The 271,713-nt window shown below is 39.4% G+C and overlaps 7 protein-coding genes, 1 long non-coding RNA gene, 2 other non-coding genes and 3 pseudogenes across 14 annotated transcripts; 6 read left to right on the top strand and 7 right to left on the bottom strand.

Moving 5' to 3' along the window:
* Positions 1–21,689: 21,689 nt before the first annotated feature.
* LOC127430911 (olfactory receptor 49-like) lies at positions 21,690–22,500 on the bottom strand (annotated as a pseudogene).
* Positions 22,501–54,866: 32,366 nt separating this feature from the next.
* Positions 54,867–55,844, bottom strand: LOC127430910 (olfactory receptor 6N1-like). Its single transcript, XM_051681052.1, has one exon. It carries the CDS (start codon positions 55,815–55,817, stop codon positions 54,867–54,869), a length of 951 nt encoding a protein of 316 aa, XP_051537012.1. The 5' UTR covers positions 55,818–55,844.
* Positions 55,845–61,999: 6,155 nt separating this feature from the next.
* Positions 62,000–62,974, bottom strand: LOC127430909 (olfactory receptor 6N1-like). Its single transcript, XM_051681051.1, has one exon. It carries the CDS (start codon positions 62,948–62,950, stop codon positions 62,000–62,002), a length of 951 nt encoding a protein of 316 aa, XP_051537011.1. The 5' UTR covers positions 62,951–62,974.
* Positions 62,975–86,740: 23,766 nt separating this feature from the next.
* LOC127430908 (neuronal acetylcholine receptor subunit alpha-9) lies at positions 86,741–117,553 on the bottom strand. The gene is made up of 6 exons (XM_051681050.1): positions 117,548–117,553; positions 117,171–117,321; positions 108,675–108,820; positions 107,175–107,329; positions 94,953–95,485; positions 86,741–87,482 (listed from the first exon to the last, which is right to left on the bottom strand). The coding sequence occupies exons 1-6, from the start codon at positions 117,551–117,553 to the stop codon at positions 86,779–86,781; spliced, it is 1,695 nt and encodes a 564-aa protein (XP_051537010.1). The 3' UTR covers positions 86,741–86,778.
* Positions 117,554–120,003: 2,450 nt separating this feature from the next.
* LOC127431348 (nuclear pore complex protein Nup98-Nup96-like) lies at positions 120,004–163,294 on the bottom strand. 4 transcript variants are annotated; one of them, XM_051681762.1, is made up of 34 exons: positions 163,120–163,294; positions 160,921–161,027; positions 160,719–160,817; positions 157,995–158,177; positions 157,733–157,872; positions 157,505–157,612; positions 157,144–157,327; positions 154,679–154,855; positions 154,057–154,232; positions 153,778–153,915; positions 153,522–153,654; positions 153,216–153,308; positions 152,986–153,129; positions 143,732–143,865; positions 143,393–143,583; positions 143,164–143,283; positions 142,539–142,819; positions 142,270–142,383; positions 140,887–141,025; positions 140,607–140,784; positions 140,249–140,401; positions 138,970–139,194; positions 138,744–138,870; positions 133,770–134,187; positions 133,303–133,535; positions 132,579–132,848; positions 130,765–130,922; positions 130,533–130,673; positions 128,470–128,624; positions 128,084–128,305; positions 123,164–123,405; positions 121,075–121,229; positions 120,857–120,968; positions 120,004–120,454 (listed from the first exon to the last, which is right to left on the bottom strand). In XM_051681762.1, exons 2-34 carry the CDS (start codon positions 160,997–160,999, stop codon positions 120,252–120,254), a joined length of 5,625 nt encoding a protein of 1,874 aa, XP_051537722.1. In that variant the 5' UTR covers positions 161,000–161,027; positions 163,120–163,294; the 3' UTR covers positions 120,004–120,251. The 4 variants fall into 4 exon arrangements, with proteins under 4 accessions (XP_051537722.1, XP_051537723.1, XP_051537724.1 ...); XM_051681763.1 differs by having other exon boundaries at positions 153,790–153,915; XM_051681764.1 differs by lacking the exon at positions 154,679–154,855.
* A 3,293-nt stretch (positions 163,295–166,587) lies between these two features.
* On the top strand, positions 166,588–167,778 carry LOC127431362 (uncharacterized). Its single transcript, XR_007895581.1, has 5 exons — positions 166,588–166,821; positions 166,954–167,008; positions 167,108–167,163; positions 167,362–167,394; positions 167,594–167,778. It is a non-coding gene; the product is annotated as an uncharacterized LOC127431362 (long non-coding RNA).
* LOC127431387 (small nucleolar RNA SNORD65) lies at positions 167,214–167,288 on the top strand. The gene has a single exon (XR_007895590.1). It is a non-coding gene; the product is annotated as a small nucleolar RNA SNORD65 (small nucleolar RNA).
* On the top strand, positions 167,446–167,520 carry LOC127431388 (small nucleolar RNA SNORD65). Its single transcript, XR_007895591.1, has one exon. It is a non-coding gene; the product is annotated as a small nucleolar RNA SNORD65 (small nucleolar RNA).
* A 513-nt stretch (positions 167,779–168,291) lies between the features above and the next one.
* Positions 168,292–174,335, bottom strand: LOC127431354 (nuclear speckle splicing regulatory protein 1-like; annotated as a pseudogene).
* A 2,283-nt stretch (positions 174,336–176,618) lies between these two features.
* LOC127431349 (protein phosphatase Slingshot homolog 2-like) lies at positions 176,619–219,721 on the top strand. The gene is made up of 15 exons (XM_051681766.1): positions 176,619–176,812; positions 184,088–184,131; positions 200,969–201,078; positions 201,187–201,251; positions 201,375–201,496; positions 201,604–201,669; positions 201,908–201,973; positions 202,076–202,270; positions 203,981–204,074; positions 204,172–204,300; positions 204,818–204,864; positions 205,034–205,180; positions 206,163–206,363; positions 209,472–210,375; positions 216,726–219,721. The coding sequence occupies exons 1-15, from the start codon at positions 176,750–176,752 to the stop codon at positions 217,992–217,994; spliced, it is 3,522 nt and encodes a 1,173-aa protein (XP_051537726.1). The 5' UTR covers positions 176,619–176,749; the 3' UTR covers positions 217,995–219,721.
* An 872-nt stretch (positions 219,722–220,593) lies between these two features.
* Positions 220,594–231,580, top strand: LOC127431355 (coronin-6-like). Its single transcript, XM_051681770.1, has 11 exons — positions 220,594–220,779; positions 222,718–222,917; positions 225,170–225,292; positions 227,801–227,930; positions 228,124–228,302; positions 228,744–228,863; positions 228,997–229,101; positions 229,183–229,328; positions 229,699–229,756; positions 229,987–230,214; positions 231,434–231,580. The coding sequence occupies exons 2-11, from the start codon at positions 222,720–222,722 to the stop codon at positions 231,554–231,556; spliced, it is 1,410 nt and encodes a 469-aa protein (XP_051537730.1). The 5' UTR covers positions 220,594–220,779; positions 222,718–222,719; the 3' UTR covers positions 231,557–231,580.
* A 4,241-nt stretch (positions 231,581–235,821) lies between these two features.
* LOC127431353 (protein ABHD15-like) lies at positions 235,822–238,874 on the top strand (annotated as a pseudogene).
* Positions 238,875–238,887: 13 nt separating this feature from the next.
* On the bottom strand, positions 238,888–271,404 carry LOC127431350 (serine/threonine-protein kinase TAO1-like). 2 transcript variants are annotated; one of them, XM_051681768.1, is made up of 21 exons: positions 270,878–271,404; positions 265,375–265,587; positions 262,089–262,336; positions 261,528–261,599; positions 260,822–260,923; positions 260,624–260,669; positions 259,953–260,049; positions 258,038–258,151; positions 257,858–257,949; positions 257,665–257,758; positions 257,490–257,571; positions 256,118–256,285; positions 255,720–255,920; positions 255,088–255,225; positions 252,207–252,443; positions 251,251–251,379; positions 247,659–247,862; positions 247,069–247,308; positions 246,572–246,784; positions 246,231–246,413; positions 238,888–244,439 (listed from the first exon to the last, which is right to left on the bottom strand). In XM_051681768.1, exons 3-21 carry the CDS (start codon positions 262,218–262,220, stop codon positions 243,900–243,902), a joined length of 3,084 nt encoding a protein of 1,027 aa, XP_051537728.1. In that variant the 5' UTR covers positions 262,221–262,336; positions 265,375–265,587; positions 270,878–271,404; the 3' UTR covers positions 238,888–243,899. The 2 variants fall into 2 exon arrangements, with proteins under 2 accessions (XP_051537728.1, XP_051537727.1); XM_051681767.1 differs by lacking the exon at positions 265,375–265,587.
* Between the last annotated feature and the right edge of the window lie 309 nt (positions 271,405–271,713).

Here is a 271,713-nt window from a genome sequence, read left to right as displayed (position 1 = left end):
CTGTTTTTGCTACTCTCGTCTCCCCTTTACATTTTATTTTACAGGCACTACCACAGTAGGACTTATGCTTGTTTCAAGCGTATCTAAATGTGAAACAACTTATTCTTAAAGCTTGTGATTGTATGACATACATTTTCCTTAACATAACTGAGGTGTGTGCTGCCATAATCTATTTTAGGTCTAATCATTGCACAGTAGGCCTATATTCTCCTTAATAATTGTCTCCTTGCACCCCAATCAACCCTTGCCAAGCATCTTAAAATGTTTATTCCTTTACTGCATTTGTCTCATATTCTCTTTATGTTTGAGGCTAAATTCAGTTTCAAATCACTGAAACTTGGTCTACTGCTTACTGAAAAGTTGTAATGTAATTTGGGGAGTTTTCTTCTTTTAGAAACATCACTTGCAGGTTTTTATTTTTTCAACAAAGCAGGAGCGTATCTACTGGAGTGGCATGGGGTGGCAAATGCCACCCTAAGAAAACCTTTGCCACCCCAGCATAGGTATCCAAATGTATCAAATATAAATGTAAGTATATTATCTTTAATTTTGACATTGTGTAGAGTTTATTCATATCAAACTGCCTAAATTCTCACCGAATCCACAAATGACTACAGACCCATAGCATGATTTATTACAGCAGCAACCAATCACAGCATCGACCAATTGTCTACCTACTATTGCAGAGCGTGTACAGTGTTTGGGCTCTCGAGGGTTGATGAGCTTATTTCCTCAACAACAATGACCACATTGACAAATGCGTGGAAAAAAGAGGTAAAATATGAATTTCTCAGTTGTGTCCAAGTATTCACTGAATGGTTATTAGATACATCGCTGTCAGTTATGGGTTTAGACAGGTGAGATGTGTCCTCACCACTTTAAATAGCTATCGTCAGGTATGTGTATAATCCAGGTATGTGTATAGTCCAGATGAAACATCTTCAGTTTTTGAGTAAGAGTTTCTATTTCATCTGTATGTTTTGACTGGCGATTCGGTGCTGGAATGAGTTATTTTGGATGTTATGATAAGTGTTCGTTGTGGCTGTTATCAGTGTCGTTAAGCATCAGCAGTTTTGCCGCAGCTTGCGCTCTTTTCCGTGTCCTTCCATTGTGATGGCCTTCTCAGCCGTATTGTTTGTGTGTAAGTAGTGTGTGTGTTGTCTCTTTCTCTTTCTCTTCCTCTCTCTTAAACGCTCTCAGGTGTGTGGAAACCAGGTTAGCTGATTGATGATGGGGCACACCAGTGCGCAGTGTGTTTTCTCCCTATATAAACTGAGTGTTTCATGGCTGGGTTGTGCTATAGCAGAGGGTTGTTCGTGAGCTGTGTCATCTCGTTCACGGATGCTCAGGCGCATATTGATTTTTTTTCCGGGTTCCCACTGCTGGAGTAGAGAGTTTGTGGTTGTCGCTGTCTGAATTTCGGATTTGCTGTTTTTTCATATACAGAACTGTCAATAACTGTGTTGTTTCTGCTACTCTCGTCTGCCCTCTCGCATCTTTTATTGCATTTTATTTTTAAACACCCATCCACTGATGTACAGATGAAATCTTGTTTTATTAAAATAAACAGTTATATTCAAATAATAATCCAAAACCTCTAAAGGCAAAAAGTAGATTAGACAGTCATGTTTTTAATCAAAGTGCTGATCTATGTATTCATCTACTGACCAACAAAATCCCAAGACTGATACTGGCAGATACAGAAATAAAATTACCATATAATGTGAAATATTTATTTGGGTGCTTGAATCGCTGAATCACTGTTGATTAAAACAGGTAATTTAAAATAATATTTTACTGTGCATAACATAATTAATACTCATGAGTTTTGCAGCACTGCCCCCCACAGTACAATTTTCTTTATTTAGACCTAACTTTGTGTTAATCTTCACTTTCAAATTGATTATTCCAGCTGTAACAAAGGTGATAGGCCTTCAGGACTTTATTAGCAGAATAACATGGGATATGCATGCATTTTCCATCCATGGGTACACTTAACAAAGGTAGTGAAGTTTAGCTCAGATTGCCGGTTCTAAATGTCAAGCTAAGGAACATTTAGAATTTGTTGATGTGTTTAATAGTCTTGGTACTCTGGAAATATACATTTTTAATTAATTTTTATTATGCAAAAAAAACATTTTTTAATGTTGGCAAATCAGTAGCAAAAAAATGGTTACTATGTGTTTCCTGTGGAAAAGCAGTTGTATCGCAAATTCATTAACATTTGTAATTTGATAGTGACTCCAATCAATGAACTAGTACTTGTTGCAATGAAGCTTGGTACTTTAATCCATAAGAACTATGCATGGGCGCTTGTTTTGGTGTTGCCACCCCTCATAGTCTGCATGCCACCCCATAAAAAACATTCTAGATCCGCCCCTGCAATAAAGTCAGAAATCCCAAATATTTGCCCATTTTTCCACTTCTTTAATTGCAATCTGCTTGCTTTTCCCCTCATATGGAACATTCTGTTTTTTGTTTTTTGTTTCCACAAAGAACAATATTCTGTATTCAGAGATTTCCCTTCAACAGGATTCACTTTCATGTTTCTTGGGGGCGTTGACCAGAAGTAGCTCTTTGTCTGCCTGATCAATAATTCATTATTACAGCTACAAATTAATTTCTAAATAAAGGAAAAAATATACATCAGATTGGGTTATTATTAAAACGATAAACAAAAGATAGGTAAATGCAGTAATGTGATCAGACAACAAAGTTATTTTTTGCTCTGTGATGTCATTATAGAACATATGTGCTCTGTAGAATATTCAGTGCGAGCCCCCCTACCCTTAATAATGAGGGTTGTTATTGCTTTGTATAAATTAGATTCCTGCGACGAGTAAATAAACATACATAAGCACTACTGCTCTGTGCATGAGTGCAAGGTATTTTAGAATCTGGTTGAGAAACTAGACAGATGCAAATGTTTAAATGGCAAATTATTATTTTTTTATTATTGATTATATTTGATCTACACCACCCCATTCAATTGGATGGAAATTTTATTCAGATCCTACTCAATCAGATATTTTTTTCCAGAATGAGGTGTTTACATGAAGGCTTTTCAATCCGATTGAGCTATCAGTCGGATTATAAACAGATTATTTGGTTGCATGTAAACGTAGCTAATTAGACTCATATTACTGAATATTTGCTCCTTGGTTTCACAGATTTTTTTTTTTTTCTTTTGAAGAAAATAAGTTTTTCCATGTCATATTGTAATGTATATAGAAATGAGTGGGGACGCTGGCACACTGCTAAATTTTCCAGTTTATTGATAAGGTTTCGACCCAAATTGGTCTTCGTCAGGTCAAACACACTGATTATCTGATGACCCAATTTTGGTCGAAAGCTTATCAGTAAACTGGAACGTTTAGCAGTGTGCCAGCATCCCTACTCATTTCTATGAACTTCAACTTGTGGTTGTGCACCTGCATTCTTTTAGATGTGCATATACTACTTCTAAATATTGAAATGTTCAATCTCACTGTTCCTTGAATAGAAAGCAATGCAATACCGCCACTTTGTGGGCTACTGGCATAATGTCACTATATGAACAGGTACACGAGTGAAACAACACTGTTAAACACTGTATTGATTGTAAAAATGCCCTAATTTAAAGTATTGAACGTTGTTAAATGTTCGTTGTTAAAATGTTATTTGTAATAAACTAAAAATAAACCTTGTTAAATAAAACATTGGGATTTAATTGTACCTGTCCTGGACTACAAATTAAAATCCAAACTCTTGAAATAAAATGACACGTTTTATTGACAAATTTGCAAGAGCTATAAGTGCGTACTAGACTTTTAGATTGTTTCATAAGCTGTGTATTGAATGGTTAAAAATATATATAATTTTATATCACTAACTCTAGTTCTAGTTCAGATCAGACAGAATTAAAGTGGGTTGCTGATGGATTTTGTACAAACTTAGTTAATGTGAACCTACACCTAAAGTCTGTAAAATAGTTATGTACATTTTCATATTTTTTCAGCCCCCTAAAATATGTATTACTTTCATTTTTTAATGGGTGGTATTGGGGGATAAATGTTAATATAATATTTTGATCATGACGGGGATCAAATTGACAGAATGTCAATCAGGGCTTATGTTTTAAGATGAAAACATATTAATTAATATTCTTGGTCTTTTTATAGGTGTAATTAAAGTCCTATTACCACCCATGTTTCATACATTTTCACTTTTTTCCATCTTCAGTGGCCAGTTATGTAGGACTTTTATGACCTGATGAGATTGTGAAGCATTTGTACTTGAAGAGAACCGGTTTGTATTATATCTTGTCTATAAAATATTTCAGGGGGCTGAACAAAATGTGAACATGTTAGAATCTGCCAGAAATATTTTAGACTATTACTACTACTAGTAGTTTTAGGAGTTTGTACAGCAGCACACTTATCTGTTTTGACACAAACTGGCCATTATATTTCTAAGTTGCTTTAGGTAAAATCTAAACAAAGTTGCATGCATCAAACCAAATGACTGTCCATCTTTTTTTATAATAATATATTAGTATGTGGTGCAAATAAATAAATATATTTCAAATAAATGATAATAATTTTATTTATTTTCTGTCTTTGATCACATTTATATTTTGTTATTATCCATTTATTTATATTTTATATTTGGTAGAGTATTTAAATTTAAACATCTCTTCTCTTAATCTTGTAATGCATTATACAGAAAATATAACATAATTTAATCTTGCCATACAGTAAACAGACAAGAATACGATGCAATAATTTTTATTTTATTTTTTTCCTTATATTTATTAGTTCATTGCACAAGCTGGCCAAGAAAAACACATAACATATAGGGGATAACAGTTAGTTGTCATACTTGTTTTATATTTTTGTGCAATTTATTTTATGTGACAACATGCCCTGGCCTCTCCAACAAAGTATCTGAATACACATTTTGGCTGATATGAAAGAAACACAACACAGAATTTAATAATAGTAAATAAGACATGCAAAATGTTGTTGAAACTTAAACATTTATTGTACATTATATGTATATTATACTGTATTCTCTCAAAATGTTCAAAAATATTTACTCAAGAACTCGCTAATGTATAAATCTTTGTAAAATGAAAAGCAAAAAAAAAGTTCTAGTGGACTTTTTACTCAATATCTTCTCGTTTTGTCTGTAAAACAATCCACATCTTTTGAAACTCACAAAAATAAAATTAGTAAATAAATAAACTGAAAAGTTTTTTTTTTTAAATACACAAAATTTAAAACAGTACAGAGTGTAGTATAATTGGCACTCTACTTAATAGTTACAATTTAACAGTAGAAAGTAGTAAAGCATGAAGCAAAGTTGCTCTGCATTTTCTCCAGTGAGCCTGCTCCTCATCTTATAAATGGTCCCAACCTTTGTGAATACTCTCTTACTTGGAACAGTGCAGGGTAGAGGACAGAGATTTAGTCGGCTTGATTTTGTTTTCACCATTCCAGGGACAGAGCCGTCTTTTTATCAGTCATTCTCCTTGAGGTAACGGTTGAGAGATGCGTATCCTTTAATCAGCAAAAATTTCATGAGCTCCAAGAATGTCTGCATACATTTGATATACAAGTCCAGAGGGTTCCTCTACCTCTCTTTTTCTTTGTTTAGGACTTGTTGGTCCTTGGTTTACTTCATGTGCAGTGATATTTTGTGGTTGCTCTGAGGCAGAAGCATGTTCCTCCATTAACCATTGTTTGGCCTTATTTAGTGTGTTTGTTGCTGTGAAGACCCTTATAGAACATTTCAAGCATGTAAACAATATCAAGGAATTCAAACACATGTTTTCCTGCATCACTTCCGGTATCATTAACGGATCCTTTAAATAGGGCTTTGAGTTAACATATTTTCCTCAAATAACGTCAGACGTTTACCTGAAATGACTTATCCAGATGTGTTATTGATACTGAGTGTCTATGCGAAAGAGGCGATGGAAATGTATAGTAGTTTAGATAAGGGTGCGTTCTATTCAGAAGTAACCATCCCTATGCACTTCAAAGACTTTACCATCAACTGTGAGAGCTTTGAAAGGCTAAAAGGTCTGGGGCTAAAAAATAAGGGTAATTCTGAACTCACTTTTTACGTAATTATTGCTGGAAATTTTGTTTGTTTGAAGTGATCGGACTCAAGATGGCGCCGAGTATGGCTGCTGCGTTGCGAGCTCCGACACAACATAGCAATGGTTTGTTTGTTTTGTTTACAATTCTTATGTTTTTTGTCTTGGATGTTGTCTGCCTTATTGTCTACGACAGACAAACACTTTTGGACATTGGCTCAGCGATCTCACACCGTAAACCGGACTTCACATTCCTCAATGCCGACCCGCTGTTTACAAACACGCAAGCGGAGCCCTTTGTCTGGGCAGCACGGCCGCGGAAACGCAGGAGGAAAAGGGGAAACAGAGCCGGCGTTCTCATCAGAGTAAGACGCCGCGCAAATCGACCCCCGCTACCCACTATTCTACTGGCAAATGTTCAGTCTCTGGATAACAAGCTCTGCGAGCTGAAAGCGCGGATCTCTTTCCAATGAGAGACGAGGGACTGCTGCGTTATCTGCCTTAAAGAAACTTGGATGTCTGCTGAGATTCCAGACTCAGCCATTGAACCCACGGGGTTCTCCATGCTCCGAGCGGACAGAGCGAAAGACCTCTCAGGTAAAACTAGAGGAGGTGGTGTATGTTTTATGATCAACAAATCCTGGTGTGATCAGAGGAACGTACATTCCATCAAGTCTTTCTGTTCTCCTGATCTGGAATTTCTTATGCTTCTGTGTCGACCATTCTGGCTACCGAGGGAATTCACAGCGGTCATTATCACAGCTGTGTACATTCCCCCACAAGCCGACACAGACCGGGCACTCAAGGAACTGTATGGGAGTATAAGTGAGCAGGAAACCGCGCACCCTGAGGCCGCGTTCATTGTGACCGGGGACTTTAATAAAGCCAGTTTAAAATCAGTCGCACCAAAATATCACCAGCACATTAGTTTCAACACACGAGGGGACCGGGTTTTGGACCATTGCTACTCTCCGTTCCGGGATGGCTACAAATCCCTCCCCCGCCCACCATTTGGCAAATCGGACCACTCTTCCATTCTGCTTCTGCCCGCTTACAGGCAGAAACTGAAACAGGAAGCACCCACCCTCAGAGCGATCCAGTGCTGGTCGGACCAATCAGACTCTACGCTACAAGACTGTTTTGATCGCACGGACTGGGAGATGTTCCGGTCCGCCTCTGATGACGACATCGAGCTTTACGCTGATAGCGTAATGTGTTTCATCAGAACGTGTGTAGAGGAAGTGATTCCGACCAGAACTGTGCGAATCTATCCGAATCAGAAGCCGTGGATCAACAGCGATGTTCGCGCGGCACTTAATGTGCGGACCTCTGCTTTTAATTCCGGGAACGCGGAGGAGCATAAACAAGCCAGTTATGCCCTCCGAAAAACTATCAAAACAGCAAAACGCCAGTACAGGAGTAAGATTGAGGGACAGTTTAACACCACCAACTCTAGAAGCATGTGGCAGGGAATTAACATCACCACGGACTTTAAAGGGAATAAAAACTCCGCCATGAACACTGCTGCCTCTCTACCGGATGAGCTAAATACTTTTTATGCTCGTTTCGAGGGAAATAACACCGCCCTCGCGGAGAGAGCTCTCGCGGCCGAAGCTACAGAGGTTAGTTCACTCTCCGTCTCTGTAGCGGATGTAACCCGATCCTTCCGACGGGTGAATATCCGCAAAGCCGCGGGTCCAGACGGCATTCCGGGCCGCGTCATCAGAGCGTGCGCGAACCAGCTGGCTGGTGTTTTTACGGACATTTTCAACCTTTCCCTCTCTTTGTCTGTAGTCCCCACATGCTTTAAAACATCCGCCATTGTGCCTGTTCCAAAACAATCGAAAATAACTTGTTTAAATGACTGGTGTCCTGTTGCTCTGACCCCCATCATCAGCAAATGTTTTGAGAGACTAATCAGAGATTACATCTGCTCTGTATTACCACTCAATCTTGACCCGCTGCAGTTTGCTTACCGCAACAACCGCTCCACTGATGATGCCATTGCATCTACAATACACACTGCTCTCTCCCACCTGGAAAAAAAGAACACTTATGTGAGAATGCTGTTTGTAGACTACAGCTCAGCATTCAACACCATAGTGCCCTCCAAGCTAGATGAGAAACTCCGGGCTCTGGGCTTAAACAGCTCGCTGTGCAGCTGGATCCTGGACTTCCTGTCAAGCAGACGCCAGGTGGTTAGAATAGGCAGCAACATCTCCTCATCACTGACCCTCAACACTGGAGCCCCACAGGGCTGTGTTCTCAGCCCACTACTGTATTCCCTGTACACACATGACTGTGTGGCAACACATAACTCCAATGCCATCATTAAGTTTGCTGATGACACGACGGTGGTAGGTCTGATCACTGACAATGATGAAACAGCCTACAGAGAGGAGGTGCACACTCTGACACACTGGTGTCAGGAGCACAACCTCTCCCTCAACGTCAGTAAGACAAAGGAGCTTGTGGTGGACTTCAGGAGAAAAGACAGAGAACACAATCCAATCACCATCAATGGAGCACCAGTGGAGAGAGTCAGCAGCTTCAAGTTCCTGGGTGTCCACATCACTGAGGAACTCACATGGTCCGTCCACACTGAAGTCGTTGTGAAGAAGGCTCATCAGCGCCTTTTCTTCCTGAGACGGCTGAGGAAGTTTGGAATGAACCGCCACATCCTCACACGGTTCTACACCTGCACTGTGGAGAGCATCCTGACTGGCTGTATCTCCGCCTGGTACGGCAATAGCACTGCCCACAACCGCAAAGCACTGCAAAGGGTGGTGCGAACTGCCAAACACATCATCGGAGGTGAGCTTCCCTCCCTCCAGGAAATATATACAAGGCGGTGTGTGAAAAAAGCTCGGAGGATCATCAGAGACTCCAGCCACCCGAGCCATGGGCTGTTCTCACTGCTACCATCAGGTAGACGGTATCGCAGCATCAGGACCCGCACCAGCCGACTCCATGATAGCTTCTTCCCCCAAGCAATCGGACTTCTGAACTCTTGATCTCCCACGATCAAAATACATCAGCCCTGCACTTTATTACTCTTTTATCTCACACCGGACTGTCATAAATTATATTACTGTCATTATATTATGTCTCTCTTAACAACTGACTATCAACCGACAGCCTGAATGTCAATACAGTACAATACTGTACATTCTATATATATACTTTTTTCATATATATTTTAATTATTGAATAATGTGTATCTATATAGTATCTATATAGTAAAAAACAAACAAAAAAAAAAAAAAAAACAGCATATTGTATACTGTACAGTGTATGTTATTATTTGTATATTGTTGAGTGTAATTGTGTATAACAGATGTTTAAATTGTGTTGTGTTAATTTGATGTTTTAAGTTGTGTAATTATGTATAACAGATGTTTAAATTGTGTTGTGTTAATTTGATGTTTTAAGTTGTGTAATTATGTATAACAGATGTTTAAATTGTGTTGTGTTAATTTGATGTTATTGTAAATTGGTATATGTCTCATCACTGTCACGACTGCTATGTTGATCGGAACTGCACCCAAGAATTTCACACACCATTGCACTTGTGTATATGGCTGTGTGACAATAAAGTGATTTGATTTGATTTGATTTTTGATTTGATTTTTGATCTTACAACATGACTATCATGATTGTTCTCTCTTCAAAGTGCCCTTTGGAGGGTGATTTATCCCATTTGGAATGCACAACTAGCAGGAAGAAAGGAACAAAAGATGTCACTTCCTTAAACTGTCTTGATATAGTCTATAGCAAGGATCTGGCAGTGTTGCCAGCACCAAACATTTCCTGTGCTCAATTTTTGAAAATCTCTTTTCCAAGCTCTGCAACATTGTCTGTCAGTGTTTTGATTCCTCTGGATGTCGGACCCTCTACTTGAAGCAACATCTTTAGCACTGCAACACTTGGAATATTGCAAGAGGCAGGCCTCTGCTGTGCTAATTTCAAGAGTAACTTCTTCAATTAAACCCAGTTTCTCTATCAGATTTTAAATGATATCCCATTGATCCACAGATGGGCATGTTTTCCCATTTTCCCCTGAATACATATTCAGGGTATGCTTCTGCTCCAACATGCTTTGTAACATGTGCAAAGTGGAGTTCCAGGGTTTCGCTTGCACTGAGTAATTGAAGTGTGTTGCACATGTCCTCAACTTTGTAATAATGTCCCCAATTGCTCTTTGACTGGCAACAATACCATCACTGACTACAAGCTGTAGTGTATGACCACTGCAGTAGAAGTCTGGCATTTCTGCAAGTCTCATGCCTTTCACAATGTTTACACCACCATCCTTGAGCACTACTCTTTCAAATTTGGGCTCCACGGCAATCGCTCATCCCCCATTTATGCATCATTTGAATAGGGGAGGGGCTGGAAAAGGAAGAAACATTGAAGTAAAGGATAAACAAACTCCACTGATTAATCATAACGGTATTGTACTGTACGGCTCGAACAGTAGGTGTGGGTTACTGTTAAATACCACTGTTTTTAAGATTAAGTATAAACTCAGATCTTGATTCTCTGTGGTCATTAAAATCCTAGTGTTTCTCAAAATGACTAGGGGTGTAACCTTGATGTCTTGGCCAATCAGGTACACAGGTAGCTGTCTAAACATGCTGGGAATTATTGTCTGCCACACCTCTGCCAGTGCTTTCAGTCCTCCAGCTACAGTGCCATCAGCTGGGAACCACCCATCATAGATGTTTCACCCCATTAATCCTAGAACATCTCGTGATGGTGGGGCAGAGGTCAGGGATGTCTCCCAGCCACCCCCGCAGCTGGATGCCAGATTCTTTCCATTGCCATTCCAGCCTTCCCATGAAGATATTCCTCCTTTACAGATCAACTAGGGATCAATAAACCCTCTCATGAGTAGTCCTACTCTATGTCCCAGACCTCTTCTCTGTTAGAAAAGACAAGCGATCTTACACCTACACCTACATCCCCTCCAATGCCTATCTATAAACCAATCCTGCAAAAAATTAAGTATGAGAGCGATGTGAGAGGCGAGCCGTGAGACTGCGTTAGCCACCCCTTCAACAACTATCTTGGCCTAGTTCCTCCACTCAATCCCCCTCCAGAAAACCCTGGATAAGAACAGAATGGGTAAGCAGAAATTACCCGTATATTACCTAACCACACATAACAAATATTTCCTATTCCTACTTTCTCACTTCTGCACACCTCACTTTTTGTCCTTCCTTCTTAACCATCGCCAGAAGCTCCCTTTCTCAGTTTCTTCTGCCATTTTCTATAGAGACTTTTTCAACGCTGTTCCAACTATGCCAATGTCTCTCAAAATGTGGTGCATTGATGTTCCCTTAAATCTTCAACACCCGACCTCCACCTGGTAAGTGGCAGTCCTCCATCAATTTTTCCTTCTCTCGGCAGCCAGATAAGCATATTTTAACTTCTTCCTCTCATAGGCTGCCTCTATTCCCTCTTCCCATGGGATAGTAAGCTCAATAATTATGACTTTTTTAGCTGACACCAACCATAACACTGTGTCTGGCTTCAAGGAAGTGATGGCAAATGCAGAGGGAAATTTCTGCTGCTGGCCAAGGTTGACCACCATTTTCCACTCACTTACAGGCACCAGGATTAATCTGGCTTCCCTCCATACAGTGCCTTGTCTGGCACCTCCCTTTTTAACAAAATCAGTTACCTTCCTCTGAAGAGCATGATGGCATTTGTTTGCCTTTACACATCTCTAGGGTCTCCGCCAGCTTGCACAGGACTTTATCATGCCCTTTCCTGTACTGTCCTTGTGCCAAGGCGGACTTGCACCCAGCCAACATGTGCTGCAGATTTGCTCTTGGGGCCTCATAGAGGGGACAACTCTTCTCTTTGCCATACCACAGTGACAGATTTCCAGGGCTTGGAAGGCTGTCATAGGTGGATCTTATTTGAAAATGTAGCCTGGCATGGGGTACCTTTCACAGGTCAGCCCATCCTAAAACTCTATCGGATGTACCCCTACCATACTGTCCAGTGCCCTTGCTGCTGCTGGCTGACTTCTCTAATCATATACCCTTCCTCTTACATCCTAGATACTTCTGTCACTCCCATTGCTTTCCTCTGCTTTCTGGAGGCTGCTGACCACAGTTTGGGAACCATCCCCCTAAATTACCTCACTATGTTCTCCTGTCCACTGACAGCTGGTTTAATAATAAAAAACACATAAGCTTGTGTTTGTAAGCAGTTTGTGAGAGGAGCAGAAGTGATATGTTTTAGGAAATACATTAAATTGTGTCTTCTAATAACATAGCCTTTTTTATCTGCATCATGTTCTTCAGTTTACTGTCATGTCATTACTGTCCTCAAAATTCAGAGATCCCATAAAATAGGGGCCTGGGTAGCCCAGCAAGTAAAGACACTGACTACCACACCTGGAGTCACAAGTTCAAATCCAGGGCATGCTGAGTGACTCCAGTCAGGCTTCCTAAGCAACCAGTTGGCCCAGTTGCTAGGGTGGATAATGTCACATTGGGTTAACCTCCTCGTGGTCGCTATAATGTGATTCTCGCTCTCGGTGGGGCGCGTGGTGAGTTGTGCATGGATGCCGCAGAGAATAGTGTGAAGCAACCACATGCGCTAGGTCTCCGCTCAACAAGCCACGATATAAGATGCGTGGATTGACTGTCTCGGATTGAGGCGAGTCACTACACCACCACGAGGACTTAGAGTGCATTGGCATGCCAAATTGGGGAGGAAAAAAATAGATCCCTTAAAATAACATCAAAACTCAATCCTCAAAATTTATATTTCTTTATACATATTGTTTCTTTATATTTATTAAAATGACAAAGAAAAATAATATAATATTGCCTTTAATTGATTTCACATTAAATAAAAGACCTCATGATCAGTTGAATTAGGCATTTTCTGACTGAAATCTTGAACTGTTTCCACAGTATGAAGCAAGAAGCAGACATAACATATTTATACATTTAAACTGAAATTGCTTTAGTGTTCTAATGCATACAGTATATATTAAATTTTCATACTTTACAACTCCCTTTCCCCCTAACCTGATTGGAGTTTATGAATGGATTTAAATAAAATAACCTACTATTACTATATCTTACTATTACAAATAATAGTACATTTGATTTCTTACACTGATGAAAACAGTTTCAAATGTGACATGTCTTATATTATATATCTCTTCAATACAAATTTATTAGATAGTGGCATGGTTTGAGTATAATTCTCAACATTTCTGACAACATTTCTGGGAGTGATTAGGCCTGTTAAATTATTCTTTAAAAACATTAGAAAAAAATCTGATTCAGTCAAGTTTATAACATGTGAAATTTTTTACATTTAAGAACAGATGTGTTTATTTAATCTCTTTGCTTTCATAGTGATATAGTGGGCACTGTTTTCCTTGTTATTTTTGAGACAATAGTGAATCTGCAAAACGCTCTCATCATGGCATCTTGAAGCTCCTAATTCCTCAATAAATGATGGGGTTCAGCAGTGTTGTAATCATAGAGTACATCACAGCAATGATTATTCGAACACCTGGGTCAAATTTACCGATAGGAGATACATACTGTGACAATTTAGTGTGTACCAAAAGGGGTGCCAGTCTGGTATATTATCCAGACAAATTTCAAGTATTCATAAATTAAACCGTACCAAAGGAATCTAAAAAAGGTTCTTATCAATTTAAATAATCCCTATCATATCCTATTTCAACAAACCAGAGCAGGTAAAACAACATATATTCACATATTCATGAAGTGCAATACAAGTTCATAATACCCATACACAGATTCCACCAATACAATAAATCCAAACATATCAAATAGAGACAACAATTCCAAACATATAGAATTAGCACAAAAAATACAAATCATGTACAAATTCATAACTCCTCAGTCCGTTGCAAATACTTTTAGGAAAGCGCGTTGAACTTGCCCGTTCATAGCTTGAATCACCAAATACTTTTAGGAATGCCCATTGAGCTTGTGTATTGTTCATAGCTTGAATTGTATCCAGTTCAAAATAAAGAGAACCCACTCACTTTCCCTAGAATGACTGGTTTATCGTCAGGTTAGGTGCACAATTTCTCTCCAAACACGAGATTCAAACATTCCATACACGGCTTCAGTGGGAGATTCAAACATTCCATACACGGCTTCAGTGGGAGAGCAGGACATCGACGAGAGTAGATCGAACTGAGCCATGTGAAACGGGATCATGTCTCCTGACACCGGACATTTTTCTTTCCGCTATAGAAATTACGTCACAACCACTAGCTTGTTATTTAAAGGGATAACCCTCTTTTATTTCGGAGTTCATCACATGAAGTTCGCTACACTTCCCCTCCCTTGAAAAAAGTTTACATAAACTGTTCAATGATTATTAAAATCCAAGGAAGTCCTCCTACTCACTTTCTTCTGCAAAAATATTCAACACTCTTTGACATTCAATTTTATCAAGTTCTGTTTGTATTTCAACATCACTAAATCCCTTGAATTCCTCTTCTTCCATGAAAAGGTCTGAGATCTTTTGATTTTCCTTTTCCCCTTTCACTTTGATGTCAGCATCACTTAGTTCTTGCAGTTCTGCAGCTGAAGGCAGCAAGGTTTTATCCGTGACACATGCACAATATGACCATCTTCTCCAGTATCCTCCAATACAATTTCATAGTTAAGAGGACTCTTTTTTTCGTACAATTCGGTACGGACCTTGCCATTTGGGGGCAAGTTTAGCAGAAAATGATTTTTTCGCCTTGGAGTAAGGGTAGGTTCGTAACCAAACTCTGTCTTGCTCCTCATACTTACTTTCTCTTCTATCCTTGTCATAATTTCGTTTCTGACATCTTTTAGCTTTATATAGTTTTTTATTAACAAACTCCTGCATTCTACTCAGTTTCTCCACTTCAGCATAGACTGATGAATTGGGAGTACATTCCCTGGGCTGTAACAAGACATCAAGGGGACCTTGCAGTGGTCTATTCAAATTCAACTCAGCTGAGGTCACACCAATCGATTCATGAACAGCGGAATTCAAGGCAAATCGGAACTCAGGTAAGTCTTTATCCCACTGTTTATGATTATTGCCAATGTACATAGAGATCATTGTTTTCAATGTATGATTTATCCTCTCAGTCATATTGATCTGTGGATGATAGGCAGTCGTTCACTTTGGGGAAACATTCCACTGTTTACACGTCTCTTCAAAGAGAGCGGAAACAAACTGAGAACCTTGATCAGACAGAATAAAATCAGGTACTCGCATCTAGTGAAGATGTCCTTTGTCATTATTCTGACAACTGATTCTGCAGTGGCCTGTCGAAGAGGGAATAGCTCCACCCAATGTGTATAATAATCCACAAACACTAAAAGGTAAATATTCCGATTAGGACTTCGTGGAAATGGGCCCATAATGTCAGCTCCTAACATTTCCCATGGTCAGTGTACATCAGTCTGTTGTAACTTTCCTGCCAATCTTCTACCTTCAGGTTTGTACAGCTGACACTGCTGGCAACAACAAACATATTCTACAACATCAGGATTAATTTTGGGCCAATATACAAGAGTCTGCAGCCTTTCATAAGTTTTAAAACATCCTAGATGTCCAGCTAATGGATCTTCGTGGAAGTTCTGAAGAAGTTTAGAACGAAGAGAAGTTGGAATGTAAATCTGATAGATGGTTTTGTGTGGTGATTGCTGCACTCTTTAGACCTTGTCTTCCAAGATAGTAAATGTGGTGGTAGAATTTACAGTAATAGGTTGTCCAGTATCCATGATGGTCATATAGAGAGATTGGATATCTGGATCATTGTGTTGTGCCTTCCATATCTCCTCATCGGAGACTTGCAAGTCCTTAGATATTTCATTCTTGGTTGACGGCAAAGTAGCACAGCTTGGTAAGGATAATCCAGATTTCTCAACAGGGGCTTGGGATAGGGCATCTGGGACAGTATTATACTTCCCTTTTCTATATTCAACTACAAAATTTAATTATTGCAGTCTCAGTGCCCTTCTGTTGTGGAGTAGTTTCTCCCAGCTTTATTTAGACTACGACTGGCAAAGGCTAGGACTTCTTCTTTTCCAAATCCCACTTGTTGTACAAGTACTGCACCCAACATGACATCACTAGCATCAGTATACACAGTGAAAGGAAGATCTAACTTTGGATGTCCCAAGATTGGTGGAGATACAAGATGTTACTTCAGAGCTTCAAAAGATTCTTGGCACTTTTCACTCCACACGAACTTACTACCTTTCCATTTTAAGGCATTTAGAGGCTCAGTAAGCTGTGAAATTTGGGCACAAAATGATACCACCCTGCCATTCCGAGAAATCTTTGGAGATCTTTCAGATATTTGGGTGTAGGAAATTCCTGTACTGCCTTTATTTTTCCAGGATCAGCCTCCACTCCTACTGGTGAGACTACATTACCAAGAAATTTCAAATAGGTATGAAAAAATGACTCTTTTGCATGTTAACAGTGAGATGGGCTACTCGAAGCTTGTCCAAGATGGCTTGCACATCCTGAAAATGCTGTTCAATGGTGGGGGAATAAATAATGATGTCATCCATATATACAAAGCAGATTGTACCACAAAGTTCCCCCAAAACTCGTTCCATCAACCGGTGAAAGGTTGCAGGAGCATTTTTAAGTCCAAAAGGCATTACATTGAATTGAAATGGACACACGAAGACGGTCTTGTCTTTGCTTTTTTCATCCATAAGGACCTGCCAATATCCACTATTTAAGTCTAAAGTGGAAAAAATGCTGCTCCCGCCGGTGATTCCAGGATTTCCTGAATAGTAGGTAATGAGTAAACATCTGTTTGAGAGACAGCATATAATTTCTGATAATCCATGCAAAATCTAAGTCCTCCTGTTTTCTTAGGTATCATAACCACAGGAGCAGCCCAGGCTGAAGATAAGGGTTCAATTATTTTATTTTCCAGCATCTCACTAATGTGTTCTTTCATGATGCTCAATTTGGATGGGGAAACACAATAAGAATTTTGCTTAATGGGCATTTCTTGTGTCAGATAGATTTTGTGAGTAAGCACATTAGTGCATCCCAATTTTGTGGTACAAACATCAGCGTTTGCATCTATTTGTGCAAAAAAAACGTCGTTTTTCACACTCTTTTAAGTTGACATCATGGATGATGGGGTCAGGAGACTTAACAGATGCTTTCAGATCAGAAGACTCTGTTGGACAAGGAGCTATAGCAGAGAATAAGGCGACCTGTGAATCCATAGTCCACTCATGATGTTCTTTCTGGAAAACATGTTTTTCCTTATCATCCTGAAACCAATACATCCAATTCATAACATCAAGCTGCATTCCACTGGAAAAAAGGAAGTCAAGTCCAATAACAGCAGGAAAAGCGATAGTCTGTGAGGATAAAACAACAACAGGTAAGGTACAAGATCTGTTGTGAAGTATAATTTCTACCTCTGTCCATCCTAAAGGCTGTCTAGCACCACCATCAGCTAAGTATAAAGGTCCATCAGTCCATTGGTTCAATTCATCTGTAAGTGCTTTTAGTTTTTTCCAAAGACTGTCATTTAGCAATGTATACGAGGAACCCGTGTCAATGAAAGCACCACCTTTCCATGTACCAATGGATATCGAAACAACCAGCTGTTGGGGAATGGTCACATTGGAATTGGAAAATCTTGGATTAGATTTAGAGATTTTACCTTTGGAAGAACGAGAATGAGTAAGAGCACTCACAGTAGGATGTTCTGTTCTTTTCTGGTAATTCTGAACAGATGAGGAGTGAGGTGCTTTATTATATGATTTACTTTAGTTAGAAGATGTTAGTAGTGGACAAGTTGCAGGTGTAGGATATTAGATGCAGAAGAATTGCAGCAATATGACTTGGATCTAGAAAACCCAACCTTTTAATCCTGGAATTCCTCAACGTCATAAATTAAAGGACTAAGGCACCAACATATCTCACATCTGGCCAATAAAACTAACTTCATGCTTCTGAGGAAATACCCCCTTATTTAATGATTCTGGCCTGACACTGCTATCAAGACCATCTCTGCAAAGAGACTGAAACGGCATGATTTAAAGCAAAAAAGTTCATTGGTCAGAGAGGCCCCTCAGCATGACCTTCTGAACTTCCACACAGAGTTAAAAACAAGCTTCCCTTGTGGGATTCTCCTGAATTACAATGAAAAAACCACACCAATTCTATGACTCTTTGTTCTGGACGATAATTAGTCATAAGATCTTCATGAGATCCTCATTACTCTGCAAACAGCAGCTAAAAAGGAATCCATGAACATTGTATTTCGCTGAGTTAAACCTCTTAAATGTACAGAATGCATTTAAACCTACAATGTACACAATACCTAGACTTGCTAGATAATTTTGAAAATTACTTTGACCTGTGATTATTTTTATAACTGACAGATTAATGATTATAGCCTGATGTACCTATTAATATGTGTAGTGATTTGTAATCACTTATAACTAACAAATCGATGATTATAATCTTTAATCTGGCAATCTTAACCTGATAATATACCCCAACAATCAGGTTTCTCATAACGTGTAATGTGTTATCCGTGTTGTAAAACCAATGAATTAACCAGTATGATTGGTAATCGGGGATTTTCATGTGTTGTTACTTACACGTATAATATTTATGAAAGTGTCATATTTAGTATGTAAATGCTTGCTTGTTTATGTAGAGAATGTTGATGACAGCGAATGTCATGTCTCTTGCACCGTTTTCAAGATATAAAAGTTCATGATTAAACATTCACTATTTTTGAACGGGAATCCCACACAAAGGGTCGTAAATCAGCTGTGAAAAGGACAGACCAGTTGACTATGTGACTCTGAAAAGTCACTTCTGATTGGCTCAGTACGCCTTTGGGGTTTGGCCAATTTCAGTTCAAAAGTTCCTAAACAGGAAGAACTCTCCTCTTAGGCTTCTTCTCTTCTCTGCTCTTCTGCCCTCTTGAACTCCCTCATGGTCTCCTCTTCTTCGACTCTCTTGCTCTTCAGCTCCACAGTCTCCGTGCCATGTAGAGTCCAAGGAAAACTCGGGACTCGTCCTGAGGAAGCCTCTCACTCTCTGCTCTATGGGTCACACACCCAACGGGAGTCACAAGTCCTCCTTGTCGAAGGCCTCGCATCAAAGCCTACTTCATCATCCATTGAGACAACAACTATCAATGATCATTACAGTCCAAAACATCGACGGAACAAACTTTCTTCAAACGCCAAAGAACCAAGCAACACAAGGAAACACAACGCAAGGAAATGCAATGACACTCAAGTAAATCTCCAGACTTTTGCTCAAAGTGCTGGTGTATTAGTTAAATACTTTGGGTAATCCGATTGCAAATCGATGTAGACTCAAAGAAGGATAAATGGTTCTTAAGGCATTGTCAACAGACTCCATAACGTTCATTTTCTCTGTATTGATCATTCTGTCACCACTCACCAACCTGTTTCATGTTTTATGTTTTAGATTAGTTTTATGTTTAGAATAGCAATAAAGTTTGTCTGTATTCAAAGATAATATGACTGTAGTATATTCTGATAAATAATCTCATCTCTGTTTTTAAAAGATTTTGCTTCAAAGCTATACCTAAATATGTGTAATATTATTTTCAATAAGCCATGAAAATAATATTACTCCAATAAGTGAATTAATCAAAATTCCCTTATTAAAGCTAATTCCTTACAATAGAAATTGTGAGCGGATACAATGAGATGTTGTATTACGATTTTAATGGTGGAGAATTTTATTCAGACAAATAATCTAGTTATTTGTCATTTATCTAATTTATAATGGTTGTTGAATGCGACTAATTCCATTATAAATTTCCTTACATAATAATGTAGAATAAGGACAGTTTAATTTAATTCCTAGCTCACACATACTGTTTCCCTACATATAATGGTGAGGGTACGCAGGCACTTTAACCAATCCCATGTACATTTAAACTACCAAATTTCCTACACAGGAGAGTGAGCACTTTTACAACGCCAGCAAAGCACAGTGGGAGTGGAATTGTAAACAATTGGTTGCGAAATGCTATGATGACCCATAGAAGTATGTTGAGTTTTAGGTTGAGATTTTTAGACAAATTCTCTCCTCTGTTCGTAGTTCCGCTGATTTTCTCTATCCTTTTCAACTTGTTGGCCCAAACGAACAAGTCCATCCACTGTAACCACACTTCTACTTCTTAGTTGACTTGCCAGTTGAGGATTTATGTTTTTCAAAATCATCTTTATAATTTCCTCTTCCTCGATGTCAGGTTTCCAACGTTTACAAAGAGATCGATACATATAAGCAAAATCATGTATGCTCCCTCCTTCACCTTGTACTTGAGTTCTTATTCGCTCTGCCAATTCATCTTCGTAATCCTCAGACAAAAAAGCAGTTCGAAACTTCTGCTCAAGCTCATCCCAGGTGGTTATTTTCAATCGTGCCACATCCCACCAATCTCAAGTGGTCCCATGCAAAACATTTCTGAGAGTAACAAAAAGCTCTTCCTGAGTAAGGGGTTGTAGAGCTAGATAATCATTACACTTTTCCAAATACAGCAAAGGATCTGCTGTATCCTCCATCCTACCAAAGGAAGGAAACTCAAGTTTAATTGGACTTTTACCAAGAGATCTTGTTTTTGTATCTTCATGCATGAAAGAATCATTATGTGACATGAGATCTCTTTCAGTAACATTCTGCATCATGGATTGCAGTCTGTGAGGGTTAGGGGTAGCTCCTGACTGAAAATCTATAGGAGATGTAAAAGTAGTTTGAACAGAAGCATCACCAAGTGAAGTAACTGGAAGTGATTGATTTTTCATGGATTGAACTTCTTGAATGTTTTTATCCACCCGTTTCATGAGAACAGATATTTCAGTTTTCAACTGATTTACAGTCTGCACCATTGGAGTCATAACAGCATTAATATCTTTCAGCACTTCAGAATGTAGGTGCTTCACACATGTGGCAGGGTGAGCAAGAGGCAGACACAGTGGGTGTGGCGTCAAGCCTCGGAGAGGCATTTATTGGAAACAATAATAAACGTAAAATTGTCCAAAAGGGGTAATAAAGTGTTCAAGGGGGAATAGTGTTCATAATAAAAAGAGGAATCTGGCATCCTCGCAGTGAACGGGGCTCCATGAAAGGGACGGGGTAGTGTTCATAGGAAAGCCCAGGCACGGGCTGGGTCAGTCGGCCGCTCACGCTCCCCTCCAAAGTCCAAGGCACGTAGGGCAGCGGCGTCACTAGCGTCCTGTCTTCCCAGGCCCGCGGCAAGCGTGAGGGGAAGGCGGCTCGGCATCTAGCCCGTCGGCGGCAACGTGAGCGGGTCCGGCAGCGGGTCCGCTCGTCCGATCCCTCCCAGCTCTGGTCCTGGGCGTGCAAGGATGCCAGTGTGTGCACACATGGAGATTTGAAGCCGGCTCCCCGAGAAGAGGTGCGCACTGCGTTTTAAAGTCAGCGGTGATGAAGCATTATCCCCATCAGGTGTGCTTCATTCACCACTGACCAAACGAGGCTTATTAATTATGCACCTCTTCTCGCTCTCCTGCCCAACTCCCGTCGTGAGCCTGGCTGAAGGGCGGCCCTAAGAGGCGGGGTGACGATGACAAGCCAGAGGGGCGGAACATTCCGCCACACACGCCAGTTTATGGTGGAAGTTATTTGATTCTGCAAATGACACATAAGAGATACACACCACTATCAGGTAGGACACACAAGTGCCTAAAGCTTTAAGCTGCTCTGCAGTGCCCATTCTTCTGATAGCTTTGCCAATATAGATATAAGAATGTACTGAGAAGTGCAAAGGGAGCAGCTGATTGACCCACAAAGCCATTCCAGATGGTGTCAGCACAGGCAAGGATCACTACTGATGAGTGATCACAAAACATGTGCTTAATTATTTTAGGCCCACAATAAGGCAGCTGAGTAGCCCAGATAGCTGAAGGCAGTACTGTGACGGCCTCAAAACCCCAAGAAGCAAATATCAACAGAAGACAGACCCGCTTGGTCAGGATAGTTGCATATCGCAGGGGGTTGCAGATTGCTACATACCGGTCATAAGCCATAACAGTCAGTAAAGCACATCCTGCCACCCCAATTGAGAGGACGAAGTACATCTGTACAAAGCATCCTGTTTTAGAAATGGTCTTGACCTCAGTCAGGAAAATTGACAATGTGTACACATCAGTGACAATCTCAAACATAATGTCAGAGAAGGATAAATTATGAAGAAAGAAATACATAGGGGTGTTGAGCTTGGGGTCAGTTCTGACAAGGTAGATGATCATACTATTTCCACTCAGAATAGAGACATAGACAGTGAAGAAATTGGGAAGCATGTATCTGTCTTTCAGTCCTTCAATTATAAAATATTCCACTGGCCCGCTGGTGTTCATTGTAGGGATGTGTAAGCATGCCAATCCTGATCTAAGAAAACAAAAGCAAATAGCAGTAAAACTGAACATTATACAGTTTACATTACAGGTCATCGTTAAGATTAAATTATTTGCTCCCATGTTATAAATCAAATTGAGGTATTTTACACTGGTTCATGCAGACACCCAATGTTTACTAGTTCTACCATTAAGAAACACTATTAAGAGTCTAAACAATATAGGAATCTCTAACTCAGTTGAGAGTCAGTAGGCCAGTGTGTTCATGCTGGCGTCTTCCTATTTGTGGTTACCATTAAACATGGAAAGGGGCTTTAAATGCTTTCTGTCTCAACAAGAACAATGGACATTGTTTTTGTTTTTTGTTTTTCATACCAATTAAAAGTTTCCATTCAATGCCAAGGTGATGTGATGCATTCAATGGCTGTGTCTCGTTTGTAAGGATGCGTCCTCCGGAGGTCGCATTTGTCGGCCGCATATGTCATCGAGGCTGTCTCGTTTCATTTTTATTTTTTATTTTTATTGGAAATGCAAAAAAGGTTAACAATTGTATAAATGTAAGTGCATATACATAAAAGGCATTGACAATGGATAAAAAATAAGAAAAAGAAAGTGAAAAAAATTAAACGAGACAGCCTCGATGACGTATGCGGCCGACAATTGCGACCTCCGGAGGACGCAGCCTTCCAAACGAGACACAGCCAATGTCCTTGGCAACAGCTCTCATATAAATCATTAAAAGTATTAATTTAGATGAGGGTGTCTAAGTTGTTCAAAAGTCCACATTTAAAATCTGGGATTTAAAATCTAATTTAAACCTGCCAATAAACAGAAATTAACAGATGTTTTTATGATTCTGAAAAATTTAAAAAAAGAAAAGTTATGAGATAAAACATGTTTATACATAAATAGATTTTTATATGCATAGTGCTTTTCACAACACAGATCGTTTCAAAGCAGCTTTACAGAAAATGATCTTATCTTATCAAAAAAGAACATTTGCTACATTGACCATGTGAAGTCGTTAGTCAGATTTCCTTAGAAGCACACAAAATGCTCTTAGGAACATTTTCAAATCATGCTGGGATAACATGGATTGTACGTATTTGTGGTGTCCATGCCAGCTCGAGGATAAGCTGTCATTAAAACTAATGTGGATATACAAAAATTAAGAAATACTGAAATTCCTGTTTGTTTATTTTTTTATTCAACATTTCACACAAATTGTTAAGATAATAATATAAATTGTATACTGATCTGCAGAAATCATAGTTCTATAGGTCAACATAAAAATGTAAAAAAATATATGACATGGTGTACAGTACTGAAAAATGGTCAGTGCTGGGTGTATTACTTCAGAATTGTATTCCGGTACTGATTACAAATTACATGACAAAAATTGTTATTAGGTAAACTAATCTGATTACTTTTGGATTACCTCTGACATAACTTTTGTTTAACTGATGTCACATGCAATTAAGTAGAATAATCTTGTTCCATTTTGACAATGTTGTTTAAATCCATTTAAAATTAATCAAAATATGAAAACTGACACCATTTTTGTGTTTTACTCGCTATTTGTCTGTTCATGAGTAAAATAACAAAGACACTTACAGTACACAATGTCATGAAACACAAAAACACATTTTAATTTATAAGAATTCACACCTTCAACAAATATATTTAGAAGAAGATTGTGGAGAGCAGGCCAGGAAGATAAATGGTGAATGAGTTCCACCCGTGTGCCACACCAGTCTCACGTTCCAGTGAGGGGCGGAGGGAGTATTTAAGGAGAGGAGACATCGGCAGATGGGAGAGAGAGATGCAGGAAGCTGTCTGTGTGTGTGTGTGTGTGTGTGTGTGTGTGTGTGTGTGTGTGTGTGTGTGTGTGTCTTCGTGTAAGTGTGGTGTTGCTGAAAAGCAAACCTTTTGTGTTCTGCTGAAAAGCGGCCTTATTGTGTGCGCGCCTGAAAAGTGCAACAATAAATGTCTACGTGTTTTGTCAAGCCGGCCCAAGCTTCCTACTTACTGTCTAAAAGGTATAATGTCAAACATGAATTATAACTGAAAAGTTTATTTTAGCACTCTTTCTTTGTTTTGTCAGCAGTGTTAAAGCATGAGAGTCTCTAAGCGTGATCCTAATACATTTTCTTTAAATTTTGAAATGCTTTCTTTCATTTTGTACAATGCAGTTGACCCTTATTGCTATTTTTTAGAGTTATAAAATCTTACTTTTGGGTATGCCAATTAAACATGAAATGTGTTGTGTGTAATCTGATTACAAAGTTTTCAGCTACTTTTAAATAATTACTTTTAGTCCAAAAGTAATGTAAGGTTACATTTAAATTTTCTGAAATCAGATTACAGTTACTGACTTTCAGTTAAATTAATTAATTTGAAGTAAATAGTTACACATAGTTCTAAAATAGTATTAATAATGTAGAATCCATTTAAAACAAATTATGTTAATATATACTAGTGTTGTCGTGATACTAAAATGTCAGTAGTTAGTAATGACATCAGTGAAATTTCACAGTTTTTGATACCAATTTCAATATCACAGTAAAATATGCTAATATGGTAATGTGCTAATGAACATACTCCTTTAGCCTATTTAAAGTTAGATTTCAATTTAAATAATACATTAAAGAAATGCATGTTTATTTCAAGTAAGTATGCATTGCTTAAGTGTTTTTAGGGCCCTAAAACATTTTCACAAATCCTGTTTTCATTTCTTTCTTTTTTCCTAGAATTCCATGTTTTAAAGTTTAATTTAATTTCATCCACAAAATGGTGTCTAATAAATTTAACTATTGAAACTTTTAACAAGTGAAACATAACAATTACAATTCAATATACCATTGCATTTTCTTTTACACATTTTTATTCAGTACAACTGCACTGTCACGTTTTGTCTCCCTCATGTTTACCTTGGACTTTTATTTTGAAGTTTCCTCCCGGACTACAGCTCCCACAGTGCACTACCCTCATCACTACCAGCTGTTCTTCATCCTCACATGTCTTCCATCCCCTCATTAGTTCTGTGTATAAATGCCCTCCAGTTTTGTTAATTGTTTGTCAGTTCTCATCTATGTAAGGCTTGTGATAGTTTATGGCACTCCAGGTTGTTCTATATCCATCTTCATTAAAGTCTGCAAATAGATCCATCAACTCTTCACTACCACAACACGTGACACACTCTTGCTTGTGATATATTGCTTGATTATTATTATTTGTTGTGATTAAAATAACCACAGTGAAAATGTTTTACTATACAGTTGTAATATACTGTATTTCTGTTGCAGTTTCTTAAATTTCATTTTATTTTATTTTTTTAACATTCTATTTAAGTTTTCTACATTGGCACAAAAAAGTAAAAGAATTCCTTTAGTCCTCTGTAAATATATCTTCTTGATTCTGGGGGTTTTATTATTCCAAATATATTGGGTAACTATTCTATCCAAATTTCTAAAAAATTATTTATTAATGTAAGCTGGGATACACTGGAAAATAAATATTTGGGCAAAATACTCATTTTCACCATATTAATACGACCTGCTAAAGAAATAGGGAGATTGGACCACTTCTTAAAAATGTGTTGGGTGTATTCGTACAGCTTCAGAATAATTTCTTTAAAAAGTGTAGAAAAACATTTAGTTATGTGTCATGACGGCACCAGGCTCTCCCTCACCGTCAGTCCCTCGCTCTCACTCGCCTGCGTTTTAATCACTCACACCTGCAGCTCCTCTTCTACGGAATTCCAAGGTGGAAAAAAATTTAAAAAAATAAAATAAAATAAAAAAAAGTGTCTCAGTTCCTTCCTGAGCCTAAGTCTTACATTTTTTTTTTCTCTCTCTTCCTAAATTTTTTTTTCTCTCTTCAAAAAAATGCATGCGGTACCAATCTTGGCCACTAGGTGCCACTATCAGTAAACATGTTATCTTATGCTTTTAATGCTTTCTCTGTTGATATATAGCTGAATAATACATTTATTATTTATTTAAGGGTTTGCAAACCTTAATCAAGACAAAATCAGGTTACATATATTTGATATGGCATTCGTTGTCGTGTAACAACTGGAGTTGGTCTTTGTAAACCATCTATGCCGTTTGCTCAGCGTTACACGGTGGAAGCGAAGGAATGTATTGAGGAAAACGGGAAACATGGGGAAATTATTATTATGTCTGTCCTTTTGAAGTGTTAGGGGTACATCTGGTAATGTTAATATTGTTGTAAGTAATCTAATTTCTAAACGAAAAAATCATTTATAAATTAAATCCTCGCGACTGAACGGGGATGTCATGTGCAGACTTTCATGGTGGAATTTAATTATAATAATATATTTTAATATAAGCTGTCTGTACTTTTGAAACACACTGTCTACTGCAGAAGTGAAGAGCTCCAGATGAAGAATGTCAAATAAATATCCAAATATTAAAATAACAATACCTTTAACAATTATGAGCGCAAAACACATAATTTATAAATACATTGTAGCCTATATGCATCGTTGACATATGTAACACCTGGAGTTATTTTTTAGTTTGAAATTGTTGGTCTGTCTAAACATGAGCTAGACAGTTACGCCGATGTAAAATGCTCATCCCAAACAAGTTGGTGAGGGGTGAGGAATCACCTATAGTAGGCCTATCGCTCCCCGGGTTCCGCCGGGGGGAAGATTTTTATTAAAATATATATTTGATAAAATTATGGTCTAATTTGACATTCTGTGGTTTTAATTATTAGTAGTTTAGCAACTTGATTCATTCTGAGGTGTTAGGGGTTCATCTGGTAATGTTAATGCATGAGTCAGTAGTCTAAACGCACATTCAACCGGACGACTGCAATGGAGATATAACGGGAGATACTTTCAGGGATTGAAAGAGACTTTTAAGAAAATACGTTTTTAAATATAATTGTATCACATGAATACATTTTCCGCCCAGTTTATCAAAATGAAATGTTTAAGGTGAAATAATTAAGATGTTTACATATTGTATTGAGGTCACTTCTTGTGTGAAAGAAGAAGTTGCTAAACTACTAATAATTAAAACCACAAAATGTCAAATTAGACCATACGTTATTTATAGCGTGTATTTTACCTGTCGCCTATGATCACGCATAGAAGTTACGTCCTTTACTATAGTAACAGTAAGGGATGTGTGCGCACTTTCATGATCATACATTCATCGCTGAAATAGTAAGGAATCATTTTATTATCATTATCACATACTGAGATCATACTAAACAGTGGTATGTTGTTTTAAACATATTCTTCTTTTTTATACCATATCATTGTGTAAGAAACCCTTCACTACTCACGAATGTACTGTATTTGTTTCATGATCTGATTTATCCGTGTATAGTTTGTTACGGGACGTAGAAAGAATGGATCCAAGAGCAAAGTGCGAATAGAAGAATTTAATGATAATATAAATCAGACTACATGATAAACAAAAATATTTAAAATAACCATTAGGCTATAAGCGCAAAACACATAAATAATAAATACATAAATTGTTATTTACAATGAAGTGCCTTGTGAAAGGGACAATGGCTTTTATCTCAAGAAAAAAAAAATCGTGATCATGAAAAAATAAAATTTGAATTATGGCAAGATCATGACTAACAGGTCAGATAAATTGTTGGCCATGGCCAGTTAAGACTGAACGCGTTCGTATACGTTAAAAAAAAGTTAGACACAGCGCAACAAATAGAACAGAATACGTGTCTCGTGAGACGTTTTAAAAATCTTTTAAAAGTCATGATAACACGGCGATCCGAGACACTTAAAACAGTGAGACGCAAGCCCATAGAGCTTCCTAGTTTAACAGAGGAAGACGCTCATTATCTGATGTCGATTCGAACATGGATCTAAACATCATAGTATCTTTTTACTTTTATCTGGGCTTTCAACAGAATTAAATTCTGCAGGCGCTAACCTGCCAATATGGCATTACGGTTTGTCTTAGAACGTTACAAAATATACTTCGCCGGAATAAACTTTACAGGCGAAAACACTTTTCAGACTGGGTGGAGGAAGCCAGCTTTATATATCAAGAAACCGCGGCATCCGGCCAAATGATTGGATACAGAATGATGCATTTAAAATGTATCCAGGAAGGATTTACGGTTAAGAGAGAGACCGTACGGCTACTCTTAAGTGTTCTCGACCCTGATGGTGTCGCATATTGACGGGCACGAAGGCTTCGCCGGAGAGGATACCACAATCCCGGTCAAAACTTCATGTGGCCCCGCCTTTCTCTCTCTCCAACACGGAGTTTGCAAGTGCACAAGTTAGTTATGCATCAGAGATATCGCGAAAATAGTTGCAAAAGTCAAGGCGCTAAGATTTGAAATTGCAGTGACAGATTTGAGAAGTTGCAAGTGCCTAATTGACGTTGTACTGCGAATGTGAATGTAAGAATAAGTGCCATTTGTAAAATATCCATGAGGTAATTAAAGATGAGTGGAATCTTTTGTAACGAAAAATACTGTAAGGCAAAAGCTGGATGGCTACCATAAGTAAAATATTTTTCAATTGTGTAAATTATAACAGAACAATAATGTGAAATAAGTTTAAAACGCGATAATGCTCACTTCTGGCCGGAGATGCTGTGATGTATGGTTCCGCGGCTCGGCAGATGCAACCCCCCGAGCGCAGGGGCTCACCAACAGGTCCTCCACTGGACAATAATATTTATTTGGTCATCAAATAACCAAGGAAAACACTCAAGTACACAACTCAATATACTTATAAGTTTTATTTTTATTCAATAATTTAAGTTTAAGTTTATTCGGTTTATAGAGCACATTTAAAAACAGCGAGCGGGCTAACCAAAGTGCTGCACAGAAATAAAATGTAAAAAAAAAAGTATTTTATTTAAGTATTAAAGAGTTTAAGTATTAAAACCCCAGGGGGGGGGGAGCTGCAGGTTGATCTCATTAATACAAGTACAATTATCCTGGCAAACATTTGATATTGCTAACAATCCACAGTAGACTGACTTTGGGACATTTAGAGCATCAACAAACGAGTCTATTTATTCATTAGGGGAATTTAAAATTATTGTACAACACACCACATTAATTCATATGACCACCCGGTATACACAAACTCCTTATACAGCAAATCTCTAAAACACATAAATATCCACAGAATACATAAATAAATACCACACATCATAAATACACACCATCAATGATTAGTCAATACATGCCATTAATTACACTCAAGCTAAATACATAGCCGTGGTCAGTTACATTACAGAATGCATATGGAGAGAAACAACCTGCCCTCAAACCCCCACTCACACACATGCTCATGATAATAAACGCCGGGGGACGAATGAATAACATTACACATTCCTGTTATGGATCCCTGCCTACTACCATTGCCCTGTCTTTGACCTAAGTGTATTGTCAATGACTTTACTCCTATCCTGTGATTCCCTGTATACACAACTTACCTGTTTCTCCAGAGTTTCCTTTAAATAAACTCCTGCATTTGGGTTCATCACAACTCCCGCATCGGTGCCGTTACATTATGGTGATCCCTAGGTAGTTTGCTACTTTAAAAGGGAAAGAGGAAAGTGTTTCAAATTGGGTCTTAGTGTTAATCGGAAATATAACACTCTTAGAAAAATTAATCTTATATCCTGAGATTTTCCCAAATGTATCTAAAGTTGACATAATGGTTAGCACTGACTGTAAGGGGTTGGAAATGTAAACTAACCTGTCATCAGTGTATAATGATACTTTGTTCTTTTCCCCCTCTCATTATCCCACTATAGGCTGTAGATGCACATTGAGAAATTGCTAAGGGTTCTATTGCTAAAGCAAATAGTAGGGGTGAAAGAGGGCAACCCTGTCTCGTAGAGCGACCTAATCGAAAATAACTAGAGCTATTATTGTTTGTTTGTATATAAGCTTGGGGGTGGGCATATAGTAATTTAATAAATGAAACAAAATTAGAACCACATTTTTCCAGAGTGGCGAAGTAGTAATCCCGCTCAACCCTATCAAAGGCTTTTTCTGCATTCATAGAAATAAGTACCTTGGGCTGATTGGGATTTGGTGTGTAAATAATATTTAATCTTATGTTAAAAAATAGGAGGTGATTTCTGATGAATCCTGTTTGATCTGTGGAGATCACAGATGAAAGAATTTTTTCGAGACCAGAGGCCAAAACCTTGGCCAATATTGTGTTATCAACATCAAGAAGACTGATAGGTCTATATTAACTAGGATCTTGTGTATTAAGGAAATATTTGCCTGATAAATGTTGGCGGTAAACAGCCTTTCTCAAGTGATTTATTAAAAACCTCTAAAAGCAATGGTGAGATTTGGTCACTAAAGGATTTATAAAAATCTGTTGTGAAACCATCCGGACCTGGGAACTTTGAACATTGCATATTGGATATTGCTTGATTTATTTCATCAATAGTGGCTGTTCCAAGATATCCCTGTCTTCCATATTTAAGGACAGAATGTTAAGTGATTCAAAAAACTGCTCTATACATGATGGGTCATTAATAGATTCTGAGGAATATAATTTGATGTACATTTTGTTTTTAAAATATTGTTTTTGTTGTGGGTCAGATATAATTTGTCCTGTCTCTTTCCTAATTTCCGTTATCAGTCTTGATGCTGCCATCTCTTTAATTTGCCAAGCAAGGAGTTTACCTGCTCTGTCTCCATGTTCATAATATGTGGCTTTTGCCCGCATCAGACGATCAGTAGGTGGAGAGTAACTGAAATTCTGACTGGAAAGAGAGTCTCTTCTTATACAATTCTGGTGAGGGGGAGACTGCATACTCATGATCTATTTATAGCATTCTGTGAGTTAATTTATTTTCGTTCTTTACACTGTTTCTTAATCGAGGCATTATGAGAAATAATTTGTCCACGAATATACGCTTTAAATGGCTCCCAAATTGTGGATTTGGAAACGTCTGTCGTATCGTTTATCTCTAAATATAATCGTATTTGAGCTTTGGTTTGCTCTACAAATGTCTTGTCTGCCAATAAACTTATAAAATCTCCATTTAATAGTGTCATATTTGGTTTCAAATAATACCTGAAGAACTAAGGGGCTATGGTCCGATAATACCATTGCTTCATAATCTCAATGTGCGACCGCTGCCAAAAGTTTATAATCAATTAAAAAATAATCTATCCTAGAATAGGAGTGATGAACTGGTGAGAAAAAAGAATATTTTCGTTGGTTTGGGAAGGTAGATCTCCATAGATTTATTATTTTTAAAGGTTTTCATAAACATTTGTAGCAGTTTGGCTGATTTAGGTAGGGGTACTGTTCTATTTGTAGATCTAATACGAAGTTAAACTCACCCCCCATTATCAATTTATGAGTATCTAGGTTAGGCAAAATGTTCAAAATAGACTATAAATTGTTCATCTATATAAGGAGCATATATATATATATATCATCAGGATTCATATGACTTTTCTCTCTCATAATTATTTTCTCATATGGCTGAGAGCAGCAGCGCGCACTCTTTCAAAGTACTTTCTCTCACCTGCGCGCCTGTGCTGTATGTGTGTGCAGGAAAGAGTTCGCCAGACGTGCTCTGCCACTCTCATCCAGAAATATTAATAATATACACTTTTTAAAGTATGTTCCCCAACTCTGCAAATTATTAAATAGAACAAATGTTTTAGCAGACTTGCATTACTACGCAAAGCCATTTCTAACTGAAAATGTTGACTATATAGAGACAAAATAAAATATGCTACATATTAGGGATATTTAAACTAATATGATGAATGAAATAGACCATGGAAATTGTACAACTCGGTCCGTTACATATTTGAAGTGCAACCGCTGTTTGTTACCTGTAAAGCTGGCACTTGCGTTTCAATGGCAAAAAAGTCAGAAAATACAACGAAGAACACAAGTGAGGGGAGAAGTCTCAATTCACCTATTATCCATACTAAATATAATGTGAAAAGAAAAACACATCAGCTCAAGGAGAGTTTGTCATAAAAAATGTGATCTTAACTTTAGGGAAGTAAGCTGTGACTTGCACTGCACATAAATAAGTAAAATCGGCATTATATTCATGCTGTTAGCCAGAGGGGAACTGGTCCCCACAGTGAGCCTGGTTTCTCCCAAGGTTATTTTTCTCCATTAACCAACATCTTATGGAGTTTTGTGTTCCTTGCCAGCGTCACCTTCGGCTTGCTCACTGGGTTTCTAAATACAATTATTATTTAATTATTTTTATTCACACTTCATAATTGTATTTAATCAAACTACATAATGATGACTAAGGCGGGGGGGCTGGGTAGCTCAGCGAGTATTGACACTGACTACCACCACTGGAGTCACAAGTTCGAATCCAGGGCATGCTGAGTGACTCGAGCCAGGTCTCTTAAACAACCAAATTGGCTAGGTTGCTAGGGAGGGTAGGGTCACATGGGGTAACCTCCTCATGCTCACTGTAATGTGTGGTTCTCCCTCTCGGTGGGGCATGTGGTGAGTTGTACGTGGATGCCACGGAGAATAGCATGGGCCTCCACACACACTATGTCTCAGCGGTAAGATGCGCGGATTGACTGTCTCAAAAGCGGAGGCAACTGAGATTCGTCCTCTGCCACCCAGATTGAGGCGAGTCACTACGCCACTGTAACAAGGACTCAGAAGGACTGGGATTAAGATCCATGTGTGGTTAAACAGCAGAATAATCAGAGTACAAACAGGCGTGGGTCGAAATAGCAGGAACAACAACAGTAATGAAGACAGGGCAATAATCATGGTCAGTAACAGGCAAATGGTCAGGGTAGGCAGCAGACAGGTAATGACAATATCCAGATAGACAAACCAGGGTCAGAATGCAGGCAATAGACAGTGGAGAAACGCTCAGTAATGTAGCTGTGGCAAAACGACTTCACATTGATTCTAGTTTGCACAGCATTTAAATAGCCCTTGAAATGGGGATCAGGTGTATGTGCAATCAGACCAGGTATGTGGGTTCTGGGATTTGTAGTCCAATTGTTAGTGTTCAGGTGAGAGAGACCTCCGGTGGCAGACGAGAGGATTTTCAGAAGTGGCGTTCCTGACAGACTTTGGCCTTGTCCTTCAATCTACACTTTTTGGAATGAAGCCTCAGCTAAGATATCAGCACTATTAAAACACAATTTTTCAGCCATCCCATCCATATGTCTACTAAGTGACCTTTCACAAATAAACCCCCCATCTGAATACACGATTCCGATTCTGCTGTCTCTAGCCATTGACAAGAAATTAATTTTGATCAATTGGAAAAACGGAGACAAAATATCGGTCACTCAATGGATACACTTACTAAAGGACCATGTCATTAAGGAAAAACAAATAGCTGTGACTGACAAACAATTAAATAGATTTACTCAAATCTTTACTACACTCCTTGCGGGGTGGAGGAATTCTGGCGGGTCGTTTTGCGCCTTGTTCTGCGGGCCCCCTGGCCCTCGACGTGGTGTGTTGCTCAATCAGGACCAGTGAATACTGGTGGCCCTCCATGTGGTTGTGTATGTGCGCCTCAGTTGCCCTGAGTGCCGGAGCCAGGTCTTGGCAGTAGGGAATAATCAATAGTCCCTTATGTGCACTCAGTATTAAAGCTGAGTCTCAACACCAAGCAGCCTCTTATGGGAGGCACAAGGAAGTGCAGAGAATACTGGAAAACCAGAATGTAAATGTTCTCTACTTTAATGGAAAGGAGGAAGTGGGAGATGGCAAGATCCAACTCTTAAAGGTAATTTATTTTAACAAACAAACTCGCTTTTCGGCGCAATTTTAAGAATGGCACCATCTCCGTATGTGCGTGGCAGCTCTCTCCCTCTCACTGGTGTCCGGCTCGCTCTTAAAGCCCATCTCCACTCACACTGCAATGACAAACAGCTGTCAGAGACAATCATTGCCAGGTGATGATCCTTACCATTCTCATCTCCTGATCTCGTACTTCATTCACAAGCCGGCACTGAACCACGCCCCCACCACCACACAGAGATACTGCCGTGCTCCTTGGACCTGAGGGCAGGGTCCCTCGGCTCAGGCCGGGTACCTGAACAGGATTAATGTGGAGGTGGCTCCTAATCATCTGGGGGTGGCATACCACGTTGGGGGCCTGGGGTCTGGGAGCCTCAGGACAGGACTGGCTGGGTGGATTCTGCCGCTTTGCCCCGTGGAGTCTGCTTAGACATCTGCCTATCAGATCCTATTATTAAGAGAGGCAACCAATAATAAAGATTATTACTATTATTAAGCATATAATCAGTATAATTATTTATATATCATTATTGTCATTACTATTAGTAGGATAATTTTTTTTTATCAATAACGAATTAGTATTATTATTATTTTTATTTAATTTTTTTCTTATACAATTTCTTTCCAGTATTATAATTAACTGCTTTAAGGGAGCTGGTAACAGAAAAACAAAACTAAAGAATTCCATTGAAAAAATGTCATCAGGTATATCACAAATCGTTGATTTATTTACAATGCATCCCTTAAACACTCTTCTAATACTAAATGAACCCACTTACTATTGTCTGTCATGTGTATGCTTTACTCCACATATTGTTTGTTACACATTAAGCAGAAGCCATGTTATGAATCTCAGAGTATGCAGATGCCCTGGTATGAATCTCTTTTGTATGTTACTTGACATTGTGTTACATTGTCTATGCATATGGATGAATTAATGAAGCACTTCTCTAGGTCTAGCAGTTTTAAGAAATGTACTGCACCCTTATTGAAGTCAAGTTGTTTTTATTTTCTTATTTCTCTTTTCTTCTCCCCCCCCCCATTTTCCCCCAGTTTGGAATGCCCAATTCCCAATGCACTTTTTAAGTCCTTGTGGTCGCGTAGTGATTCGCCTCAATCCGGGTGGCAGAGGACGAATCCCAGCTGCTTCTGCGTCTGAGATCGTCAACCCGTGCATCTTATCACGTGGCTTGTTGAGCGCGTTTGCCATGGAGACATAGCGCATGTGGTGGCTTCACGCCACCCACCGCGGCATCCATGCTCAACTCACCACACGCCCCACCGAGAACGAACCACATTATAGCTCCTCCATGAGGAGGTTACCCCATGTAACTCCACCCTCCCTAGCAACTGGGCCAATTTGGTTGCTTAGGAGACCTGGCTGGAGTCACTCAGCACGCCCTGGGATTCGAACATAGCAAACTCCAGGGGTGGTAGCCAGCATCTTTACCACTGAGCTACCCAGGTCCCCCTTATTTCTCATTTTTATCTTGTAACAGAAAATGAAGATGTAAGTCATTATTGTGCAGATTGAAAGAAACATGATTGTAAATTATGCCTTAAAACACAAAAATCTGTAAGATGATAATTAATGGACAAAATAACCTTGGGGGAAACCAGGCTAACTGGGGATCCAGTTCCCCTCTGGCTAAACTGCATGAATTTAATACCAATAATAGTTATCTATGTGTAGTCCAAGTCTTGTGTTATGTAAGAACATTGTGTAGATGTTGTTTGCCATTGTTTAAACAAAAGGGTTTTTGTATGAACTGTAAGATTAATGACTAAATGTCTTTTAAATCCATCCTGAATTAACTGTAGAAGTGCACGTTGATGCAGTGTCCTTTGTTATTTGGCTGATCATGACTTTAGTTGGCATTCATTTTTTTCTGTTTTAAATTTTAAGAGAGTGTTGTCCATAGTATGACCAAGATTATTCTGGCGGAGGTCAGTAAGGTGCATCGCAGTCCAGCTGGAAGCTTGTGGCAGATCATTTCGGTGAAGTCAGTCCTAACTTTGAGGTTCAGACAGGTAGTCTTGTATTTCATAAGGCTTGTAGACTGAGGTTCAAGCTTGTGGCAGTTAATTTCAGTGAAGAATACCATCTTAAATCCAAGGTTCAGGAAGTGGCCAGTGGAGTATCCCGTGTCTTATGGTTAGAGTTGGCAGTAGTTCATCCTCTGTGAAGTCCATTGTTGTAGACTGAGGTGATGCACTCAGTGATGAAGTGCCCCTCACTGTCTGGTTGGTACAGGCTGCAATTAGTGGTCATCATTCAGTGACCCATAGCAGTGTGAGTGGACATCGGGCTGGACCGGAGCTGTATCTGACAACCTCAGGATATGTGTCCCGAGGATGAGACAGGAAAACAGATAGAATAAGATTAGCACAGATTCCATTCAATTTAAAAGCAGAGTAATAGAATATAAGTGTTTCCATTTCCGGCATAGTTTTTAGTCCTCAACTATGAGTTGAGGGATAAATTAGGTGTATGCCTGGCTGAACAGAAAAGTCTTTAGTCTAGGGTTAAACTTAGAGAGTGTGTCTGAGTCTTGAACAAGGCTAGGAAGACTATTCCATAGTTTAGGAGGCAGATAGGAAAAGGATCTACCTCCTTTTGTGGATTTTGATATTCTAGGTATTATTAACAGGCTGGAATTTTGTGATCATAGTGAACGTGTTGGATTATAGCATGATAGAAGGTTGCTTAAGGACTGAAGAGCTAGACCATTCAAAACTTTGTAAGTAATTAACAGAATTTTAAAGTTAATACAAAACTTAACAGGTAGCCAATGTAGCAACAATAAAATTGTGTTAATATGATCACAATTCTTGGTTTTGGTAAGCACTCTAGCTGCTGCATTTTGAACCAACTGAAGCTTATTTATTGAGCCTGCAGGACATCCACCCAGTAATGCTGCATTACAATAATCTAGTCTTGAGGTCATGAACACATGAATTCCTTTTTTGGCATCAGAAACAGAAAGCATATGTTGTAACTTAGCAATATTTTTTTGGTAGAAGAATGCTGTGCTAAAACATTGGAAATGTGATTTTCAAAGAACAGATTTCTATCAAATATAACACCAAATTTCTTTAATGTAGAAGACGACGCAACAGTACAACCAACGAGAGTCAAATTATATGGACCAAAAACCTCATTTTTAGAGCTTTTTGGTCCAATAATTAAAACCTCTGCTTTGTCGGAATTAAGTAGAAGGAAATTTCTAGCCATCCAGTCCCTGATATCATTAATAGATTTAGCTAAATTGGAGAACTGTGAAATTTCGTCGGGTTTCGAGGAAATATAAAGTTGGGTATCATCAGCATAACAGAAACTAATTCCATGGTTCCATATAATGTCTCCCAGGAGAAGCATAAGAAGAAAATCAAAGGCCCTAAAACTGAGCCCTGTGACACTCCGTATTTAACTTTCACTCGTTTACACAGACAAAGTGGTAATGGTCAGATAAATAGGACCTGCTTTATCATGAGGAAGGATTCATCAAGATGTAGATTGTAATGCAGGTGCGGAATTTATATGAATAAAATAGTCTACTCCTTTCTCGCCGTTGCTGGCATGCCAGTGATTACTCCATGTGCCAATGCTGGCATATGTGCTGTAGGTGGACTACCCCTGATCTGTGGTGCTGAAGACAGCACTAAGATCAAAAAGCACTACAAGAAAAATGCAGCTGCGATCAGATGATAAGAGCAAGTAATTTAGAACTCTGAGGGGATCTAAATCCTGATTGAAATTCTTTACAAATACCATTTCTCTGTAAAAATGAACATAGTTGGGATGACAGTACCACCTTTTTCTAGTATTTTCAACATAAATGAGAGATTTGAAATCGGTCTGTAATTTGCTAACTCTCCAGGATCAAGCTCTGGTTTCTTGATAAGTGGTTTGATAACTGCCAGTTTAAACTTTCTGGGGACATGCCCTAAGGATAGTTAGGAAATTAACTTTTATTTCAGTTTTCAGTCGGGATTCACCGGCCCATGCAGGAGCTCATCCACAGTGCTCCAACAGGTGAGAGAGAGAAAAAGAGGCAGAATCTGCTCCTCCAACAAATCTCCATCCATGTGCGTCCTCTCAGAACGACACGGAAAGAGAAAATGGGGGAAAAGGGGCCCTTCACTACTGTCTAATGACGAATTCTCTAATCCAGCGTTCCCTAATGGCAGTGGCCTGCAAAGCACGTGATTTTTATTTTGTGCGCAGATTTGCCAGAAAATGGCTGCCGAGCTGGGCCGAATGCCAGCTCTCGTGAGCATGTCCTACGGGCAAACAGTGCCGCTTTCACTCGGGGGATAGAGCGGCAAACACAAGGAAGAGTACGGTGTCCATCTTCACTCCATCTTCTCAAGCTCGGAGCCGAAATCCGCAATGGCTCCAAGCTCATGGAGCTCCATTCAGAGGCCGTAGAACTGGATCCGTGGGAGATAGGGCCTCATAGCAAGAAAATACAGAGCTTTCTATGAAGCGCCGTTGTTTCTGTTGGTCTGGTGCAATGCGGATAGGAATTTCCTTGTGTGTTGCCACTCAAAAGGGAGAATTTCATCCTCGCTTCGACATGTCGCTAGAACAAGCATGGGCTGAGAAGAAATGTGTGTGTGTGTTACACCCCTGAAGAAGGGGAAAAATAGACAGTAAAAGAACTGGAACACGGACACTGTGTTGTTTTCTTGGCGCATGGAAGTGTATTGATTACCACTTACAGCACAGTTCCCCCTCTACAGGACACTCCCAGAATTACACTGTAAACTTTCCAGCAAGAAGCGGGAAGTGGAGTGGCAGTCCGGGTAAGTTTTAGCTTCACAACAAACATACACTTCAGCTTCACAAATTCATGTTTTCTGTCGCTAACTCTCTCTGTCTCTCCGGCGTTCTCGGCAGCCTTTTCAAGCCCGTCTCCGTCGTCACTGTAATGAGACACAGGTGTTAAGCATCAGTAATCACCAGGTGATGGCCCTTACCGCTTCCTCTCTCCCCAATGACAGACACACGACCACGTCCCGCTCCACATACACCCACCTTTTTCTACTCAATTTCAAACTAAAAGCACTTAAATCTTGTATAGAGATGACTTCTTAACCCACTTTTATTCAATAAATGAATTGTTAATTCTCCACTCCTTGGTTAAATCATATTGACTTTCTAATTTATTCCATAAATTCCTTTGGTTATATAAATCATATTGATTTTATAACTTGTTCTATGAATTCTTTTGTGAATCATATTGAATTCATACTACTACATGTGCACTTGAAGTGAAGAAAATCTGAGTGATGACAGTGGAGCTACTGATAATAAGAAGCCAGTGACATATCTCTTTAGGACCATCACGTAAGCACATCAGCCAATACATTGGCATGATTATATAAGGGCTTCAGACCTCGTGACCACTTGTGTGTCCCCCGTTGCATCAGCCGATACAGCATTGAGTGATCTACAAAAGGGAACAACAACTCGCTCAAATTGCTGGATCAAAATCCTACTCACCACAATTTTTCTGGCAGTCTTTGTTAGGTAGCATTACACATTTTAGGTGGCCATATGCAAAATCCTTACAAAAACAGGTGGGTAGGGTAGTATGAGTACTGTAAATGGAGTACAGTTGTAACAGTGTGAATATTTCATATTTGAACGGCATAATCAACATTGATGTAAAAGTATTCTAAAAATGCTGTGGCTACGAACAACCGACTGACCATTTGTTGTTTGTGTGTGTGTGTGTGTGTGTGTGTGTGTCACAGGATGCCTCATATCCAAGAGAGAAGTTCCAACTGATGTGTTAGAATTAGTACATTTGCAAGCATTAGAAATAAATATTTGAAAACAATCACAGAATATAAAATTTACCAGTATATTTTAAAGGAATAGTTCACCCAAAAATGAAAATTCTCTCATTTACTTACCATAATGCCATACCAGATGTGTATGACTTTCTTTTCTCTGCTAAACACAAATTAAGGTTTTTAGAAGACTATCTCACCTCTGCAGGTCCTCACAAAGCAAGTGAATGGGTACCAAAATTTCAAAGTTCCTAAAGCATATAAATGCAGCATCAAAGTAATCTATATGGCTCCAGTGGTTAAATCCATGTCTTCAGAAGCAATATAATCAGAATCAGAGTGCGCTTTATTGCCAAGTATGCTTACACATGCAAGAAATTTGTCTTAGTGACAAGAGCTTCCAGTACACAACAATACAAAACCACAACAAATCTTTTAAAAAATCATTAAAAATTGAAGAAAAAAAATGTATTGAAAAGAAAATAAAGTATATATAGAATACACAATAGACTATATATATATATATATATATATATATATATATATATATATATATATATATTTACACACACACACAAACATACACATGCAAATCTAAATACAAATTGGTTATATACAGTGCAAGGGAATGTAATGGCAGAAGAGGTTGGATGTGTTGGATAATATAAAAAGACTAAGCTGTGTATTGCACATTAATTGTTGCTCAATGGTGCAGTTTTAACTGTTCATGGGATGGATAGCCTGAGGGGAAAAAACTGTTCCTGTGCCTGACAGTTCTGGTGCTCAGAGCTCTGAAGCGTCAGCCAGAAGGCAACAGTTCAAAAAGGTAGTGGGCAGGATGTGTGGGGTCCAGAGTGATTGAAGGGAGGGCAGGGGGCAACCAACAATCCTCTCAGCAGTCCGAATTATGGGTGAGAAACAGATCAATGTTTAAGTACTTTTTTTCTGTCAGTCTCAACTTTCACATTCTTTTGTTTTTGGCAATTCACAGTTTTCATGCGTATCGCCATCTACTGGGAAGGGAGGAGAATTTGTAGTAAAAAAAAAACTTAATATATAAATATTAATGTTTCTCACCCACACCTGTCATATCGCTTTAGAAGATATCAATTAAACCACTGGAGTAGAGCTGCAACTAATGATTATTTTGATAATCGACTAATCTAACTAGTATTAGAACGATTATTCGACTATTCGGGCGATTATTGCAACGATTAATAATTAGCTCTAAACCGACTATTCAGCTTGTGCCCCGACTTAAAAGGTTGTATTAAACATGCTTGCTAACAATAAAGAGGTCAAAATCATCTTTTAAAAATAACTCTAAATGACATTCACTGAATTAAAGGGAAAAAATACTTTTTATGTTTAATTCAGTAAATATTTCACTACAAACAAATTGTGTATTTGTCTTTTTTTCCAAGTGTATACAAGTGTAAGTGTAAATACAAGTGTATTTTTTCACTTGGTTATACTTCTGTGAGTGCAGTAAAGACAAAATATCTCTAAAAGCAAGTCTAAACATCTTATATTGCATCTCAGGTGTATGCATTTGTTTTTTTTTTGTTTTTCTTTTTTTTTAGATATTTTAAAGTATTTGTTTTTTTTATATTACATTCAACATTCTCAGATAAAAAAATTCTTCTGCAGTATAGCTGCTAAAGTAAATGTACGTTGTTTTAAAGTAGTTTTAGATATTTATATTGCAAAACAAGCCAAAACAAACACAAATAATGTTTTTTTTTTTTTTTTTTTTTTTGCAGTAGTTAATGGGGCGAAGACTACCCTCTCACACCTTTTTGTTCACTTCAATCCATCTTTAACTCACAAAAAAAAACTCTCTCTTATTAATAAAGCTGCGTTTTGCCAATTTTCTTCACGATAAGAAATGCACAGTGACACATATTATGATTCAATAAGTTGCCATCGCGTTATAATCTAGCTGCATTAAGCGCGCGCACTTGAGGGATGAGCGTCCCCGCAACAGAGTGTACCTCAGCCGGGTGCAGTTTCAATCTCTCCCCCTTAGATCGTGACACTTCATGCAACTCAGAGGCACTGACCGCACAGAGAAATGCCAGTTTCCTTATTATTTTAACTTTAATAAAGATATAACGCATTAAATAGAACTGCATTAAAGATGTAACGCCGGGTTGTTTCCTTTAAAGACGCTCGACACGCAAGTTTTGCTTAAGCTGAGCGTCAGCTCTGGCTCTGCCTTTTCCACAACAAGAGTGCTTCTGTATTTACTTATTTTGTATTTTTGCATTATAATTCCCTCATACTTTGCGTAAATCACCTGAAGCTGTTTGGAAAGTTTAGAGTGCGTCTGGACTGTGAGATGTGTTTTCTTCCTCTCCTCAGTCAGGCATGAGCTGCATTGCTTCTCTTGTGTGCAGTCATTAGAGTTTCATATGATCTTGTTACATGAAGATCAAACGACTATTCGACAACAAACATTTTTCTCGACAATTTTTATTGTCGACGTTGTCGATAACGTCGACTAATCGTTTCAGCCAGTGTCGATTTTAGGGGGTGGCCTGTGGTGGCCTGGGCCACCCCTGAAATCTCATTGGCCACCCTGTGGCCATCCCAGAACTGATTGGTAGTTCATCATGTTCATCAACACAAGAACGAAGAACCAATAGAAACACCTGTCAATCAAAGATGACATCTGAGGTCATTTGTAGATTTATAGCCACACTGACCCAGGGTCAGTTTTATATTTCTGACCATTAAAGTATTGGTGGGACTGAAGCTGTGTCAGCTGATCTTTGATCAGTGGGGGGAGGGGCAGGCCGCGGGTGGCCAGGCAGGTGCCGCAGGTCGCGGGCAGCGGGCTCCAGGTCTGGAGTATAATGGTCGGTTAGAAGCACGAAGCTGACACGAGCTAGCATCTACCTCCAACTTCCAATGAGTTGATGACGTCGATTTGTGGTCAAAAAGAAAGCTGTTATTTGAGAGGTATGTTCATCTAATCTAACGTTTAATTTATCCAGAATTTCCATGTGAATGTGAAAATATTTTTTCATTGTTACAGTAGCTAGGTGTAACGTACATTCCATCAAGTCTTTCTGTTCTCCTGATCTGGAATTTCTTATGCTTCTGTGTCGACCATTCTGGCTACCGAGGGAATTCACAGCGGTCATTATCACAGCTGTGTACATCCCGCCACAAGCCGACACAGACCGGGCACTCAAGGAACTGTACGGGATTATAAGTGAGCAGGAAACCGCGCACCCTGAGGCCGCGTTCATTGTGACCGGGGACTTTAATAAAGCCAGTTTAAAATCAGTCGCACCAAAATATCACCAGCACATTAGTTTCAACACACGAGGGGACCGGGTTTTGGATCATTGCTACTCTCCGTTCCGGGATGGCTACAAATCCCTCCCCCGCCCACCATTTGGCAAATCGGACCACTCTTCCATTCTGCTTCTGCCCGCTTACAGGCAGAAATTGAAACAGGAAGCACCCACCCTCAGAACGATCCAGTGCTGGTCGGACCAATCAGACTCTACGCTACAGGACTGTTTTGATCACACGGACTGGGAGATGTTCCGGTCCGCCTCTGATGACGACATCGAGCTTTACGCTGATAGCGTAATGTGTTTCATCAGAACGTGCGTAGAGGAAGTGATTCCGACCAGAACTGTGCGAATCTATCCGAATCAGAAGCCGTGGATCAATAGCGATGTTCGCGCGGCACTTAATGTGCGGACCTCTGCTTTTAATTCCGGGAACGCGGAGGAGCATAAACAAGCCAGTTATGCCCTCCGAAAACAGCAAAACGCCAGTACAGGAGCAAGATTGAAGGACAGTTTAACACCACCAACTCTAGAAGCATGTGGCAGGGAATTAACATCATCACGGACTTTAAAGGGAATAAAAACTCCGCCATTAACACCGCTGCCTCTCTACCGGATGAGCTAAATACTTTTTATGCTCGTTTCAAGGGAAATAACACCGCCCTCGTGGAGAGAGCTCTCGCGGCTGAAGCTACAGAGGTTAGTTCACTCTCCGTCTCTGTAGCGGATGTAACCCGATCCTTCCGACGGGTGAATATCCGCAAAGCCGCGGGTCCGGACGGCATTCCGGGCCGCGTCATCAGAGCGTGCGCGAACCAGCTGGCTGGTGTTTTTACGGACAACCTTGCTCTCTCTTTGTCTGTGGTCCCCACATGCTTTAAAACATCCACCATTGTGCCTGTTCCAAAACAATCAAAAATAACTTGTTTAAATGACTGGCGTCCTGTTGCTCTGACCCCCATCATCAGCAAATGTTTTGAGAGACTAATCAGAGATTACATCTGCTCTGTCTTGCCACTCAATCTTGACCCGCTGCAGTTTGCTTACCACAACAACCGCTCCACTGATGATGCCATTGCATCTACAATACACACTGCTCTCTCCCACCTGGAAAAAAAGAACACTTATGTGAGAATGCTGTTTGTAGACTACAGCTCAGCATTCAACACCATAGTGCCCTCCAAGCTAGATGAGAAACTCCGGGCTCTGGGCTTAAACAGCTCACTGTGCAGCTGGATCCTGGACTTCCTGTCAAGCAGACGCCAGGTGGTTAGAATAGGCAGCAACATCTCCTCATCACTGATCCTCAACACTGGAGCCCCACAGGGCTGTGTTCTCAGCCCACTACTGTATTCCTTGTACACACATGACTGTGTGGCAACACATAGCTCCAATGCCATCATTAAGTTTGCTGATGACACGACGGTGGTAGGTCTGATCACTGACAATGATGAAACAGCCTACAGAGAGGAGGTGCACACTCTGACACACTGGTGTCAGGAGCACAACCTCTCCCTCAACGTCAGTAAGACAAAGGAGCTTGTGGTGGACTTCAGAAGAAAAGACAGAGAACACAGTCCCATCACCATCAATGGAGCACCAGTGGAGAGAGTCAGCAGCTTCAAGTTCCTGGGTGTCCACACTGAAGTCGTTGTGAAGAAGGCTCATCAGCGCCTCTTCTTCCTGAGACGGCTGAGGAAGTTTGGAATGAACTGCCACAACCTCACACAGTTCTACACCTGCACTGTAGAGAGCATCCTGACTGGCTGTATCTCCGCCTGGTACGGCAATAGCACCGCCCACAACCGCAAAGCACTGCAAAGGGTGGTGCGAACTGCCAAACACATCATCGGAGGTGAGCTTCCCTCCCTCCAGGAAATATATACAAGGCGATGTGTGAAAAAAGCTCGGAGGATCATCAGAGACTCCAGCCACCCGAGCCATGGGCTGTTCTCACTGCTACCATCAGGTAGGCGTTATCGCAGCATCAGGACCCGCACCAGCCGACTCCATGATAGCTTCTTCCCCCAAGCAATCAGACTTCTGAACTCTTGATCTCTCATGATCAATTTACATCAGCACTGCACTTTATTACTCTTACTCTTATATCTCACACCGGACTGTCATAAATTATATTATTATTATATTATGTCTCTCTTAACAACTGACTATCAACCGACAGCCTGAATGTCAATACAGTACAATACTGTACATTCTATATATGTATATATATATATATATATATATATATATATATATATATATATATATATATATATATACTTTTTTTTATATATATATATATTTTAATTTTTAATTTTTATTGAATAATGTGTACCTATATAGTAAAAAACAAAAAAAACAAAAAACAAAAACAGCGTATTTTATACTGTACAGTGTATGTTATTACTTGTATATTGTTGAGTGTAATTATGTGTATAACAGATGTTTAAATTGTGTTGTGTTAATTTGATGTTATTGTAAATTGGTATATGTCTCATCACTGTCACGACTGCTATGTTGATTGGAACTGCACCCAAGAATTTCACACACCATTGCACTTGTGTATATGGCTGTGTGACAATAAAGTGATTTGATTGATTGAGGTTAAAGAGTAAGCTAGACCCTACACCACATTCAGCATGTTATCTTTATATTGACATGAAATATGAAATGCCATGTTTTCTGATTTAATGACGGAGGTGTGTAAAGCGTTTTACAGATGTATATGTTCAATAGCTAAAGTTATATATATGGCTAACCTGTGTGTGAAATGGAAGGGTTTGTACTGTGACTGTAATTTAAATCTTTACATGAGTTATTTATGAGCTCTTTATGTGTATTATTGGTCAGTCAGACCAATACAATCTTCAAAGTTTTTATACCTTATTTGACATTTTAAATATGCAGAGGCAGGGCAAATTGCACTTAAATGCTGCAAATGATTTGACTATTTTAATTAGTAATATTCAAAGTAATTGAAGCTATCAGAACATGTGGAAAATAAACCTGAGTAGACACTGTAAATAGAGTTTTGTTTTTTACTGTATACAGAGCTCAATCTGCAATTTTGGGGTTTCCAGACAGACACCTATAAGCCCTCGTAGCCAATTTCACACACTGATTTGTACCCAGTTTAACAATATTTCTGCTGGACAGTGCAGTTATAGCTAATAAATGAATGAATAATTGATTGAATGATTGATTGAATTGCGCCTCAATCAGTTATCACCTGTACTTGTATCTTTTTATGTTTATACACTATACCTGATGTTATACACAGATTAATTCTCTACAATGAGAATAGCTCTTAAAAATGTGTAACTGACTTTTCCTAAACAATTACTGATTTAAAACTGGATGTTATGTTAAAATAACCAGAGGTTCCCAGAAACTGTAATAGGTTGAAATAGAACAGGAATAGAAAACTGTCAAATGTCAAAACAACAGTCTGATATTGAATACAAACAATTCAGTGAATGCTAACATGAGTTTAAGAATTCATTTATTCTACATGTGTAGATGTTGAAGCAAAGCAATGCGATATTTACACATTTTGGTCATGTGCCATTCATAAAGGTTCTCCCGGTATCGCCACCCCACACTAGGTCTGTGCCACATCTTGGCCACCCCAGTAAAAGTGTCCTGGATACGCCACTGGTTTCAGCCCTACACTTGAGTCATATGGATTACTTTTATGCAGACTTAATGTACATTAAGGAGCTACAAAATGTTTGTACCCATTTACTTGCATTGTATTGACCTACAGAGCTGAGATATTCTTCTACAAATCTTTGTACTTGTTTGTGTTCTGCAGAAAAAAAGAAAGTCATACACACATGGGATGGCACGAGGGTGAGCAAATTATGAGAATTTTCATTTTTGTGTGAACTAACAAAACCCAGAACTTTAACTGGGTTTTTAACTTAATTTTACTACTGTCTCGGGTATGTTGCAGCAGTACCCAGCATGAGGACAGTTGTCTTCACACACTAATTGTGGAAAATATGTATGTAGTTTCCCTATCTGTCACTCACTCGACGTTGGTGTCGATGTAGTGACACTAGGGGTCACTCTTGGGAGCCCGAGACACCTCTGGTCTTTGATAAAAGGCCAATGAAAATTGGCGAGTGGTATTTGCATGCCACTCCCCCGAACATACGGGTATAAAAGGAGCTGGTATGCAACCACTCATTCAGATTTTCTCTTCGGAGCTGAACGGTCATGCTCACTGAGCTGAATACTACTGTTCATTCACCTCTGCTGGATCTGACAGCGCATTTCAGCGGCTTCTCCCTCCTCTGCACTGGTGCACTGCAGAGAATGCCCCTGGGCGCTTCGGCAGAAAAACTAGAGAGTATATTTTCTGAAAGAGCATTTTTCCCCTCTAAAAGAGTATATATTTCTCTAAAAGAGCGCACACACGGAACGTCTTTTTAAAGACGCGTCTTTTTAAAGATGCTTTTCCGATTGTGTGTTATTCCTGGTTGTGCTCGTTATCTCTCGCCTTCTAACGGTCACGATCACTGTCTTTCGTGTCTGGGCACTGCTCACGCGGAGACAGCATTCGTGGATGATCATGTTCTCATGGCGAGAATATATCCATGGCAACGTTGCGGTCGCGGCTCGCCTTCATAAGAAAGTGAGCCACCCCAGAGGCTCCCGCCTCGGTCCTTTTACCCACGGGTTTTAGGCCAGCGTGGCTAGCACTGGGGGCAATTTGAGGACCTCAATGGGACCGCCTCTGCCGGGTATCCCCCCGCGGACCTCCCATTCCCCAGCACGCTCGTCTGCCCCGATCGGGCTTCCGAGTGAGTCCGCCGGCTCGTCTTACGGCGAGTTCGACCTCTTATTCGGAGCCCGCGAAAGTGATGAGCTCTCGAGCACAGCATCAGAGAGCAGGCTCATCCAGTCGGAAGCCTCAGCTGGGCTCCTCCCTTCGGGGTCGATCACCCAGTCACAGGCTGACGCGGAGATGACAACATGCTTTCCCGGGCAGCCGCGAGCGTCGGTTAGTGTGGATTTCACCGCTCTTCCCTGAACCGCTCAAAGCCATGCCCTGCCCCCGTTCCTTTCTTCTCGGAAGTGCATGAAGAGCTGACAAGGTCGCGGGAGGCACTTTTTACTGCCCGGTCCTGATCTTTTCAGCTTCCCCACTCTCATTACCCTCGATGGTGGGGCGGCCAAGGGTTATTCGGCAATCCCCCGGTGGATAAAGGCGCTCGCGGTGCACCTATGCCCGCAGAGCGCCGCCACCTGGCGTGGGTGCCCAAAGCCCCCGTCCAAGGCCTTTAGGTTTACGTCGTCTCTGACGGCCAAGGCCTACGGTGCCGCTGGAAAAGCTGCCTCCACCCTGCACGCCATGGCTCTCCTGCAAGTCCGCCAAGGTGCTAAAGGAACTGCACAAGGGTAGTTCCGCCCCGGGATTGATGCAGGAACTGCGCTCGGCGACCGACCTCGCTCTCCGAGCGTCGGAGGTCACGGCGCGGTCTCTCGGGCAGACGATGGCCACACTAGTGGTCCAGGAGCGCCACCTTTGGCTCAACCTGGTCGAGATGGGTGAGGCCGACAAGACACGATTCCTTGCTGCCCCCATTTCCCAGGCGGGCCTATTTGGCGACACCGTCGAGGACTTTGCCCAGCAGTTCTCGATGGTAGAGCAGTAGATGGATGCTAGCCGGCATATCCTGCCCCAGTGCGACTCAAGATCCCGCACCCCATCTACTCATCACCAAGGGCGTCCCCCTGCGGTGACTGCACCGGCTCTGCCGCAGCCCGCCCCATCGGCCCAGCCCCGGTGTGGAGCCCACCGCAGGAAGCAGACGCCACCCGTCTCGCGGCCGCCCAGAACCCATGAAAGGCTTCAAAGCGCCCTTGAGACGGGCAACCCAGGGACAACGAAACCCGCTGCTCTGGAGCTGGTAAGCAGATCTTCATCTTTTTGTTACCTTTTGCATTTAATTGTGCTGCATGCCCAAGTGGCTGCAGTACTCAAGAGCTCAGCAAGAGTGGTTTCCTTGTTCCTTGGGTCACGTATCCGGTGTGTACGGCTGGCATCACGACCACCGTCCACCACTCCATTTGGCAGGTTGCGCTCCAGCGGCGGTCTCCCGCCCCTGAGCACCCAGCTGTGGCACAAATCCGCCCCCGATGTGACAGTCTCCACAGGTCACGAGGACAGCCCTCTTCCTCCCCCGTCCCAGGCTGTTCCGGGGGTGGTCACAAGGATCCAGGTAAGTGCTTCGATGTCCTCGGACTCAGCACGGCCATGACGTGGTGTGGCACCTCGAGCTCCGCCCCACCGCGAGGCCCCACCTGCCGGTACATCCGATGACATTGTCCCTTTGGTCCCCCTTGCCAGAACTTGGACGCATGGCTTGCGCCTTCCAATCTGTCACGAGGGCTGGTCCGGACCATCCGACTCGGCTGTGTGATTCACTTCGCCGGGCATCCGCCCAGGTTCAGCGGTGTCCACTTCACCTTGGTGAAAGACGAAAACGCTGTTACCTTGCGCGGAGATCGCTATCCTCCTACGGAAGGACACGATAGAACCTGTCCCTCCAGCCGAGATGAAGAAAGGGTTTTACAGCCCCTACTTCATTGTACCGAAAAAAGGCGGTGGGTTGCGGCCAATCTTGGACCTGTGAGTACTGAACCGGGCTTTACACAGACTCCCGTTCAAGATGCTGACGCAAAGACGCATTCTAGCGAGTGTCCAGCATCAAGACTGGTTCGCGGCGGTAGACCTGAAGGATGCGTACTTTCACGTCTCAATCCTTACTTGACACAGACCCTTCCTGCGGTTCATGTTCGAGGGTCAGGCGTATCAGTACAAAGTCTTCCCTTTCGGCCTGTCCCTGTCTCCTCGTGTCTTTACGAAGATCGCAGAGGCTGCCCTTGCCCCGTTAAGGGAGGTGGGCATTCGCATTCTCAACTATCTCGACAACTGGCTAATCTTAGCTCACTCTCAAGACGTGTTGTGTGCACACAGGGACCTGGTGCTCTCACACCTCAGCCGACTAGGGCTTCGGGTCAACTGGGAAAAGAGCAAGCTCCTCCCGGTTCAGAGCATTTCTTTTCTCGGTTTGGAATTGGACCCTTGACTGCGCGCCTTACAAACGATCGTGCCTAGTCGGTGCTGGCCTGTTTGAAGGCGTTCAAACAGAAAACAGCGGTTCCACTGAAACTTTTTCAGAGGTTCCTGGGGCATATGGCATCCTTGGCGGTGGCCAACCCACTCGGGTTGATGCATATGAGGCCGCTTCAGCACTGGCTCCAGACTCAAGTCCCGAGACGGGCATGGTGCTACGGGACCCACCGTGTGGCCATTACGTCGGGCTGTCACTGTCTTTCCAGCCCTTGGACCGACCTCTCATTTCTACGAGCAGGTGTTCCCCTAGAACTGGTCTCTAGGCACGTCGTGGTCATGACAGACGCCTCCAAAACGGGCTGGGGCACTGTTTGCAATGGGCACGCAGCCAACCGGCCTCTGGACGGGTCCGCGGCTGTGTTGGCACATCAACTGCCTCGAGTTACTGGCAATTCTGCTCGCCCTGCGGAGGTTCCGGCCGTTGATCCAGGGCAAACACATGCTAGTTCGGACGGACAGCACAGCAGCGGTAGCATATGTCAACCGCCAAGGCAGTCTGCGCTCTCGCTGTATGTCACAACTCACCCGCTGTCTCATCCAATGGAGTCAGCAGCACCTCAAGTCGCTGCAAGCCACTCACATCCCGGGCCACCTCAACACTACGGCGGACGCGCCGTCACAACAGGTTACCCTCAAGGGAGAGTGGAGACTCCACCTTCAGGTGGTCCAGCTGATTTGGAGTCAATTCAACAGGCACAGGTGCACCTGTTTGCCTCCCAAGAATCCTCCCCACTGCCCGCTCTGGTACGCCCTGACCGAGGCCTTCCCTGGCATAGACGCGCTGGCACACAGCTGGTCCCCTGGCATTCGCAAATATGCATTTTCCCCCAGTGAGCCTGCTTGCACAGACCCTGTGTAAGGTCAGGGAGGATGAGGAGAAGGTTGTCCTGGTAAGCACCCTACTGGCTCACCCAAACATGGTGCTCGGACCTCACGCTCCTCGCAACAGCTCCCCACGGGCAAATTCCCCTGAGGAAGGACCTTCCTTCTCAGGGAAGGGGCACCATCTGGCATCCGCGCCCAGACCTCTGGAATCTCCATGTCTGGCCCCTGGACGGGATGCGGAAGACCTAAGCTGTCTCCCACCTGCGATGGTAGACACGTTCACTCAGGCTAGGGCTCCCTCTACGAGGTGCCTGTATGCCTTTAAGTGGCGTCTGTTCGCTAAGTGGTGCTCTTCCCATCGGGAAGACCCCCAGAGATGCGCAGTCAGATCAATGCTTTCCTTCCTGCAAGAGAGGTTGGAAGGGAGGCTGTCCCCTTCCACCTTGAAGGTGTACATTGCTGCCATAGCAGCACACCACGACGCAGTCGACGGTAAGTCCTTAGGGAAGCATGATCTGATCATCAGGTTCCTAAGAGGCGCCAGGAGGTTGAATCCCTCCAGGCCACGCCTCGTTCCCTCATCGGACCTCTGTAGTTCTTCAGGGTCTACAGAGAGCCCCCTTTGAGCTTTGCAGTCAGCCGGGCTTAAGGCACTTTCCTTGAAGACTGCCCTCCTGACTGCGCTCACTTCCATCAAGAGGGTAGGTGACCTGCAAGCGTTCTCTGTCAGCGAAACGTGCCTGGAGTTCGGTCCAGGTTACTCTCACGTGATCCTGAGACCCTGACCGGGCTATGTACCCAAGGTTCCCACCACCCCTTTAGGGACTAGGTGGTGAACCTGCAAGTGCTGCCCCAGGAGGAGGCAGACCCAGCCCTGTCGTCGCTGTGTCCGGTGCGTGCTTTACGCATCTATTTGGATTGCACACAGAGCTTTAGAATCTCTGAGCAGCTCTTTGTCTGCTTTGGTGCACAGCAGAAAGGAAGCGCTGTCTCCAAGCAGAGGATCGCCCACTGGCTCGCTGACGCCATAACTATGGCATATCTCGCCCAAAACATGCCACCCCCGGTAGGGCTACAAGCCCATTCTACCCATGGTGTAGCAGCTTCTTGGGACTTGGCCAGGGGTGCCTCTCTAACAGACATTTGCAGAGCAGCGGGCTGGGCAACACCCAACACCTTTGCAAGGTTCTACAACCTCCGGGTGGAACCGGTTTCGTCCCAGGTAGTGGCACGCAACAAGCGGATAAGCCCGGGATAGCCGGCCGGGTGTATCGCTTGCACATAGCTGAAGACGTGCGCTGTTAATTCCCAGTAATGTTCACAAAATTGTTCCCTGGTTGACTTCCTCCGAGCCCTGTGGCAGTTGATTTTTTGGAGAGACTCGCTGCCAGCCCAGTACACGCGCTAACTAATAGCCCGGTTCTGGGGTAGGTGCTCCGCATGTGGCGGTTCCATGTAAGGCTAACCCCATGCGATCTATATCTTCCGCTAATTCGTTTCCCTGCTGGCAAACTGTGTCTTCCTTGGGCAGAGCCTCTCTGCCCCAGTCTCCATGTTTGTAGTAACTCCTCCCCCATTGGACAGGATCTACCTTGAAGGCTCTCCACATGGTTGGAAAGACCATGTGACATATTCTTCCACTTAAATATCCCCCCCTCTCTTGGGGCGAGGTGTGGTCTCCGTGGTGTCCTCCCCTTGGGAGGGACACCCCCGACTAGACCTGGCAGCCCAGTCGGATAATCCCCCTTCTTTTTTGGGAGTGGAAAAAGAGAAGGGGAAAAGAGGCCACGACTGGGTTAAGCCTGTCTCTATCTTTGGGTAGTCGACTTGTCCCCAAAAAGGGCCGTTCGACACTCATAACTGTGTTGGGGGAGGTTACGTGTCGACCTGGTGTGCTGGCTATGAGGCACACAGCAAGTCTGCCCACCACACACCGCCAGTTCACGTAACACAGTTCAGCCTTGTGGCATTTTGTATAGGGACCCCTAGTGTCACTACATCGACACCAACGTCTCGTTCCCTCCATCAGGGAACGGAGGTTACACCAGTAACCATGACGTTTTTGCACATCCTCCAGTTTAGTAAAACTTTACAATAAGGTTCCATTGGTAAACATTAATACATTAGTTATCATGAACTAATGAACAATATATTTTTACAGCATTTTTTTTATTCTGTTAATGTTAGTTAATAAAAATAAAATTGTTTATTGTTAGTCCATGTTAGTTCACTGTGCATTAACTAATGTAAACAAATGCTACTTTTGATTAAACAAATTGATTAGTATATGTTGAAATTAACAGTAACCAAGCTTAACAAATGCTGTAAAGGTATTGTTCATTGTTAGTTCATGTTAACTAATATTGTTAACAAATTCAACCGTAATTCAAAATTCTTCGTATTTCTTTAAGCACATTGCCCCTTTAAGAACTTCTCTGAGACTTATTCAGTGATGAGGCAAATTAACATAAGAGCACCTGGAGGCTGCAACTCAGTATATAAACCAATGTAGCTAGCCAACATGAACGAGGAGTTTACCCACAGAATGTAAATTCACATTCAGATTGAAGCACAATACATTTCACATTCGTCATTCTCAAAAACATTCTAAACATGGGAAATAGACATTATAAAATGACCAAGACATGAACACAGTGCTGCTTTTATTGCATGGAGTTGTATTGATAACATGTAGCACATGTGGCATTAATTACAACACACAGCACAAAGATAAAATTGTGTGTCTGCTAATAACAATAGCCTTTTTTATCTGTATCATATTCTTCAGTTTACTGTTCCTTGGTATGTAATTCAGAGATCCCTTCAAACAAAGATCAAATAACATACTCAAAAGCTATATTTTTATATGTACCTTTATATTTATTGAAACAATGCAGACAAATAATGTTAAATTGCCTTTACAATGTTTACATTGAATTTAACATTGTGAAGAAAGAACTCATGATTATTACGAATCAGACTTTTTCCCATTTAAAAAAAAAAAAGTTTACACAGCATAAAACAAAAAACAGGCATGATAGATACATCAATCTAAACTTAAATTGTTTTTAGTGTTCTATCGGTAAATAAAGACATTAGCTAAATATTATTTACCAAAGCAAAAAAAGAAAATAAAAACTAAAAAATCTAAATGGGGTGGGGGACAACATCTAGTCATATTTGATATTTCCATACTTTGTAACTTACTTTCCCCCTCACACTGATTGTAATTTATGAAAGGTTAAAAATAAAATAACAATAAATCTTGCTATTACAAATAATAGTTCATTTGATTTCTTACAATTATGACAATACCGTTTCAGAGTGACACGTTTTATATTGCTGTCTCTGCAATAAATATCATTAGATAGTGGCATGGTTTGAGTACAACATTTCTGGGAGAGATTGGGCCTGTTAAATTATTATTTAAAAAATACAAATCTGATTCAGTCAATTCTATAACATGTTAACTTTTTTACATTTAAGAACAAATGTTTATTTCATCTCTTTGCTTTCAAAATGATATAGTGGACACTGTTTTCCTTGTTTTTGAGGCAACAGTGAATCTGCTAAATGCTCTCTTCATGGCATCTTGAAGCTCCTTATTCCTCAAGCTGTAAATGATGGGGTTCAACAGGGGTGTAATCACAGAGTACACCACAGCAATGATTATACGAACATCTGGGTCAAATTTAGCTACTCGATAGGAGATATACACACACAAGGCTGACACATATGAGATACACACCACTATCAGGTGGGACACACAAGTGCCTAAAGCTTTAAGCTGCTCTACAGTGCCCATTCTTCTGATAGCTTTGCCAATGCAGATGTATGATGTAAGGATAAGGAGGAATGTGCTGAGAATTGCAAAGAGAGCAGCTGAGAGAGACACAATGCCATTCTTGCTGGTGTCAGCACAGGCAAGGATCACTACTGATGAGTGATCACAAAACATGTGCTTAACTATTTTAGGCCCACAATAAGGCAGCTGAGTAGCCCAGATAGCTGAAGGCAGTACTATTATGGCCCCAAAACCCCAAGAAGCAAATATCAACAGAAGACAAACCTGCTTGGTCATGATAGTTGTGTACCGCAGAGGGCTGCAGATTGCTACATATCGGTCATAAGCCATAACAGTCAGTAAAGCACGTCCCGTCACTCCAGCTGAGAGGAAGAAGTACATCTGTACAAAGCAACCTGTTTTAGAAATGGTCTTAACCTCAGTCAGAATAACTGATAACATGTTGGGGATTGTCACTGATGTGTACACAATGTCAGAGAAGGACAAATTATGAAGGAAGAAATACATAGGGGTGTTGAGCTTGGGGTCAGTTCTAACAAGGTAAATGATCAGACTGTTTCCACTAAGAACAAAAACATAGACAATGAAGAAAACGGGAAGCATGTAATTATCCTTCAGTCCTTCAAGGATAAAGTATTCCACCGGCCCGCTGGTGTTCATTGTAGTGATGTGTAAGCATGCAGATCCTGATCTAAGAAAACAAATGCAAATAGCAGTACAAACTGAACATTATGCAGTTTACATTACAGGTTAACATCTTTAAGATTAAATGATTTGCTCCCACATTAGAAATCACAGATGGGTACAGTGATTTTTCAGTGGTTTATGCAGACCCCAATGTTTACTTGTTCTACCATTAATAAATAACTTAGAATTTAGTCTTAATTTCTATGACTGTGCCATGAACATCCAGATAATTCACTGCATGAAAAAAATATTTTGATATTAAAAATGTCAGACAATATATGTATATTTTAACATTTTTTATGTAAAGAAATCCACTAACCTTACAACTGCAGTGAATATGGAGTAAAATCAGTTAAGTCAGCACTTTAAATTATTATCATTATTCATCACTCTATCATAGTTAAGAGTCTCTAACCCAGTTGAGAGTCAGTAGGCCAATGTGTTCATGCCTGTGTCTTCCTATGTGGTTAAAATTAAACATGGACAAGGCTTTAAATGCTGTCTGTCTCAAGAAGAACATTGAGGGTGGGGATTAATACCAATTAAACATTTTCATTTGATGATGATGTGATGTAATCTATAACCTTGGCAACGCCTCTCATGGTGCATCATTAAAAGTTGCAAGTGACAAGTTAGTTCAGTTAGGGTGTTTTAGTTGTTCAAAAGTCCTCATTGAAAATCTGGGATTTGAAATCTAATTTAAACCTGGCAATAAACAGTTATAAACAGAAATCAAAAGCACTTAAATCTTGTATAGAGATGACTTCTTAACCCATTTTTATTCAATAAATGAATTGTTAATTCTCCACTCCTTGGTTAAATCATATTGACTTTCTAATTTATTCCATAAATTCCTTTGGTTATGTAAATCATATTGATTTTATAACTTGTTCTATGAATTCTTTTGTGAATCATATTGATTTCATACCACTACATGTGCACTTGAAGTGAAGAAAATCTGAGTGATGACAGTGGAGCTACTGATAATAAGAAGCCAGTGACATATCTCATTAGGACCATCATGTAAGCACATCAGCCAGTAAATTGGCATGATTATATAAGGGCTTCAGACCTCGTGACCACTTGCATGTCCCCCGTTGCATCAGCCGATGCAGCGTTGAGTGATCTACAAAAGGGAACCACAACTCGCTCAAATTGCTGGATCAAAATCCTACTCACCACAATTTTTCTGGCAGTCTTTGTTAGGTAGCATTACACATTTTAGGTGGCCATACGCAAAATCCTTACAAAAACAGGTGGGTAGGGTAGTATGAGTACTGTAAATGGAGTACAGTTGTAACAGTGTGAATATTTCATATTTGAACGGAATAATCAACATTGATGCAAAAGTATTCTAAAAATGTTGTGGCTTCGAACAACCGACTGACCATTTGTTGTTTGTGTGTGTGTGTGTGTGTGTGTGTGTGTGTGTATGTGTGTGTGTGTCACAGGATGCCTCATATCCAAGAGAGGAGTTCCAACTGATGTGTTAGAGTTAGTACATTTGCAAGCATTAGAAATAAATATTTGAAAACAATCACAGAATATAAAATTTACCAGTATATTTTAAAGGAATAGTTCACCCAAAAATGAAAATTCTCTCATTTACTTACCATCATGCCATACCAGATGTGTATGACTTTCTTTTTTCTGTAAACACAAATTAAGGTTTTTAAAAGACTATCTCACCTCTGCAGGTCCTCACAAAGCAAGTGAATGGGTACCAAAATTTTAAAGTTCCTAAAGCATATAAATGCAGCATCAAAGTAATCCATACGGCTCCATTGGTTAAATCCATGTCTTCAGAAGCAATATAATCAGAATCAGAGTGCGCTTTATTGCCAAGTATGCTTACACATGCAAGAAATTTGTCTTGGTGACAAGAGCTTCCAGTACACAACAATACAAAACCACAACAAGACTTTTAAAAAATCATTAAAAATTGAAGAAACAAAATTTATTGAAAAGAAAATAAAGTATATATAGAATACAAAATAGACTATATATATATATATATATATATATATATATATATATATATATATATATATATATATATACATACACAAACATACACATACGTAGTGCAAATCTAAATACAAATCGGTTATATACAGTGCAAGGGAATGTAATGGCAGAAGAGCTTGGATGTGTTGGATAATATAAAAAGACTAAGCTGTGTATTGCACATTAATTGTTGCTCAATGGGGCAGTTTTAACTGTTCATAAGATGGATAGCCTGAGGGGAAAAAACTGTTCCTGAGCCTGACGGTTCTGGTGCTCAGAGCTCTGAAGCGACGGCCAGAAGGCAACAGTTCAAAAAGGTAGTGGGCAGGGTGAGTGGGGTCCAGGGTGATTTTTCCAGCCTTTTTCCTCACTCTGGAAGTGTATAGTTCTTGAAGGGAGGGCAGGGGGCAACCAATAATCCTCTCCGCAGTCTGAACTATGGGTGAGAAACAGATCAATATTTAAGTACTTTTTTTTCTGTCAGTCTCAACTTTCACATTCTTTTGTTTTTGCAAGTCACATTTTTAATGCGTATCGCCATCTACTGGGAAGGGAGGAGAATTTGTAGTAAAAAAAAACTTAATATATAAATATTAATGTTTCTCACCCACACCTGTCATATCACTTTAGAACATATCAATTAAACCACTGGAGTAGGGCTGCAACTAACGATTATTTTGATAATCGACTAATCTAACGATTCGGGCGATTATTGCAACGATTAATAATTAGCTCTAAACCGACTATTCAGCTTGTGCCCCGACTTAAAAGGTTGTATTAAACATGCTTGCTAACAATAAAGAGGTAAATATCATCTTTTAAAAATAACTCTAAATGACATTCACTGAATTAAAGGGAAAAAATACTTTTTATGTTTAATTCAGTAAAAATTTCACTACAAAAATGCTTTGTATTTGTCTTTTTTTCCACTTAAAATTGTCAAAATCCTTAAAACAAGATACATTTACTTGAAATAACCTAAGATATTTAGACTTGCTTTAAGAGAATGTATCTTAAATACAAGTGTATTTTTTCACTTGGTTATACTTCTGTGAGTGCAGTAAAGACAAAATATCTCTAAAAGCAAGTCTAAACATCTTATATTGCATCTCAGGTGTATGCATTTGTTTTTTTTGTTTTTTTTTGTTTTTTTAGATATTTTAAAGTATTTGTTTTTTTTATATTATATTCAACATTCTCAGATAAAAAAATTCTTCTGCAGTATAGCTGCTAAAGTAAATGTACATTGTTTTAAAGTAGTTTTAGATATTTATATTGGAAAACAAGCCAAAACAAAAACAAATAATTATTATTATTTTTTTTATTTATTTATTTATTTTATTTTTTATTTTTTTGCAGTAGATAATGGGGCGAAGACTACCCTCTCCCACCATTTTGTTCACTTCAATCCATTTAAAAAAAAACAAAACAAAAAAAAACTCTCTCTTATTAATAAAGCTGCGTTTTGCCAATTTTCTTCACGATAAGAAATGCACAGTGACACATATTATGATTCAATAAGTTGCCATCGCGTTATAATCTAGCTGCATTAAGCGCGCGCACTTGAGGGATGAGCGTCCCCGCAACAGAGTGTACCTCAGCCGGGTGCAGTTTCAATCTCTCCCCCTTAGATCGTGACACTTCATGCAACTCAGAGGCACTGACCGCACAGAGAAATGCCAGTTTCCTTATTATTTTAACTTTAATAAAGCTATAACGCATTAAATAGAACTGCATTAAAGATGTAACGCCGGGTTGTTTCCTTTAAAGACGCTCGACACGCAAGTTTTGCTTAAGCTGAGCGTCAGCTCCGGCTCTGCCTTTTCCACAACAAGAGTGCTTCTGTATTTACTTATTTTGTATTTTTGCATTATAATTCCCTCATACTTTGCAATCAACATCACCTGAAGCTGTTTGGAAAGTTTAGAGTGCGTCTGGACTGTGAGATGTGTTTTCTTCCTCTCCTCAGTCAGGCATGAGCTGCATTGCTTCTCTTGTGTGCAGTCATTAGAGTTTCATATGATCTTGTTACATTAAGATCAAACGACTATTCGACAACAAACATTTTTGTCGACAACTTTTATTGTCGACGTTGTCGATAACGTCGACTAATCGTTTCAGCCCTACACTTGAGTCATATGGATTACTTGTAGACTTAATGTACATTAAGGAGCTACAAAATGTTTGTACCCATTTACTTGCATTGTATTGACCTACAGAGCTGAGATATTCTTCTACAAATCTTTGTACTTGTTTGTGTTCTGCAGAATAAAGAAAGTCATACACACATGGGATGGCACGAGGGTGAGCAAATTATGAGAATGTTCATTTTTGTGTGAACTAACCCTTTAAAAAATGTTAACTGGGTTTGTAACTTAATTTTACTACTGTCTCAGGTATGTTGCAACAGTACCCAGCATGAGGACAGTTGTCTTCACACACTATTTGTGGAAAATATGTATGTAGGTTTTTGCACATCCTCCAGTTTAGTAAAACTTTACAATAAGGTTCCATTGGTAAACATTAATACATTAGTTATTATGAACTAATGAAAAATATATTTGTACAGGATTTTTTTATTCTGTTAATGTTAGTTAATAAAAATAAAAGTGTTCATTGTTAGTCCATGTTAGTTCACTGTGCATTAACTAATGTAAACAAATGCTACTTTTGATTAAACAACTTTATTAGTATATGTTGAAATTAACAGTAACCAAGCTTAACAAATGCTGTAAAGGTATCGTTCATTGTTAGTTCATGTTAACTAATATTGTTAACAAATTCATCCTTATTGTAAAGTGTTACAATATATTCCAAATCACCTTTTAACTATCAGCTCATGTCACACACTGGAAGAAGGGGGAAACAGACATAATAAAATGACCAAGACATGAACACAGTGCTGCTTTCGGTGCATGGAGTTGTATTGATAACCATTTAAATCATTCACAAATACATACTGTAACCTGGAGAAACAGGTAAGTGTGAATTTGAATGTCAACATTAAATAAATCATTAAAATTCTCTACTTCATATTTCTTTAAGCACATTGCCCCTTTAAGAACTTCTCTGAGACTTATTCAGTGATGAGGCAAATTAACATAAGAGCACCTGGAGGCTGCAACTCAGTATATAAACCAATGTAGCTAGCCAACATGAACGAGGAGTTTACCCACAGAATGTAAATTCACATTCAGATTGAAGCACAATACATTTCACATTCGTCATTCTCAAAAACATTCTAAACATGGGAAATAGACATTATAAAATGACCAAGACATGAACACAGTGCTGCTTTTATTGCATGGAGTTGTATTGATAACATGTAGCACATGTGGCATTAATTACAACACACAGCACAAAGATAAAATTGTGTGTCTGCTAATAACAATAGCCTTTTTTATCTGTATCATATTCTTCAGTTTACTGTTCCTTGGTATGTAATTCAGAGATCCCTTCAAACAAAGATCAAATAACATACTCAAAAGCTATATTTTTATATGTACCTTTATATTTATTGAAACAATGCAGACAAATAATGTTAAATTGCCTTTACAATGTTTACATTGAATTTAACATTGTGAAGAAAGAACTCATGATTATTACGAATCAGACTTTTTCCCATTTAAAAAAAAAAAGGTTTACACAGCATAAAACAAGAAACAGGCATGATAGATACATCAATCTAAACTTAAATTGTTTTTAGTGTTCTATCGGTAAATAAAGACATTAGCTAAATATTATTTACCAAAGCAAAAAAAGAAAATAAAAACTAAAAAATCTAAATGGGGGTTGGGGCAACATCTAGTCATATTTGATATTTCCATACTTTGTAACTTACTTTCCCCCTCACACTGATTGTAATTTATGAAAGGTTAAAAATAAAATAACAATAAATCTTGCTATTACAAATAATAGTTCATTTGATTTCTTACAATTATGACAATACCGTTTCAGAGTGACACGTTTTATATTGCTGTCTCTGCAATAAATATCATTAGATAGTGGCATGGTTTGAGTACAACATTTCTGGGAGAGATTGGGCCTGTTAAATTATTATTTAAAAAATACAAATCTGATTCAGTCAATTCTATAACATGTTAACTTTTTTACATTTAAGAACAAATGTTTATTTCATCTCTTTGCTTTCAAAATGATATAGTGGACACTGTTTTCCTTGTTTTTGAGGCAACAGTGAATCTGCTAAATGCTCTCTTCATGGCATCTTGAAGCTCCTTATTCCTCAAGCTGTAAATGATGGGGTTCAACAGGGGTGTAATCACAGAGTACACCACAGCAATGATTATACGAACATCTGGGTCAAATTTAGCTACTCGATAGGAGATATACACACACAAGGCTGACACATATGAGATACACACCACTATCAGGTGGGACACACAAGTGCCTAAAGCTTTAAGCTGCTCTGCAGTGCCCATTCTTCTGATAGCTTTGCCAATATAGATATATGATGTTAAAATAAGGAAGAATGTACTGAGAAGTGAAAAGAGAGCAGCTGAGAGAGACACAATGCCATTCTTGCTGGTGTCAGCACAGGCAAGGATCACTACTGATGAGTGATCACAAAGCATGTGCTTAACTATTTTAGGCCCACAGTAAGGCAGCTGAGTAGCCCAGATAGCTGAAGGCAGTACTGTGACAGCCCCAAAACCCCAAGAAGCAAATATCAACAGAAGACAAACCTGCTTGGTCATGATAGTTGTGTACCGCAGAGGGCTGCAGATTGCTACATATCGGTCATAAGCCATAACAGTCAGTAAAGCACGTCCCGTCACTCCAGCTGAGAGGAAGAAGTACATCTGTACAAAGCAACCTGTTTTAGAAATGGTCTTAACCTCAGTCAGAAAAACTGATAATATGTTGGGGATTGTCACTGATATGTACACAATGTCAGAGAAGGACAAATTATGAAGGAAGAAATACATAGGGGTGTTGAGCTTGGGGTCAGTTCTAACAAGGTAAATGATCAGACTGTTTCCACTAAAAACAAAAACATAGACAATGAAGAAAACGGGAAGCATGTAATTATCCTTCAGTCCTTCAAGGATAAAGTATTCCACCGGCCCGCTGGTGTTCATTGTAGTGATGTGTAAGCATGCAGATCCTGATCTAAGAAAACAAATGCAAATAGCAGTACAAACTGAACATTATGCAGTTTACATTACAGGTTAACATCTTTAAGATTAAATGATTTGCTCCCACATTAGAAATCACAGATGGGTACAGTGATTTTTCAGTGGTTTATGCAGACCCCAATGTTTACTTGTTCTACCATTAATAAATAACTTAGAATTTAGTCTTAATTTCTATGACTGTGCCATGAACATCCAGATAATTCACGGCATGAAAAAAATATTTTGATATTAAAAATGTCAGACAATATATGTATATTTTAAAATTTTTTATGTAAAGAAATCCACTAACCTTACAACTGCAGTGAATATGGAGTAAAATCAGTTAAGTCAGTTAAGTCAGTTAATCAGTTAAGTTAAATTATTATCATTATTCATCACTCTATCATAGTTAAGAGTCTCTAACCCAGTTGAGAGTCAGTAGGCCAATGTGTTCATGCCTGTGTCTTCCTATGTGGTTAAAATTAAACATGGACAAGGATTTAAATGCTGTCTGTCTCAAGAAGAACATTGGGGGTGGGGATTAATACCAATTAAACATTTTCATTCGATGATGATGTGATGTAATCTATAACCTTGGCAACGCCTCTCATGGTGCATCATTAAAAGTTGCAAGTGACAAGTTAGTTCAGTTAGGGTGTTTTAGTTGTTCAAAAGTCCTCATTGAAAATCTGGGATTTGAAATCTAATTTAAACCTGGCAATAAACAGTTATAAACAGAAATAAACAGTTTTAGGATTCTGAAATTTTTAAAACAAAGAAAAGTTATAAGTAAAATTAATAAGAAATATAGCAGCGAGCAGCAATTAACGGGGTTCAAGCGGTTTAAGGCCTTTAAGCACATGCGTAAAAAGGTAATATGTTTTATTTAGCAAGAATGTAACCACCTAGATCATAGATGGAATAGACCATTTACAGCCAATACAGGCAATTTACTAAGGAAATACATGGCTTTTAAAGCTTTTTAAAGCTTATAGCGCCACCTATGGTCCAATCTCCATTAAAGTCTGTATGCTTGTTTAGAATCATATGTCGCATGTGCTCACCTAATTTTGTGAAGTTCTGAGTTTGTTTAGGAATTATAGGCTTATTTGTACACTTGACCATGCCCATTTTCTAAATGACACTGTTATAGCTACCCAAAGGGTAAAGTTTTTTTTTTTTTTTGATAATTATTGACCTAGAGAGTCCAGAGAATTGTACTGCATTGGTTTTTTTGAGGTTGAGAGAAAAACCTAGGACTAGTTCACAAAAGTAGGTTTTTACATAATCGTGAATATTTAATGAACGATTTGATTGACAGCAGTGGTTCTTGAGACAAAGTTGTTCAGTATGAGGAGATCTAACAAATTATATGAATTATAGCTGCATCCCAATTCAGAGACTGCATCCTTTAAAGGTCGCATTTGAAGGCCGATTGCATCACTGCTGCGCAACAAAGGCTGTCCCAATTCGAAGGCTCCTTCAAATGCGGCCTCCAAGTGCGGCCTCCAAATGCGTCCTTCGTTTCCCGTGAAATGAAGGATACAACAGATGAATCCTTCGCGGCCTTGCCTACCCCAGAATTCATTGCGCGCCAGCGACGACAGGATTTTTTTGAGAGAAATTGCCGAATTACACTTTTAAACCTAAGTATTGGGTTTCAGCTTACTCAAATATCTAATGATATGTAAGGCTTGCACCAGGATGTCTACACCCAAAGGGCGACATTTCCGGTAAAAGTCAAAGAACTCTGTGAGAATCAACGTCATAGAACTCTCTCACAAAAGCTGAAATCTACACCTGAATATCACCACAGTGTGATAAACTGCAAATCACCTTGCTGCCCCCTCTTCTCTCTCCCCCTTCTCCCCTTCAACAGCTCAGGACCGATACAAAGACACAAGATTTATATGTAAAAAATATACCAAATACCATGAAAACAAAGAATGCAACTGTATGTGTTTGATATCATTTAAGAGGTCTCTGTGCGACTGGTATAGTGGTCTCTTACCTATGTTGATAAAACTAATGGAAAGTTATAAGGTCTTTGCCAAATACTGCATAATTCTGGAGGTCTATCCCCCTCCTTGACCTACAGTTTAAATGATCTCCTGTATGTTAACAAGGTTAAACCCCAGGAAGTCAAGAACCCATTCACCCCCAAATTCTCATTGTTCAAAGGATAATACCATTTGGTACACAATGTTTATTCTGTCTGGGTATTTAAGGAAAGTTGGCAAGAAGCTCAGGGAATCTGTAAGCCAGATCTCCCATGCTTTGCCGTTGCATGTAGTTTTGTCTGGTATGTTTCTTTGACTTGTCTTTTATTTTTAGAAATGTTTATTTATTCTCATCATGTGTGAAACTGGCTTTGATTGATTTTGTAACTTACGTTTTAAATCCTACCTGGCAAATAAATTGTTATTATTTGATTTATTCTGTATTCATCCAAAATCATTTATTACCGGTAGATTTGAGGGACACCTTTTGTTACCGCAAATTTATGTCCAGGATAATGATCATTACTGGAGCTTATGAATAGGAGAAAACCACATAAGACTACCAGTCACTGCTTATCACCATCTTAGCAAGTTGTATGAAACGTGACTAAATAAAACTATCATCTGGTTATGAGCAAGCAGTAGGCGGCCGAACCAGATGATATTAGTAAACCCTGCAACTGCTGACTATGAACGGGCTGGTGATTTTGTGTCCGTGAGATCTATGCAATTAATCAGCCGGCATATGACTCTAAGCGACAATCGGGACCTGGATGAAAGGATAATGAAAATTTAAGATGATTCAGAGTAATCAATAACTTAAAAAGATCAAATTAAAAGAATGATCAGAAGTTAATTAGAGCTGTAATCTAAATTAGAGGTCAACTTAAATTGGAGTCAGATTAATATAAAATTGGAGTCAGATAAAATTAATAATGGAATCAATTTGTAAAGTGTAAATTAACAATAATTGCTTTACTTCAGCGCTCAGAAAAGACAAAACAACGTAGAGACCTTCAAATAGCAATTTATTGAAGTTCCACTCCAAACCAATAGGTTGTGCCCCCTTTATACAGATACAAATGTAAAAAAAAAAAAAAAAAAAAAAACTTTAAAGTGGTTCAAATGTTGACTTATATTTTATTAAGATGTTATTATATATAGTTTATACTCTTTATTATATACAGAAATGGACCATGGTGAAAAAATTTAGACTGGATTTAATATTTAATTGTGAACCCTGTTTTGTTTTCAGACAGTTTAATATAACTTTCAAAAAAGTCCAGTCACTCGGCAGCTGTCACAGTTGTTAGGTGACAAGAACAGTCCTCCGTAGGCTAGACTGTCCCAATTAACAATGCTCAGTCCGACCTTCCCAGCCTTTGAAGGCGTGGCCTTTGAAGTCCGAGTCCTTCAAAGGATGCAGCCTTTGAATTGGGACACAGCCATTGTGTGTATATGTGAAACACCACCTGATTACTGAGGTGTAAATCTTGTTAGCACCATCCATTGGCCGATTTCTTTCAAATTTCTCACAGACATCTAGGGCCAGGAGTCGAACAGGCTCACTGAGTTTTGTGCCAATCGGCCTCCGTTAACCTTGTCTAATAGGTGCTCAAATTTCATTGGTCGATGGCAGCCATGTTTTTTGAGATACACCAATGTCCTCATAGACAGTCATGGCACCTTGGACAAAGACACTGCATGCCGATTTTCAACTCAATCAGACTAAAGGTTGCGTAGTTAGAGCTGTTTTCATGTTTTTTTTCTGTTATAGCGCCACTAAGTGGCCAATGCCCAGCTTGGGCCATTAAAAGGCACCAGGTTGGAAAGCTGTGGTGGGAAATATGCTGTCAGAGCAAGAGCTTCCAATTTAGACCAATTCACCCTGTATCCTGAAAATTTGGAGAAAGAATTAATTCTTTGGGTGTTAGTCATAGATCTTTTAGGGTCAGAGACAAATAATAATATACCATCAGAGAGGACTGCCTTGCAAGGTTCCCCTACCAAGAGAATATAATCGGGGCTGATCATTCGCTACATAATATTTACAAAATGTTTATGTGGCGAGCAGGGCAGGGCCAAGTGGTGTCTGGGCAGAGCAAGGCCAGGGAGATAAGTGGTGAATGAGTTCCACCTGTGTGCCACACCGGTCTCGCATTCCAGTGAGGGGCGGTGGGAGTATTTAAGGAGAGGAGACAGTGGCAGACGGGAGAGAGAGATGCACGAAGCCTGTCTGTGTGTTTTTATGTTCATACATAGCTGGCTGAAAAGCAGTGTGTGTTTTTGTTTTGTTATATATTGAAAAGTGTTTATTAAATGTCTACATGTTTTTCAAGCCAGTCCCAGCTTCCTCCTTTCCCATCCTTGAATTGTTACAGTCTAATATTATCAGAAGAACTACAACCACAAATAAACCCTATTTGATCTATATGTATAAGAGATGTAATTATTCTGTTTAATTGATTAGCCAGAAGTTTATACAATATTTTTACGTCTAACTGGATCAGCGAAATTGGATGATAACTTTTGCATTCATTTGGCTCTATCTTTAAGAATGAGACTGATCAGGGCTTGTGTCATGGTTGGTGGGAGTTTACCTTTTTTTAATGACTCTGTGTAAACTTCTAACAAAAGTGGAGCCAGTTCTGTGAGAAGATCTAAAAAATTCTGCGGCTAAACCATCTGGCCCCAGTGCCTTACCTGTTGGCTAGGCTTTAATTGCCTCAACAAGGGGAAGGTTAGGATGATTCTAAGGGCCCAGGGCGAACATGGGGCCCAGCAGAACTCCAGTCTTTTCCTGCATGATTTTCTAAAATGTGCTTCCCATCGAGCACAACTAAACGCTTTCAGCGAGAGATGCAATTGTCAACACAGAGCTGGTGCGGAACCATGAAAGGCATCCGTGTAGCGTATGTTCAACGTACAACGTTACGAGAACCAACCCAAGAACTTGACCATATCTTGACCTTTCTTTCCATCAGGGATTCCAATGAAATGAACATTATTTCATCCTCTATTTTTTCCCCACAACTGTTCCATATCAGCTTTGGTGGCATGTGGGTTAGTCTGCAGCTCTTTCTCGGCCACTTCCAGAAACTCGATTCGCTTTTCAACCTTGTCTATTCTTGTGATCAATGTGGAAATTTTCGCCTCCACAGAAGTGGTTGCTCGAAATACTGTATTTCCACGAGGCCCTGCATGTCGGTCAAGATTTCCTTTAGTGCTGCATAAATGTTCTAATATCTTGACCTACATCATGAGGCACGCTGTCATTCTCAACCGGACCCCAGCCATCTTGATCTTGCAAGGCGTCAGACATGTGCGACCGTAAATGCTTTTAAATGTCCCAACAGGCAGACAATTTCGAATTTTTCTACACTCCCAGCACAGTTTAACTATCAAACTATTTCAGTTCTCACCAAGTTATATTGAGTAAAAGGATAATTGTAGTAAAGTGAAGCAGAGCTCACCACTAGGCTGCCTCCACTCGTGTCATGTGACCTCTTTTTTCATTATTATTATTATTATTATTATTATTATTATTATTAGTTATCTATTCAACACCTAATAGTATAGTGGCTGGAACACACTGACACTGTCCTTTTAGATGAGATGTAAACTGAGGTCATGACTCTCTGTGTTCATTAAAAAGGTGGCCAGGGTATCTCTCAAAAAGATTAGAGTTGTAACCCTGATGTCCTGGACAGATTTTCCCTCTCTGTTTTCCTCTCCACAAATAGCTGGTGTGTGGTGAGTGTTTTGGCACACTATGGCTGTTTTTGCATTATCCAGGTGGATGCTGCACATTTGTGGCAGTTGGGGGAGTCCCCATTATCTGTAAAGCACAGTACATTATTATTATTTACTTATTATTACTATCTGAAATCACTGACAGTATCATGTAATGCATAAAAGCACCCACAACTACCCAAATTAGGCATAGGCACATACATTGGAATTTATTTTTGCCCTCAATTTAAAAAAAGTTCCCTTTCAAGGGTGATACAGAAAACCAGAAAATCTGTCATCTGTTGCAGGGTTCCCTGTTCTTCTATTCTATTTGCAAAAGAAATGTTTGGGAGTCTAAAATATATATTTCCTATTGACACACTGAAACTGAAAATATAAATAACCATCTTAAGACAAATGTTTTTGTAAAGCATCTTATGTGCCTAAGACTTTTGCACAGTACTGTATGTAACGTAATAATGTAATATGTTGCTTTTTTTCCCTTTTTTGAGAGCAGTGCTTTCCTCTGTATATTAACCAAAAAAAATGTTGTAATACACTCTCTCTCAGGAAGAGGAGCAATTGAGCTGAATTTCTTCCACTTGTAAAAACATTTCTCTGCCTGTGGACTGGCAGAAACCTGCATGTTTTCAAAAACTTTTGTAACCCTTTCCAGTCTTACAAGCTCTTTGTGCAAGGTTACATGAAAACCCTGGGGAAAAAAAATAGTTCTCTGTTTTAAAATGGTTAAATCATGGTTCTGCATAATATGCATAATATGTTATTAATATTCGCCTCGTGATCAAAATGAATGTTCACATTTGTAGACAGCTGAATTAGGCTACTGTTTTTTCAGTATTTCTTTGTATAAAAAGGTAACAAATATATAATGTTTTGATGTTTCACCCTTCATTCCACTGTATAACATTTTATTGGTGTCAATTAAATGATAATACAGATTATTTTTAGCCTGCCTAGTTTAACATGTTCTTCTGGAAGGCTGTTTAAAATGAGAAATTGTTTTCTAAAGAGATTTTAAAAAGCACAGAATTTTAAAAATAACTAATTAAAAGTGTATTAGTCTTGTATGTTATACTGACATACAAAAATATTTATATTCTTTAAAATAACCCGTGAAATTTGTTTTTATCATGTTTTCCCATAGTTTGTTTCATTTTCATTTTTTCTTTCCCCCATTTATCCTATTTTCTCACAACCAGATAAAAACATTGTGTAACACTCACAGTCACAGTGCTCTGAAAGCTGCACTTTTATTGTGCAGCTGTTTTGTTGTTCAGATATTGGCTGAAGGAGGCGATTTACCCAACAGGGATAGGCCTCTCACTCTGCATGGCAGCAGCACACATAAAAGATATAGGACAGAACAAATCAAAACTGATAAGGTCCTTAAATACAAACCAACTGTTTTTATGTTACTACAAAAACACATTCTGAAAGATTGGGAGCAGAGCTGAATCATTTGTTGTTACCGTACTATTTGATAACTATTATACATTTTCATAATGTTCTTACCTTGATTAGAATTTAAGATTTCTTATGTTTTCATTTTTCATTTTATTACCACAAACTAGTCCATAAAAGTCAGTCAAAAAGCCCAAATGATACATAAAATATTTTAATATACATATTTCTAGTCAAATAGAATTATTATATTTAGAGTGAAATTTTTTAATTATAATTTTTATACTAATATTTTTCACTATTCTTGAATTCAAGTTGCTATAATATGTTATAAAATTGATATTTTTGATATTTATTACCATATGAAGAGCAAAGTTTATTTTGTATGTGATATTCAGATAGGGACACTTAATTTTAGGCTTAATTTATACCTTGATCTAGTCCTAGATTAATTATGGTTTTGCAGATATAAAGGATAATGACCCATGTAAGGGAATGTAGTCGGTTCGTGGGATCAAGCCCTATTCATTTAAATTGCCATTGGACGCATAGTTGGTGCGATGGACCGTACCCCTTACGTGGACGTCCACTTGCCCACTAGCTTGTAGGCCAGGTGGCACTTTCCCATTACTTTGGGGTAATGTTTGGTTTGCCCCTTATCTCGCCGTATGGACACCTCTAGGGGCACTCTTGCGTTGTCATGGTCACTTTGGGGTGGGTCCACCGACCCCCTACTGCCCACGGGGCATTTAGTAATGTAAACAGCGTCCACCGAGCCTCTTTTTAACCACCTTACCCACTATTCTTGTAAAGGGGCTTCCTGTTGTCCACGAACTCACTTCCTTTGACCCCTTTCCCACTATTCTTGTAAAGGGGCTTCCTGTTGTCCACGAACTCACTTCCTGTGACCCCCTTACCCACTATTCTTGTAAAGGGGCTTCCTGTTGTCCACGAACTCACTTCCTGTGACCCCTTATCCACTATTCTTCTATATGGGCCTCCTGTTGTCCACAGAACCACTGTCTGTCCCCTTACCCACTAAATACCACTTTGGCATGCCTTTGCCCCCAGTGTGGCCCCTGATGCCATACATCGCCCTAATTCGTGCCGGGCGGCGCCCAGGCGTCCCACACGCCCCCTCTAAGTGTGTTTTTATGCGTTCCTGACACCAATTATTTTTTGTTACATTTTTTAACACATTTCATCATGGGGCACACCGTGGGGGCCTGCTGTGCCCGCCCAGAGTCCTTTAAAGCCGTTTTCTGACGTTCGACCAGTACTTCACCGAAATCCTTGGCACTCTTAGTATGTCTTCAAGAGTCCCACGAGGGGTCACTATGTGAAATTTGGGGTCTCTGGGACCTCTGGGCACATTGCCAGGGCACATCCCATGTGCAATTTATACCATCCATTCCTATAGGTGTTTCGTGGACACCCCTCAGAAAGCTCCAAATGACTCCAATTTGAAATCTATATCTTCTCAGGGGCCCCTTAGACAGTGTGCAAAGTTTGAAGTCTGAATGACTTCGTTAAGTGCTTAATTGGCTGACTTGTGAATGAAAAGTGACAGTTATTTTCCTTTAATACTTTTCTCGATTTTTTTTAAAGTACTTCCCAAACTCTGAGGGACACAGCTTTTTAATATGTTGTTTCTAAGGGCCCTACGATGAAGCATTCGAAGCCCCTAGGTCTTAGCACCTAATTTAAGGCGGTCCACGAAACACCTATGGACCTGCATTGGTTTAATGGTCAAGTGGGCCGTCTAGAAAAGGGGGTTCCAAAGGCCTCAGGACCTTGAAATTTGAGATCCTCGACCGCCTGGGGCCCCCAAATCAGGACCTAAAATTTGGGGTGTCGCAGGTGCTTCGCTGAGCGTACATTCAAACCCTACCCTAGATGACTCTAATCTGAGGCACGAAGGCTCTATCGGAGCTAGGCTGTCTCATTGAGGCCTATGACAAGTAGAGAGATCTGTTGCATAAACTAGTCAAAAATACTATTACTCTTCAGCCTAGAGCTTTAGTGCTCTTAGTATGTCGTTCGAGGGTCATCGCGACGTGTCAGCGTGTGACATTTGGGGTCTGCTGGGACCTCTGGGCACGCTGCCAAGGCGCATTCCACCAGCAATTTATTCCATTCATTTCTATAGGTGTATCGTGGACAACACTTCAGAAAGCTCCAAATGACTCCAATTTGAAATCTAGAGCTTCTCAGGGGCCCCTTAGACACTGTGCAAAGCTTGAAGTCTGAATGGCTCCGTTAAGCGCTTAATTGGACTGACTTGTGAATGAAAAGTGACAGTTATTTTTCTGTAATACATTTCTTGATTTTTTTTTAAAGTACTTCCTAAACTCTGAGGGACATGGCCTTTTAAATATGTTGTTTCTAAGGGCCCTACGATGAAGCACTCGAAGCCCCCAGGTCTTAGCACCTAATTTAAGGCGGTCCACGAAACACCTATGGACCTGCATTGGTTTAACGGTCAAGTGGGCCGTCTAGAAAAGGGGGTTCCGAAGGCCTCAGGACCTTGAAATTTGAGATCCTCGACCGCCTGCGGCCCCCTAATCAGGCCTTAAAATTTGGGGTGTCTAGATCCTTCCTGAGCGTACATCCAAACCCTACCCTAGTTGTCTCTAATCTAACTCAAAAGGCTCTGTCAAGCTATGAGTGCAAGAGGCCTGTGTGTGAGAATCTTGCATAAACTGTCAAAAATACTATTCCTCTTTATCTAGAGCCTCGTGCTCTCGATATGTCTTTCGTGGGTCATCGGGCTACCACCGTGTGAAATTTGGGGGCTGCAGGACTTTTCTAGAAAAGTTCCACCTGCAATTTATTCCATTCATTTCTATAGGTGTTTCGTGGACAACACCCAGAAAGCTCCAAATGACTCCAATTTGAAATCTAGAGCTTCTCAGGGGCCCCTTAGACAGTGTGCAAAGTTTGAAGTCTGAATGACTTCGTTAAGTGCTTAATTGGCTGACTTGTGCACCTAAAGTGACAGTTATTTTTCCTTTAATATTTTTCTTGATTTTTTTTAAAGTGCTTCCCAAACTCTGAGGGACACGGCTTTATAATATGTTGTTACTAAGGGCCCTACGATGAAGCTTTCGAAGCCCCCAGGTCTTAGCACCTAATTTAAGGCGGTCCACGAAACACCTATGGAACTGCATTGGTTTAATGGTCAAGTGGGCCGCCTAGAAAAGGGGGTTCCAAAGGCCACAGGATCTTGAAATTTGAGATCCTCGACCGTCAGGGGCCCCCAAATCAGGATCTAGAACTTGGAGTGCCGCAGGTGCTTGCTAAGTATTAAAACCTCTGATGAATGTACTGATGCACATGGGCCTACAGGGCAGGCTGTCTCATTGATTCCTATGACAAGCAGGGAGATCTATTGAAAACAATGAAAAATGTTGTTGTTCAGCCTAGGCTTTAGTCCCCTTAGTATGTCGATAAGGGGCACGCGACGTGTCAGCGTGTGACATTTGGGGTCTCTGGGACCTCTGGGCACGCTGCCAGGGTGCATCCCACGAGCAATTTATTCCATTCGTTTCTATAGGTGTTTCGTGGACACCCTCCAGAAAGTTCTCAATGACTCCAATTTGAAACCTATATCTTCTCAGGGGCTCCATAGACAGTGTGCAAAGTTTTAAGTTTGAATGACGTCGTTAAGCGCTTAATTGGACGACTTGTGAACGAAAAGTGACAGTTATTTTTCTTTAATATTTTTCTTGATATTTTTTTAATTACTTCCCAAACTCTGAGGGACGCTAAATTTAAATAAGTTGTTTATGAGAGCACAAAGATGAAGTACTCGAAGCCCCTAGTTCTTATCGTAAAATTGAAGGTTATTTTCACCAGGTCACACAGGAAGTGCCCACGTACAATTGAATTGAATGGTGGCAAATACATGCTTCGTGGACAGCCATTCTTTTGCTAATTATACATTTTAAAGAGTTGTAAGTTGCTTAAGTGGGTTCTATTGAGTATGTTGATTGTTATACAGGCTGATTATTGATAATGTTTCGTTTACATGCTACTAAAGTCATATAGAGACCAGTACCAATCGACTTGGTGCCGAGTCTCTAAGACGTAAATGGCACTTCTTACGAGGGCCAATCAGGTCGAGGCACTTGCCGACCTCGGAGAGACGCCATTGGAAAGAGCGCCCTCGAAAATGGGGGCGTAGGACTCGGTTTCGTGCCTCTGCCACCTTCCCGGCAAAGGTTATGTCTTTGTGCAATCCCACATGAGCGTGGTGGTTTTTATCCCTGTATCTCTAAGGCCTGACCCCAAGCCTGCCATGGGCCCCCCAAAAACCTCCCCACACACCTATACCAGTCGACTCCAAACGCTCCGAAACGCGCTCCTAGCACGGTCCCCCGGGGCGCCCCCTGGAAACCCACCCTCGCTGGACTTAGAATCCGGCTGTCAATTCTCGCTACGGCCCGCATCATATGTGGTGCGGGCCATAGCGGAGCCCCGTACAATTTATTTGCATTGCCTGAAATAGTCACTTGGTGGACATCTGTTTTTAATGTGTGGGATAGATTCATTCACTAAATATCATATTTAGGTGAGTGTTTGAACCCCCCTGAACAACATGCACCCTTCAAAACCTCAAAATTCGTCCGTCCACGAACCACCTAAAATTATGAATGGGATAAATTGTACGTGGGATTTGCATATCTCAGCTCTGAATTTGGCTAGGAAGTTGAAACTGGTACTTCGGTGCTCATCTCAGTCTCCTCTATCTATGGTATGAATTTCGAGGGGATCGGAGAAAGTCAAAAATTTCGTCCCAAAAAACTTTGGGTTTTTTCGGACGAAATTTTTGACATTCTCCAATCTTCTTGAAATTCATACCATAGATAGAGGAGACTGAGATGAGCATAGGAGTGCAGGTCTGAAGTGTTTAAGTCATCCCAGTCTGGAGTTATGGAGATCCCACGTACAATTTATCCCATTCAAAAATTTAGTTGGTTCGTGGATGGTCGAATTTTGAGGTTTCGAAGGGTGTATGTTGTTCAGGGGGGTTCAAACACTCACCTAAATATGATATTTAGTGAATGGTTCTATCCCACACATTAAAAACAGGTGTCCACCAAGTGACTATTTCAGACAATGCAAATAAATTGTACATGGGCACTTCTGTCTTTTTCCTTATTCTTGTAAGGAGGTGACCACGTACAATTTATTTGAATGGTGGCAAACACATGGTTCGTGGACAGCCAATTTTTAGCTAATTATACATTTTAAAGAGTTGTATGTTGCATAAGTGGGTTCCAATGAGTATGTTGAGTGCTATACAGGGTGTTTTATTGATAATATTTCATATGCTTGCTACTAAAGTCATATAAATACAAAGTGTGGCAATTTTTCCTCAAAAAATGTCAAAGTTCAAAAGTAAGGTCCCATCTGCAGCTAATTTAATGGAATTCAAATACAGGGTTCATGGACAATCACTTTAATGCAAATTACACAGTATTATGAGTTGTAACTTGCTCAAATGGGTTTCATTGAGTATGTGGAGTGCTATGCAGGGTGTTTGATGGATAATATTACATGCATATAGCAAGAAAAGCCATACAAATGACCGTCCACGAACCATGTATTTGCCACCATTCAAATAAATTGCATGTGGGCATTTTTATGCCGTCTTGTGGGAAGTGCCCACCTACAATTTATTTGAATGGTGGCAAATACATGGTTCGTGGACAGTCATTGTTAAGCAAAATATACAATATTTTGAGATGTAAGTTGCATAAATGGGTTCCATTGATGATTTTGAGAAATATTCTTGATGATTTATTGATCATTTTGCATGCAAAGAACTAGAAAAGCCATATAAATGATTGTCCACGAACCATGTATTTCTCACCATTCAAATAAATTGCACGTGGGCACTTTTGTGCATTCCTGTGGGAAGTGCCCACCTACAATTTATTTGAATGGTGGCAAATACATGCTTCGTGGACAATAATTTTTTAGCGAAATATACAATATTTTGAGATGTAAGTTGCATAAATGGGTTCCATTGATTATTTTGAGTGAAATACTTGATGATTTATTGAACATTTTGCATAAAAATAGCATGAAAAGCCATATAAATGATCGTCCATGAACCATGTATTTCTCACCATTCAAATAAATTGCACGTGGGCACTTTTGTGCCGTCTTGTGGGAAGTGCCCACCTACAATTTATTTGAATGGTGGAAAATACATGGTTCGTGGACAGTATTTTTTAGCAAAATATACAATATTTTGAGATGTAAGTTGCATAAATGGGTTCCATTGATGATTTTGAGTGATATTCTTGATGATTTATTGATCATTTTGCATGCAAAGAACTAGAAAAGCCATATAAATGATTGTCCACGAACCATGTATTTCTCACCATTCAAATAAATTGCACGTGGGCACTTTTGTGCATTCCTGTGGGAAGTGCCCACGTACAATTTATTTGAATGGTGGCAAATACATGCTTCGTGGACAATAATTTTTTAGCGAAATATACAATATTTTGAGATGTAAGTTGCATAAATGGGATCCATTGATTATTTTGAGTGAAATACTTGATGATTTATTGAACATTTTGCATAAAAATAGCATGAAAAGCCATATAAATGATCGTCCACGAACCATGTATTTCTCACCATTCAAATAAATTGAAAGTGGGCACTTTTGTGCCGTCTTGTGGGAAGTGCCCACCTACAATTTATTTGAATGGTGGCAAATACATGGTTCGTGGACAGTCATTTTTTAGCGAATTATACAATATTTTGAGATGTAAGTTGCATAAATGGGATCCATTGATGACTTTGAGTGATATTCTTGATGATTTATTGATAAATTTGCATGCAAATAGCAAGAAAAGCCATATAAATGATTGTCCATGAACCATGTATTTCTCACCATTCAAATAAATTGCACGTGGGCACTTTTGTGCCATCTTGTAGGAAGTGCCCACGTACAATTTATTTGAATGGTGGCAAATACATGGTTCGTGGACAGCCATTCTTTAGCTAATTATACATTTTAAAGAGTTGGAAGTTGCATAAGTGGGTTCCATGGAGTATGTTGAGTGCTATACAGGGTGTTTTATTGATAATATTTCATATACATGCTACTAAAGTCATATAAATAAAGAGTGTGGCAATTTTTCCTCAAAAAATGTCAAAGTCCAAAAGGAAGGTCCCATCTGCAGCTTATTTAATGGAATTCAAATACAGGGTTCGTGGACAGTCATTTTTTTCCGAAATATTCAATATTTTGAGATGTAAGTTGCATAAATGGGTTCCATTGTTGATTTTGAGTGATATTCTTGATGATTTATTGATAATTGTGCATGCAAATAGCTAGAAAAGCCATATAATTGACCGTCCACGAACCATGTATTTTCCACCATTCAAATAAATTGCACGTGGGCACTTTTGTGCCGTCTTGTAAAAAGTGCCCACGTACAATTTATTTGAATGGTGGCAAATACATGCTTCGTGGACAGTCATTTTTTAGCGAATTATACAATATTTTGAGATGTAAGTTGCATAAATGGGATCCATTGATGACTTTGAGTGATATTCTTGATGATTTATTGATAAATTTGCATGCAAATAGCAAGAAAACCCATATAAATGACCGTCCACGAAGCATGTATTTTCCACCATTCAAATAAATTGCTCGTGGGCACTTTTGTGCCGTCTTCTAGGAAGTGCCCAGGTACAATTTATTTGAATGGTGGCAAATACATGGTTCGTGGACAGTCATTTAATACAATAAATTGGAAATGGACCTTTAGTATGTTGGTGGACTTAGATTAAATACATCAATACAATAAATTGGAAATGGACATTTAATGTGTTGGTGGACACAGGGGTAATAGACCAGTATAATAAATTGGAAATGGACCTTTAATATGTTGATGGACTTAGATTAAATACATTAATACAATAAATTGGAAATGGACATTTAGTATGTTGGTTGACTTAGATTAAATACATCAATAGAATACATTGGAAATGGACATTTAGTATGTTGGTGGTCTTATTTTAAATACATCAATACAATACATTGGAAATGGACATTTAGTATGTTGATGGACTTAGATTAAATTCATTAATACAATGAATTGGAAATGGACATTTAGTATGTTGGTTGACTTAGATTAAATACATCAATAGAATACATTGGAAATGGACATTTAGTATGTTGGTGGTCTTATTTTAAATACATCAATACAATACATTGGAAATGGACATTTAGTATGTTGGTGGACTTAGATTAAATTCATTAATACAATGAATTGGAAATGGACATTTAGTATGTTGGTGGTCTTATTTTAAATACATCAATACAATACATTGGAAATGGACATTTAGTATGTTGGTGGACACAATAGACCAATACAATAAATTGGAACTGGACATTTAATGTGTTGGTGGACACAGGGGTAATAGACCAATATAATAAATTGGAAATGGACATTTAGTATGTTGGTGGACTAAGATTAAATACATTAATACAATAAATTGGAAATGGACATTTAGTATGTTGATTGACTTAGATTAAATACATCAATACAATACATGGGAAATGGACATTTAGTATGTTGGTGGACACAGGAGTAATAGACCAATATAATAAATTGGAAATAGACTTTTAGTATATTGATGGACTTAGAGTGAATACAACAATACAATGAATTTGAAATAGACATTTAGTATGTTAGTGGAAACAAGGGTAATAGACCAATACAATAAATTGGAAATGGACATTTAGTATGTTGGTGGACACAATAGACCAATACAATAAATTGGAACTGGACATTTAATGTGTTGGTGGACACAGGGGTAATAGACCAGTATAATAAATTGGAAATGGACCTTTAATATGTTGATGGACTTAGATTAAATACATTAATACAATAAATTGGAAATGGACATTTAGTATGTTGGTGGACACAATAGACCAATACAATAAATTGGAACTGGACATTTAATGTGTTGGTGGACACAGGGGTAATAGACCAATATAATAAATTGGAAATGGACATTTAGTATGTTGGTGGACTTAGATTAAATACATTAATACAATAAATTGGAAATGGACATTTAGTATGTTGGTTGACGTAGAGTGAATTCACCAATAAAATATATTGGAAATGGACATTTAGTATGTTGGTGGACACAATAGACCAATACAATAAATTGGAACTGGACATTTAATGTGTTGGTGGACACAGGGGTAATAGACCAATATAATAAATTGGAAATGGACATTTAGTATGTTGGTGGACTTAGATTAAATACATTAATACAATAAATTGGAAATGGACATTTAGTATGTTGGTTGACTTAGAGTGAATTCACCAATAAAATATATTGGAAATGGACATTTAGTATGTTGGTGGACACAATAGACCAATACAATAAATTGGAACTGGACATTTAATGTGTTGGTGGACACAGGGGTAATAGACCAATATAATAAATTGGAAATGGACATTTAGTATGTTGGTGGACTTAGATTAAATACATTATTACAATAAATTGGAAATGGACATTTAGTATGTTGGTTGACTTAGAGTGAATTCACCAATAAAATATATTGGAAATGGACCTTTAGTATGTTGGTGGACTTAGATTAAATACATCAATACAATAAATTGGAAATGGACATTTAATGTGTTGGTGGACACAGGGGTAATAGACCAATATAATAAATTGGAAATGGACATTTAGTATGTTGGTGGACTTAGATTAAATACATTAATACAATAAATTGGAAATGGACATTTAGTATGCTGGTTGACTTAGAGTGAATTCACCAATAAAATATATTGGAAATGGACCTTTAGTATGTTGGTGGACTTAGATTAAATACATCAATACAATGTTGGTTGACTTAGACTAAATACATCAATACAATAAATTGGAAATGGACATTTAATGTGTTGGTGGACACAGGGGTAATAGACCAGTATAATAAATTGGAAATGGACCTTTAATATGTTGATGGACTTAGATTAAATACATTAATACAATAAATTGGAAATGGACATTTAGTATGTGGGTTGACTTAGATTAAATACATCAATACAATACATTGGAAATGGACATTTAGTATGTTGGTGGACTTAGATTAAATACATCAATACAATACATTGGAAATGGACATTTAGTATGCTGGTGGACTTAGATTAAATTCATTAATACAATAAATTGGAAATGGACATTAAATATGTTGGTGGACACAATAGACCAATACAATACATTGGAAATGGACATTTAGTATGTTAGTGGACACAAGGGTAATAGACCTATACAATAAATTGGAAATGGACTTTTAGTATGTTGGTGAACACAGGAGCAATAGACCAATACAATAAATTGGAAATGGACATTTAGTATGTTGGTGGAAGGGTAATAGACCATTATAATAAATTGAAAATGGACATTTAGTATGTTGGTGGACACAATAGACCAATACAATAAATTTGAAATGGACATTTAATATGTTGGTGGACACAATAGACCAATACAATAAATTGAAAATGGACCTTTAGTATGTTGGTGGACACAGGGATAATAGACCATTATAATAAATTGAAAATGGACATTTAGTATGTTGGTGGACACAATAGACCATTATAATAAATTGAAAATGGACATTTAGTATGTTGGTGGACACAATAGACCAATACAATAAATTTGAAATGGACATTTAATATGTTGGTGGACACAATAGACCAATACAATAAATTGAAAATGGACCTTTAGTATGTTGGTGGACACAGGGATAATAGACCATTATTATAAATTGAAAATGGACATTTAGTATGTTGGTGGAAGGGTAATAGACCATTATAATAAATTGAAAATGGACATTTAATATGTTGGTGGACACAGTAGACCAATACAATAAATTGAAAATGGACCTTTAGTATGTTGGTGGACACAGGGATAATAGACCATTATAATAAATTGAAAATGGACATTTAGCATGTTGGTGGACACAGGGGTAATAGACCAATACTATAAATTGGACCCACTGCCTCCCAGACACACACAGAGGGTCCTCAGACAACAGTGAGAAAGTGGTTCAATTCAGTGGGTAAATGGACAAGTAGCTGTGGTCAGCCCCGTCCCCTACTGGACACACTCCAGGGGCCTGTGGTCCCCCAGGGACAAAGTCTTGTAATATAGCGGGAAGGTGGACAAATAGTGTGTTCATGGTCAGCCCCGCCCCCTCCGTGACACAACCCCGCGGTCCGTGCGCCCCCAGGGACAAACTCCTGTAATATAGTGGGAATGTGGACAAATAGTGTGTTCGTGGTCATCCCCGCCCCCTCCCGGACACGCCCCAGCTGTCGGCCAATCAAAGGCTCGCTTCCGTGGGCTTTTCCCCAAAATAGCTTGTAAGGGGCCGTTTAGAGGCTACGTGGGTCGTTGGGGCGGTCCTTGGCACCCCGAGGGGGAAGTGACGCAATAAAGTGGCCATTTGGCCCTATGGGGTTTTCGTGGTCAGCCCCCACCTTCCCCCAAAAAAGAGCCCACCTGCGGTTTATTTGACTGGGGAGGGAGCCCACTGCAATAAGCCTGAGTTGGGACGTGGTGGCGCCACCCAGCGGTCGGCTGCAGGACTGCATGTAAATGCTTTCCGTTTTTGAACGCTCGTAGCGCGGCCACCGTGGGGCGCAGACGCTCGGGGACGCCTCTGGTCGTCTTCGGGGGACCCGCCGGTCGATGCGGAGCAGCGCTGCGCGTCGGCAAAAATCATCTAGGGGGCGTCGCGCAGCGTCCACGAACCAGCGTCCACGGAGCTACCGAATAAGCGCTCCGAGGACCTCCCGTCCTTACTACTTCCCTACTGTATGGAATAATCACTGTGACTACAGCACCATCCTGTGTTGAAAAAGGTAATAAACCTAACTGCAAACACTTATGACACTAATGAGGTGAGGTACACCAAACATTTTGATCTTTTCAACATATTGAATGACTATGACTATGAATGACTCTGCAAAATTGTATGTAGGCTTTCTAAAACTTCAGGCCGAAATAAGATGCTCTATAGCCTATCATGCCGCACATGGGTGATTTTGAATTGAGGACCATTCTGAATCAAGGGCACTTTAATTAGCTTGATTAAACATCATCAGGTAATTAGCCAACTAATTATCTGTACCATAGAAGAATAAACTATAAACCTGTCCACTGCCATTTAAATTATAAGATTAGTTAAACTGAGAATGTCATGCAGAATGTTGTAAAGATTGCTGGACAAAAGTGCTTTCGTGCAATTGATGGTAGCAGTGATTTATACTTTTCACTTCTTGACTTTTTATTGGCATATCTTAAACAAACATGTCATTTTGACTGCTTTTTGGAGAAAAATCCTCTATCTGACATTCTTCAAAGCTATTCTGCCATAACATGCATGAACACAGTTGAATCACAACTCCTCCTGAGCCAGCAAGAACCGTGGCACCACAATCATGCCAGAACTCCAAAGCCATAGACCAGCTTCCCTAGCAAAGAAACAGATTTAAAGTGCAGTCTTAGTGGTGAGGAAACTCTCAATATGAATGGTCATATTTAGCATTTAAATGAAAATTTTAATTGACTGTAATTTCAATGCTTAAGGCTAATCTGGAAAGTTTCAGGGAAGCTCTGCCATCATAAGCAAAGCAACACATTCGATAAGCCTCAATTTGTGTGCTGTGCAATATCAATTTTGTTCTTATAGCTATACCATTCCTCCTGAGGTCTTTATTGAAGCAAAGAGCTAATTAACCTTACGATTGCTGTGAAAGCACACAGTGCAAAAGGTTAAATGGTAGGATGCAGAAAATAATTAATGTTTCATGTTGTGATTTGATGATTTATGGTAAAGATGGCCTCCACATCAAATCTATAATTTCTAACTGATTGAGTTATTAAACGTTCAGTAACTACCAACGTCAATTCCCTCCTGTTACCTGAGGTCAACTTAACAGAAGGGGATTAAAATGGAATGACAGAATTGAATTACATAAATCTCAGACCACCCTGTAATTATTGAAGGTGATGGGCATTTAGCATCCAGTACATTTTTTTGTGGGAATTTTGAGATAATGTATCAATGGATCACAGGGGTTATCTGCACTTTGATGAGGATTTTGATGGATGTACATGCTGGGTGAAAATGAAAATTGTCCCACTACACAACATCATAAAATGGAACACTGTAGAAAATTTAGTGTGAATTTATTATTTATTCCTGTCTAATAATGGCTGAATACTTTCTCAGAAATTTTTACAGTAGTAGTTGTACAATCTGTTACATTTACATGACAACTGTATACTGAGAATTTACAATGAACAGGACCAGAAAATAACTATTACATAGCAGCATTGTGCTGTAGAATCACAATGATTTGCTCTGTTGTTATTTACAGCTTAATTGTAATAATTGTCCACAGTACTATGTTGGTGTTTAGGATCCCAACATGTGACATGAATACATTTGAATTCAATGATAAAAACATGAAAAACAACTTTTAGTTTTTTATATATATAAATTATTTGTTGATTTCCATCAATGTCCTGTTTTGCATGGAGAGTGTTGATATCTGTGCATGCCTAGTTGACATCTCATACTAAAAGTTCATCAAATAGATAAAAACCACTCAACTCACCACTAATAATATTGTAAATACCCCAGTGCCTTTTAATTTTCAATAAAAGCATATATAATTTCTACACTATAAAATTTACACTAATGGACCTTTTTTAATAGCACTACGCCATATAAGCGCAAAGTCAGTGGGCATGGCCATGAAGTTTTGTATTTTCATACAAGCATGCACTAAGTCTAGGCGCAAATGGGTTTGGTAAAATCACGTGTGCAATACGCTAATGGACTGGGTCAAGTGCAATTTAATTTGGAGGTTCTCCGGTTATTGCACCGTCTGCGTCCTATGTAGTCCATTCTCTGTCAAGCACTAACAATATAAACAAAGACAGCACATTCATAAGAAATTGGTAGTGCAAATGGACTGTATGCAATGAATCAGAATAATAGAAATATGGACACGCTCCTTTTATATGCTTAGAAAATATTATTCTCATTAGGATTTGGATGTACGCTCTGTTAAATTATAGGGAATGTAAGTATTATTAAAAATGTTCACCTTCTGACACACAAATCATGGCTAGTATTAATAGTGATTGTACTGGCACACACTTCACTTCTACTGGACGGTTTTAATTTTGAACAATTAAATACATTTATTGAAACATGAAAAAATTAAACCAAACATATTTATAAATTCAAATTATACTTCAACAAAATAACAAAATGGTCAACAAATTATATATCAAATCCAAACATTTTATCCTCTTCCACTTATACACTATATGACAAGAGGTGGAAAAATACCAATACAAATTAGATCATAAGTACAACTGTAAATATAAACATAGTAATAATCATTGAAAAATAAACCATGACCTCTACAAACACACATCTCATAAAAACTTTATTTCATAAGATGGCTACAACTCTGATTGTCAGGAACATAATTTGATGTTCCACTATATTTTCAGAGTTTGGACATGGACTTTATTACCACCTGCTGGTGGAATCTCCAAACTGCAAATGCAGGAACTGAGTAAACTGCGCTGAAAACAGATCTGCTATTGAAATGTCTTAGTGCAATGACCTACAGTATTTCTCAGGAAAATAGCATAGTGCTTTGCGCCTCTTCATTTACTTAGAATAAATCAAGAAAATAGAAAAATAGCAATAGTGCTTTGTGCACTCTCGAAAATAGAGCCCAAATAGTGTAGAGCACAAGTTATGATCAGACTTAGGATTTTACTAAACCATTTGTGCCTAGACTTAGTACATGCTTGCATAAAAATACAAAAACTTCATGGCCATGCCCATTGACTGATGGCATAGTGCTGTGCTTAACACTAGAGCTCTTAAAATAGGGCCATTAGAGTCAATCATTAAATGTATCTAATTTTCTCCATGCAACACAGTGCAACCAATTGTGTTCTATTGTTACACTATTACACTGACTGTTTACAGTACAAATATTTTTAGGTTTATGATTCATTCAAAGCTTGCTAAACATAATCTAATACTGTAATTAAATTCTGTATCTAAACATTTAATGCATTGTACATACAGTATACAACACAACTATAAATATATATTTATACAAATCAAGTAGTAGTACTATGGCTCACATGCAGTAATGGGCGAAAAGGTTGTTGGATGTGTCTCAAACAGTCTGTGCTATAGAGGGCTCATACAGCAATACTGTGTATTTGACTCCATTTGTTAGTCTTCTCTGAAAATCCAGTTCAATTTCTCGATGTTTTATCAATACAAAGAAAAAAACTTATTGCTACAGATTTTATCTTCCTCCTCCAAAGCTTTTAATAAATGTATCTCTTTATTTATGCACTAAAAACAATCCTGTTGGCTAATTGTGAAAGTTTTGCTCATTCAGAGCAGTGACAAGACATTCCACAAAATCTGAGTATCTCACTGTCATTTAAAAATAAAAATAAAAAAAATGGTTGGCTGTTTGCTTGTTTTCCCTGTGGTCAATAAACTTATTGTGGAACATTAGTTTAATGTTGCTAATAATTGAAAAACAACTGACTTCTATAGGGCAGCAGTTTTCAAAGGACTTAACTTTTCTAATATAAAAACACAAAAAGTCTATGCCGAAAATGATACTATTAATGATTAATTAAAATAAATAAAATAAAAAAAGTATCTAAATAAATGAATAAAATGTCTGATTTTAAATTCCCTTCCTAACTATTCCAGGGGCCTCTTGTATAAATGTTGCATTCCAAAGAGACTTCCTAAGCACAAATCAAAATGTGTAAAATAATATTAATAATAATAATAATAATAATTTATTATTATTATTATTATTATTATTATTTGATTTAATCTGGTTGCCACTCAGAATTCTCATTTTACAATGTTTGCAAGGCAGACACTCTACTGATATTCCTTAAAAATTCTGGTTAGGGTTTTTTCTAAACCTATAACTTTAAGTATTAAACTTCTGCAATTAATTCAGCTCAAATTGCTTAACATAAAGACAAAATTCAAACTTTGTTTTGGAGATGATTTCAGGCATGCTGTCTATTTTTGATTTTTGTCAAATGCATACTTTTTAAGAAATTTAAGGTAAAAGTTTAAAAGCCTCCCTTTGACTTGCACTGACAAAATGCTGACTGAGATGACATCATTTAATATTTGCATTCTGAAATTTTTTAAAAATACTGAATTATGATTGGTCTTGTCTTCCTTGCACATATTTAATCATTTATAGCCACTTTTAGACTGCACAGTGACTTTGTGCTTATTTTTGTGTGCAGCCCACTAAAAACAGGACATTGTCACAACAACAGCAAAGCAGGTCTGATGAGGTATTTCATTAACACAGAACCAAAGGTTAAAATGTAATCTTACCAAAAACTTTAACACTATTGTTTTGCTGCCTTGTAAGCACCAGTATTTCCTTCAGCTAACAATTTGTCTGCATACACAAATCCTGCCATTTGTGTGGACTTTTCCATGAGGCCTTTATGCATGAGGCCCCTGATGCCTTTCATTTCAACCTTTCAGACAGCTTTCCCTATAATCAGCAAACTCATGAGAAAGACCATTATGAAGAATATCCACATAAAGAAACGATCCATGACTTTGGCAACTTTCCGCCACTCCCCGCTCCGTCTCTGTGTGGCCTTCTGGTCATGGTAACAGTTAGCGATGTACTCAACATTCCTCAGGAGTGTTTGATGATGGCAGATACACTGACCTTCAAGAAGTATCTCTCTCTTCTTCACTGATTCTTTTCCACCCTCTCCACCCTCCCTGAATCTCCCTCCACACCCTCCTGTAGCTCCTGCCATCTCTCCATGGTTAATGCCCACACTAGTACCATCTTTCCAGCCACTGGGCCAATCCTTTCCTGGGCCTGGAGATAACGTTGGACTGACATCTTCATTCAAATTGTCCTTTGTTTCAAATGGACACACATCACTGGTTGAAACACCTTGTACCGTCAGAGCAAAGTCTTCTCCCCTGGCCTGGCCATTAACAGTGCAGTTGGTTCCCTTCTGAGCAGGTTTGTCTGGATGGGCAGACAGGCAGCTCTGTCCCACGTCATAAACAAAGCAAATCCGAGCCAGGTAGTGCAGGATAAAGAGCCGTGCCCAGGCAGGAACAGGTTGGGCCTCTGGCCCACAATGGTGGATGTTCATAATAAAGATGGTCAAGGCAGTAGAGGCTGTGACCATGGTCATTGTGGCAATGTAATATTTCCCTGTGGAGGGTTAGAAACAGTAAGATTGCTGGACTATAGACAGAAGACTTAATTATAAAGCTATCAGCACTGAATAGATGGTTATACTGTAAATATGCACAATGTGACTTGAGAATCATTGATTATCTGACCTCAAGAGGAAAGTTTCTGTGAATTATCCCAATGGTTAACATCGACTACATTGCAACAACTCCAATCGCGACATTATTACAGTGTTGTTAACGAAAGGCACAGCTTCAGGCAGTCCCAGTTTCATTAGGAAGCCTCATTAAAACAGTGGCAGATTGTTTATTACTTCCTTTCTAAAGCTCCAGCAGCTTATGTGCATCTCATACAATCTCGTATTTATTGATTTCATGTCTTGGGGGTTAATTGCAAAATATCTCTTTGGTGGGCCAGTTAATTGCAAAGCAAAATATTAAGGAGGTGTTATGCTGAAGAAAGCAGATTAAACATTTAAACAGCTTGAACTTACTTTTATGGCTAGGAAATAAAAGTGCCAGGACATATTTATACCCAGCCAAAAGCAGTCACAGAGCACAGTTCAGTTGTGATGGCTAAATGATAGCTGTCACAAATCCTGCCTCTGTAGTTCCTTCCACTCACCACCAGAGGACGCCATCACCTGAGTATTGACTTTAATTCTCTGAACTCCATTTCCCATAATCCCTGTACCTGGCACTGATCACCTGCTCACCTGTTTTCCATTTACTCAGCTATTTAAGACTCACTCTCACTCTCTGTCATTGTGAAGTCTTGTTTTGCCCTGGTTGACATTTCTGAGCGTTATCTATTTACTACCTTACCTGTGTATGATCCTGGACTGTTTACCCTGTTTTGGTAAAACAACGGTATCCGTTGCTGTCTGCCTACTGTTACTGCTTTGTTTACCTGGATATAACCTGTGATTGTCTGCCGCCTGCCCTGACCTCTTGCCTGTTTATTGACTACCTCTCTGGATTGCCTTGGATATTACTATTGCTGGTGATTGACCCCGTATTACTATGTTTATTGTTATTAAAGCTGCACATCGATCTCAATTCCATTGACTCATCATTACAATGTCAGACTAATTGGCAGACATCACTGGTTTTTAAGTGAGATCACATTTCATAATGAATGCAGTAATGGATACAATACTTTTACAATGTAAATTTGGCTTGCGCCGCAACCCAGTGGGTCTGTATGGTCAAAGCCGGATGATTAAAACTGAATCGTGCCGGAGTCACGTGATGCCATGCGAGGTTTGGACGTGTGAACGGCGGGCTCTGCGCACTTTGCTAGTTTTAACACTATTATTGTCATAAACTGGTGAGATTCGATACACCCTGTTCCATAACTGTTCTAGGAAGACAATATGTCAAAGAATTCAAAATCTTCGGGCTCTGGAGACATTAAAAGACACTTACGTGCTCAAGCTGAGGCCCCTGACAAGACCGCGGACCAGGGAGCAGATTTGGCTGGTTAAGTGCGGGAAATTTGCGAGAATTGTTGAACTTGTCTGCAGTTCTGAATAAGGTCGTTGCTGACTTGGAGGATCTTGCTGTAATATGTCGATCAATCACTGCCATGGAGGAGAAATTCACTGATATGTTACAAGAGTGAGGGATGTCGAGAATCGGATCGATTATCTGGAGTCATCGGAGAGGGAATTAGCTGCTAATCTGCTAGCGACCAAGGCAGATTTGGAGCGCGTCTGGGAGAAGCTGGAGGATATGGAGAATCGTAGTCGGCGAAATAACGTCCGTATTGTTGGAATTCCTGAGGCAGCAGAGGGTCAGAATATGGTGGAATTCCTGGACGGGCTCTTTCCGAGTCTGCTCGACATACCAGGTTATAAGCTGGAAATCGAGCGACCTCACAGGGTTCTGACTCGGCGATCCGCTGAGAGAGACATGCCCCGATCAATTCTGGCCAAAATTCTGAGATCATCCAATAAAGATCTCGTGTTGCATGAGGCGAGGAGTAAAAGAAGGCTTTCTTGGAAAAAGCACAGCATTTTCATGTTCTCAGACTTTGCGAATTTGACGAGAGAAATGTGGTCGATTCAAGGAATGCAAGAAACTCTTATATCAACGGAAGGTCACTTTTGCACTGATGTTCCTGGCCAAATTGAGAATAGATGCTAAGGATGGCCGTAAAACATTCACATGCCCACACAAGCATTGTCCTTCATAAAGTCAATGGAGTAAGTTATTTTGTGGTACTCATGTTGCAGCCAAATAGGCCTGACTCACTGAACATTTACTTGACTGTTTGAGGAACTGAGCGCCTTTTTTGTTTCTTTTTGTGCTGGTTCCGCCCAGCTTATGCCACCTATTGGCTGGAGTTTGTTTTGTGGAGTATTTCTTGCAAGATATTGGAGTGATTAGGTCATTTGTTGCACTCATGTAGCAGTTGAATGGGCCAGCTCACTGAACATTCGTTTGACTCTCTGAGGAAAATGAGCGGCTTTTTTGTGCTGGTTCTGCCTAATGGCTGGAGTTTGTTTTGTGGAGGAGCACACCTTCGGGACAGTTATGTGGATGAATCTACACGTTCTTTGTGTTTATTCTGCCTATTGGCTGGAGTTTGTTTTATAGATTATCTTTTGTTGTGTAATTCTGTCTCACAAAATTTGTATAGAAATACTGAACTTGAGCATTCCGATGGCAAAAGTGTCACGGGGGCACTCGTAGGCGTACGTGGACTGTTTAATTTTAGAAGGATGGACGCCAGTTGGCGCTGTCGTGCGCGGGGTTAATGCGCATGTTTTTCTTTTTTCTGTTTGTTTGGTTCTGGGGGAAGTTCGGGGTTTGATTGTTGCTCTAATGTTGGAATGTGGTCTTTATAATTTTGTTATTGACACAGAATCTATTTTTTCTCATATGTCAAAATGTCAAATGTTTATATGAGTGGATTGTCTCTCTCCACGTGGAATGTGAATGGGTTGGGGCACCCCATAAAAAGAAGGAAGGTTATTTCTCTTCTTAAGTGTAAGAAATGTGATATAGTGTTTCTTCAAGAAACACATCTTTCCCCACAGGAAGCTGAAAAATTTGAGAAGATATTGGGTGGACAGGTTTTCTTTAGTGCTGGCTCAAGTAAGAGCAGGGGAGTCATTACACTGATAAGTAAACATCTACAATTCAAATGTCTCGAACAAATTAAAGATAAATTAGGAAGAGTCATTATTGTTTTAGCAGAAATTCAGGGGCAAAGTCTTATTTTGGCTAATATTTACGCAACTAACGTTGATGATCAGGGCTTTTTTATAGATCTTGAAGGGATGTTGCAAGCCACTGGCACCCCTCATGATATAATATTGGGGGGAGACTTTAATCTTTTGATGGACTCAGTCCTTGATCATAGTGAAGCAAAAGTGTGCAAGCCCCCTAGAGCAACACTGACGCTTCACAGGATGTGTAAATATCTTGGTCTTATAGATATTCGGAGACTTTTGAACCCATCTGGTAGGGACTATACATTTGTTTTTATCAGTCCATAAGATTTATTCTAGATTAGATTTTTTTTAATCTAAGTCCCTCATTTCATCTGTTGTTGATTGCACAATTGGAAAAATTTTAGTCTCAGATCATGCCCTGGTGAGTTTAGAGGTGCTGCCACATATGGAGAAAAGGAAATCATATAGTTGGTGCTTTAATGTATCCCTTTTTCAAAATCCTGAATTCCAACCAATGATAAAGGCTGAAATCTGTGTTTATATGGAGACTAACTGGTCCTCAGTATCCTCTGTGTGCGTGGCTTAGGAGGCACTTAAGGCGGTTCTTAGGGGTCGGATCATACAGTATGCCTCATTCACCAAAAAATCCAAAGCACAAGAACTCTTGGAGTTGGAAGAGAATATTAAAAGGGCCGAGGCAGAGCTGAAGCGCCGAAAGAATTCTGATGGCCTCAGAGAACTGATCGACTGAAATACAGATGTAACACTATTTTGTCATGGAAGGTGGAGTTTTGGCTATTCAGGGCAAGACAGTTGTACTTTGATTCAGGGGATAAGGCAGGGAAACTTCAGTCAAGATATATAAAACAGAGAGAGTCTTTTTCTACCATTCCCTCAGTGAAATCTGCTGGTGGTGAAATATTTACCTTAGCCATTGATATTAATGCTTTTAAAGAATTCTATCTTGATCTCTATAGTTTGTCTACTGATGAGGATATTAGGAACTTTGTGGAACCATTAGAACTTCCTAAACTGACGGCTGAGCAAAAAATTATCTTGATTCTGAGATAATCTTGGAGGAGCTTGGCGATGTAATTAAGGCCTTGCCTACTGGCAAGCCTCCAGGGCTAGATGGCTTTGCCGCTGAGTTTTTTAGATCTTATGCTACAGAACTGGCTCCACTTTTGCTAGAAGTTTATATGGATTCATTGAAGAATGGAAAGCTTAAAAAGGACAAAGATCCAAGTGAGTGCAAGAGTTACTGTCCAATTTCCCTGATCCAGCTAGATGTTCAAATATTGTCAAAAATTTTGGCTAACCAATTAAGTTATGACATCTCTTATACATATAGATCAGGTGGGGTTTATTCGGGGCCATAGCTCTTCTGATAACATTAGGCGTTTCATCAATATCATGTGGTCAGTGGCGAATGATCAGACTCCGGTCGCTGCCATCTCACTTGACGCCAAAAAGGCATTTGATATGGTAGAATGGAATTATCTTTTTAAGATTTTGGAAATGTATGGTTTCGGGAATACTTTTATTGGTTGAATTAAGTTACTTTATAGACACCCGGCAGCAGCAGTACAAACGAATGGATTAATTTCAGATTATTTTGCTCTGGATAGGGGCACCCGGCAGGGTTGCCCTCTTTCCCCATTATTGTTCTGTTTTGACCTGGAACCATTAGCAGCTGCGATAAGAAAGGAGGATGATTTTCCAGGGGTGGTGGCGGGAGGTGTGGCACATAAGCTTTTGCTTTATGCAGATGATATTTTATTATACATCTCTGACCCAAGTCTCCGACCCTACTAGATCTATGCCTTGACTCCACAGAATTATTCATTCCTTTTCTAAGTTCTCGGGATACAGGAAACTTTGGATCTGACAGCGTACTGCCCGGTAACGGCTTTTCAGCCGGGCGCCTTCCAGTGGCCCAAACAGGGCATTAAGTATTTGGGTAGTTTATTCCCAGCAAATTTGTGTGATTTAGTTAGTTAATTTTGAACCTTTAATTAAAAAAAAAATGTGTGCGACGTGGACATGTGGGCTTCATTACTTTTATCTATGACTGGGAAGGTTAATGTTATAAATATGAATTGTATTCCAAAATTCAACTACCTACTACAGTCTCTCCCCATTGAATTTCCCCTCTTTTATTTTAAACAATTTGATAGTATAGCTAAATCCTTTATCTGGAATGGTAAATGTCCTCGGATGCATTTTAATAAGTTACACAGGCCAGCTGACAAATGTGGGTTAGGTCTCCCCAAGATTTTGTTTTACTATTATGCTTTTGGTCTCAGACATCTGGCGCATTGGCCGCTTCCACCTGAGAGAGCCCCTCCCTGGCTCTTTATTGAACAGGAGGTCCTTGCCCCTATCTTGCCATTGCAAAGTCTTTCTACCAAGCTGCCCGGAGAAGTGAAGACACATCCCGTTATCTCACACATGCATTTAGTGTGGACAAAAGTTTCTCGTGTGTTCAATTCGGACATTTACCTGAATGTTGCCGCAAGTATCTGGTTAAACCCTAAACTGTGCATTAACAAGTTCCCTTTCTGCTGGACAGAATGGATTGAGAAGGGAGTTGCTACGCTGGGTGACCTGTAAGAAAATGGAGCATTGAGATCCTTTGAAAATATTATACAGCAGTTTGGGATTCCCAGATCTCAATTCTTCAGGTACTTACAGCTGCGCCATCTATTTTGTACCCCCTTTGGGTGTAGTACACAGCCCCCTAAAGTGGCAGACACTTGAGTTGGTGCTTGCTGCTTTTTTGCTTTTTGGTCATGAGGCTTAAGCGTACTATTTCTGGCTAATTCGGAGTCTAGGGGATGGAGTTTTAACATCTCTTAAGAAGTTATGGGAGAGAGACTTGAATTTAGTACTGGAGAATGGGGTAAGGTTTTTTAAAATGTCTATGTCTAGGGATGCAAGGGTGCGCCTCATTCAATTTAAGATTCTGTATTGTTTTTATTGGACTCACTTTAGATTGTATAGGCTTGGCCTTAAAGACACACCTACTTGCTGGCGATGCCAGTTGGACGATGGGGACATAGCCCACGACATATATGGATAAAAATTGATTCCGTGTTTTCATGTACTGTTTGTGTTAATTTGAATATGGAAGCAATAAAAATGGTTAATGACAAAAAAATATATACTGTATTAAAACGATGATCTTATTACTGTGTTGTCTGTGTGAACACTCTCTGAGTGTAACCAAGGACCAAAAATGTGAAGGTAAAAAGTTTTCTTTCCAGTTCAATTTTGAACATTCTGAATTGTGGCTATTTAGTGGAAATCTTGATATTTCCACCCTTTGTTGTAAATCCACCATGTTTTCATTTCTCTATGTGTGGGTACACTTGAACTCCTCTGCTCCACTGGCCAAAGTCTCAGTTTTGTAGTTGTGTGGAGTTACAGGAAAGACAGAAGCAGCTCTGTTTGACAAACCCTGCATCATGTTCAGTAGGGAGCATTGTCTGTCCTGTTTGGGGATCCAGGGGCCCTGATGTGAATGGAGAGCAATGGAGGCATTGCTGTGTGTTAATTCTGTCAAAAAGCTTAATACTTTCATCTGTAATATGTAATAAATGTCTGTTGAGTAGAGCAGCGCAGATTCGTCCTTTTGGGGGTTTGTTGCACTTCCCTTCAGCCGTTTACTGTACTGGACTGCGCCAGAGAATTATGGTAGCTTTGTGATTGGCCAAAAAGCTAATTTCAACAATTCTGATAACTTCTACCTTTCGCTGTGAAACACGGATGCTTGAGCTTTGGCCTATTTTGTTTACAATCTGAATTTCTGAGATCTGAATTTGAGAGATTTGTATTTGGAGTTCTGCTTTTCTTCTTAATCTCAAAATTTGAACTTGTTATTTTATCATGTGGATATATTCAGCTAATTCCACCTTTTTTAAAAATTCAAAACAAGTCTAATGTTTAAAAATACAAATTTATAAAATATGTCACAAAAATGTCTAAACTTCATATTTTACCATATTCAAATGTAAATACTTTGGCTATGGTTCATGGAGCTAGAACCACGACTAAACAGAACATAATACATTTTTATATTCAGTTATGTGGAAAAGGATTTTGGTCCAATGAGATTTCACAATGGGCGGGGCTACCCGGCATGAAACCACAGAAATAGGAAATAAGCAATGTCATCTTGTCAGAATCGCAGCTGGTGAACAAAGCTCTAATTCACATGGAAGAGACACCTTTCATCAATTTATCACATTGTGTCTGGATAGGATACAGAGTAACTGTATAACTAAACATGATAAATTACTTCTCACCAATGAGTGGCACATTTTCTGAAGGAGGCATGCTTTCGGCGACCAACAGCTGGAAGACAGTAAGGGCCAGTAACACTGTGACCCCTAAGGACACTTTCTCTCCAGAGTCAGCTGGCAGGTAGAAGCCCAATGGAGCCAGGAAGGAGATCATCATGCAGGGTATGAGCAGATTGAAGATATAAAAGGAAGCTCTTCTCTTCAGGTGAAGCGTGTAGGTGATATCTGGATAGGGGTCTGAGCAGCAGCCATAGAGAATAATGTTCTTCTTAGCTGGCATTCCCAGAACCTTCCACTCTACGTTCTCCACAAAGTCGGCCAGATCAGCACTGTCCAGAGCGTTATGAAGGTCCATCTGGTTGCCGTTGTGGGTCCAAGAACCAAAGGTGAGGCGGCACTGCTGTGCATCAAAGGGGAAAAAGGACACATCCACCTTGCAGGAGCTCTTGCTTATTGCTGGCTGGTCCCACATAATCTGGCCATCATTGCGGATTACCACATTGGTCTCCATGGAGCTGGAGAACTGATCATCTGCACTGGTGGACAGAAGGTGGAAATCAAGAAAGACTACATGATAGGCTAGTGCAGTGGTTACCAACACTGTTCCTGGAGGCCCCCCAGCACTGCAGATTTTGTATATCTCCCTTTTCTGACACACCCAATTCAGGTCTTGGAGTCTCCTCTAATGAGCTGATGAGTTGAATCAGGTGTGTTTGATTAGGGAGATATCCAAAATGTGTAGTGTTGGGGGGGCCTCCAGAAACAGGGTTGGGAACCACTGGGCTAGAGTTTAACACTATGTTTAGCTTATTCAAAACCTGCAACGATGTATTATTCATCAAACGTACCATTACTAAGTACCGCTACATGTTTAGTCTGCTGAAAAGAAGTAACAGTAAAGAGTGTCATGAAACAGTGTAGTGTAGTAGGACATAGTGTATACTTCTCAGAAGAGTACTACATCCCGCTAGTACTTTAATGTCAAAGTTACCAAATTTCTGCATTTTATAAGCTTAATTACCATGAAACTCTGCATGACTTGTCCTTGAGATTCATCCTTTTAATTTACAATATATGCAACTGAGGTTTCTTCTTGTTGGTTAGTCTCAAACAATAAAATAAATAAAACACAAACCTAATTAATTGGGGCTCAGTTTGTAAATACAGAGAGTCGAGAGAACAGTGTTGCCTAGTGTGGTCTAACTATTCCTAAACACCAAATGGGACCCATTAGGACTATTTTGAATTATTTTTGTATATAAACATGGACTACACAGACATCTTTGTTGTCATATCTCTGGTGCCGCTTTTAAAAGTTGCGGTGTCAAATTACAACTCAGTTTTAAGCCATTCGGTTACATTCAGCTGCTGCCACTTGCTGTTGTGTACACAAATTGCTCAACATACTGTTGTTTCGCCCATCTGCACTATTTTTTAATTGTTGGTGTATTTAAACACACACACTAAATGGACATCTTTAAAGGTGCTATATGTAAGATTGACAACAAGCGTTTGAAATGGGTACTGCAGTCCAAATTCAAAATATTGGAGAGTTGTCTGCCCCACCCCAGACTCAAAGCTCATGCGGATTGCCAGAATGTTGACATGCAAATTAGCCAATTTTAAAGGATTTCTGGGCTTTAAGCTGTCTCCATCTTCCAAAGGCATCTTCAGTATTTATCCTTGTTTTACTATGCCTCTGGTCATTTTGGATTTTGACGGATGGCGAGGCTTTTTAGGTCGGGTGGAATCTGTTATCTCTGATCCAGTTTGTTTGCTGGCTTCCATGGCTGCGGCAGTGTCGAAATACTATTGGTGAGTGGGCAGTGCGCGAGATCACACAGGTGAAAACATACTAAACAGAAATTCCAGCCCGGAATGGAAACTTCAAAGTAGAATATACTGGCTGTAGCATTGTTATTGGAGAAGCCAGTATTTCAACTTATCATGTTTCCTAATTTCTCTAATGACATATTATGGTCATTTTATGATTTAGTACAATACAAATATTACTTATAGCACCTTTATCCATTTTGATGCGTTTCTGGTGATGTGCACCTCAGTACAGGATGATACTGGAAACTGAATGTGTGCATCTTCATTGTGCTTTGGACTATGAATGTGTGTCATGTGGATGCGTCTTCAGCATATTTCAGCGTGGATTGCTTGTGAATCAGTCATAAAACGATTCAAGCTTTGCAAAGGAATTGCCATTGAAGAATGCGGCAGTTAAAAACACTATTGGGAAAAATTAAAAACAAAGTAAACAGTTCCATTCATAAATATTTGAAATGTCATGACTGTTTGATATTTTATGCTGCTGACACACTGTCTACACTGGGGGCGTCCATTTACGTGACGCAACAGCTTGAGGCTCTCTACACCGGGCACGTCGACATGAACTTTCTAAACCATTTATTTGTGTTGTTGTTGGCAGTAGTTGCGCCAGCACATGCATCACAGAATGGAACAAATGTTAGCCAATCAGAAGAGTGGACGTGTACATTGACGTTTAGAGGAACAGCTAAGGCCAAAACCGAGTGTTTAGACAGAGGGCCAGAAAAAGGGTGGAAAATTATCATATATTACTAAATTATGACTGTTTTGTTGAAAAAAAAAAAAACATATATTATTACATGTATTGTTGTTTTGCCTGTCATTTAAGCAATCTACTGTTGTGACTTAGTTAAGGATCGGATAAAAATTTTGGAACAGGTCTTGATCAGGTTCTTTGATTCTTTGAAGTGCAACTGCATATTTGTTCTGTGGTTCTTTTTAGAAAGAATATATAAACATAGAGTTGTGCTCAACAGTTTGCATACCCTTGGAGAATTGGTAATATATGTACCATTTTTAAAGAAAACATGAGTGAGCAGGCAAAACACATTTATTTCTTATGGGATCACATATCATCAAGCTGCTAGGTTATAACAGAATGGCACAATCATAAAACAAAACACGGCAACAAAGAAAAGAATGAATATGACCCACTGTGCAAGGTCTGCATGCCGATAAGTCGGCATACCCTGATGTTCTTAAGTCGGTGTATTGCGCTCTTTAGCATCAGTGCACAGCATGCAGTCTTTTGACAATAGTTGTCTAGATGAGTGCCCCAAATTCTTGCAGAAGGTACTAGCTGCCCATTTGCGTTCTTCGGCATGAAATGACTCCAGGTCATGCAGACGCTCTTTGGACTTTCCAGTCTTGACAATGACCCTGAACACAAGGTTGAGATGACTCCTCCAGAGTGGCTTAGATGCAGATTAAGGTCAGGAGATTGTGGAGTGGCCACTCCAGAACCTTCTGACCTTAATATCTGCTCTAAGCCACTCTGGAGGGTCAACTTGGCCTTGTGCTTAGGGTCATTGTCATGACTGGAAAGTCCAAAGAGCGTCCCATGTGCCTGCTTTCATTTGCAGAAGAATGCAAATTGGCTGCCAGTATTTCCTGCATAACATGCTGCATTCATCTTGACATCAATTGTCACAAGATTCCCTGCTGTCTTTAGATGCTAAAGGGGCAATACACAGCCTCAAGAACATCAGGGTATGCCGACTCAACGGCATGCAGACCTTGCACAGTGGGTCATAGTCATTCTTTTCTCTATTGCCGTGCCTTGTTTTATGATTGCGCCATTCTGTCATAACCTAGCAGCTTGATGATATGTGATCCCATAAGAACTACATATGTTTGGTCTTGCTCACTCATGTTTTATTTAACAGTGGTGCCAGATAGTTGTGAGGTGTCTCCAAGGTGTATGTCAGACTTATATTGTAACCGGGCTTTTTTGTGGCATTGGCACAGTAAAGGCTTCTTTCTGGCAACTTGACCATGCAGCGCATTTTTGTTCAAGTATTGTCATATTGTGCTCCTTGAAACAACCACACCGTCTTTTTCCAGAGCAGCCTGTATTTCTACTGAGGTTACCTGTGGGTTTTTCTTTGTATCGCAAACAATTCTTCTGGCAGTTGTGGCAGAAATCTTTCTTGGTCTACCTGACCTTGGCTTGGTATCAAGAGATCCCTGAATTTTCCACTTCTTAATAAGTGATTGAACAGTACTGACTGGCATTTTCAAGGCTTTGGATATCTTTTTATGTCCTTTTCCATCTTTCTAAATTTCTATTACCTTGTTTCGCAGGTCTTTTGACAGTTCTTTTCTGCTCCCCATGGCTCAGTATCTAGCCAGCTCAGTGCATCTACGTGAGAGCTAACAAACTCATTGACTATTTATACACACACTAATTACAATTTAAAAAGCCACAGGTGTGGGGAAATTAATTTTTAATTGCCATTTAAACCTGTGTGTGTCACCTTCTGTGTCTGTAACAAGGCCAAACATTCAAGGGTATGTAAACTTTTGATCAGGGCCATTTAGGTGATTTCTGTTATCATTATGATTTAAAAAGGAGCTAAACAACTATGTGATAATAAATGGCTTCATATGATCACTATCCTTAAATAAAAGACAGTTTGTTTTGCATGATCAGTCATATTTTCAAAATCAATGCCAAAATTTCACAATTTCTGCCAGGGTATGCAAACTTTTGAACACAACTGTATATAAAAAATATCACCAATAAAATCACCCTGTTTGTTTACAGGGAATTCAAGGGATAGTTTCCCAAAATTGAAAGTTCTGTCATATACAAATTTATCCTCATGTCATTTCAAAACCGTGTGCCTTTTTTTCTTCTGTGGACTACAAAAAGAGGTATTTTGGTAAATATCCTGGTCTGTCTTTTCAATACAGTGGCAGTTAATAGTAACTTACTTTAAAGCTTTAAAGAACCCAAAAGTATCATAAAAGTAGTCTGTCACTCTTACGTCATATTCCAAGTCTTCTGAAGGCATGCGTGTTAATGCGAGAACTTGTGTTGTTGTTTTTTCACCAAAACCTATTGGTCTCCATCACAGGATTTTAATATGTCTAAAGGACTTGTTTCTTGTTTCACTCACCCATTTACAATATTTATTGGGCTTTTATTGTGCAAATGTTTTATCCGTCCTATTTCTTGGTGATTATAACTCTCATTTTATCTCTCATTCTTATTTATTTATGGTGGCTTTTTGTACAAGTATGGGGAGGTGAGGTTTAATTTTAAAATAATGGTATGTTCCAATTGGAAATGGCAGGAAAATGTTGTATTTAAGCACGCTGCCACTAGGGGGAAAGACAAGATGGATGATAAGTGTTTGAGCACATGGGCAAGGTTATGCTAGCACTGCTTGAGTGCAAAGAAACTCTAGCCTCCATAGTTGAGGGAGGGGATTTGGTACTGCTTTAGTACCTAAAACAGGTCTAGTTTTTAGTCTGTTTTTTTTTTTTTTTAATGTAACCTTGTTTTTATGACTGCTTTTAAACACAATTTATTTGCACATTTTGCACCTCTGATGGAATAAGCATCTTTTTGGAATGCCATTCCTTCTCTTCGTTGTGATTCTCTTCCTGACCACTCTGGTCCCTATCTCACAGACAGGGCCATCCTTAGGTTGGTGCAACTGGTGCACTCGCACCAGGCCCCTCGCTTCGGGGGGGGTGGGCCCATGGCGATCAGTCCTACGCCCCCACCCCCCGATGCAACTGGTGCAGTCCCCCCAGAGATCGCTACCGACAGGGAGATAGCTATCGCGGGGGGCCTCGACACTATCGACGAGGACAGGAACGCTCTCAACCCCCCGCCCATACCCCCCGTCCGACGAGAAGACGCCTCAAGCATTTGACATCGCCATAGGCCCCACATTTACTAGCAACATCCCTGCTCACAGAAACCTTCTGAAGACTTGGAATATGACTGCATAGACTACTTTTATGATACTTTTGCATCCTTTTTGAAGCTTGAAAGTGAATCACTATCCACTATGGTTTTGAAACAAATCTAAATTTTTGGGTGAACTATTCTTTAATGATATTTTGATGACACCAATGCAGCAGATATTTCCATGTAGACATAAGATGGTGTGGGAAAATGTCATGGTTACTGGTGTAACCTCCGTTCCCTGATGGAGGGAACAAGACGTTGGTGTCGATGTAGTGACACTAGGGGTCACTCTTGGGAGCCCGAGACACCTCTGGTCTTTGATAAAAGGCCAATGAAAATTGGCGAGTGGTATTTGCATGCTACTCCCCTGGACATACAGGTATAAAAGGAGCTGGTATGCAACCACTCATTCAGGTTTTACGCTGAGGAGCCGATATAAGGTCTGGCCATTTCAGCGGGTAGTTCAGCGTTGTGGAAGGAGGGACCAACGTCTCGTCCCTCCATCAGGGAACGGAGGTTACACCAGTAACCATGACGTTCCCTATCTGTCACTCACTCAACGTTGGTGTCGATGTAGTGACACTAGGGGTCCCTATACAAAACACCACAAGGCTGAACGGTGTTACGTGAACTGGCAGTGTGTGGTGGGCAGATTTGCTGTGTGCCTCATAGCCAGCACACCAGGTCAACACGTAACCTCCCCCAACACAGTTATGAGTGTCGAACGGCCCTTTTTGGGGACAAGTCAACTACCCAAAGATAGAGACAGGCTTAACCCAGTCGTGGCCTCTTTTCCCCTTCTCTTTTTCCACTCCCTAAAAAAGAAGGGGGATTATCCGACTGGGCCTCCAGGTCTAGTTGGGGGGTGTCCCTCCCAAGGGGAGGACACCACAGAGACCACACATCGCCCCAAGAGAGGGGGGGATATTTTTATGTGGAAAAATATGTCACATGGTCTTTCCAACCAAGTGGAGAGCCTTCAAGGTAGATCCTGCCCAATGGGGGAGGAGTTACTACAAACATGGAGACTGGGACAGAGGGGCTCTGCCCAAGGAAGACGCAGTTTGCCAGCAGGGAAACGAATTAGCGGAAGATATAGATCGCATGGGGTTTAGCCTTACAGGGAACCACCACATGCGGAGCACCTACCCCAGAACAGGGCTCTTAGTTAGTGCGTGTACTGGGCCAGCAGTGAGTCTCTCCAAAAACTCGACTGCCACAGGGCTCGGAGGAAGTCAGCCAGGGAACAAATTTTTTGAACACTACTGGGAATTAACGGCGCACGTCTTCAGCTCAAAAGGAGGTGGAAGGCACTATGTGCAAGCGATACACCCGGCCGGCTATCCCGGGCTTATCCGCTTGTGTTGCGTGCCACTACCTGGGACGAAACCGGTTCCACCTGGAGGTTGTAGAACCTTGCAAATGTGTTGGGTGTTGCCCAGCCCGCTGCTCTGCAAATGTCTGTTAGAGAGGCACCTCTGGCCAGGTCCCAAGAAGCCGCTACACCATGGGTAGAATGGGCTCGTAGCCCTACCAGAGGCGGCATGTTTTGGGCGAGATATGCCATGGTTATGGCGTCAACGAGCCAGTGGGTGATCCTCTGCTTGGAGACAGTGCTTCCTTTCCGCTGTGCACCAAAGCAGACAAAGAGCTGCTCAGAGACTCTAAAGCTCTGCGTGTGATCCAAATAGATGCGTAAAGCGCGCACCGGACACAGCAACGACAGGGCTGGGTCTGCCTCCTCCTGGGGCAGCGCTTGCAGGTTCACCACCTGGTCCCTAAAAGGAGTGGTGGGAACCTTGGGCACATAGCCCGGTCGGGGTCTCAGGATCACGTGAGAATAGCCCGGACCGAACTCCAGGCACGTTTCGCTGACAGAGAACGCTTGCAGGTCACCTACCCTCTTGATGGAAGTGAGTGCAGTCAGGAGGGCAGTCTTCAAGGAGAGTGCCTTAAGCTCGGCTGACTGCAAAGGCTCAAAGGGGGCTCTCTGTAGACCCTGAAGAACTACAGAGAGATCTCATGAGGGAACGAGGGGCAGTCTGGAGGGATTCAGCCTCCTGGTGCCTCTTAGGAACCTGATGATCAGGTCGTGCTTCCCTAAGGACTTACCGTCAACTGTGTCGTGGTGTGCTGCTATGGCAGCAACGTAACTTTCAAGGTGGAAGGGGACAGCCTCCCTTCCAGCCTCTCCTGCAGGAAGGAAAGCACTGATCCGACTGCACATCTCTGGGGGTCTTCATGTCGAGAAGAACATCACTTAACGAATAGACGCCACTTAAAGGCATACAGGCGCCTCGTAGAGGGGGCCCTAGCCTGAGTGATCATGTCTACCATGGCGGGTGGTAGGCCAATTAGGTCTTCCGCGTCCCGTCCAGGGACCAGACATGGAGATTCCAGAGGTCTGGACACGGGTGCCAGAGGGTGCCCCATCCCTGAGAAAGAAGGTCCTTCCTCAGGGGAATTTGCCAGGGGGGAGCTGTCGCAAGGAGTGTGAGGTCCGAGAACCACATCTGGGTGGGCCAGTAGGGTGCTACCAGGATGACCTGCTCCTCGTCCTCCCTGACCTTGCAAAGGGTCTGTGCAAGCAGGCTCACTGGGGGAAATGCATATTTGTGAATGCCAGGGGGCCAGCTGTGTGCCAGCGCGTCTATGTTGAGGGGAGCCTCGGTGAGGGCGTACCAGAGCGGGCAGTGGGAGGATTCTTGGGAGGCGAACAGGTCCACCTGTGCCCAACTGAATCAACTCCAAATCAGCTGGACCACCTGAGGGTGGAGTCTCCACTCTCCCCTGAGGGAAACCTGCCGTGACAGCGCGTCCGCTGTAGTGTTGAGGTTGCCCGGGATGTGAGTGGCTCGCAGCGACTTGAGGTGCTGCCGACTCCGGAGGAGGAGACGGCGGGCGAGTTGTGACATACAGCGAGAGCGCAGACCGCCTTGGCGGTTGACATATGCTACTGCTGCCATGCTGTCCGTCCGAACTAGCACGTGCTTGCCCTGGATCAACGGTCGGAACCTCCACAGGACGAGCAGAATTGCCAGTAACTCGAGGCAGTTGATGTGCCAATGCAGTCGCAGACCCGTCCAGAGGCCGGCGGCTGCGTGCCCGTTGCAAACAGCGCCCCAGCCCGTTTTGGAGGCGTCTGTCGTGACCACAACGCGCCTGGAGACCAGTTCTAGGGGAACACCTGCTCGTAGAAACAAGAGGTAAGTCCAAGGGCTGAAAAGACAGTGACAGACCGACGTAATGGCCACACGGTGTGTCCCATGGTGCCATGCCCGTCTCGGGACTCGAGTCTGGAGCCAGTGCTGAAGCGGCCTCATATGCATCAACCCGAGCGGGATGGCCACCGCCGAGGATGCCATATGCCCCAGGAGCCTCTGAAAAAGTTTCAGTGGAACCACTGTTTTCTGTTTGAAGAGGAGACTGAGTCCAACTCCAAACCAAGAAAAGAGATGCTCTGAACCGGGAGGAGCTTGCTCTTTTCCCAGTTGACCCAGGTCCCTATGTCTCTAGAGTGAGCTAAGATTAGCCAGTCATCGAGATAGTTGAGAATGTGAATGCCCACCTCCCTTAACGGGGCAAGGGCAGCCTCTGCGATCTTCGTAAAGACGCGAGGAGACAGGGACAGGCTGAAAGGGAGGACTTTGTACTGATACGCCTGACCCTCGAACACGAACTGCAGGAAGGGTCTGTGTCGAGGAAGGATCGAGACGTGAAAGTACGCATCCTTCAGGTCTACCGCTGCGAACCAATCTTGATGCCGGACGAACTGAATCGAGTAGCTGAGTCGGACGGTCCAGACCAGCCACCGCGATGGATTGGGAAGCGCAAGCCATGCGTCCAAATTCCGCGCGAGGGGGACCAAGGGGACAACGTCGTCGGACGTACCGGCAGGTGGGGCCTCACGGCGGGGTGGAGCGTGAGGTGCCACAACACGTCGTGGCCGTGCTGAGTCTAGGGACATCGAAGCACTTACCTGGCTCCTTGTGACCACCCCTGGAACAGGCTGAGACGAGGGAGGAAGAGGCCTGTCCTTGTAACCCTTGGAGGCTGCCACATCGGGGGCGGCTGTGTGCCACAGCTGGGCGCTCAGGGGTGGAAAGGGCACTGCTAGAGCGCCAATCCTGCAAGAAAAAGCCCGTGGACAGTAGTCGTGGTGACGACCGTACACACCGGGTATGTGACCCAGGGAGGAAGGAAGCCGCTCTTTTGCTGAACTGTTGGGTACCGCAGCCACTTGGGCGTGCGGCGAAATCAAACAAAAAGGCAACTAAAGATTTTCCACCCGGCCCTCCACCGGGGGATGGAGTGGTCTTTCTACCAGCTCCACGTGAGTGGGTTCCCTCGTCCCTGGGTTGCCCATCTCAGGGGCACTTCGAGGAACTCTGTGGGTTCTTCGGTGCCGGCTGTGAGACGGGTGGCATCGGCTTCCTGCGGTGGGCTCCACGCCGGGGCCGGCCGGAGGGGCAGGCTGCGGCGGAGCCAGTGCAGTCACCCCAGGGGGACGCCCTTGGCGACGAGCAGACGGGGTGCGGGATCTTGAGCTGCGCCGGGGCAGGATGTGCCGGATTGCTTCCGTCTGCTGCTTTACTGTCGAGAACTGCTGGGCAAAGTCCTCAATGGTGTCGCCGAATAGGCCTGCCTGGGAAATGGGGGCAGCAAGGAACCGTGTCTTGTCGGCCTCGCCCATCTCGACCAGGTTGAGCCACAGGTGGCGCTCCTGGACCACTAGTGTGGCCATCGTCCGCCCAAGAGACCGCGCCGTGACCTTCGTCGCCCGGAGGGCGAGGTCGGTCACCGAGCGCAGTTCCTGCATCAAATCTGGGGCGGAACTACCCTCGTGCAATTCTTTCAGCGCCTTGGCTTGGTGGACCTGCAGGAGAGCCATGGCGTGCAGGGCAGAGGCGGCTTGTCCGGCCTTAGCCGTCAGGGACGACGTGAGCCTACAGGGCTTGGACGGGAGCTTAGGGTGTCCACGCCAGGTGGCGGCGCTCTGCGGGCATAAGTGCACCGCGAGCGCCTTATCCACCGGGGGAATCGCCGTATAGCCCCTGGCCGCCCCGCCATCGAGGGTAGTGAGAGCGGGGGAACTGCGGAGTCAGGGTCGGGCAGTAAAAGGTGCCTCCCACAACTTTGTCAGCTCCTCATGCACCTCCGGGAAGAATGGCACTGGAGCGGGGTGCGTTCAGGGGAGAGCGGAGGGTTCCACTCTAGCCCGACGCTCGCAGCCGCCCGGGAAAGCATGTCCATCATTTCAGTCCATGCGTACTGGGAATGGGAGGTCCGCGGGGGGATACCCGGCGGAGGCGATCCCATTGAAGTCCCCAAATCGCCCCCAGTGCTAGCCGCACTGACCTCATACCCGTAGGTAGGAGGACCGAGGCGGGGAGCCGCTGGGGTGGCTTGCTTTCTTATGAAAGCAAGCTGCGACCGCAACGTTGCCATGGTCATGTTCTCGCAGTGAGAACATGAACCATTCATAAACGTTGCCTCCGTGTGGGTCGTGCCCAGACACGAAAGACAGCGATCATGACCATCCGAAGTTGAGAGAAAACGACCGCAACCAGGAATAACACACGATCGGAAAGGCATCTTTAGAAAGACGTGTCTTTAAAAAGACGTTCTGTGTGTGCGCTCTTTTAGAGAAATATACTCTTTTAGAGGGGAAAAACGCTCTTTCAGAAGATATACTCTCTAGTTTTTCTGCCGAAGCGCCCAGGGGCGTTCTCTGCAGTGCACCAGTGCAGAGGAGGGAGAAGCCGCTGAAATGCGCCGTCAGATCCAGCAGAGGTGAATGAATAGTGCTATTCAGCTCAACGAGCATGACCGTTCGGCTCTGAAGAGAAAATCTGAATGAGTGGTTGCGGGCTCCTTTTATACCCGTATGTCCGGGGGAGTGGCATGCAAATACAACTCGCCAATTTTCATTGGCCTTTTATCAAAGACCAGAGGTGTCTCGGGCTCCCAAGAGTGACCCCTAGTGTCACTACATCGACACCAACGTCGAGTGAGTGACAGATAGGGAACCATAGTAGTTCTTATCTAGAAACTTGTTAGCAACATTCTGTTTCAAAAAAATACGGCGTCTTCAAAATTCATGTTTGGGCTACGACTTTGCCTCTGTGTGTAATTTATGTTGTAGAACAAAACGTCTAAGTATCTTCAAATGATTTTTACCACAGACCTTATTTTACTCAAAAAACTGCCATTATAAATATAAAAATAAAAACATAAAAATTCTCTATCGTGTTTTTGGAATTCAACATGAAAAGCTCTGTTAACCATACATTAACCTTGTAGTCCAGCTCGTATGAGAAGCAATAACAACCCAATTTAATGGACACACCGATGTACACACGGTTCATTTACAGACTATGTTTTTGGCAACACCAATGTGATAGACAGAACATGACATACTGGTGGTGGATGAATTGATGAAACTCAATACCAGACCGACCTACTTGTTATATAGGACAATATCAGGTCTCCATACATAACTACTAGGTATACGGATGGTATCAAGTCCATCGTAGTCTGTCTTATTCCAGGTGAGGTAGGCATCAAACCACACCTGACGAATCCACAGGTATGTTGTGAGGATCTGGTTTCTTTCATCCTAGAGAAAGAAAGAGTGGATTTCAGTATCAATATTAAGAAATATATGCCCATTGTAAAAAGGTGCCTAGATTTGTTCCTATCAGGTACCAGATACCCCAACCCAGTCTCTGCCCCAATCCCTTTTCCTAACCATAAGGCTGAGTAGCATGTCAGGAACAACCTCAGGCACCTTTCTTCCATTGTGGCATGTTAGTTAGACATTTTTAATAGCCCAACAAAACAAAACAAATATTTTAGAAGCAGAAATTGAAGATCATTGAAGATGAAGAACATGAAAAAACATGTTTGACCCAATAGCTTTACATAGAAAAACATTTAATTGATTTGTGATTTTGGTGTTTATTATAACTGACTGGAATATATTTCTGAGATGGAAGAAAGGTGCCATCCATTGTTCCTGGTAGGGTACTCAGCCTTACAGGCTCCATATGGTTAGGATTAGGGTGGGGGCTGGGTTAGGGTATCTGCTGCCTGCCAGGAACAAACAGTGGCCCCTATGTACAATGGGCACCCCGGCCAACATGCAGGAAGCCATTTTGTTGTCATGTGACAAGAAAACCATAAAACAGGAAATGATATCACTGGGTGCTTCTTATGTCTTAAATTGAGCATCCTTGTTTTCTTTCCTTGCTTCCTTTCCTTGTTTCCTTGCTCTACCTCTTAGAAAAGGATGGAAGGAAAGTAAACGAGGATGTAGGAATCCAAGCAGACTTTGTCTGGTTTCCGGATCACGGGCTTGAAGACAGAGGATCGAGGAAATGAGGATGCACGATTTAGGAAATGAGAAGCACCCACTGTGTCAAGCTCAGTAAGTTTTTGAAAAATATGAGATCATTTGACATTGCAAGGTTTCAGTTTAGTTTGTCAACTGGCATAACACCAAGAACACTTTTTACCTTCAAAAGTATGTTTTTAACAATTTTAATAATGATTAATATGTATACACTCATAGTCATAGTTTACCTTTTACTCTTAAATCACTTGAAATTGAGCCATTAAATAAAAAACAACTGTTGTCAGAAACTTCTGAAACCAACATGAATACAAATATTTAATTTCTAAACATGTACAAGAACTTGATACTTGTTTTAAACTACATTTTAAAAAGATTTTTCCTTTTCATCATCCTGGACATCCATATTTACTGGAAGTGTTTTTGCCTCACCAGGCAAAATATAAGAATATTCTTTACATTTAAAAGTAGATAAAATACAGTATTTGATTATGCTGTGCTCAGACAGCACTATTCAAAGATAATAATTAAAAAAAACTTGGGCAAAACAGCACTCTGAGCCCAGATAAAGAGAATAAGAATGAATGTGTTATTGACTTTGAGACATTACCATATCAATGATCTGGGAGAGAGTGATCTGCAAGGTGACATTAATGATGTTGTCCGTGTCCTCCACGGGCCTCAATGCATTGGTGTAATTCACAAATAAATCATTCAGCAGCTTGTATGCATATCTCCCCTGGGCACACAAACACACTGTCAGAAAGAAAGAAGAGAGTGAGAGAGAAGTTTAAGCTGATTTGTTTCAGGTTGATTAATCAATAAAGGTACTGTATATGGTCAAATGGTGGCAATCTGAGTGTAAGCACAGTTAACACACAGTGATTAAAAATGCCTATCCTCATATTCTTCACGAGCTTAGCAACAAGCGATGTAATAGCTGGGTGAGTGTTCAGGGCTGATAAAGAGGCATTTGAGTCATTTACTGTTTCATTTTACTGTAGCAAGAAGTCCATCAGAATGTCATCACGCTGCAGAATCAGGAAAGATTATTATTCTGCACAATTACCATCACACCACAAACTATTTAACAGGCTTAATTATCTTGGAGAAATTGAAAATATTTCCTGCAATAATTTCCCTAGTCCCCTGATTACTGTTGCTGACACTTGAACAAGCATAATGTGATCACCACAGCATTACTGCCCTGCTGAAAAGACCAGCTTGGACCAATATGAACTTCCATGTTGTTCGAGGCTGGTTAGTGCTGGTCTAGCTGGTAGATCAGCATAATTAGCCAGCAAAAATGCAGGTCAACCAGGATGGTCTTTCTGGTGAAGCTGGTTAAGCAAGGAAGTCTTAAGCTAGTTAAGAAGCTTGGTGGGAACACCAGCACACCAGCATTCATAAAACAACATACTGTATGCCATTAAAACTTTTTTTTAACAATAGTAATGCTCTTTAGGAAATCTTTGTGCTTGTGCATTATACAGAGCTCTGGACAGTTGTATTTAACTTTAATACTAGCAAATATTACAATAGCACTGTGTGCCCATTATCAGATGGGAAATCGTCATGTTGCATCCGAAAGTACATGTTCCCTGAAATCAACCCCATTTAGTCGAATTATTGACAAGTGCCATCCCCGTCAGACATTTTAGCATCAATTCAAGCATGAACAACCCCCAAGACATGGGTTCTTGTCCCACGGGAACCAGGAAGTAATCGTGTTCACGATTTGTAGGTTGAAAAATAACTAATTTACTCCACTGATGGTTAGGTTTAGGTGTGGGGTTTAAGTTAAGGTGTATGGTTAATAAAATATGCATTCCCGTTGACTGTATTACATCATTTAGAAACAAAAATACAACTCTCTTTTGGTGCCACTCTGTGGACATTTCCTGGAGCATACGTTCAACAACACTTCCAGCTTCGGTCAATGGGGCAGAGGTTAGAATTCTGTTAAGCACAGACCGATTTAAGCAGCAGAACTTTCAAACTTCTGTTGCCAAAATTCAGTCTGGTGTGCCATGCATTACAAGGTCAAGAGATTACTATCAATGTATTACAGTGAACCACTAAAATATGGGGACAGCCTTCAGTTCTTTATTTGCTTATTAGTAACCAGCTGGGTGTCAAACTGTAGTTCCAGGCTATTTACTCTATTGAACTTGGCTGCCTGCTCACTGCTCAGGGTAGCCTGATGCCACAGTTATGATGAATGGATTAGCTAACAGACTGCACCAGCAAGTGCCAAGAACAGGCATACTGCAATAACCTTTCAAAGAACAGTCCATATATTTGGCCTCCAGTCCACCCATGCATAAACTACTGCCACACCCACGTGCAGCAAGGAAACACTAGTGACCATGCAGGTTTACTCAATTACTCTTGACTGTTCCATGATGTGATGATGAGGATGTGTGGTCAGCGCTTTCCCCGCTGCATCGATTCACTCCAAGAGCCAGACAAAACAGGGCTCTAATCGAAGGGAAGAATGGAGGCTGTGGTGTGAAAAAGATGTGTGCGATCCAGCTGGTAAAGTTGCTGTCCTGCACCATGAACTGAGCAAGTATGCAGAAAGTATCAAATTCTTGTAAGTAAAGATACTGCTGTCTAAGGATTTCAAAGATGCTTGACACTGACTCAGAATTTCAAATGTTCAGAAAATTCTCAAATGCTTCACTAACTCTTTGGGTAAGATGTATATGGGTAATAACTGCCTCAGTTAAAAAGAATTTATGAAGAATTAATAAATTACTTACAATGAGAAAAGTAAATGTAATTACATTCAAAGGTGCACTCAGTAATTTATGTTTTAAACAGAAAGAAATTAACAGAATTTTAGAAAAACATGTTTAAATGATGTCCACTTACATGAGATGATTTTAGTCATAAACACACAAACTGCATTGTGCAACTGCCACTTTGATGAATAGGAATGATATTAGAAATAGCTTTTTCCAGATATTATAGACCTCCTTGGTTATTTTACTGTGAGATGGTTTGATTTGATTTCACTACAGCTAATTGAGAACATAAATCACAGTACACAATGCAGTCAGATTTGCAAAGAATACCCATCTTTAACAAAACATGTCCCAATCTAAAACAAGAAGCTCTTTAAAAGCATCCATATGGCATTGTTTCAGCATTATGAAGACTACTGTATGAATGAAAATGGTTGGATGTTTTGCCCAACTGCTGAAGAATGGATGATGATGTAGTGCCACTTTGGAGAGTTCAGAAAAGGACAAGTAAATGTGTTGCAACAACTCAAATGTACGGTATCTTGTTGCAGTCGCACAGCAGCAACTGGGATCATCTTCACAGACTGCTATCACAAGTAGCTTATCTATGGAGCTAAATAAATGACAAAAAGATCTGAATTAGAATTTTGTGACTTTGAATTTAAGACATGTGGCATATAACAAAATTGAATTTTCCATGGTGTATTTTATAGTTTTGAATTTGAATTTTCTAAATTTAAATACTAGACGTGGCATTTTGCAAAATTGAATTTCCAGTGGGGTATTTTATAGTCTTGAATTTTAATTTCATAAATTTAATTCTAGTCTAGTGGCATTTAACAAAACATATTTTATATATTTCTATTTTTAAATAGCAGATTTTGTGTTCGAATTTTTAGAGTTGATATTAGCTGTAAATATTCAGATTATAAAATTGACAGCAGAAGCAGCAATTCAATATTCTAAAATTCAAAATGCAGGAATTCAGATCTTACAGAATGTAGGCCAGAGGTCAAGCTTCCAGGTTCCACAGGGAAAAGTAGAGGGTTTCAGAAAAGTAGAATGGAGCATTTTGGCCAATCACAGAGCTAAAATGGCAATTCCAGCATTAAGGATGTGACATCTGCAGTGAAAACTTGTCGTTACGGATGTGACAGTTGTCACAAAATTACTTAAGGGGAAAATCAAAACGCTGAAACCTGTAGACTTTGATCACTGAGACTTCTGTATGATATAATCATCAAGGCTGCATGATGCATGATGGGATAGAACCCCATTATAATCAATTACACTGTCTACACTGAAAGCATCTGTTGTGGTGTGTCTGTGGCGCTGACTATCGAGTGTCCCTTTCCATTTTGCGCTGCACGCGCTGGGGCTATTACACAAATTAAATGGTTTAGAACATAGGTGTGCAGTGTAGACAGCCTCAAGCCGATGCGTCGCGTCAATGGACGCACCCGGTGTAGACAGGGTGTCAGACAGCGCTGCACAAGCGGCGTCAGTAAGCTGAACATGCAGAGTAGCGCAACAATTATTATCATATTACTGTTCAAATCGCAAAGTTTGTCAAAATGGTCCCTTCCCAAATGCTGGCTATAAATGCAGTAGCTTGAAACAAGTCACAGATCAAAGCAATAGTCAGTCATCTATATCAGTATAATCATAGTAAAAGAAGGAGCCCTGATGGTTGTGATTCTCTCATTGACACATATGATAATGCATTTTCATGAGTGTTAAAAGTATAGAAGGGAGACCATTTGTTTATCTAGCCTACTCAGCATCAACATATCAACATAAGTTAGCTTTGTACAGAAAGTATCAACTTATGTGAATGAATATTGTTTTAGTGATGTAATCTTAACCTCTAAAAAGTTGCAGACATGACAGCGCTGAAACACAACAATATCATGAATGTGGCTCTTATATATAAATATATATATAAGGTGCTTTTATGACAAAGTATGCATATTTTTCATATAATTCCTTATCTCTCTGGAAATTGATTTGGCTATTGTTAACATAAAGTGAAAATAAATAGTCCTCCAATCCCTCTTTTGCAATTATAAAATATAGCTGTTTGAAAATCTTGTTTTATAAATGGTGCGAACATTGTTGGTGTATTGTTATTTGTTTTTTTTTATCTATATCTTTTCAAATTGAATGTGATATGGGGTGGGCTGTTTTTTTTTTTTTTTTTAAACAGACAATTTTCTTTGTGGCGTTTGGAGTTTGATGGGGTGAAAGATTAAGTATTTTCCAATAATAAATGCTTTAACGATACCAAGCACGGCACAAAAACCAGCACCAAGCGAGCACAAACGATATGTAATGGCACTTTTCAACAGCACGTTATGGTTCGACTCGACTCTGCTTGCTTTACGTTTCTGAGCTTGCTTTTCCACTGCAATTTAGTGCAGCCTCAACGTGGGTGGGATTATAGGCTGATCGTCATAGTTGCGCCGCCTCTTCGCATCACCCCATCCAGCTCTCGTTGGATCCTCTCCTCGGCTACTAACGAGAGGAACGTCTGCACCTCGTTTATTGACCACGGCGTGGTTTTGCGCACAGCCATTTCTTTTTACAATTCGAAAATCGCGTGAACAAATGATACTGCTATCGCTGTTGCTAACTTTAAAACTAGCGGGTTGATGTCCCGTGTCGCAAATCCAGTGACACTGGTAGTGACAATTCCTCTGACCAGACAGTGATCTGCAGGGTTTTGACGTCACATTTAGTATCGGCTCAGCTCACTTGGAACCTCGACCGAGGTGGTACTAAAAAAAGTACCAGGTACCAGGTACTATCCACAGTGGAAAACCCCCAAAAAGCGAGCAGAGTCAAGTCGAGCCGTACCGTGCAGTGGAAAAGCCCCACACAGGGTGTACCCTGTGCTACCACACGGCTCCCAAAAGCTATCTTGTTAAATACAAATAAAGGAAAACATTATTTAGTTTATTTTAATGGCACAAACCAGCACAAATCGAGCACAAATTAATGGCACCAGTTCGGAGTGATTTGGACGACATGGGGTGGAGAGTGACATCTCTGCTCCCGAAAAATTTCTTGCTATAGCCTATAAGAAAGTGAAATAGTTACAGTGTTTCGTTTAACAGCACAAACCTGCACAAATTACCACAAACAAATTGTATAATTTTGGTAATTATTTAATTATATGGGGTGCCAACTTAACGGAGGTCAGAAACCTATAGTGAACAATTCCACGAAAATGTCAACCATGTAAAACTAAAGTTTTAAGCAAAGGAATAAAACCCCTTTTAAATTGTTCATTTAGCTTAACAGTATATTTTTACTGTATTATAGTGCTAGAATGCATTTGTTTTTAAAGGAAATGGCATTATCTACTTCATGAACGTTTTCAAACAGCTGTATTTTATAATAGCAAAAAAGGGATTGAAGGACTATTTATTTTCACTTATGTTAACAGTAATCTTTTTCCTGAGAGTAAAGGAATTATATGAAAAATATGCACACTTTGTCATAACAGCGCCTTTTTTGTACATTATATGAGCCACATTCGTGATATTGTTGTGTTTCAGCACCGTGTCATGTCTGTAAAGTTTTAGAGGTTAAGATTATATCACTAAAACAATATTCATTCAAATAAGTTGATACTTTCTGTACAAAGCTAAATTTATGTTGATATGTTGATGCTGAGTAGATGAACAAATGGTCTCCCTTCTATACTTTAAACACATGATGAAAATGCATTATGGATGTGACCGTTATGGATGCTTCATATCAAATCATATGTGTCAATGAGAGAATCACAACCATCAGGGCTCCTACTTTTACTATGATTATTCTGATATAGATGACTGACTATTGCTTTGATCTGTGACTTGTTTCAAGCTACTCCATTTATAGCCAGCATTTGGGACGGGACCATTTTGACAAACTTTGCAATTTGAACAGTAATATGATAATAGTTGCTGCACTACTCTGCGTGTTCCACTTTTACTCCCACCAGTGCGCCACTTGCTCGCGGAGCGCTGTCTGAAGCGGTCAATGCAGACTATATATTTAAAGACGCAGCCTTTAGCGGCTTAGTATTTGTACAAGGCCATATGCAATTTTAATCGCATTTAAATCCATCATCCAGCCTTGATGGTTATACCACACAGATGTCTCAGAGATCAAAGTCTACAAGTTTAGGGTTTTGATTTTCCCCTCATCAAGTAGTGCCTATTGTAGGGTTGCCGCCCGTCCCATAAAATACTGGATTGTCCTGTATTTAAAGATAAAATGATGTGTCCTGTATCTAATCAATATGGGATGCGAGAGTCACATGCGGCTGCTGTGTGTGTGTTTATGTTTAAGTTATTTTACGTCATTAAAGTTATGTTGACTGTTCAGCCGTTTCCCTCCTCCTTCTTGCCCACCTGAACCCCTTACATTGGTGCCGAAACCCAGAAAGGAGGAGGGATGCGCTGTAGCAGAGTCCTCGCCGCTGCCATCTGCCAGGGGAGTAGCCGTGGCCGTCTGCCTGGGGTCGGAGGACTCGTTGCCATCCGCCAGGTGAGGAGCGTCCGCCAGAGGTTGGAGGAGTGGCTGAGGAAAAGGCGACAGTGTGTCCGGGGACCAGCGAGCCAGTTTTCTCTCTCTCTCCTCTCTCTCTACTGTCGCTCTGCCTCGCTCTTTCCCTCTCCCCTTTCCCTCCCCTCATCTTTCCAAGGGCTCCAGAAAGGCGGGGAAGACCTGCCGGCAAGCACTGATGGAAGGGCAACACCCCCCCTCCAAGAAGGGAGGAAAGTACATCATGCTGGGGGTTTCCCCGGCTTGGGGATGGAGTGTGACCAGGAGGCGGGTGGGGCCGGGCCGTGAGGACACATGCCCAGCCCTGAATCAGGCTAATCAGCCAGGAGGGGGATAAAGAGGAGAGGCGCCAGTTCGAGAGCGAGAGAGAGCCACATGCGGCCGCTGTGTGTTTACGTTTGTTTAATTTATTTTACATCATTAAAGTTATGTTGACTGTTCAGCCGATTTCTGCCTCCACCTTGCCCACCTGAACCCGTTACAGTCTTGTGGCTATACTTTTGAAACGTTTATGGGTTGGCCCCATTCACTTCCATTGTAAGTGCCTCACTGTAACCCAGGTTGTTCTAAATAATTTTTTGTGGTAATCAACCTTGTGCCACAAATACTGTTGATTGAGCTTAACTTGTATTGGACCTGAAAAATTATTTTAATAACCTGTTCTTGCCACTTAATGGCCACTAGTCACTTTGTAAAGAATTGATGTCATGTCGTGAACATACGGTAATTGCACATGTAACAGAAAAGAATCACACTGCAACTGCATATTCACAAACCATTATTACAAAAATTTTGCTAAACTTATTTTGTGAAGCAAGCACACATACTGAATTTCTGACATATGCTGCACATTCAGTCACAAACATAGGTAAAGGAACTCCTAATTCCTCCCACACACACAAGACTAAAAGGTTAGCCACTTACAGTTAATAGACAGGAGACTCTTCCTGAATTATTAATAATAATAATTGAAAAAGTTAAGTAAATTCCAGGTGACACTGGGACTGCTGGTCTTATGCCCTATAGGGTATTGTAAGCACTAATTATTTATCAGTGGCCCAGCCTTCAGTGGGTCAGATACCTCTTCCTGCTCCTTGGCAATCCCACTTTGAACATTTATTATCCTGACAATCCATCATAAAGCAGCCAAACTGCCATAAACCATTTTTAAAAATGCTTCCAGTGCACTGTCCTCATGCTGACAAAACTGATTATGGTTGGAGATTAAGAATGCAAGAATAACCATTACACCATTTTTATAAAGGAAGAAGATGCCACATCTGAAGTGCATATATTGATCTTGTCATATGTGTTGTCATCTCTTTACTGCTGGTAGGGTTGAATACAAATGTGTTCCAGATTACTGTGGGGTTTATTAGGTATAAAGAGCATAAAATATCTTGCCATGGAGGGATACTCAGTTTTCAACTGGCAGATTCTCTTGAAGTGAGCAATGCAGAACAATTGAGAAAAGTATGAAGAATATAACAATGTTTTATATTTATAATTCATATTTACTGGAAAAAAAAAAAAAAAAAAAACACAACAAAACACGCAGACACCAAAACATTGCAAAACAAAATCTGCAATATAAACGGCAATTGAAACATATTTTGCAAATATTAATTATTATATGAATATTTAACAATAGTATTTAAGCTAGAAGCATTGATATGCTATATGATACGTTATCAAACACTGTAATTGTGACCTTGTTCAACATAAGACAAATAAAATAAAAAAAAAAAAATGTGTCGCATTCCTCAATAAACTCGTTCAAGAAATTGAGATAGTCTTACCTGGAATAAAATCAATTGTGATAATCAGATGAAGAGAAGCCAAAATGCTACGTGGATTCATTTTATGCCGTGAAAAATTGGGAATAAAAACTCTTACGGTCTCATGAAACAGGATGCAGCAGATGTTGTCGTTCAGTTCCCATAATCGATGCTGTGTAAAAAATAACGCGCAACACGAGAGGCAAGAGAGCAAAGTGTCGCGTGGTAGTTACAATCAGTAGCCTAGTGATGAGTACAGTGTGAGAAGCTCGAGTCTGGAGTATTGATACTCGAGCTTGAGAAAAAAAAAAAATGTGTAAGTGTGAAGCAGTGTGGTAGTTAAATAATATTAAAGGAGCGGCTCACCCAAAAAATTTAATTTCTCTTATCATACCTACCCTCATGCTATCCGAGAAGTGTATGACTTTCTTTCTTCTGCCGAACACAAATTAAAAATTTTAGAAGAATATCTCAGCTCTATTGGTCCTCACAATGCAAGTAAAAGGGTACCAAAATTTTGAAGCTTCAAAAAGCACATAAAGGCAGCATAAAAGTCACCCATACGGCTCCAGTGGTTAGGTCTTCAGAAGTGATATGATAGGTGTGGGAGAGAAACAGATCTATATTTATTTATAATATTTAAAATGTAATTTATTTTTTATATTTAAATTTTAAACTATCAATCTCCACTTTCACATACTTCTTACATTCTTTGTGCATACTGCCACCTACTGGTCATGGCTGGTCAAAAGTGGATAATTTATAGTAAAAAAGGACTTAAACATTGATCTGTTTCTCACCCACACCTATCATACGGCATCTGAAGAAATAAATTTAACCACTAGAGTCATATGGATTACTTTTATGCAGACTTTGTTCTTTTTGGAGCTTCAGAATTCTGGTACCCATTCACCAACAGAGCTGAAATATTCTTCTAAAAATCTTCGTTTGTGTTCAGCAGATGGAAGTAAGTCACAGACATCTGGGATGGCATGAGGGTGAGTAAATGATGAATTTTCATTTTGGGATGAACTATCCCTTTAAATAGAGTCTGTGAACTTCTAATTCTCAACACTATGTAGGAGGACAACTGTATAAAGAAACTTCTGAGGTAAATATTACTGCTGATAAAGCATAAAATTGCATAACCTAAAAGAACCAGAAATAATACAGGCTTATATGTAGCACCGAGGGTGGGATATTAATTTATTTTAATATTTTAAAAGAAATATTTTTATATTTATACAAAGAGAAACTTCTCTTGTAGGACATGAGAACTGAAATTAGAAATTACAATTATTTTATTCAGTTTTATAAAAAGGATTAGCACAGCCATGCAAATTCATTCAAAGAACAGAACCTTACTTATGAAGCACGATCTGTCACAAACTAGGGTTAATGTTCTTAAAAAATAAACAATTTAGGGAAATATGCTCACCACTGTAGAGGACTGCAACTGTAGCTATATATATATATATATATATATATATATATATATATATATATATACACATATATATACATATACACATATATATATACATATACACATATATATATATATACATATATATATATATATTATACATACACACACACGCACGCACTACCGGTCAAAAGTTTTGAAACACGACTGAAATGTTTCTCATGATCTTAAAAATCTTTTGATCTGAAGGCATATGCTTAAATGTTTGAAATAAGTTTTGTAGACAAAAATATAATTGTGCCACCATATTAATTTATTTCATTATAAAACTAAAATGTAATTTAAAAAAGTTTTTGAAATTGATGACTGACCAAATAATAAAGAAAAGCAGCCAATAAGTGCCCAACATAGATGGGAACTCCTTCAATACTGTTTAAAAAGCATCCCAGGGTGATACCTCAAGAAGTTGGTTGAGAAAATGTCAAGAGTACATGTCTGCAAATTCTAGGCAAAGGGTGACTACTTTGAAGATGCTAAAATAGAATGGTTTTGATTTATTTTGGATTTTGTTTAGTCACAACATAATTCCCATATTTCCATTTATGTTATTCCATAATTTTTATGATATTACTATTATTCTAAAATGTGAAAAAAAAAAAAAAAAAAAAAAAATTTTTATAAAGAATAAGTGTTTCAAAACTTTTGACTGGTAGTGTATATATAACAAAACAACCTGAGAGGATGAAGAGTTCACTTAATGTAATGTAATTACATACATCAGTGAAATTCTCTCAGTCACTTACATTAAAGTTTTATAAGAATTGCCAGTCACATATTGTTGAATATTTTAGAAACACCAAAATATATTTCAACTACTCTGTCATATCAATAGCATTTATTTAGTTTTATATTCTAGCAAACTTTTAACAATAATTTTTTTCAGATTAACATGTCAAAAACCCTACAAAAAAAAAAAAAAAAAATATGCTCACTTTACATTTTCAATATATGGCCACATATTTTTGGTGTCAGAAGATTTTAATTTTCGATATACCAAATGCTTACTCTCCAATCTCCAAAAAACAATGCTCATCCCAAATCAGGCTTAGTGACCTTTAACATTTACACCACAAAAATATGCTTCAACTTACAGACTAAGGCAACCCATGACAGAGTTCATTGGAACAATAAAATCCTTTCAAGGGTGTGCACATCGTAACAATAAGACTAAAAACACCATGATTGAGAAAAAAAAAAAAATCCAAATCCATTTTTATAGAATGTATGAATTATGGAGCCAGAGAACAAGTAGTCTCAACTAAACACATTTACACAATGCTATATTTCAATTTTAAATACACCAGATGTTAACTTTAAATCTGGCACTGTCCCTTCTAAAGTGGTAAGGAAAATATTAATCAACAGGAGTATTCAAAAGATACTTTAATTATCAAAGACACACTCACATAAATCACGTCTATGACTACAAAAACTGGATTTTAATGAAAAAATACACAAGGGAATGCTTTATTTACAAGTTTTGTGCCTAAATATGCATCAATCTTTCAACCATGGCCTGAAACAGCCATATAACTTGAGTTCAGAAAGACAATCAAACTCAAGACTCATAATAGCCCTGCAGAACTGATTAAGAAACTTTGTCCATGTCTTGATATTCAGTGACTGACAACAAACTCTTGCAGGTAAGACTGAGTAAGGCTGCGGAGTTCCTCTAAAGCGTAGTCCTCCGGCATGGGGAGACGTCCAATGTGTGGGGCGAGCTGGCAAAGAGGGATGTGGCGAGGGTCTGTGGTGCCTTCACCACCCTGCTGTAGACTCGATACCACCCGGAGGATGTTAGCCACACGTTTGGCCATCTCTATATAGCAACAGAGATCCAGGGTTAGAAATCCAGATCAACACATGGAGGTTTTAATGGAATGGTTCACCCAAAATTGAAAATGATGTCACTATTTAATCACCCTCATGTTTTCCCAAAACTGTATGACTTTGTTTCATAGAACACAAAAGGAAGATGTAAGGGACTGCCCCAATCACCATTAACTTTCATTGTGTTTTTTTTCTCTCCATACAATGAAAGTGAATGGTGACTGAGGCTGCCAGTTCTTATCATTTTGCCAAACATCTACCTTTTGTGCTAAATAAAGTCAGTCAGTCATACAGGTCATACTAAATAATGAAAATTTTCATTTTTGGGTGAACTATCTCTAAGCTTATGAGGCACTGGCAAAAAAAATAAAAAATAAAAAAAACATCTGACCTGACTGGGAAAGTCTGTCTTTTGCTTTGGAGCCAGGGAGGAGCTCTATCCTACCACACAGAGACGTCACCTCTGTATGTAATCGCTCCAGCTCATAACCTGGGCTCTCAGTCTATATAGTTAAACACAAAAAAGGGAAGACGTTCATATGATAGTGGTCTCCATTATCTTCTATTCTTGTAGAGCTGCAATAGTAGAGTTCCTGAGCAATGGGATACCTGTTGGATGTCTTGCAAAGTCTGGATGACATGGATGTAATCCAGGTAGACACGACCAGATGTGGCCCAGCCCTGAATCTGTACACTGCGCTCTGGCACTGCCAACCCCTCCAGGAACTCAAGGAGATACTTATGATTATCATTAATGATGCAATCTAAGAAAACAGGAAGGAGAAGAGTGTTAGCTTTTGAGAGGTATTAAAGGGATAGTTCACTCAAATATGAAAATTAGGGATGTCCTGATCCGATACCGAACTCATGTGCCAAAAAAAAACGATACCATCTGATGAACGAATGTCATTCAGCGCACAAATTAAAATCACATTATGTCCTAGTGCAGGGGGGTCCAAAGTCCAGCCCGCAGGCCATCTGTGGCCCTCCGACAGCTCTGATGCAACCCATGAGAGATATTAGAAATAGAACAGAATTAGGCCCGCTATTGAGAAATTATATATGAAATTCATATTCTGGACACTGGATGTCACCATCACGTACAGCCACAATTCACAGCACATCGTCTCCACTTGTGCGTTCCATGCTGTCACCATCAGCTTCATCCACTGGCAACGGGATTTCAACGGGAGTTTTGAATACTCCTTTCCAAGGATGAAGTGTCACGCAGAAAGAATGATGCATTTATTAAAGGACTGGCATCAGGTTAGATACTTTACTCATGTACTTGTTCTTGTTAAAATGAACCCAATACCTCACATCATACAACTGAGTAGAGCTGCTGTTGTGCGAGTGGCTGAACAGAGTTTGAGCACACACAGAGACGCATGCGCAAACGAACATACTCTTCAAGAACATCCTCTGTAGCACTGGGAAGTATAATTAATTGGTTCGTTCTGATATTTCGTTGATAGAAAAATTATTCACGGGCTTCCTAGCACAATTTGATTGAGGACACACTGTAGGAGAGAGCACTTAAAACACTTGCACATCTGTGCCTGATACGCGCACTCAGTTTGCACATGCACGTCTAAAAATATCAAATGAAGCGCAACAATTTTGATCAAATTATCGTATTTGTAACGCAAGGAACAACAGAACAGATGCTATAACTGAATAGCTATAAAGAGTAATTCCTTGAAAAATAAAGAGTAATTTGTTGCATCACTTCATAACAGGAAAATAATCAGATTCTGATTATTATGATGGATCACACCCAGCACTTAGTTGCAACTCTATATGTGCTTTGCAATGCCACTGAATGGATGTCAAAAAGATAAAAATGTGAATAAGAGAGTATAATATTTTGTATAAGACGCATCACTGTTCCATTATAAGTGTTCTTTGTGAGTGAAATGCCCTATCTTTTATTCACACGGGCCTACACAAGCATACCATAGAGCACAAATTATGATTAAAACTTGCATAATATTAAGTGTACAATATAAAGATTATGCACTGTGGCAATATAAGATCTCAATTTAAATGGAAAAAAAAGACAGAAATATATCACTACAGTATAGTTACGTAATATTCACAGTAATACTACTACAACTAATAATAATAATAATAAATATTAACTGTATTACATTTAAGCAATCTCTCACATCTGAGAAAGCTCTCTTATGCAGCACTTTGTTTGACAAAAATAACTCCAATGTTGTTTTTTTGGATTGTGCTGTGAGATTCTGTATAGAAGGACTTCATATGATACAAATACAATATTATGTAGAAAGTTAATTGTTCTATTTTCATTTGATTCCAGTTTCAATGACTTGTACTAAAAAAATAATAATAATAATTTATATATATATATATATATATATATATATATATATATATATATATATATACACACATACACACACACACACACACATAATTTTCCCTTATGTTGTTCCAAACCCCTTTGACTGACTGATTTCTGTGGAACATAAAACACCAGTCACCCTTTGGTTGCATCTTTTTTTTTTTTTAACCATACATCAAAAGTGAGGTTGTCAGTGCCTAACATCTCCTTTTGTGTTCCATGGAAGAAAGAAGGTCATATAGATTTGGAACAACACGTGGGTAAGTAACGTCAGAATTAATTTTTTTATGTGAACTAACACTTTAAATGTTTTTAACCCATACCAACCTGAGGCCAGGTGCTGGATGACTAGCTGATGGCAGTGATTCCAGTGGCCGGCCCTATAAAGATGCAAGGCTTCTCTGTGTTTGTCTCCCTCTCTGCAGGCACGGATGGCCTTGGCCTGATGGATCCACTGGATGGGGATGAGCAACTTTTCAGTAAGAAATCGCTCCTTCTCCATTGACTCTTCTGTCCCCTCCAGGGAACAATGTAAGTTGAGCATCTCTCGCACGGCACTTTCTCTACGTCTGTGTACAGTCACATAATAGGGATCATCTACATTTAAACTCTTCACTGTGTTCTGCAATAAAACACAACTGCTATTTGCAAACATCTCAATCATCAACTAAACATTAGTGATGCACCGAACTTTTGGCTGCCGAATAGAGAAAAAATAAGCTGAAAATCTTGGCATAAAATCTGAAAAACAGTTAATTTTAAAATCAAGTAACAAACACTAACATGAAGAAAATGCTTTTAGAATAAGAAGGTATGCTTTTGTCCTTTGTTGTGTATTCGTAAGTACTTTATTAGCACTTTGTAGGATAAATATTTGCTTATGTTAGACAAAAGTCAGTTAATAATAATATATATATATAAGGCGTATATATATATATATATATATATATACGCCTTAGCCCAGGTAAGACGCCTCTGACGTTGTCTGTGGTTCAGGAGTGGCTTAACAAGAGGAATACAACAACTGTAGCCAAATTCCTTGACACGTCTGTGTGTGGTGGCTCTTGATGCCTTGACCCCAGCCTCAGTCCATTCCTTGTGAAATTCACCCAAATTCTTGAATCGATTTTGCTTGACAATCATAAGGCTGCGGTTCTCTCGGTTGGTTGTGCATCTTTTTCTTCCACACTTTTTCCTTCCACTCAACTTTCTGTTAACATGCTTGGATACAGCACTCTGTGAACAGCCAGCTTCTTTGGCAATGAATGTTTGTGGCTTACCCTCCTTGTGAAGGGTGTCAATGATTGTGTTCTGGACAACTGTCAGATCAGCAGTCTTCCCCATGATTGTGTAGCCTAGTGAACCAAACTGAGAGACCATTTTGAAGGCTCAGGAAACCTTTGCAGGTGTTTTGAGTTGATTAGCTGATTGGCATGTCACCATATTCTAATTTTTTGAGATAGTGAATTGGTGGGTTTTTGTTAAATGTGAGCCAAAATCATCACAATTAAAAGAACCAAAGACTTAAACTACTTCAGTCTGTGTGCACTGAATTTATTTAATACACGAGTTTCACAATTTGAGTTGAATTACTGAAATAAATGAACTTTTCCACGACATTCTAATTTATTGAGATGCACCTGTATATATATATATATATATATATACACACACACACACACACACACACACACACACAGTTGTGCTCAAAAGTTTACATACCCTTGGAGAACTGGTAATATATGTACCATTTTTAAAGAAAACATGAGTGAGCAGGCAAAACACATTTCTTTTATTTCTTATGGGATTCATATCCAGCTGTAGGTTATAACAGAATGGCACAATCATAAAACAAAACATGGCAACAAAGAAAAAATTGAAAATGACCCTTGTTCAAAAGTCTGCATACCCTTAGTTCTTAATTCTGTGTATTGCCCCCTTTAGCATCAATGACAGCGTGCAGTCTTTTGTAATAGTTGTCTATGAGACCCCAAATTCTTGCAGGTGGTATAGCTGCCCATTCGTCTTGGCAAAATGCCTCCAGGTCATGCAAAGTCTTTGGTGGTCTTGCATGAACCGTACGTTTGAGATCTCCCCAGAGTGGCTTGATGATATTAAGTTCAGGGGACTGTGATGGCCACTCCAGAACCTACACCTTTTTCTGCTGTAACCATTGGAGGGTCAACTTGGCCTTGTGCTTAGGGTCATTGTCGTGCTGGAAAGTCCAAGACCGTCCCGTGTGCAGCTTTCATGTAGAAGAATGCAAATTGTCTGCCAGTATTTTCTGATAACATGCTGCATTCATCTTGCCATCAATTTTCACAAGATTCCCTGTGCCTTTATAGCTCACACACCCCCAAAACATCAGTGAGCCACCACCATGCTTCACAGTGGGGATGGTATTCTTTTCACTATAGGCCTTGTTGACCCCTCTCCAAACATAGCGCTTATGGTTGTGACCATAAAGCTCTATTTTGGTCTCGTCACTCCAAATTACAGTGTGCCAGAATATGTAAGGCGTGTCAAGGAGTTGTCGGGCATATTGTAACCGGGCTTTTTTGTGGCATTGGCGCAGTAAAGGCTTCTTTCTGGCAACTCGACCATGCAGCTCATTTTTGTTCAAGTATCGGCGTATTGTGCTCCTTGAAACAACCACACCATCTTTTTCCAGAGCAGCCTGTATTTCTCCTGAGGTTACCTGTGGGTTTTTCTTTGAATCCCGAACAATTCTTCTGGCAGTTGTGGCTGAAATCTTTCTTGGTCTACCTGACCTTGGCTTGGTATCAAGAGATCCCCAAATTTTCCACCTCTTAATAAGTGATTGAACAGTACTGACTGGCATTTTCAAGGCTTTGAATATCTTTTTATATCCTTTTCCATCTTTATAAAGTTCCATTACCTTGTTACGCAGGTCTTTTGACAGTTCTTTTCTGTTCCCCATGGCTCAGTATCTAGCCTTCTCAGTGTATCCACGTGAGAGCTAACAAACTCATTGACTATTTATACTCAGACACTAATTGCAATTTTAAAATCCACAGGTGTGGGAAATTAACCTTTAAGTGCCATTTAAACCTGTGTGTGTGTCACCATGTGTGTCTGTAACAAGGCCAAACATTCAAGGGTATGTAAACTTTTGATCAGGGCCATTCGGGTAATTTCTGTTATCTTTATGATTTAAAAAGGAGCCAAACAACTATGTGATAATAAATGGCTTGATATGATCACTATCCTTAAATAAAAGACAGTTTTTTTTGCATGATCAGTCATATTTTCAAAATCAATGCCAAAATTTCGCAATTTCTGCCAGGGTATGTAAACTTTTGAGCACAACTGTGTGTGTGTGTGTGTGTGTGATATATATATATATATCTATCTCTATCTATCTATCTATCTATCTATCTCTCACACACACACACACACACTTGAAGTCAGAAGTTTACATACACCATAGCCAAATACATTTAAACTCAGTTTTTCACAATTCCTGACATTTAATCATAGAAAACATTCCCTGTCTTAGGTCAGTTAGGATCACTATATTTTAAGAATGTGAAATGTCAGAATAACAGTAGAGAGAATTATTTATTTCAGCTTTTATTTCTTTCACCACATTCTCAGTGGGTCAGAAGTTTACATACAATGTGTTAGTATTTGGTAGAATTGCCTTTAAATTGTTTAACTTGGCTCAAATGTTTTGGGTAGACTTCCACAAGCTTCTCACAATAAGTTGCTGGAATTTTGGCCCATTCCTCCAGACAGAACTGGTGTAATGGAGTCAGGTTTGTAGGCCTCCTTGTTCGCACACACTTTTTCAGTTCTGCCCACAAATTTTCTATCGGATTGAGGTCAAGGCTTTGTGATGACCACTCCAATACCTTGACTTTGTTGTCCTTAAGCCATTTTGCAACAACTTTGGAGGTATACTTGGGGTCACTGTCCATTTGGAAGACCCATTTGCGACCAAGCTTTAACTTCCTGACTGATGTCTTGAGATGTTGCTTCAATATATCCATATAATTTTCCTTCCTCGTGATGCCATCTATTTGTGAAGTGCACCAGTCCCTCCTGCAGCAAAGCACTCCCACAATATGATGCTGCCACCCCCATGCTTCATGGTTGGGATGGTGTTCTTCGGCTTGCAAGCCTCACCCTTTTTTTCTCCAAACATAATGTTTGTTTCACCAGACCAGAGGACATTTCTCAAAAAGTAAGATCTTTGTCCCCATGTGCACTTGCAAACTGTTTTCTGGTGGTTTTGGAGCAGTGGCATCTATCTTGCTGAGCAGCCATTCGGGTTATGTCGATATATGATTTGTTTTACTGTGGATATAGATAGTTGTTTACCTGTTTCTTCCAGCATCTTCACAAGGCCCTTTGCTGTTGTTCTGGGATTGATTTGCACTTTTCGCACCAAACTACGTTCATCTCTAGGAGATAGAAAGCGTCTCCTTCCTAAACGTTATGATAGCTGAGTGGTGCCATGGTGTTTATATTTGCATACCATTGTTTGTACAGATGAACGTGGTACCTTCAGGTGTTTGGAAATTGCTCCCAAGGATGAACCAGAATTGTGGAGGTCAAAAAAAATTTTCTGAGGTCTTCATTGATTTCTTTTGATTTTCCCATGATGTCAAGCAAAGAGGCACTGAGTTTGAAGTTAGGCCTTAAAATACATCCACTGGTACACCTCCAATTCAGTACACCTCCTATCAGAAGCTAACTGACTAATTGTCTAAAGGCTTGACATCATTTTCTGGAATTTTCCATGCTGCTTTTAAGGCACAGTTAACTTAATGTAAACATCTGCCCCACTGAAATTGTGATATATTCAATTAAAAGTGAAACAATCTGTAAACAGTTGTTGGAAAAATTACTCGTGTCATTCACAAAGATGATGTCCTAAACAACTTGCCAAAACTATAGTTTGCTAATATGAAATGTGGAGTGGTTAAAAAATTAGTTTTAATGACTTCAACTGTATAGATAAATATAAAATATAATAAAAAAATAACTTTAAATACAGCATCATGTATTTACCTATTTCAACCTATTCAAAAGCTACAGAATAAAAATATGTTTTCAAAGTTTATACATACATATACAGTATACAGACAGATAGATAGATAGAAAGACAGACAAAACATTAAAAAAAATTTCTCCAGGATTTCTGCAAAACCAAATTATTTTCGGTGCATCACTACTAAACATGTACTCAGAAAAAAAAAAGAAAAAAAGAGACACACTAACCCAGAGTCAGGTATGTGTAGCAGCACAAATATAGCCATCTCCCATAGTCCAGCACTCTCCAGCTGGGCGGCATAGCTTGTGTGCAGCAAGCCCTGGCATGAGGTGGACAAGTGGTTGTAGTTCAGAGCCTGCAACACGTTCCACAGGTGCCAGCTTAGCCGGTAATCCAGACGATCGATCGTTACTGTGCTGGGATCTAGTAGCTGTTGTAGGCTGTAGTGCCTGATGAGTGGAAAATAGCACAGAACAGCAGAATTAGACCACTTACAGACAAATATTACCAAATTGGTTCTAAGGGGTGAGTATGGACCAGAATGGTAGTGATTCTAGAAATACATCATAAATTACTGAAAGACCAGAAACCAGAGAGGAGACTGATTACCAACCTATCGCTGTAAAGTTTGAGCAAGTGGAAGCAGATATTGTAGAGCTGCTTTTTGGATACGTTCTCCTCCATTTCTTCATCCAAACCCAACAACTCAATTTCATCTACATAGGGAGGTAAAGGATGGCAAGCATACTTTATCCCTTCCTCTGAGCCCTGCAACACAAAAATATTAATGATTTCATCAGACAATTCATTATATGAAGTGCAATGTTTGTGCCCTGTAAACAAGTTTAAACGATGAATAATTTCATCACCAAAAGTAAGCTACGTACTGTTTGCAGTGATAAAGGTAGCCAAGGCAAGTCATTTCATTACTCCATTTATTGGAATACATGTTTTTTTTATAGAAATGTATTATAGAAATACAGGTGCATCTCAATAAATTAGAATGTCGTGGAAAAGTTCATTTATTTCAGTAATTCAACTCAAATTGTGAAACTCGTGTATTAAATAAATTCAGTGCACACAGACTGAAGTAGTTTAAGTCTTTGGTTCTTTTAATTGTGATGATTTTGGCTCACATTTAACAAAAACCCACCAATTCACTATCTCAAAAAATTAGAATATGGTGACATGCCAATCAGCTAATCAACTCAAAACACCTGCAAAGGTTTCCTGAGCCTTCAAAATGGTCTCTCAGTTTGGTTCACTAGGCTACACAATCATGGGGAAGACTGCTGATCTGACAGTTGTCCAGAACACAATCATTGACACCCTTCACAAGGAGGGTAAGCCACAAACATTCATTGCCAAAGAAGCTGGCTGTTCACAGAGTGCTGTATCCAAGCATGTTAACAGAAAGTTGAGTGGAAGGAAAAAGTGTGGAAGAAAAAGATGCACAACCAACCGAGAGAACCGCAGCCTTATGATTGTCAAGCAAAATCGATTCAAGAATTTGGGTGAACTTCACAAGGAATGGACTGAGGCTGGGGTCAAGGCATCAAGAGCCACCACACACAGACCTGTCAAGGAATTTGGCTACAGTTGTCGTATTCCTCTTGTTAAGCCACTCCTGAACCACAGACAACGTCAGAGGCGTCTTACCTGGGCTAAGGAGAAGAAGAACTGGACTGTTGCCCAGTGTTCCAAAGTCCTCTTTTCAGATGAGAGCAAGTTTTGTATTTCATTTGGAAACCAAGGTCCTAGAGTCTGGAGGAAGGGTGGAGAAGCTCATAGCCCAAGTTGCTTGATGTCCAGTGTTAAGTTTCCACAGTCTGTGATGATTTGGGGTGCAATGTCATCTGCTGGTGTTGGTCCATTGTGTTTTTTGAAAACCAAAGTCACTGCACCCGTTTACCAAGAAATTTTGGAGCACTTCAGGCTTCCTTCTGCTGACCAGCTTTTTAAAGATGCTGATTTCATTTTCAGCAGGATTTGGCACCTGCCCACACTGCCAAAAGCATCAAAAGTTGGTTAAATGACCATGGTGTTGGTGTGCTTGACTGGCCAGTAAACTCACCAGACCTGAACCTTGTCAAGAGGAAAATGAGAAACAAGAGACCAAAAAATTCAGATGAGCTGAAGGCCACTGTCAAAGAAACCTGGGCTTCCATACCACCTCGGCAGTGCCACAAACTGATCACCTCCATGCCACGCCGAATTGAGGCAGTAATTAAAGCAAAAGGAGCCCCTACCAAGTATTGAGTACATATACAGTAAATGAACATACTTTCCAGAAGGCCAACAATTCACTAAAAATGTTTTTTTTATTGGTCTTATGATGTATTCTAATTTTTTGAGATAGTGAATTGGTGGGTTTTTGTTAAATGTGAGCCAAAATCGTCACAATTAAAAGAACCAAAGACTTAAACTACTTCAGTCTGTGTGCATTGAATTTATTTAATACACGAGTTTCACAATTTGAGTTGAATTACTGAAATAAATGAACTTTTCCACGACATTCTAATTTATTGAGATGCACCTGTATACTGTACATAGGCTACTAAGATAAAAAAAAAAAAAAAAAAACCTTAGTATAAAATTGTTATTTCATATGTAGAATACACACATCTAAAAGTAACTAATAGCTTCCAAAAAAAACTATTGTGTGTTGCGAGGTACCTGAAAGGCAGCTTCATATTTGGCTAGAGCATCGGCTACAGAAGCAGTGGGAGGCAGCATGTACCAAAGATGAACAGCAACACACCGCTTCCAATCGAGTTCAGAGCAAACGTTTACACAGCAGTCTGTTGACTGCCACACCTTAAAATAAAAACCATGAGGGTTAAGGTGGAAAGAACACCCAAAGCCCCAGCGCAATGATGTCCAGGTTTATGGCATTTTAGTTACTTACTGGCTTGCCTGCAAGCAGAGCGAAAATTCGTAATCTCTCTTCTTCTATGAAGGAGTCGGTCTGCATCCTGTTCCAGTCACTGAGCTGTAGAGCCAAAAGATCTCTACAATACTGAGAGCCCACAGCCTGAGACAGAATTAGAGAAAGCCGATGGTCCCCTACAGAGACATTTTATATCAGAACAACTCGCACTGCTGTACATAATGCAACTGAACATAAAGAATGTGTACATACTAAAAAGTAGGGGTGTGACCACGTGCCACGAGATCTCGCGATATTAAAACGTGATGATATTTCTCGTTGAGGTGAAAAGCTGTCGCACGATAGCAGCATGACGGAGTGTATGGGTGAAATTAGCATAGAAGATGCCCCCGCCACTTTTAAATCGTTTGTGTGGCAGCATTTTAGGTACCCGGTGGAAACAATAAACGGCAACAGAGTGACAGACAAGACACAAACAAAGGCTGTGTCTCGTTTGGAAGGCTGTGTCCTCTGGAGGTCACATTTATCGGCCGCATACTTCGAGGCTGTCTCGTTTCATTTTTTTTTTTTTTGTCTTTCTTTTTCTTATTTTTTTATCTATTGTCAATGCCTTTTATGTATATGCACTTACATTTATACAATTGTTAACCTTTTTTGCATTCCCAATAAAAAAAAAATAAAAAAAATAATGAAACGAGACAGCCTCGATGACGTATGTGGCCGACAAATGTGACCTCCGGAGGACGTGGTCTTCCGAACGAGACACAGCCAATATGTAAGCATTGTAAGAAAATAGTGGCGTACACCGCGGCTAACACAAGCACAATGAAAGACACCTACAGAACCACCGCAGCTCTCAACTAAAATCAACCAGGTCTGAAGAGACTCATGTGAAATCATACAGGAGAGAAGCCAGTCAGTTGAGTTTGGGGCAAAACCTTTTACAGTGCTACAGTCTTTTACTGCATATGATAATTCATACTCAAAGTAGAACTGAAGTGATTTTCATTACAAGATGATAGTTAAAACATTTCAAAATTCACCTGCATTGTTTTGCATTTTGTGACTTTCAGTCGAATAAAAGACTATTTTTCCAGTCATATACACTACCGGTCAAAAGTTTTGAAACACTTGCCTGAAATGTTTCTCATGATCTTAAAAATCTTTTGATCTGAAGGCATGTGCTCAAATGTTTGAAATTAGTTTTATAGACAAAAATATAATTGTGCCACCACATTAATTTATTTCATTCCAAAACTAACGTAAATTTTTAAAAACAGTTTTTGAAATGGATGACTTGGACCAAATAATAAAGAAAAGCAGCCAATAAGTGCCCAACTTAGATGGGAACACCTTCAATACTGTTTAAAAAGCATCCCAGGGTGATACCTCAAGAAGTTGGTTGAGAAAATGTCAGAAGTACATGTCTGCAAATTCTAGGCAAAGGGTGACTACTTTGAAGATGCTAAAATATAACACAGTTTTGATTTATTTTGGATTTTGTTTAGTCACAACATAATTCCCATAGTTCCATTTATGTTATTCCATAGTTTTGATGACTTCACTATTATTCTAAAATGTGAAGAAAAAAAATTATAATAAAGAAGTGTTTCAAAACTTTTGACCGGTAGTGTATATAGTGTTAAAATATCATCTCGTTCTCGTGAACCCAGTATCGTGTATCGTCTCGTGAGCTAAGTGTATCGTCACACCCCTACTAAAAAGTAAACACTAAAAATATGCAGCAACAAAGGTTTAAATTAGCATGATAAAATGAAACCAAGGAACAAAAAGGACTCATTATTGCTCAACAGGAAAAACTGTACACTCACCACTCTTCTGGGCCAGTTCGCAAGCCTTACTAATGCAGTGGCCAGTAAGGTAACTGAATACTGCCTTAGCATGGTTGCGCTGCAGTGCCAAGCCCACCTCCTCCTCAATGCACTCGGCTGCGCTCTCAGACAGCCAGTGCGAGAAGCTCCTACGCCGCTCAAGCTGCTGCTGGTAGTCTGAATTTTGCTCAGACTCCACCTCCTGGTCACTCAAACGACCCCACAAAGCAGTACACAGAGTCCAAACCTGCCGCCAGTGAGCTAAGACAGCTAATAGGAGTGATCAATTAGGTTTTTTTTCCAAGTCATTTTTTGAAATAAATACACTTGAAATCACTACCAATACTTTTAGATGTCAGCCATGTGCAGGGATTCTTGAATTCTCAAACAATTAGCTCTATAGGGAACCACATTCTATAAAATGTTATGGTGCACAAACCTCACACTAATTCAGTTCAGATTTTCAAAACACAACAGTTTTGAGTGCACGGATTTGATTTTTCAATACATTTTCCTGTTCTGGGAATTGTTTATTTCAAACAAATACATTAAATTGGGCAAATAAAGGATACATTTCTTTTTTCTTTTTTTTTTTAAAGCTAACAATGAGCTTAAAAAAAAAACTAATCAAACATCTTTATTTCCTCATAAAACTTATTCTAAACTAACACAAGCTAACAGAAGAAACTGGGAGGTATGAATTAAAACAAAAAAGACTGCATACCATCTCCTGCTCCTGTATCTTTGTTGACCTCCACAATCCACTCGGCATACTCATGCAAAGCATCCACTCCTCTTGCTGGCTGAATATAGGGACAAGGGTCATCAGTGTTGATTGTGCTATGCTTCAGACCGATCTCCAGTGGTCTGTGGTATAGAGCCAGGCTCTCTGCTGATTCCTTGAGTTCTAGGCCCACAGCCTGCTCCACAAGCACTTTAAATAGACTTTCAGTGATCCTGGTATGATGCAAAGATGGGAAAAATATTTTGAGAAAAGATTCTACCACACTTTGGATACTTGCAGACCAATCATGTAACCCTCATGAAGACAAATGATTACCTTGGGAACTATGGTTTCCTACAATAGGTAAGCTAACCCTATTATAAATGGTAAATCTTCTGGATGTTAAGGACAACCGGACAAAACTGCAAGTTTATATCATTCACAGAACTGGGAAATGTAAAACGTACGGTTTGCTCTTAGTTGGTTTGGGTAAGAAGCCAAGTCCCATGCTCTCCGCTGCCTGCTCCTTCATGGCTTCGGTGATGCTAATTTGATCTCCACAGTGCACCAATGTCCAATTGGGCCCCCAGCCCACTCTAAAAGACCGGCCTTTAAAGAGAGCAGCATCCATCAGCAGACGGCCTTTGCCCACAGTTATAGAGCTCTCCAGAGGGACAGGCCCCCCTAGCCTGCGGGCCCCCACAGTCCGTAGAGTAGGTTCTGGGGGAGGGGGCGGCAACAGGAAGGAGGGGCCCAATGATGGCCATGGGGCTTCAGACACTAGTGTTTTACCAAGCTTCTGAGGCATTACACCAAAAGGAGCCTCGGGCAATTGAGAAAAGAGTCCTCCTCCTGAGGTGAACTTGGCCTGTAGCAAGCCTCCAACTGTGAGGGCAAAGTCATTGAAGTTGTTTATCAGACATGAAGCTAGGGCTACATGATTTGGTTAAAATAAATAATGTGATTACTATAAAAAAAAAAATTTGATTGCAAGTTACATGAGATTACACAAACAAAAAAATTAAGCTGGAGTGCTTTGTGTTCTGAGTACATATTATAAGCAACTTTCACCACAGACATAAAGCGAATCAAACACAGACCAACCCACAAGTTAGTGTGGAGTGCACACATACAGTACTGCGAACAGCTGAAAGCACCGTATCATGAGCGTCACATGTGCATAGGAACATGTATGAACAGAGTGATGCCTCTTCAATTTGAAACATGCAGCAAAGCAGACTTTACATTAATTTAATTGACAGAATTGTGTGGTCAAAAATGTTCCAGGTTCAACAAGTTAATTCTAACTGACAGCTTATGTAGCATATTACCACATGCAAAAAAAGACTTCTCTTGTTAATAAAAAAAATTAAAAACAATTGCAGTTACAGTAAGTCACTTACAACGAAAATGAACGAGGCGAGTCCATAAACATTAAAATACACACGGTTTTGCGATAAGGAGGAGGATTTTCCAGGGGTGATGGCGGGACATGTGGCACATAAGCCTCTACTTTACACATTTGATATTTTATTATTCGTCTCTGACCCTTCTAGATCTATGCCTTGCCTCCACAGAATTATTCATTCCTTTTCTAAGTTCTCGGGATACAGCGTTAACTGGTCTAAATCCGAAGCTTTGGCTCTGACAGCGTACTGCCCGATAATGGCTTTTCAGCCGGGTGCCTTTCAGTGGCCCACACAGGGCATTAATATTTGGGTATTTTACTCTCAGCAAATTTGTGTGATTTAGTTAAGAGTTAATTTTGACCCTTTAATAAAAAGGTTTTCGAGCGATGTGGGCAGGTGGGCTTCATTACATTTATCAATGATTGGGAAGGTTAATGTTATTAAAATGAATTGTATTCCAAAATTCAACTACCTGCTACAGTCACTTCCTATACAGTGCATCCGGAAAGTATTCACAGCGCTTCATTTTTTTCCACATTTTGTTATGTTACAGCCTTATTCCAAAATGGATTAAATTCATTATTTTCCTCAAAATTCTACAAACAATACCCCATAATGACAACGTGAAAGAAGTTTGTTTGAAATCTTTGCAAATGATAAATAAAAAAATAAAAGAAAAAAAGAAAACACATGTACATAAGTATTCACAGCCTTTGCACAATACTTTGTTGAAGCACCTTTTGCACCAATTACAGCCTCAAGTCTTTTTGAGTATGATGCTACAAGCTTGGCACACCTATTTTTGGGCAGTTTCTCCCATTCTTCTTTGCAGGACCTCTCAAGCTCCATCATGTTGGATGGGGAGCGTCGGTGCACAGCCATTTTCAGATCTCTCCAGAGATGTTCAATCGGGTTCAAGTCTGGGCTCTGGCTGGGCCACTCAAGGACATTCACAGAGTTGTCCCAGAGCCACTCCTTTGTTATCTTGGCTGTGTGCTTAGGGTCATTGTCCTGTTGGAAGATGAACCTTCGCCCCAGTCTGAGGTCCAGAGCGCTCTGGAGCAGGTTTTCATCAAGGATGTCTCTGTACATTGCTGCATTCATCTTTCCCTCAATCCTGACTAGTCTCCCAGTTCCTGCCGCTGAAAAACATCCCCACAGCATGATGCTGCCACCACCATGCTTGACTGTAGGGATGGTATTGGCCAGGTGATGAGCGGTGACTGGTTTCCTCCAGACATGACGCTTGCCATTCAGGCCAAAGAGTTCAATCTTTGTTTCTCATGGTCTGAGAGTCCTTCAGGTGCCTTTTGGCAAACTCCAGGCGGGCTGTCTGTGCCTTTTACTGAGGAGTGGCTTCTGTCTGGCCACTCTACCATACAGGCCTGATTGGAGGAATGCTGCAGAGATGGTTGTTCTTCTGGAAGGTTCTTCTCTCTCCACAGAGAAACGCTGGAGCTCTGTCAGAGTGACCAACAGGTTCTTGGTCACCTCCCTGACTAAGGCCCTTCTCCCCCGATCGCTTCCATTTATGGATGATGGAGGCCACTGTGCTCATTGGGACCTTCAGTGCTTGCAGAAATTTTTCTGTACCCTTCCTCAGATCTGTGCCTCAATACAATCCTGTCTCGGAGGTCTACAGACAATTCCTTGGACTTCATGGCTTGGTTTGTGCTCTGACATGCACTGTTAACTGTGGGACCTTATATAGACAGGTGTGTGCCTTTCCAAATCATGTCCAATCAACTGAATTTACCACAGGTGGGCTCCAATCAAGTTGTAGAAACATCTCAAGGATGATCAGTGGAAACAGGATGCACCAGAGCTCAATTTTGAGTGTCATGGCAAAGGCTGTGAATACTTATGTACATGTGATTTTTTATTTTTTTTTTTTAATTTGCAAAGATTTCAAACAAACTTCTTTCACGTTGTCATTATGGGGTATTGTTTGTAGAATTTTGAGGAAAATAATGAATTTAATCCATTTTGGAATAAGGCTGTAACATAACAAAATGTGGAAAAAGTGAAGCACTGTCAATACTTTCTGGATGCACTGTAGATATCCCCCTCTCTTATTTCAAGCAATTTATTTAAAGTCCTTCATTTGGAATGGGAAACATCCCAGAATACATTTCAGTAAGCTGCATAGGCCGACTGATAAAGGTGGGCTAGACCTACCTAAGATTTTGTTTTATTATTATGCGTTCAGTCTCAGACATTTGGCTCATTGGTCGCTTCCACCTTAGAGAGTCCCTCCCTGGTTGTGTATTGAACAGGAAGTTCAATATCAGTCTAACCAAAGAAGTTAAATTACACCCCGTTATCTCGCATTTACACTTGGTGTGGACAAAAGTGTCCAGAGTGTTTAATTCGGACATTTATTTAAATGTTGCCTCGAGATTACGGCTTAACCCCAAACTATTGGTTAAAGTAAATAAATGGTTATTAAAGTCCCCTTTCTGCTGGTCAGAGTGTATTGTGAGGGAGGTTAACACACTCGGTGACCTATATGAGACCAGAGTATTGAGATATTTTGAAAATCTGGTTTAACATTTTGGGATTCCAAGATCCCAGTTCTTTAGATATTTACAGCTGCGCCACCTGCTCTGTATTATTTTTGGGAGTAGCATACACCCCCTAAAGCAGATACTCTGGGAGTGGTGATTACTGCTTTTGGAAAAGGTCATCAGTGTATTCCTCCCTGCTAATTCAGAGTCTGGAGCACAGAGCTACAACTTCTCTCAAGAGATTATGGGAGAAAGATTTAAACTTGGTATTGGAGGAGGGAGAGTGGGCTAGGATTCTAAAAAACATCAAGTCTGCATCTAGAGATGCAAGAGTGCGCCTTATGCAATTCAAGATTTTACATCAATTTTATTGGACCCCCTCTAGATTGTATAGGCTTGATCTTAAAGACACACCCACCTGCTGGCAATGCCAATCAGAGGATGGAGGCATAACCCATGTCTTTTGGGGGTGTGTTAAGATCCAGGAGTTTTGGTTCAGAGTCTTGTGTGTGACGTATTGGGCACTCGGTTTCATTTTGCCCCAGACTCTGTATTTTGAGCGATAGGGCGGTCATCGAAGTTGAGAATAGACACATAAAGAGTTGGGTCCTAACCAGCATCATGATTGCCAGAAAGATTCTTTTAAGGGGTTGGAGGTTGGCTGGAGCGCCTTCATTTCAGGAGTGGTGCTCGGAGATGGGGAAGGTGGCGGCCTTTGAAGAAGGGTCTTTTAGAAGACTAGGGAAATTGAATTTATGGAGAAATGGGGCAGATATCTGTCATTGCTGGATGTGTAATTATTATTATTATTTTTGTGTGTGTCTATAATCATGTGTATATACTCATATGTGACCACAGAGATGTTTGTTGGGGGTCAGGGCGGTTGTGGGGTTTAAATGTCGATTCCATGTATACATGTTTTGCTGTTCTTTAGGAATCAATAAAAAAAAATATATAATTACAAAAAAATACACACGGTTTTAAAAGTAAAGCCACATGACATAAACATTATAAGTGTTAACCTGATTTTAGTGTGATACCATCTCTGTTCATCATGATTTTTAGTGAGTTCACCGGTGTTACGTCGTCATTGAAATGAAGTTGTAATATTGGAAATACTGTAACTTTCAGAAAATGCTAGCAAGCGATTTTATCTCACTAAATTCATGCTAACACAATGTTTGCATCTTGTGGCTACACCTTTGAAACAATGTCCATTTTAACGTTTATTGTCTTGCCCCATTTACTTCCTTTGTAAGCGGCTACTGTAACAATGATTTTTGATTTTTTTTTTTTTAAATAAACAAGAGAAATCTAAAAATGGTAAAAATCAACATTATGCCACAAATGCTGTCAATTCAGCTTAACCTGTATTGAGCCCAGAACATTCCTTTAATAATCTCATGATTTTAATTGTACAGCTCAAAATGCAATTGTGCAGTTCACAGTTCAAGTATTCTTCCCACAAGTATGCCAAAAGTGCAGGTCTCAGACTAAATGAATTGCATCAATTATACTGGCGTACTTGATGCGCGGCCAATTCCAGAAAGCAGGACTTTCGGGGAGGCCACATCCTTTAAGAGCTTTGAGGAGCCATTTTCTTGAAACGGGTCACACTCATCATCCTCTGTAAACAGAGAGGCCTTCATGATCTGTGTGGAATAAAAACCACTATCATTAAAGCAGCAGATCATAGGATGTGAAGTTTTCACAACTGATGACTGATTTGATTGAGTTGATGTGTGCTCTACCTGTAGGGTATGAGGGTTGATGCCCATTGAAGAAGCGATTTGACTGGAGGCAGAAACCGGCTCGTGTTCAGCAGGAGTCTCAGCTCTCAGTTTGTTCTCATCGAATGAAGTTCTCTCTCCATCCTCCTCACCCAAAACACTGTCCACTGGGAGTTCTTGAGTAATGTCAGCCATGTCGCTGTCCAACTCCGACACATGGCTGAGCAGCTCAAGAACTGCAGTACTCTACACAAAAATATCAAGTCAGGTTTTCCATCTTGATTTGTGTGCAGAGTTCCATGATGTTTTAATTGTTCATGTATAATCCTTAATAGATGTAAATGTTTTGCTACATTTCTGGTTAAATTACAGCTCAAAAATACACAAATCAAACTTCACTTTGACAAATTTGTTGAAAAGGATTTGTCAGGCTTTGAATTTCCAGCTGTGGCATATTCAGAACATTGCTTTGAAAGCATTTCTGTGTACCCATGAATCTGATGGACACAAACATTTTAGCTTTATTGTACTTTTATTTATCAATGAAAAAAAAATGAAAAAAATAAATAAAAAAAAGCAAATTCACATACTGTCATTCATACATTTGTAATCACTACCAGTTGTAAAACTAAGACATTCATATATCACTGTATTTTAAGTTACTCTTGATAAATCACCAGGTATAAAGAAGAAATCTAAAATACATTTGTATTTGCAAATTCTTTGCATGTGTTTCACAAATCTCATTACATAGGAAAATTCTTAATATTTTTGGCAAAGATAAAAGAATCCAAGCATCATTAAATAAAAAAACTTATGCTTGGATGATTTACTCCACTCAAAATGTATTGAGAATTAATCTTGTATTATCATTGTTTAATAATAAAATAATAATAATAATAATAATAATAAAGAAACTGTTTTAACAAATACTTTCCTGAAATTATTGCAAGATTTCAAACTCAAGCCTTTATACCAGCCAAGCACCTGCTAATTTTTACTAGAGAACAAGAGAAAGGTGACCTTTCAGAGTATAAATATTATCATAGATAAAAGTTTCCTAATAAACACCATAATTCTCTTTTTAAACAACTCTTAGCATTTAAAATGTGTGCACAGCATAGCAATAACTTCCGAGCTCTAGGAGTCACAGTAGATTAGCATTTGAACCACTAAAACTCTTTGCTCTCTCCCTACTGTCAGTGTTGATCTGGACTGCAGGGGGCACAGCAGGTATGAGTGAACCTGAGTAGCCTTCAGAGACCAATGTGTGTCAGACTCAGTGCGTTCCTCAGTCTACCTGAGCCTTTGGCGGCATCTGCTGCTGGGTCAGTGGAAGCTGCTGGATCCCAGAGGGAATGCCCGTCTTCAACTTCTTCAGGTCGACCTTAGACGGGGGAACTTCCTCTTCTTCATCTGATTCCTGTAGGCCATACTTTGAAAAGTGGGCCACCTGTAGCGGAGAGAGACATCAGGTCCAAATGAAGATGATTTTAGTTTAATAAAAAGTTTATTCATCCATGAAAAACAGATTTTGGTAGCAGCAATCAGATAAAATGTGGTGATAAAGTGAGAGAAGATACAAGGTTGACCATTAAAAACAAAATTAAACAAAAAATACTTATTGATATAGACAGCTAAGGGAAAGGCGTGTATACCTCAAACACCCAAGAGCCAGTTTCGGGCCGGTACTCCAGGAAGCGAGCACCCTGTTTACGTGAGGCAGCCTCCAGTCGGCCCTCATAATTCATCTCAATCAACCTCTCGGGACTCTTGATCTGACAGCATGTTGTCTTGTCATTGGGCCACACACCGTCTAAAGTGACCTCTGCTCGTCTGTGTGTTACAAGCAACAACAAAAGTTAAACCAACAAGGAAAAATGCGATTTGAAAGAGATCGACTAAAGTGGTCGAGTAGGACACAAAACGCTCCATTACCTGTTGAGGCCTTCTCCCACAGGAGGCTTGTCTTTGTCATCGGGGTACACAATTATCTCCTTGCGTCTGAAGTACACAATGTCATCCAGGTTCATGTTGGTAAGGTTCACCTCACCAGGGAAGAAAACGGACCCGTAGCCTGCAAAACAAATAAATATCAAACAAGTCATGATTTACAGTATTAGGGTACGTTGACACGACAATGATGTACTAAAAACGGAAAAGCTTTTCCTTTGCATTTTTGAAAAGTTTCGTGTACAGACGACAACACTGTCAAAACTATCCCCGTTCACACGGATCCGCGAAAACGACTAAAAACGCTGTATTATGCATGCCAGGCCAGTAGTTGGCGATGTCACTTTGTAAAGAAACACTACGCGCCTGCGCATATAAGCATTCTTCCACAGAGCAGTGAATACAAACAATGAAGATGGCGAAAACATCGAGCAATTTTGTCTGGACGGATGATGAGGTTGCTTTATTACTACAATTACTTTGCTGGAGAAGCGTCAATAAACTCAAAAACTTGAGCAGCACAAACACAGTCCTGTAGTCCACCATTGTAGTTTTGAATGTCTTGCGATGTTTTGAAGTACTCGCATGCATGCTTATAAATTGAACTCTCAAGATCATTCAACAAACTGCTCATTTTTACCATCACTTCGTCAACTGCCTTCTTCTGTATTCCCCCTGCTGACTCTAGGGCTGGTAGGAGAGCAAGTTAACATAAGCTGTTGATGTTGGTTTTGGATATCAGACAGAACTCTGATATATGGATATCTTCTGACGGAGAGAGAGGTCTTATGTACACTGGATCTAACATGCATTTTCACTGCCTCATGTTTTCATATTCTAAGCATATAATTGAATACTGTACATGGCATCACATCTCTGTCTATAGGCTATATACATAAGCAGTGGGTGAATGAATTGCAGGGTAAAGGTACATCAAATAAAATGAAGTAAATAAATAAATAACATTTAAAATACAAATATATTTTTCCCATCTGAATCCATACATTAAGATTTTCGAATAGCAGGTTCTGCCTACTGTACAATGTTCACACTCCATACAAAACACTCCAAATGAATAAATTGTTGATTATTGTTATTTGCAAAGACACCAGTATTCATATTGATAATTATACAGCTCAAATTGATGCCTATCATTCCATAATTTTTTATATAACACATAATACGCGTGCGCATGTCGTCATCGTTTTCACAAATTTGTGTTTTTGTATGTTTACACAGAAACGATAACGGCATTGTTTTCAAAAACTTGCACTTTGAAACCCGTTTTCAAAAGTTTGCATTTTCAAGCCCCAAAACGGCGTTGTCGTGTAAACGAACAGCCGAAACGCATAAAAAGTTTAAATTTACCTTTCCTGCCAACTGTGAAGTTCTCCACAATACATTCTCCATTTTCATTCAACGTCTTTCCCAATTCTTCCATGGTTGGGATGGTATAATAGCCCACACGGCCAAGAACTATACCTGAGAGAGGACAGTAAACAACAGAAACACCACATCAAACTGGCAATTCTTTGACAGAAAGGCAAGAAACTTCAGTCCTAACTTGTGTTTGTAATTTTCAAAACCTACATTTGGAGGAACTAGCCTGCTGATTATATCAACCCAGGCAAACGTACCAGCAGGGTGAGGAGGTCTCCGAGCCTCCAGTTCCTCATCTCTCTCCTCTTGAATGGAATCCTCTACCAGAGAGATCTCCTCACTGTTGGCCTCCAGGCCACTGCGATACCTGGAAGCTCCCCGCATGTTAAACTCAGTGATGGTGTCCTGTAGTAAGAGGCTTGGCTGGGCATGTGGAACAGGTTTGGTGATTGGGTTGGTATAAAACTTTGAGACCTCCAGATCGTCCTTCACACTTCTATCCACTGTCACTTCTCTGGTCTCTCCATCCACACTCAAACTGAAGCATGACAATGGAAACTTTATTAATATGCTACGCAATCATTCAATGTATTGTTCCAAATAATTACAAGCATAACTGATTGCACCTTTAAAGTCAACATAAAACAGCATTTGCAAACTATTTTACTTCCATGACACATTTCAGAAGGAAACAGAACAAAAACGTTTTACAAAAGAATGGAGCCAGACCTGTATGCAACTTTCCTAAAAACGATGACTAAGTAATTCTTTGTCTATTGATAAACAATCAAATTGCTGTTAAGTAAATATTGATTTCATGTTGACTTTAAAATATAAAAAAAATGACTTGAAACCAAAGGTTGAGAACTAGAGTGAACAAACCAGAGTCCATTCTGTGGATACTCTGAAGGGGAAGCCAAGTCATCAGTCTCTCTATTTACAGAATTGTTATACAGACTGCTGTTGTTGAGATTCTTCAACACAAGCTTCTTTATGCTCTTCCTAAAACATAACAATATCGCAAACAACAGTAAGTGCAGTATAGTAGGGTCACTCATTTTGGACCATTTTTGTAATAAATGAAGGAATGTATGTGACATGCTGTTCTTACCTAGGCATGAAGGCCCCATTGTTGAAAGATGGTTCATCATCATCATCAAGTCCATCAAAAAGCTGAGATTTGGAGGAGCCCGAGGAGGAGAGAGCTTTGGGACACACACGTGTGGCAGGACGAGGGGTCAGTTTGTATTGGGTCGGGGTCGTCAGGGCTTTCTGAGCAGCTGGATTTGTGGGCTTCAGACGCTAATGAGGGAGATGATGTTTCAGCAATGCATGTACTGTGCCATATCAAATCAATATTTCAAATAACATGCAATCTCTTATCAGACCACTCACTGATCTAAATCAAACAACATTAGACAAATATGGACCTCATAAGTTTTATTCAAACCTCTTCTTTCTTCTTGGGGTCAGACAGTGGATTTCTGAATAGAGGCGAATCCCCAAAAGGCGAGTAGGCCAATGCACTGATCTGCTGTTGAAGGACAGCCTGTTGAGCAGCTGCTGCACTCTGGTCAGTCAGAGCTGAGAACAAAACAGAGTTCACCAATTATTTATTTGACAAAACTGTCAGTGTCAACTACAGTGGGGTGCAAAACTCCACTAGTGAAAATGCTTACATTTACCAACATTTTATACAAATATTTTCAATAGAAAAAATATTTCCTGAATAACAATTTGAATAGAAATTTGGAAAATGCTAGAAAAACAAAAAGGAGTGATTTGAAAATTCTATTCACCTTGTGCTATATTGAAAGCACTATAACAACACACTATATGATGTTTTACCGTGTGAATTTTATTTTTTTGAAAATATACATTCATTTAAAATCAGATGATTGCAAGAGACTCCAAAAAAGTTGGGAGAGTCGAGTGTTTACTACTGTGTGATATCATTTCTTCAAATAACACTTATAAAAGGGTTTGGGCACTGAAGACACAAGATTACGTTTAGCAAGCAGAATTTTCCCCTATTCATCCATTATGCAGGTCTTCAGCTATACAATTGTAAGGGGCCTTAGTTGCCGTATTGTGCACTTCATAATGCACCACACATTCTCAATTGGATACAGGTCAGGACTGCAGGCAGGCCAATCTAGCACCCTCACTGTCCGTTTACACAGCCATGCACTTGCAAATGACCCTTTGCTATAGGGCTGTCAACTGGATTGAGAAACTAAGTTTGAATTTTTACCTGAAATAACAAATTCAAATTACATTCTAATTTTAAAGTCAGCAGATTTTTAAATTGACGTTGTTTCCTTAGTCTACAAGAGGGTGCAATAATTACATATGAACCATACTGCACCGCATTCAATTATTGCAAAGAACATTCCTGGCTATAAGAAGAAAAAAAAAAAGCAGCATTCCATTTTAAACTAATGTGCACAAAATAAAAAACACATACATAAAACATTTTAGACCATATTCTCAAACGTTCAGTAAAAAGTAAAATGAGAGGGGTTCAACAGATGGTTCTATGCCTTGCTGCCTAATCAGTTAATGGCTTAACCGTCAGCATTTTTGAATGAATGGAACTCTTTAAGGAAACTGGTTTTAGAACAGTTTGAAAAGCTTTTTTATCCTACCTCCGTATACAGCCTCCGAAGGCATTATTTTTCAGTTGTTTAGTGGTACTACTCCAGAATCAGGCTTAACAATTTCGATACAGCAGTGTTTTTCATTCATTACAGTTGTATGTATAGTACTAATATTCCAAGATAGTACTGCTATTCGGCTGAACTCGGTGGTGAAGCAGCTCACACTATAAGCATAGTTGCTATTCAAATAGACGGAGCAGAACAGAACAGAACACAAGGATCTTGAGACAAACTGAACTTCTTTCCTGACAAAGCATTTTAACAAAATAAAAAATAAAAAATAGCTTAATCTGAGAAACACTGATAAGAGTGCAAGACGCCACGGCCAAAGACCTGCACTTAAGGGGCTGTTCATACCGAATGCTTTTGCAACCATCCAGTATACCATTTGTTTTTCTATGTAAACACACATAAAAGCATCTTTAGGTGTTTCGACATGTTTTTAGTTTATTCAGCATCTTAAGCAGGAGCGCAGTTTTTTTAGAGTCTGTGTCAAGTCAAAAAGAACTTCTTTGATCTTTAAAACGCATAGAGACACATGCTTTCTATTCAACTGTATTTGCTGTGCTAATTCTAGCCTTTTTCTAGAGCAAGAATGCAATCAGTCTTAAGTCTTGTCGGTGCATGACATCCAAAATTCGAATGCGCAGTTTTTGTATCAGAATGTGCGCTCTCTCTTAAATTCAACGAATATTCAAATTTTAATTTGACAGCACTACTAAGCTCCGCTCCCTCTGGCTACTGTTGCTTGCTCAGACAAGCTTTGCAGAACTTCCCAAAGAAATGAATGGGAGATTGCCATGAACAGCAATGACATTTTTTGGCAAAATATTCTTATAAACAGAATTGATAATATTCTTACGTGAACTGGAATGAAGTGATATTTTATAGCATATTTATCTGATATTTTTGTGAAAGAAAATTATAAATTATACAGTAATTTGATTAAAAACTGTGGAGACTGTGAATCAGAATTGAGGTAAATGATTATCACAGTCACTTGGTAAAGAAAAAAAGCATAATTTGATGGTGATTATACAACTCATTACATTAGTGTAAGTGAACAGAACTGCCCATAATGTCTCATATCACACTCACTATGATTCTGTGAACTCTTATTTTATAAATCGCCTTTACCAAGATTTGAATCAATACATAAATAATTGACGTTATTAGCATTCATTTACCTTGGAGCAAATGGAGGTGTCCTTTCTTATGTTATGCTTGTTTATTTACAGTTTAATCCATAGCATGCTCTTCTTGAGATTTAAAGTTTGTTAAGAAAGAGAAAACACTGCATGTATTCTATCTAGGTGCCTTGTGTCACTATTACAAGTGACCCAGCAACAATGTTTTAAAAATTTTTTTGGATAATTTCTATAAAATTTCTCTTAAAACTGCCAAACAAACATCACTCCCATGGACTCTCATTGGAAAAAGTAAACACTTGTCAGAGAAATGGTGGATGGCAACAGTTGCTAAGATAGGATTGGTCAGGAACACTTTTTGGCAGGGCTTAGCTAAGGGTCACTTTGGGCAGTATTTGGTTTGGTGTTGTCCTGCTGGAAAACCACTTCTAAATACATGTGATCAATGGTGAATTAGATTTAACCAGAGGGCGGAGGAGTGGCTGAGGACCAGGCGACGGCGGGTCTGGAGACCGGCGGGCAAGTTTTTCCCCTTTCCTCTCTGGAGTAGGCTAGTCCGGATGGCACCCCGGCCTGAATCGGACTGGGAAGGAGTGTGACGACGAGGAGGGTGTGGTCGGGCCTTGAGGGTGCACGGCCGGCGCTGAGTCAACTAATCAGCGGGAGAAATAATGGGGAGCCAGAGACACCAGTTTGAGAGAGAGAACCGCTGTGTGTGTGTCTGTGTGTTATGATATTCTTTCGATGATTTATGTCATTAAAAGTTTTACTGACTGTTCTGCCGGTTCCCCCCTCCTCCTTGCCCATCCCTTACCCATTACAGTGACGTACAAGGTTATCCGGGAAGAAACTTGCTTCCTTCTACTCTGACAATGTTCCCCAACTCTGAGAATTGTTTTTTCCAGCAGGACAATGCTCCATGCCACACAGCCAGGTCAATCAAGGTGTGGATGGAGGACCACCGGATCAAGACCCTGTCATGGCCAGCCCAATCTCCAGACCTGAACCCCATTGAAAACCACTGGAATGTGATCAAGAGGAAGATGGATGGCCACAAGCCATCAAACAAAGCCGAGCTGCTTGATTTTTTTTGCACCAGGAGTGGAATAAATTCACCCAACAGCAATGTGAAAAACTGGTAGAGCACATGCCATGACGCATTAAAGCTGTGATTGAAAATCAGGATTATTCCACCAAATATTGATTTATGAACTCTTCCTAATTTAAAACATTAGTATTGTGTTGTTTAAAAATATGAACTTGTTTTCTTTGCATTATTCAGGGTCTGAAAACACTGCATCTTTTTTGTTATTTTGACCAGTTGTCATTTTCTGCAAAAAAGTGTGACAATATATTTATTTGGAATTTGGGAAAATGTTGTCAGTACTTTATAGAATAAAACAAAATTTTCCATTTTACTCAAACACATACCTATAAATAGTAAATCCAGAGAAACTGATAATTTTGCAGTGGTCTCTTCATTTTTTCCAGAGCTGTATACAGTTGAAGTCAGAAGTTTACATACACTTAGGTTGAAGTCGTAAAAACTAATTTTTTAACCAGTGCACAGATTTCATATTAGCAAACTATAGTTTTGGCAAGTCGTTTAGGACATCTACTTTGTGCATGACATGAGTAATTTTTCCAACAATTGTTTACAGACAGAATGTTTCACTTTTAATTGACTATATCACAATTCCAGTGGGTCAGAATTTACATTCACTAAGTTAACTGTGTCTTGAAGCAGCTTGGAAAATTCCAGAAAATGATGTCAAGCCTTCAGGCAATTAGCCAGTTCACTTCTGATAGTCTAATTGGAGGTGTACCTGTGGATGTATTTTAAGGCCTATTTTGAAAGTGCCTCTTTGTTTGACATTATGGGAAAATCAAATTAAATCAGCCGAGACCTCAGAAAAAAAATTGTGGACCTCCGCAAGTCTGTAGACCCTTGGGAACAATTTCCAAACGCCTGAAAGGTACCACATTCATCTTTACAAACAATAGTACGCAAGTATAAACACCATGGGACCACGCAGCCATCATACCACTCAGGAAGGAGATGCATTCTGTCTCCTAGAGATTAAAATAGTTTGGTGCAAAAACTGCAAATCAATCCCAGAACAACAGCAAAGGACTTTGTGCTGGAGGAAACAGGTAGACAAGTAAATATCCACAGTAAAACGAGTCCTATATCGACATAAACTGAAAGGCTGCTCAGCAAGGAAGAAGCCACTGCTCCAAAACCGCCATAAAAAAAGCCAGACTGCAGTTTGCAAATGCACATGGGGACAAAGATCTTACTTTTTGGAGAAATGTTTTAACTGTTTGGCCATAATGACCACAGTTATGTTTGGAGGAAAAAGGGTGAGGCTTGCAAGCTGAAGAACACCAGCCCAACCATGAAGCATGGGGGTGGCAGCATCATGTTGTGGGGGTGCATTTCTGCAGGAGGGACTGGTGCACTTCACAAAATAGATGACGATCACGAGGAAGGAAAATTATGTGGATATATTGAAGCAACATCTCAAGACATCTGCCAGGAAGTTAAAGCTCAAATCACAAATGGGTCTTCCAAATGGACAAAGACCCCAAACATACCTCCAAAGTTGTGGCAAAATGGCTTAAGGACAACAAAGTCAAGGTACTGGAGTGGCCATAACAAAGCCCTGACCTCAATCCGATACAAAATTTGTGGGCAGAACTGAAAAAGCATGTGCAAGCAAAGAGGCCTACAAACCTGACTCAGTTACAACAGTTCTGTCAGGAGGAATGGGCCAAAATTCCAGCAACTTATTGTGAGAAGCTTGTGGAAGGCTACCCAAAAGTCTGAACCAAGTTAAACAATTTAAAGGCAATGCTACCAAATACTAACACATTGTATGTAAACTTCTGACCCACTGGGAATGTGATGAAAGAAATAAAAGCTGAAATAAATCATTCTCTCTACTATTATTCTGACATTTCACATACTTACAATAAAGTAACCCTGACCTAAGACAGGGAACGTTTTCTACGATTAAATGTCAGGAATTGTGAAAAACTGAGTTTAAATGTATTTGGCTAAGGTGTATGTAAACTTCTGACTTCAACTTATATATATATATATATATATATATATATATATATATATATATTTATTTATCTCCCCAATTTGGTATGCCAAATTCTCAATGCACTCAATGCACACCTCGTGGTGGCGTAGTGACTCGCCTCAATCCGGGTGGCGGAGGACAAATCTCAGTTGCCTCCGCATCTGAGACAGTCAACCCGCGCATCTTATCACATGACTTGTTGAGCATGTTACCGCGGAGAGACAGCACGTGTAGGTTTCACACTATTCTGCCATGTGAGGGGCGCATGCGCACGCAGCGTCCAGCAGTGAAAGTTTGGCGTCCTCGTGTTGATGTTTTTATATTAGTTTTAAAGGTTTCCACATGATTGAGTGCTCCTAGTTTTGCTAATTTAAGATGGATCTTTCCTATCTTGCCACTTTGTGGATTTTGTTTAATTTATTGCGTGCCTGCATTGTCAATGGAGCTGTCTACCTGGGTTGGACGCAGTAAACCAGAGATGAGCTGCTGCAATTGAACTTTGCGAGTTCAGCCCGCGTGACGAATACCACGCTACAGCTACCGGACTTAATTCTGAGAGATTCTCATTAAACCTCTAGAGGAGCAACGAGGGATAAGAAGAGGAAGTGGGGGTTGACTACGCTTAAGGAAACAACGGCTCACCCGGATTCCTCTGCCCTCGTTGATTATGGGGAACGTTCAGTTCCTGAGGAACAAATTGGATAAACTGCAGGGGTATGTCCGTTTTCAGAAGGACTTCAAAGGCTGCTGCGTCTTGGCTTTCACTGAGCACGATCAGGACACCGATCTGTTTATCGATGGTTTTGGAGCGCCATTTCGGCTGGATCGAAAAGCTGAAGTTACGAGGAAAAAACAAGGTGGTGGGGTATGTTTATATTTTAACATATGATACTGTACCTCTGTGACTGTCAGAGAATGCATTTGTACGTCAGATGTTGAACTTTTATCGGTATCGTCACGTCCTTTTTACCTGCCCCGAGAGTTTCCACAACTTATGACAATAGTGTACATCCACCCGAAGGCAAACGCCGCCTCTGCTTCCAGCACTATCTTCGATGTGGTGCAAAAACTGCAGTCGATTTCATCTGATGCACCAAACTTCAAACTGGGTGATATTAACCATGTGTCCCTGAAAAAAACACTTACAAATTTTTATCAGTACGTTTCCTGTCCAACTAGGCGGGATAAGACATTAGATCTTTGTTATGGGTCAGTAAAATAAGCTTATAAATCACTCCCACTACCTCCACTGGGCTCTGCGGATCATAACTGTGTGCATCTATTGCCCATATATAAAACAGTTTTAAGGAGAGAGAAAGTGCAGACAAAGGACAAAGATCTGGACTGATGAATCTGTGCTCTGTCTGCAGGAATGTTATGATTGCACGGACTGGAATATGTTTAAACAATCCTGCGGTGATGACTTGGACAAACTTGTTGATGTAACATGCTCATATGTTGCCTTCTGCAGGGACATGATCATTCCCTGTAAGCAAGTTAAAATTAACCCTAATAACAAACCATGGGTGACAAAATCCGTTAAGTCCAGCATACAGAAAAATAAACTTGTTTTTAAAGAGGGAACATCCTCTGATCTGCATATAGCTACTAAGGAGTTGAAAATAGAAATTTTAAAAGCAAAACAGAATTATAAATCTGAACTAGAGAACAAGATGGCTGCAAATAACCTTGGTCCAGCCTGGTCTAGCATGAAAACTATAACAGGCCTTCGGAATCCAAAGAATAGCAGACAGGTCACCCTGGATGGTTTCCAATTCGATCACTGAGCTTGCTAATGCTCTTAATTGTTTTTATAATCGTTTTACCACTTTTGATTTTTGTAATGAAATCCAGGAACTGAGGCACAAACTTGTGGATAATCAGCATTTTAATATAGACCAAAAGGATGTGGAAAAGGCTTTCATCTCAGTAAGAGTACATAAGAGCCATGGACCTGATAACATCAGTGGCTGTTTAATTAAGTCTTGTGCAAAAGAACTGAGCCCTGTATTCCACTACATTTTTAATACGTTTTTACAGGCACAGCATGTACCTAAGCTTTGGAAGGATGCTATGGTAGTCCCTGTTCCTAAATCAAGCTGCACTAAAACTCTTAATGATTTTAGACCAATTGCTCTGACATCAATTTTAATGAAAATCCTCGAAACACTAGTAAGGTCAGAAATCTTAAGGAAAACTGAGCATGCACTTGACCCCATGCAGTTTGCCTATAGGCCACACAGAGGAGTAGAGGATGCTACACTTACCTTGCTTGATTTATTTATGGGTCTTATGCTAGACTTCTATTTGTTGATTTTTCCTCTACTTTTAACTCAATTCAACCCCATATTTTAACCAGTAGGCTTTTAGAACAATTTGAATTGAGTAACAATATGGTGGGCTGGATTCTTGACTTTTTAACTAATAGGACACAAAGAGTGAAGGTAAATGGAACTCTTGTCTGACCAAATGTGCACTTCTACATATAACATGTATGTAGAGTAGGTGGGAAAATAGGACCATCTTAAAGTACGCGGATGACACTGTTATTGTCAGTCGGCTTCAGGACAATGAGACCAGTCATGGTCCGGTCATCGACAACTTTAAGTGGTGTGAGGAATCCTTACTTCAATTAAACTTAAAGACAAAATGATAATTGATTTTAGAAAACATGCTCACACACATGAAGTTACATCCATTAAGGGTCAGACAGTGGAATGTGTACAATCCTACAAATATCTTGGGACAATTATAGACTCAAAACTAAACTTTGAAGCAAATTGTGAAGCCATGTGTAAAAAGGGGCACCAGCATTTGTTTTGCTTAAGAAATTGTCCCATTTTCACACTGACAAAACTATGATGACCTTATTCTATCTTGCTTTTATTGAATCTATTTTATCCTTTTCTTTAGTGTCATGGTTCGGAAATCTATTCTTAAAGAACAAAATTTTTGAGTCAAATTGTCAAATGGTCTAGTAGGCTGATTGGGGAGTCACAGCTTAACCCGGCATCCCTGTATACCACACAGTTATGGGGGTTGGCTGGCTCGATATTAAATGATGACTCCCATCCCTTGCACAGTGAATTTCAGCTTCTTCCTTCTGGACGAAGATTTATAGTCCCAAAGTGCAGAACATAGCTGTATAAAAACAGCACTGTTCCGGCAGCTATTACTCAGTTGAATAAGTCCTAGCAACATTGCTAATATGATGATATAGATGCAATGTCTATTTTATTTTAACTATTTATATACTGTTTTTAAATGTTGATTGGAACATGGAGCACTTTTTATCATGTCATTTTTTATTTTTTATGTCGTACACTGTTTGTGTTGTTTTGTAAAAAAATGTGTCAAAATGTATGAACTCACCCACTGCAAACCAAATCTACCTACAGGTATAAATAAAGTAACCTGACCTGACTCTCTGCGGCATCCACACGCAACTCATCGCGCACCCCACCGAGAGCGAGAAACACATTATAGCGACCATGAGGAGGTTAGCCCATGTGACTCTACCCTATCTAGCAACCAGGCCAATTTGGTTGCTTAGAAGACCTGGCTGGAGTCACTCAGCACACCCTAGATTCGAAATCGTAACTCCAGGGGTGGCAATCAGCGTCTTTACTCGCTGAGCTACCCAGGCCCCCCATATATATTTAGTATTAAATTATTATAGACCAAAAGAGAAGCTTTTTCAATAATTGATTAATTTTTTACAACCCACAGTACCTAACATAAAGTAGTCACTTAGTAGCATGGGTCAAACAAATTCTAGGAATGAAATTCTTTATTTGCACTGACCCACAGGCTGTTGAGGAGCACCAAAATTCAGAGTGCTGGCTCCAGTGTTGAAACATCCAGTCCCAAATGTACTCACTGACCCCAGGGTGGAGCCTAGCTTGTTCTGATTGTTTCCAAACAATGACGTCTGCCCAGTTCCTACAGCTACATACATGGAAACATAATTGTAAGTTATGTTTTAATTATGACAAAACAAATGACAAAGAAATTCCACATTCTAAAACTTGTACCTCCCCCAAAGAATGTTCCCAATCCTGTTCCCAGGCCTGTTGCAGCAGTTTTGTTACCAAAAAGACTCCCACCAGTACCAGTTGCACCAAAGCCTTAAAAGACATGAACATGTACAGATGACAGTATATTTTAGGATGCTTAGAATGGAAAATATTAAAATTTCAAATCTGAGTGTAAAAGCTGTCCATCACCAACATCAAAGTTTTTAAATCATTTGACTACATCATATACTGGCAAGCTTTGACATCAAACAGGCAGAAGCAAATAAAGGGAGATAAGCTACATTTATTAATAGAAAGACTCACCAATGGTAGAGGTGTTTGTGTTAGTTCCTAGAGTGAGTGTAGGCTTATTTCCAAAGAGACCAGTGCCTGTGCCAAAGGGTGGTGCACTAGTGGTGGTGGTGCCAAAGCCAGCAGGCTTATTACCAAAAAGGTTCTGCAAAATAAAGAGGACAGGAGTCAAACCAAAGTAGGAAAAAAATGGTTCCTCATATTTGAATATGGTGAAATTGTCTCGCAATGGACTTCAAAAGAAAAATGTAGCTTCTCCAGAAATCACCTGTGTACCCACATTCCCAAAGCCGGCGTTAGGTTGACCAAAAAGTCCTGTGCCTGTGCCAAAGCCGGTGGCGGTACTTGTATTAGTGTTTCCAAAGAGTCCTCCAGCCTGTGAGGGAGCTGTGTTGCCAAACAGACCCTGAATAGTAAGAGATGATGGATTAAACACAGAATCGATAAGTTAACTGAACCTCGCTAGACAGAGCAGTTAAGAGGAACACTACAAGTTTGTAGTGTGCAGGATCCGATGTAGACATGTAGTACACCTGCTGGTACTCACCATGCTGCTGGTATTGGGCTGGCCCATGGTATTGGTGTTGCCAAAGGAGAAACCAGTGTTCTGGGTGGTGGTGGCAGAACCGAATGGTTTGAAGAGACTGGAACCTTGCTGCTGTTGTTGCTGCTGCGGCGGCTGGCCAAACAACCCTCCTGTGGTTGTGCTAAAGGCTCCTGTGCCTGTAGCGCAAACAGTTAACACAAAGCATAGGAAAAACAGTATACTTAAGTTTCATATCCTCCTAAGACCCAGCAATTCATTTTTGCCCTCTGTGAGGGACATGAGTCTGAGACTTCTAAGTCAAGCACAATTTATGCAATCTATTTGAGTCCTACAGTACTGTCAAGAGGACATCCTGGGCTTTCTAGTGATGCCACAGTTGTGGGGGTGTGGCTAACAGAGCACACAGACTTTTTCAAAATGGTGGCCATTGCAGCTTCCACATTTTATGGCAACAAGGGAGGTAAGTGATAAAAAAAATTCTCTCTTGCTAATAATCAAATTGTTTCTTCAATATGAGAATCCTGACTTCAATTTAGTAAGATTTCAGAAATGTACAGTAATTTTAACCCTTTCAAAACACAACTTTTATTCAATGTCCTTTGTAGTGGACACCAGAACTTACAAACTCCTGTTTTCCATTCTTGAGGAAGCAGAGGGCTGAGTGAGGCAGAAAGGATTTTACTCAGAATTGTGGAAGGGTATTCAGATTTAGAGCTGTCAAGTGATGAGGTAGAGGAGGGCCAGACAGTACAGCAGGAAGGTGAAAGCTCAGAGGCGGACATATCATCTTTTGAGGAGCCTAAGCAGGGACAAAGTGATGACACCCACCATCCATTATGGATGAGAAGCAATGTGTAAGCTAGGGCTCTTAAGTTTATTGGTATTACAATGTCTAGAAAGGGAAATGAGAGCCTTTTTAGTTGAATTTACACACACACACACACAGTACACAGTCAGTTAAAAGCTTGATTTGGCAAACTATTGACCTTGTTGATTTAAATCATTAATAATACACTTGCTAAAAGTGCATTAAACCATACCTCTCCTTCAATTAAGTTTCAAGCCTTTTGTGGAGGAGAACAACTTGCAAGTCAATGCTGGCCACAACCACCAAGACTGGAGGCCCTCTGATTACTTCAAACAGTACATAGACAGCCAGGTTTTTGAAAAAATGTCAGAGCACACAAACCAACAGGCGGTGCTCATCTCTGGAGGCAGCCTTAAAACCACTCCAGAGGAGCTGAAAACCTTCTTTGGCATATCTATGTACATGGCATGTCTCAGATACCCTAGGATCCGGATGTACTGGGCGGCAAAGACGAGGGTCCCAGTTATAGCCAATTCAATGAGTTGAGACAGATTCTTCAAGATTAGGCAGTCCATCAAAGTCACAAACGATCTTGATGTCTCTGATGAGGAGAAAAAGAATGATCCCCTCTGGAAGGTGAGACCTCTCTTAAACAGAGTGCAACACGGCTGCCTCAATCTGCCAAGACCGGGGAAGACCTGCGTTGATGAGCAGATGATTCCCTTCACAGGTCGGTGTACTGTATGACAGTTTGTGCCAAGGAAACCAATTCCCACAGGAATGAAAGTATTTGTGCTTGCCTGTCCCAATGGTTTGGTGCTGGATTTTGAAGTTTACAAGGGCCGGAATATGTTCACTGACCAGCAGCTGGGAACTGGAGGGAATGCAGTCACTCATATGGCACAGTTTCTTCCAAAAGGAACACATCTGTACTTGACAGGTATTTCACCTCTGTCAAAGTACTGGATATGCTGAAAGCAAATGGTCTCCTGGGAACAGGGACCATTATGAAAAATAGAATCCCTGCATTGTGCAAGTCAAAGATGTCAGATGACACCAAACTACAAAAACAAGAGGTGCATCCGAAATGGTTGTCAGAAACTCAGAGGTTGCAGTGACGAAGTGGCAGGACAATAAGGCAGTTCTGATGGCCTCCAGTGTCCAGGGAATAGAGCCCCAAAACAGCTGCCTGAGATGGTCAGTGAAAGAGAAGCACCATGTTACTGTGCCTAGACCTGCTGTTATGGCTGTGTACAACAAAAACATGGGTGGAGTTGATTTGTGCGACCGCATGATCAGATTTTACCCGATGTCAAGCCGCACAAGAAAATGGACCATCCGTACGGTCCTGCATTTCTTTGACCTGGCTGCCACAAACAGCTGGATCGAGTACAGGTCAGACCACCAGGTCTCTGGGAGACCAGAGAAGGAGAGACTGCAGTATTTTGACAACAAGCTGCTGCTGGCTGAAGAAATTATTGCTCAGGCACAGGGTGGTCGAGGTCAACAGGTTGACAAAGTGGCCAGTGATGATGATGAGATGAGCACTGATGATGAAGAATACATTCCAACAAAGAAGAGGAAGTCTGTTGAACCACAGCCCAATGACAATGTCAAAAAATATGGGGCGCTCCATTTGCCAAATGGTGGAGGCAGTACATGCATCACGGTGCAGGAGAGAAGGATGCAAATGGAAAACATACATAAAGTGTATTAAATATAACATGTTTTTGTGTGTTTCAAAAGACAAAAAACTGCTTCCTGTTGTACCATGCATGATCTGTTGTTAGGGCCATGTGTGACGTGACCTAACAACCCAGCTTTAGGTGACCATCAAATGTGCAGAATGCAATTTAATCAAAAAGCTCCACTATGAGATGTTATTTCTTAAAATGATGTTTTAGTGTTCAGATGTGTTTCCTTCATCTAACTGTTTTATGTTCATGAAAAGAAAATAAATTAACAGAAATCCACATGAAAATGAATACAATATCATTACATTCTGTGATCAAACAAGACCCGATGTCCACTACAAGGGACAGATGATAAAAAATAAATAACATTTTTGAATGATTTTTTTTTTTGCTGTAACAAGTTTAACCACAATACTTAAATTATCTAAATAAATTCTAAACATCGAAACCTTTTTTCTTCTGGGTCTCAGGGGGATATATTTTCTTGAAGTTCTACTTTCCATAAAAGATGACCTAAACAGCTGCTGTAAATCTAAACTGGGCGAGTTTTAAGGCTTTTATAGTTCAAAAGATGCAACAACTTACTGGTGCCAAAGGTGGTCTTGTTCTGGCCAAAGCTGAAGCCAGTGTTTGGAGCGGAAGAGCCAAAGAGTCCGGTACCAGTGCTGGGAGCGGCTGTGGCTGCCGCTCCAAAGAGACCACCTGTTCCAGCTGCCATGGGGTTGGAAGGCCCCTTCCTCCCTGCCTGGTAATCCTCAAATCTCAATTCCTTAGTGCAAGGAAAGAGTTATTGAGTTTTAAAAATATTTTCTCTAAAACTCATACACTAGCCTTATACATTTGTTGCACATTTTTGTCCTTGTTGTGACTGAGAACGTAACCTGTTTTGTTTGTGTTTGCCAGCTTAAGTAAATCAACAACTATCACAAAGTAAGAGTCCTTCTACCTCTAAGGATTTGTTCTCATATTCCTTCATGGCGGTGATGCACTGGTGTTTGGTGTTGATGCTTGCTGTCACACCAGACTTCACCATTGTGTCACTCCCAGTTGGTGGCTGTTTTGTACACAAAACAAAAGATTTTAATCAAACAGACCTTCTAAGAAAGACAGGTACCTCAGAAAAATGGAAGCCATTCATGCTGAAAACTTTAAGTATAAACATGTCTAAACCAACATTGAATTTGATTGTTGTGCCAGGTGGTGCAGCAGTGAAACTTGACGACCCAAACAAAGAGCCTGATGCTCCTCCAAAAGGGTTGGATGCTGTGTTGGTTGTCCCAAATAATCCACCACTACTGGTACTGGTACCAAAATCTGTAAAGAAATTCATACAGTAACTTAGGTCAGTTTTGTCCATGCTTATTTTTTTAATTCAAGATGCTTTTTTTTTTTTTTTTTTTTTTACAATAAATCAGTCAATTTATAACTACACTTACTGCCAAATGTGGCAGGTTTGTTGGCGCCAAATGCATTGTTCTGCTGGGAAAACAGTCCTCCACCTCCCGTGTTGGTGCTTCCAAAGAGGCTATTTGATGTACCACTGGTGGCACCAAACCCAAATCCACTACTGGTGGAAGATGTGACAGGCTGACTAAAAGTGTTTGAGCCAAAAAGGCCACCTAGAGAACAGACACAAACACATTCAAAGACAACTTACAACATTGAAGGCCAATAATTTCTTTAATTGGGTAGAATATCAGTGTTTATCATGAAACAGCACTTTCAAATCAATGATTCTAAATATAAAGTCTCCCCAGCAAGCCACTACATGCTCCAATCCACGATGATCTAATCCTTTGAGCGAATGTGATTCATTTGTCACCAGCTCAATGAATCTCAAGTTCAACTCCCTACTGAAATGACTCACTCAGCACAGCAGCAAACTTGAGTCACCGCCTATACAAATCAATCTTTTGTATACATGCGAGGAACAAACTATTCTTAGCTAATAAACCTGCAGTGCTGTAGATTTGCCCTGCTCAGTTCAATTCAGTGTTGTAACAATGTCAATGCGATCATGCATGTATATTTCGCTTCCAAAACTGAATAAGATGAACGCAACTACTAACGAGAGAATTTTCATTTTTGGGTGAACTATCCCTTTATCTAATGTTAACAAATGGAACCTTATTGTAAAGTGTTACCTTTACATCATATCTCTATCAAAATAGCTTCCTTTTTGTTCTGCAGAAGAAAGTCACACGAGTTTGTGACGGCATAAAGCTGAAGTATAATTTGGTCAGATGCACAGGCTAGGTGACCGTGTAAAGGATGCGTAACACAAATTTCATCATCAGCAGAGTGCTCGAGCACTGAACACATGCACCCTGCTTTTTCTAACCATGCGTACTCTGAAGGTGCAGAATGTGCATGTGCCTGAAATAAGTTGCACTAATTTGTGGGTCCACAAGGTGGCTTTGCTGTCATGAAAAAGCGTTAGTAGTAATCGCCACTAAACAACAGATGAAGGCGGAAAAAACAACAGTGAATGTGCACGTGAGGAGGTCAGGAGATACCTGCATTTCATAACTCAAGCCTGAAGGACTATAAAAACATCTTTAAGGGTCTAAACTCCTTAAGAGAAATAGTCCAGTCTCTCTTAGCAGTCATAGTGTGCATGCGGCAACCACCTGTGTACGCGTTCAGTCAAACGAAGTACACTTTAAAAGGTTAGCGTTCGACTGAATGCAGACGCTAAGCGTTCGCATAAATAAAGTATAATTTGGGCTTTACAGCTCAACTTGACTCTGCTCACTTTTTGGGGGTTTTCCACTGTGGATAGTACCTGGTACTTTTTTTATTACCACTTCGGTCGAGGTTCCAAGCAATCCGAGCCGATACTAAATGTGACGTCAAAACCCTGCAGATCACTGAATGGTCAGAGAGAATCGTCACTACCAACGTCACTGGATTTGCGACACGGGACATCAACCCGCTAGTTTTAAAGTTAGCAACAGCGACAGCTGTATCATTTGTTCACACGACTTTCAAATTGTAAAAAGAAATGGCTTTGCGCAAAACCACGCCGTGGTCAATAAACAAGGTGCAGACATTCCTCTCGTTAGCGATGAACGAAACGAAAATGTCTTTCAGGAAGTGTCTCAGCTTTTGGCCGCAAACGGCTACCACCGGACCTACCAACAGTGTAGGGAAAAGTTAAAAAAAAAAAAACTTAAGTGACTACAGAACCATCAAGGACCACAACAGCCGGAGTGGTTCAAACAGAAGAAAGTGGAAGTGGTTCGACCAAATGGACGCTGTGGCAATAGTCCGGCGAGCAATGGGAGGGAGAGTGCCCTGGACTCGGTGATGCTGGAGTCCACGATGGAGGATGGTATGTTTTGTTACGTTAACTCTATATTCTGCTTGAACGCTTCACTTTATTTAGCTGACCAGCTACTGGAAAGCTTGCTTCTAAAACAACCAGGCAAAATTACCATGCAACAACTGCTTTATACAGCACAATGTGCTAGTAGCTAACAACTAGCGGTTGTGTTATTGTTTATGGTCAGTAATGTTTGTGTCGCGTTGAAGATGAGGTCACGGCAGTAGAGTCGGCGCAACTATGACGATCAGCCTATAATCCCACCCACGTTGAGGCGGCACTAAACTGCAGTGGAAAAGTGCCATTAGCTAGATGTATTGCTGGCTTCTATGGCTGCAGGGCGCTGTTTGCCTGCTTATTTCAAATCTGGCAACCCGAGGTGTCGAAATATTATTGGGAAATGGCCAGTGGGCGGGATCATACAGGCCAAAACACAATCAGAAATTCCGGCCCAACATTTCAAATTAGAATATACTGGCTGTAGCATTGTTTTCGGAGAAGCCAGTATTTCAACTTAGCATGTTTCCTAAATCTCTGATAAAATATTATGATAATTTTATGCTTTAGTACAGTAAATATATTACATATTGCACCTTTAAGGGTGAGTAAATGAGCCATTTTGAACCAGAAATATAGAACAAGGTTTACTGCATAAGATACAGTCAGTAAACAATTTGTCTGGTGTTAAAATTATATTCTATACAAAGCATAATAAATTAAGACCAGTGTCTTAAAAAATAAAATCCTGAGGCGATAAATTCTATTAGATATTATTTGATATTCTTCATAAATCCAGCACTCAGAGTGACAGTATTTGCAGAAAACAACAGAATACCAGGTTTATTCTGAGTGGTGCCAAATAGTCCTCCTCCTGTGTTGTTTGTTGTACCAAATGCTGAAGAACCAAAGCCACCTGTTGTTCCAAACCCAGTATCTGAGGATGAAAGGTTGCACAAAATTTTCACTCCACTGTACACGATTAATTCTTGGTAATCTCATTCATATACACACAAAGCAGCTCGTCATATTTAACTTACTTTGCTGCCCAAATGTCGAAGAAGCCCCAAATCCTCCAGTCCCTCCCCCAAAGGGTGCTCCAAAAGATTTGTTGAACATCTTGCACTGCTAAAGAGCCTGCATGTGTCTACACATGAGAGAGCAAAATACACTTCAGTTAATGCTGTGCATCATTTGGGATCATTGCAAATCATAAATCCATTTATTGATACACTAGCGGCCAAAAGTTTGGATTAATGTACAGATTTTGCTGTTTCAAAAGGAAACTGGTACTTTAATTCACCAAGTGGCTTTCAACTGATCACAAAGTATAATCAGGGCATCTCTGATGTTAAAAACAGCACCATCACTATTTGAAAAAAAAGTCATTTTTGATCAAATCTAGACAGGCCCCATTTCCAGCAGCCATCACTCCAACACCTTATCCTTGATCATGCTAAATTGCTAATTTGGTACTAGAAAGTCACTTGCCATTATAACACAGTTAGAAAAAAAAAAAAAAAAAAAAAAGCTATTTGGTTCATTAAATGAAGCTTAACATTGTCTTTGTGTTTGTTTTTGAGTTGCCGCAGTATGCAATAGACTGGCATGTCTTAAGGTCAATATTAGGTCAAAAATGCCAAAAAAAGAAACAGCTTTGTCTAGAAACTCATCAGTCAATCATTGTTTTGAGGAATGAAGGCTATACAATGCTTGAAATTGAAAAAAAAAAAAAAAAAAAAACCTGAAGATTTAATACAAAAGGTGTACACTACAGTCTTCAAAGACAAAGGACAACTGGTTCTAACAAGTACAGAAAGAGATGTGGAAGGCCAAGATGTACAACTAAACAAGAGGATAAGTACATCAGAGTCTCTAGTTTGAGAAATAGATGCCTCACATGTCCTCAGCTGACAGCTTCATTGAATTCTACCCGCTCAACACCAGTTTCATGTACAACAGTAAAGAGAAGACTCAGGGGTGCAGGCCTTATGGGAAGAATTGCAAAGAAAAAGCCACTTTTGAAACAGAAAATCAAAAAGAAATGGTTAGAGTGGGCAAAGAAACAGACAATGGACAACAGATAATTGGAAAAGAGTGTTATGGATCTTAAATCTCTGGTGTTATGGTACATGAGAAGTGACCGACAACACAACCACAGTATCTGGACAAACTGACAGCTAGAATGCCAAGGATCTGCAAAGCTGTCATTGCTGTATGTGCAGGATTTTTTTATGAGAACTCTTTGAAGTAGTTTAAGTTTTTTTCAAATTGTAATAGTAATTTTTCACATTAATAATGTTCTGCTACACATTGTGGTCAGTTGAATGCCACTTTTGTGAATAAAAGTACCAATTTCTTTCCATAGGAGCAAAATCTGTACATTATTCCAAACTTTTGGCTGCCAGTGTACATTCAAAAATATTTGAGGAGTCAACCCATTTAATGTTCTCATTACTTTTTTTAACCTGAAATAGAAAGTTTATTTCCATACATTTCCTTAAAGCTACTGAAATTTGTCTTGTTATTTGTTACTATAGGCTTTATACAAGTTATTAAAATCCTCAAGAAAAATGTATCGTGTTATAGTGCCACAGTCTAGCTGGACACTATATCCAACTAAACAAAAACAATTTAACTAACGTGAGAAATCTAACCGCAACCGTAAACGGGTTCCAAAACAAAGTGAAACGTGACAGCACAAACTTGAACTTGTAGCATGACAGTTATATTCTCATGTTGTAGACACTGTCGAATAATTTACATATTGTTGTTCTGGATAATAATGACATGATGTTTGAAAGCAATGCTGGGCGCCAGAGCTGTGCAGTACCACGTATTGGATTTAAGGCCTGTGTGAAGGTGCTGTGGGGTTTGGCGTGTTTTTATTATTATTAACTGGTTGCTGCTTGCCAAGATGACTCATTACGTAAACATGTATTTTGGTGTGATCCGGATTAAATTTGAGAGAGCCAGCCTGAACAGGCAACTGGGAAGCAACACATGAAGGGCCACAAAATAACAAACGTAGCCATCATGTGCTAAAATCAAAGTTACTATTTTATAAACAAATACTTAACATTTAAAACACGTTTCATTTTTAAATGACCTATAGAGAAATATAAATAGCATATGACCCAAACTTTTGCTTTCAAATTCACATGGCTCGATAAAATGCTAACCAGATAGCAATCGGTTTCAACGCATTAAAGCTAACAAACTGTTTTACTTAATCTTACCGTTTATTCTGCAGCGTTTCCTTTCCCAAACGTCCGGTAAACAGTTCTTCACTCGAACGACTCGGTTTCTATGGCCAACTTGAGTCCGTTGCTGTCGGTTTTGGACATTAACTATCTGACTTTACGACTCTGCTCAATGTTGATGGAGGGAAACAACGTAGCTAGCTAACGGATGGCAACCTGCGTCATATTTAGACATTCTGATGTCATCACGTACGACGTGATAATTTTTTTTTTTTTTCCGCTTTGGCGCACGAGGCTGTGTCTCGTTTGGAAGGATGCGTCCTCCGGAGGTCGCATTTGTCGGCCGCATACGTCATCGAGGCTGTCTCATTTCGTTTATTTGTTTTGTTATTTTTTTATTGGGAATGCAAAAAAGGTTAACAATTGTATAAATGTAAGTGAATATACATAAAAGGCATTGAAAAATAGAAATAAATAAATAAATAAATAAATAAATAAATAAGAAAAAAAAATGAAAATGAAACGAGACAGCCTCGATGACGTATGCGGCCGACAAATGCGACCTCCGGAGGACGCATCCTTCCAAACGAGAGACAGCCTGAGGCACAGGGTAGGTAGCTGTGTTCGCAATGACATACTAGTACTACACTGACTTACTATTTCTGCCATATGGTAAAAATAGTATTAGTATGACAGTATGCGATTCCCAAATTAGTGTTGTTTTATATAAAAAACTGTTCAAACCTTCAAACGAAGGAAATTATTTGTTTTGGGGATCCCCAGTATTTTTTTATGATTTTATTTTGAATTTTGAAACAGGACAGGGTTTATAACGCAACATAATATAAACACGTGACTAACTGAAATTAAAAAAAAATAAAAAAAAGCACATGAATAAAGTTCCACATATAAAATAACAACACCACATAAAACACTCAGTTATCTTTCCAAAGAGTCAATAATTATTTTCAATAAAAGAGATGTTTTGATCGCTTTCTTGTTTGAAGTGGAACACAGGGAGTCATAAAATAATTCTAAATCAAAACAGAAAAGCCTAATTTTGGGTTTTGTAATGGTACCCTTGCATTTGTGTATATGAAAACACCTTTAAATCATCCATCTCATCTAATCCAGTATCCCAGCTTAAAAATAATAGCCTTAACTAATTGAGTGATGGCTATTATTTACACAAAATAACTTATATAAAAGTAATATTAATTTTATAAGGTTTATTTTTTATGGCTTGATTATAATAGCCAAAGTAAAAAAGCGTTTATATAAAGGCCTATATATAATTCTTTCCAGAAGTCCTTTACATAAGGATGTGTCCACTCGTGCTCTCCAGTAAAATAAAGTACTTGACCAAAGTTTAATGTGAATTTGGACCGCAGCTGTACATTGGCATTGTTCACAAAGCCATATGTTCTGGATCAACCTGGAAATCTTCAGTATATATCTACAAAATGTCCTTTTAGTTTGAAAGAGAGATGTTTTATATAGTGTTTCAAATTTATTTGAATAATAATGCTTATGAGATTTTATTACAGGACTATTAGTAGGCCTAACTACTGCTCCTCTTCAAAAGCTTTCTTGATGTGAATCTGTTAATTTAGTTTCTAAATGTTAACATTTGTGTGTCTTTAGTCTGATTTAATGTTTTAAAGAGCAAAACAGTGTGTGATGTTTGTATTGCTACACATATTCAAAAAATATATGAGTTCTTCAAATTTTTAAGAACTATGATGTCAGTTATTGTGTTTATGACACAGCCTTTAGAAAGAGAAGATATCCGAGATGCAGAAACAGCATTGTGTGTTTTGTGGTGAACAACAGAGAGATATGCAATGTTTGCTTGAATATATGAATGTAGAGAAATTATTGTAAAAAATTATAACATTCCATGGTCAGTTTTGAGGGACCAATACTGGATTAAAAGAACGTTCTGGGTTCAATACAATTAAGCTCAATTGATAGCATAATGTTGATTACCACAAAAAAAAATTTATTTAGACTTGTCCCTCATTTATTTAAAAGTGCAGTTATGCATGTTATCTTGGACTTACACCTAGGGTGCTGTATGAAGCATAATTAAAACACAAAAGTTTTCAGTTACTGTAGAAATTGTAGAAATTCGCAGTCAGCCATGATTAATTTAAGCCACATTTGAAGGTGTCCAATAACAGGGCAGCTACTGACATTAATCAAGCAGTATTTGGCTGGTCATGTGATCCTAATATGGCAGCCCCCATGAGGGGACCCTCTACATGTAGAATAAAACGTCTTTTATAAGGTCATTGAGATGACTGGATTCTTCATCTCATGTGAGTGCTCATGATTTATTGCATATAGGCTATGTTACAAAATTACAATTCATTTCTTAAGGTGTATAATTTTTTTAATGAGGGAAAAATGACCGAGTGCACCTTTAAAAAAGAAGAAGCTACAATTGTGGTTAAATGGACAGTTCACCCAAAATTGAAAATTGTCTCATCATTTACTCAACCTTATGCTATGTCAGATGTATTTGAATTTCTGTCTTTTGCAGAACACAAATGAAGATTTTTAGAAGAATATCTCAGCTCTGTATATCCTTACAATACAAGTAAATGGTGGCCAGAAATTTGAAGGTCCAAAGAAGGACATATGATATGTGTGGGTGAGAAACAGATATATAAGTCCTTTTTTACTGTAAATCTGCACTTTCACTTTCACTTCCACATTCTGGTGTGGAAGTGACTTTCACTTTCATATTCAGCCACCTACTAGTCAGGGCTGGTCAAAGGCGGTGATGTATAATAATAAAAAAGGACTTAAATATTGATCTGTTTCTCACCCTTGCCATCATTCACTTGCATTTTATGGACCTACAGAGCTGAGATATTCTTTTAAAAATCTTAATTTGTGTTCTGCAGAAGAAAGAAAGTCATACACATCTGGGATGGCATGTGGGTGATTAAATAATGCGAGAATTTTCATTTTTGCGTGAACTATCCCTTTCAGACACTTACAATGGAAGTGAACGGGGCCAGTTCATAAACTAGAATACACACAAAATATAAACATTATAGGTGTTATAATGATTTTAGTATGATAAAATTGCCTACTAACCTTATCTATGTGGAGTTATAGAGATTTTATCACACTCAAATCATGTTATCACGTATACTGTTCACATCTTGAGGCTATACTTTTGAAACAGTGTCTATTTTTATATATATGGAAAGGCAGCTTTCATTTCCATTGTAAGTGCATAGCTGTAACCATAATTTTATTTTATTTTATTTTTGTAGGGAGAAGTCGAAAATATTTTCTGTGATAACTACAATTATGCTACAAAGGCTTTTGATTATATTTAACCTGAAACATTACTTTACAATTTATGAATTGAGGATGTAAGTTCTATATTAGGCCTATAGAGTGCAGCAATGAGCGGATCCCGTTCAGCTGTCGAATACCAGAAGAAGAGGGAGAAATACGTCATAGCGCGATCCGTATATAAGCCACATGGCGAACGTGCGGACGTCCTTTCTGGTCTGCTCTCTGTGTTATGTAGTGGCGTAAAAAACAAAAAAATAATAATTTCGGGTGGAACAAAAACAGTTAAGATGGACGCTTTTGATAATGAAAGAAGCCGTTACTGGCTCATTGTTTGTTATTCTAGATGTCTTAAGGAGGGTATGTGTTCTGTAACTTGAATAAAGTGAAGTGTAACCACGTGGTCAGATGAACTACTCAAAGGTAAGCAACCAGCTAACTACTAAAAACTAATCTATTTGTGCGTTGTAACTTGTCTTCACGTTTTAATCCAGTGCATTTATTTGTCAATTATTTATGAACGATTTCAAAATGGGCCTATTAATCTTTTTAAAGGTGTTTCTGTGAAGGTGACTGTCTGCTCTTTGAGCAAATGTGATGTATTTGAAGGGTAAGTTCTTGCAATCTTCAGTGATCTAAATTATCCCATTGCTGTTCTGTGTCTCTGAAAAGTCGGTTATTTTAAAAGTACTTGAATTGTGCTCCACAGAGTCCACGTTGCATTTTGTCCCCTATTAAGTGACCGAATGCTGTCTAGAAATGCAGGTAATGGACCCAGTTTTCCTTCATCTAATAATAAGAATTTCCACAATGTGTTATGATGAAACTCAAACTGAAAATAGCTGGAATTACCGTCAGATGGTTCAGTGGTGATGATCGGTTTTCTGAGCACACTAAATTACCATAAAGTAACATGCTGCATTTTATGATCTGTTACTTAAACGAGTTTGTCTGTTTTCCCAGGTCTTTTTTTAAGGGCGTCACCCATTGAGTTTGGTGAGTTCTACAGGAATATTGGTTTATTTGAGAGATTGTCCAAGTTCATTACTATGATGAAACCTAAACTGATTATAGCTGGAATTACCGGCAGATTGAACAGTGGTGATTAACGGTTTTCTGACCTGAACAAGAACATCTTTAGGTTTGTTAATTATGGCCTGCAAATGACTAGTTTGTATACTTCCTTCCCCACCAGATTTATACCATGGAAACTGGTACCTAAACCATCCTCTTGAGCTGTGGAGTCATCTGCCTTTCAGATTTAACTTCCTCTCTGTGTCCTCTTAAGGATTTGGTACTTTTGTTTTTTGTTTTGGTGTATTTGTATGTGCATTTGTGAAACATTTCTCAAAACCCAATTAAAGTTCTAATTTAATTAAATGCTTGTCACATTTCTCTGTCCATGTTCTGTGTGGGATTTTTAAGTGATTGGTTTACATAACTTTAATTTACTCCCCTTTGTTTCTCCAAACCCCTATGACTGCTATGCAACACAATGTTGGGCAGCCATTTTGCCTCTCAGTATTTACTTTCATTTTGGGGGAGGTAAAAATTACACAATGAATGTAAGTGGTGACTGAGGCTGTCATTCTAGTTAATGGAAGTCACCGGTTTGGAACATGATGGTGACTAAATGGGGAGGCTCTACACCAACTCCGTTAACCAAATAAACGGTAATATCTGAAGTCATTGGAATATGGGTGATGGTAGTAAGCAATTGTAAAACTGAGACCAGTGGGAGTCACACCAGAGCAGTGTGTTCTGACCCTGTTCCTAGAGGACCCAAACATTGAAGATTCCATAAAATAAGAAAAATGGGTGTGTCAGAAGGGAGACATGTAGTGTTGGGGAAAAACTACTCTAAAGCAACGTAACCAAGAAGTTGTGCCATGATTGTCAACATTTTCATTTATTAACACAACATTCTGTACATTTAAATTTACAAGAAAATAACATGGTAAACAAATCTTTCCAAAAAATGTGCCCATAAGCCATTCATGTGTTCATAAACATTTAGGCACAAGCATTCCAATTAATTGCCTTGACTAAACCCTTACATCCTGTCTTAGGTCAACACAACGTGCATAAGGGGTGGCGAGATATCTATAGCTCAACTCCAAATTACTTTCCTAGTCTAACTCTTTTTCAACATACGGCTTTGCAGCAGAACGGGCAAGCTGCCGGGCCAGGTACCGGTCCCTGGCTGAATTTACAGTCTGTTCACTGCTGCGTTTTGCAAATTTATTGGGTTCCTGGTTTGTGTGACTTGTATCTTCAGCTTCCACAGCCTTTTCTTTCTCCTTATCACGGTCACTCTTCTCTCTTGTTTTTTCTTCATCCCTGTTTTTCCTTTTGTTGTCCATTTTATAGCTATCTCTGTCCTTGAGTCTGTCCCACTCCATCTTTTGTTCTCCTTTCTGATCCCGTTCCCTGTCTTTCGGGCTGTTTTCCTGTTTGTCTCCCATCTCTTGTTCTCCTTTCTGATCATGTTCCCTGTCTTTTGGGCTTTTTTCCTGACTGTCTCGCTCTTGTTCTCCTTTTCGGTCCTGTACTGTCTCTTTAGGACTGCTTTCTCTTCTGTCTCTTTTACCATGTCTATCTTCCTTATCTCTCTCCCTTTCCCTTCTGTCTCGGCCTCTGTCCTCTTCTCTCTCCCTATTTCGTTCCCTGTCTCTTCTGCAGTTCCTGTCCTCTTTTTGGTGACTGTGCTTGTCTTCTCTCTCTCTGTCTACTCATTCTCCCTGTCTCTTTACCTTTCCCGTGACTCCTTTCTTTGGCCTCTTTTCGTTCCCTGTCTCGCTCATCCTCGTTGTCTGAAAGGGGAGACTTTTGTCTATAGTGCCGTTTTGAGTGGTTGCTTTTTGTAGCGGCCTTGGTGAACTTTGCATTTTTGTCACTCTGGTCCTCATCACTGTGGGATTCAGCCTCATTCTCTCTTTGTTTTGTGGGGGATTCTGGAGTTGGTGACCTCTCTGCTGCTGCAGAGCCTGTATCTTTCTCCTCTCTAAAAAAACAAAAAGTTGATCATTAATCATTTTATCAGGTCTACATGAGTGTCTCAAAATTAAATGAATAAAAAGGCATATATGCAAACAAGAAAATGTCTCGCATTTATTTATTTTTTATTAATTTCCAGAAAAATCCCTTTAAGGTAAGTCAGTTCAGTTGGTCGTGCCTAAAAAGTAACCATCTGGATGCCAAAAGTTCCACGAGACTAGCATGCGACGTTCTCGCACTGTGTTTGTTTATTTATTTGGAGTCCCAGAGAAACTATAAACCTACCCCTAACCTTAGTAACAGCAAATGTGACTAGTGTGAGATTTTGGCACATGGATGGTTACGTTCTGGACACAGCCAGTTCAGTCTGTGGCCATCTTGGTAACGCCCCCATCTTTTTTTCTATGTAGGTAATAGGCATACAAGCAGGGTCTGAAATTAATGGGGGCTTGTGGTAAAAATGCTACTGAAACAGACAAAAATGTAACAGAAATTCAAAATGTAGAGCCAAAAACATGTCCCCATAATGAGCTTCCTCTAAACATAAATTGAAATTTTACATAAAAGGATGACATTGTTTATGCGTCATAAAGGCTTCAGACCCAGTGGGCAAATGTTAATAAAAACATAATAAAAATAATTTCTGACTCCGCATACAAATGCAGCTCCAAATCTATTTGCTATACAGTGTGTGTGTGTGTATATATATATATATATATATATATATATACACACACACACACACACACACAGATCAGCCACAACATTAAAACCACCTGCCTAATATTATGTAGGTCCCCTTTGTGCCACCAAAACAGCACCAACCTGCATCTCAGAATAGCATTCTGAGATACTATTCTTCTCACCACAATTCTACAGAGCGGTTATCTGAGTTACCATAGACTTTGTCAGTTCGAACCAGTCTGGCCATTCTCTTTTGACCTCTCTCATCAACAAGGCATTTCTGTCCACAGAACTGCTGCTCACTGGATTTTTTTTTTTTTTGTGGCACCATTCAGAGTAAATTCTAAAGATTGCTGGTGCCAGATGGGCTGGTTTGAGTATTTCTGTAACTGCTGATCTCCTGGGATTTTCACACACAGCAGTCACTAGAATTTACTTCGAATGGCGCAAAAGTTGCAAATGGTGGAGTTATGGGGCTTTTCCACTGCACGGTACAGCTCGACTTGACTCTGCTTGCTTTTTGAGGGTTTTCCACTGTGGATAGTACCTGGTACCTGGTACTTTTTTTATTACCACTTCGGTCGAGGTTCCAAGCGAGCCGAGTCGATACTAAATGTGATGTCAGATCACTGATTGGTCAGAGAGACTCGTCATTACCAGCGTCACTGGATTTGCGACGTATGACTTCAACCCTCTAGTTTTAAAGTTAGCAACAGCGACAGCAGTATCATTTGTTCACGCGACTTTCGAATTGTAAAAAGAAATGGCTGTGCGCAAAACCACGCCGTGGTCAATAAACGAGGTGCAGACGTTACTCTCGTTAGCGACAAACGAAACGACGCTAAATGAAAAAGTCTTTCAGTAAGTGTCTCAGCTGTTGGCCGCACATGGCTACCACCGGACCTACCAACAGTGTAGGGAAAAGTAAAAAAAACTTAAAAGTGACTACAGAATCATCAAGGACCACAACAGCCAGAGTGGTTCAAACAGAAGAAAGTGGAAGTGGTTCGACCAAATGGACGCTATCTATAACGGCGAGCAATGGGAGGGAGAGTGCCCTGGACTCTGCGTTGTTGGAGTCCACGATGGAGGATGGTACGTTTTGTTACATTAACTCTATATTCTGCTTGAAAGCTTCACTTTATTTAGCTGACCAGCTACTGGAAAGCTTGCTTCTAAAACAACCAGGCAAAATCACCATGCAACAACTGCTTTATGCAGCACAATGTGCTAGTAGCTAACAGCTAGCGGTCGTGTTATTGTTTATGGTCAGTAATGTTTGTGTCACGTTTAAGATGATGTCACGGCAGTAGAGGTGGCGCAACTATGACGATCAGCCTATAATCCCACCCATGTTGAGACAGCACTAAACTGCAGTGGAAAAGCAAGCTCAGAAAAGTAAAGCGAGCAGAGTCGAGTTGAACTGTAACGTGCAGTGGAAAAGTGCCTTTATATGAATATCTGAAGGCAAACATGGCCAGTTTGTTTCCTAATATCTAATATTATTCTAACAGAATTTAACTAAAAATGATAATGTTTAGTATAAAAACCCTATATTTTGCATATAACAGTGTTGTTGCTTTTGTCCTCGTAAGTGGTGGTTCGACTGTTGAGCTGTCTAGCTGTTTTTCTTCCATAGTGCTTTAAAGAGAAAAAAAAAATAACTCAAAGTGCAGCACAGTTTTATGCAGAATTCTAGTAGAATTCAAATGTGTAACTTAAGTTTTGTCGTCTTCGCCGCGAGTGATCCCACTCTGCGCTCTCTTGTCTCTGGAGCATAAATATCAGGAAGCCTGCTGCACTTGCGTGCGTTTATGTGCTCCAGAGCTAGTGACCGCAACACTCACATGAAACACAGATGCGTATGTCAGATGAAAAGCAAATTTAGCGCTTATGAAGTAATGTACATACGATGAATGTCATTGAATTTGCTGAATTTCACTGAAATGTTCAATGCCAGAAAACCCATCCATGTGTCTTCAATTCTCTCAGTCCCACGTGGAGCCCTGCCCACTGATAGATACGCACACGCTGTGCACATGGATATTTACATACTGCGATATACATGATATAGCAAAATCTCTATAGATTGACACTTTATATCATTGCAACACTATACATCGTCATATCGCTCAGCCCTACATCTAAATTGAATGTAGCCTCCAATGTATGCCTCACCTTAGTGCAGAACGATCAGGCACTGCCTCCTCTCCAACTGTCTGATTGAGAAGATGTCTATAAAATCCACTGAGATCCTTCTGCTTCTTCACATCCAAGGCAGCTAAAAGTAAAAAATACATTTATCAGTAATGTTCTGTTTAATATTAAAGGAATATTCCAGGTTCAATACAAGTTAAGCTCAATCAGCAGCACTTGTGGTGAAATATTGATTACCACAAAAATTTATTTTGACTTGCCCATCCTTTTCTTTAAAAAAAGCAAAAATCTGGGTTACAGTGAGGCACTTACAATGGAGGTGAAACGGGGGCCAATTTTTGAAGGTAAAAATACTCACTTTTCAAAAGTATAGCCACAAGACATAACTAATATGCATATAAACATGGTTTTAGTGTGATAAAATCACTTACTAACCTTTTCTGTAGAAATTTATAGCCAATTTTACAACTTGTCAACAAACCCTAAAATGACGATTTAAACAACTTTACAGCTCAAACAATACATGAGTTTTATCAAAAGAATTAATGCAGGTGCTTTTATAAAATTATAAGCTTCACATTTCTGTTTAAACCCTCCAAAAAGTGGCCACATTCACTTTCATTGTAAGTGCCTCGCAGTAACCTCGATGTTTTTAAATTCATGTTTGTGTTAATCAACATTATGCCACAAATGCTGTCGATTGAGCTTAACTTGTATTGAACCCAGAACATTCCTTTGATAACAACAATGCATTGCATTTCAAGACCTCACCTTCCAAATCTGCTTCTCTCCTTTCTCTTTCCAACTCCTCCTGTCTTTCTTTAAGCTTCTGTCGATATGCTGAAGTGACAAAAGCCTCTTTATCTGCAAACTTCTCGCCCTCCGCTTCTCTCTCCTTCTGGATCTTCCTCTCGTCTCGTCGCTCTTGTTCCTTTTTCCTCTCCTCCACTGCTCGGATCAGCTGGTTTATGTACTTGGGCTAAAAGAATAAGAAAATTGTTAATGTTAAAATTGTTGTAATGCCCAATAAACAATGAGAATAAAGATGCTCAAATGCTATTAAAAGAAAAATCTAAATATCTTGGCAAAGCACAGCACTCAAATATAATAGCTATATAAATACTAGACTTACACTGTAAATTATTCTAACATTTACACTGGTTTCTTTGTACTGAATGGATAAAGAATTTTCCTTCATTTTAAAGTACTTTGCGTTCTGTGCCACCAAGCATTTTCTTATTGCTCTCCAGTCTCTGCTTCTGTATATCATCGTATACACTGTCATAGTCATACACAGTGCTGTCCTCCTCAAGTGCTTTTTGCATCTCAAGACGGGTCTGAATAAAGAAACATACAAACAACATAGTTATCAACCCCATAAACCTTGTAACTGTGCATGTATGTTCTTTGCCTACCCCGTCTTCCATCCCCACCTGCTTCATCATCTTCTTTTTGACTGCCTCCTTCTGCAAGCTCTCCCCAACAGAGGTCTAGGATATAACCAACTGTATTATGTTACAATGTTGTGCAGGTTTGATTTAACTACAGACAAAGAGACAACCACATTAATAGATGTCACCTCATCATCAGAATCATCTCCAAACACAGAAGGACGGATGACAGGGGCTGATTTTGATGTTCTCTTCTGGGGCAAAATGAGCCCATACCTGAAATTAATATAGGAAAACACGAGTACTTCTAAGTATCATATTGTTACCATGAATTTTTTAATGCTGCTTCAGCTCAACATGCTGTGGGTTGTACAGTTAATCAAGACCTGGTTTCATATTTTTCTGTTTTTATCCAGGTAATACATGTAAAATGCAACATGTGTAGGCCTGTACAATGTTATTATTTGTTGCAGCTTATGCGTTTTGGGGATAGCAGCATTAGCCTGGGAGTTCGGACAATTTTTGACTAGACCAATTCTTATCAAGACACTATTTATCAATGTACAAACACGGCCATTACTTCATATCAGCCGTTAGGAGAAATATATTTATGCATTTTTAAACCATATATTGTCTATGTGTATGAATTACAGTATATTAGCATGAGACTACTTACTGTTTACCGGAGGTCGCCATCTTGTTTTGATGACTCGCAGATTCGATAATTTTACATCAAACAAAAGTAAGATTAAGAATAGAACTGAAAGGCAAAAAAAAAAAAAAAAATTGTATATATATCAATTGTATATATATCTTTTTTTTTTTTTTTGCCTTTCAGTTCTATTCTTAATCTTACTAATGTATATATTGTATTAACGTTTAAAATTGACCGCACTAATAATACATTGTTGTGAAAGTGTCGTATGTGAATCGGCAATTGTCCGGGAATAATAATAATTTACACCCGAAAATGGTAAGATTTCTGTTGAGAGTGTCTGTAAAGCGTTAATGAAGCTAAATGTATGAAAACTGTAAGTATACCTTTACGTGGATTAAATTAATTTTAACACAAATAAAAAGCAATTTATGAGTTTAAACTGGAGCGCCATAAGTGGAAATATATATATATATATTGAACAGTTATCGCATATTGTTAATAATTATAGTTGGAAATACCTTTTCATCACAATATGATACATTTTATGCATTTACATTTTTTAATACAATTTCATTTTATGATGATCATGAAGCATCAATGGTCATGGAATGAAACGACATGGCTGAAACGGGTCAACGCAAACGCTGATTGCACGTGCTGCAACTAGATGGCGACAAACCTTATAGTATTGCCACAAATCTGTAGTTTAAAAGCACCACACCCAGATCAAATGCAGTGTGTCATCCTTTTTGTAAAAAGGAGGCAAGCATTTTATTTATTTTATCTTGCAGAACAGACAAAACTATTAGAATTATAGGAATCTTATAGATATCATGTTTTGACACAGTTTTTTTTGCCCTGGTATGTGTGACAAATTATATGTGCCAAACAGTCTATTGCAAAGTTGCTCCACTTTCTAGTGGTTTGTTTTGTATGGCTTATGATGGGTTAGGCAAGTATGCACATTGATATTGATACAAGGAATTTTTTAAGAGGTCTTGGTCCAAGGCATTGTGGATTATGTGAATAAAAAAATTTAAAAAAATGATTTTATGCTTATTTTTTATGTAGTGTAAATGTTACACAGCTATGTAGGCTCTATCTGAAAACGTAGGCAGCTGGCTTGCTGCCTAATTAGTTAACGACTTATCCAACAGCATTTTTTAATGCATGGAAGGAATACTTAAAGAAACTGGTCTCAGAACAGTTTGAAAAGCACCATATTTTCATCCTACCTCTGTATACAGCCTCCAAAGGCAGCATTTTGCAGTTTTCAGATGCATACATCCTTTTCTTGTGCCTCAGAATTGAACCCAAACTTTGATATACGTGTCATAATCATAGTCTCATTTTCTCTACTCTCACTACTAAAACCATTCAGTGAGTTAATGCCAAGTTGAACAATAATGGATATATAGATGCGACTGAGAGGTCAGGGGCAGCTAGGTTAAAATAAGGTACTGTTGAAAGAAGCTTCCTCTGACATGAAATGCTGTGTGGGGTGGATTCACCCTGTAATTAACAGTGAAACAAAATCGAAGACTATCTATTCATCTTTGAGAGTAACGGCCCACATAGAACTGTGCTGCACTTGCTTTGGCACATGTGAAGCAGTAGTGTGGGAGTGGTGGTTAAAACCGAAAAGTCACAGCTTGTCTGTCAACCCATATCCTGTCTGCATAGTCTGAGAAAACATAGAGCTACTGTTTTTATTTTGAGAAACATTCTTAACTGATCGAGTTATTTATCTTGTTTTCATTTAATCTCAATTAATTTAAAGATATTATATATATATATATATATATATATATATATATATATATATATATATATATATATATATATAAATAATAAGAAGAAACAAGGAACCAGGGTTGATAGCTTTTATCATGATTTAATTTCTAAATGCATTTAATGGAATATTTTTATTCTCGATCATTTTTTCCTCTCATATTTACTCACTACCTGCATTCTTGTAAACTCTTTTTTTTTCTTCTTTTGTTTCACTTTTTTTTTCTTAGCCTGTACTTGAACTAATTGAAAATCAAATCTTCTTAATGGGCCCAGAAAACATTGTTTTTTACTCTTTTCCTTTGTTTTATTCCTGTATTAATAAATAAACTAAATCGAAGTGAACTCCAGCATTTTATTATTATTATTATTATTATTATATTTTTGTGGTAGCCTAAAGAGAGACACTGTAGTTTAAAAAAAACTGTATTCAAACACAAGAGAACCGATAATGTCAAGCTTGTTGTCCTGTACACACACACTTAACCAGTGGCTCGAGCGAAGCCACAGAATCTTGACAGCTGGCGGTTTCGGCGCATGCGCATATCGGACGCAGAGAGGAAGCGACAGAGAGCAGTAGTAAACGGACGAGCTGCAGCTGATATACCCTGACACAATAATGTCTGTCTCGCCACCGCCAGTTTCTCTCAGGTATCCGTTTACCGGAGCCTGAATGGCGTTGGTAACTGTGCAGCGGTCGCCTACTCCAAGCGCAACATCCAGCCCTTGCGTTTCGGTGAGTGACTCGCATCATTTTGCTTTTCTCCGACACCTTCCACCGCCTCGGCAGTTTTGGGTTCATTTCCGCTGTTTCCTATAGTCCGTTTGTCCTCAGACGCTATAGAAACACGCATGCGTGAAATATAGACTTGGAATTACATTGTTGTCCATATGACTTAGCAGAGATCAGGCGAGTGTACGACATATACTCAGGCTTGACTATATTACTGTAATAGACCTGTCGTTGAGATGTTGTTAAACTAAATGTACCGGTTATTAGCAATACCATGCCACAGTCAGGAAGTGTTTGGTGATTATTGCCCAAATGAATTAAAGCTTCATTTTTACGTTCAATCCAAATAGTTAATATTTATATGCAAATTTAAAAAGGGTGACGATTTGATTGGTCTTAAAACACAAGTCCTGTAGGAACCAGGAAGTAAACACAGCTGCCCCCTTCAAAAAGGAGTCAGGAAAAATAGTAAACAGACTTCTGTTTTATTCTGTGGGGTAGTGAAATGACCAGATCTTGACTGATAGCAGGGGACAGCTTTTTACTTAAAGGTATAGTTTTTATTAAAATGAAAATTCTCTCATCATTTACTCACTCTCATGCCATCCCAGATGTGTATGACTTTCAGATTTTGAAAGGAATATGTCAGCTCTGTAGTTTGATAAAATGCAAGTGAATGGTGACCAACTCCAGTAGTTTAATCCATGTCTTCTGAAGCGATCCAATTGGTTTTGGCTGAAAACAGATGAAAATGTAACTCATTTTTCACTGTGCCTTTATGTACTTTTTGGAGCTACAAAGTTCTGGCCACCATTCACTTGCATTGTATGGACCTACAGAGCTGAGATATACATCAACAAATCTTAATATGTGTTCTGCAGAAGAAAATCATACACATCTGGGATGGCATAAGGGTGAGTATATGAAGAGAGAATTTTCATTTTTTGGTGAACCATTCCTTTAAAATAACCTGATCTAGTCACATTTGTTGGTCAGTTTTGTTGATAATTTGCTGTTTGATTCAGGCCATGATATAAAAAACTTAGCTAGGATATTGGACTAGACCTGTAAGGAGGAAATCTGTTCTTACCATTATAAAATAAAATATTTAAGTATAATATATTCAGTGGCTGAAAAGTGAAAACTGCAGCCATTCTATATGGATGTGTCGTTGGTAAAATCCAGGTCAGTGTTACATAGGTTGCAGGTTCGATTTCAGGTAGGATCGACCCATGACCTGAGAGCCAAGATCACTTTCTCAGATTTTCCCCTTGAACAACACAATCCAATGAGACTTTCCAACCTGCTGTTAATGAAAATTGAATAAAAAGTGTCTGGTAAGTAACAGCAGACAAGTGTTTAGTATTATCTCCTAAAGGCAAGTTGGTTAAGTGTCTAATATCTAAGGTCTTGTATCATGGGACGTCTGCAAGAAGTCTCAAGTGAGACTGTCTTGCGAGTCTCTTTCAAGTTTGATTTCCAAGGAATACCAGGTTTGGATGCATACACCAAATCTGATCTCATACACTCAGGATTAGGGGTTAACCCAGACTTCGTTACAACCATTATGGTTCATTTGGTACTATATTGCATGTGACTGCTGAAACATTAACATTTATTAACATTAACACGACTAAGTCTTACTATTTTAGGAAAATGGTGTTTGAAGATAAGTATACATTGAATAAGCAATGGATAGTCAAATATTTTTTAGATCTGCATTGTGATGCACTTGCTGCTCAAAACGAAACGATTCTAACACAGATTTCATGTAGTGATGCATTTCCATAATGCAAAATACAGTGCTTTTATTTGTCTTTATGCAAAAACATGTTTATGTAGGGTTATGTTTGCCATGAGTTGCTTGACCTCAAATGGTTCTTTGATGGTTATATCCTTTTTGGTGCTGTCATTGTATTTCTGAACATGGCAAGTTTCAATCATACTGATGGCTCTGTTTCATATAACCAATAACCATTTTCCCTTGTTTTTAGAATAGAATCTTTATTGCAACATGACTGGGCTCATGGATACTTATAATGTTGGTTATGTCATGTGGTTACAAAGCACCAAGTTTCAGAATATTGTGTCAGCCCTCTTAAGAATCTGTCCGAATACGATGCCTCACTATGTCTGTCTCTGTGCCATCTGGAATAGTGATGCTTATATGTGAATTGTTCCTTTTTAAAACCTTAAAGCCTAAGAATGTAAGTTCAGTACAGGGCTGTTTATCTCATCTCCCACAACAATGATATACCTTATGGAAATCTGAAAAGAAAGGAAGGATGGATGGATAGATAGACTGATACTCAGATGAGCCAATACATTATGACCACTCACAGGTGACGCGAATAACATTGATCATCTTCTAACAATGGCACATGTCAAGGTCTGGGTAGATTATGTGGTAAGCTAACAATCAGTTCTTGTAGTCAACATGTGGAATGCAGGAGAAAAGACCTGAGCGACTTTGACAAGGGCCAAATTGTTATGGCCAGATGACTGGGTCAGAGCATCTCAGAAACGACAAGGGTGCTCCTGGTCAGTGGTGAGTACCTACTGACAGTGGTCCGATGAGAGACAAACTGGACCTTGGAGCAGTGGAAGAAAGTCGCCTGGTCCGATGAGTCCCATTTTCTTTTACATCACGTGGACGGCCGTGTACGTGTACGCTGTTAGCCTGAGGAAGTTATGGCACCAGGATGCACTGTGGGAAGACAACAAGCCAGTGGAGGGAGTGTGATGCTCTGGGCAATGTTCTGCTGGGATGTTCATGTGGACGTCAATTTGACACGTGCCACCTACCCAAACATAGTTACAGACCAGGTGCACCCCTTCATGGCAATGGTATTCCCTGATGGCAGTGACCTCTTTCAACAGGATAATGCGCCCTGCCACACTGCACACATTGTTTGGGAATGATTTAATAAACATGATGAAGTGTTCTAGGTGTTGCCCTGGCCTTCAAATTCCCCAGATCTCTGTTTGCGTTTGCTGATCAGGACTTACGAACGCGCTTCTCGCGTTTTCAGTCACAATTCCAAGTTTTATTTATGCTCCCGGAGTTTTCATTCACAGTTCTGGCACAATACTTTCGTCTGGGCGGGGCTAACAAAGAGGAAGTTCTCATTGGCTTGTGAGATTTTGAGTGACAGCTCTTTGACCTGGAAGTAGAGTTAACCTGTAAGAGGCTCTGGTTCAGGTTTTTCATGTAAAAGTGCGAGAATCTGTTAGCGGCTTCATAATTAATTAGTGTTTAGTGATGTATTTAGGCACTTGTTTTTGTACTTTATCTGTATTTTTTTCCCACGACTATTTTGTCGCGATTGTTTAACTTCATTAAAATTGTTATGGAAATCAAATCACTTTATTAGTGCAGTTCCACCAACATTGCATCTCATAGTAACAAGATTTACAGAATACAAAACACTTACTGAATAATATGTGCACATAATACACAATATCCATATTACATAATATACACATTGTACACAATATACAGACAACAAAACATAAAATAATACACATATTGCTTTTTAATGTGTTACACCTTTTAAAATTTTGCATTCACGAGGACACCAACGCATTAGAGGCTTGTTTCTTTTCATTTATTCAGTGTTCCTGTACTGTACATTTCACTTTCTAGTACAATTTAATTAATCGGGACTAACCATATATAATTTAATATGCCTTAACCTCAATCATCAGTAACAGACCACTGTTTTACAACTGAAATCATATACAGTAGCTAAAAAAGTGCAAAATCAAGCCAGAGAATTATCATTCATGTTAATGTTCGGATAATAAAAAGACGGTGTGGTTGTTTCAAGGAGCACAATAATTTTTGACCCCCCTCCAAACATAGCGCTTATGGTTGTGACCATAAAGCTCTATTTTGGTCTCGTCACTCCAAATTACAATGTGTCAGAAGCTGTGAGGCGTGTCAAGGTGTTGTCGGGCATATTGTAACCGGGCTTTTTTGTGGCATTTTCTTCTTTCTGGCAACTTGACCATGCAGCTCATTTTTGTTCAAGTATCATCGTATTGTGCTCCTTGAAACAACCACACCGTCTTTTTCTAGAGCAGCCTGTATTTCTCCAGAGGTTACCTGTGGGTTTTTCTTTGTATCCCGAACAATTCTTCTGGCAGTTGTGGCTGACATCTTTCTTGGTCTACCTGACCTTGGCTTGGTATCAAGAGATCCCCGAATTTTTCACTTCTTAGTAAGTGATTGAACAGTACTGACTGGCATTTTCAATGCTTTGGATATATTTTTATATCCTTTTCCATCTTTATAAAGTTCCATTACCTTGTTACGCAGGTCTTTTGACAGTTCTTTTCTGCTCCCCATGGCTCAGTATCTAGCCTATTCTGTGTATCCACGTGAGAGCTAACAAACTCATTGACTATTTATACACAGACACTAATTGCAATTTAAAAAGCCACAGGCGTGGGAAATTAACCTTTAATTGCCATTTAAACCTGTGTGTGTCACCTTGTATGTCTGTAACAAGGCCAAACATTCAAGGGTATGTAAACTTTTGATCAAGGCCATTTGGGTGTTCCACTGAGCCAAACAACTATGTGATAATAAATGACTTCATATGATCACTATCCTTAAATAAAAGACTTTTTTATTTTTTTGCAAGATCAGTCATATTTTCAAAATCAATGCCAAAATTTCACAATTTCTGCCAGGGTATGCAAACTTTTGAGCACAACTGTATCAGTTGACAATTATAATTTATCATCCTGAAAACTCACCTGTGTCTGGTCTAGAGATTAAGTTCCATATTCTTTCTTTTAAAACAACTGACAGATTAACAGATATTTCATTTTTTTTTTTTTTTTTTTTTTTAAGCCAACAAATACACTTATGATTTTTGTATATCTTCAAAGTGGTCTCAAGTATTTTTATAAGCATAAAGGATGTTAATATAAGAAATGCCAAGCAACTGTAGCCTGAATTTGAAATGGAATGTGCCTGATGCAAAGGTCCTTCCTAGTGATGTATCTGTGACATAAGCAGTTTCCTTTCCAAATATGCATTCTATAGTATGTGGTACTGAGTGCAATATCAGGCATTAACATTTATTTGATGGAATGCTATAGTCAGAGACTAGCGTATATAAAGAGTCCGGTGTAGACTAATAAAGTGTAACTGCTTGTGTACTTGTGAATTGTGTTTGTTACAATCTAGAACTCCAACCAAATTTAGTAGAACATAGTCTTTATAATATCACAGTATAATAGTGTCTGGAGCTCCAGGCCTTTCAAAGGTGATGTCAAGGAATTCATTAATCCGTGCAGAATAGCAAGATTCTTGTCTGAAAAGGGGCAATGGATCTCTGGTAGCACCGCTCCATCCTCTGGGTCATCAGAATTTTGTTCGTGAAAAACTGTTAAATGAAAAGGGAAAGAGATCATAGTAAAACTCTACAAACTGAACTGAACAATTTTCTAAAACAATTTTCTAGAATGTGGATGTGGCTACTCTCTCTCAAAAATAATTGGTTTATCCCCCAAAAATAAGAATTATGTCGTTTCTCATAGCCTCATTTAATTTCAAGCCTATATGTTTGACTTACTTTCTTTCATGGAACACAAAAGGAAATGATAGGCAGAATGTTTGAGACTGACTGCCCCGGTCCCTATTCACTTTCATTGTATGAAAAATAATGTACTGAAACAAACATTCTGTCTTTTGTGTTCCATGGAATAAAGAAAGTCGTATAAGTAAATAATGACAGAACTCTCATTTCATCTTTACATGCTCAATCCATACAAATATAATAATCTGGTTAAAATTATGTCCTGACAACTAATGAACAAGTAAACACAATATAATCATGAATGTAATAGTAAGGATAACCAGGTCAACTACTGGGCTAAATCAGGACCAAACTGCCTTATCCAGTTCTGCTCACTAAGGAGCCCATTTAAGACAGGGAGGGAATTTTTTATTTTCTGAAATAGCTTTGTGTTAACTTCCAATAAATTAACTGGTTTTGTTGTAACAGTAACCATTGTTGAACTTTGGTATTTGTAGTAAACCATAGTAACCACAGCATTTACCATGGTTTTACTATAATAACCATGTTTTAACCATGATATTCATAGTCAAACCCATAATATATGAAAATGAAAACCGTATGGTAATAAAATAATAATATTGTGGTTACTATGGTTTTACCACTAATACCATAGTTACTGTAGTAAAACCATGGTTAATTATATCTAAATCATATATATATATATATATATATATAAAACTTTGGAATTGTGACTGAAAATGTGAGAAGTGCATTCATAAGTCCTGATCAGCGAACTCCAGCTTTGTTAACAAAGTATGCTGTTTATTTAAAGACTAAGTGTACAGTTTGCCTTTTGAATAAATTTTTGTTCAGTTTCAGATTGTTTTTATTCATTCTCATTTTATATTTTTATTCGTTCTTGAATATTTATGTTCGAAACAGTTAGCACAAAAGTATTCCCATACACCTCGCAACTAACAGGACTTGAAGGATCTGCTGCTAATGTTTTGATGTCAGATATCACAGGACACCTTCAGGGGTCTTGTAGAGTCTCTCGGCGGGTCGGCGCTGTTTTGGTGACATGTGCAGGACCAACAGCGTATTAGGCAGGTGGTCATAATGTTTTGGCTCATCAGTGAATATCAATATGTTCATGTAATTTTTAGTGTGAAACCCTTAGACCTTTTTAATAACATTGCATTTAACAGTCCTAAATGTATAGTAAAATACATGCATGCTTAGAAAATGGTGCAGCATCTCAATGGTCTAATAAGCCAAGGCTAGAATTGATTGATCATTGACAACATCTTGTAGCTACTTGATTTATTTGACAGATCAATAGTGGGTGGACGGAACAGGATCTTACCCAAACAAAAATGTTTGAAACAATGAATGCACCTGTATAGTATCTGAGTAGTTTTTCAATTTGTGGTGTCCAGTGACATGAGAAAACACAGCGACTGTGCTGTTTAGATAGGACTATCGTGGCAGCCATCTGACATTGCTGTGCAAAAGAATTTGCATGAAAAAACACAACAAATTCCATTCGATCATACAGGGAGGTTTAACATCTATGCACGTGTTTATATGTCTATGACTGATTTTATGCTAATCATTACATTTACATTGCCGTTTCATTGAATGCATTTTCATTATTTGTTTAGCCTTAGAGTTACAACCAGATTTAATATTTTATGACACAGACCAATAACAATAAATCTTTTATGTTTGCTTTTTTCATAAGGAGTCTGGCAGTGGGGAAGATGACCACCGATCTCAGCCCAGAAGGTAAGACAGTCTGATTTTAAAATCATGTTTATTATTATTATTATTTTTTTTTTGCATGTTTCTCAAGCCTTTCTCAATGGAACCATGATGTCATAAAAATCAGTAGCAGGGCTCAACAATAAGGACTGCCCAATGGCCCGGGGCCAGTGTGAGAGAGATTTGGGCCAGTTGCTAGAACTGTCACTTGCCCGATCGGGCCAGTGCTGCATTTATAACATTAGTGCAAGAAAACAACAAGTGAGAGAGCACAACAATTACACTGAGCGAACCAAGTATTCTAACCGACGAGCGAGCGCGATTCTATTTAGCTCACAAAGGTGCGTGAGCGCATAATTTACAAGATGCACCAACGCACAGAGCAGACCGAGCAACACCGAGCGCACTCTCCTAGCACTGTCCTCGCTCTTTTCCAAGTGTCTTAGCAGCAGCTATTACCAACGTGTAGAAAATAGAAGCAAAAAAAAAACCCACGTAATTAATTTAGTTGCGGGATTGCACGTCTTGTGCAACATTTTAAGTATCCCCGCAAATTCCGTGTTCACAGTGCGTGAAATCCCCACATTTTTTGTTTTTTACATGTTGGTGAAAAGCAGTAATCCACACATTGGAACACAAAAAAATCAACAGTTTCATTCTACAGGACTGAAAATCCATATGATGTCTCATCATCATATCTCTCTGTGCAGCGTAGACTGTTTAATGTGCATGCGCTCTCATCAAGGCACAGAGTGCAAGTTTTATTCCCACTGTAAAAAAAAAAAGAAGCACATTTGCTCTATTAATTTGCCTTTAGAGATGAAGTGCCAAATGAAACGTAATAAACTTTGTTAAACCCCAGTTATACACGTGCCTGGAAATCACGAGCTGCTCAGTATACAAAATGTAAGTATAGACTTAATTAGGTTAGTTTCAAAATGTAATCGTTAATTCTACATTATAATGGAGTTTGATATGAAAAGAAGCAAAATCACTATGGCTATTATTATCAGAGCTGTTTAGCTGCAGAGTGAAGATGAATATTCAAAACAGTCTACTTCATATCATCCTCATGAAACACCAGTTACATTTCTCATTTCTGGACCGTACAGGTATTTTTGTTTTTGTGCTTTGTGCATCAGTCTGTGTTGGTCTTTAGGTTGTCTGATTTCATGTTATATTCACATTCTTAATTCACAGATTAGGCCTAATATCTCCCTAATGTATATTACACGTCACAACCGATTTGGTAGCAAGTCTCTTCTCAGGGATTCATATGTTTATTACATTCAGCCAATAATCACATCTTTAACACAGTGATTAAATCCTTGATCCTGTGTGTGAATACACTACACATGGCCAAAAGTTGCATGACAGCATGACTAAACGGGTGACCGAAAACCCATCATCTGCACAACAGAACTCTTCACTTAAAAACTCATGTGTAAATGGTAGGACGGCTAAGGTTAATATGATGTATTTATGAATGTATATATATAAAGCGCTTACATGGGATTACATAAGGCATAAATCATATCTTGCAAATTATAAATGTGATTCAGTTTGGTGGGACATTGTCTTAAAAACATAATATATGTAAAAAATAATTAACTTTGGACATATTTTTAAAGCCATGATGGTAAAAACAGCTATTTATCATTTTTGTGTTGGGCCAGTAAAAATTTTGGCAGGGCCAGTAAAAATCTGAAGCACTGGCCCGACCGGGCCAGTAGAAAAAATCCTTAGCGTTGAGCCCTGCAGTAGTCACGAAGTGATAGACAGCTGCAATCAACAAAGAACTGCACAGATACGCAACAATACATACTTTTAATGCAGTTAACAGTGGGCAGTGCACAACACGGAGTGCACAATTTTTATGCTCGTTTCGAGGGAAATAACACCGCTCTCTGTGGCCGAAGCTACAGAGGTTAGTTCACTCTCTGTCTCTGTAGCGGATGTAACCCGATCCTTCTGACGGGTGAATAACCGTAAAGCCGCGGGTCCAGACGGCATTCCGGGCCGTGTCATCAGAGCGTGTGCGAACCAACAGGCTGGTGTTTTTATGGACATTTTCAACCATTCCCTCTCCTTGTCTGTGGTCCCCACATGCTTTAAAACATCCACCATTGTGCCTGTACCAAAGCAATCCAAAATCACTTGCTTAAATGACTGGCGTCCTGTTGCTCTGACCCCCATCATCAGCAAATGCTTTGAGAGACTAATCAGAGATTACATCTGCTCTGTGCTGCCTCCCTCACTGGACTCACTGCAGTTTGCATACCGCAACAACCGCTCCACTGATGATGCCATTGCATCTACAATACACACTGCTCTCTCCCACCTGGAAAAAAAGAACACTTATGTGAGAATGTTGTTTGTAGACTACAGCTCAGCATTCAACACCATAGTGCCCTCCAAGCTTGATGAGAAACTCCGGGCTCTGGGCTTAAACAGTTTGCTGTGCAGCTGGATCCTGGACTTCCTGTCAAGCAGACACCAGGTGGTTAGAATGTGCAGCAATATCTCCTCATCACTGACCCTCAACACTGGAGCCCCGCAGGGCTGTGTTCTCAGCCCACTCCTGTATTCCCTGTACACACATGACTGTGTGGCAACACATAGTTCCAATGCCATCAAGTTTGCTGATGATATGACGGTGGTAGGTCTGATCACTGACAATGATGAATCAGCCTACAGAGAGAAAGTGCACACTCTGACACGCTGGTGTCAGGAGCACAATCTCTCCCTCAACGTCAGTAAGACCAAGGAGCTTGTGGTGGACTTCAGGAGAAAAGATAGAGAACACAGCCCCATCACCATCAATGGAGCACTGGTGGAGAGAGTCAGCAGCTTCAAGTTCCTCGGTGTCCACATCACTGAGGAACTCACATGGTCCGTCCACACTGACGCCATTGTGAAGAAGGCTCACCAGCGTCTCTTCTTCCTGAGACAGCTGAGGAAGTTTGGAATGAACCACCACATCCTCACACGGTTCTACACCAGCACTCTAGAGAGCATCCTGACTGGCTGCATCACTGCCTGGTATGGCAACAGCACCACCCTCAACCGCAAAGCCCTGCAAAGGATGGTGCAAACTGCCAGACACATCATTGGAGGTGAGCTTCCCTCCCTCCAGGACATATACACCAGGCGGTGTGTGAAAAAAGCTTGGAGGATCATCAGAGACTCCAGCCACCCGAGCCATGGGCTGTTCTCACTGTTATCATCAGGCAAGCGGTATCGCAGCATCAGGACCCGCACCAGCCGACTCCATGACCGCTTCTTCCCCCAAGCAATCAGACTTTTTGAACTCTTGATCTCTCACGATCAATATACATCAGCACTGCACTTTATTAATCTTATAATCTTATATCTCACACTGGACTGTTATAAATATATTCTTTCTTAACAACACACTGGCAACTGACTATCAACCGACAGCCTGAATGTCAGTTCAACACTATACAACCTTACTTATTTATGTATATTATTTTTATTGTGTATGTGTATTCTATATTGTGTATATTGTATACTGTACATTGTATATTATTATTTGTATATTGTGATGTGTAATTATGTGTATATTAGATATGTAAATTATGTTGTGTAAATCTGATGTTTATTGTAAATTGGTATATGTCTCATCACTGTCATGACTGCTATGTTGCTCGGAACTGCACCCAAGACTTTCACCCACTTTTGCACTTGTGTATATGGTTGTGTGACAATAAAGTGATTTGATTTGATTTGAAAACATAGAATGTGAGCATTAGTTCCTCAGCCAGTGATGTAACCGAATTCATGAGTGAGAATGAGAAACTGTAATTGTGCGATGGATGGATGCATACTTTATAGTACTGCAATGCAGTAATCTAAATAGACTTCCTGTAACAATTTTTAACTGGAATGATGGAGGGCCGCTGTGATCTGAGGCTATAGCAAAACATTGTAATGAACATAACTGCTACATCCTATTCATCATAATGTCATAAATCGCTTTACAATGTCAAGATGTTACAGAAGACTTCATTTCTGTGCTCGTCACAAAAACTAACCTTTACAAAGTTACTAGAGCAAGGATTTCCTCCATGTCAAAATGTCCATAAATTCTGATGTAATGGCAACATGTTGATGCTTTAATGGGTTAATATAGTAATGAAATCCCTTACATTCACAATGTCATAAAAGCTATCACGTATAAAATATAAAATTAAAATTGAAATTATGTAACAAAACATCTTTCCCTTATGGTAACAATGTTTCCAGATAAAATGATCAGCAGATGGTATCACAGATCTTTAATTATAGTTAATATGTTTTTATTTATTATGCTCTGTCCTAAAATAATTAATCGGGGTGTTACGTTGCGCTGGATTAAAAACACATAGTGAAGAGTTTAAAATATATGTTTTTTAGAATACCTGACCAATTAGAGACAATTATGTGTCACTAATCCCCACTCATTTTAGGATTCACGCAATGTGTTCATATGAATTAAATCTGAAATTAAATGTTTTCAGTTGAACTTTTATCAAACAATGGTTTGGTTGTGTTTTTACCAACTTGCTATTATGTAATTTCATTGCCATTTTCAGAATGAAAGGCTAAATGTTTGGGCATGGAAATTGGCTTTCAAGTCATGGAAAATCATTGGTTGAAAAGAGTGGGAACCCTGTCAGAGCTCTCAGTAGCTGTGTTAAAAATCTCTCCTAAAAAATGAAAAGGCTAAAATATTATCCTTAACATGTGATCGCACCAGCCCTTGTGCTGATGTCATGTAGTTTTCCTGTTAAAAACTTTGAGGTGAATCTCACGAAGCCTGTCAAGAACATGTCCCATTACTGTAATGTGAAAATCTCATTCTCAGTACTGTAATGTAAAATAATAGAATCACTGCACTCTACCAAGTGATTACTTTGGGTGTGACAATCTATAAAGAATTCACTGTCTATATCAAAGAAAAAAATTATCCACTACCTTGTTTTATTTTAATTTATTTTTGTAAGAAAAAAATATTTACTAAAAAAAGAAATAAAATAAGGTAGTGTGGATATTTTTTTCTTTATTACTATAAAGTAGAAAAATATCTATATTATTTTTATTGTAAATTCTTTATATTATGGTATTTGTTGTACTGCCTTTTAGTGTATGCTTATTTAAATAAAAAAATATTCATTCTATTGCAGTATAAATTACTGAACTACAATGAAGATGGTGTTAAAAGGCTTTATTTTCTTTTGGCAAAAAGTGTTTATTTTCTTATTTTTTATTTTTACTTGGGGTTGAAATGTGACCTGGAAATGTTTTAAACAGATATCCTTAAAATGAGGATTAGTCAGAGTAAACTTCCATTGTATTTCAGAGTATTGGTACTACAAATAATGGGAAGTTCTCATATGTCAGTGTCATTGAATAAGTCAACAAATATCAAACCTCTTTAAATGCACTGACATTCATGATGAAGATTGACAGATCATTGAGATACAGCTGTGATTTCTATGGGAACTAGTTCCATGAAGGCAGTGACATAATAAAAGGCCAGCTCTGAGAGGCAGTGATTTCATAAAGTAAAGTTTGACAGTCATTTTGTGACCACACAATGCAGCCTATCCTCATGTGTTGGCTCATAGACACACTGAACCAGCAAGTTTAACCAGTTTCGTCTTTACTCAGGTTTCCGTAAATGATTGTTGTTTTAGATCTTCCTGCAGTACTTCCCATTTCTTTCATAATCAACAGTAGAATATCAAAACATTGGCCCAGTTTGTTTTTACTAATGACATTTGACCATTTTAAATTGGTGTCTAACTAACACTTCCTTTTTGCAATTTAAAAATCTCAAGAGTGGCCCCTTGGCTTTAGTTTACATTATTGTAATTATGTTAATAAAACAGTTAATATAAAAATAGATTTCCATTGGGGAAAACCCCAGACCACTGGTATTACTATTTATGCTTAATTCTATTTGGTTTCTGTCTTGGTGGTCACTATTGGTCATGTTATTTCAAAAATATTAGTTGATTTCTTAAATGGCATGTAGAAATATTCTTGGAGTCTCGATGTACTTGGAACAGGCCAGTATATTCTATATATAAAGAATATGGCCACAACAAATCACAGATGTCTTTCTGTTTGGGTGGTTTATTAGTTTATAGCCCCCTTCACACATACAGCCATTTCCAGAAAATGTACTGCAATTTTCAGTTTGGAGGTGATGTGTGAATACGACCCTTTTGCAAATACTGGCAAAATTTGCTCTGGCAGTTTCCCTAAATGAGAAGTTGTATCATTACCTAATAATTTCCATATTGATGGTATGTGTAAACAGAGTCATAAGATTATCGGTTTCAGTTCATACAAGGTCAGGACACGCTGATGTTAAGTTCTGATGGAGATTACGTAATTACTCCGTGCTGTGACACCGGTGAATCGGAAGTAAGAAAAATGTCAACAAATTGGTCAGATAGTGAAACTAGAGTGCTTCTCTTCATCTGAGCGAAGGAAGAAAATTGCCAACAGCTTAAATGAATTCCAGTACCTATGATAAAATCACCTGCCTCCTTTGGGAACACGCAGACCTCTTTGTAGCAATAAACGTACAACTGCTTTTCGTCCACTATTAGAATCTCCTTTGTATTCTAGTGACAGCATTTTGTTCTCTGTAGTTCATTGGTCTTATTTGAAGTCGTCACATACGCTGTCGTTGAGTTTCGAGCAACTGCATAAATGTAAACATTTGCCAAAAAATGTTAAACATCATTAACATTATCAACTGCATACGTTCAGATACAAAATAATACCCCGTCATGTTTTAAAACAAGAATCAGAATCAGAATCAGCTTTATTGCCAAGTATGCTTGCACATACAAGGAATTTGTCTTGGTGACAGAAGCTTCCAGTGCACAACAATACAAAACAGCCTACTTTTCCAGCACAGCCTTGTAGATGTCATTTCTGGCAAACAACGTCACAGAGTTTAACGGCATTTGGTGCTGATGTGTGAATGCTACTAGCAAAACGGAAAAGATGGAAAGTCGTTGCATATGTGAATAGCACATATGGTACATTTACCAGTAAAGGCAACCCAAAGATTTTCCTGTAATTTACCTGGTTGCATGTGTGGCAGGGGCTAATGCCATAGGGCACCTGAAGGTTGAGTAGAGTATTGCATTTAAAGCAAGCAAAACAGAGATGGAGTATAGAGGGAGGGAGGGTGGATCAGAGAGGGATAGATTAAATATAATTGCGTTTGTGGTATTTCAGAGATTATGCATTGATGACTAATTTGCTTGCAAAGTTTTTGCAGAGGTATAAACCAGCATAGACTAATTGTGTTTTGAAAAATTACTTGACATCATGATTAATAAGTGCAGAAGAGGTCATTTTCTTGAGGATTTAATAAATGAATCTGGCAAGATTGAATATGTGATTGTCGAGTCACATGATTGTTGATTAGGTTTCTCTCCACTCATAGTCCTAAAAAGATCAGATTAGATTGTTTATCCCCTCCAGATGAGTAAAGAATTTACATTCAGTAAAAAAAAGACTGTTGTTTCTCTTCTTTCTGATTTCATTAGTCATTTTAGTGTAGGAGAAAAATTCCGGAAAAGACGCTTTGTGACAGAATCACTATGGATTACTATTGGTTTTGTGATGCTATGCAGCTGAGTGCAATGAAAACATTCATGTCAGCTTGACGGCTTGTCCATTCTTCAGTAAAAGAAGAAGCTCATCGGTCACGTGACGAGAACACAAGACCCTGCCCCAGCGACAGAACTATCTTTTTCAAGCAAGCCTGATGTGCTTTTTCAGTTTTTGAAGCCATTAAAGGAACTTTACTTTTGAAACTGAGTACTTTAACATTCAAAAATTGGCCCCCATTCACTTCCATTGTAAGTGCCTCACTGTAACCAAAAGTTTTCTTTTTTTTTTTTTTTTTTTTTTTTTAAAGAAAAGGAGGGATGAGTCAAAATACAATTTGTGTTAATCAACATTATGCCACAAATGCTGTCGATTGAGCTTAACTTGTATTGAACCCGGAACATTCCTTTAACTCAACAGGGAGTCCTGATGGTCAAGTGATTAACAACCTCCCGCTGGCAGACACTAATTCACGATTCGCCTCCCTTTGCCTGGCCTGTGATTATGTAAATGAAGCTCACCTGAAAATCACAAGAAAAATCTGCTAGAGTGGTGCGTGCTTTAGGCTAATGTAGATCCTTTTCAAGGGAAACTGTGTCCTCTTAGCATGTGCCAATTGATCTACAGGCTGTTGGATATTAACAAACAGTATTTTGCTTTTTATGTATTATTCCCACAATTTCTGAACAAACTCTTTCACACAACTATACAAATTATAGATTGCTATACCAATACCATAGTTGAAAGCACTTTAATATTGATCCATGCTCAAATTCAGGGACATTTTAGGGATGGGATTGGGAAGCTTTTATGTAACAATGAGGTGATCTAATCAAAATTCCTTTTCTTTACAAGAAAAAGATCTGAATTAGACAAAAAATGTAGGATTTACCCTACTGCGTGGATGCCAGGTAATGGGATTACCAGGTAATTGTATCCTATCAGTCCTCATTTTCTGTTCACCCATGTTAGCAATTTCAAACCACATATCACTCATGTACCTTTATCTATAGCAGACATGACCTAATAAAGCCAGTTTGTAAAACCCTTGTAAATTATGTCAAAAGAGACCTTGACCTACTTGGTCCTATATTGATTATTCTGTACAGATGAGGAAAGACTGATTTTGTAAATTGAAAGCTGTGTATTCAGGTTTGCATTTGTGTATGTGTGTGTACATATGAAAATTAGGCAATGGATTGCAGTCTGGCTTGTAATATAAATATGTCGACTTTTGCAATGTCACCCCAGCAACCTGGACTGTTTTACATACATTGGCATTTCGTAGCACATAGTCAGGTGACAGGCAACCTAAATGTTTACAAGGGCCTTGTGTTTCACTCTGGTTTAGGATTTCAGTAGCTCAATCACAACAGGGGAAGCTGGGTAGGATAAAGATCAAGTGTGACCCATGGGAAAGCCCCACCCTGTCCATGAGTAAAGGGGTCTCCTGATTAGGACTGAGCTATCTGGAAAGAGAAATTCCATTATCCGTGGTCTTTCCTTTCTTACCTGAAGATAGGGAGGTTTTTTTTAGCACTCCTATCAATCAAATTTTTTTGTAAGCACTTATTGCAATTTTCTCTCTTTGTAAACAGTTATTGCAGCTTTCCTCCCTTTGGACAGCTCATACTTTTATGTTTGAGAATTGAGATCATTACATGAAAGAGCATCATGGCCCCCAATCAATCACTAATTGTCACTAATCTTTTTAGCACATCTATTTATTTAGACAAATTAAAAGTCTGTTTATGTTGTGTAGACCAGGGCTCTTCAACTACTTTCTTGCAGGGGCCATATTATCCAGATGAAAACTTGGTGGGGGCCAAATGTTTTTCCGAATTGATCTTAGCTAGCACTTTCATCGCAAATAGTTAAAAAACACCCTTAATACTGTGTGTGTATATTTATATTAAATAGTCACAGGGTATATTGTGTTATAAATTAATTATAAATTAAAGTGAAGATTTAGAGCAAAAAAATGACTTAAAAATTGGTCTGTTTCTCACCCACACCTATTATATTGCTTCTGAAGATATGGATTTAACCACTGGAGTCATATGGGTTACTTCTATGTTTCCTTTATGTACTTGTTGGTGCTACAAAGATCTGATTACCGTTCACTTGCATTGAATGGAACTACAGAACTGAGATATTCTTCTAAAAATCTTTGTTTGTGTTCTGCTAAAGAAAGAAAGTCATACACATCTGGGATGGTGTGAGGGTGAGTAAATGATTGAATTTAAATATTTCGGTGAACTATCCATTTAATTCCTATGAAATTATGGGATAGTAAAGCGTCCTGTGGATGTGCACTTCTTGCCAGATGGGTATTTCTTGCCTTCTGTTTTATGAATACTAAGGATTTGGACACTCATTAAGCATACTCCTTTTGGCATACTATATAATAGGGAAGCATGCATATTCGAACATGGTGACTGACTACCAATCAGTTATTTCCTCAGCACACCCATTATTTCCACCAATTTATCATGGCAGGGCTGTATCAATCATTATTTTGACCATACACACACATTCTATCTACCCCCACATACTCACACTTTCTAGTACTATTCAAAGACTTTGAAATGTCAAATGCCTTTAGATGAACCCATCATTTCATTATATTTAGAATACATTTCCGATAGCTTTAAGTCCAGTTCATTTGTTTGTTTACTCTCTTGGTTGATAAGGGTTCTGATGTCCTCTGGAGCACATGTGTCCTGACTCCGCCCACTGTCCCAGTCTCTGCCTCTATTTACTTCTGGAGTAGATAGATACACCATAGATCTGAACTGATGAGTTTCTGTGCGAGGAAGTTTACATAAAATAACACTAGCATTTGCCAGCATGTGTATATTCATTACATTATTTTTAACAATGATTAACTGCTTGGGAAACCTGGGAAAGCTCTAAAGAGAGATATAATACTCCTGTCCAACATAAGGATGACTTTAGGCAGTGTGGCGACTGCTGTAAATCCTTCTCCGGACTGCATATGTGCACATGAGAGAATACAGTTACTACTGCAAAGTGGCTACATCTACCAGGAGAATATCAACCCATTGTAAGTTTGAAAAGGATCGGCATTCCTTCTTATTATTTGTGTTTTTACAGTGATTGTGTTTTTACATGAATGTATGCATGTGCAATTGTGTCATTTCAAATTTAATCTGCAAGCACGTCAACAATTATGTGCGTCGATGACGTCACAACCACATACCTGAGCTGGAATGTTTACAGATAAAAAAATACTCCTTATTAATTTATATAGATAACTTCTATTAAGTGGAAAGACCCTAAATTTGCCTTATTTTAGTCTTTAACCCTTTACTTTTATTAAAAATGCATATTATTTCTCTTTTTTTTTTTTCATAAGGTGTATCCGTTTTGTATCTAAAATCAGATGTACATCCTGTCATATTTTTATTTGCAACCATGCGGATATGTGTAATTGTTACTAATTGTTACTATACTACACTACCACTGTTATATTGTAGATGAAAAATGAGAGAATGCAACATTTATTCATAACGTTAAATCATTATGTGGATTGTACCCTCTTTCTGTCTTTCTTGCTTTCTCAGTGTGTCTCCTTTCTATCACACACACTCAGGCAGTCCAAAGTCCAGTTCTTTTGCTTTCTGATTGAACTTTTTATCACTGTGGTGACTGATAGTGTTGCTTCCTGTAAAGAAGGATGCTTAGCTTATTTAAGGAAGTAAACACACTATGCAAATGCTTTGTCGATTCAAAATCCAATAAAATTTGCAGCGGGAGCTGTTTTGTTAGAACTACTCAAAGTAGCAAAAGCAAATTGTTGGGCACCAGACAGGTTAAAACTATAAACCTGGTGTTGATGTCCCATCCTGTAGAGATTAAGGCAGTCAAAACAGAAAGTGTAGTTTTACACCTGCATCACTCCACCACCATGTCCTGGCTTCAGTAAACAGGAAGTCTATGCCACACACGTTTTTATCATTATGCAAAAGCAAAGCATTCATTCCGTTCAAGCATAGTGCAGACCACACAATATCGTTACACTCTGAAAAATGGTACACTATAAAGCAGAATCATCATTTGTAATTAATTTGTTTTTTATTGATTCCTTCAAAACATTTATACAAGAGAAACGCCTAATGTTATCAGAAGAGCTACAGTCCCAAATAATCCCCACCTGATCTGTATGTATAAGAGATGTCATAACTTTACTTATTTTTACATCTAGCTGGATCAGGGAAATTGGACGGTAACTTTTACACTCGCTTAGATCTTTGTCCTTTTTAATAATCAGACTGATCCGGGCTTGTGTCATGGTTGGCTTTCCATTCTTTAATGATTCCGTATAAATTTTTAACAAAAGTGAGGCCAGTTCTGTAGCATAAGATCTAAAAAATTCAGTGGCAAAGCCATCTGGCATCCGAGACTTGCCTGTAGGCAAGGCCTTAATTACCTCGTCAAGCTCCTCCAAGTTTATCTCGGAATCAAGAGAATTTTTTTGCAGTGTCATCAGCTTAGGGAGTTCTAATGGTTCCACAAAATTTCTAATATCTTCATCAGTAGATGAAGATGAGGAACTATAAAGATCAAGATAGAATTCTTTAAAAGCATTATTAATATCAATGGCTGTGGTAAATATTTCACCACCAGCAGATGAGTAGAAAAAGGCTCTCTCTGCTTTATATATCTAGCCAAAAGCTTCCCTGCTTTGTCCTCCGACTCATAGTAATATATCTGTATTTCAATTGTGTCAAAATTATCTGAGGCCATCAGACTACATTCGACGCTTCAGCTCTGCCTCGACACTTTTAACATTCCCTTCCAACTCCACGAGTTCTCGTGCTATGGATTTTTTGATGAATGAGGCCCCTAAGAACCTCCTTAAGTGCCTCCCAAGCCACGCCCACAGAGGATACTGAGGACCAGTTGGTCTCCATATAGGCATTGATTTCAGCCTTTAACATTTTAACATTGTTTCTTGCCTTCCTTGAATCGATCACGTTTCTCTCTTGTCGAATTCACAACATCTGGAGACAATAAAATGCTTCGGTTCTTCCAAGAATGTCTTCTTTTATTCTTTGCCTCGGGTAACACGAGATCTTTTTCGGATGATCTCAGAAATTTGACCAGAATTGATCGGGACCTGTTTACCTCAGCAGATCTACGAACTGGGACTCTGTGAGCTCGCTCAATTTCCATCTTATGGCCTGTTATGTCGAGCAGACCCAGGAAGAGCTTGTCTAGGAACTTCACCATATCTCTGCCTTCCTCATGCTCAGGAATTCCAACAATTCGAACGTTGTTTCACTGATTACAATTCTCAAGGTTTTCCAGCTTTTCCCAAACGCACTGCAAATCTGCTTTGGTCACTAGCGGATTAGCAGCTAATTCCCTCTCCGATGACTCCAGATAATCAATCCGTTTCTCGATGTCCCCAATTCTTGTAACCAACTCCTCAATCACCGTATCGATCAGTTGTATTACAGCCAGACCGTCCAGGTCCACTATGACTTTCACCAACATTACAGATATGTTGGACAGCTGCCGTTGAATTTCTCCCACCGCACCATCCAAACTGAGCCCATGGTCTGCAGCCTTGTCTGAGGTATCAGCTTGAGCACATAAGTGTCTCCAGAGCCTGAGGATTTTGAATTCTTAGACATGTTGACTTCCTAGAACAGTTATGTAGCAGGGTGTATCGAATCTCACCGGTTTATGACATAAAAAGAATTAAAAACTAACAAAGTGCTCAGAGCTCGACGTTCACGTGTCTGACCCCCGCACGGTGCCACGCGACTCAAGCAGAAGCATCATTACAATGGAGCATTGTTTTGCATGCTGGTGCTATGCATACACAGATTAGGATAGCATCCTTGCATAGTGTTATCTACACTTAGATATCTTTGAAGACAGACAGTGCTTGAAAACAGAAACAATGCAAGAGAGTTCCAAGAGACATGTAGATTCATTAAAGGAATGCTCCATGTTCAATACATGTTGAGCTCGATCGACAGAACGTGTGCCATGCTATCAATTGCCACAGACAATAATTTGAACTCCTCCTTCAGTTTTTGAAAACAAACTAAAATCATGTTTACAGTAATACACTTCCCATGGAAGTCGACGGAGCAAGGCAGTCTGGAGGGTTTAAAAGCAGAAGTGTGAAGCTCATATTTCCAGTAAAGTGCTTATTTAAAAATGTCCATACAAAAATGAGTATGATTTGAGCTTAAAGTTGTCTCTACGACCCTGTTAGTGGTGGGACTTCTGTTTTAGGCTGACTTCTGGTTATGTGATAAGATCCACCCCCAGGAATTGTCATTTCTCTGTATAACAATCTCTTTCTAGTGTTTTTACACGTATCATGCGAAAGTTACAGTGTTTACTGGCTTTGCATATTAATGACAGGAATTAAAATATTGGATAGTGCTATAACATTTTATAGTCTGATTATATTTTAGCGATGTTTAATGTAGTATTCATAGATATTACAGGTCGAATCGACAAACAACTTTTATTGAAACTGGAACATTTCTTAAAATCTGCAGACTGTGTTGGTTGATTAAGTCAGCAGATAAAAACCTGATGATGTCAATGTCAGATTCAACATTGATGAAGTGTATGGTTCACCAGTACACATGTCATCTCATCTTTCTATCTTCCTCCACCCTCTTCCTGCTGTTTTACATAAACCATTGCTTAACTGAAAACATCTGTGTTTGTATTTCTGTGTCCAGTGCGAGGAGATTCAAGTGTGGTTAGACAGTTCCTGACCCGTGTCAATTTGATGTTTATAATGGGTTTATTTGTGTGCAACTCTGAATGTTTTTGGGCAGTAGCTCTGTGTTTGGAGCATGTTTCAAGAGTTCGTCATTTACTGTGGTGGACATTCTGGCAATTGTTTTCACAATTTAAAGATTGTTTTTCCCAGAGTATCAAGACTTGAAGGAATTTTGGGAATTGACATGGAATGAGGGAGCTGTTGAGTGGAATGCACCTCTTATCTATTAGCCTAAACATTTTGTATGGGGAAACCACATGACCACAAATAAATGGTTGTTTTTATTTCATGCCTTTCGGTGGCCACAATCAGAATCATAAAACCAGGACTTAGAGCTTTAAATAGCTTTTAGCCTTTTTATAGATTACTTTATAGTAGTTATAAAAAAGAAAACATTGCCGGTTCATGATCAACAACAGAACCTTGAATAGATGCAAGAGACTTTGCACATACACGCACTCAGTCACATGTACACCCTCCCACAATAATTCATTCTCACGCTTTTAAGTCGTACTTCAAAAACACGCTCATAAAAAGACATATGGTTTTGCACATGATTCAGAACAGCAGGCACACACACAGGGTAAATGAATCCGTGCCTCTCTCACTTCTCTGGTCCTTCTGCTATTCATACTCGCCTCTCGTTTAACAGTGTGCATAATTTTAATGTCATTGATTTGAAGGGGATACGTTGCATAGGATTATTCAAAGAATAGAAACGCACACAGATCCCATAGCTGTCGCAGTGATGGGGAAACAGGGCCACATTGGAACAGAGTGTTCTTGTTTGCATCCTGCACAGAGTTGTCAGTGTGTGAGCTAATGCTCCTAAAAAGGAATCCTTCCATATTCCCAGTGTCTCAAGTTCCGCTCGGGATGTAAAACACATTGGAATGCATTGAAAAGTCCTCTCACATGATAGACATAGTTAGTCTGATTGTATTTTTCTGGCTTAATGAAAGATCATTTGCTTTCTCATTGCAAGGAAGTACAAATTAAGATAATTATCTTTCTTGCTCTGTCTAATGTGCTTTATTGACATGTAACAATCATATTAGTGGTGCTTGCTAAGGTAAACATCACTATTACTATTATTCATTTTAGAGTTAGGGATATTAACATACCCCCTAGCGCATAACTCGTTCCACACGTTCCATCAAATCATGTGGCTTGTTGAGAAATGTGCTAAATGTACACATTTACTTTTCTACATTACTGTATTATGCATTATTGCATTTTCAAAGCTTACACTTAACGATTTTTGCCTGGCAGACGATAAAATAAGCAAAAAAATCACTTTGACTTACATTGAAGGAGGGTCATATCTAGAGACCAGAATATCATAGAGACTTGGAGGTGGGCTCTTTTGACTTGGTCACCACCCAGAACACCCACCTAGCAACACCTTAGCAACTTAATAGCCATGAACACCCCAGTATTGTGGTGGCAAATTTTGCACAAACTAAGCACCACACTTGAACAAAATATAAAAAAACTAGTTGTTCAATTGAATTTCCAAAATGTTTACAGTTTTTTTTTTAATGTTTTTTATTAAAATAGTGCAAAACAAACAAGTGTAATGTAAATAGATTAAAGGAAGAAACTAGAGGTCTACTGATTGTGAATTTTGCCGATACCGATAACTAAGGTGATGGGAAACATTGATAACCGGTTAATCAGCAGATTGTTTTTATTTATAGAATGGTTAAAAAAATCTTAGTCTTTCCAGCACAAACATGAGTTAACAAGAGTCTTAAATGAATGGGTGAAGTTTGTTTTGCAACCAAAATCCCAATACTAAGCAGGAAAAAAGTAAGAGATTTGGTGCATAATATGGCACTTTTACTATAAATTAGCCCAAAACACATCGTGGACTCATATTTTGAAATGGAGACCTGGTGCTCTATATGTAAGTAATTACCAAATGAAGCTTTTTATAGCCCATATACTGTATTCAGCAGATGAAAAGTTTCATCAGATAAGGTTTAATGAGGAATAATGTTAATTATTATTCACATGAGATAAAGTTGTAGAGACTATGTATGTGCTGATGGGACAAGTTTCTGTATAATCATTTTTTTTTTTTTTTGCATGCTCACACTTCAGTTTAGAGCACTTGATTGTATATTCAAAATAGCAAAATATGCATTGAAGTGAAAATAAAAATATGGGAGAATATTGTCAATGATGAAAGATTTATATTCAGCAAATTCCCACGATGTTTGAGTGATTGTTTTTATTTCACCTCTAGAGTCCGCTTTTATACTGTGGAACCAAGATGTTCTAACTGTAGAATCCACCAGGATCGGCATAGATTCTTTTTAGATAAACAATTGTTCCAAATTCAGTAAAACCGATATATTAGTCTACCTCTAGAAGAAACTAATGCAATATGCAAAATATATATTCATATTCAAACTCTTTCTCTCCCCTCCATAGCATCAGTGAGAGCTTCCTAACAGTAAAAGGTGCCGCCCTTTTCCTTCCACGTGGAAATGGCTCCACTTCTTGCTCCACAAGAATCACAGGACAGCGCAGTAAACATGCAGGTAAGGACACCAATTAGAAGCCTCTTGTAAACTACACAAAGTAAAGCATACATATGTTTGATTAATAAATTATTTGAACTCTTTTCCACTTTTCTTCCATGTGTACAGGTGACCTTCAGCAGCACCTACAGACCATGTTCACTTTACTGCGGCCAGAGGACAACATCCGTCTGGTAAGCACATGCACTCAATCACTCAAGTACTTGTACAGAAGTCTTAATCTATTCAAATCCAGTCATGTTATTGATATATTATGTACTGAGTACTTCTAAATTAACCCTTTACCCTCCCTATAGGCTGTACGGTTGGAGAGTGCCTTCATTCAGTGCACCCGCTACATGGTCGTGGTCTCCACTAATGGCAGACAGGACACAGAAGAAAGTGTGGTGCTGGGCATGGACTTCAACCCCTCCGACAGGTTTGTGTTTGTTGATGTTGTAGACAGAGTAAATGGATGCCTGTACTGTTTTGTTAGGTCTATAAATCAAATATAATAAAAACAAATCATGTTTGTGTGTGTTGAAGTTCCTGTTCCATAGGCATGGTGCTTCCCCTTTGGAGTGACACACGGATTCACCTGGATGGAGACGGGTAAGTATGACAAATCTGTTTGTATCAGGTAGTTACTAGCTCTGTACCAAACCCTAGGGAGCTGCCTTGCTGTCTTCTGTTGTGTAGGCAGCTACCTTCTAAGGGGCCATTCACACCAAATGGTGTCTTTAATGTCTCTCTTTGCTGCCTACTATTTGGAACAGCATCAAGAGCACGCTAAAGACTAGGTATGTTCTCGATATCTGTGATCTATTTCATCTCTATGTCTTCTTCACAGGGGTTTCAGTGTGTCCACAGATAACAAGATGCACATATTCAAGCCAGTCTCAGTCCAAGCCATGTGGTAGGCACTTCTCTGTTTCCTCTCTAACTCTACATTAATTGTTCCCTTGGTTCTCTGTTTTCTAGTATAGTGGCATGTTTCAAGAGCATCTCTTTCCATCAGGTCTGCCCTGCAGTCTCTTCATAAGGCCTGTGAGGTGGCCCGATGTCACAACTACTTTCCGGGCAGTCTCTTCCTGACCTGGGTGAGTTACTACCAGAGCCACGTGTCCTCCGATCAGGCCCGCATCAATGAGTGGAACGCCATGCAGGATGTGCAGTCCCACCGCGCAGACTCACCCGTACTCTTCTCTGATGTGTGAGTATGGATCTGTCAATGGTTTTGCTGTTTGAACACAGTTTTGACCTGGCCCAGACAAAATTTGCAAACTTTTTTTTTTTTTACATTTTTTGCGCTATTTTTCGTTTGTTTCTGAAAAGGGATCCCCACTATTTCCTGCCTCAGAAACATTCTGCATTCCGTTTGAACTAGATGGAAGGTGTATTCTGTAATACGACTAATTTATTGATGTGAAAGAGGAATGAATACTTGAGAATGGATTGATAAAGGAGAGTTAACAATGGGAGAGCTAAGAATGGCTCCCTTCCCGGTTTGCTTTTAATTTAGCCTGCCTTGTGCAGATTTACTGGCAAGTTTGTGAATTCACATTGTAACTAATGAACACACATGCTGAAATAGCTATCGGTTATTGCAATGGTTACCAAACTTTTTACAGCGGAGTACCCCTCCAAATGTTCAACATCCTTTTGCATACCCCTCTCTTAACGCATAGCTAACATTCACACAATGTATTTTGAAAATATTTATATTTAACGTTGTTTTTGTAAAACAATAAACATGTTATATTTGTATATGTTTTGTAAATGTTATATAAATCATATACATATTGAATAAATGGCTTACCGTTTGAGATGGATATGCTAGATATGATATAACTGCATAACTTGAAAACTCCCCCCTCATTGCATCGTGGTAAGCAAGAATAGCATTTGGTTCTGTGCCTGGAATTGCGCATCATTGCAGGTATGGCATTGCCGGCCGACTTCAAGCATTGCGGGTAAGTATCTGTGCATTGCGTGGTCAGCTCAAGATGCTTTTTTTATGTCACATTTGACACTGTTAGCAAGGTTGAGCTCATTTGCTGAAAAAACATCATGCGACAATGGAAAAACAGGTCTCTTGTATGCGAGCAAATGTGAGTGAAAATTACTGCGTGTGAATGTGAAAAATTCACATGCAGTATGAATTTATTTCCCGTGCAATGTTCACATGACATTTTGCATAACTGTGACATAAACAATACTCGAACATTAAAAGTGCCTTTTCCCATGGTCACAGCTCTCCTTGTTTCGTGCGTGCGCACACACACACACACACACACAAACACAAAGCACAACGAGTGAAGCCAGATACAAAATTAGTTTTTATCTGTCAAAAAGTTGCTAATGCCATCCTACTTTTTTCTGCAGCACGCTATTCAGAAGAGAGAAGCGATCATACTAAAATGACCTTAGGAATTATAAAACAACTCAGATTTTAAGCTTGCAGTAATATCTAAATCGCCAAAAGGCTATATGCACGTTTTGATGATGTTTACAGTGATGTGCTGACTTACAGATGACTTCTCCAAAGATCCATCAGGTGTGAGTTTTTATAGGTTTATTGTTTGGTTCGTTGGTCCGTTGGGTAGATTGCATTCTCATCACAAGCGAACCGCTCCAGGGTTCATTTTCAGTTGTCCGAGACCACCTTGTCCAGGAGGTCTTGGACCAGTTATTTTGGTCAGGATCCGAGGGCAATTGCTGTGTTCATAAATGCCTAAATGAATCGAACTAATGGAGAAAATGCACCAGGTTCCAAACAAATGCTCCAAACAAGCTAGGTGTGAAAACGCCATTCTTTTGGCGCCATTCGCCATTCGTTCTTTTTTGTCATTGGGCTTGGTGGATTTAAAATATCTACATAAATGTCAACTCATTTTCGTTTGATTTTGCTTTATTTCTACAGGCCAACTGAGCGAGAGAGAACAGAGAGACTCATAAAGACTCGTTTAAGAGAGATTATGATGCAGAAAGACCTTGAGAATGTGACTTCAAAAGAGGTGTGAATGCATACACATTCTACAGATCACCTCCTGAAGGATACATTTATTCAGATAAATCTCAAATGTATTCACCTCATGCACTTTACCTGTTTAGATCCGCACTGAGTTGGAAATGCAGATGGTGTGTAACCTTCGGGAGTTTAAAGAGTACATCGATAATGAGATGATCATCATCTTGGGTCAAATGGACAGGCCAACAGAGATATTTGAGCATGTTTACCTGGTGAGGGACTTAACTCATATGTTTTCATGCATCACTATTACTAATGCTCTAAAACTTGGGGTTGGGGTATTGAGCAAACCACTAACCTTAAGGATTAAACTTTGCCACATAACCCGTCCTGTTTGTGCTATGAACGAGAATGATACCTCAAATCGTGCGGCTTGTTGAGGAGAGGTGTGCTATTGCTATTGTTACCTAGCAGTGCCCCAACAACCACCCGGAACACCTTAGCAACCGCAAAGCAACTCACCAAAAACCAGAACCAATACAAACCATTCAGAACACCTTGGCAAACGAATTGCAATGCCCTTGCAACCACACACAACACCTTAGCATCATACATATTCTGTAGAATTTGTAAAAGTCTAGATTATTTTTAGATTTTCTTTTTCCAGTTACATAGTAGCACAACGATTTTCTCTCTGCTTGTAACATTATCACATTGCTTTAAGTTTTACTTACAATGGTTGGGCTACAGTGTGCTGTCAGTAATGGTCAGACTGTGTTTTAATTACAGGGTTCTGAATGGAATGCATCTAATCTGGAAGAACTGCAAAACAGTGGGTGAGTTTTGTTCTGACCTTCTGGTCTGTGAATACCAAAAAAAGAAGCTACATTTGTCACACTACTTTAGTCATACAGTAATGTTAGCTTTTTTATTGTCTTAGAAATATGTACATTGTGTGAATTATTATACTGATATTTAATGGTGTCTTTGTGTGTGTACCATCAGGGTGCAATACATCCTTAATGTGACGCGGGAGATCGATAATTTCTTTCCAGGACTATTTGAATACCATAATATCCGCGTTTATGATGAAGAGGCCACAGACCTTCTGGCTTACTGGAATGACACTTACAAGTTCATTTCTAGAGCCAAGTGAGTGTAAATAGCCTTATTTTGTTTTCTTTGCACTTGTCAGAAGCTGGGGATAGCTGTCATTAAACAAAGATTTTGGTTGAAATGTGCGCTTTTCAAGTACTTTGAATGAAAGAGCCATATTTCCGGTAGGGCTGGCCTTATAAATCTCATATCATGCTTTGAGTCATTTTAAATGTAATTTATATAGTGAGTTTGCAGAATAGGCTATAGTTTTTTGCTCATGTCACAGATATACCATGGTTTTAATGTTTAAATGTCTCTACTGGCTGATACAGTTATACCTTTGCACGGTATATGCCAACAAGCCATAATTTCAGGCTTGCTTAATAACAGTGTGCCAGCTTTTCATCAGGAAAGTATTTTTTTCTCTCTTTCCCCTCATTGGTTTCATGTAAAATATTCATTCAATTTAATTGTTAGTCTGTGTGTTGGCTTATAGTTTTACAAATGTCATATGACAGTACTAGTACTACCATCTTTTAACACAATACTATTCTTTTTTTTTTTTTTTCTCCCAATTTGGATTGGCCAATTCCCAATGTGCTTTTAAGTCCTTGTGGTCACGTAGTGATTCGCCTCAGTCCAGGTGGTGGAGGACGAATCCCAGTTGCCTCCGCGTCTGAGATCGTCAACCTGTGCATCTTATCAAGTGGCTTGTTGAGCGCGTTGCCACGGAGACATAGCGTGTGTGGAGGCTTCACGCCATCCACTGCGGCATCCACGCTCAACTCACCACGCACCCCACCGAGAACGAACCACATTATAGTGATCACTAGGAGGTTACCCCATGTGACTCTACCCTCCCTAGCAACCGGGCCAATTTGGTTGCTTAGGTTGCAGTTTGGTTGCTCCTGGCTGGAGTCACTCTGCATGCCCTGGGATTCAAACTAGCAAACTTGTGAACTCCAGGGGTGGTAGTCAGCATCTTTACCACTGTACTACCCAGGCCCCTAACACAATACTATTCTGATACCTACAGGAAAGCAGGAGCAAAGTGTCTAGTGCATTGTAAGATGGGAGTCAGTCGTTCGGCCTCCACTGTGATTGCCTATGCTATGAAGGAGTATGGCTGGGATCTGGAACAGGCCTTTGAATATGTTAAAGAGCGTCGGGCTGTCACCAAGCCCAACCCTTCGTTTATGAGACAACTGGAGGAGTATCAGGGCATTCTGGTGGCCAGGTAAATGTCTGTTTTGCATTTATGCTTATTGGTTTAAGATGGATTCAGCAGGATCCTAGTGTTTCAGTTGCTGTTGTGATGTTTTAAGTTGGCGTCACATTATAGCCTATTTTTCCAGCAATTTTTTCAGGCGTAACCATTATTTACATGATTGCCAGCTTGTAGATGAGAGACAGAGGCCAGATTAGCATCTGCCAGTGGAAGGTCCTTTATCCCTTGACCGTTGGGACTCCCTGCTGAGTTAATGGCTCTGAGAACTGGAAAAGCAGATCAAACCTGCTAGAAAAAATCGTTCTGTCATTGTGCTGGGCTTTTGCGGTCTCGTCAAGTGACAAATGAGCTTCTTTTACCGAAGAACTGACAAGATGTCATGCTGATCTGAATGTTTTCATCAGCGATCGTTCTCACAGCTACGGTACATATCACAAACAACGATTGTAACCCATAGTGATTCTGTCACCAAGCGTTTTTACTGAGGTTCTCATACAATAAAATTACGAATAAAATCATAAAGTAGAGGCAGAACAGTCTGTGTTTGTTGAACAAGTACTTAGTAAAAGCTGCATATGGAGACACACATTCTACAGCAAGCCTCGAGGGGATAAATACCCAATCACACACATTTACAAGGTAAAGGAACTCCATGAATCTCATCTTAAATTACTGTTATAATTGTTTATATTCACGCGGTACTCCTGTTGTTATTTCGGTAAGCTTCATGTGATAGGAAATCAGAGAGAGAGAGTTGGGGGGAGTCAGTATGTCTGTCACCCCTTCACCTTTCTTAATTAGCAAGTGTTTCATTCCTCTGAAAGAAGAGAGCGAGATCTCGCCAAAACAGTCTGTAAGTGTGCACCCTTGGCCAAAATAGAGTTGGATGGAGTCGGCTAGTGTGACGCCAGCTTTAAGTAAATTTGAGAGATTTGTGTTGTCCAGGGTTATAGTAGTTTGGGATTTATTACTTAGTTTTTATTTCTGTTTTATTTTCAATTAGTGCTTTAAATGTTATTTTTTACATTTTTTTCAAGTTTTTTTTCAGTGTTTTCGACTTTATTTAATTTTAGCTTTTCAGTATATTTAGCGTTTATTTTAGTTGTATGTTTATTTTTAATGTGTTAACCAATAACTTTTAAAAAATACTTACATTTTTTTAACATAGTTATTAAAATATATAGTATTTTAATTTATTACTATTTATATATAATTAAATATTTAAGTTTAATGAAGGTGGTATCAGATTTTATAATATATTGTGTATCAAAAACTAAATCTAAAGTTAATCTGGGTTATTACTTTAGTCATGAAAATGTAATTTAGTTTATTTTGTTTGTTTTTTCAGTTATGTTAGTTTCTATTTCAGTTAAAAAAAAAAACATTTAGTTTTCATTTTAGATTTAATTAACAATAATAACTAGTGTAGCCATGCATCTATCTGGAATGTCTGTGTGCATACACATTTAAACAGGCAGGTATGCCACTCAAGCACATGACCGCAGACTTGTTTTAACCCAAATTTTAATGACATGGTAGACATGGTACTTTGATTGTACTCATTAAAAAGTCACAATGGCTGTTCGACCACATTCCACTGGGGGACTGTGTCTTTGATGTTCTTGCATCTCTAAGGTTATTGATTTGTGCATGTGTGACTCCATGTGGGTGGCTATGCATGAGCAACACTGGGCTTTGCACGTTCTGCATATAGATATATCTAAATGGGCATATTTACATTTTTAGATCTAACAAAACCACTCAAGCAGTGACATTCTTTATTCTACACATGTAGCATATTCTACCTTGAAATCCACTTGATAGTCAAGGTTTCTTGCACAAAAAAATTAAAAACTTCATAATTCATTTTTTCATGACAATTTAATGGCCCCTTTAAAGAATTTTACAAAAACAGGATGACCGTCAGTAATTTGTAGTTCTTCATACAGCAGTTGACATTTCACTGTTGTGTTGCAGTGATAAATCACAAGCTGTCATCTGTGCACTGTAAATAATGTGTTGTTACACTTATAACTGAGTCTCACATGTCTGATTAGAGCAGAGGTGTGAAATAAGCTACATGTGTTGTGACTCTTTGATGTTCTACAGAAATGTTATGTAATTACTAACTACTTATATAAAACTGTAATCTGTTTACTTTACTGATTACTTACTCGATGAAGTAATCACATTTCTATATGAATTTACTTTGAAGTTACTTTGTAAAACACTTCCCAGAAAAGTTTTTGTTTTTTTGCTCAACAAATTAAAAAGAATGTTAATTTCCTCCTTGTTAATTGTCACACACAAGTCATATACTCTGCACTGCACATTTTTCCCTTAAAATGTAACACATCAGGGGGTGTAAACCCTTTAGCTGTAATAGAAATGCAAACAGACATACACATGAACATAATTCATGTTTTAAATTCTACATAAATAGTACTATTTTAGAAATGTTTAACCTAACTAATGTACTTAAAAGTAATTAACTTAATTGAAAGCCAGTAACTGTAATCTGATTACTAGAATTTTAAATGTAATGATTTACACTACTTTTTGATTTATAGTTATTAGATTACAGTTTAATTACATTGATTTTTTTAATTACATAAATTGTTTTGTAATCAGATTACTCCCAACACTGCTATTGACTCATCCCCCATCATTTGTACTTTGGACATGAATGACACCTCAAATCATTGAGGAGAGGTATGCTATCGTGTTTTTTTTTTGTGATCAGACTTTCATCTTGAGAGTAATAAAACCAGCAAAAAAATAAATAAAAATAAAAAATACCATAGAATTACATTGGAGGAAACCAATCCATATCTAGGAACCAGAATACAGGTCTCCAAGTTCAGGGCTCTAATGAATTTGTCCAGTAAGCAACCACCCAGAAAACACTCACTCGCAAACGCATAGCAACGCCCTGGTGGCCAAACACAACACCACATTGTAATGTCACGCTGACATTTGCACAGGCAAACCAACCACATTTTCTTAAAACAAATATGTAGTTGTGTAAAAAAAAAAAAAATACTTTTTAGTGCTTTCTCTTTTAATCGTTCTTATACATAATTTTTTTTTTTTACCTTTTTCTTTTCTCCATAATAGCAAACAGAGGCACAATAAGTTGTGGCGTTCCCACTCGGATAGTGACCTGTCTGAGCACCATGAGCCGCTGTGTAAGGCGCAGGCTGCACAGTCTCTGGGTCGCTCTAGTTCTCGCAACCAAACCATCGGCCAGACCTCACCCTCAATAGAGGAACTACTGCAGACTCTTACACCCACCTCAGCCAATATCACAGAAACTAAGAATCAGGCAGATCCTAACACCACAAATTGGCCAGACACCCATATTTGCAACGGCCTGGGGAACCCAAGCGAACACCTCCATGAACCCTTTAAGGACCCTTCCCTCCCCATACCCAAGGCTGCCACCATGATGCCGGAGGCCAGATCTGATCTCACCTCCGTCACTATTGCCGAGACAGTCTCATTGGGTCATCCTCATCCACCAGCCGCTATACACCATCCTCCCTCGTCCCCCAGGCTTCTCTCAGATGCAACGGTCAAGCAAGTGCTCCCAGAGCAGCCTGAGGTGTCCAATCTTGTGCCTTTGGAGAAGTCTGGTACTATGGTCCTTTTGTCTGTGAATGTTAGGAGTAGAACCCCTGAGCCATGCACACAGGCCCTGGGTTCTTTAGGGCTGCAGGATCTCAGCCAGCAAGTGCCTAACACGGAAACAGACTGTGCAGGGCTAAGTCACACCAGTGATGAAGACCACCAACCTAGTGCCACGTTACACAGAAAGGGGCTCTCTACCACCCACCTAACTCTAAGCACAGACCACATTGACTTCTTCAGTGCCAGAGAGAAGTTTCAGGGCCTTTCTCAGGAGGGGCAAACACATGGGACTGAACAGACAGCGCTGCAGACACCTCGGGACAAAAGTCCAAGTGTAGAGACAAAGCACCTAGTTCCTGACTACCCCATTAAAGAGGAAGAGCAGAAAAAGGTATGTTATTTTTGAGAAATTATACAGTTGAATTTGCTATGGAAACATAGTTCACCCTAAAAATTAAAATTCAGGAGAAAAATAAATAAATAAAATTGCTCGCCCTTATGTTGTTTCAAACCCGGGTGACTTTCTTTTTGTTAAACACAAATGTGGATGTTTGGCAGAATGTTAGCCTCAGTTACCATTGATTTTCAGTGCATCTTTTTTCCATACAATGAAAGTGAACATTCTAATATTCCTAATCTCCTTTTTTTATTTCACGGAAGAAAGGCGTTTTAAATGACATGAGGGTGAGTAAATAATTGAGAAAAAAAAAGAAAAAAGTAAATGACACAATTTTTATTTTTGGGTGAACAATCCCTTTAGCAAAAGTCTTTTTCATGTACTATATAGTATATAATAATAATGCTACAAGAAGCTAGAATGCGATAATTCATTTCTTGAATTTCTTTGCACAAATACACAAAGTGCAGTACTTTTTATGTGTTATTTTCTCCATAAATTTCAGCTTATTGTGCCTTGGTAAAGTATTCAGCCCCCAATACTGTTTTCAAAAAAGTGTCAGATTCTAAATGAATATATATATCTAAGGTTTCTTTTGAAATATAAATCAGCTGTTGAACATCATGACAAATCAAAATGGAAATGAAAAAATAAATAGCCAAAGCCATTAAAGAGTTGTTTAAAAAATCTAAAACTTAAACAATGACATTTAAAGATATTCATGCGCTTAATAACTTTAAGGCTAACCTTGCTCAGGTCAAAGATACTGTCTTATAAAAACGGTTTGGGAACTGTGAAACATTTTTGTTCATTTTTTTATTTATTAATTTATTTTTTAATAACGAAACCAAATTATTTTCAAGACATTTATTTAAGTGGTTTTTGAATATCTGTATTTTTCCGGAACACTGTACTAAAATACTCTGACTGTGTTTCCTGCGCTGCTACTCAATGGACAGTGCCATAGCTTAGGAAATAAAGTGTTAGTTAGAGTTGCCTGAATTCCCACCGATACTTAAAAACCTATCCAATTTGTTGATGGTGTCCACCTCTTTAAGAAATTAGTGGATATTCTGTTTTGAAATACCTTATGAGCATACTTTTCCTTTCTATAAGGTCAAAAAGTACGGTCGGATTTACCATTGAACAAACCAAAATGAAGACAAAACAAGGGATAAGAGGGATATAATTGTGAAGGAGCACAAATCTGGAGAAGGATACAAGGCTGTTTCAAAGGCACTGCACATACCTTGGAGCTCAGTTCAGTCCTTAATTAAAGGATGAAATATGGAACCAAAGCCACACTGCCAAGGGCAGGCCGCCCTCCTAAACTGCCATTTTTCAGACAGAAGTCAGTGGCTCCCACTGAAAATGATGTCCATAGGAGCACAATCTTCAAGCTGTTATACAAAAATGGCCTTTATGGAAGAGTGCCAAAGAAGAAGCCTTTATAAAACTTTGATGCTACAAGGCATGAAAGAAGGTCTTGTGGTCTGATGAGACTAAGGTCCTGTTTACACCAGGTATTAAGATCCATCTCCAATGATCTGACCACAAGTGATCCGATAAAAGTTGCATCACCATTTACACCTGTTATAAACATGCATCTGCTGTGATCACTTGTGTTCCGATTTCTAGCAGAGGGTCTCTGATTTCGTAACTACATACATCGCTCACTACTTCAGTTTGTTACTGTTTAAGCACAAAAAGGTCAAGAAAAGAAAGCATGAAAAAATCGTTGCATTGTCTTGAAATTTAATCTAAGTTCAAATGTGATGTTAATAGTAGAATTCTCTGATATACTTTTGGACGAGTCCAAATGTAAGTGAACTATAGATGTTCATGCTTTACATGATCCGTGTCACTGAATGTTGATAGCAGGCATGCAGAAGAAGTACAGTAAAGTCTTGTGCATGTATATGTATTAGGGATGTGCCACAGTGGTCGATTATTTGACTAGTCTTCCAACAACTAACTATTAGTGGGGTCGACTACAAGCATTAATATTTTTAGTGGTGGTGGTTTTAATGGGAGGTGCGGTTCTCTAATTACTTGAGAGATTTTTTTTTTACTTGAGAGCGTTTGTGCGTGATTATAGCTTGCTGTGCTTAAAAAAAAAAAAAAAAAAAGTAAATAGTCAGCACAGTAAAACCTTCTTTAAGAAGTTTTGTCTCTTTAATGCTTTTGTCCATTTATTCACCGCTGTTGTTTCAGCCAAAGTGCCACATCAGTAATACATTACTGTGTACAATACATACATTAAGATGATCAATGTCGGACATTTAATCCTCTGCTGTGAGTAATGTTTACGCATTTGGCAGTGTTTTAAACAGATTAGTCTTTTGCTGATTCTGTTTGACACTGCTTAAATAAAAGTTGCAGTAAAAAAGGTTTAAACTGCTTGATGTCGTGAACTACAGGTGCATCTCAATAAATTAGAATGTCGTGGAAAAGTTCATTTATTTCAGTAATTCAACTCAAATTGTGAAACTCGTGTATTAAATAAATTCAGTGCACACAGACTGAAGTAGTTTAAGTCTTTGGTTCTTTTAATTGTGATGATTTTGGCTCACATTTAACAAAAACCCACCAATTCACTATCTCAAAAAATTAGAATATGGTGACATGCCAATCAGCTAATCAACTCAAAACACCTGCAAAGGTTTCCTGAGCCTTCAAAATGGTCTCTCAGTTTGGTTCACTAGGCTACACAATCATGGGGAAGACTGCTGATCTGACAGTTGTCCAGAAGACAATCACTGACACCCTTCACAAGGAGGGTAAGCCACAAACATTCATTGCCAAAGAAGCTGGCTGTTCACAGAGTGCTGTATCCAAGCATGTTAACAGAAAGTTGAGTGGAAGGAAAAAGTGTGGAAGAAAAAGATGCACAACCAACCGAGAGAACCACAGCCTTATGAGAATTGTCAAGCAAAATCGATTCAAGAATTTGGGTGAACTTCACAAGGAATGGACTGAGGCTGGGGTCAAGGCATCAAGAGCCACCACACACAGACCTGTCAAGGAATTTGGCTACAGTTGTCGTATTCCTCTTGTTAAACCACTCCTGAACCACAGACAACATCAGAGGCGTCTTACCTGGGCTAAGGAGAAGAAGAACTGGACTGTTGCCCAGTGTTCCAAAGTCCTCTTTTCAGATGAGAGCAAGTTTTGTATTTCATTTGGAAACCAAGGTCCTAGAGTCTGGAGGAAGGGTGGAGAAGCTCATAGTCCAAGTTGCTTGAAGTCCAATGTTAAGTTTCCACAGTCTGTGATGATTTAGGGTGCAATGTCATCTGCTGGTGTTGGTCCATTGTGTTTTTTGAAAACCAAAGTCACTGCACCCGTTTACCAAGAAATTTTGGAGCACTTCATGCTTCCTTCTGCTGACCAGCTTTTTAACGATGCTGATTTCATTTTCCAGCAGTATTTGGCACCTGCCCACACTGCCAAAAGCACCAAAAGTTGGTTAAATGACCATGGTGTTGGTGTGCTTGACTGGCCAGCAAACTCACCAGACCTGAACCCCATAGAGAATCTATGGGGTATTGTCAAGAGGAAAATGAGGAACAAGAGACCAAAAAATGCAGATGAGCTGAAGGCCACTGTCAAAGAAACCTGGGCTTCCATACCACCTCAGCAGTGCCACAAACTGATCACCTCCATGCCACGCCGAATTGAGGCAGTAATTAAAGCAAAAGGAGCCCCTATCAAGTATTGAGTACATATACAGTAAATGAACATACTTTTCAGAAGGCCAACAATTCACTAAATTTTTTTTTATTGGTCTTATGATGTATTCTAATTTTTTGAGATAGTGAATTGGTGGGTTTTTGTTAAATGTGAGCCAAAATCATCACAATTAAAAGAACCAAAGACTTAAACTACTTCAGTCTGTGTGCATTGAATTTATTTAATACACGAGTTTCACAATTTGAGTTGAATTACTGAAATAAATGAACTTTTCCACGACATTCTAATTTATTGAAATGCACCTGTATATGTGTACCCCCTTCACTATCTTGCAGTTCTGCACTTTTGAATGCGCAGCGAGGATCATCCTGAAGCACTCCGGTTATATTGAAGTGTGCCATTTTACATTCAGGATGCGCATAAGCGGTTTTGTGCCGCTCTGTATTGGAACCTTTGTTATTTCTTACTTCTCCTACATTGATAGTTTTGTGCAATAAGATGTTATACAGTAGTTATTTTGCCTATATTTTTGTTGAATATCTATTAGTTACCATGTTTAAGTGCTGCGCTTAGTCTGTATATACACCTCTGAAACGTTTCTGATCGGGGTCACGTGAACATACTGGACCCTAATTATACATTATTATCCTTAACGTCGACTAGTAGGTAAACCTACTGAATGACTAGTTGATTATGAAAATTGGTAGTTTTGCACATCCCTAATATGAATGCACTTTTTCAAACGTATTTCTTTTGAAAGCTGCATGTAACCAGTAAAATGAAAAACTCTTGTTTTAGCACAGTGGTTGATTGACAGGTGAGTAGGCGGTCCTTCCCTCTTGTCCAGGACACATCAAGATGGATTAGCATTTTCAACAACCTCCAGATGCTTTTTAAGTGATAAGCTCACAAAATGTTTTGTGATGGGATTGCCCGAAACAGATACCTGGTGTAAACAGAATCTAAAGTTAAGCTTATTTGCACAAACAATAAGCAATGTGTGGTAATCTAAGCTATGTGCGCTGATAATTTGATAAGATGAATGCTGCACAATACATGAAGATTTTGGATAAAACCTACTACCTCTGCCAGAAAGTGTAAACTAATGAGGAAGTTTGTGTTTCAGCAGAACAACGACCCAAAACATTGCCAAAGCAACACTGGAGTGGCTTAAAATGAGGAAAAGTGACATCTTTGAGTGACTTAGTCAGTGTCATGATCTTAGCCCCATCAAACATCTGTGAAGGGACCTAAAATTTGCTGTTCACTGCCACAACCTAACTAACCTTGTACAGCTTGAGCAATTTGGAAGGAGGAATGAGCTAATATTGCTCCATCACAATTTATAGAGACTTGTCCAAATGACTGATGGCTCATTTTTGTGGGGGGATGAATATTTATTAACTGCTGACATTTCAGTTCTTAAATTTTTGTATTTTTATTTAGAATTTTATTTTTAATTCCAAAAAAAAAAACAACAAAAAAATCTCAGTATAATTAAAGTTTCAGGTTGTGAAAATCAATTGTGTGAAAGAGCGGTTGGGACTCGATGCTTTTTCAAGGCACTGCATTTAGTTTTTAGAATGTTTTATATACTGTATTTATTTTAGACAGTTAAATGTAATTATGAACAAAACTATGCATATATATGTGTTAACATTATATTATCATCCCGCAGCAAGGGAATAATGTTACTAAGAGTAAGTGTCAAACTCCATTAAAATCAGGTTCTGTTCCATATTGTGTCTCACCTCAACCATGTTTTGAGTTCAGTCTCATGTCCCACACTGCCACCCACTGTTGATAAAAAATGTTGCATGGGATCCTTCATGTCTGTCATGGTGTTTTGATCAGTCGCCTGCAGTTGCACAATTCGAGTTAAAGGTGAAGTGTGTAATTTATTTATTTATTTATTTATTTATTTATTTATTTTTTATAAAAATACTTTCTCTTCACTTACTAAAGAGAATTAACACTGTGGCTCTGTGGCACTTTAAACTGGTCTGTTTGTTTGAGCTGCCTGACATGACAACTTCTGGTCCAACCAGTGGAGAGAGTTTGGTGTGGAACTACCTGTTGCTCCAAACAAGGCAGATTGTGGGGGTAAAAAATGCAGACTTGCATTGAAGGTGGGATCCAAGCCATATCTAGGGAACAGAATATCATAGAGTCTTGGGGTGGGCTTTTCTTGTGACCACTAGACCCAAGTATACTTGGGCTCCCTGTGATGGAAATTGTATTATCAATACAGTCCGTGCATACCATCTACGTTTGTGCGTGTTGTTTGTGAAAGCTTATGCTGTTGACTGTGCTAAAAGTATTACAAAATCAGTCATAGTGTGTATGTGTCAAACGGGTATATACCCTACCCTTCAGCAACCACTCAGAAAATCTTAGCGCCTGCATAGCAACTTATTAACAATTACTCGGGCCACCTTACCAACTGCATAGCAATGTTCCTGCAACTTGGAACACTCTACCATCAGGTTTTACAGTTTGTTTTTTACAGAAAATGTAAAAAAAATCTCTATTTTTGCAATTCCGTTTTGTGCCACTAGTGACAAAGAAATTACACACTTCACATTTAAGTCATGGAACAATTGAGTTATATATTAAACGCAAATAAAAATACCTTTCTGTTTTTGCTGCAGGAGAGCTGCAGTGTCTCAGTCCATAATATAGTTCCAGATATGGAGTCCATACGGCACATTATAACCCCTCCCCCTACTCCTACCAGCCAACCTATTTACTGTAGCAGTGAGGAAGAGGAGTTAGCTCAAGACACATCAATGGAAGCTGAAATGGAGAAAGTGGATCACAGGAAAGACATGCAAAGCAACTGGCCAAAGGGAACTGTGCGCCGAGCTACCAGAGAGCTAGAGCAGAAGATCAAGCAGAAGGTCTCGTCAACGGCACAGGCATCCTCGGCCCCCATGTGTTCCTCACGACGCTCTCCCGTCAACACCAGCACCATAGAGAGAACTGAGGAGACCTCACCCCACACACACCTCACACCTGATCCAAGCACTGTGTCAAGTCACTATCACCAGCCTCAGAACATTGTAGAGAAGATGGAGAAAAAAGAACGTTTAGCCGATGAGGAGAGAACAGGAAGTGAGAGTGAGAGAAGACTCAGGGAGGGAGAGCACAAGCACACCGGCTTTTTCAGGTCAGATATGAGCCTCATCCACTCAAGACAAAGCTCATCTTCAGCTGGGGTTGTTCAGCTGGAGGGAATCACGGAGCAGGAGAGTTGCACAGACTCAGATTGTCCTTCTAGTCGCTGTCCTAAGGACATGAGGGAAACTTGGGAGACCCTGAAAGAGCTCGGGGCGTTCCTCTGGAAGGTGAGTGGCTTCTCAGACAAAAGGCTTAGCCAACCATGGTCGAGAAGGGAGCAGAGAAAGAGCCGGGCTGAGCGAGAGAGGACCAAAGAGGTGGAGGCTCGGATCCGTCAGGCCGGGCTGACACCACCCTCAAAGATGAAGCGATCGGCCTCATTGGCCAAGCTTGGGTCGTTAGAGCTCTCTCCCATTGACCTAAGCAAGCTCGATATGAGTCCCACCTTACTCACTACTTCCATCAATAAGCCACGGCCCCATTGCTATTGTGATGATACCTCAAAAAAGAAGCGAGTTGTTCCCCTTTGCAATCCCGATCTCCCTTCTTCGTCCACATCGCCTGTTTCTTCCTCTGGATCGATGATGCTTGGACACACCGAGGATTGTAAGACTGAAGAGGCAGAACGTAGTGACTGTGATGTCATGCCACTGCCACTCTCCCCATCGTCCAATCAGTGTCGGGGGCAGGATAACGCACAGGATGCATTGCTATCTGTGGCGACACGCCAACAGTACGGGAGAACACATCCCTTGCGGAGGCTGAAAAAGCGAACCGTTAACCCTTACCACACTATGTGACTCTTACTCTGTTTTTATGCCTGTATGTCAGTACGTTTACATGCGCTTTTATAATCGGGCTACAGCGGGTTTTTGCGTAGTCTAGGTACAGTCTTCATCTGTTTAAGTATACATGATTAACCTATGCATAATCGAAAATTTGAAGGAAGGACATCAGCTGAGGACAGTGTCAGAACTTAACCTTTTAATGGCCAATATTTGCCCCTGGATTTAATTTTTTGGGGCATTTTTTTTTTTTAACTTTTTATAAGGGCTTTTTTTCTTACCATTTAAAACATACTGTGTCTCATTTGATTACTTTTAATCAGTTCATTAACACAAATTGTCAAGATTGAGAATTTATTACCTCTTACCCTATAAATTAAATCAACATCAACTCACATTTTTTGCAATAATATTTTTAAATAGGACTATAATCGAACATTTAGAACTGTATAAGATGTTACAAATAAGAAATAGAATTAAACAGAACAGTAGAAGGCTTTTTCTTTTGTTTGTTTTTTTGCCCTGGCATTTGGAATTTTGGGGGCATTTTTGGTGACATTTTTGCCCTGAGTCCCTCTTAATTTCAGACCCTGGCTTAGGAAGTGTTAAATATGAATGTGCACAATGGCGAGGCCAGTTGTGGTCTGATTAACGTGTATGCTGGACAAAGCTAAGGTACAATTGCATTATCTAGGTCTGCTAGTACAACTTCCCAAAAACTGACTAAAGCGTTTACAAGAAGAATTATTGTTTTAGGCCAACTGAAATTGAACTTTTAAAGTGCATGTAAACATACTGTGTGTGTTTGTGCCTGCCAGTGTGAGTCATTGATTAACCACTTGCCATGCATACCTCAGTGGGCCTTAAAATTGCAAGGAAGATTCATAGTGTGCAGACTTTTTAGGGCACGAAATTGAATGTGTTGGTGGGGTTGATGGTCCATAGAATAGGAGTCCTGTAATCCTGACACATCATTTGAGTAGAAAATTCGCTGCTCTGGAAGAACAATACATTCCCATGACTGATGTACTTTTTGCACAATGTCTATCAAGTTGCTCGTTGCATACAATAATGGTAGTAAATTTGCCACTTTTTCCTTTACCTCTCAGTCTATGAACAGATACCACAAAATGCTCTCTGCTGAATTGGTATGTATTCTGAAGAGTGTGTGTGTGTGCGCACGTGTGTGTGTGTGTTGAGGACTGAAAAAGAGCTATAGAGGAGTACATGTTTAAATGCATTCAGAAATGAGTGATATGTAATTGTGAGTGTAAAATTATTACATATGTGAGATTATTATGTGTATGCATGTGGGTCTAATGAGAATGGGGTCAATTCTGTGGTACTTGTAGAATGTAGAGTTTATGGGCCTCAGTGTGCGTATGTATATTTTGTGGATGTGTATGACATGTATACTTCAGTGTGGGTGTGTGCACATTTTCTGTCCGTTTTAAACTCCAGTGCAGTTTCCTCCTTCAGCATTTTCTGTTTTGTTATAGATTTAAAAAATGTAGGGGATTTTAATATGCACTTTTTATCATTGTTTTACATGTTTTTTTTAAACTGTGTATTCTGGAAGCATGCTTGCAGAGTATGTATTTAGAGTTTCTTGTAAGGGTGTTTGTTGTACAATGCAAAAAAAGAAAAAAACAGAAATGTGTCTTTCTGTTCATTGTAAGAATGGAAATTTTTTTTCTCTTTATCGTGCTTAAACTGTGACAATTAAAATTTTAAAAGCACAATGGGGAACTGTTTTCTTGTATTTTATTAATCTAAATGATTCACTTGTTCTGTGTTTCCCCTTGAAATGTGTAGTTGTTACATTTGGAAGCTATTAAAGGGATAGTTCACCCAAAAAAATTTAATTTTTATAATTTGCATATCCTCATGTCATTCCAAATCCATACTTCCATACTCTTTTGTGGAATACAAGATTTATAAGAATGTTCGCTCTTTTTTTTTTTCTCTCTCCATACAATCAAAAGTGAATGGGAACAAGGGCATTCAGTTCAGCCTAACACCTTTTATGTTCCCTGTCCTGGAAGAAAGTAAATTATATGGGTTTGGAACAACATGAGGATGAGTAAATCATGACAGAATTTTAATTTTGGGGTGAACTATCACTTTAAAAAATATTTATAAAATGGTTGCAACCTACTGCAGTCATGTTGATTCAGTCATATTAAATCATTTTGGCTTAAATAAAAACCAGTTAATTTAGATGTTACCACATGAAGCACATCTTTAGCACCTGACAAAAAAATGTATAGTGTAGTATTAGAGTACATAAAAATAAAAGAAAGCTACAGCAAACTAAATGTAGCCTACCAGTAAACGAGCGGCAATGGGATGTTACAGTCATATGAATACCTCAGAATATCTGTAGGGTTGATTGGTTACTTTTAACCACAGAAATTGATATATGTTTCTATACTTTGTGCGAAATATTGTGGTTTATATTATATACAACCGCGATCGCGGCCACCGAGAGTAATTTCTAAACCGACAGCCGTTTCTAAAATAGACAGGATCGCCTCGAACACCCCGCCCGCCCATAAACCCTCCTCTCAGCTCCCTCCAAGCCATCTCTCTTTTCTCTCGCTTGGTGCTCAGGAGCGACTCGTGAGGTAGAAGAATTCGCGTATTAGTTCTGCGAGCCGTACCAAGTTTCTGACCTGGAATAACGGAGACCGCCAACGAATACTTGTAAAAGCGGAGTGGTCGAGAGAGGACCGGTTAACCGACTCGGGAAAGAGGACATTCAAAGATCGAATCAGTGTTTATTCCCCAAAATACAGAGGTAAGTGATTCATTTGATTGACAGTTACGGAGTTCTTTTGAATGACTGTATGGAATGCTGCATTGTGACGATACGCGCGTGTTTTGGAAGTTCTGTTTTATTCACGCACTTCGTTTGGCGGGTTCCATATGACATCACAATAATGTATCATAGTAGAGCACGTTTTGGATATTGATGGTTTGACGCCAAGTGTGCGCGTAGCTGTAGTATCAAGTGTTTCATTTTAAGAAGACCATCTATTTTTATTTATTTATTTATTTATTTTTTAAAGAGTTGAAAGGATCACGTCTGGTGGGGGGCACGAATGGCATGGGGCAGTTTGGCATGACTATATTAGGAAAGTGACCGCGTCTGAGACACAAGCGAGGGTGCCTTCTCACATGGGACAGCAGCGTTGTGTGCAATACTGCATTCTCAAGTCGGTTTAACTAGTGTGGGTAGAACAAGCCTCAAATAAACCGCTCTGTTACACTGACAATACCGATGTGATATAGAAAAATGTCAGTGTTTATCAATAAAAGTTTTTGCCAAACTGAAGTAAATGGTAACTGTTCTTTATTTATTTTTTTACACATTTATTTTTGAGCTCTGTCTGTATTGTTTAATAGGAGCTATTTAGGGTGCTGTTGTGTTATTGATGCAGAATGTGGGTCTGTTTATTTGCGTCAATCATCTTTCAAAGCTTCCATATAATATCATATAATATAATATAATATAACATACTCTCTAGTACGACAACAAGGCAAAGTAGTGAAATATATAAGAAAAATAAATAATAATATGATATAATACAATTATTAAAATATTGCACTACAATGTATAGTACTTACCACCATAGTTAATTATTTCATTATTATTTTTCTTCAGCTGTTATTCAACTATAATTTTTTTACTATTTGAAGGTGAACTGGGCTATTGAACCAAGACTCCACAAAATATTTAATTGTTATATTAATATAATGTGTTTAAAGCGTGAACAAGCTGGGTTCTGTGTAAACAGGCCAGTCTCAGGAGGACCAAATGAAAAAAAAAAAAAAAAAAAGCTCTTACTGACATTAATAAAGCAGTGCCAGTCAAAAAAAAAGTTTTAGATTTTTTTTTTAATGAAACTCATGTATGAACTTATTTTTGTTTTCTAAAATAAGAAACATTTAGATACATTTTGATATTTCAATTTGAATAGCAATTTTTAAATCAACTGCAAATGATGTGTCAACATAACATACATATATAAAGTGAACAAATTTGTATTTTTTTTTTATTTTTATTTTTATGAAATTCAAATTCAATTTCAATTCAGTTCAATTTCAAATAAGGGTTAGTTCCTCAGCAACCACACATTTCCATGTGTCTCTTTTACAGTACAAGTTATTAGTTCCAGTATACATTTAATAAGTAAATGTAATTTTAAGATGAGAAGATATAATCTCTAAAAATGACAATCAATATAAAAACGTAATGTGCCATGGACCAGGCACCTATATCTAGAATAGTCTTTCCCAGCCAAATTAGTCCTGATAAAAAATGTATGCCTATCTAATAATGATTCAGATGTGCTAATATATTCATCAATAAAGTTTGGATTAAAACTTCTGCTTCAATTAGCTTTTTTATAAAAACAGCACTCAAATTATGAGTAAATCAGCCATTGCAGCCATTATGCTTCTGAGGCTTATGAATGTCTTCAGGCTTTGGATCAGTTTAGGTACATTTGAATATGTTTAATGTCTAGTCTAAATGGCAAGTTGCTTTCTACATTCTTTAAATAAATGTAGCTTCTGGGCACCAAGTTGTCTCTAGATTGGAAGGTGCTGTGCAAGAACAGCTTTAATATCAAATGCACACTAAATCATTCTTAACGTAATATATTATAATAATGTATATGTATGTATGTATGTATTAAACAGGCTTTTTCTACCTTCTCTCTCTTTTTCACAGCAATGAGTCGCAGCATTGTGCGCCAGAGTAAGTTCAGGCATGTTTTTGGGCAGGCGGCAAAGGCAGAGCAGAGTTATGACGATATACGGGTTTCCAAGGTGACGTGGGACAGCTCCTTCTGTGCAGTTAACCCAAAGTTTTTGGCAGTTATAGTGGAGTCCAGCGGAGGCGGAGCCTTCTTGGTTATGCCTCTTTCAAAGGTAAGTGGATTGTGGACTAAACTGCCAGAAAATATGGTACAATGAAGCACCTTATCAAGGTATAATAACACAATTTGTGATCCTATACTGTGGGCTTTGGCATACTGCTATGGCAAAGGCGATGGGAATATCCATGGAGATTTGTGGGTTCTGGTGTCTGGAACTTTCGAAGCTAATTTAATTATTAATAAGCTGATACGAGTCAAATCTTTCAAACATTCAAAGAATATGCCAAACAAATCTTGTCTATTCTTTGTCTTTTGGCTTTATTTATGAATCTCAGCCATGGATGTCGGGGGTAAGGGCACCCATCCCCCAAAAGGCTTCCATTTCACCCTCACTGGGGCACAGAAGCAAACTCCATAGGAACAGGGTACACAACTTGCATATGCTGTCTGAAACTACTGTGACAGACTGCAACAGAGTGTGTAGCAATGGAATGGTTTGTCCACGCTTATATATGTTAGTTAACTTACAGTATCTTATGCACCTTAGTGTTTCACCACATTCACCTACACAAATGGAAATGTGCAGAGCTCACAAATGAGGATATTTAAATGTGATTTGGAAATCCCTGTTTCCTAATATAGTTTACCAAGCTTATTATCAGTATGTTAAAGTGTGAGCTTTCAATGGCTCTGTTACATCTCTCACTAGATCACAGGACTAACATACACAGTATATTATATTGTCATATAATATACATCTTAGTTCAGTGACCTAGTGCCTTTGTTCTCAATCTTGCCCTTTACTCTATTTACAAGTACTTAGGAACATATTTTCTTTAATATACTCCTTGCTAAGATAGGTGTTCCAGTAGATACAATATAAATAGGATTTTGATGTAGGATAATACATGATAAAAGGATGTAAGTCAGCTGTTTTGGATGCATTGGAATTCTAATCAATTGTGCACATCCATTTGACATACAAAAAACAAAACAAAAAAACATATTGTTTATTCTAGCTCAGAGATGCCCGAACCAGGGCCAGCGGCCCACCTTGCTATATATGAAAAAATTCCATTGACGCAGCTCTTCATTGAATTAGTTAAGCAGATTGCAGAGTTATGTTTTAAAAACATATATATTATGAAATCATAAAGAAGGGGAACCAGGGCAACTTTTATATTTTAATATAATACAGTTTGATATAATGCAACATTTACTTGCATTATCAAGTTTGATTTTTGGACCTTCATAAGAAAAAGTTTGGGCACCTTGTTCTAGCTATTCCTGATGCATGTGACGTTCATCAGACCCATTGAAATTATACACATCATATTGATCCATTGCAAATTATCACATCAGTGGATCCATTTTTGTGAACTTGTCTTGATCCTTTAAGGGTTCATGAGTTAATGGCTTCACTGCCGACTCATTGCACAGAGTCAGGAGCATATATACGCAGGTCTGGATAGACACGCTATAAATACCCAGCTAGCCATCTCCCCTGTGCTCAGTCTCAGGCAGGCCAAAATAAAAACTCCCTTTTCAAAGCCTCATCACAGGTTTATAAATAAACACCAGGAGTGTAGGAGGGACTGGAGGTGGAGCAGCTGGAGAAAGAGCCAACACGTGTTCACACCAGCTGAATATGGATAAAAGAAAACATGAAAGTTACATCATTGACCAGGACAATGACTTTCTGATTAATGGACATAAAATTGTGAGATGATAATGTTTGTCATAAACTATGCCACAATATCATCAGTTCAAGAATATTACAGTTTTTGATTACAAAAAGTACACATACAGTGGAGTTCAAAAGTCTGTGTTCATGTTCAGAAGTTTTAGGATTTTGACAAATTAAAAACAAAGAAATGTTATGATGTGAATCAAATAAGAATGATTTAGGATTGTGCTCTATTTCTAGGTCACTGATCAAATAAGCTATTTTGTGACATCACTTGTACAAAAGGTCACAGTTTTGCATGACAAAACCAGGTTTTGCAGTCCACGACAGCTCAAGTGCCTGCTGTCAATAAAGCAAAAGGGGGACACACCAAGTATAAAGAAATGTTGAAATTAATGTTCATTTTTCAGTTGAACTCTTCTCTCAAATCATTATGCTAATAATATGATTTGAAATGAAGAAAAAGGTATTTGATTAGAAAAATACAGAATAGAAGCATTTTCACAAGAGATCTTTTGAACTTCGCTGTATAGATAGACCATATATTGATGATGATAAATATTTATGTGTTACAAACAATACTCAACATAAGCATTCGTTCTTTTATTTTCCTATAGATGGGTCGTGTGGACAAAAACTACCCCCTAGTGGTTGGACACTCGGGGCCTGTTTTGGACATTGATTGGTGTCCTCACAATGACAACATCCTGGCCAGCTGCTCTGAGGACACCACTGCCATGGTAATCATTACGGCAGTCATTCATATACATTTCCACTGCTTGACACTTACAAGCTATGTAGTAATAAATATGTTTAAGTTGCCATTTTTTGGCATGTCTCCATGCACACCTACTCACACTGGAGGAAAAGATCACAGGGACAATAGTCTTAAGAAGGGTGATAAGTGATGACGAGAGCTAATGGTTTGAGTGCGGTGTGAGAGCTAGTATTGCACGTTAACTGTCAGAAACTTGTGATGTACAGATAAGTTAGTGTTAATGACAGGACAAGATAGGAGTCTGTTTCACAAATTCGAGTCTCTGATGCACTTGACCTAGATCCAGTTTTTCTTTCTTCATTTAAAACAGTACTGCATGGAATGATGAATTTCAGGAGAATTGTGTTTCTTTTTGTATAATATAAAATACAAAACAAATATAAAACACTTATTTCAAACTGTAGAAATAATTTGCAACATTATTAATGTTTTTATATTTTTGATCAATTTATTACATCCTTGATGAACAGAAGCATCGATTTCTTTCAAAAACAACGATGTCTTGGTGTTCAAAACCTTTTGAACAGCAGTGTATATTATAAGTGCTATTGCCACTATTTCATTACATTGTATGCTATGCACTGTATGCACTTTTGCTAGACGAGGTTAACAGCAGCTGTCATCTGTGCTGGCAGTGCCTCCGTGCTCTCTTAATACCAAAGGAACATACTGGAAACCACTATATATCTACAAGTTTACCCAAACACTTTAATTGGTAGGCTGATTATGCTTATTTGCCAGCTCTATTACATTATAAATGGTATTAGTCTCATATAACATTTTTTGAATCAGTGCAAGGAGATAACAATAAGCCTCTTCAATGACCTTGAGGAATTTATAGTATACTGGTCCCCAGAACATTTAAACAAAGAGATCAGCAACCTATGTGTGAAATGAAGTGACTTACATAACACAGCATGAGGCTTTTATTCATGCTATCTTCAGTTATCCAATGGGATTCATCAACAAATTGTAAAGCCCTCTTATATAATGATTAAAGCATGATAATAAGCATGCAGTATATGTATCAACTGACCACACCTCATAAATTGTAATGATTAATGGCTCATACAATATATCCTAAATTAATTCACTAATTAAAAAAGTTCAGATTTTTGTCAGATTTCCATATAGCTATTAACCGTTTTTAGCAGATGCACATAATTGCGTATGTTATAACAGATACTTACTTAAAGTGACTTTAAAGTAACACAATTAATGTGAACAAATAATGTCAAAGGGGTCATGACATACTCTTTTTTCTAATTTTATCATCTTCCCTGAGGTCCACTTATAATGTTAGTAAAGATTATTTAATTTTTTTTCATAATTAAGTAATATATAATAATTTTCCACCCTGTCTCTGGTCCTCTGTCGAAACGCTTGGTTTTAAGCTCTCTGGCTCTTTAAGATTTCAATGTTAACAGCCACTGTTATGATTGGCTAACATCGTGCAGCCCCTCCAATTCAGCCGTGTTTGAAACTCAGTCGGAAGAAAATGAGCAAGCTCCACAACATTATAAAATAAAATTTCAAGGTTTACACATAACGTGCACCCAATACATTGCATCCAAATACATTAAGCACAGTGGCACCTTAACTATAAAACAGTCATTTTAAATATTTGTGAATGAAATTGTTTACCTTTTGTTTTGCATCGGGTCCAATAGAGTTTTTAACTGCCTCATCTTTAATAATGCTCATTCAATAACAGTTCCTTCTGTAAAGCTTTAATCATGTATTAACTGGTTCAAAAGTAATCCTTGCTGATAACAGCCAAAAACACATACAGTCCACGCTGAAATGTTCTGAATGAGACGTGTTTTTAAAATGTGGCGCACATTGCCAGAAATACATCAAAATGATCAAAGATGTCCATCTAGTGTATGTTTACAAAAGACTAAAAATTGCACATATGGGTGCAAAAACGGTCCAGGATGCCTTCAAAACAAAGCTGAATGAAACAGAATGGAGGTCTCCTTTTAGATATAACTTGACATGGTGTCTTTTAAAAGTGGTGAGAGATGAATGATAATGGTCAAAGCCATTTATCTAGTGTAGAAAAACATTTAAATCCAGATAGGCACGTGAAGGTGTCCTGAGTAAGTCCCATTTGGCGTAGATGAACTCCCACGACAGGCCCATCTCTCTCCTCTTCACTTGTATGACTGACTGTGAGCACCAGTGGGTGGGGCCAAGGGTGCAATGACAAAAAATAGGCATTGATGTCTTGCATATGCATATATATGCATAGTCATATGCAGATCTATTTGGTTCTTGTGACAAATTCCAAATGGCCTGTTGCTGGAGCCTGGTTTAAATAAATGTTCTTTTTCTATTAAGGAGGAAGTTTTCAGTTCTGAAACTTACAGTATGTTTTCATAGTATAATGTCGTCTTATACAGTATGTCAAGGAAAATTTGATTTTTCATGTCATGATCCCTTTAACATACACTTGTTTGTTACAAAGGTATGGCAGATCCCTGACCACACCCCCTCTCGTCCCATCAGTGAGCCCATTGTAGTGTTGGAGGGCCACTCTAAACGGGTGGGCATTGTAAAATGGCACCCGACTGCCCGCAACATACTCCTCACTGCAGGTAAAGATCAGTCTCTTTTCTGCCACTGCTCTTTTATAACAATTGTATACTGTATATTACAGTACGAATGGATGAAAATAAAATTATCACTGAATGACAGACTGACTCTAAATGGAGGTTTAATTTTTTAATTGGTGATTTGGTAAATTAGAAGCCGTTTCAAGTCTTTTGACCCACGTGCTTTGTGTCACAGGCAGTGATAATCTGATCATCATCTGGAACGTGGGCACTGGAGAACCCCTGATCACTATGGATGACCATCCTGACCTCATCTACAACATCAGCTGGAACTACAACGGCAGCTTATTCTGCACCACCTGCAAGGACCGGCGCCTCAGAGTGTGTGATCCCCGCAAAGGCGAGGTGGTGGCGGTAAGTATTAGGATTTTGTACTATGTATGTATTACGAAAGAAGCCATCATGTGCTGGTGCACTTGTAAACTATGACACTTACTCAAGTGATCGTGTTATTTGATATTATCCCTTAAGGGCCGTTCAGACCAAACACGTTCTTGTGTTCTAAAAAAAGCTAGACAGCACAACAAATAAAACAGAACATGTTTTAGCATGTTTTTAAAGTAGTTGGAGACATGACCTGGTAGGTGGTGCTTACGCTGGTGATACAAATAGGGATGAATGAGATCGGGAAATGACATAAGCTAGATCTTGTTCATGCCTGTCTCCTCCTATCCATGACAATAAAATGGAAAAAATATAAATGCTAAAATAAAATAAAACATTTAGAGTAAAGATTAACAGGGATTTGAAGTGGTTGAACTGAACTGAAATAAACCTTTCTTTTGTCTCCTGTAGGAGAGACTCGCCCCACATGAGGGTATCCGGCCGATGAGAGCTATCTTTACCAGAGAGGGCAACATTTTCACTACAGGTTTCACCAGGATGAGCCAGAGAGAACTTGGTCTGTGGGATCCGGTAATTGAGCAAAATTTATTTACTCATTTAACGTTTTGATCTTATCTCCTTATTTGTATTTCAACACCCTGCTGTCATTTCAAATAACTGATGATTGACATTTAAGTTCCTGTGTTCATTTCTGACATTTTAGACAAATTTTGAAGAGCCCATTGCATTACTGGAATTGGACACAAGTAATGGAGTTTTATTGCCTTTTTATGATCCCGACACCAACATTGTGTATCTGAGTGGCAAGGTATGACTCCATGTTTCATCTTCAATTGTTTTTATACTGTGTAAAGGTTTCTCAAATTTTTCTGCTTTATTGTCTCTGCAGGGCGACAGCAGTATTCGCTATTTTGAGATCACAGAGGAGCCTCCATATGTGCATTACATCAGCACATTCAGTAGCAAGGAGCCACAGAGAGGAATGGGCTTCATGCCAAAGAGAGGAGTGGATGTCAGCAAGTGTGAAATTGCCAGGTCATCTAGTTTGATCAGTTATAGTGGTTGATTTAGAATATTTATGCATAAATCTGTGTTAGTATAGTTGAGGGTTTTCAAATGGGGTATGGGGACACCAATAAGGCCTGACAGGGGTGAGGAATGGGGGTCAACTACAAGAAAAATATTATAATATACTGACAGCTCTAATTTTGAACAGCAAGACATAAAAACCAATCTGCAGATAGTTTTGAGTTTATCTGTGGTATACCTTGTGATGTTCATATATTCCAGAATTGTTTGTATTTTTACTGTATATTCCATTTTATAGAGTTTTCCTTGCCACTGTCACCTTTAGCTTGCTCACTGGGAGTTGAAAACTAACTGCCTTTTTATTCTTTTCAAATAGATTATATAAACTCCATGAGAGAAAGTGTGAGCCTATCATGATGACAGTACCCAGAAAGGTAAGAAAATGACCCTCAATGAGGAGAATTTGAATGTTAAATTACTAAATCAGCAATCCAGCAACATTTCTGATTATTGCTTTTCAGAGTATTGTTTTTATAATATTAGGAGCATTCAGAACATTATATGTTGAGGAAGTTGTCTGCAAAATATTCATTACATTTGAGATTGCATTCATTACATCTGCTCACTCAATCGATTCTTTCTCTTCCTGTTTTTATGATGCCAGTCGGACCTGTTCCAGGATGACCTGTACCCAGATACAGCAGGTCCAGAGCCAGCACTGGAACCTGAAGAATGGTTAGAAGGACGAGATGCAGACCCCATACTAGTGTCTTTGAGAGATGGCTATGTTCCTCCAAAGAGCAGAGAGCTTAAGGTGGCCAAGAAGAACGTTCTGGACACCAGGCCCACAACACGTAGAAGCATGTCTGCAGTAGATGGAAGCAGTTTGCCAGTGAGTACAACATCCTGCTTATCCCTGGTCTACTTTTTTCCTTTCTAAGCTTTTGTTCCTTCATCACTTCATTTCAGATAAAGGGCACTTTCAGTGAATATGGTACACTTTGGTGTCCCATTGCTTTAAAAAAAATAATAAAATAGGCAGAAATCCCTTGTTTTTTGTCATGATAACTATTAGATATATTAAACTATTATTTAAAAGAAAATTAATCTAGCATTAAAAGTAGCTAGTTTTAAAAACATCAAATATTTGTATCCTCCTTTTAAAGTGGTGAATTTGGCCCGTTCCAGCTCAGTGGTCTAGACCTTCTCATCTGTACCCACAATTAAAATTATACAACTATAATCATTTTGGTATATTCTGTTGAAGTAATATTCATTCTTTTCAACATTTAATATGCAGCTTAATTCAGATGAATTCCCTGTAGTAAAAAAAAAAAAACTTTTTATTTTAATAAATCATTTTCCACATTTTGCATTGCCACATAATATTTTTCAATTACAAAAATGTAACATTTATTCAAATTGCAACATCCAAGAAGTAACATCATCTGGACCCTTTCGACATTTTTACACAAGTTGTAGTGTTGACTGCATTAGTCAACCTTCAACACTGTTCAACCTTCAACTTTATCAATAACTACAAACCAACATTTGGTCCCAAACTAGCTAGCCCCTTGGTGAGTGACAGCTTACTTTAAGTAAACATCCAGGGTTACAAATTTTGCCTAATGTTATAGCTAGAAAATTACACCAATCGTGGTCTTAAAATGTATTTCGACATGTTCCACATTTTAGTAACAAGGCTGCAAAATTGGCAGACCTCAGAAATTTAAACAGCTCATATTGTATTTTGTTTGACCTCCTGAGATTTACAATCAACTTTAGCACCTCCTTTCATTGTCCATTTATTGAAAAAGAAAAAGCTCTAGCTTTTATATATATATATATATATATATATATATATATATATATATATATATATATATATAAAAGAGTTTGATACCCAATTTTGTACCTTATTCGTGGAAAGTGCCATAGACACTTCATTAGAAGCCAAGCAGTTCTTACCTTTTCCTGATTCAACTCTTGCTTTACTCCCTCTCCATTCTCAACCACTCCTGTCACTCTTTTCTTCTTTCCATCTGTCCTTTTTCCCCTCCTATCCCTGTTTTGCTTTTTCCTCCCCATTCTCTATCTCTTTTAATCGCTAGCCTCAGTTGTTGGAGAAGCTTGTTGAGGAGATCCAAAGTCTGAAGGCCACAGTTCTTTCTCAGGAGAAGCGAATATGTGACTTAGAGAATAAGCTCTCCAAGTACACTAATGGCACAGTCTGACCGCATCAATAAAGCTAACTCAGCCTATGCACACTGCCCAATTCACTGCTAACCCTCAAAACTAAATTATGAGCACTGATAGGCCATGCCACCCCAGCTATGACTCGTTTTATCATAGACAACACCGCAACTATAGTTCCATGGCTGCACCGCCATTTAACTTCACAAAGCCTTTCTAAATGTGAATAGTTACCTTATAGTTACTGATTTTGGTAACATTTCAGAGCATAAGGTGATTAATTTAGCAAAGGCACTAATAATGTTTTTCCTGATACTTTATAGTAGATTTGTTTATATTGTGTGGTAGTACACAATATTAGCTGTATTCCTTAAATACTTAAGGAATTGTAAGTTAATCAAGAGGCCTTTATGTTGGGCCTGGGTAGCTCAGTAGTAAAATATGCTGGCTACCACCCCTGGAGTTCGCTAGTTCGCTAGTTCGAATCCCAGGGTGTGCTGAGTGACTCCAGCCAGGTCTCCTAAGCAACCAAATTGGCCCGGTTGCTAGGGAGGGTAGAGTCACATGGGGTAACCTCCTCGTGGTCGCCATAATGTGGTTTGTTCTCGGTGGGGTGCATGGTGAATTGAGCGTGGTTGCCGCAGTGGATGGCGTGAAGCCTCCACACATGCTATGTCTCCGTGGCAACGCGCTCAACAAGCCACGTGATAAGATGCGTGGGTTGACTGTCTCAGACGCAGAGGCAACTGGGATTCGTCCGGACTGAGGCGAATCAATATGCGACCACGAGGACTTAGAGCACATCGGGAATTGGGCATTCCAAATTGGGAGAAAAAGGCCTTTATGTAAACTTTGTAATAGGTAGGTAAAGTCTGCCTTGATTTGATGAATTACAAATGCTTGTAATTCATCAAACCTTGAAATGCAGACAAAAAAAAAACAAAAGAAATGGAGTTGCAGCTTTGTGAATTTGTTAAAAGTCGTAGTCTCTATGTGAACATACCTCATTGTAAAGACCTGGAGCCTGATGTATAAACGTTGCTTACGCACAAAATGGGCATTGAAATTTGCGTAAGCAATTTCCCACGAACATATCGTGATTTATAAAAAATATGTGCGCACTGTCCGGACACTGGTGTGTATGAATTGGCGACTCCAGCTGGACATATAATGAACAGAACAGACTGATTATAAACTCTGATTTTCATTTAATTCACATTTAGAATAAAAAACTATGTAGTTAAGCACTTGAAACAGAAGTAATCATTATGAAGCCGATAGTAGGCTATATTATTTTATGTAACTAATTGAAAAGGCATTCCAATATAAGCTGTAAAAGGGAAATATTGGTTTGGGATGCACTGCGTTTGGAGAACTTTCCCGTGTCATCATAGAGAAGGAACATACAGTAACTAAAAATGACAGCGAAGATTTCTGAGTTTGAGATATTTTCTGTTCTATTGCAATCATGTACTGAGATAAGTACAGTGTTTGAATAAAGATTATCTGTAATGCGATGAGCACTTGACTCTGACTGATGAGAAATGGCTCGGGTAAATAAGACAGTAAAGACAGGCACTGCTGTCCACATTCAGTAGTCGAACAGATCATTGGAGAGACATGTCTCATCAGAAACAGTATTGTACAGCTGCAAACAGGTACAGCAGTGCACATCAAATGTGCTGCTTGCTCCACCTCATCCCGACACCTCATCGCAATGAAACGCTCGTTCTAGTCTGATAAAAAACATTATGAAAAGTACATTTGCTGTTCAGCTGTTTTTTTAAAATATATATATAAATTACCAGTCAAATATAAAATCTTAGTAATCCGATGATAGCAGACAATTCTGCACAAATAATTTTAATATTTTTTGTTTTTGTTTCCAGTACTAAATATTTAACTTCTCAATAAAAACACCCTTAAAACGACTTAAAAGGTTTTCTGAGAAGCAAAATTGCTTAGGTTAGATTTATGTCTGCAAAGATAAAAACATTTTCCAAGGGATATTCAAGATATATTCTTTGAAAACAAGTTCATATCTTAATAAATAATGTTTCTTCATGGTGCAGCATCTAACCTTTGGGCGCATGTGACATTAAAGTCTCATCTCTTATACAGTTTCTCGTACCTTTAAATGCAGTAATCACGTGTCTGGATGCTGAAATGCATATAGTAATTGTATGCAGATGAGGATATGCATAGTAAAAACAGGCATTGTACACTCCATATATGGTTATTTGGGGAGGAGATGGGGTGGGGAATGAATAGTGCACATGTATGCACAATCTTCCTGGGATTTATTAAGGGAACTATGCGCAGGCTCTGGAGTACATACGGTTTTATAAATCAGATTTTTCTTTTTGTGCATATGCAAAATCTGACTTATGTGCTTACGCACACTTTTAGGAAGAAATCTAAGCAGAGATTTATACATGAGGCCCCAGGACCTGGGATCAGATAGTAGTATATGTAGCTCTTATTTGGTCAATTCTGGCCAAGCAAGATATATGACATGACTATGATTTGTCAGGACATTAGGAAACTCTGTAAGAGTAATGCACGTCAGTTATTGCCATTTCATCTTAAAGGAATAATTCACCTAAAAATGAAAATTCTGACATAATTTACTCACCTTTATGTAGTTTGAAAGCTGTATGGTTGTCTTTTTCTTTTTCAGTTGAACACAAAATTAGTTGTTTAGCAGAATGTCCAAACAACTCTGTTCTATACAATGAAAGTGAATGTGAACTGGGGCTGTCAAGCTCCAAAAATGACAGTAATATGAAGTACCAAAAAAGTGGTCATAAGATATATTCCAGGTAGTCTTGTTTTTTTTTTTTTTGTTAAAAGTCTCATAATTACATTTCGTTTGCTCTTGTGCATGCTCAAACCTGCCTCAAGACATCGCAGCTGGTTTGACATCAATGACATCAAACAGCATCACTGTAAACTGTCTTATGACTTATTTCGTGGCAACACACTTGAATGTTTTGAATCAAACGCTATGAGATTTGAGAGTTGTGGAAGAAGCTTTTCAGCAAATAACAACTTCAACTTGACCACAATTTTGGTACTTTTTTTTGCACTTTTTGGAGCTTGACCACCTAATGCACATGAACTTTCATTGTATGTAAATGTGAAGAAAAAGAATACAGGTTTGGCATGAAACGTGGGTATTAGATAATGGCATCCTTTTCATTTTTGCGTGAACTATTTCTTGCCAGTTGTCTATAGCTTCAGGGCAAACCTTTACAATTAATTTCCACATGTTTGTATAATCCAAATCTAATAATCAAAACGTAATTTTTAAATCTAACTGGACAAAATGACAAAAGAATGTTTGCACAGAGAGCATGTCCCCAATTGTCCCTCTTCTGTGAGGAGTGCTTGCATTATTGGCTCTTACAATGCTGATTACCTGTCACTTTACACGCCCTTGCCCTTCCAGCTTTGACCAACACAATTAAAACTCATGTGGCTTCTGTGTAACATTTCAAAATGTAAATATTATTCTAGACAAAACATGAAAAATGACAATAACAAAACCAAAAGACATTATTTTCTGTTTTATGTAGAGGATAATTTGTGAGTATTATGGTTTGAATAAAACTTTTTTTTTTGTACAAAAATGTTTTTCATTGTTGCATGCATTGTCACTTGCTGATAAAACTACACACACACACACAGACCTCCCATTTGCCATGAGTTATCTGCCTGCGACTAGATCATTTATTCCTATGCAGTGGGCACATACTCAATAGGTCCTTTCCTTAACTCTTTTGTGGTATATAAACAACCCAGGAGCAAAGAGGAATGGTTTGGGTAAAATATCCTCAAGTTCTCTTACCTTTCAGATATCGATAGTGGGCTCATAATGGTCAATCTTCAATGTATTCCACCTCTACAACCCCTGAATTGGGGTCCAATAGCAGTAACAGAACGAATTGTTCAAATCTCTGACACTCAAGTGGCAAAAAAAAAAAACTCCATTAGTTGGTAATTAGACTACTTACTATTTTTAGCCATAGTCAGTGGATAAAAGAATTGTTATTGATTTCTGGAGGAGGGGGGAGCAATCATGTTTGCAATGGGTAGAGGAGGAGGTGCAAGTCCATTTAGGTGGACTCACTAGTGAAATTTGGACAGAACATGTGGTTTAAAGATCTTTCGAGTTCCACTTGCTCGCTGCAGAGAAAACCATTGCTTACCTTTGGTACGGCAAGGAGTAAGGAGTGCTCACTGTCCATCTTGACTTAGGCCTGCTGGCAAGAGATTTGGGAGCAAGTCTTTTTACATTATAGAAATGTGGGACTACTTCTTCCTGCTTCCTTCTCTGCTTCTGTTCCTGATTACCATTCTGCTTCAATGCAACTGGATTCGTTGCCTTGCAAAAAGAACTGTTCAACTGTTCGGTCACTGTATGTGGATTATGGTCTGTAGACTTCTGAAACTCCCATACTTGGTTCCAGAGTCATTTGAAGAACAGCAGGCAAAAGGTCAAACTGATCTGTAAACCTACAGCCCTGGCCAACCACCTGAAGAGGCACTGTTATGCTTTAACACAGCCTCCACTGGCAACATGGCCTCAGAGTGACCCTTATCTTCAGATAATCACCAATCTCATGTAGCCCACAAAGGAAGGCACCAAAGTACGAGGAGGAGTTCGCTTTACAAGAGACCACCTTCTGCTCCAGGATGGAGGCATTGTGGCCCTAGACTGGGCTGTTGGTCTGATGGACCAACAAGCTCAGGCCAAAAAGTTACTTCAACCAGGAGGAAGAGTTCTTGGCCTACACTCTAGCAATCCAGCAATTGTCATTCTAATTCCCAATGCTTTGGGCCTAATGACACCGCACTTGCTCAGATTGTGCCACCAGGCTTTGCAGCAGGGTTTTTATCCTGTAGTGTTCCATCGTCGTGGTCATGGTGGCTGCCCTCTGACCACTCCACGCTACCAGGAATTTGGAAATCCATCTGGTCTTTTGCAGGCTGTAGCGTACTTGCGGAGCCACCATCCATCCTCAACTCTGCTTGCAATCAGTGAGGGCTCCGGATCCGGCTTGCTGCTGTCATATCTGGAGGAATGTGGTTCATCATCCGACCTGATGGCTGCTGCATGCATCTCTCCTGTGTTTCATGGACAACTCTGGTTTGAGTACAAACTACCTTGGCTCTATCATTGGATGGCCCTCATTTACCGGAAGCTTCAAATAAACAGGTAGGCAATTAGGCACAAATTCAGACGAATGCATGTTGTAAGTCAGAGGTATTCAAGTCCAGCCCTAGAAGGTGAACGTCCTGCATAGTTTAGTTCCACCCCTAATCAAACACACCTGAATGAGCTAGTCAAGATGTACAGGATTAGTTGATAATTACAGGCAAATCTGTTTGATTTGTGTTGGAACTAAACTTTGCAGTAACTCTCTATGACCTAAGCCAACATCAGTTACTTGTAGTTTAAAGCAGCATTTATAAGCAACATTTATATAATTTAAAAGTAGCAGGACCTTTCAGTCGACTATGCAAAAACCTGCTAAAGCTTTATTTTAACTGTGTATGTAAAATTACTGAGTGACAGCAATAGAAAACTGCAAACCAATTTAAGCCATTGTAACACTGTGAACATTTGACCTGGTCCACAGGTATGCAACTGCTTTGAGCTCTGTGATGGATGTTTCAAAAATTCTACACTGCAAATCCTTGAAAGATATGGAAGAATTCATGTTCTGTACTGTTATGTATTCATATCACAACATGTCCGAAACAGTGGACCACGCTGGAAAGGATAATTCAAGACTATCAGTTAAGCTGGACTTGGCAAGTTACTGGGAGAGGAATGAACCTCTGCGAGATGCAGATGAAGTGGCAGTGCCAGTGCTCTGTTTGTGTAGCAAAGATGACCCTCTTATGCCACCTATCTTCACTCTACCTGAAGCACTTTTTCAAAATAGCCCTTCCTTGTCTGCTAGGCCCTAACAGACAAGTGAGGTCATTGCAGCTTTATGCATAAGAATAAACATGGTGGTATGACTTCCTGGAGCCATTCTGCAGTGCTGGAATATTTCCAGGTGGTTGCTGAATTCACTGGAGTAGAGGAGAAGAAAGGGTTCAAGGATGGAGTTCACAGCCTGAGGCATAGCTCCAGTGCTGTGTTTTCCAGGAGATCAACCTTGTTGAGGAAAGAAAGGCCCATCTTAAGTTCACGAAGATGACAGATCTCAACTCCCTCTGATATATTAACATTTGAAGAAGAGCAGGAGGATTTTACATGGAACAGATCCTACACTCGCTGAGTGAGAGCAATAGGTGGTATTCTAGGAGCATGAGATTCCAGATTGGTGAACTTACTACCGAAGGCACAAAACGTCTTTAAGAAACATGATGTGCCATCAATTGGGAAAAGTATGAAACAAAAGGAGAAAAGAAGCATTCCTTTTATGTTTAAAGGAGTGGGAAGGAGAACACCACAGAAGGATGAACATAAAGCTCTTTTTGGCTTCTGTAAATTTGGCAGAAAAAAAAAAGACAAAATGCACAGATGCTTTTGTTCTTGTGTTCGAAATTGGCTAGTCAAAAATCATTGATGATTGTTTAAAACTAATTACAGGTGTGGTTTGAAAGTGATGTTCTTTGTTTACAATTGTAAATTAAGATTGTAGCTAGATAGGTTACCATCTTAACGTTAAAAATGCATAACAGTAGAAAGGAAAAGTACACTACTGAACCAGTTTTACAGCCAGCTTGATAAAATCTAAGACAGCATCAACAGCTTACCTCCTGATGTGTCGTCCACTCGACTGACTCAGCCTTCTATGTAGTCATCTCAACAAACTAATGTTAAAAGGACGCTGTGTGTAGTATAATGTAAACTCTGTTCATCTAGGGTTCTTTAGTTTGTTCAGGAGAAAAACCTGGGCTTATTTCACTGTATAAATAGAAAAGGAGCTAAATGTTCTGGATCTCCTAGTGAGAGGACACTTATTGATAGACAAAAGGACACTGACTGGCAGGGCCTTAATCATGTTGATTACCATTAGATGCTATTTTTAGGGATTCAATTTTACTTCAACAAACAAATCACTAGGAGCATGATAGGGAACTCGCTGAATGCATTAATGTTTTAAGATGTAGTGAAGACGATACCACAAAAGAGCTTTTGGATTCGTTATCTTATCCTGAATTTAAAAGCTTTTTGTTTGAAAATTATCAAAGGAACCAATACTGGTAATCAACCTGAACCTCGATCAGGAAATAGAAGCACAGAAAAGATAACATCTGCATAACTACACTTTTTAGGCTTACATTATTTATATGCACACAATGTATTAAAACATACAAATGAAGAAAAAAAAAAAACAGGACCAAGATGTACTAAAATTACTTTATTACAGTTGATTGTTTGTCCAGTAGCCCTCTGCCAACAAAAGGAGTAATTACAAACAAAACATTACATTTGTCCCCTTAAGTTTTCAGATTTTTTTGTACAATTTAATTAACATGTTATAAGATTTTATTTTTGTTTTGTTATAACAATTTTTGTAACCTCTCCAACATTCAGTTTTTTCACAATCTATACATTTTAATACAGGTTATAGATGGATTGTTACGGTAATGTTGAAGCAGGAAAAAGGAGACAATGGCCATCAAAACAAAACAGATGGAATACTGGTAAACGCAAGGTAAAGAGATGTACCCCCAATTATTACTCATCCCATTATTTTCACGCTTTAAAGGGTCAATAAAAAGGATAAGGGCTTTCAAAGAAATCGACTCTCTTTAATATAAGGGCACATCTCTCTCTCTCTTTTCAAACATACTGCATGATCCTGCTTTGTCATTCAGGCATAAACTATGGGAGAATGACTGTGACCTGAATGTCACTTTCAAAAAGCAAAGCTGCTGTTATGACATTTTGAGTCTATGGCTGCTCCTTGGGTCCAGTGATTCAATTAAAGTACTTAAAGAATCTGACTAAATAATTGGCAAGTTTCAGAAGATGTCATGGCCATGATAATTTGTTACATTTGGCCCAAGATTGGCTCAGTTGCTTATACTTGTAGACTGAGAAAGCTTCATGGCATTTCATGTAATCTGTAATTCCATGCATATACCAGCAGTGTGCCAAGCAAGATGGTTAAGGGAGGACAATTGTGCTCTATATGACCAAGAGCATGATTCAATCTCTCAAACAGAATGTAGTCCAATATAAAACAATGTTAAATCTGAAAGGCTACTGCACCAAGGTCCTGGAATCCATTCTGTGATCAGCATGTTGGCAGTTATATGTTTTGAATGAAACTAAAAAAATGACTTAAATTTCAGAAGATTAAATTCCACTCTGCTGGTTCAGAGATAACAGAACATGAGTACTGGAACTGGTGAATATGGTAATTTACACCTTTGAAAGCAAAGACCACAAGAAGCAAAGAGATGACAATGGAACAGTCCAGATAAAGAGAAGTCTAATTGCAGGGGGTTTGGCTTTGCTTGACACTTCTGAGAATATGCTTTGTGTATATACTGTATATATATCTTTTTTTTCCTTTTTAAATAATCAATATTATAAACCAAGTTGTTTTTTTGTTGTTGTTGTTGTTGTTTTTTTCTTCACATTCAAGCAATTACCTTTTTGTCTAATTTAACTTGGGTTTGACTCTTGATTTCCATTTATTCAAATTTCTAAATATACAATATACACAAACTTGTTCCTATACATCCCACTTAAAGCAGTCTCCTGACTATATACCCTTCCACCATAACAATGTTTTAGTATCTATTTCTGACCTTTTTCCTTGTAGTTTTCTCACTTTTTCTACATGATGTGGTAAGTGTTCAGTTGGAGGGTGGAAGTCAGGCAGCAGTCACCGGGGCTCTGGGGTGGACGTGGAAGAGACAAAGGCATTGCAGGGACAACAGCAGCGGCGCCCACCCGCCCAACAAAAACATTCAGTGGTCTCAAGCCTGCCCAACCCAGACCTCCCCACCCTTGAAATCCACACAACACACTCTTGTGAAACCCAGGCTGAGAAAGGGGAGGAGGGGGCACCAGAGGTTCAGGAGACCTGCTCGTATTGGATTGTAGTGATCAATAAAGTGGAAGGTTAGAAAGAGATTGTAAAGTGCTTTTCTGTGACATTAAGCTCAGATTTGCAATGAAAGTTTGCAGAATAAAGAGGTAAAAACACAAAAGTGAACAGGACAGGCTATTCTCCTCTTGCATAGTTGTGATTGTTAACTTTGGCATCTCTAAATCAAATGACTAAAATTAACATTAATATACTGGAACATCTCTTGCCATACTGTTATTCAGGAGGTATGCTGACATGCTTTTACATTCATGTACATATGCAAAATCCTGCTGTTTTTTTCCCCACTCTATTTGGGTGAATCTCATATAAAAAAAAAAAAAAATGGAGGTCATATTTCACAAAAGTAAAAAAATAAAAATAAGAAATTTTGTTTTGCAGAAGTCTTTAAGATCATATTATTTTTTATTTTTTATTTATTTTTTTGCTTTTTGACATTATTTTATGAGTTTACTTAGATTCACCCATGTATACAACCCAAGACAGCAAAACCCCTACTTTTAAAATCCTCTAAAATATCTCCACATTAAAACACTTGCCCATCCATGTGCTTTTGGCCAATAGAAAGATAAGATTTGTTAATACATTCACTGTGATTGAAAAGCAGTATTTTAGGCTTTATTCTCATGTTTTAAAAGCAAAATGGCACCCTACTCTCTATCCCCAGACTTGTGTTTTTGGCTGTCTGGACCTGTGGAAGGATGGCAATGCAAGGTGACATACATGGGTCCCTTATTCATTCTTAACAATTACAGCCATCATAAGATAATCATTCAAAATATACAATCCTGGCAGCTAATGTCTTGGAATTTCACAGTATATTTTCACAGCTAAAATGTATTGTGGCACAAAAAAAGTAAAGCATACTGTTTAACACATTTTAAAACATTAGTGCTTTGTGTTAATTAATATCACCTTCTGCATTTGTTTAAGCTAAACTAAACAAAATCAAGTGCACTGTAAAGCTTGATTCTTTCACATTCTGGTATCCAACCTAGTTTATATAATCTATGGGTGTTGTATATGTATATATACTTATATGTACAGTTGAAGTCAGAAGTTTACATACACCTTAGCCAAATACATTTAAACTCAGTTTTTCACAATTCCTGACATTTAATCATAGAAAACATTCCCTGTCTTAGGTCAGTTAGGATCACTACTTTATTTTAAGAATGTGAAATGTCAGAATACTAGTAGATAATTATTTATTTCAGCTTTTCTTTCTTTCTTTCATCACATTCCCAGTGGGTCAAAAGTTTACATACACTTTGTTAGTATTTGGTAGCATTACCTATAAATTGTTTAATTTGGGTCAAATGTTTCGGGTAGCCTTCCACAATCTTCTCATAATAAGTTGCTGGAATTTTGGCCCATTCCTCCAGACAGAACTGGTGTAACGGAGTCAGGTTTGTGGGCCTCCTTGCTCGTACATGCTTTTTCAGTTCTGCCCACAAAGTTTCTATCAGATTGTGGTCAGGGCTTTGTGATGGCCACTCCAGTACCTTGACTTTCTTGTCCTTAAGCCATTTTGCCACAACTTTGGGGTATGCTTGGGGTTTTTATACATTTGGAAGACCCATTTGTGACCGAGCTTTAACTTCCTGGCTGATGTTTTGAGATTTTGCTTCAATATATCCACATAATTTTCCTTCCTCATGGTGCCATCTATTTTGTGAAGTGCACCAGTCCCTCCTGCAGCAAAGCATGATGCTGCCACCCCCATGCTTCACAGTTGGGATGGTGTTCTTCGGCTCGCAAGCCTCACCCTTTTACCTCCAAACATAACAATGGTCATTATGGCCAAACAGTTCAATTTTTGCTTCATTAGACCAGAGGACATTTCTCCAAAAAGTAAGATCTTTGTCCCCATGTGCACTTGCAAACTGTATTCTGGCTTTTTTATGGCGGTTTTGGAGCAGTGGCTTCTTCCTTGCTGAGCAGTCTTTCAGGTTATGTCGATATAGGACTTGTTTTACTGTGGATATAGATACTTGTCTACCGGTTTCCGCCAGCATCTTCACAAGGTCCTTTGCTGTTGTTCTGGGATTGATTTTTACTTTTCGCACCAAACTACATTCATCTCAAGGAGACAGAATGCATTTCCTTCCCGAGCGGTATGATGGCTGTGTGGTCCCATGGTCTTTATACTTGCGTACTATTGTTTGTACAGATGAATGCGGTACCTTCAGCCATTTGGAAATTGCTCCCAAGGATGAACCAGACTTGTGGAGATCCACAATTTTGTTTCTGAGGTCTTGGCTGATTTCTTTAGATTTTCCCATGATGTCAAGCAAAGAGGCACAGAGTTTGAAGGTAGGCCTTAAAATACATCCACAGGTACACCTCCAATTCAGTACACCTCCTATCAGAAGCTAATTGGCTAACTGTCTAAAGGCTTGACATAATTTTCTGGAATTTTCCAGATAACTTGGTGTATGTAAACTTATGACCCACTGGAATTGTGATATAGTCAATTAAAAGTTAAACAATCTGTCTGTAAACAATTGTTGGAAAATGTACTCGTGTCATGCACAAAGTAGATGTCCTAAACAACTTGCCAAAACTATAGTTTGCTAATATTAAATCTGTGGAGTAGTTAAAAAATTTTTTTTAATGACTTCAACCTAAGTGAATGTAAACTTCTGACTTCAACTGTATGTAGAGAATACTGTCTATATACATATACATATGTATATATTCTATATAACTGCAATGGTTTACTTTTGTATCTATATTTCTAAGGAAGGAAATAAGTACTCCACACCCACTCTCCCTGAACAACAAACAGCCGAAACTACCTGCTAATAAGACCATGATAAAAATCCTTACATACAGTCCCCAGAGTTCTTCCTCTCACCTGTGAGAGGCAATACACAGCATTCATATATTAAATCTCACCATCACTGACTTTCTCATATCAAACTAAAACAGAAACCTCTCTAAATTCATCATATTAATATCACCACAAAACGACTTCAAAAAGTCATCTGAAGTTCAATCTTAAGTTTGATTTTTGAAGAAAAATCCAGCCAGAACCTTTTACGTGCCCTTCTGGCTGACATCCTTATAAGTGGAACTACAATGGATTACTTCTTGTGCTTACTAGGTATATAAAATAAATTCAGAGGACAAAAATAAAGGAGTGGGTAGAAAAGTGAGAAAAACAGAGGACTGCAAGCAGAATGTTTTTTACCCTCCAGGTCCTCCTTTGACCATGGTGCCCCTGTATCCCTTCCCCTATGGCTTTCAGGGTCATTGTAAGATGGGTGTTGTGGGAGAGCAGCGGGCGGTCTTACGTGAAGGACAGGTGCGAGCCATTGGAAATCTGAGAGGCAATGCTGGCGCTCCTGCTCATCCCCTGCTCACTGCGGCCCCCTGAGGGCCGCCTTATCGCCTGGGTACTGTTCCGTAGCCCACCACCTCCCCCGCTCGGGCGCTGACTGCCCTCAGACCCATGGTGCCCCCAGGGAGGTGGCCCGCCCGAAGACAGGCCGTGACCCCAGGGCTGCTGGATAGAGCTGCTCTGGCCTGGGTGGTAATGATGGTGGTGGTGACCTTGCTGGCTGCCACCATGCTGCCCTCCGCTGATTGAGCCACCTCCCCAGTGTGACCCCTGAGAGCTTGCACCGTGCTGGGAGCCCCAGCTACTCTGTGCCCCAGGGAAGCTGTGGCTGTGGCCATCGGACGAAGCCAAGCTGGAAAGCACCATGTTGCTGAAGCCCAGACGCATGCTTTCAGAGTCGAAAGCTTCGCTCTCCCGAGCCTGTTTCTCCAAGAGACTACGGATGCGCTCTGAGCGCTCGTTCTGTAGAGCAACCATCTCCTCTTCAATCTAACAAGAAACAGCAAAGATACTTTTAAGGGAAAATACACAAACCAGCATGCTAGCCAAACTTCCAAGTGCATTATTAATAATATTATTGATCTGAAAACCAAAAAATAGTTTCAATTGAAATATCTTATTAACTTTGTCAAACTGATTTCTTCTAAACATTTACAACACATCATGAGAGAAAAGCCCAAAGTATACTTCGGTCAGACACGAATGCTAGGCATCTGTGTAAAGGATGCGTGATGCAAATTTCGTCATCAGCAGATTGTTTGAGCACTGAACGCATGCGGCTCGATTTTTCTAACTGTGCGTACTCTGAATGTGTAGTATTAGTTGCACTTACAGACCATTTCAAGCCGGTTTAAGCAAGAGACATCTTTTTGTTTTTTTGAACATTTCCTGCTAGTTGTCGAACTTAAACGGGATATATCACATTCCAAAGGGCACTTTAAAGGGAGAACGATCATGATATTGTAAGATCACTTCAAACAGATTTTTCAATAACAATGACTTAAAAAAAGTGAGTTCCGAATGACCCTTATTTTTGAGCACTGCACCTTTTAGCCTTTCAAAGCTCTCACAGTGGATGATCACTCCTGAAATGGAATGAAAACAACAGCGGGAGGTGCTTCATTCAAAGTGATTTTAACACAATTAACGGTACTAACGCTAACACGATTGTCATAAAATGTCATTAAAATGGTGGACCATGTTGTTAAGTGGCTGGATGACTGGAACTAATGGAAATTCAAGTGCTTAGATCTCTGAAAAAGCAATGACAAATGGATGCACAAACCGCTTCAGTGAAGCGAGACGGCTGGATACGTATAGCTAATTATAAGTTTGCCAAGTGTTCTCACGTACACAAGGAATTTTTTTGGGTGATAGGAGTAACAAGTGCACACAGAACATTACAGTGAGACAGAATATAAAACAAGGTAAGAGTATAAATAGACATACAAATAATAGGACATATAACAGAATGGCGCATGCTCATGTGCAAGTGGGAATGTATAATGATACCGGAAGTGCTTAAGGAATAGTTGCGTTCTAATTCCTTTGTCATTGTTTACATGCTTTAAATGGTCTATAAGTGGGTCCAAAAGGTGGCAACACTCATCGTTGAGCTGTTGATTTCACAAAGAATTGCATGATGTAATCACCATTTAACAACAGGAGGCGAAGGTGTAAACAACAACAGTGGATGTGCACTTCAAGAACATGCGTGTGAGGTTAGTAGATATCTGCATCTGTATAACTCGTGTATAAATCTTTATGCGCCTAAACTCCTGAAGAGAAATAATCCTGTATCTCATAGCAGTCGAAGCGTGCATGCGCCAACCATCTGTGTATGTGCTCACAGTTAAATTAAGTATACTTCCGATATGGCCTAATGATTGCAAACTGCTCAGCAACAGCTGAAAACACTCACAAGCTCATGCGTGCTTTGAGAAAATACAACAGTGCCACATTTTAATTAAACCGTATTCTTTTGAAGTTTTATAATCACATTAGGTCATGTGAAAATTACTGTCTTTCCACTCTTAAAATTATATTTCAGACTTTTGATATTAATATTAAGATATTAAAGACTTTATTACCTCCAATTTTGGAAAACTGGATTTAAGACACTAAGACTTTTTAAGGATCTGCGGGAACCCTGAGGGTGATAGTCCCCTTAGAATTATCATTCAGGGGTTTCTGCAACTGGGATCAGTCCTTTAAAACCTTTAAATATAAATTGGTCTCAGGTAGAGGGATACTTAGATTTACATTTATAAGATAAAATACCTTCTGCTCAAGTAGAGCTCTTCGCAGCGAGACCCTTTGCTCCAACTCTTTCCTCTCACGGTCGTGCTGCGCGTCAGTCTGCATCTTGATCTTGCTCTGATAGGCATTCAGTAACTCCAGCTCCTGTTGCAGCTGCATCTTTAGCACCTGACACTCAGCCTCTTGTGCCTCATCCAAACGCAACTGAAGAGCAAGACAGAATGTGAGGTTACATTTAGCATTAAAAGATGGAGAATGCAATGTTAAACAAAGGTTATTTTTACTACCTATAGCCACTTTCACTCTTGAAACCTGTACAATTTACATAAATAGCACTTTTCCGGTAAAGGTAGGACACTCACAGCTTGTGTGGAGAGCATGTTATTGATGGAATGGTCGTACTGCTCAGCAAGGATGGCTAATTTTCTGGTCTGCTCCTCCTTCAATCTCTTCAGCACAAGCTTGTGGTCAGACTTGGGCGTGGTCTCCAGAAGGTGGTTACGCAGGGCCTTGTACTGTCGTGTCTGAATCTTACACGTGTCTTGGAACTGCTTCTTGATCTGCAGCTCTTTGGACTAGTGCAGATAACAGAAGAGGCAGGCGAGATCCATGAGACCATCAGGAAGTGAAAAGAAATTGCTACACAACAACACTTGCATTAACTCGGTAGTGTACACTAAACTAGTATGCAAAAAAACCCAAAAATACAAAAAAGTATGCACTACAGAATAAAGAAATTCATACTGGCTTTGAACAGCATGAGGGTAAGTGCCGATAAAATTCTAATTTTTGGGTAAACTATCCGTTTAAGAGTTTTTCAGCATAACCACAAGACAATGGCCCTTTATGCACCACATACCTTAAGGCTCTTGGGCTGTTGTCGGACCTCCATGACATGTTTTCTGCGCAGCTCTCGCTCTCTGCGTTTGTTGTACTCCAGCTGGTTGGTGAGCTCCGTCTGGTGCTGCAGGCGGATCAGCTCTGTACGCATCTTCTGAATGGTACCCAGCTGCCTCACCTCCAACTCCTGCATGGACTCATGATGGCGTAGGAGCATGGCGTGTTCAAGATCTTTCTGTGTCTGACGCTTATTGAGCTCCTGAATCAAGAAAGAACAGACAGAGAGTTCAAAGGTCTAAATGATCTGGAGAGCAGAAACGAAAGGTGCAATACAATTGAAAGGGAACATTTACGTCTTCTGATGCTTTTGGACAATTTTTATGTCACCCTTAGTGTCACATGGCAACCGAGAAAAAAAAATATGCTAGTCCTTTTCTCAGTCCTAACTTCACTTTTCGGAGCACTTTTTTCCCAATTACATTTAACTTGTTCTCAAGGTGATTTTATTGGACACATGAAGTCAGTCTCCCTCAATTTCACACAGGTGTAGTTCATCACAATAATCTGAGCAAAATATACATGTTACAGTTATTAGAAAAGTGACATTACCTCCCGTAAAAGGTCCTGCTCCACATTGTGTCTTGCAATTAGAATTCGCCGTTTAAAGCGGCGACACTCGAGCTCCAGGTACTGCCGCTGTCGGCGGAGCAGGTTGGCCTCCTCCTCTGCCTGGTAGTGCTGAAAGTTCTCCTTCTGCTTTGACAGCCACTCCTGCTTCTCCTTCTTAGGGGTGGACTGGTTCTCATTGAGCTCCTGAACACAGTGTGAAAAACATAATTGAGAGCAGAGGTTGCATTAGAAAAACTCTTTATCCAGAGTTGCAAAATTTCCATCATAGTCTACTTTATGTCATACTTGTTTTTATTTTACAAGTACTAGGGCTACATTCAGGGGCATAGCATCCATTATAATGGCATATACACATGAAAGTGGGCAGGCCAATCTGATAGATTTTTTGACTCCCCAAGCGCAAGTCTGGTGAAACCAAGGAATTCTACGCTGAAAGTTCTACCTGTCAATCAACCGCTGTGATGTTTCTTCCTTCTGCAGAACACAAACGAAGATTTTTAGAGGAAAATCTCAAATCAAATCACTTTTATTGTCACACAACCATATACACAAGTGCAATTGTGTGTGAAATTCTTGGGTGCAGTTCCAAGCAACATAGTAGTCGTGACAGTGACGGACATATACCAATTTACAATAAACATCAGATTTACAACACAATTTAAAATCTAATATACGCATAATTACACATATCACAATATACAAATACCAATTTACAATAAACATCAGATTTACAACACAATTTAAAATCTAATATACACATAATTACACATCACAATATACAAATAATAACATACAATGTACAGTATACAATATACACAATATAGAATACACATTATACAATAAAAGTATATATAGTATATATAAAATGTACAGTAGGTTGTATTGTACTGTATTGACATTCAGGCTGTCGGTTGATAGTAAGTTGCCAGTGTGTTGTTAAGAGAGAATATAATATAAAAATAATATAATTTATGACAGTCCGGTGTGAGATATAAGAGTAATAAAGTGCAGTGCTGATGTATTTTGATCATGGGAGATCAAGTGTTTAAAAGTCTGATTGCTTGGGGGAAGAAGCTATCATGAAGTCGGCTGGTGCGGGTCCTGATGCTGCGATACCACCTGCCTGATGGTAGCAGTGAGAACAGCCCATGGCCCGGGTGGCTGGAGTCTCTGATGATCCTCCGAGTTTTTTTTTCACACACCACCTGGTATATATGTCCTGGAGGGAGGGAAGCTCACCTCCGATGATGTGTCTGGCAGTTCGCACCACCCTTTGCAGTGCTTTGCGGTTGTGGGCGGTGCTATTGCCGTACCAGGTGGAGATACAGCCAGTCAGGATGCTCTCTACAGTGCAGGTGTAGAACCGTGTGAGGATGTGGCGGTTCATTCCAAACTTCCTCAGCCATCTCAGGATGTCGTCAGAGGCGGACCGGAACATCTCCCAGTCCGCGTGATCAAAACAGTCTTGTAGCGTAGAGTCCGATTGGTCCGACCAGCACTGGATCGTTCTGAGGGTGGGTGCTTCCTGTTTCAGTTTCTGCCTGTAAGCGGGCAGAAGCAGAATGGAAGAGTGGTCCGATTTGCTAAATGGTGGGCGGGGGAGGGATTTGTAGCCGTCCCGGAAGGGAGAGTAGCAATGGTCCAAAACCCGGTCCCCTCGTGTGTTAAAACTAATGTGTTGGTGGTATTTTGGTGCGACTGATTTGAAACTGGCTTTATTGAAGTCCCCGGTCACAATGAACGCGGCCTCAGGGTGCACGGTTTCCTGCTTGCTTATAATCCCATACAGTTCCTTGAGTGCTCGGTCTGTGTCGGCTTGTGGCGGGATGTACAAAGCAGTGATAATGACCGCTGTGAATTCCCTTGGTAGCCAGAATGGTCGACACAGAAGCATGAGAAATTCCAGATCAGGAGAGCAGAAAGACTTGATCGAATGTACGTTCCTCTGATCACACCAGGATTTGTTGATCATAAAACATACACCACCACCTCTGCTTTTACCCGAGAGGTTTTTCGCTCTGTCCGCTCGGTGCACGGAGAACCCTGCGGGTTCAATGACTGAATCTGGAATCTCAGCAGACATCCAAGTTTCCGTAAGGCAGATAATGCAGCAGTCCCTCGTCTCTCGTTGGAAAGAGATCCGTGCTCTCAGCTCGCAGAGCTTGTTGTCCAGAGACTGAAAATTTGCCAGTAGAATACTGGGTAGCAGGGGTCGATTTGCGTGACGTCTTACTCTGATGAGAACGCCGGCTCTGTTTCCCCTTTTCCTTTTGCGTTTTCACGGCCAGGCTGCCCAGACAAAGGGCTCCACTGGTGCATTTGTAAACAGAGGGTCGGCATTGAGGAATCTGAAGTCCAGTTTACGGTGTGTAATTGCAGAACCAATGTCCAAAATTGTTTGTCTGTCGTAGACAATAAGGCAGACAACATCCAAGAATTGTAAACAAAACACTACAATGTTGTGTTGGAGCTCGCAACGCAGCAGCCATACTCGGTGCCATCTTGAGTCCAAATAGCTCTGTAGGTCCATACAATGCAATGTGAATGGTGACCAGAACTTTGAAGCTCCAAAATGCACATAAAGACGCATAAAGGTAATTGAAACTCTGAAGCATTTTTGGGCTGCCACCAGCCATTTTTCACACTCAAATTTAAAAGCTCACCATGTAAACATACTGTGGACTAATTTTTTTTCAGACCCCCCCCTCCCCACATTCAGTCTAATTTTCAGTTCATGCACCACCCCCGTTTTTTAATCAAATATCTCGGCCTCTGAGTGGACTAGAAGCTCAATCTAAATGTCATTAGAATGCTGAGATTCTCCCCTTTGCGGTGATGTATGACGTTTTATCATCGATAGTCCATAACATATATTCCGATGATTTATTTAGCATGCTTTTCCTGCTGGATGGCATATTCTGTTCTGGAAATCTAAGATGGCTTATTTGTTAGGGAACTGCCTAAGGTAAAAGCAGAAATAATGTTTTTAGCTATTTGGGCCTTACAGCAGCAGTGATCGGCGCATAAAATGTCTATGTCTACTGAAGGGATCCAATCAATTTTATAAGAGAACAGACCAAAATGAAACTTTTTCTCTGTACCTCTTGACGTCAGCAGTCTCCTTGGCGATCATAATTTCAAACTCGATTACACTTCCCAGAACCAAACGTCAAGCACTAGGAAGTGTAATCGAGCTTGAAATCACGATGGTGCCTAGAGACTGCAATGACAAGATGTACAGTGAAAAAGGAGTTTTGATTTTTTCTTCTTAGATTTCTTCTGAAGATATGAATTAAACCATTGGAGTCATATGAATTACTTATATGCTGTGTTTATGTCATTTAGAAGCTGTAAAGTTCTGGCCACCATTCACTTGCACTGAATGGACCTGCAGAGCTGAGATATTCTTCTAAAAACCTTTGTCTGTGTTCAGTAGAAGAAAGTCATACACATCTGGCATGGCATGAGGGTAAGTAAATGATTAGAGAATTTTCAATTTTGGGTGAACTATTCAGTGTGAATTAGTAGGTGAACAAAAAGCTGTACCTAAACACTTCTTACATGTACATACCTCTTTCAGTTGCTCTTTGCGTAGCTTGTACTCTCGTTTCTGTGACTCCAGGAAGCTACTGAGCTCTTTCTTCTGCTGGGCCTGAATGTGCTGTTGGAACTTCTTCTCATCAGTGGAAAATAACTTGGCCTTCAGGGCAAAACATTCATAAAATAAGAAAAGACAAACAAGGGGCTCAACAATAAGTTGCCAATGTAAGAGATTTTCATGCCAGATGACGGAACTGTTACTTTCCCAATTGGGCAAGCTATTACAGCATATTGAAAACATTGTAAATTATTTGTAGTTTTTATTTTTTTATTTTTTTAAAGATAAAATGTTTAAGAAATATATATATTTTTCTGACACATAATACAAATATTAATCAAAAATGTATTCATTTCTGTGGTGGGACCTGACCCACTGGGCCAGCCAAGAAACATCCCCATGTCATCTTGATCTCCCCCTTTATGATTACATTAAAGCTTTTTCTACTGTTTTGTGCCTACATCTCTATGCTCTTTGTATATTTTCACACAATATACAGATTTACAGTCGAGATAAAAACAGAATTTGTATCATTTTCAGGATACGCTGTTTGTCTCACGCATCCACAAGTGTCTGACTTGTGACTGGCAAGTTTTTAAAAACTTTAAACTGTTTAAACTTTAAACTTAGCTAGTGTTCGCTTTTCATGCCGCTGTTGCACTCGCGGGTGATCTTGTTGAGCTACGATGGTTATTAAATTCCACCATACAAAGTGCGCAAAAGACATATCCCATCCTGTGCATGCACACACACATGCACACACATACGAGTGAGTTTGATAACCGTCTCTTTTTAAAACCGTGGTATACCAGGAAACCGTGACACCGTTACATCCCTACATTCAGTAGAATCTTTGTTAATGAAACAGCCCAACAAATGTGTGCATTTGGGTTTGGGCAGACCATGTGCCATGTCTTGTGTGTGCTTACATCTTTTTCCATGGCTGCTTGGTTTTTTTTCACCAGTTTTTCCATCTCTGTGGCAAAGCTGTTTCTCTGGGCCTCCAGCTCTTTGTCCAATCTCAGCCTGTGTTCATCCATCTCTGCTTTCAGCTTGTTCTCCAGAGCCATAAGGTGCTTCTGGTGCTGCCGTCTCATGCGCTTGTAACCAGACATCTGCTCCCTCAGCTCAGAGTCCTGCTCGTGTTCCTGCATCTGCCGTGTCACCTGAAGGATCGAAGAGGAGAAACAGACAAGGAAATAGAGGAAAAGTGAAGAAGAGGAAAATGATTAGATGGCAGCAAAAAAACATTTCATGAATGTTGAACATTTCAAGAACTCGAGACTGGGTGCAAACCATGAATTATTTTGATGGCAACCAGTTTAGGGTTGAGGGGCATTTAAAAACTCATCTGTGAAAATGGCCCCATTTACACCTTACATTAACATGCGTTTCATATCCCGATAAAAACTGGATATTTTTATGGCTGGATTGCATTTACACCTTGCAGTAAAATGTGTCTCCACTGTGATCGGATAAAGATCGACCAAAGTCACCCGCGCAAAATGGAAAAAACTACTTACATATTACAAAAGGCCGTGGTAACTGAAAAAGTTTCTTTTTACAAATTTTAAAAACATTGATGGAAAATTCAAATGCTTTCCATCACTCTGACAGTCAGAGATTTTCCTTCATTGAACATTTTTTGGCTGCCACAAATTCAATGATATCCATCTTGTGCTCTACGCTTGGTAAGTGCTAAATACAGTTGAAGTCAGAAGTTCACATACACCTTAGCCAAATACATTTAAACTCAGTTTTTCACTATTCCTGACATTTAACTGTAGAAAACATTCCCTGTCTTAGCTCAGTTAGGATCACTACTTTATTTTAAGAATGTGAAATGTCAGAATAATAGTAGAATGATTTATTTCAGCTTTTATTTCTTTCATCACATTCCCAGTGGGTCAGAAGTTTACATGCACTTTGTTAGTATTTGGTAGCTTTAACTTCCTTCCTGATGTCTTGAGATGTTGCTTTATATCCACATAATTTTCCTTCCTCATGATGCCATCTATTTTGTGAAGTGCACCAGTCCCTCCTGCAGCAAAGCACCCCCACAACATGATGCTGCCACCCCCATGCTTCACAGTTGGGATGGTGTTCTTTGGCTCGCAAGCCTCACCCTTTTTCCTCCAAACATAACGATGGTCATTATGGCCAAACAGTTAAATTTTTGTTTCATCAGACCAGAGGACATTTCTCCAAAAAGTAAGATCTTTGTTCCCATGTGCATTTGCACACTGTAGTCTGGTTTTTTATGGTGGTTTTGGAGCAGTGGCTTCTTCCTTGCTGAGCAGTCTTTCAGGTTATGTCGATACAGGACTCGTTTTACTGTGGATATAGATACTTGTCTACTTGTTTCCTCCAGCATCTTCAAAAGGTCCTTTGCTGTTGTTCTGGGATTGATTTGCACTTTCACACCAAACTATGTTCATCTCTAGGAGACAGAATGCGTCTCCTTCCTGAGCAGTATGATGGCTGCGTGGTCCCATGGTATTTATACTTGCGTACTATTGTTTGTACAGATGAACGTGGTACCTTCAGGCATTTGGAAATTGTTCCCAAGGATAACCAGACTTGTGGAAGTCCACAATTTTTTTTCTGAGGTCTTGGCTGATTTCATTTCATTTTCCCATGATGTCAAGCAAAGAGGCACTGTGTTTGAAGGTAGGCCTTAAAATACATCCACAGGTACACCTCCAATTGACTCCAATTAGCCTATCAGAAGCTAATTGCCTAAAGGCTTGACATAATTTTCTGGAATTTTCCAAGCTGCTTAAAGGCACAGTTAACTTAGTGTATTTAAACTTCTGACCCACTGGAATTGTGATATAGTCAATTAAAAGTGAAACAGTCTGTCTGTAAACAATTGTTGGGAAAAATTATTCGTGTCATACACAAAATAGATGTCCTAAACAACTTGCCAAAACTATAGTTTGCTAATATGAAATCTGTGGAGTGATTAAAAAATGAGTTTTAATGACTTCAACCAAAGTGTATGTAAACTTCTGACTTCAACTGTATGCTTCTCTACTGAAACTTGCAAGAGAAGCCTGGTATCAGGTGAGTGTTACGCGACCCATATAGTGAAAACAGGAGAGAGACGAGATATTCAATGTATTTCAATAATCCATGGGATACTGTTGTTCAGGTAACAAGACTGCAAGATGGCATGCAGTGTCTGTTGTTTTCTTCACATTTCAATGGCAGAATAAACAGGCAAGAACTTGCAACACAGTGCTTTAACAAAAGATGAATGTAGCATAACCTCATCACATAAGTAATTACTTAGTTAATGAAAACACATTTGCATTTACACCTTTGAATGTGGTCAGAATCCATCCCTGACCAACTCTGAATGTGGTTTTAATGATGCCATCTAGATCCGATTACAATGCACCTTGGGTGCATTTACACCGGTCATTTTATGTGGTCAAATGCAATCCGATAGCGATCCGATAATCAAATATTAATGCAAGGTGTAAAAAGGGGAAAAGGGTCATTCAAAGCGTATTTGTGCATTAAACCTGTTAATGAACATTTTCAAGAAAAAAAAAGATCTTACATCTTTTCTGAATTTAGGATAAAATTTAAAACCAACTCAAAGCACACAAATGCAAAAATCCCAGACTTATGGAATGTGATGAATCAATATTTTTTTAACTAAAAAAAAAAAAAAAAACTTAAAAACTAAGCGAAAATGACCCTACAATAGATCTTGTGAATACAGCAAATATTTTGCATATTTTTGAATCTTTTCTGTGCACTCAAGTAAGAACACCAGGTAAATGGGACTCAGTGACCTACCAGAGACGCTGTGCGAATCGTGGCAAAGTGCTCGCGGTTGCGATGGTGCTTGCGTTGTGGGGGCTGTGCAGGTGCTGCTGGGGCATCTGTAGGACCAGGACGTGTCTCAGGATCCTCATGGTAAACTTCCTCTCCTTCCTGAAGGTCACAAGAGCAAGAAAATGTATATCAGGCATAAACATGTTTACTGGGATGTAGAACATCTCTGATTTGGTGTGTACTGGAAGAGCATACGTTTTTTATTATGCTTTAAAGCGGTGTAATTTCTGCACCACTAGCAACACCAAACAGAATTGCAATAATAGATTGTTTTCTAACAGATTTCCCTAACGCTCCCCCGTTTGCCAGTTGTTGCACAAACAGATAGTCCCGCTCCACTCATGCCATTGGCCGAGCCAGTGCTGCTTTGTCGTGCTGGTCAGGATGCTTAAACAGCGCAATGTTTTGATAGCACCACAGAGCCACAGTGTTTACACATTTTTGGGAAATCATCCTACAGATGGCTTTCGTATAAATTTCCTTGCATATTAAGATGTTTTAATACTTAAAATAGTCTTAACCCAAGTATTTTAACAAAAAAACATGAAAAAAAAAATGACACTTCAACTTTAAGAAGAGGTGTATGAACGTACAGGCTTGAGGTGTATGACCGAACTGTTAGACATCACAGTGTGGTCCTTCTCCAGGTCATGGTCACTCTTGTCATCAGCAGCGTCTGGAAGGCTGTTCACAGAGCTGCTCTGAGAGCTTGCGCTGATGGACATGCTGGGAATGGACTGGTTACTGCCTACACTGCTCACTGTGCCCGTACGCCCAGCACCATGCTCCGGCTCCTAAACACACAGACAAAGGATGTTCAGTGCTCAGCACTGCTCATGGTCATTCAGTAAAAAAAAAAAAAAAAAAAAAAAAAACAACAAACAATTCTGTACCTCCATTTTCCAAAATCCAGTCAATGTTAAAATTACTGACCCCATATTGGTTGACCACTAGTTAAAATTCTTATACTAGGAAAGGTTTGAAATCTGACCTCATCTCCCTCCTGGGTCTCGGCTGTCGGACCGTTGTGGGCCTCCTGAAAGAGGATCTTTTTCATCTTGCGGTACTGCAGGTTGTCCAACTCTCGGACAGCGTCTTTTGTCCGCAAAATTAAGTCCATCAGGACAGATTCTGGCCTCTCTCGCTGGACGAAGGCATGCTATAATTTCAACAGAGTGAGTAGAAAACAAGGATGTTAGCGGAGAAAGTATTCCTGTTGATTACTGTGAAAAAAAAAAAAAAAAGTGACAAAGTCCATCCAAAAATTACAATTGTCGATATTTACTCTCATTCATGTCATTCCAAACCCATATGCAGTTATTTTTTCTTAGGAATGCTCCGGGTTCAATACAAGTTATGCTCAATCGACAGCATTTGTGGCATAATGTCGATTACCACAAAAAGTAATTGACTCGTTCGTCTTTTTCTTTAAAAAAGCAAAAACAGGGGTTACAGTGAGGCACTTATAATGGAAGTGAATGTGGCCAATTTCTTAACAATAAAATACTCAATGTTTCAAAAATATAGCCACAAGACAAAGGATATGCGTGTAAACATGATTTTAGTGTGATAAAATTACTTACTAACCTTTTCTGTGTAAAGTTATAGCCAAGTTTACAACTTCGTTCCCATGATGATGTCATGTCAACAAACCCTAAACGACTGCAAAAATAACAATTTAAACAACTTTACAGCTGAAATAATACACAAGTTTTAACAGTGCTTTTATAACATTTTAGGCTTCACATTTCTGTGTTTAACCCCTCCAAAAATTGGCCACATTCACTTGCTTGTAAGTGGCTCACTGTAACCTCGATTCTAGCTCTTTTTAAAGAAGAGGAGGAATGAGTCTAAATTAATTTTTATGGTAATCAAAAGTATGCCACAAATGCTGTCGCTTGAGCATAACTTGTATTGAACCCAGAACATTCTTTTAATTTAAAGTCTTCCCGTTCACTGCAGCTCTCAAATTTAATTTTCCATTCAGCATTTTGAACTGGCACACTTGCATTTGTTCATGATTAATGCGAGAATCAATACTGACTGGCGTAAATGATGTCAAACACATGTAGATAAGAAAACACGTGAATGATATATATCAGAGTATCGGTGGAGGGGAAGATTTTCAGTGAATAATGGCTTAAATTTCAGTCTGGCATCAGAAGACTTGGATTATAGCACATGAGTGACATGGACGCTATGAACTGTATGGAAAATATCTGCGTTAAGATTCTTTTAAAAGTTATGTTCCTCTGAAAAAGTAACAGTGTATAGGTTTGGAACAACATTAGGTTGAGTAAATAAAGACAATTTTTATACGTGGGTGAACTATCCTTTAAACTTTGAAAGTTTAAAGAAAACACCTGCAACAGATCATCAGAGTGTGGTCTGTCTTGGGGGATTTTCTGAAGGCAAGAGTCGACAAAATTTCTCAAATAATCCGTCCTAGAGAGAAAGAATAACATGGCAGGTTTAATCAATGACTGAGGACTGCGCACTAATACAAACAGGTTTTTTTACATGCATATGAGGAATCACCATTCACTTGACTGCAGCGTGGGGCTCTCATTCTGCGCTATGTGGTATAAGGCACTCATCGCATTCATGTTAAACAGAGGGGGCTTCCTTTCCGCTACAGCAACAGGGAGAACCAAAAGTAAGATGTAGCCTTTCACAACATTAAATAAACGCATAATTGATTTTATGTTGAGCGGCACTTGTGCATCATCACCTAGTTCTATGCAGGTGATCCCAAGAGACCAGATGTCAATCTTTCCATCATACTGTCCCTCATCCATGGCTAGAATCACTTCAGGGGCCATCCTGTGAGCAAACGGAAAGTTGTATTAGAGATGCACCAGGCAGTGTTAATTTACTTCTTATATGGTACAAAGACAATCAGTGTGCATACCAATATGGTGTCCCCACAAAAGAGTTGGCTGGAGAGGCGATGGAGGCAGATCCGAAGTCTGCCAGTTTGACTTGTCCAGGCTCGGTAAGCAGGATATTCCCAGCTTTGATATCCCTAAGTGGAGAAGACGACGTACACAGAATAGTCAAGAGTGGGGTGGTTTGGGGGTCTGGGTAGCTCAGTAAGCAAAGATGCTGACTACCACCCCTGGAGTCGCGAGTTCGAATCAAGGGAATGCTGAGTGACTCCAGCCAGGTCTCCTAAGCAACCAAATTGGCCCGGTTGCTAGGGAGGGTTGATTCACATGGGGTAACCTCCTCGTGGTCGCTATAATGGTTCTCGCTCTCAGTGGGGCGCGTGGCGAGTTGTGCGTGGATGCCGTGGAGAATAGCGTGAAGCCTCCATGGTAACGCGCTGAACAAGCCACATGATAAGATGTGTGGACAGTCTCAGATGTGGAGGCAACTGAGATTCGTCCTCTGCCACCCAGATTGAGGCGAGTCACTTCGCCACCATGAGGATTTAAGAGCGCATTGGGAATTGGGCATTCCAAATTGGGGAGAAAAGGGGAGAAAAAAAAAAAAAAAAAGTTGGGTGGTTTTCTTTGACACCAACAGGCAGTGCAGTATCCAAAGTTTTCAGTAAAATCTCATGATAAGGGATTGCATTAATAATATTAATTAATGAGGGCATGCTAATGCGTTCTAGGGCCAGTTTACATTCCCGCTGTCACTTCCGGGCTTCATCGTGCCCATTTTCCGTTTTACCCTTGGGCCACAGAAGGCCAACTGGGGATTGAGGCATGGTCAATGTCAGAGGCAGCGTTTAGCGAGATGCTCATGCTATGTTCCATTCAAGTCAGATGTGGAATATTCCTACTTGATATCTCCGATCTCCGACCATAAAGGCATTCCATTGCCATCATGCTCAGAAGATAAAGTTTAAACAAACAAAACTGCAATGCTCCCGTTAGCTTAGCAGGGGCTTCAACTGTCTCCAGAAACATCTCCTAGCAACCCAACTGATAAACAATGCTGCTAAGCTAACATTTGTGCTACAGGTGTACGCTCATCAAAAGAGAGTTTAATTTATAGTGTTTGTACACCTGTCTCTGCAGACGTTTGTTAAACAAGATTTAATATCTTGTAATATAGGAACTTTGACTCACTGATCGATATTATTTAATAAAAGTGAATGTTTATCACTAACTTTGTACACCTCTGGGTCCCGACATGTTTGTGTGACGTCACACACCAGCATATCGGTGGAAAACATTGCCGACACAGTACAAATCCTTTAAGATTCACAATGGACAAAGCGGTGCCCAAAGGAAGAACTTTCCACGGTTCGAGATCATGGACGGTGTGCTGGGACTTTGTCCTGCTGTTAGTGAAGAGAATGCTGATCGATTTTGGTCTCGCAGCTCGAGGTCCGAGGCTACTGGCCCCGGCTGACCAGTTAATAGCCCTGGCTCGCACTGGCCCGAGAGTGGAAAAGCGGCTAATGACTCTTTAGTGCTTTTGAGGAAGCACTTTTTTGTCTGATTCATTACAAGAACTGGCTCATTTGTTTGCGAATCGAACTACAGTAGGTGCAGTAGGTATATTGTGCGTGCATGCAGCCAGCGAGGACAATGCAATAGAAAGATTTGTGCTATTTTGCAGCACCGTCTTTCGCACGCAACACAATCAATTCAGACTGACAGCTCAACTAAAACCATTTCTTTTGCTGTGGTGCTGTAGATTTAATACTTGAACTGTTATCAATTCCAAACACTACTCATGATACAGTGAATTTACAAAGCATGTTCATAAGCCAAACAAACTAAGCAGACTCACTGGTGTGTGCACACACACACACACATACACACACACACACACACACACTTGCATTGGATAGTGAAAAAAGCACTAACCTGTGAATCATGTTATGGGAATGAAGGTAGGCAAGGCCCTGCAAAGCACCATGGGTAATTGCTGCAATCTCAATTTCCTGAAGAGGCTTTTTGTGAACTAAGGATAAAAAAAACATGATAATGGGTGTATGGTCACCAAACTGACAATCAATAATTAAAAAGGAGATATTAGAATATGTTAGTCTCAGTCACCATTCACTTACATTGCATCTTTTTTTCTAAACAATGAAAGCAAACGGTGACTGAGACTGTCAAGTCTGCGCGTAAAAAAATATCACGTAAATGTGCACATCCCAAACCAAGTTTGGTACAGGTGCAGAAAAAAAATAACAAATGTAGAAAAAAAAAAAGAGAATAGACCACACAGATATTAGAAAAAAGTGATATTTCGACCAATTTAGTCTTTTGTTTTTCTGCTTAACATCTACTTTTGTGTTTGATGGGGGGAAGAAAGTCATAGGGGTTTGTAACAACATGAGGCTGAGTAAACAATGACAGAACTTTCATTTTTAGGTTAACTATTCTTTTAAGTCTAACAGTCAACTTGAAATATAATAGCACAAATCAAAATATTATAGCTTAGTATTCAAGATTCACTTTTGCTTTGAGCATAATTGATGCTTGAAGAAAATATTGATACAGGTTTCATAAAAAACTGAATGGTATCTCACCTTCAAGGAGATCAGAGGCTGACCCCAAACAATACTCCATGACAAGCTGAGGAAGGAAAAGAAAATTAAATATTTCATAAATATTTGGTAGTGTTGGGGTAAATGGACAGAGTATACAACTGTTGTTGAAATACTCATTATGATGCTTCACCCATGAGAGAGAGAACGAGAGAAAGCCAGGGAATGGTGAGATCTTACCCATGCTGTGTGTTCCCGCAGGTAGCATCCTTTATATTCTATGCTGTTTGGGTGTTGTATTCTCTGGAGGAATTTGACTTCCTTAATGATATCCTGCCATTTCTAAGTAAAGAGAAGATTAAGTAAGACCAAAAAATGAGCAATCATCTTGAAAATAAGTGCCTCTCTTTCCATTAATATACAGCTCCTTCGAAGTGTGCAACGAATTCCAATAGGCAAATCAGTTTCCACTATTTAAAACGAGCAGACTGAACATATCAACTCACTACCATAGGTCTGAAAAAGAAAGTCAGTCCTAAGAGCTTCTGAAGAATAAACACAGATTACATCTAATCCGATTACTGCTAATCTGAAATTACAAGGGAAAACACAGCCACCCACTAAACTATGAATGGCCTTTGCTTCAATATGAGGTGTTACACGAGAGACTAAATGTGACTGCAGCAATGGATTCTTTAATTGTTGCTTAATAAGGATTGTATGATGTTGAGCCAAGCCATTGTTAGTGAAATGAGATTGGATTGCCTGTGATGGATACATATCACATTTGCTATTGGTTCTGAACCAAATATAATAAGGGACAGCACACAGAAACCATTACATAATTGAATTTCCATCATGTCTACCCTCAAAATGCAGAGAACTGTTGAATCCACAACAACAGTTGCATGACTGTGTAATGACAATGGAATTCAGGAAAACTGACCTCATTGGACTGTTTCCCACTGTAGGACATCTTTTTGATGGCCACCACCTCTGCAGTCCGCACATCTCGGGCCTGAGCAGGGAATACAGCAGGTATTTCACAATTTACCAAAACATTTTGTTGGCACTTGAAAAGGGTACAAAAATTTCTTGAAATTCTTTATAAAAAAAATAAATTAAAAAAACCTTCAGAAAATGTTGTATGCACAGCTGAAAAGGTTATTTTATAATTATTTCAACATTCTATGAACAAATTACAAACCTGTTACCAAAGTTTGGGACAAGTCTGAATAGAATTTAGAACCCTGAAATGTACTGTTATATAGAAACTTTTTTTTTTTAACTAGCTACTTTTTATGCTATGCTAATTTATGTTAGGTAATATTTAATCTAACATATAGAATAGTTCTCCACCATAAGAACATGAGATTTGTGTCTTTATGCTTAAAAAAAAAGTACACATGCTAATCTGTGCCCTATTCATACCTCAAGCACAGTTGAATTTGCAAGATATGTTAAAGACCCACAATGGATAACAACAGATGACACATGAAATACGTACAAAATAAACAGCACCGAAGCTGCCATGACCAATCTCACGAAGGTCTGTGAAGAGCTTCTCGGGGTCCTCCTTGAAGAAGAGCTCTGCAATATCGGGGTCCTTCAGGCTCCCTGCCCGGCTGGTGGTGGGCATGCTGCGAGCCAGGGGACCCGGCGCACTCGCAGAGGACTATCTGGCCGTGCGACTGCGACACGTCAGGCCCCGCTGGTTACTCATCTGCCAGAGGGAGGCAGTATATGCATTGAGACCTACAGTAGAAAGACAAATGTCAACACACATGTAAATTACGAAAGGTTTGTGGTTTGTGATCGATTGCTTTACGTGTCAGTTACCCGGCTCTTCATTGTCAATTTAAGCCGTTTAAGCCAAAGGTCTGGCTACTCGAAACTAACTTGATCACAGTAAAAGTCATAACCTCGGCTCAGATACTGATTCCAAATAGGACCTCACCTTTTCTGTCTATAAGCTGTAAATACAACAGCTTTAAAAGTACAACAGCTGATGTGCTCCCAGTTTTCTCATTGACCTGTTCTGCTGCATTCTTATAGCATCTTCTGGATTTTTCATGTTTGGAGGGAATTAAATCAATGTGTCACCAAGTCGTCAAAGTGTGGGCGTATTCATAAACCATTATAGACAATTAGCTGGATGGATGCTCCTAAGAATGAATGACTGAACTATACTGTGACAATGGGGGGGGGGGGACAGATCCCTGTGAAGACCACTACAGAACCCATGCAGGAATTCTTACAGTTCAATGGCAAATCCATCCCTCCACTCTCTTTACAATGCTACTGAACAAGGACATTATAGCAGCATAAATCTGAGTGGAATTTTGCTTATACAAATATGAAAACGTGTGAACCACTTTCTATGCTTTTAAGCAAAGTGCTTTCAACTATGAAGAGAGCACAATATTAGAGTCCCTAAAATGTAGAAAACTACAGTATTTGTTTAGAATAAATCTCCTTTTATTCTCTGCTGTACTGCTGTCATTTCTTAGCACATGGTCATCAGATCTACTGAGAAGAGCATAGACAAATAGACAAAATCATAACAACATTTTCTCTTAAAAGTCTTAAGGAATCCTGTCGTTCACCAAACTCACCACAGATTTAGCTCTTCAAGACTTTTTTTTTTTTTTTTTTTTTTTAAACAAGCAAGCAAGTAATGTCTATTCCTTCAGAAATGTGACAACACAGAAAGGAAGCTGGAGTCACAAGACAGGCTGAGGAGGGTGACTACCAAATGCTTAATGGTTTGACAGGCTTGGATTTTATTCTTTTCTCCTCTTGAGCTATAAAATAAAACAGAGGGTAAATCTTTGAGAGACCTAGAAGACCAAGATGAGGAGAGCTGTCAATAATATAGCCTAATGTGTGACAGCTGTTTCAGCAAAAATTCAGAGGTAGTGTGGATCATTGTATGAGAAAGTGAGTTTCACATGGTTGCTAATGACAAACTGTGCACTTTTAAAATCAATCAGATTTGTGAGATTTTTAATTAAAGGAATAATTTACCCAAAATCCATGTCTTCTGAAGTAAAATGATTGGTTTTGGGCGAGAAACAGACCAACATGTAGCTCCTTTTTTACTATTATTCTAAAAATATGCAGTTACATTTTGGTCTGTTTCTCACCCAAAATAGATTTAATCACTTTAGAAGACATGGATTAAACCATTTGAGACGTATGGCTTATCTTTCTGCTGCCTTAATGTCCTTTGTTTTGGAGCTTGAAGGTTTTGGACCACACTGTATGAACAAACACGCATCATGTATCCTTTAAAACTCTTTGTTTGTGTTTGTGACGAGGAGGAGGGCGTGGCCGGGCCGTGATGGAGCACGGCCGTTGCTGAATCAGCTGATCAGCGGGAGAGCGAGATAAGGGGCAGCCGGAGACGCCGGTTCGAGAGAGAGACGCACGCAGCTGCGTTGCATGTATGTCTGTGTCCTTATGTTTTATGTTGTTTTAAGTTCATTTATATTATTAATGTTTATGTTTACTGTTCGGCCAGTTCCTGCCTCCTCCTTGCTCATCCTTATACTGTTACAGTGGTGCCGAAACCCAGGAGGGAGGAGGGATGTGCTGTTGCAGAGTCCTCGCCGCTGTCATCTGCCAGGGGAGCAGCCGCGGCCATCTGCCTGGGGATGGAGGGGTCGCTGCCAGCCGGTGAGAGCCGGAGGAACCGCGGCCGTCTATCCGAAAAGGGGAGGAGCAGTTCCGTCCGCCAGGGGCTGTAGGACTCACTGCTGTCCACCGGGGGAGGAGCGAGCTGGCGTCCATCAGAGGGTGGAGGAGTGGTTGAGGACCGGGCAACAGCGCGTCCCGGAGCCGGCGAGCAAGTTCTTCTTTCTCTTTCTTAGTGTGTCTCCGCTCGCCCTTTCCCCATGCCTCCCCTCGTCTCTCCCCCAGGTTCACAGGAGGCGGGGTGGACCACCGGCTGACAGAACGGCCAGAAGGGCAGAATCTCCCCCTAAGAGATGGGGTGGGAGTTAGTCAGACCCGTGGCACCCCAGCCTGAATCAGGCAGGGGAGGAGTGTGACGAGGAGGAGGGAGTGGCCGGGCCGTGATGGAGTAGCTTAATCAGCTGATCAGCGGGAGAGCGAGATAAGGGGCAGCCGGAGACACCGGTTCGAGAGAGACGCACATAGCTGCATTGCATGTGTGTTAACCTCATGTAAAACCAAGCATGGATCTTCACAACCATGGTTAGATGTAACATGTTTTCTATAACACAAACTATGATATTTTTGTAATGAAAAATAGTACCCTGAACACTTTTAAAAACTACAAATACAAAATATAAACATTTATAAACAGCCATATGTGTAACAAAAATGAATGGTATTCCCTCACTTCCCTAATGTTGTCTATTATAAATGTAATAGTGCTATAGTAGTGATATGATTATATCAATTATGCATTTATTTTTGCCTAAAAAGTTAATACAGTTAGTGTCAGTATTTTAAAGCTCCTTGGTTAGTGTTATAGTAAATTCATGGTAGTTTTTTCAAGGGTGGTGATGTGAAAAGTCTGTGCATGTGACAGAGTTTTCTCCCATTCATCTCGTCAATGCTGTTTAGAATGTCGGGCCGTTTAACATGGTTTCAATTCATTAAACCTGTTATATAAACAGTACAATTTGAGTCACACCTGTTAGGAAATATGCTTCTTAATCCCAAACACTAACATTGTGAATGCAGCCACTTTCAGGGTGAATACACATTTAGGACAAGGATGAGCAATAATTATCAAATATGCTCTTAGTCGCTGACTACCACACCTGGAGTTGCAAGTTCGAATCCAGGGCGTGCTCAGTGAATCCAGTCAGGCTTCCTAAGCAACAAATTGGCCCGGTTGCTAGGGTGGGTAGAGTCACATTGGGTTAACCTCCTCGTGGTCGCTATAATGTGGTTCTCGCACGCGGTGGGGCACGTGGTGAGTTGTGCATGGACGGCACGGAGAATAGCGTGCCACCACGAGGACCTAGAGTGCACTGGGAATTGGGCATGCCAAATTGGGGAGAAAAGGGGAGAAATAATCCACACACACACACACACACACACACACACACACACACAAAAGATGCTCTTAGCACCACTATTTACACTTGGCAGTCAAAGTATGACGTTGTGTGATTTGCTGATTGCAAAAGCAGCCAATATTTCACAACATAAACCCAAAGGTTTCGACTTTAGTAATGACTTTTTTTCAGGGCAGACAAACTAACCCCACAGGACACAATCTTGTCACACAGTATATAAGACTTTGGCTGAGCAAGTCTAATTAACTGTGTTGAGTTCATTGACTTTGTTTTTTTTATATAAAAAAAACACTTCCTTCAGGGATATCAGAAAGCATCAGCCTATTCTATGGCGATAACATGTAGCATTTCAGAAAAATTGCTGAATTACTCATTACAGATGCTCCTCTGGGACCAAACAGAAACCAGCACTGCAGACATAAACCAATAAAGAATTCTGTTATACACCAGAGACTACTAAAATATTTATAATGTTTTTAATCCAACTTCTCAAAAGTGCATACATAATTAGCATACATAATTATCACTTCACTTTTTATAGATGCTGGCAATAAAAAAAAGGAAATTGTATTTAAGCTTTGGGTAAATTGGAAAAATATAAAGAATTGCATTTCATTTTACGCATTTCAGATCTAAATGGAAGTGAGAGTTATAGTAATTGAAGAAGGTCTGCTCAGCGCAATATATGACAATTAGCTCTTAAGGCCCAGGTATACTTCGTTTTTGCATGTTCCGGATCGCCTCGCGCCTGGTCGACCGCGTTGCATTTGTGAGTATACTCTTCTGACCATGAGCAAATAAGAACGTGTTTGACGCATGCCCACTACAACTTCTTTGTGATACTCTTTTAGTAGAATCAGTGTCCGGCACATGCACAGACGATGCGCACAGACGAAGACCGCATCCGCGAGTTGAGATAATCTGGCCGCGCGGACTGGATTATGACGAAATTTACGTCACGCATACTATGTGCGGAGCGATCGCCAACATGGACGTGCCAAGTATACTTCTGCCTTTATGTGTTGCAGGGTAGTGGGCTGGGTGGCTGTAAACTAAAAGCATTAAGTAAGGTTGAGCAGGCATAACTCTGAAAAATGTGAAAATAATTGTGGTTAACGAGCAGTCCATACTAAATCTTAACCTGTGCCTTGCATCTTAGTTGAGTCTTGCTTAAGCAACATTCCATTGTGCTGCCTGTAAGCAATGCAAAAACTGCAAGATCGGAGAGACAGACTAGTAACTAGTGTGACACAGACAGGAACTTGGCCATGATCTCTGGTTAGCCTTGTAGGAATTCCCTTCAACACACTTTTTTAAAGTGAGCTAGAGAGATTTGTTGGCACTTAATCTCCAATAAGCAGTGTGGATTTAGGGTTTGGCTTTGTCGGGTCTTAACCTCTGCAAGGAATTCACACCACGGTTAAATCATTGCCACCCAACACTCTCACTTTCTCAACATTGAGAGCAGCTTTCATAGAAACTTTCTGCAATCTTTCAGAATGACTGAAAACATCAAACTAGGCCAAATATGAGGCAAGCATATTCAAAAATCATATTTTTTATTGGAGCATGTAATTTACTCAGCTGCCCAAGGTCACGTTATATGAATGAATGCAGCTTGATTATTGCGAGCAGCCGAGAACACGGACTTCTTCCCGACAGCTCTAACAGTAAGTTGCAGGCGCATTTCAACAGCATAAGAAATTGTTGACTGACAAATATCAAACTTCCAAAGAGTAACACTTTGAAAACAACCTCTCAAACTATTTCATAACTGACACAACGTTTTCTGCTGGTCTGTTTGGAAACCAAATCTAACAAAGTAGAGCAAGGCATTATATTGCAGAGAAAATAAAAACAACAGACTCTGAAGAGTCAAAGAAAAGGTGGAGTCTTGCTGAGAGTTCAAGTTCATTATTTGGCATTCCAGGGCACCCCATTCGCATTTTAAATATCCATGGTTTTCTGACTGATTGTATACATGTTTGCATTGAATGTTTCCTCAACCAAGCAGCACTAGTTTCACTTGCAGGTTGAATACCCTTTCAGAAGATAAGGGTTCTGGTGGCATTGTCTGTCCACACATTGTTATTGTTTGATAGTAATAGTGCAATAGTTAATCAGATCATGTTTTCGCTCAGCTTGTGAAGTCATAATTCAGCTGTATACAGAAGTCAAACAATAACAGACTTGTTCTTTCGAGTTTGTCTGTGTGAAAGAGCATGACAGTACTTTACTGGAATTCTCCTTTATTGATCAAGATCTCTGCTGTTAAATTGTTCTCATGACAGAAGGTTCCTCCTTCCTGGTCCAGGCATCCAGTTTAATTTTTCAAAGGTGACATTCTCACACACTAATCAAGTTCAGATATTTCTGTTATTTCCCAGTGTGTCACTAAACTTCAAGAGCATGTCAGAATTTTAATTAAATATGCAATGCATGCCAATTAAATGGAAGTTTATATGTTAACATTCAAACCAAAGTGGTTAGTCCAGTCACTCATATTTCGAACAAGACAGTTAAACAGGGCAATACCATATTATCAAACAAAAGTCTGAAATGCTTGTTGTGTTACTAGTTCGGTCTACAGAAACAGTACTGCAAACATAGGCTTAAAGTTAGGCTAATACAATGCAGTTTTAACATGACATGTAGTCAAAAATGTGTTTGTGATACAGATTAGCTAAAGGTGTATATTGATCTCTGATATTTAAAGCACTGTGACTCCAATTTTCATTTTAGTATAGTAGAACATTTAAGATGTGACTGCGAGTATGAATTGACAATTAAAATGTTGGCAGAAAGTATTGAGCGCAAAAGAGAAAATACAACACTGAGAAAGTGCTAGTAACAGATATGAATATAAACAGAATTTGCGATTAAAGCCAAGGTGAACCACAGCTGTTCAAAGCCATTTATAATGGAGGAACCAGAGAATGAATTGCTGTTGCTTACTAGTGTCACTGCAATAGGTTGACCTACAGCAGGCCCTTTAAACCATTAATGTAAATATCATTAATCATGATAATTTACCCCACAGTAGGTTGAAAATGCTTGCCTGTAAGACTAAACTGAGTAGATTTGGCAATACCGTCCAATACCACCATTTATTACACGGCTCTCTGGAATAAGCGATACTAATTGGTCAATGGCGCCATCTTGAGGCCTGATATTTCTTAGTAACAACCGCACATCCACATGGCAGACCGCTCATCCAAGTATTGCGAGCCATCTTTACTACAACTAGGATCACTGTGTGATCTCTACAAGTAAGCTAAAAATAATTATTTAATCTCAAATCAATGTTTCATGTCCTTTTATTTGTTCATTTGGCAAGTAGTCTTGTAATAATCAGGATAATGAGGAGTCATTTTCACAAAATAAACATCAACAGAACTCCAACGCAAACAGGAGGTTGTTTTCAGCTGTTCAGTGATTTCTTCTCAAATTACATAATTTCAACCAAAATATTTTATTTCGATGTATTTACTTATTTGGTTAGTAGCCGTGTAATAAGCGGGACAATGTACATTCAGCCGGTTATCTCAAAATGAACCCCTTCAGTCTGGGTATATTTTTACTTACATAGCACTTATGTGATTTTGCAACTTGAATATTTGTATATGGGTGGGTTATAAACATTCACCAATATAAAAGGCAACTGCCTATGAGATGTGGCTCATACATTATTTCATGATTAATATAAATGTTAACATCGGGTCACTATAAACAACCATAAAGTATAGTTGTACAAAACAGTATAAAAAATTATGTAGTGGAATGGAATAATTGCTTCCATTTAGTATGATTCACAAAAATGACAGTCTGGGAAGGTATGATATAATGTTACAGAATCCCTATGCCAATTTACCACTTAGGTAAACAAGGAAATAATGCTAAATTTGTCCCTAAAATTGTTATTTCAGTTAGTCATCACATCCTTGAAAACTCCCTGGATAGCACAGCTTTATCATTCATGTTAATCATATTAGAATAGCTTGTACTTAGATTTTAGCATGAATAAAAACAACCACATGCACCTTGCTAAGAACAAAAGATAATTAAAAACCACGTTTCCATTATTCATTCACTATATAATATGCATTGGGGCATTTGTAACTTGCGTAGGACATTTAGAAAGCGTTAAATGTAACATGAACACATATACACAAGCCGACTGATCACCAGATCCACATTCACAAAGAAAGGGAAGAGCAGCGCTGTCCTCTTCAACAGCTCTCAACAGACGATCGATATTCAGGCTATGCGTCTGTTATCAGAGACGATGGTGTTTGAAAAATATCTATTACACGGGGTAATTGAGATAAGGAGCGAGCTGTATTGTCCAAAGGCCAGGTGACTATGATGCTTTGTAATATAGGTCTAGGGAAGAGCGCAAGGGCTGTTAGCCAGTCCGGTGTGTGTGTTACGCAATGTCAACACAGAGAGATGAGGAATGCGGCGCGCGGCAATTAATACAGCGAATACCCAACTTGATAAAACAGGGCTTTAACGAACTGTTTGCTTGTCATAATAGCCCTTTGATAGTTATTTTATAAAATAATGATGACAATACACGACAACAAGGCAATTTCGCTTGATTTTACTTAGTTAAAGCATGCTGTTGGCAGAGAGGGAGTGTCATTGTAATAATACGCGACCATAAACAATGTCTTAGTAACTACGAGGATAGCGGATTCGTTTAGTTAAACTTAGTAGGATTTATTTAGCATAACAAATGCACAATTTCCCCAACTCTCGGTTCAATCTTTCAAAGCATTACATGGGCTATGTAAGTTGACTAATTTTAAACATTTAACTAGTTGGCTACATTCCCGAAAGTCTATTCGACACTCAATTTTTGACTGTCAACGTTCATTTGCATTAATAAATCACTATAATACATGTATATAGTAACCCTGCATGGTGGAAGAGAAATGTCATGTGCACAAAATAAACCTACCTAGTAGCAGAATTCCCTCTCATTAATGACAATCAATTGTTATTTTGGTCGTTTCACACAAAAAGTTGTGGACCAAACCAAAGCCCAAACCCAAATTAGCCATTACATCTACTAATGTATGTGAAATGAGCGAGCTGTACTGCTAGCTGAGCAGTTAGTGGAATGTTAGCCAAGTTTTCTTCGTATGACGACAAAATAACGACACGACTGTTACGAGACATCGGTGCGGTCGTGACAATCACAGATAAACGGCGCGTTTGGGGGTGTAGTTGAACTTACCCGTCCACCAGGCCAGGTTTGAGAGCACTCCAAGAGAAAACCTCAACGTGCTAATGTGGCTAACCTAGCCCACACCAGTTAGCATGGGAGGAAACTGTGAGAAAACAGGAGAGATTTGTAAACAAAATCTCTTTCGTTTATTTCCTCGGCAGCTCGTATAGTGAAGAAGAGTCGGTGTATTTACAGCGTCCAAACTGTCGGCACTGACAGCGCTGAAGGTGATGACTCACAGGGAATATAAACTAAATCAGCTGGGGCCCTTCAAATCTAGCCAATTTACAGCTAACTCCCTACTCCCAGTCAGTCACTTCCAAAAAATGGCGGCGAGTAGTTTTCACCTCCTTTCCTTCGTGGAAAACACGGGAGAATGATGTGGGTAGATCGCTAACCAGCACCATGAGAGCTCTCTATAACCACTCGAGACGTGACAGTCCCTCTGTTCCGCTCCACTCAATGTCGCCCCGGCCGTAAAAGTTCCTCATGCGTAACGCGTCTGTTGTGCTCTGAGTGGCCGGGCAGTGATTTGATTTTCATTCATCTCTCTCTCTCTCTCTCTCTCTCTCTCTCTCTCTCTCTCTCTCTCTCTCTCTCTCTCTCTCTCTCTCTCTCTCTCTCTCAGTTTCAGTTTTAATTTTAAAGTGCTTTATTGGCATGACAAATATTTGTACATTCGTATTGCCAAAGCATTTACAGCTGAGCTTTATATACAAATAAGACTGCAAGACGAAGACAGTGCAAAACAATATACATTATATAATAATAAGAAAAAAGAAAGAAATATACAATGTATAGTTGACAAATAAGGTAAAATGGTAATGTTAAATAATAAAAATAAA

Source organism: Myxocyprinus asiaticus, chromosome 40 (genome assembly GCF_019703515.2).
Source record: "Myxocyprinus asiaticus isolate MX2 ecotype Aquarium Trade chromosome 40, UBuf_Myxa_2, whole genome shotgun sequence".
In the NCBI taxonomy this organism is placed as follows: Eukaryota; Metazoa; Chordata; class Actinopteri; order Cypriniformes; family Catostomidae; genus Myxocyprinus; species Myxocyprinus asiaticus.
Note: the sequence above shows the minus strand (reverse complement) of the source record. Positions and strands in the feature narration are given on the sequence as shown.

Excerpts from the sequence above, each read along its gene's own strand:
- LOC127430910 (XM_051681052.1), bottom strand. The coding sequence starts at position 55,817 with ATGAACACCAGCGGGCCGGTGGAATACTTTATCCTTGAAGGACTGAAG.
- LOC127431348 (XM_051681762.1), bottom strand. The coding sequence starts at position 160,999 with ATGTTCAACAAATCTTTTGGAGCACCCTTTGGGGGAGGGACTGGAGGA. Across the intron at positions 157,328-157,504 it reads ATGAGAACAAATCCTTAGAG|GAATTGAGATTTGAGGATTA; the intron begins GTAGAAGGACTC and ends CCTTGCACTAAG. Across the intron at positions 128,306-128,469 it reads CTCAAACTTTACAGCGATAG|GCACTACAGCCTACAACAGC; the intron begins GTTGGTAATCAG and ends TCCACTCATCAG.
- LOC127430909 (XM_051681051.1), bottom strand. The coding sequence starts at position 62,950 with ATGAACACCAGCGGGCCGGTGGAATACTTTATCCTTGAAGGACTGAAG.
- LOC127431350 (XM_051681768.1), bottom strand. The coding sequence starts at position 262,220 with ATGCCCACCACCAGCCGGGCAGGGAGCCTGAAGGACCCCGATATTGCA. Across the intron at positions 260,670-260,821 it reads TGCGGGAACACACAGCATGG|CTTGTCATGGAGTATTGTTT; the intron begins GTAAGATCTCAC and ends TTCCTTCCTCAG. Across the intron at positions 257,759-257,857 it reads GATCACCTGCATAGAACTAG|CGGAAAGGAAGCCCCCTCTG; the intron begins GTGATGATGCAC and ends CTGTTGCTGTAG.
- LOC127431349 (XM_051681766.1), top strand. The coding sequence starts at position 176,750 with ATGGCGTTGGTAACTGTGCAGCGGTCGCCTACTCCAAGCGCAACATCC. Across the intron at positions 201,974-202,075 it reads GTCTCAGTCCAAGCCATGTG|GTCTGCCCTGCAGTCTCTTC; the intron begins GTAGGCACTTCT and ends TCTTTCCATCAG. Across the intron at positions 204,075-204,171 it reads AGAATGTGACTTCAAAAGAG|ATCCGCACTGAGTTGGAAAT; the intron begins GTGTGAATGCAT and ends TTACCTGTTTAG.
- LOC127431355 (XM_051681770.1), top strand. The coding sequence starts at position 222,720 with ATGAGTCGCAGCATTGTGCGCCAGAGTAAGTTCAGGCATGTTTTTGGG. Across the intron at positions 229,102-229,182 it reads TTGTGTATCTGAGTGGCAAG|GGCGACAGCAGTATTCGCTA; the intron begins GTATGACTCCAT and ends TTGTCTCTGCAG. Across the intron at positions 230,215-231,433 it reads TAGATGGAAGCAGTTTGCCA|CCTCAGTTGTTGGAGAAGCT; the intron begins GTGAGTACAACA and ends TTTAATCGCTAG.
- LOC127430908 (XM_051681050.1), bottom strand. Across the intron at positions 107,330-108,674 it reads TCTCCCAGATCATTGATATG|GATGAAAGAAACCAGATCCT; the intron begins GTAATGTCTCAA and ends TTCTTTCTCTAG. Across the intron at positions 95,486-107,174 it reads GATATTGTCCTATATAACAA|TGCAGATGATCAGTTCTCCA; the intron begins GTAGGTCGGTCT and ends TCTGTCCACCAG.